This window comes from Hemibagrus wyckioides, linkage group LG15 (genome assembly GCF_019097595.1).
Source record: "Hemibagrus wyckioides isolate EC202008001 linkage group LG15, SWU_Hwy_1.0, whole genome shotgun sequence".
Taxonomy (NCBI): Eukaryota; Metazoa; Chordata; class Actinopteri; order Siluriformes; family Bagridae; genus Hemibagrus; species Hemibagrus wyckioides.
Window position 1 is genome coordinate 8260239 of NC_080724.1, and position 215833 is coordinate 8476071.

A 215833-nucleotide genomic window follows, 5' to 3' on the forward strand; every position below is an offset into this window, starting at 1 on the left:
GATTTTATTTTATCGTGCGGAATCATTAATCCAAATCTCACAATTCTCTGGGTGTTGTGGCTTGCACAGCATTGTAAGGTTGTCAATATTATGTGAATAATCCAGATTCCAGTTGGTGAAATAAATCATTGACTTATTTGTGAAGTTAGTGTGTCTTCCCTGAGCAATGGTGGGCAATAATGGAGTAAATGTAATTTGTTACTGTACTTAAGTATCTTTTTCCAGTATCTGTACTTTACTAAAGTATAAATATTTTTTTTAAGACTTTTTACTTTTACTCCACTACATTTTCAAGTAACATAACATACTTTCTACATTACATTACATTTACTCCACTACATTATCCCACATCTCTCGTTACTTGTATTTAAAAAAAAAAAAAAAGCAGTTGTCTAGTTACAGCACAGCAAGCAAACTGACCTACAGCGCACATTATTTTTGAACCAACATATGTTTTTGTTTTCATGAAATGCAGTGAGGGCATTTAAAACTGCAGTGTCACGACCTGAAATACTGTAGCCTATGATGGAAGAAAACCCTGACCCCTTCCCGCCACCTGCACACCCGTGGCCTGACCTGCAGGATTTGTTTTAAGTTGTAGAAAGACTCATATTCACTTATCTGCTCTGCATCATCTTACAAGAATTCAACTTCATATTTGTGAAAACGTAGAAGTGAGCACGTCCTGTGATAAACATAATGGGCATTTTCTTTAATATGAATCTAATGTTAGCTCGTAGCACTGAAGGATATTATTGTGTATGTGAATAAGGCTGGGGCAGCATGGTGGCTTAGTGGTTAGCACTGTTGCCTCATAGCAAGAAGGTCCTGCGTTTGAGTCCTGGGTTCGAACAGGCAGGGGCCTTTCTTTGTGGAGTTTGCATGTTCTTCCTGCGCTTACGTGGGTTTAATCCGGAGTACATGTACATTAGGTTGATTGGTAATTCTAAATTGCCCATAGGAGTGAGTGTGTGTGGTTGTCTGTCTGTATGTGGCCCTGTGATGGACTGGTGACTTGTCCAGGGTGTACCCCTGCCTGTCACTCACTAGGATAGGCTCCAGCAGATCCCTGTGACCCTAAATAGGAATAAAGTGGGTATAGAAAATAAATAAGTCTGTTGTTATCTTAATTATGTCATGTGTGGCTAGTTACGCTTTAGTTAGCTAAGTAAGCCAAAATAATCAGTACCTCTTGAGGAGCAGTCTATATTAACGTTACTGATGTGGTACAGCAACACATTAACCTAATAGCTCAAATGTTATTATTGATATTTGACCAGTCACCAAGTAAAATTTCTTTTTCATATTTTTTTATGTAAAGCAGGATAAGATTACTCTAACTGCCCATCACATACACCAAAGCATTAGTTACTAATACTGAAATATTGAGTTTTTCTTCTGAATCTGTAAAGCAGCAAGTTTCTGTTAAAGTGAATCTGCTTAGATCCTCGCTTGTCATTTGTTTAAAACTGATTCCCAGGACACAGGAGTTTCCAGCACACATTATTTATTCAGGATGAGTTACCGAGTCAGACTGTCCCGCTGTAGTGCTTACTATTTTCTACAGACCCTGTCTTTATATAAGGGTCCTTTTTCTTGTGTAGTGCCCATGCACAAATACCTGTGCCATGTAAACACACACAAACACAAACAAACAAATGTGTCGTTTTAACCTTATCAGGTTTTAATTTGTTACTATTTTAAGTATAATATAAATATTAACAGGAAAACCTAATTGATCTCAAGTTCTGCTATTTTACAGCCCCATGTTCCCTGTGTGCTCCTTGATTTAGGATAATGTTAACTGACATCTGAATCATGATCATATCTCAGACGTTGTATTAAAAGTGATGCGTGCAACATTAGAGCTAGGATAAATGTAGTGCTTTTTTACTTAAGTACATTTGGATACACTTACTTTTGTCCTTTAACTAAAGTACCGGAGTATACATTTTAACTAGTGTATCTCTACTTTCACTTAAGTACAGGAGATGTGTACTTTGACCACCACTGTCCCTGAGTCTTTTGAGTTTGTCTTTAGTAACTTTGTTTTTTTTGAAAAAAATAATTTACATGATTTCGTAAAATTCCATTAGATGGCGCCATTATACTGGAGTCATCCTACTCAATAGCGCCTTGATCATAACGAGGAGAATCGACTCGCTCGATTTACGCGTTCAGGTGAATCGAATACTTTGAGTCATGATTCATTCGATTCACCGTTTATCACAGTAACAAAATTAAAATAAAAATTCAATAACAATCTAAAAAGGAAATTGTACTTAGGGGCATTCAGCACTAATTGCACCAGAATGAGATTCATTTCTGGCCTTCATCTTTGAAGAGTCAGGGGGATCAAGTGACTCAATCAGGTGAATCAAATGACTCAAAAGATTTCATTTGTGTTTGCATTCCAAATGAACAAATCATTTGAGAATCGCTTATCACTAATTCATTATTTACTTTCAGTATTTGCATCTTATAGACCATGGTTGGCTTACAAAGTCTGCTGTTATTGAGGTTTACTTAGACTCAATGAGCAAAATATCAGCGAGAATCAAGGGGGAGGTGTATAAGATTGTGGTGAGACCGGCCATGCTGTATGGTTTAGAGGCAGTGTCACTGAGGAAGAGACAGGAGTCAGAGATGGAGGTAGCAGAGCTGAAGATGTTGAGGTTCTCTTTGGGAGTGACAAGGTTGTACAGGATTAGGAACGAGTACATCAGAGGGACAGCTCATGTTGGACATTTGGGGGACGAAGTTAGGGAGGCCAGATTAAGATGGTTTGGACATGTCCAGAGGAGGGAGAGTGACTATATTGGTAGGAGAATGTTAGACATGGAGCTGCCAGGCAGGAGGCGAAGAGGAAGGCCAAAGAGGAGGTGTATGGATGTAATAAATGAGGATATGAAGCTAGTGGGTTCAAGTGTTGAGGATGCAGAAGATAGGGATAGGTGGAGGGAGATGATTCGCTGTGGCCACTCCTGAAGGGAAAAGCCAAAAGAAGAAGAAGAGGAAGACATAGACTCAATGAGCTTCATTAACTATTACATGAGTTATAAGGAATCATACTTCATTAAATTGCTGACCAATTTTTTATTTACTTGTCATATAATTAGATTACAAGTGGCTTTTAATAATAGTCTTTTTTTTATTTGGGGGAAATTTTGTATGTCATGCTCCAGCTTAGATATAATGGATATGATAAATCTACACATCCCTGTTAAAAATGTCTAAAATGTATAAAAATGACGTCAAGATAAATCATATCACCAAAATAACACCATGCCCACCATGTAGCATGGTAGTGGCAGCATCAGCTTTTATCAGGGTGGAGTGAATCATGAATAACTACAAATGCCAGGTGATATTAGTGCAATATACAAATCAACAAATTAATGTCATAACCAAAAGAAGATACTTGTTTCTGAATGATCTGGTCAGAGCCCAGACCTGAATAACAAAAAATCTGTGGCATCACATGAAGTGGGCTGTGCACAGGAGAAGCCTGCACACTTTGGCTGATCTTGAATGTTTTTGTAAGAATGAGTGGTAAAAAAATATTGCCAAGTCAGGATGTACCATGCTGATAGACTCTTACTCAAAAGGGCTGAATTGTGTAATAAAATCAAAGTGTTTTTTTGTATTGGTTTCGGAGGGTGAACACTTATGCAAGTGGGCTCCAAACAAGATTCTGGCTGTTTTCCCATTCATTTTATACATTGAAATTTCACACTGATGGTGGAAAATTTTCTGACATGATTTCTCTTGGTTTCATTTTTTTTTTTGACAGTCCAGAGCACAAAAATCAGATTACAAAATGCAAAGATAACACAGATCAGACAACAAAAATATGCACACTGGAAGCACGTAGTACATGTTGAGGTCCTTTTAAATGTACAGTAACTAAAAGTATGTTGGCCCTGGTGCCCAATGTTGCCACCTAGTGTTGGGTTAATAAAATGCCAGATGCTAGCCCTAGCTAGAGAAAGCGAGTTAGCTTACTACTATTGGTGCTGAAACTGTGATTCGGTGAGAATAAATACAGTGAGTAACTGTTTAATTAAAGCTGAGCAACCTTTTCCTCTATGTTAGAAAGCTAGCTTATGGTAAGTGGCTAGTTCATTGTTCTGTATAATACTACAGTACAAGCACACTTACACCACAGAATCAGTAATCAATCACTAAAGCCTGTTGCTAATACAAACTTTTGTTAATAAAAAATCTTCCTCATTGTACTCAGTTAAATGTATAGTGCATGCACAGCTTTTGGGATATAGCTTTGCTTTCTCTCTCAGATTTGTTGTGTGTGTGTGTGTGCTGGTACCCTATGATGGACCAGAATCCCTGGGTCCTGGGTCCACCATTCCACTGACCATGATAATGTTTGAATGAATGAAAATGTACAAAGTGTTCTGGGGCACCTTGTGCAGTTCATGGAAGCCAGCACAACTGAGTGAACTGTTATAGAGCCATAACGTGCAATTGACCTGTCAGGATTTCAAGTATAATCTTTACTGGAATTGATTCATCAAGTTCAGGTCCCTTCAGGGCACCTTTCACCTTCAGACAGTGGCTTTAATAATGCCGTAATGCCATAATAGCAGTCCTTACATATAAAACCAATGACAGGGTTTTGATTTAGGAGTTGGAAGTATATTGTGGAATGGTAACAGGGCTTATTCATGAGCTTCATTCAGTCTGACAGAATAATAAAGACAGAGTGTAAATATGAGGGCAATACACAAGCACCCTGCAGTTTGGACTGCTCCTGTTTCTGTAGTAACCACCGAGGCTTAGTGGAATTCAGGTGGTTGCAAGGCTTACAGTTTTTTTTTTTCAGTCTCACAGTTTCAGATTGTTTATACCCTTTCTGTTAAAAGAACTCATATTCTGAAGCTTTTTCCCCCATATTTAATGGTGTATATATGGATCATGAAACTCTTTGTACAGATTGCAGTTGTATTTTGCACATCATAAGACTCAGGAATAAGTACACAATAAAACACAACAGAATGGGGCGAATCAGCGTGATGGAAAAGCCAACCCTGTGCACTGTGTTTTCCCCCCCTTTTATACCACAATGATTTGGCAACGACTGCTAATTTTGTAACTTATTAATGCATGACATGACGTGCTTTTAACTATTTATAGTTGAGCACATTTAACCTTGTCAAACATCCGAGAGACAAGTTAGTTCCTGTTATCACTTCCACTACAGCAGCTATAAAAATCGTTCCCCTTTTTTGCCCCCCTTCTACAAAGAAAGCCGCCCATCCTGAAGTCTCCACTATGACCGACTGTTACAGTGTCCTGACACCTGAGACTACATATTTAATAAACATCTCCTTACAGAAAATGTCACCTTATCAATGATTATATGCTGTTTTTTTTTTTTTTTTGCTAAATAACAAGGTTTTTAAAAAATCAGTTCAGAAACCTTCTATTATATATAGCCCAGCATAAACATCCCTGTGAATGAACTGAAATAATATTAGGATTAGAATAAGTGCATTAATATGAACCTGTGATTTGCCTTGTAGCCGGAACTACTTTCAAAGCTGCTCTTATGGAAAATTAATCCACCGTGGTATAATGTGGACTTTCAACCCTGATCCTGCTACTTGTTTGTTTTTTGTTTTTGTTTTTTTTAATAAAATCCAGTTAATCAGTTTGTTTATCATAAGCCTGTGTGTGTTAGATACTGAGGTTAGATCCAGAACAGGAAAACTGAGGGTCCTAGAACAGGAGCAGAACTCTGTAATGCAAGTTAAGAGTACTTAAATATAATTGTAGTGCATTGACCTGGACATCGTTTTATGTGTTATTTAGTTATTTATTTATTTGCTATAGGGCCCATTTGATACGCTTTGACGGCGCGAACAGACAGAAACAACGCCGAAAAGCCTTCTCATTGGAGCCAGGGAGCTGTGGTGGAGTGCCATTGGTTGTAGGCTAGAGCTCCATTTTGCAAACAGCTGTTTGAGATGTAACCTCGCCCACTGCTTTTCAATGGGGTTGTCAAAGAAACGTCGGGCTTGACGACGCCGCTGTCTCTTCGTGACGGACCCTGGTCGTCAAAAAAAACACCAAATCGTTTCAAAATGACGGAGAGGAAAGCCGAAATATAGCTCCGGGAAGAGACGGTCCAGCTGCGTGGTAACAAGTGGAGTAAATTCAGGCGAATGAAGGTAGGTCGTGTTGCGTCTTCTCTGCGCTTTAAGCCCACACGCATACACACAAAAGACTATTTGATAACGAAATGTTTACGGACATTTCCTGCAAACGTTTAGAAGGACGATTGTTTTAAAGAAGCAGGATGTTTTTAATGGGTATCTATGAGGCGAAGCGCTGTGTCGTTTGATGCTTTGTGAAGTGGCGTGCGGATGAATCCCAAATGGCATCTCCTTGGATTAATAGGGCACTACATAGGGACCATTAGCTATTATTTTATACCTGAGGTAGTGCATTAATACAGTGAAGTGGGATAGCATTTGGGACATTCAACTGAGAGTCAAGACTCGTTGAAATCCTCAGTGATAATGTAATGCATATTGGGATTAATGAAGCAGTTTGAAATGATTTATAATATGTTTATACTTTTTTTTTTTTTTTTTTTAAGCGTCCACAAGCCTGGACATTGTAACTTTTGAACTTTTGGAAGTTGACCCTTAGCACAGGAAATCGTTTTGTTTGGTTGCAAAGAAAAAAAAAACCATCATACAAACACACGTTACAAAACTGTTGAGCGCTTTAACACTGGCGGCGTGATCATTTCACGTTAGTACGCGGTGACGTAATATTGTAGAATTTATAGGCTACGAACGCCACGTGACCGCGAACAAAACGAATAAATTCATGTTCGCTTGATTGCCTCCAAGTTTGTGATAAACCGAAAACGTTTGCAAAGAAGGTAGGCTGTATCATACATAACGAGTGATGTTTATCTGAAGTGATGATCAGAGCTGGGATTTGTTGCCAGGGATTTTCAATGCGTGTCCAAAAAGTCGTTAGAATTCGCCACGTGACGTCACGGATGAATTTGTATGTCGGTTGAATCGCCACGATTTATTTGCATATCAAAAAGCATTAGATGAGCGAGGATGCTTTTCTGAAGACACCGAGAATAGAACAGAGCTTTAACAAAATAGACAATTACATAAAGAATTATCGTTGGACACAGAACTATAAACAAAAACTACACCGTAAACAAAATAAACTATTTGCATATTTACAAAATACAATAATCTGCTTGTAAATACATCCAAAGAGAGTTTAAAACAAAGTCTGTGGGTGGGACAAACAACGGCGGTCGGTGATTAGATGTTGGAACAGTAGTGGTCAGTGACTAGTTGTGGGGAAAAATGGTAGCCGGTGATTGGTTGTTGGGAACAATTGTGGTTGGTGATTGTTGCGAACAATGGTGGTCAGTGATTGGTTATTGGGAACAATGGTGGTCTGTGATTGGTTATTGGGAACAATGGTGGTCTGTGATTGGTTATTGGGAACAGTGGTGGTCAGTGATTGATTTGTTGGGAACAATGGTGGTCTGTGATTGGTTATTGGGAACAACAGTGGTCAGTGATTGATTTGTTGGGAACAACGGTGATCAGTGATTGGTTATTGGGAAGAATGGTGGTCAGTGATTGATTTGTTGGGAATAATGGTGGTCTGTGATTGGTTATTGGGAACAATGGTGGTCGGTGATTGATTTGCTGGGAACAACGGTGGGGCGCTCCACTGAGTAATGGACAGTCATTAACATTTGTTCAAAAAGTTTCCATATATGTCCATATATGTATTTTTTTCCACAAACGTAAGATAGTGACTACATTTGGTGCCTTTTTAGACACCTTTAGTGACTAAGTTGGTAACACTGATCAAACAAAATGTTTGTTTTAAGCTCTAAACATATGCAATGTTTGCTTAAGGCTAAAACAAGTGGCTTTAAAACAGGATTAAAATGATCAGCTGGTTAAAATTGAACAAACATGACTTATAAAAAATGACATAAACCATGTTTCCTATAATATCATCCTTGAATGTAATAAGTAATTCTTTACCTATATAATTAAACAGCATAAGATACAAATAGCAATCATATAACCAAGAGGAGCAGTAATGAGGAGTACACATTTTTATATATAACAAGAGAACTGTTCTTCTGTCTGAAGAAAAATCCTGCTATTTTATATTTGCAAGATGTATAACAGTGGTATTCAAACTGTGGGTGGATCTCCTTTGGGGGAACAGAGGATTTGCTGGTGAGGAGAGGAGGGGAGGGGAGGGGGGGGACTGGTATGCATAATGGATTTTACCCATGTAGGAAACAACAGGAAAATTAGTGCATGTGGACAGGCTACAGGGCTATGAACAGAGGAGTATGTACACAAACAGCCTTTCAGAAATGTCTGGTGTCAGGGGCTAAAGATGCAAAACATGATTTAACTGAGAAGGAAATAAACAACCATCTAAAACGGTGTAGAAATATGGATTTGACATTAGTTATTGTGAAGATAGAAGTTTATCTTATTTGTGTGATATGTATGAACATGTATTCAATTATCCAGTTCTGTGACAGCATCACAATGTACAACAGCATGCAGATACACATCAAGGGCTTTAGGTAATGTTCACATCAAACCTCAGAATGTGGAAAAATATCATCTGAGTGACTTTGACATTCGTGGTTGTGTGTGGTCAGAGGAGAATTGGCAGACTGCTTTAAGCTCTCAAATAACCACTCTGTACCGCCATGGTGAGCAGAAAAGCATCTCAGAATGGACAATATGCTGAAACATAAGGCTGCGCAAAAGAAAGACCACTTCAGGCTTCCACTTTTGTCAGCCAAGAATAGGAATCCATTGGAAAAAACATTGCCTTGTCTTGTAGGCGTGTGTGGCTGGTAAGTATATTGTATATATTGGGTTTTCTGTGTTTTATGTTCTTGTACCTCTTCCAAATGCATCTGTGCCAAAAATGGTTTGAGTCTCACTGATGTATAGAATTTAGATTTATGCTTTAAATACTTTAGTGTGCACAAGCAAAAACGGACTCATTTCAGCCAAACCTGACTGTTCACATCAAAATCAAAAGTATGGATTCAAAGATTATTGCAGTCATTATCTTAAATCTGAATCTAATCTTCAATATCCAGAGTTGCTTTCATTAGGCTTTCATTTTTCAGAAAGTGATACTGAACATTGATTACTACCATGCACATGAACAAGTCAGATTTGAAGCTTGTAGAGAGTTTGCCGACAATGACAGCCTTCAGTGTGACCTCAGCGATTCCCCTCCCTCGTTTTTGGCAGCTTGATGCAGAAAGTTCCAGAGTGCATGCAGGCGAAATTCCTGATCCAGAAACTTTGCAATACCGAACTGGCAGATGTAGTTTGCAGTGACCTACATCTGATCTAATGTGTTGCATTTAAAGCGGCAGTGCAAACTTGGCACGGTTCAAGCTCTTCAAAGATGATGTCCAAGTCTCTCCAGCACTTAGAGTCCACTCCAGTGTTTTTCTCTCTTGTCTAGCATTTTCTTTCTAGACACATTTTAGTGCATCCTTCACATACTTAGTCATTTGATGTGGCAAAGTTTAAAGCAAAAGCAGTCTGTCTGTACATGCGTCAAAGAATTAACACGCAAAAAGGACCGTTTTCTTTCAGACATGTTTTCCGATTCTGTTGATGGTTGCTGATTATAGCCCAGGACTTTCACAGGGTCGGTTTCTATCACAGTACACCTATTTCAGTAACAGCAATCAGGAAATAAAGATGGACACAAGGCCACAGTGTCATTGATGTGAAGCGTCAGTCTGATGAAGCTTTTTTTTATTTCTTTTCATTTGCCTTTGGTTGACGTACACAGGTCAGGAAGCCTGTTCTTGTTTAAATGTAGAAGTTCAGCTTTTAACATTCCTGTTGAAAGGAGAATGAACCAGCTTTCTACCTTTAGTGATGCATGCAGTAACAAAGTGTCGTAGCTGTAGGACCGTTGTGTGTGTCGTACACATGCAGTTTGTCAGTGAAAGTATGTTCACTGTATGTGTACGTAACTGTACTGTAAGTATGCATGCAAAAACGTTACATGAGTAATAGTGCCCCCTTGTGGTGAAACAGAATAAAGTGTATTGCATTCAAGAGCAGGCGAATTCATGAATTTATTAGCTAGCGAGCAAAAGTGCCAATATCCCTCCCAGTCCCATGTTTTTATTAACCTAAAAATGTGATGGCGAACTTGATATATTAACATATAGGGAGCTAGATAGCTAGTTAACGGAAATGATTGCGTATATGTAGCCATGGTGTCCTGTCCTTATCACATGTATTCTTTGAGTCTAGCTTTTTTTTTTATTCACTCTTGATCTGGTTAACCCATGAGGTGACTGCAGTGCTAGCAGGTGAGTAATTTGACAGCTTTGATGTGACCACATCGACATGCATCGTACCACCATGAGGCATGTTGGTGCTTGTGTTTGGACGTGAAAAGTCTTTACTGGTTCAGATTCGTCCACACCTGACAAATTAGAGCAGTGTCTAAAATATAAAAGAATCCGGGGTTATCAGTTAGACTCTTAGAAGGCCACACGATTTCCTGCTCGGAGATAGCCCATTCTTAATTCCCAGGCTTAGCTGATGCACCAGAGCAAAAGCAATTCACCAATCTGCTTTTTGGTCGCATTCTCAGTCGCAGATGCTCTTCTACAGATCCCCTGTTGTAACTGAACACTTATTATGCATCGATTTTTCCATGAACCTGCAGGATTTCAGTGTACCTCAGACAGTGTATTCCAACCAGTGTTTTTGTGTCACTCAGACCCACGCTGTCCACTGTTGCTGTAAACTGTCTCGATAAAAACGAATTACTCCTGGCCACTTTGTGATATCACACCTCTGTGGTGTAAAAGGCGTAGTCAAGTGGCCTCTTCCTGTGAATGTAGTCAGTTCCTGGTCTCACACTGAGTGACAGACACAACCAGACACTCCAGAAGCACATGAAACTAAACTGTCCTAAGACTCTAGCCATCCAAGACCTCTGATCCAATCTTCTTTCTTTCTTGCTTTCTTTCTAGGTCAGAAATACATAAAAGGGTTGAGCTTTGGAAATTCTGATCTAGCCTTCCGTCATATAATAAGCATGAGCTGTAGGGTTCGTTTATTAAAGTGTAGGCTGCATGTGCTAAGAGATCCACTTCTGGTTATTGCCTTATAATTCACTTAGGTTTACTCGCATAGCTGATGCTTTTAGCCGGACAATTTAACCATTTTAGGAAAATGATTTATAGCGGTGCGGACAGTTGCCCCGGAGAAATCGTCTATCGATTTAAATCTTTTCATATATCCCAAATGTTCAGTATTTCTATTAGTATTTGGACGAAGTGCTAAATGTATTTACCTTGACCGTTTGCATAGATTAGAGATTTCCTTTTCCAAGACTAACCTAAATGCCAGTCATCTTTGCAGTAATCAGCTGTAGTCGTTACTGTGCATTGTCTAGAGTCGTTCTCTTTGCATATGGCAAGGATAATAATTCCAGAACAAATGCATACATATATGCGGTTTATACACTCCACACAAGTCACTTAACGCCTACTTCCTCCCTGATCAGTGGGAGAGGAGAAGAAGAGCGCTGTAACTGCAGCTGTGTGGGATACGCTCAGTGCTCAGACGGCGAAAGAAAGAGAGCGAGCGAGAAAGAGAACGCGAGAGCTCATCCATAAGGAGCTTTACACGCAGACTGCGTTTGCTTCCTTTTGCGGATTTTCTATCAACCCCGGATCGGATCGGATCGGATCTCAGATGTCCTCCAGACTATTATGTGATCAGGACTTAAAATGAGTCTGGTAAGTAGTGAAATGTGAGCCAGCATTGTTGGTTGGTTACGATAGTGTAAGCAAGAAAGTGGAAGGAAGGAGTGGACCGTTTCATGGCAGGTGCTCTTGACAAAAGCGCAGCTGTCCAGCATCATCTTTTTATGTTATATTTTTAATCAGCATCATTGGGTTTGGTTATTGAAGGGATAGTGCAGATTGTACACAGATAATTAGATTAATGGATAATCAGACAGGATATTTGGATATGTTGTGCCTGTGTTGTGTGAAATGTTTCCACCCGGTATGTGTTAAATCTCTTTATATATCTCTAAGGTACAATAGCCGTATGGTTCGAGTCTCTACGTTGAACGTCACTAATCACTCTCCTCCATCTGAAGCTTTTATACAGGAACAGAATGCTATCAGTTAGTGGAAGGTAGATCATGGTCTAGGCTAGTTATAGTAGTTTAGTCACGCACAGGCATAATTACAGCCATTGTCTTTATCTGTATTACACTGATAGCGATGGTCTGGGCTTAATTACTGAGACCCCAGATTTTGAACGATCTTTTATACAAACCAGCAGCTCCGGCTGTCACTTCACCATTGACCAATGATTGTATCCTGGTCAGGGTTTCTGTGGATCCTTTGGATATGAGGCAGGAATACACCCTGGATAGGACGGCAGCCCATCACAAGGCACAAATTTACACACTAATTCACACCTAATTTTGTATCGATAGCATGTTTTTTGGATGTGGGAAGAAAACCAGAAAAGCCACACACACATTATAAGAATATGACCCTCAAACTGAGAGGTGGCAATGCTAGCTGCTGCACCTTGCTGCTATTTTAGCCACTGATTCACCCAAAAGAACATTTTCATTTCATTATATTTGTTTAAACGTAACACACTTCAGTTGGTGTATGTATTTTCTCAGTGTTACAAAACAATCCGATGCTGTGTTGCACACTACCCTCGAACGCACCTCGCCACCTGCTGCAGTAGGCACAGAAACTGAGGATGCGATCTGAACTCTTACCTCGTTGTGTTAATTGGCTTGAACAGATGCCAGATGATAGTTCCAGAATCACAAATATGGAGGGATGTGGAAACGGTGACAAGAACAGCACAGAAAACGAAAACTATCATTTAACAGTTTACCGAATAAAAATGAGGCAAATAACGTTTCTATGTGTGATGAGAGAACACAGAGCTCATCAGCTACATTTCCACCTAAATGCATTGAGGATAAATGCACAGCGCTTCATTACTGGAGAGGATACTAGGAGAGAATAAAGATGATGGCTACATAAAGTAACACCTCTCAGGGATTCAATACTCATTCATTTTCCATAGTGGGTACTAATTTACAGAAGTAAATCACACTAGTCGCTGCTTAATAGCATAGTTAATTGGCCAAGTGTAACATGCCAAGTACATTGGAGCTTTAGCTACCTAATAAATGTGTGATTACATCCCTGGATGCAAACCTCTGTTAGGCTCAGTAACAGTGTGCAAATGATTGAATGTGTCTTAACCCTTGACTAGAAGTGACTTCTGTGGGTTCCTGCCCTTATTGATTATCCATAAGCGCACCGAGGCTCATTCTCTATACTTGCTGCCTGCTCTTCGGATGTGCTCGACTTGGTGTTTTGTTTTTTTCCCCTCCATAGCCGTGTCTCGCATGCAGCAGTTTCACGACAACCACACAAACAGTGCGGACAGATGGGCCACCTGCTTCCTGTTAAAGCTCCATGCACGAGCTGTGTAAAGTCCTGTCGTGCCAGACCCTGAAGTTCTATCTGTGGCAATGATGAAGTCCAGGGCTTTTTAAATATTTGTAGCTGTCTCAACAGAACTGCGTTATACAAACACAAAGAAGTTGCCTCTGCACTTGTATATTACTCCGGTAAACTGTGTGTTAAGCCTGTTTTTTACGCTGTGTGATTTCAGCAGTCTCTGAAGACTTGCAGGCTACAGACCTGTGATTTTATGAAAATGACGACGTCCCGTTTAATCAGCATGATCTGGATCTTATAAAGAATTCCATACAAGAATTTGTATTCTATTTTATTCACACCAATAATGTATTTATAACTATCCAGTAAGTTTTGTCATCCTCCTATTGCTGGATCTCAGCTCTGTAGCAGTGCTTATATTAAGAATTAAATGAAAATTTTCTTCCATTTTTTTTTTTTTTCTTCATAATATGCTCTTGGCCAATTGTCATCCACCAGGAAGCTCTCCTCTATCATAGACTACCAAGCAGAGAGGGTGAAGGCTAACACGTCCTTCCTCAGAGATGTGTCAAGACACCTAACCAGACTGGTAAAGCTTTACAGGAATGTGCTCTCTGCCCTCTTCCGCATACATGAGCTCACTCACAGATGCTCCTGATTGGATAGTGTTGCTGTGGTTGTCTGTCTGAGGAGAGATAGAGAGCATGATATCCCTTCAACCTAGATATCACAGCCACTGAGCTCAACTCCTAATCAAAGAATTCTTTTACAGTGTGTGTTTTTCCCCCAAAAATCATACAGTGTAAGCCCAGCTTTAGTGGCGGCGTGGGATTTATGGTGCATTGTATTGAATACATAATAACTCAATAAATACCTCGATATTAAAGAAATCCCCTTAACTCAGCAAGTTCACTCTTCTTAGGAAAATTGTTCTAAGACCCTAAATTGTCTCGGTGACAAATTGCAAAATGTATTCCATGCACCATGATGTTTCATGAGCTGTTTTCTTGAGAATGTTCCTGAATGATATTTTTACAACTCATTACTCCAAATGAGCCAGAGGCTGCAACAGAACCGCCCCCCCCCCTTCCTCTATAATTGTTTTTCGAGAATCTTTGAAAATAATAAGGAACACATTAAGTCAGCCAAGTTCCACTTATTATAAGGAAGTTATTACATCAGCCAAGTGACATTCTTTATGGGAACAGTTAAGGCTTGATTCATTGAGTCTAACGTCTGCTGTGTGTAGCGAGTAGACCGCTTGCTCCAGAATATCAACGCGAGAGGTCGGATTATGTCGAGTGAATCAGAAATGTTGGGGCTGGTTACTAAACCATTCCTTTGTGCACTCGCCTATTCAAGGCTGATTCACTGACTCACAGGGAAATCCCCCTAGACCTCCACCTTCTCTTTCCTCTCCTCATCACTTAGTAGCCAATTGTGCCGACTCCCTTCTCAAACCGAGTGCAGCTGATTAGCTTTTAGCACTAAATCACTGCATCAGTGATTGTAAATATCAGACTGACCTCAACTTGACCAGCAGTCTAAAACACTCTTTGTGGTTTTGTCTGTTTTATATAAGCATCTTTGATGGGAACACTTTGCTGTATGATGGACCTCCAACAGCCTTTTTTTTTTTTTTTTTTTAACTAATGCAACAGTTTGGAGAGAAAAGTGACCGCCTAATGTACTCCTAATGGCCTTTTGAATGAGTTTGCAAGAAATTCTTTCGTATTTTGCGGAGGTACTGGATGGATTTAGGACAACGCCTTTTCTGTTTTTCAAATGTCTCGAGACCAATGTACTCTGCTGCGCTACATGATCTTTTTCTGATTTTTGCTGGAACATAATAATCAAAAAATAAAATCGTGGCGTTGTGGGCCTGGGAGCAGGTGAAGCATGCTAAGTGTTTCCACAAGGCTCATGCTCTCTGTAGCCTCCTCATTATTATTTAATATTCGATCTGATAGTTAAAGGTCTAACAGGCTCCTCTTTCCTGTGTGAACTATAAGCTTGTGCATTAGTGAAAGGGCGGCCGTCACAGGCCTTGATCTCCTGCTTTTTAAAACGTTGACACTTTGTCTCGTGACGTAGTACCTCTGTCCTGCTGCGCCAATGGCCTTATGAGCTAAAAGGCTAATCTATGCGTCATTTTACCAAAAGCGACCCCAACAACATAGAGGCTTGTGGTTTTAATTTGTATTGACACTGAGCCTAAAAGGAAGTAAATGCCACAGTTATGAAGACTGTTCCGTAATAAAATGCTTTGTATAAAACATTCAGGGCATCATGGACAATTTATTTAGCTAGCTACAGTCACTCCATAGGACAGAGTAAGGATGGACAGAAGAAGAGCAGTTTTTGTTTGTTTGTTTGTTTGTGTTCAGTAAGTAAAGTTTGTTTCATTGTGAGTACCTTGTCGTTCTGGAGTGATAGTAGCTAGTAGCTGATGTTCAGAAACAATACACTGAGTAGGAGCTGATATAATAATTCACATATAAGTGTGTGGACATCATTTTTCTCGTAGCTAGCATTTGCTGCAGCGTTAGATGAACTCCTTGTGCTGAGGATCTCTCTTGATAGTTTCGCAAGAGCAACAATGGATCGGTTTTGCATCGATTGGCATCATTTATCAGGAAAAGTATCCATTTCCAAGCTGAAAATTCTCTCAAATTTCTCAATACAAAGTCCAGTGTTTCTCAGACCACTGAAAGGGAACTGTAGCATCTGTTCTGGTTAGCTGGCTTAGTTTAAAAACAGCGAGGCTTCATTTACTGTAAGTAACATGAAAATCATTTTTCCACAGCATCTTTGAATGGCTAGTTTGTACAAAGTGGACACTTTGTCCTTCAGATTTGGTCTAAAGTGGCTCAATGACTGAAGGTGAGTCATGTGAGGAAGCAAATTCTCAGTAATCCCATCATGATCAAAGCGTGACTACAAGCATGGCAGTTTGCTGTCCTTGTCTTTCCTCATGCCTCATCACCCACTATCATTGTACCCAAAAGCTATTCACAGAGAAACTTAAAGAAATCATTGAGGTTGCTGTCTGTTGGCGTATTAGTCATCATCATCACTGTCTGTTCCACAGGAAGTGCAGTTTTTTTTTAAAACAGTTTATAATAATTTTGGTTAGTTGTTTTTGATGCCAGTTGTTGTTGGTTTTTTTTTTGTTTTGTTTTTTTTAAAGCCTCTTAAAATGCCTAAAACACTAAAGGACTGGCATTTATAAAGCAGAGGTGTGTACTACTTGAACATCAAGTGTGGCTTTTACGATGCCACGCTTGAGAATTGCGCTCGGCCATCTGGAGTGGTCTGTCAGAAAAGAGGAAGGATATGGATGGGTCACAAGCGTGATACAAGCGTGCCTCATTTGTGTCTTAAAAAGGAACTCCAACAATGGCAATTTGTCCAAAGAAGCATAAGCAGACTAGAGTTCTTAACACACCAGCTGTTGGATGCTGAAAGAGATTTCTAGTCTCCTACAGAGTGAAGAGGCCTCTGGAGTTGGAAACTGGAGCTTGTGCATTTATAAAACGAACAGAGGTCCTTCGAACTTGATTAGCTCTCTCATATCTTACATCTAGTCTTTGTTGATGAACCACCATGTGGGAACCTCAAGCTCTCTCTCTTCTCGGGCTGAAAATTTTCCTAGTAGACATATTTGCTGACATTTTTACAGTCTGAGAAATTTCAGAGAAATATGCTGGTACTTTTGTATATTTAAACGCCTGGGGTAAACAGAGAATGTCGTGCTAGTCTAATGGGAAGTGCCATGTCTATTTTAGCTCCCATCACCCCGTTAACCCAGCATATTTCTGCTTGTGCATTTCTCGGGTCGTCGACAGAGTGACTGCAGCAGCAGATCAAAATGGCTTCTTGGTTCCTACTGAGACAGGGGATGTGTCTTCAGGCAGCTTTTGATAAATTGAGCCTTCTCACCCAGTAATGTGGGCCTGGAACCACTCTTGCTAAAAATAGACCTGGAGTCTGGAGTATACAGAGAGCCAGGATTTTCTGTTCAAGGAGGGTTTCTGTTTAGTGGTACAAAATGTTTAGTGCTTGCGTTATAGGATAACTACGTAACAGTTAGATCAGCGATAAATTATCATTCATGAAGAAAAACATGGATTCTAAAAACAGGGACTTTATATAGCAAATGGGGGAACTTCAGGGGGAGGAGTACCTAAGTAAACCCCAGCATCTGTACTGCCAAACTCTAGATCATGTGTATTCATCATATACAAAAGATCCCCCAAAAGGCCCAGTGGGACTGCAGCACCCCCAGCTATTCAGTTTCTAATGGCCCAATGAAAACATGGCTGCTGATTCCAATACTTCACAGAGCTCTTATGCTTTTGTTCATGCCATTGATAAGAGCTTGCTGCTCAGAAGACATTCACAACCTCCATTCACACAACAACAATAGACAACACAATGAAGGGATTTAATGGATCCTGTTTTCTACTGAAATGTACCAATCATATAATATGGATTCGTGCCATATTATAATAAGTGCATTTTCTTGTTAAGGAGGGTGAGAACACCAATTGCACCAAAACAGGCTGTTAACAAGACGGTTGCATTCCATTCCCCAGTGGTTTAATTGCACTTCTAATCCTGTATTGACCTGCATACAGGAAAGTTTTTTTTTTTGTAGATGTGAGCTGCTAAACTGGCACATACTGACCCAAAGGACAGAGATATAGCACTACAAAAAATGATAGATTCTGGATATTTGGACAAAAAGTAAAAGTTGATGCATGCACAAAAAATGACTTCTAGAACAATCATCTTATTTATTGAGCACTGTCTCCATGTTCTCTGTACTTTAGTGATTTCTCTGCACACTTGGAAAAGGTTTGCTTACCTTTTTCCACATCCATATTCATGGCTAATAAATACAAAAGATTTATGAACGCATTTGCAACCATCCCCACCCCGTGGACACAGGAGTGATTGATTTATTTATTTATTTATTTTTTTTTTTTTTTTTTGCCTTTTTTATATATATATACACTATATTGCCAAAAGTATTCGCTCACCCATCCAAATAATCAGAATCAGGTGTTCCAATCACTTCCATGGCCACAGGTGTATAAAATCAAGCACCTAGGCATGCAGACTGTTTTTACAAACATTTGTGAAAGAATGGGTCGCTCTCAGGAGCTCAGTGAATTCCAGCGTGGAACTGTGATAGGATGCCACCTGTGCAACAAATCCAGTCATGAAATTTCCTCGCTCCTAAATATTCCACAGTCAACTGTCAGCTGTATTATAAGAACGTGGAAGTGTTTGGGAACGACAGCAACTCAGCCACGAAGTGGTAGGATGCTGAGGCGCATAGTGCGAAGAGGTCGCCAACTTTCTGCAGAGTCAATCGCTACAGACCTCCAAACTTCATGTGGCCTTCAGATTAGCTCAAGAACAGTGCGCAGAGAGCTTCATGGAATGGGTTTCCATGGCCGAGCAGCTGCATCCAAGCCATACATCACCAAGTGCAATGCAAAGCGTCGGATGCAGTGGTGTAAAGCACGCCGCCACTGGACTCTAGAGCAGTGGAGACGCGTTCTCTGGAGTGACGAATCGCGCTTCTCCATCTGGCAATCTGATGGACGAGTCTGGGTTTGGCGGTTGCCAGGAGAACGGTACTTGTCTGACTGCATTGTGCCAAGTGTAAAGTTTGGTGGAGGGGGGATTATGGTGTGGGGTTGTTTTTCAGGAGCTGGGCTTGGCCCCTTAGTTCCAGTGAAAGGAACTCTGAATGCTTCAGCATACCAAGACATTTTAGACAATTCCATGCTCCCAACTTTGTGGGAACAGTTTGGAGCTGGCCCCTTCCTCTTCCAACATGACTGTGCACCAGTGCACAAAGCAAAGTCCATAAAGACATGGATGACAGAGTCTGGTGTGGATGAACTTGACTGGCCTGCACAGAGTCCTGACCTCAACCCGATAGAACACCTTTGGGATGAATTAGAGTGGAGACTGAGAGCCAGGCCTTCTCGTCCAACATCAGTGTGTGACCTCACAAATGCGCTTCTGGAAGAATGGTCAAAAATTCCCATAAACACACTCCTAAACCTTGTGGACAGCCTTCCCAGAAGAGTTGAAGCTGTTATAGCTGCAAAGGGTGGACCGACGTCATATTGAACCCTATGGATTAGGAATGGGATGTCACTTAAGTTCATATGCGAGTCAAGGCAGGTGAGCGAATACTTTTGGCAATATAGTGTGTGTGTGTGTGTGTATATATATATATATATATATATATATATATATATATATATATATATATATATATATATATATATATATATATGTATATATATATATATATATATATATATATATATAGGGTCTCTAATTTTGTGACATAATTTGTTTTTCCCCTGATTGAGACAGTTGGACAGACCAGAGGACCTTAAGGTCTAAATTTGTGGACATTCTGGTTCAAGTCACCGAGCTCTGAGACCTCCATATTCTGAGTCAGGTTTCTTGCCTGTAATACATCACAAGTCCCTGGAGACTCTATTGGGACCAAGGGAGCAATCCTTCTAATCCAGTTTTTCATTAAGTAAAAGAATCTGTCAATAATGTTATATGGTAGCTAGTAGTCACTATAAGATAAATACGTGAAATAGTAAATGGGAACTACCTCTAATTGACTAACTCAAAGAGGTTCAGTGCAACAGTCCTGTGATATTCCTGAAGCATGTTGATGGTCTGGTTAAGTGAACATATAGAACAGACACTACGTAGACATTTGTTCATGTCGTAAATCTTGCAAGTAATACGTGATAAGAGTATAGCAGACTAGCTTTGACTACATCTATTAACTGTAAGTCACACGAAGGGAACTATGGTTCTTGCTTAACAGGCTAATGTGCTGCATTTGACCCGCTGATTAACAGAAGAATGCGCACTTAGTTAAAAATCAAAGCATCTCTGCCATAAGCTCTTTCAGTCCATTACATCCATTACGTAGAGGAAGTGCACATTTCACAAACATGGACAAGTCCTGTGTCCGAGCAAGCCCACATGCATATCTTCAGTCTCATCAGGAATGCACAGCAAAAAGGAGTACATTAGATTACGGCCTTCAGGCCCTGGTCTTGACTCTTTCTAGTCTGTAAACGACAAAGAGAATTCATCTGTTGATTTTGGACTGAGCCATGCCTCAGGGATCTGCCTGATGATGGAGCATCTCATTTGGCCTTTTATGGAGATAACTGATGGCTCTGAGTGGAATATACGTCCCACACTTACTGGACATGTCCAGACTGTTTAGACATGCTCTGCTCGTATCCAGATGTTTAAAATGGCTGATTAATTTCACCCACTTATGTCTTCTGAAAGTTGCAGAGCACACGGTATTAATAAGAATCATTATGTGTTTGTATCATCCTCTGTCTTGAGGCAGCATGCCTAACTCCCTGGTCACCAGGATCAGCTGCATAACTCTCCCTCTGGTAAATGAGGTGTTATTGCAAGTGCTGAAACCTACACCTGTGCCACTTCCTTGCACCTGTGACCAGCTCAGTTTAATTTGCTGCTTTTCATTAAAGCAGGATGCATTTGGATTACCTTAATAAGAAACACGAGATCAGACTGAAATCTGGCGAGCATATACAAAGGAGTCGAATGTCGGGTTGTGGAGCCAAACTAAACAACTCGATTCCTGCCCCCCCCGGTCTTTGGATAAATCCCAGCTATATTTAGGGAGCTTGTTTGTATGTGCTTTGGGATTTCAGGAAACGTAATATAAGACATTGAACATGCAAACAGCAGTTGAGTAAGTTGTTTAAACAGGGACAAACACAATACAGAATAATCAGAACTGACAGCAGAATGCAGAAGAACAAAATGACCACAAGATCTGGCCGTCCCCTTAAAAGGGTCACGGTGCAACACGCTTCCATTAATTTTCTGAAAAACAAATAGGCCAATTGGGAATTCTTTGGTGCAAAGAGTCTTAAAGGGACCCTGATACTTCTGTTATAGTTCTAGTCTTTTTGACGTGTATCCAGATGATGCCTGCTTTCAAATATTATTGCATTTGCATTTGCCACTGATGCCATTTGCATCACATATTTTAAAGTCAAATAGGACATTCTGTCCAGATGAGAAGCTCAGTGAAGAGGCCACATGCTGTGCACATGCTCCTAAAACTGTGGATTGTGTGGATTTATTTATTTAAAATTTTTTTGGTAAGCTTGGCATTTTAAATAGGTCAGGGAAGTTTGCACTGTTCATGACATTTCCGCTTTCCATTGGCATTCCCCATTGGCTACTGCTGCACTTTCTCACTGAACCGCAGTGTTTTTTTGCATCCAGAACTACTAAACTGGTCTAGCTAAATCCTACAACCTGCCAGGGTCAGACCTCGGCTTTAGCACAGTCCTTCATAAACATGCTTTCAATTCATGTATTATATTATGTTACCATCTTTCCGTGTTTTGTTTAAATGTATTTCATGCAGACTGGAAATTCCTATGCTTCATCCTTTATTTCTTATCTCCACTGCATTAGAATGCCATTACCATTCATGTCCATGCTAATTGGCATGCTTTTTGGTCGTCATGTTTGTTTAAACTAGTCGTATTAAATATAATTCACAAATGTCCTTTTCAGGCCTGGGAACATGTAGTCATGTTGCCTGACAAAATCGAGCAAAATAAATCCACTATATATACTATAACTAATGCAAACACTTACCTCACAGTTAAACATATCAATAAAGAAAAAACCCCAAGGCTTAACTGGACTCGAATAATGTCTTTGGCACATGGCCAAATGACTTGCTCACCATTTCTTAGTCACAAACACAATGTGTTGCCTTAGATAATTTCTTAGAAAAGGACATTTCTAAGAAAAGCACGTTGCCCAGCATGCTAGCTAGTGGATTTATGATTTGTCCACCCCTTATAGGGATATTCATAAATCCTCCTTTGATAGGCTCCTGATTGTAATGAGATCCTCAAAGATGAGTTAATTCCACTTGTTTTAGTCATTCATTAGCAGAGGTATGTACAATATATTTGTAGCATCCCAGTGTGCAAGTCCTGTGTACTCACTGCTGTGTGACTGAACCTCCTCATGCTGAATACAGGCTGGACAAAATCTTTTTTATTGGCCATCTTTACTGAATATTTTAAATATTCTTCCTGTTCTCTCTGTATTTTTTGAGTGTGGATGGTACTTTTTGTAAACCATCAACATGGATTGAAAACTTGGCATGAAAACAGCATTTTGATTTGTCACTTGGTCAGTTTCCAATCTTCAGCTGCCTGGTTTCTGTGACTCAACCAGTCCCCATTTTGGCCTCAGATTCACTTTCTTGGCTGACTGAAGTGAAACCCAGTGCCATCTTCATGTTGCTGTTGCGGGTACTTCAAGGTTAAATGTGTTGTGCATCCTGAGATTGAGATTGCTATTCTGCTCCTTGCAGTTGTAAAGAGTGGTTAATTGACTTCCTTTCAGCCAATGTGTCCATCTTCCTTTTGAATTCTCTTCTCAACAAAGTGTTTTATTGAAAGCATTTTATGAAATGGCGCTCAGTGGATGTTTTTTGTTTTTCTCACCACTATAAAGCAGGGTTGTCTAAAATTTGCCGGTGTGGGTGCAGGTTTTAATTTCAGTCACCATTCCATCATTTTATACCACCTGATACCACCTGTTTAATCAGTTGATCTGGACAACTAGGTTTCAGGACACTCGGGTTTGACTTAGCTGGAATGAAAACCTGCAAACATTGCTGTAGATCCCAGACCAAACAGGTTTTTTTTTTTTTTACTCAAACAACTATGCTGCGGTTAAAGTTACAGAGATCATGTTTTCTGCCCCATTCCGATGTTTGATGTGAACACTAACTAAAGCTCTTAACATGTAATAGTACACACTGCCTTTTGAATGGATGGATAAGTATACACTACCAGTCAAAAGTTTGGACACACCTTCTAATTCCATGGTCTTTCCTGATGTTTATTTCTTTCTACATTGTAAAACAATGCTGAAGGCGGCCGAAATACACAATAATGTCCTTTGAACAGTTGATATTGAGATATGTCTGCTACTGATGCTCTGTAAACCCTTCATAACGGCTCTAATCTGAGGTGCTGTTAATTGGTGATTTCTGAGGCTGGTAACTCTAAATGAACTTCTCCTCTGCAGCAGAGGTAAGTTTTGGTCTTGCTTTACTGGGATGGTCTTCATGTGAGCCAGTTTCATCATGGTGCTTGATGGGTTTTGCAAATGCACTTGACAATACAGTTCTTGCAAGAACTATTCCAGAACACCTGACCTTCGCGTCTTTAAAATAACAATTGACTGTTGTTTGTTGTCGTTACATATGGATTACTTAAGTCCATGTGTGTTACTTCATAGTTTTGAAATCTCCAGTATTGTTCTAGAATGTAGAAAATAAATCCCTAAACAAAAAACATTGAATTAAAAGGGGTGTCCAAACTTTTGACTGGTAGTGTATATCTGAGCAGGTGTTCTGTATCAGTATCAGTTTAGACAAAATTTTAGTACCTGTATCTGTAATTAACAATATAAAACAGCTGTCTGCCTGGTGATTTGCATCAGTGTGTTGCACATTCTATTTTGTATACATCCCATCACTCTAAAAGCATCTTACACTTCATCCACTGCCTTGTTTGGCATGAATAGTAAAAGTGCTCAAAGTGTATAATGCTGGGCAGAGACTGAGAAGAATAGGATCAAATAATCAGCTTTCTGGCACCACTGTTAAGATTTCATATAGCAGTATGTAGAAATGCATTCCATAGCGATGCGAGACACTGAAAGCTGTTATTTGACTGTAAACAGATGGGAATAAGCTTGCAAAGTGACACCATCTTTAATGTGATGACTTGCAGTATAGCTTCCAACAACATCCGTGTCAGGCCTGCATGAGTAATAGAAATGAACTGATCACTGCTCCGGCTCTTCTCCGGCTTGAAATTCTTTGGCATCAGAAATCCGTGGAAAGATGTTCGAGCCCAAAACAATGAGCTTAAGCATGTTATTCATGACAAAAAGCCCTGGTAGCTCTGAATGCAACAAAATATTGTCAAGTATCCAGCCCACATAACACCCACCATGTCACATGGAAAGCTGTTTTCAGAAGGCACGCAGTTAGAAACCCCCATATTTCAGAGACAGCTGGGTTTTTATCTCCGCAGGAGGTGTTGCTTCTCTCTCTCTCTCTCTCTGTCTCTGTCTCTGTCTCTGTCTCTGTCTCTGTCTCTCTCTCTCTCTCTCTCTGTGTGTGTGTGCATGCACATGTGCCTTTTTTTCTCACACACACAGCCCCATCATTCCCAGGAAATTACTGAATCACAGAGCAGTTTACTTAATCGAATTGGATACAATCAAATCCAAGCAAAATTGCTTATGAATCATGGCACCAGCCATTGAGTTATAATTGGAATCGAATTGCTGTTGAACAGATGATTCATATTCACACACTGAAACATTGTGGGTGTTTTTGACCAATTGGTTTTGCCCATCATGCCTGGGCCTAAGCTTAGTCATAGTGCCAACACAGAACTCTTGGTTGGTAAACTGCTTCGCTTCTTCAGCAGAAATTTCAGTGATTCATGAAAACTCGTTTGTTGACAAGTACCATACAGTAGAAGTCCTAGTTCATGGTGAAAAAATAAAATTTTCACCTATACGCACCATCCAAAATTCATTCTGTTCTTTTGCCAATACTTATGCAAAAGGTTAATCAGTTGCTCAATTAGCTGCAGTTATTGCTTACTAGAAAAATAGAGAGAGAGAGTGTGTGTGGTAAAGTGAGTGATGCCACCCCAGCGTTACAGTTCTGTGTGTGTGTTGTATCTCCCTTGTCCCCATTGATTTCCCTGGAACACCCCTTTCGTCTCTTTTATCCACGTCCTGTTCCCGCGGTCTCCTCTCCTCAGCTTGGCACAGCGCTGTAGAGGCTGCCAGGATCCCTGACCCACTTAATACAGCCTGGGAAAAGAAGACACAAAGGAGATGAATAGCTACTTTGTGTGTGTGTTGGTGGGGAAATATGCCAGGAATATACCCCCCAAAAAATAAACTTCTTGAAAGCCACTTGACGCATTCTGCTAGCATGAGTAGCACCAATACCATTTTTGTCCATCGCCTCACTTCTTATCGTCCTCATTTGCCTGGATTACAGGCTTGCAAAGCACCCAGTGAAACTGAGACGATGGTAATTGTTTCGTGACTCTAGATGGTCTCAGATGTACGCTTTCGACTTCCTGTTGTAATTAGGCCATGAAATGAGTTCAGGAGCCACCCGATTAAGTATAGAAATAGAACCTCCGGCGAAATAATTATACTAATTCATAAATTAATGCTTTCTGTCATGAATATTAAAGAAATGAACTGTCCAAGTCCACTTAGTCATTTCAGTTCCTCATAAATCCATTTAGCGCTGATAGAGCTAGATGGGTAATTTTATATATATATATATATATATAGCTCATTTTTATGTTCATAATCTGTGGTGAATATAGCACCACCTACACAAGCTGCTTTTTCTTTCTTTCTTTCTTTTTTTCCTTCCATTTTTCTCTAGTGTTTTGTTTACAGCAGGATTTATCTGATAAAAATGACATCAATGATACTGAAGTTCCAATCAGTTTTAGCCATTTGTTCAGGTCAGCTCCAGCTCCAGAGTCCGAAGTGACTTCTCCCTGCTCGTTGTGGGCCTGAGTATGAAGGAATAAATGCACCTATTTCAAATGTGTCAAATTTTATATACCTTCTTGTAGTGTAGTAGTTTGTGTGATGATGGTAAGTAGGTCTACCTTAGCAGTGAAAAGAACAAGAATCAGCTTGGAGTGGCTGCACCGTTGTGAGCTATACCTAGTCAGTGTACATCCACAGTGTAGTTTGTGTTTGTGTAACTGTCGTCTCAGTGCGATGAAACGGTAATCGGAAGTTAATCTGATCTTCAGCGGCAAAACTCGTAATCCTAAATAGTTAACGATCTGCATCTAGTAGCATAGTAAAGCTCTGTATTTGGATCTAGTAGGATAGTAAAACTCCTTTGAATCTATTTCATTGAAACAAATGCAATATGTGTGCTGTTTTTATCTTTTTAAACTATCTAGAAATAAGAGTTAACAGTGGAGTAGATTCGGGTTCCTCCATGTTTTTCTAGTACTTGCACTCTTTAGCTGGCATTTGACAAGTTGTTTACATTGCCATGGAGATGCCACTGTCGATCACTGTACTACTTGATGCCCACACAGTTCAGATGAGGCAAATCAAATATTTTGTAGTTTCTAAATTGTAGTTAGGAATATATATTTCTGCCCCTGGGATGTGCTTATTTAATAAGATATTTTTTTTAATCGTGTCGCCAGGAGATTTAAAGCATGAGCTGAATTTTTTTTATCATAATGGAATGCAAGCCACCTTGAAATGCAATCAGCTCCGTTATAATGCATTCCAGGGTTTAAACATGGCAGAATTATACACCAAGCACATCCACTGCTTTTCTCTCGTCTTGCCTCCGTTGCAGTTCAGTCAAAACAGTACAGTGTTTGTGCTACAGTGAAATGTAATCATAAGTCCTGGCGGTGAAGGTCTTCAAGCTGCATCTTTTAACAAGACGGGAAAGCAGTAAGCACTCTGCTTCGTTAAGTTGAGGACAGCGTTATGTAACAGCATGTTTTGCTCACTTATAGACGAGGACGGCACTAATGCTGCCTTTGTGAGTGGCATTTGCTGATGCGCTCTGATTCTTCAAGGCCATTAAAGAAGTCGACTGTAAAAAAAGAAAAAAAAACATTGGCTTCAAAATGGGAAGATCTTTTGAACCAAATGTTAACAAGATGGATGCATGTTGATTCAAACAGCTTCATACCACAGTGTCATAACCGTCCAATCACATCCAAGTAAGAATGCAGCTGAGTAAATTGCATTGCGTGTCACATCCAACATTTCATTAAATTCATTTCAGATTTATGTCTCCCGAGTGGCAGAAGAGCGTTCGCCTTATTGTTAGGAGAGCGTGAGGAGATCAGAAGCTGGGAGTCCATATGATCATAATTGGCCATGCTCGCTGGGTGGGGCGGATGACATTACTCTCACCCCCGTCAATCAGTTCAGCAGAGCTGTAATGAAGGCTGTTTTGTCTGAGTATATTCATCACGTCTCCAAAACGCGCTGTCAATTTGAATCAACATACACTCCCCGGTCGCTTTATTAGAAAACCTTTAATACTGAGCAGGAAACCTTTTTGATTTTAGCAGTATAAGCAGTAAGGCTTCATGACATGGATTCTACAGCATGTTGGAATTGTTCCTTTAAGATTCTGGTCTTTAAGATTGACACAATTGCATCCCATAAAATTGTTGCAGATTCCTTTATTTCTACCCCACGCAAAATACGATCTGTTCTATTCAGATGTGGTCACTGGGGAGGCCTCTGAAGTACACTTCAATCATTGTCATGTTTATGGAAGAAATGTAAAAGGAGTTTGTGACGTCCTAAGGGTTTTTCATGTTGTGCGTTCTGGTTGTAAAGAGTGGTTATTTGAGTTTCTAGAGCCTTCCTAAAGGCCCAAACCAGTCCTGCCATTCTCCTCTGATCTCTCTCATCAGCAAGGCGTTTCTGCCCGGAGAACTACTGCTTATGGCTTTTTTTTTTGTTTTGTTTTCCAGGCTATTCTGTAGAAACTCTAGAGACAATTATCTGTAAAAATCTATATTATATTATGTATTTTCCTCCAGTCTGATATGTGAACATTAACTAAAGTGCTTGAGCTGTATCTGCATAATTTTCCGCATTATACTGGTGCCACATGATTTGGCTAATTAGGTAACAGCATCACTGCATGGTGTATGTGTAAATTGTACTCATTGCTCTTTTTTTTATCTCTATTTTGCAGGTGGAATGAGAAGACAGGTCATGGGCAGATGATGGATGTTGAGTCATCATACTCGGATTTTATTAATTGTGATCGCACGGGCCGCAGGAACGCAGTGCCAGACATTAAGGGAGACGGAACAGTGGTGGGCACCAGCGAGCTGACCAAAGACATGGCTGAGATGGACCTGAAGGCAGGAGGTTGGTTTGTGTGTGTGTGTGTAAAGTGTGCTTTCTGTAGTAGACCAGGTGGACAGGGTCAAGCTTACATCATCTGCCAGCAACACTTCCTGTCTTTATATATTGCAGGCCCTCAGAATGTGTATTTTGTGCCGCCTGAGTCGAGTCAAGTTAATAATCCAATTCCAAATCGAATCACTGGATACTTATTGAAGGACAATGTCTTAACAGCATACTCAGAAGGCGCCTTTTAGTTTGAGCCCCTCTCCTAAGAGCCTTCTTCCCACTTACATTGTTACCTTTCCCTTAAGGTTAGATCTGCTTGTCAGCGGGTCTTAAACACAAAAGGAGTTGAAGGAGAGGTTGAATAGACGCAGCCACCGCAATCAAGCATAGCTCTGTCATCAGCGCTTGGAACAATTCCCACTTCCCTTAACCACTTCCTCCCTGTGTGGGAACATTTCCACTCTGGTGAATAATGAAGTGCGGACCAACAGCCCATATATGCCGGACTCGTTCTTTTGTTCGGTCTGTCATTTGAATTTTTCATTAAGCAACACTTTAATGGCCAAGCAGACTGAAGAAAGGGAAACACCGAGGAAATATGAATTCCTTTCTCACAGTCTTTTATCTGGTTAATATTTACTGTCAGATACAGAGTGTGAAAAGGTGATGAGAACTGAAGTGCAGTTATTGTTATCCCGGTGTGGCCGGATATTAAATAGCAGACACCTTGCATTTGCATTTGTCAATGAGCTGGAGTTTATTATTTATGAAATAACTTGTCATCATTTGCTCATTTTGTGGAACTGCTTTGTTGTGGTCAGGGTGGTGGTGGATTCCTGAGCCTGTCCAGGGAAAACGGGGAACAAGGCAGGGACGGAGAAGCCAGTCCATCATAGGGGACACACACATTCACACCTAGAAGCAATTTAACCGAGACAGTGATCCTACCAGTTACAATGCATTTGTTGCTAATATGGATTGTAAAATCCCTTGTAATATGCTATGGAACAAATATATAGGAGATTAGGGGCAATCTAAGGGATGCAATTTTACCCTCTAAGCTGCAACTGATGCTTGGGATTATCACTGAGTAATACTGCCTCAGTCTATTGATGTGCTCTGGATAGGCTAGACTTCTGCAGCAGATCTCATTTGTATAGCACTTTACAGGCAAATGCTCTTATCAAATGTGTGTAGAAAATTAGGTAGTTATTATCTATCCAGTAACATAGAATTACTCTAATGAGATGAGCTATTTCAGATCTCCTGATTATTATATCATCACACCATTCTTGGTTATTTCCTCATATGTTTCAGAAGCCGATGCCACCGGGGCTCCTGCTGCCGAAGCGGAGGCCTCAAGTAGTCAGGAGCAAGGAAAAGAAGGAGCATCTTAAAGATGAAGGAGCTCAAAGAGGAGAACCACCACGTCCTCTCTCGTTCCCCACACTGTGTGAGGTAAGGAGCTGCTCTGAGACGGGCATGCTTCATGCGCCTGAACGCTCTTGCGTCCCTGAGAGACTCCAGGAGATACCACTACACAGAATGGATTTGCCATGTACAACAACACACTCCAAGTTGCGTTATTCCTGCCATTCCTCAGAAGATGAACTGACTTTTCTGAACATATGGAAAATATCAGACCCTGGATTCAGAACTTCATGATTTCAAACCAAGAAATACCAAATAATACCTGTGCTGAGGATTCTGAATCAGTTTGATTTTTTTTTTTTTTAAGTAACAAGCATAGTTGTAACAAACTGGGAAAATATTTATTTCCTAATATTCCCTGAGGTCAATAGTTTTTTGTGTTTCTGGATTATATTATATACTTTATAGTGTATGTAACATTATTAACAATATTTATATAGTACATGAGTCAAAGCTTTCTGCTCACTCGAAAAACTGCTTTTGTTTTCTCTTTATATTGTATGTACCTCAATAAATGGGAATGATGTTACAGTTTAGATGTCTTTTATGAGATCACACTACATGGCTATGAGAAATCAGCAATTGCTTATATGAAATCTGTGCCTTGACACCTCTAGATCTAGATAAATATACTAATTTCTCCTATAAATACATAAATACACAAATGCACCACAGATTTCTCTTTTCTTCCTGAGCCTGCTTAAACATCCTTTTATAGCTCTTCTGGCATCTTGTGACATTTTATATGGAGGGGAAAAAAATCTTCTCGTTATTCCTCTTTGATTGCCTTGGAATCCAAAAAGCCAGTAAGGATTAATCTTTCATGAATATCAAGACATGAAATGTGATTGTTTTTAACTTGTATAAAATGGCATTTAGTTTATTAAACCCTTAGTTAGTTGTCAAAACAACTAAATAAATTATTTGATTATCAAAAAATCTGATTCGCAGCTTTGAGCTTGGCTAAGCCGAAAATATTAGAATTGTTTTTGCTCTTAATGAAGTAGATTTTTGTGGATTTTTTGTGAAACTAAATGCACCACCAGTGATCAGAAAAAAATACACAGGATGGTATGAGGGCTGAGTTCTTTCTAGCCTAGACTGTAGAGTCATGTAGTGAATCAGTAATGGTTGTGTCCGCTGTTTATACATAACTGCGTGACTGCAATTTGGGCTTTTTTTTTTTTTTCCTCGGTTGCAGATGTAGGGGCATGGTTAGTATGTTTGCCTCGCATCTCTGGGGTGTTTGAGTCCCACCTATACCCTGTGTATGCATGAATTTTGAATTTTCTCCTTCACAGGGTTCCTCCCAGTCGAAAGATGTGTGTTGAAGGCTAACTGACGTCTCTAAATTGTCTGTAGTGTGTACGTGTGTGTGTTGTGTTGGGTTGGCACCCATGCCCTGCCTTGTGCCCCTAACTCCCCTTGGGATAGTCTTCAGGTTCCCTGTGATCCTGTGTAAGATGAGCAGTACAAAACATGGATGGATGGATGGAATGCAGATGCTCATCCACTTTAATTGTAGGTTATAGTTGCCTCACGTTGTTCTTATACACTGCCATTGATGAGCCCTGTTAAATGATATTCGATACCAACATTCCATCTATCCAGTATCTTAATATTAAGTTGCATCAAACAACCAGCCTTGTGATATTACCAAAATAAAATGCTTCATAGTAGCAATAAGAACTTTAGTATGTAATTTGTTAGTTCATTCATCAATTACGTCTTTTTTTTCAGTCTCAATGGATCCAGGACCTATCCCGTGAAGACTGGAATAATTCACTCCCCAAAAGTCCATCACAGTGCACCATTGATACAATCATTCACTCCAAGAGGCAATAGCCATATATAACTTCGTCAATAGCCATTCCACCTACCTATATGATCTTGGGAGGAACCAGGAGAAGCTAGAGGCAGGGTTCACGAGGAGAACATGTGAAACTCCACGCAGACAGTAACCAGAGCTCAGGATCGAACTAGTGACCTTCAAGCTGTGAGGCCGCAACACTGTGCCACCTTTAGTACATCATTAGTTCTAAAAACCATTGCTGATGAAGCAATGAGGTTTAAAACCAGAGGAGGGAAAAATAACTTTTTTTTTTTTTACTTTTTAAATAAAAAAATGTGCAGTGTGTCAGAATCTTTTTCAATTAAATGCAGAAGTACAGAGATGAAAATCTACTTGAGTGAAAGTTAAAACATATCTAGGATCAGTTTTAAACAGTCAATATTTATAACTGTTCATAAGCAACGAAAATATTCTGCAAACTCAGATACATTTAGAACTTACTAGTAGACGTTCAATAACCATTTCAGGATGAATGTTAAGGCACATGAACAATAAAAACAAAACTTAACTAGCTTGCTAATTTAACAAGCTAGCTAATGAACAAACTAATGTACAGAGCTTACCTAGCTAGCTAATTGAACTAGTAAAATACAGTAAAACACAGCTAAGTACTTTACCAAGCTTATTGTTAACATACCATGCCTCTGCTTTAATGGTGAATTTTAAAAGCTGTTGTATTTCTTTCTTTTTCTTTTTAAAGGCGAGACGCAAATGAGACACCTCCACCTGTATGAATCTGTGATTCCTGCAAAAGACAACATGTTTCTAACAACAACAAAACAGAAAAGGAGAGATTTATGATGCGTAATTTAAAATGCAAATTCTAATTTTATTTTTCGCATACATAATCACACACAGTACGGCATGTGAAATGCTTTTTATGACTGTCCTTGATATAAAACTAGAGCCAATTAAAAACAAACAAACAAACAAATTAATTAATTAATTAAATTAAAAAATAAGGTACAAGAAAAAAAAATATGGCACAAATAAGATAATAAAGTAAAAAGAGATTACATAGGGCATATAGGAAAAATCTGGTAAATAAAATTACTATATAAAATTAAATATCAAAAATAGAGAAGGTTAATATCTGAATACAGTGATTGGATCTGAATATGGTATAGTGATGTGAATGAATTAGAACATAGAATGCTATTTTTAAAAGTCATCTTAAAGTAAAGTGAAAATCTTGCAAAATAGTACTTAAGTACAGCAACAAAATTATTTTCCACCTCGCTTTACAGGTAATAAGGTGACATCCTCTTTAGTACACGAGTATATGATTTGGAACGCACCACTTCACAGTCTCAGTCTATTGGAGGCCTATTTCATGTTGGATCTCCATGGAGATGGTTGGGAGGGAACTTTAGAAAGCATTTGCGTTTGCTTTCAGTGCTATCAAATTTAAGCAGATGCTTCGAGCAGCCATGCAATTAAGCTGAAAACCACCATGTCAGACCACGGGGCTGTTCTGGAGCGAGCTGAGTATTTATCTTTCCAGCCTGTTGCTAAAAACAGACATACAAAATGCCATGTTTTTCCCACCAGCTCAGTACAACAGACAACAAAACAGACTGTTTTTTTTAAGGAATTTAGCTTTTTGTTTGTTTGCATTTTCTTACAGTCTTTTATGTGATGCATTGAATTCAATTCATGTGAAAGAAGAACATATTATAGAAGTTTATTTAAAGCAATAAAGGGGAGAGCGGGGTAAGGTGTTACACTGCGCATACCTCCATACACCAGAGGCGCTATAGCTGTACAATGGGTTCCCTTATGGTCTGAGGTCAATTTGCTTACTCCACTCTTGGGTGAGCATGATTTCCTTATTTTTATTTTTTTCTAACCTCAAATGTTAAAAAGGGCATGTCACTACTTGATCCGTACCTCTTGTCTGGAGTATGACGAAAGGGTTTGCTCATTAGGGATAAAATAGTAACTTTATATTAAAATTTCAGATTACCCTCATGGCTAATCTCCTCTGCTGAAGCATGAGTTCAGAAGACACTCTGATAGATTTGATCTAAAATGAATTGTAAAGTTGTAAAGACTTGCAGAGGTCATGCCAGCTCAAATGCACACTGTTCATACACAGTCTGCCCCCTTCTGTTAAGATAAGGAAGTACAACAACACAATTAGAAAGATATTCAGTGCCAAGCAGCGGTTCTCAAAGTGTGCTCCATGATTTTTACATTTTGTTGCAGTACTGGAAATCCCAAACCACCAACATTTTTTTTTTTTTACTGATGTATTATTATTAGCTTGCTTGAATCGAATGGGTTTAATCCAAACCTCAAGAACCTCAATATTAAAAATAATATCAGTTTGAAGCTGTTGTGTCAGTGGAAAGTCCAGAAATAGAAGGCTCTATTTAATAGAAATGATTAGTTATGTTGTTGTGTTCTTGAAATTTATTTTACAGATGTAAAATAAAGATGTTTGAGAACCCCTGATGTTTGACTGCAGAGCAAGCAGCTAAAGGGTGTTACATAAATAGAACAAGTGTATGAGGATTATATTTTCTGTATATACACTATATTGCCAAAAGATTTGGGACGTCTGCCTTCACATGCACATGAACTTTAATGACATCCCATTCTTAATCCGTAGGGTTTAATATCAAGTTGGCCCGCCCTTTGCAGCTGTAACAGCTTCAACTCTGTTGGGAAGACAAAGGTTGAGGTCAGGACTCTGTGCAGGCCACCTCACACAATGTACCATTCTCCTGGCAACCGCCAAAACCTGCACCTGTCCATCGGATTGCCAGACAGAGAAGTGTGATTGGTTACTCCAGAGAACTTATCTCCACTGCTCCAGAGTCCAGCGGTGGTGTGCTTTACACCACTGCATCTGATGCTTTGCATTGCACTTTGTGATTTAAGGCTTGGATGCAGCTGCTCGGTCACGGAAACCCGTTCCATGAAGCTCTCTATGCACTGTTCTTGAGCTAATCTGAAGGTCACATGAAGTTTGGAGGCCTATAGCTATTGACTCTGCAGAAAGTTGGCGACTTCTGTGCACTGTGCTGATCCAGCTCTGTGATTTTATGTGGCCTACCACTTCATGGCTGAGTTGCTGTTGCAACCATGGAATATTTAGTGGTGAGGAAATTTGGCGAATAGACTTATTGCACAGATGGGAACCTATCACGGTACCATGCTCGAGAGTGACCCATTCTCTCTCAAATGTTTGTAGAAGCAGTCTGCATGCCTAAGTGCTTGATTTTATACACATGGTGCCATAGACGTGATTTGAACACCTGAAATCAGTGATTTGGAGGGGTGTCCCAAAACTTAAAATATAGGCAATATAGTGTATATAAGAAACACATGCAGCCATTTCCTTGGCGATTATTAAGGAATCTTGGTATAAGGAGTCTTTTGTGGTTAAAAAGAAAACTATGACGATTAGGTTAGTAGGCAGAAAGATAAATGCTTTAACAAGAAATACTGATTTGATCAGTTTGTAGAGCGTTTCTGAGGCCTGATGAGGCCTCCTTAGCCCAAGTGAAAACACATATCAGCATGATGATTTTTAGCAAGTGCAGTCAGTTGTCCTGTCTTTTAATTTTTTTCATAGCTCAAAGCTTACCTACAGTGTATACTATATATACCAACCACACAATAAAGCATTAGGAATGCTAATTTTGTTTTATTCTGACTTGAGTCACGTGTCTCCTGACAAAATGGCTCAACATCACATTACACGTCATATATCCGAAAACCTTTTTATGAATGTATGTCACACAGCGGTGCTTGCTGGGTGATAAAGACACTCCTGGTAAAATAGGCCTTACAGGAAAAATGGACAAAGTGTAAAAATGCAGGTTATTAATCACAGCATTAATCAATCATTCACAAATGCAAATCACATTCATCTATTTGTTCTAATTAAAACTATTATCAGTTATGCACCTGAATCGAGAGCAAGCAACCAAGGGCCAAAACTTCTAAATCCCCCCAAAAACTCATCGATTCAACACTGCTGTACTGTAGCCCATACTGTAGTTCCTTGCATTCTAGTAAAAGTAATATTATACAGATTTCATTGCAATGTGTGCATGATGTTTAAAAAACAGATTTACATACATTAAGAATATTAAAAAGGCATACAAATATAAAATTACACAAAATCACCTGAAGTAATCATCTGGAGTAAAAACAATTGAAAACCTCAATCAACACCTCCAACCTCTATTAGACACATGAGAAAATGATGAAACGGCACTGCAGAAATATTGGCACCCTTCAGTGTGTATTTTTATTTTTTTATTAAATAAAGTAATTTTCTTTCTAGTTATTCTAGATTACCAGTATCCTTGCAATACATATTTTGTGATGCCTGCCAACACTGGGCCTGTAATTTCTAAAACAGGTCATTTTCAGGAAATTTTTACTCATCGTTTTGCTGAAAGTTTTATCTTTGGGCAAGTCTGAACTTCCCGGCAGAGGCAACAAGGTTGTGGGCAAAAAATATCCTGCTACAACGATCTTCATATTTTACTGTGCATATCAGATGTGTATACAATCTCCATCTTTTTTCTGATGGGGTGCAGGAGTTTATTTTTCGCTCTTGTCTGAACGCATCACGTCAGACTCTTTATGAAGGGTGCCAATAATTCTGAACTTTACATCAAAGAAATACATTATACATACCCTAATACACAGCTTTATATTGATTTTTACCACATATAATGGTTTTAATAATCTTGTTCGTAAGTCCTCAGAGCTGTAATGGTGTCTGCACTGCAGCCACAGAGGCAGAAGGATTTACATTTGTTATTAAATAGATTTAATATTGATGCCAATATTTATGTCTTATGTCCATGAATCGATGCGTCTCTTTCACAAACCATTATATAGAAATAAAACAACTGTATGGTATACATAGTAAACACAGAATGAGAGAGCGCTCCCAGCTATTGGAGTAAGGGCTTAGTCAAGAGATTCCTGTGGGAGTGTATCGGAAATACTCGGTCTGCTTTGGGTCAGCTGATCTGTGCCTAGAAGTTGGTGTCATTGATCATGCCATAGGCCTCGTAGAGCTGATTCAGTAAGTCTTTCTTTTCCTTTTCAGGTAAGAAGGATGACTTGGCTGCATTTATGTTCTGCAAAACAGAATTTAAACAGTAAGATAATGTGCCTTTAACTTCTGCCTTAACCTCTGCCAATCTGCAGCTGTAAGTAGCTATTTAATACTATGGCACTGTTGAATTCTGAATGGTCAGAAGGTGTTGATTCATAAAATTCATTTATATTAATATTATATTAAGTTTATATATATTTTTAAATTCACAGGAACTTGTAATGGCACATGAGCCACTGCAACATAAGGTTTTGTAGACTATTATCCAGTGTGCTTTCCATTTCTGCTGGTATTTTCTTATTAATTTTGAGAGATAGAAAGTGGTAATGGGAACTTAACATATAAAATTGTTGGCATATTGCTGTGGTCACTCAAATAAAACACTTCAGGAAGTGACATCATTCTTGATTATTTTTCTTGATTACATTATGCTGTCATGTTTTATTCATTACAAAGAGAATCAATCATATTTTTACTGTTTACTGTTCCGTTGATCTACATATTTTCTCACCCACAATGAACTACACTGAATGGTACGGTGCTCCCTTTGTAAAGACAAGGGGGGAAAAGTCTCTCACCAGCCGCATAAATTCTTCCTCAGTAAAGCCCATGTACTGCTTCACAGTCTGGTAGTCGGACTCCAGGGTGGTGTTGAAAATCATAGGGTCGTCCGTGTTCAGAGAGTAGTTTGCCTTGTCTTCTTTAAACCTGCATACAAAAATCCAAATGTCTATCGTCTGACATAGTGCAAAACCTTGTTGAAAAAGGTGTTAGATTTGGAAGACAGGAGGCCACGGTTCTTTCACTCAGAGAAGCATGGAAAGAAAGAGAAAAATACACAAAGCAATATTCTAATAAAAGCATATGGTGCCAGACTTCTCAGATGCACAGACGCTCATATTGTGTCTTGTATTTATCCTAATTTTCAACCATTACGTCATGGTAAAACAACACAGCTGAATCATGAATCTGTGAATTAAAGAAAATGCAGTCTGCTATATATAAATCACTAACACCTCATTAAAATAGTTTTAAAAATTAAAAAGTTGCTCTTTGACAATTTTGGTCACAAAGTCATCAAAATATGAAAGGAAGACCAGGCCAAGTTAGTTTTGTACATTTTGGAAAAGGTATAATGTTTAAATTTGCTTGACATTTTACATTTAAAAACAATTGCTAAGGATCCAGCTTTTCATTTTAAAAGCGGTGCTACAGTGCAGTCCAGAAATATTGGCACATGTACAATAAGCAAATATTTTTGTATAAAATAACCATCACATATCATCATTTAAATTTCCCTTGACTCAAAGGGAAACTTCCAGACTGTTCATTCCAGATAACCAGGTTAACATCAGACTGGTTGTTTTGGATGCAGTTTGTTAGAGTCAATCCTTAGGAACATAAGCTAGATTTACCTGATGATTGGATGCTTAGTGAAGTCTGGCTCACAAGCTCCTGTCAGTTTGCTAGAGACTGGACAAGTCTGAAACGGCAAACATGAGTAACATTACTGAGTTATATTACACCACAAATGTTAGCACTGTATAGACTCACTGCACTTACTGGGTTACTGACCCAACTAGAACCAGGAACCACACTCATAAGACAGATTGATTGTAGACTGCTTGCAGTTTCCACCAGGGGGCGATATGAGCCCCCCCCCTTATTTTATGAGTACTGCTCTCTCAACAGCTCATAATAATTAGTAATATTAGCTCCACTTGTCTACACAGATGGTATACCGTACCATTCTCTATATTCTATTTTACAACAACAACAACAACAACAATAACAATAATAATAATAATAATAACACTAAAACAAAACATTATGCTGTGAATTTTTGATTTGTAAGAAGTGAAACAAATCAAAACTATTAAACTCTTTCATATTGTTTTCAGTTTTATGAGGGAACAAAAACCCAGGAGGCCCTTTCAAAATGTTCTACATTTCCATGGCCAAGCACTTTGTCATCTACTTGTCCCAAGTTCTGAACAAAAAACTCTGTCAAAAAAACATTTTGGAAATGTACACACTGATTTCACTCTTTACACACTTCTACCACAATCCTATTTAAATATTATTAAAAATATCTTTATGACCTTGAACACATGTGTGGGGTTTGTTTTGTGTATCCAAACATTTGACCTTTTACTGTATACTATGGTGTATGTAACACATTATAGGCTGGACACAGAAAAAGATTATTTCTATGATATCATTTATTAACAATTCCTGTGAATAACCACACTAACATGACTGGATGACTGGAAATAAGGCGTTATTTATTCTGTGACCACAGAGCACTGCAATAATCTCATCACCCAAATGTTTGAGTGCTGTACTGCAGTTTTAACTTAAAGACTTTCATTTTAAATAGAAAAAAACAACCTTGTATTTGTCAAAATACAATTTGACTGAATTTACACATTTGACATTTTCTTTACCTCAAAATGCATATTCTGTTCAAGCAGCTGCTTGTACAGAACCTCGTCTAGGATTGTGTGATAACCGTGTCCAATACGCTCTGCTTTCAATAACTCCACCGCCTAGTAACAGAAACAGAAACGTAAAGAGGATTAACTGAGAATTTTTAACTAAAAGTTTTGTTCTAATTCACTTTGATATATTTTATTAACATAAATATTGTTGCATAAAAGTATAAGAACATAAGTGCAGGGCTGGATTGTTGCTGGGTTGTTTCCTCTTCAGTCCAACAGAGGCCAAGTGTTTGCCTTGGTGTGTCACTATGATAAATGAGGCGAGAACAAAAATGACGCAAAATGATTCATTCGCCATGGGGCCATGGTTTGGTGGACCATGTTAGCTCAGTGAAAGCAGAGAAACTGTGGGAATACCACACATTTAGGATTGTGCTGGTGTTCCACTGGCATAAACTATTAACAACATAGAAGCAAAACTATGAAGGCTATGAACAGCTGAGTATTTACTCTGTCTTTTTCACTTATTCTTTAAAAACAACAAAATGCATTAAGTTTTAATTCGGGATAAAATATAGTAAACAACTGAATGTGTAAATAAGTCAGTGATGACTCTGCAAATGTGTATTTTTAGTATTTTGTTGACGCCCTCTTTTTTCCACCTAATCTGTTTGACCTAAGGCTGACTGGTACAGATAAGAATTTCAAGAATGTACAAGTACTGAGGGGAAAAAAAGTCTTACAGTTACAACAATAAAGTTTTAAGTCTCTCACAGACTAGAGTATGTCTTATACAGTCTTAGCAAAGAATAGCGCAATTCTACTAAGGCTTTCCCTCAAGTTATTTACATAAAATGACATTTCACACTAATTTATATTGGCTGACCAAGCAACTTCTCAGAAAAAAGAAACAAAACAGATCCTTGTTGCTGGTCATCACACATACACTAGAGAGGTGGTAGATAAAGATTAGTTCATGTAATATCTACACTGAAAATGAGAAGTTGTTAACGGAATTAGAAAAAAGCTATCAGAATACAATTTATTAAAATATCCACGTCAATATCGTAATTCTGTAGAAATTTTCACTTCAAAATCTTTTAATATTAAGCCAGAAGATAATGTGCTGGATCTTTCTGAGAAGACAAATCTGCATAAACAGCAGACAATGGGCTGTAAACACAAGACTATGCATTCCTGCTTTTAAAGCACACACGATTTCTTCTTTTAATGATCATTATCGATAGCATCATTCTTTGATGCAGAGAGTAGCCAAGGGTCATCTGTATTTTCAATGTATATGCACAGGATGTGGTGTAAACTCTTCCAGAAAAAAACAAAACGAGGCCTCACCTCTCTCACGACAGATGGAAGGCCGACCTCTCCCGCATGCACGGTTCTGTGGATGCCACTTTTCTCTGCTTCCTGTCAACAGCAGACACTGTTATGCAAATTTAAACCACTAACTTGCTGGATTCTCAATTCTGATTGGTCAGAAGATAACAACATTCTATAACAACAACTCTGAAAGTAGCACTGCTGCAAAATATGTTAGTCTTTCTATAGCAACAGCTGACAAGAACTTTTTTAGTGGCTCAACATAATCTAGGCCAATAATAAATGGATTAAAAACAACGACAACAAAACACAATCATTGATATGGAAGTCTTCTATAAGGAGATCATTGTTTAACATTTTCGGAAGGAGTCTCCGGTGTCAGAGGCTTTAAGATTTCCAGCACTGGAAAGTCTAAGGAAGAAAAAGACTCTGGACTTTGCAGTTTTTCTACATTTCTATTACATTAAACTATAAACAGATACATAAATAGTAGCATTTGCAAATTACTTTAGTATAAGTGGAATAAAAGACTTCGGTATGTTCCACTACTGGATAGCAATCCACAGCAGAGGAATAATGCTTCACACCAAACTGTCATTGATTATGTTACCACAACAGAATGCCATATCATATTTCTCAAACGGCACAAAGTAAAACTGGTTACACCACATTCTAAAATGCAGCATGCTCGCTTTTTAATATCTGTAATGCATTAAACAGACAGGTTATGTTATATCTTTTTGTTCTCTTGATAATATGATATACAAAGAAATGTAGGGATTTAAGCCTCACAGTAACGGCATAAACAGATGTCATAGCATAGCCATTTTTCAAGAATCCTCCCTCCCATTTCCCAGTATCCTCCCTATACCACACTGCTCTAAATGGCAAGCCACGCTATCCTGAGTGGATCAACAACCCATGGCTGAAACATCTATGTCTAACCATGTAATTAGTCTGAAGTAACCCTGGAACAGAGAAAATCCCTTTATTTGAATGGTCATAAACAGAAAGTTTTCAAATTATGGCTGCAGATATTAATAGATCTTAAAAGTCACTGCTTTATTGCTATATCAGCTATATTGCACCTCATGGTGAAGAGTAAACATGTAAGAGTGACTAGCAGTGTCATAGGAGACCTTGAATGAATCAGCATGTTATAGATAAGCAAACCGATGATATGCTTTTCCTAGCAGATGAAAGGGCACTATGGTGATTTCATAATAGCACTGATAAAGATTCATTAATATCTTTCCTTGCTTATCATAATAGACACAACAACCAATGGTGGTAAAACATGAGGAAACTTTATAGCTCCCTTCCGTCACGCAATGGCAAGGATCCCGTTTACAATATAGTATATCTGAGTTCATTGTCCATCTTCTCCTGGAGGTACATATATGTCACAAGAAAAAAAGCACACTGAGGCGTGATGTTAGAAAAATAATCAACAGCAGATTTCCAGATTATCCAATGACAGCACACCCAGAATAGTTTTATTCCTCTTACACCACAGCACAATGTTCTTAATAATTAAAGAACAATGTCCTACATTTCATACCTAGTTGACAATTTTATCTCTGAATCTTACAGAGTGGTTAGTGGTTAAATAGAGACTCCTCTCTAAATGCTCCTCTCTAACACATTTCCTTTCAGAAAACTAAAATCAACAACATTATCATTAATCTATGTATCAAATGCCCCTGAGAAGTAGCTGTTGCTATAAGAAACCATAGCGTATTATAACTAGTGCTTCGCTCGACCTACTGTCAAAGCTGCTGTTTTGTTAAAAAACAAACAAACAAACAAAAAAACAGTAAGATGGAATTTTTACCTCGTAGGCTTTGGAGTGGAGAGAGGCTTCACAGTTTATGGATTCATTTCCAGCTAAATCTATGGCCACTACGCCATCGTTTTGATACTTCTTACATAACTCAAACACTTCCATGGACCAGCCTGCACAAAGGAAACACACACAAGATTTATTAGAGCATAAAAGAGCAACAGATTTGTTATAAAAAAAATTACAGAAAACTGACAAATGAAAGGCTCAGTCTATAATGGTATGGACCAGGTCTAGTAGAACACTAGACCTGGTCCATACCATTTTTTAAGAACTACTAGACTTCTAGTAGTCTAAAGGTCTAATGAGATTCATTTAGAGATCATACAGTGTATTCGTAAGGGTGAAGGGTGTGTTTGTGTGTATTACGCATGCAAGCATACATCAGTAGTGTGAAAATGTGGTGAGCACTGACTCAGATTTCACATACAACATTCACAAGATTATTCGATATTTATATCACACACAGACACACACACACACACACACTCTCACACTCGCACTCTATTAGTGGAAACAGTGTGAATCATAATTATCATTACTTTATTAAAATACAAGAGGATGGAGGTATATGTCTATGTGAACTACCTCTCATGGGTAACATTTTCTCTATTGTTTGTGACCTAAACTTGTTTCATTGATTTAAAAAAAAAAGTACAATTATTTCTACAATTATAATGCATTTTCAGAGTCTATGTACTCTACTCTCCTTGTAACTAAATAATAAACATGAATATATAGGTGTATGAATGAGATACACGTGGTAGTAATACACTACAGGGCATGCTGTTATAGGAAAGTAATCAATTTACTTTCATTTAAGTTTTGATTATTTTCTAAGAACAGAATTTCCTGATGTTTGTCTGCCAGCGATCAAAGTTTATTATTAAACTGTTCGTTAAACAAATAATTACCTTTCTTTTTTTGCATTAACAAGAAAAACTAATTTTTATCTGTTTAAATTTATAATTTTTATGATTGTTGCGGCCAAAAAAGGTTGATTTGCTTCATTTTATTCTCTCTCTCTCTCTCTCTCTCTCTCTCTCCAAAAGTCTTTTGCAGAAAACTACTTGAATTGGCAAAATTACTTTTCAACTCCTACCAGTGAAGAGACACATGTAATTACTTTTTATGATGGCTGTATACATGTTTGACGAATGTGAATCAAACAGGGCTTCGACTGAATGCGTGTTGTCATGACATCTTGGCCCAAATCTGCAAAAAATCTGCATTAATCTTGAAAAATGTTCAAGCTCCTCTAAATATCATAGCGTTTGCTTGATTTTGCATAAATTTTTTGGAGGGATCCTGGACGGACTGATGAATGTTGCAGAACATGTGCGAAACCCTGATATAACTGTTGTAAACCTTGTTTACCCTCAGTTATTTAAGATAAAAATATTCAGCTTATCATGGTTCTGAAAAACTACAAAATCAATTATGAAGACTTTCCCATGGTGGAAAACTGTTTCAATGCTCTGACACTAGACATTCCTTCCATAAATATTAGTTCCTCTCTCTTAGAGAAAACATCAACATATCAATGAGTCTAAACATTTCTTTGTTAAATTCTATAATTAATAAATCCATTCATTATTAATCTTTTCATTATAAGATTGTTGAGCTCTGGTTATAAAAAATTAATTGGTCCCTCTTGACAAGGACGTAAAATCCCTGTTTGTGATCATGTTGAAGTCTTACAGAATGTCAAAGACACTGTAAAGTATCTTAAAGTATCTTTCTTCACAGAAACCATATATAGTGTATATAAATATAATATGATCAAGATGTCTGTATGCGCTAGTTCTGCAAAATTACATATCTGGAATCAATTACAAGCTGTTCCAAGCTTCATTTTTGGGATCAAAGTATGGATTGAAAGACAACACACAGAAATCAAGATTTACAGTTCGGGAAAGAAGACGAGGGCATGCTGAGCAACTCGACTTCCTCTCCATGCTCCCCTCCTTATTTGAAATACCACACTGTAGATAGCAGCGAGATGATAAATCAACTTGATGTACGACCAAATAAGCATAGAACATAGATGTTGCTCTCCAACAGGCAGACAGTTAAGAGTGAGCTGAGAGATTCCACATAGGGACTACGCAATGAATTAAGCTTCTCTTCACTCTCACCCAGATCAGGACACAATGTACACACAGGGAACAGGAGAGAGGAAGTGAGCAGGAGTGAGACTGAAAGAGGGGTACGTTACTTGGCATGTGCCGCATGCAGCACAAAATGGACCTAGCTTTGATCTTGAAGGCCTTCTCTCCCTCCTTCAGGCCTTCATTCACAAGATGCACCACCTCGTCTGGTGTCACGTCACCTCTAGCAAGAGAAACGCGGGACAAAGCTCAAAAAGGATTCCTTTTTACTAGTGCACTAGAGTTACATTTTGCTAGCAGAATGGAAATCGACTTAGACATTTTCAATCAGTATAAACAGATGAATGATTTTATTGCTGCAAGTCTGAGGACACTCCTGCCGTACAGTGTGAGACGACTGTACATCTATTTAAATAAACATACACAGAATTTTAGTGGTTGAAAATAACGCCTTCAAATTTCAGATGCTTATGAACAAACACGGGGCATCCCAAATGGGTTTGATATGAAGATTTACTTTGAAGAAATATTTGTGTGGAAAAAGCTAAGCATTTTTGGATTTTTTTAAAAAACATTCTATGAATATAAAGTAGGATAGGCACAAACATAAATACTTATGAAAATCCTTAAAGCCCTGAGTGTCTAATATGAGCTATTAACCACCACTGTGTGACATGACAAAGAGATTCAATGCTGAATGTGGACACGCCAAAACTTAAATTAAAGATATGATACTTCCAGATGTTAAACAGTGTAAGGAAGGCTCACTTTTCCTGGTTCCATTGTATCGGTTCCACGTCACAGTTGGCCATCAGGTGCGGGCTGTACCTCACCTCCACGTAAATCACTCCTTCTTTAGCTTTGGTCTCCACAAACTCATAGGCGATTCTCTTAATAGCCTCTCTGTCCCCACTACGGTCACAGCATGAAACAGGGATTTAGCACAACAAACCAAAAAACCTCTACACTGCTGTGAACATTAGATGTCACATTCACACCTGTGTACACACACCGACTTTCCCACAATCAGGGGAATTCCCCAGCATGTGAAAGGTTTGTGTAAATTGTATTTATACTGCTAATTTCACTTCATTACATTATTATACAAAGAACCAAGTGATTTAAAAAATCCAAGCTAAGCTTTAAACTATTCAGAGCAATGTTTCACTTCAGTACCTTGTCATTGCTATCATTACAAGTCTTCTAATCTGATTGGTTGACCGAAGTTCGAAACAGTTATATCAGTAGTGTTAGAGAGATCATCACGGGCCGACAGGGCAAAATAATGTACAGGAATATAACTTCTGACTTAAAATAGCTCATCAGATGGAGATGAAAAGGAAGAAGGGATGCCATTTTTACAGGAAGCTTCTTTACCAGGATTGTACAAATCACTGCTGGTTGATTAAAAAATAAGCAGAACGTTTAACCCAAATGCCATTTACTTGATGTTAGTTTCTTGTTTATAGAACTGTTGTATAAAGGTAATCGTGTTTGGCTGTGATTGGGCTGTAGGTTATCACAGCTGTGCCAATATTCAGTTCAAATGCAGTCTTGCATTTCAGAAGTTTAGCAAGCAGGATGTGAGATTTTCAGAAAATACATCCTGGAATCATGATGCAAACAAGAAGCAGCAGGCACCTGACACGAAACATGCCTCACACAGGTGAAAGCATAAGCCAAAAAGTCTAAACAGCAGCGTCTAACGAACTCTTCTGAAGCACTGGTTCTAGTACAGAGTTGTCCAGTCTTCTCCACAAAGAGCTGGTGTGGATGCAGGTTTACATTTCAACCAAGCCGAAGCCACATATATAAAGATCACCTGATTAAACAGATGGAATGACGTGTGGCTCCTGCTTGATTGGAGCCCTTGTTCGAGTGTTCTTTAGTGTTCAGAACTGAAGCAAAATAAAAAAAAATAAGAAAAACCAGCATGGGCCAAATCAACCAGTAAGTTTTTAGGACTCCAATGAAAACATTCTTTCAGAATTACTGCACTGTGGAAAAGACTCATGAAAAAACACATCCAAGCATTTGATCTTTCATGGCTTTGGCTTAAAAAATAAATTCTTTGTAATTTCAAGCAGATGCACAGCAGTGTGCAGAGAGCAAAACTAGTCTGTAGTGCTTTAACATAACATATATTATTTTTTCTCACTATTATTATATAAAACCCAGGAAACCCTGATCCCCTCCCCCAACAACACAACCATAATCATACTTCACATTGCACAATCATTTCCTTTACAAACTTGCCTAGGCAAAGATTATGTTGGATACCGAAAACAGTCGTAAAAACAGTCATTCTGCCTCCACTGTGGCTCTGTAATGTAACAGAGACCACACTGTCCGGCTGCATATTAACCCTCGGTGCAAAAGCTTTATTTAAAAACAAAAAATACACTTACTACGTTTACTTTATTATCAACATCTGCTAGGTTTCAGCTGAGGTAATACTTACGCAATAACATGCATGTACTGATTAAACTTGTCCAAGAATTCAGTGAGTGAGCCCGGCTTATCCACCGTGCACAGGCTGGTCATTTCGGACACCGTGGTTGCAGGAAGGGCAATTCCTCGCCGCCTAAAACCCAGTCAGAGGAACATTAATGTGATTTCATGCGCTCCCATACAACAGTAAGTAATAGCATGCTGATTACTTCATAACAGAATACAACAATATAACATTGTTCACTACTTTCCCAAACACACATACACCTCTACCCACAATCTACTAAAGTAATTCTAATTCTGTTGTTTTGTTAGTTATGTGTGGTAATTAGATTACAAATGTCAATCAGGTTTTGGCCAGTATCCAAATTTTTGACTGGTTAATCCATGGACATATGACACCTTTTACAGGAATCAAACAGGGACTTTGTAAGATTTCAATCTAACACCTAGTTCATGGCTCATTCAAGGCTTCCACTCCCAGAAACAAATTTCTTGACATTTTCCAGGACTAATGCAATCAATGACAGTTGCACATTAGAATTGCTCACGTCTATTGACATGGTCAAATAGGACCAAGTTTTAGATGTCAAAGACTCACTTTAGAATCTGGCGAGAATCTTTCATTGCTTTAACCCCTTTGTAAAGTGATTCTATGTCTGAGGGATTCTGCTAAAATGAAGGTTAAATGAAGAACTGAATCTGCTGGATGATGGGATGTAGATAGCAGGAACCAACTCCAATTTCTATGTTGTTGTCTTGGGTGTTCAGTTAAAACTTTTGGACCAAACTATGTTTACTCCTGAGAGTTAATTTATACCTCTTTCATGTATGATGCATTATCTGTGTTATCATTCGCGTACAAATGTTTGTACAGATGTTTATGGTCCCTTCAGTTGCTTGGATATTGCTCCTAAGGAGGAAATGAACTATCACTGAACCTTTTCTTTTATTTTCATAATGCATATTCTCATAGGCTGTTTTAGAACAGGTTTTGGACTACATCAATTACTTGTACATTTTGTTTTAGACATTACGTGTGTATGTATGCCCTTTTATCTTTATATTTAACTGTTTTAAAAACTTATCAAGCAATATTCAGTTAACAAATATTATGATATATATCTGTTATTTACACTGAGGCTAAACTTAGTTCCTGTCCATCAAAAGATCTAATTAAACATGTCTTTCCTTTTTCTCTAGAAAAAAAAAAACAAATAAACATAGAATTAACAGCAATAAAATTTGCTCTTACTTGGCCACATCAAGTATGGTCTCGATCCGGATGGCGCCATCAAGATGCACATGCAGTTCAATCTGCAAATTAATTACATAATGTTCATTATACACTGTCTTATCACCCATTTCAATCTAGCAAACAAAGACAAATGAAAGATTGTGGAGAAATAGTGTGGAGTGTATGGAGAAGTGGCGATGAACAGATTATATGGACAGAATAGGTTACATGTATTATACTGAAACAAATACATACAGAAGGTGCACTTTTTTAATCTTATTTAGTCTACAGGTGTGCATCAGGATGTCGCTCTAACAGGATGTGACCAAAAAACATGCGAACGTTGAGGTTTTTTTCACACCAGCAGGAAGCTACATTTGATGTTTGCCAGAAACAGAAGACCAGAGTTCATTCATTAAGTGACTGATCCTTAGTAGCTGCCTGCTCTGTCTTCTGTTGTGGATTAAATTAAGCTACTAGTTTGTAAAACAGAACCAATTAAATGTGTTTGAAACAGACAGACAGGAAGGAAGGAAGGAATGAAGGAAGACAGGAAGGAAGGAAGGAAGGAAGGAAGGAAGACAGGAAGGAAGACAGGAAGGAAGACAGGAAGGGAGGAAGGAAGGAAGGAAGGAAGACAGGAAGGAAGGAAGGAAGACAGGAAGGAAGACAGGAAGGAAGGAAGGAAGGAAGGAAGGAAGACAGGAAGGAAGGAAGGAAGACAGGAAGGAAGGAAGGAAGACAGGAAGGAAGGAAGGAAGGAAGGAAGACAGGAAGGAAGACATGAAGGAAGGAAGGAAGACAGGAAGGAAGGAAGGAAGGAAGGAAGACAGGAAGGAAGACAGGAAGGAAGGAAGGAAGGAAGGAAGGAAGGAAGACAGGAAGGAAGGAAGACAGGAAGGAAGACAGGAAGGAAGACAGGAAGGAAGACAGGAAGGAAGGAAGACAGGAAGGAAGGAAGGAAGGAAGACAGGAAGGAAGGAAGGAAGACAGGAAGGAAGGAAGGAAGGAAGACAGGAAGGAAGGAAGGAAGGAAGGAAGGAAGGAAGGAAGGAAGACAGGAAGGAAGACAGGAAGAAAGAAAGAAAGAAAGAAAGAAAGAAAGAAAGAAAGAAAGAAAGAAAGAAAGAAAGAAAGAAAGAAAGAAAGAAAGAAAGAAAGAAAGAAAGAAAATTAAAAACATTATGCTGGAAAGTCACTGTAATATGCCATTTTTGTTAAAAGTCAACTTTTAATGCTTAAAATGACAGTTGTCGATTCATGTCAATGTATATTACAGAGGTCTTTCTCTTTGTGATATCACAAGTGTTTTATCATTTATCAAAAGTCTGCTCTTCTATATTCCGAGTCAAAGCTTTTCCATGTTAACTCATTATACAGTCGACAGAAGTATCAGTTCACCAGCAGATGTCCAGTGTTAGCGTGCTTGTGAATCCAAGAACTGCCAGACTTCCACTGTCCAGAGTCTTAAATCTCTACTGTCTGTTTTAATGCCAGGTTTCACAAAATAGGGACTGTGATCCCCTACACAGCAGCAATAAAAGTAGGTATGTTACAGCATGCACCTAGAGAGGATTGATTCCTGTGTTGGAAGAGGTCTTGAGCAGGGGATCTAGTGCAAAACCCAATCAGAGGGGCTAGCGTCAGGGCTAGTACTGGATTGGAAATAGGGATATAACCAAATACTTATACATTATTGGGATTGAACAGATACAAAACAGTTTCTTTTTCTTCTTGAAGTTGCTTTAGGACCAGAATCTCACAAAACAAATGAAAAAAGTGCAAGAGTTTGAAGTTTTTACCATCATGTGGAAGTGCAAGTGCTTAGATATGATGTTTGTGGGACAACATGACAACATGACGCATTTACAGCATTTATTGCTGACATGCTGACGCGGTCATTTCTACTCTGGGGATTTCCCAGTGTTTAAGGTGGCATATTTTATACGTAAGCAATATTGCATGAGCATGATAGTGCTGTAGCTAATCACAGCTAGGCTGATATTCAGTATAGCAGCACAACTGCAAGTCAGATATTGCTTTTATATAATAGCTCTTGTAGGGGATGTGGTAGCTTAGTGGTTAAGGTGTTAGACTACTGCTCAAAAGGTTGCGAGTTAGAATCCCAGGTCCACCAAGCTGCCACTGAGCAAGGCCCTTAACCCTCAGTTGTATAAAATGTAAGTTGCTCTGGATAAGGGCATCTGCCAAATGTTCTCTATGCAAGAAATTAATTTTGAATAAGTAACATTTCAGACACCATATGTTTTTTGTTTGGTTCTGCTAGCAGAAATAGTTCCTGCTGAAGCTACACACACTTGATTGCCTGCTGGTTCACTGACTAGCTAGCTCACATTTATTTGTACATTACTGTTTATGGTCCTTCTGGTCAAATTTGCAACACTTCTTCCGTTTCATTTTCATCTGACAAGCTGTAATATTTTCAGTCGGAAGTATACTTGTGGAAGTTGCATGGTTTGCAATGTCTGCTGATGATGTCGCTAAGTCTACTGTAGTAGAGTTACTATAGTACCACTGTTTCAGTGTAACATCAGTGGAATAGGAATTTCATGTGGCTGATAAGTGAGAGGATACAAAGCGAAAAACATCCGAGTGTGCTTATACTAAATATCAACACTCAGAATGCCTCTCTTCCAATCAAATTAGTGGTCTGTAAGAAACTGCTATACAGTATATACATATATGCTGTATTTATACCTTATAAAAGCAGCCCCAGTTTCTGGATACATATAACAATGTTAGTGAAGATGAATGAATTATTCATTCATATTCGCTTTGTTACCACCCATGCCAAAAGAGAGAGAGAAAAAAAGTATGAAATCAGATGTGGAACATCTGTCCAAGCTCTAACTATTTGATCATGTGGTGCCTACTTACAGCCAAGAAATTTTTAAGCCTAAAACAGCAGAGGTTCAGTCCACTCAGGGATCAGACTAACATGAGTGCATGTTTCCATTGTAATCTATACACATGCCATATAAACACAGCTGTCCATACCCTATATCAGTGTAAATATGTTCATCATGGAGGTGATGGTCAAAACAAATACACATTTTTATGTGTTAAGAACATCTGTTTATAATATGACTAAAGCCCCTAAAGTCTTCAGAAACCTCTGGACCAATCAATTTCATTGACATTACATTTTTGTATGGAGTGTATGGTCTTAGTTAACCCCCCTGTGTGTAAATGTTGGGTAAACTGTGTTTTGTTATGGAATGCACTACCAGATGGTCCATCTCAAACTTAATGCTTCCTGTGTGTCCTTTAAAATGCATCCGAATTCGCTTTATGTGTTCCAAGGACATAGTGTTCACGTGCAGATGTGGATTAGTTTGGAAAATCTGCAAGTATGTGCCTCCTTGTTTTCTGCATCTAATCACATGTAAACTATGATCTTCTGCAGTTTTCTGTTCAGTGTGTTTGTAATTAGAAGCTGGAAAGTGAAAAGTCCCTTACTTTGAAATGCACTCACTTCTTAACCATTGTTACCATGAGTTTAATATCAGATTCGTTTTGGATGCTCTCTGTACGCAGTGTCTGAAAAATCAGGAACCACTGAGAATATGTGGAAAATCCAGAAGCAGACATGACAGCATTGTCAGCATGATGTAAATAAATGCTGCAAATGCATCTCTAAATGAGGTTGTTCCATTTAGAAATATCTGCAATTTTGTCTTTCTGAATATGTGGAGCAAAATCCACAAAAAACATGATGTACTGACAGTGAAAAACATGTATAGCATATGTTGTAATTAATAAAAACAAAAAGTGCATATATGTACATTTACTCTCTTTGACTCTCACTGATTTTTGCAACAGGCAGAATTATGTCTTTGTTGAAACAAATTCATGCAATACCACTGATGGCTGGTCATCATATTAGATAGTAGAGCTAAAAATTCATAAGAAGATCAACAATATGGACAACAATTAGGATTGAGCAACAGGGGTGTAGCCCCAATTCTTGGGCCCTATGCAAAGACAGAGTATGGGGGGGCCCCTTTCCCATCATTTCATGATCCATGCTATTTATCACCTTTTTTTTTTTAAACAATAATATAAAAGTATATACACTTTACTCACTGATACAGTAACTGTTGTCAAATCAGTGATGTAAAATTGAAAAGAACATAAATACAGCACAGAAATAATTTGTGTATAAATTGTGCTATACCAAGATAGGTAATGTCGGTCCAGGAAGGCCACTGTCCTACAGAGTTTAGCTCCAACCTTAATCAAGCACACCTCAACAAACTAATCAAGGTCTTCAGGAATACTAAGGCTATGGACAGTTTTGTTTTGTTTTTTCTTCTTCATCTTAGGGTTGAAGCTAAAATCTACAGGACAGCGGCTCTCCAGGATTGACTTTGCCTACCCCTGTGACTTTATACTAAATAAAGTACCTCAGGTACCCCCTTACATATAAAAATGACAACTTAATGATTTTTTTTTTTTTTTATTTGAATTGTGTTTTATAGACATTGTGCTCGTTGTTCAGAACATTACTATTCTTTCAATCAGTAAAATAAACAAATAAACACAATATAACTCAAATCACCACTTTGCCTTCTTTCAAAGCACGTCTGTCTAATTCAAAATAAATAAAATAATCAAAAGTGAAAAAGGCTGAAAAACTAGCAGTAGAACCTTGTTGTGATGGACCCACTGCTGCACTCTCTGAGACAGGGCAAGGTACAGTACACACATAGATTTCATATTATTCTTCATGTTTTATCTCTAAAAAATTACCTCACGTTCAAGCACTTTACATGTTATTTCAAAGTTTAGAGTAAGCTAAGATTTTTAATTGCTAGCTTCGTAACATTGTTTCTCTTATCACAAAACACGTTCTCACCTGCGCTCTTAGGGGGGAAAACTTGGGAGAAGTTGTTTTCCTTCATTTTGTTTTCGTTTCCTTTCCTTTCCTCTCTCTCTCTCTCTTTTTTGGTAGCCTGATTTTTGTTCGGACATTGTGCATATTGCGGCGTCAGTCTCGACTGTGCTCCCTCACAGCCAATTATCATTTGGCATTGTTCTTGAATAACCAATTAAATCATTCACATTTGCGTGCACCCTGTTCCTATAGGAGGTGTCCACACAAACGTGTGGGTGTGCTGAATCTTGCTAAAACAGCGAGGATCAGAATACTGCATGCAAGCGCAGGCACTGTACACTCAATTTCACAATAAAGATAATACTATTTGAGGATCTTTGAGGGCAGGGCAGCCAGGGCCCCTCACATCTCACTGATGCCAGGGCCCTATGCACTCAGTCACCCTTTTCCCCCCACTTACGACACCCCTGTTGAGCAATGAGGCCTAAATAAGCCATAATAACAACAGTTTGAGACAAGCTTTACTGATACTTTTTTTAGTCTTTAAAAGACACCAGCTGCCTCTGTACAAAGCTCCTACAAATCTGATCAAACACCTCTACACATGGTGGGTGTTATATGATAATAGTAAGAGAAGGCATTGCTTTAATCCTCCAGTCAACACGAATCAATACCCTGACACACACACACACACACACACTGACCTCTCCTCACTATTACACTGTCATGATAACGTGATGAATGGAGCGCAAAGGGTCGCGTTCGTTACAGAGGACATCATAAAGCTCCTATCAGCTGAACTATTGTATCAGTTCACAATATCTTCGCTCTCTGCATGCTGACTAAGATAAATGGCTCCAAAGGGCATGAATTCCAGTCAGCAAAGCTAATGTGAGGGAAGGGTCGGTGAAACAGCAGCTTTTTCGAACTGCATTTCTTTCACTCTGGCTTTCAACATCCTGCTAAATGGCATTACTGCTTGATCAGTAGACATTCAAGGACTTGCTTGACTCCTGCACGCCAACACAACAGTGCTTGAAATTATTAAAAGTGAAACTAAATGGTCTAATCACTGAATAAAAACATAACCTGCAAGTCATAATGAGATAAGTATGAGCTCTCTTTTGGGTTTCCGTTGCCACTATTGCCTTTGGCTTGCTCTGTGGAATTGAATTGAGTTGAATTGAAATGAAATATTCAATTTAATTGAATAATGTAGCTATATCTCTTTATAAAATTATTAAGTGCCTCATCTAAGTGGAGTTACTAGGGCCAGTCCAAGAAACGTCATGGATGTCAAAGCATTTAAGGCCGGGTTTATACCTGCTGCATAAGTTATGCACTGCTACATTAGTGTGTGTGTGTGTGTGTGTGAGTGTGTGTGTGCAATGCTGGTAACACAAGCAGAATTATTTGCACACTTCCTATACATCAGTACATCCATAAGATGTGCACAACGTTATGTTTCTAATTTAAATCTGCAAAAGGTTTTGTGGTGTTATGCTCTAAAAAAAACATTCCACTGTGAACAAGATTCCTGACAAGGGCTTTGACTCAACACAAAAATGCTGAACTTACATTCAAGAGTATGTCCTAATCTTTAATATCCTGAAGACATACATACGTATTTGGGGTCGGTCCTTTTTAAGTCCCCATTTGTAACTCAAGGAACCCTGAGTGGGGTCGTGACCCTTAGTTTCAGAACCCCTGCTTTTAACATTTCTAATAGTCCAAAGATCCCAGGCATGATGAGGTGTGTGCCATGAAGTGATAAATATTAATGCGGTAATTAGAATAGTCAGGAACTCTGACTTGATCTCAGCTCAATTATTTATGACTTATTCTTGCCTACTGATTTATTTCATGCTCTGGCATGTAAATCTGTTTAACATGAAATAATTCGACTCAGCCTTATGCAATTCCTTAAGGCACTCACCATCCCCCATAAAGAGGGGTCGGTGGGAGGGGGGGGATTTCTTTCAGGACTCTGACTTGAGCTTATGGACTTAAATGTGAAGCTGACAGACTTCAGAGCTCGGGAATGGATTAGGACTTTTGCAAACAAATTGTTGCCCACCGTTGTACTGTGCAGCTTAAACCTACCAGGAAACTGTATGCACACTCAATAACATTGTACATTTAAAATGTTTCTTATACCTGGAAATGGGGGTATATAGTACCTTTAAAAACAGACATTGGAGTACATTACTTTTAGAGAAAATATTTGAAGACACACTACATGCAACTTTCTAGGTAAAATAAAAATAAAAAAATGTGGAGGCACGGTACAGTGTAGTGTTTTTATATGCTTTCTGTTATTATTATTATTATTATTATTATTATTATTATTATTATATTAGTAGTTGTAGTAGTAGTAGTTGTTGTTGTTGTATTAGTAGTAGTAGTAGTAGTAATAATAATAATAATAATAATAATAATAATAATAATAATAGAGGAAGATCAGCCTAGATCAGGTGCCAGAAAGTATCAGCAAACACACACGTTAACATCCAAGCCACACACTACATATTGCACCCCGACGGGAAATAAACAAATAAACTCACCTTGGGTTTGTCAAACGTAGCTTTTCCGCCATTCACAAAAATTTCCGCCATGATTCTCAATCAAGAGGCGTCCGCACTAACTTACTAACTTACTCTTGAGACGAACTGGAGCGAAGTTGCCGAGTTGCTGAACTGCACGCGCTGAGCATGGCAGTTCAGCCTATTTCACAAACCCGGTGGTTCACAGGGTTGCCAGGCATACGATTAAAGCATTGCTGTAGCCATTTCCCAACCCCAAATTCAATTATATGCATTTTGTTCAAAACCGTCCCCCTATGAACTGTTTTTAGGCCCCATCATTATGACTGGTACATTCACATATTCCAGTACATTTTTCAGTAATATATAGGCCTCAAGTTTGTCATGATTAGTAATATGATGTAATACAGATCAAGTGAATAAAAGTTTGATTGATCTAATATTTAATAACATATACATATATATTTAGAAGTGTGTAAGGTTTTTAAAGTCGCATCGCAGTGCAATAACTAGCTACTGTTTTTTTTATATATCTCAATCAAACAGTCCAATCTGATAAGGTAGCCAATATTTTTATTTATTTTTTTTATCCTTAATTTTTTGTTATTCTCTTTTTTACACCATAATCTTAATTTCGTGGTACTTTGTGCAACGACAATAAAGTCGACTATCTATCTATCTATCTATCTATCTATCTATCTATCTATCTATCTATCTATCTATCTATCTATCTATCTATCTATCTATCTATCTATCTATCTATCTTGTTACCATTTTAAGCCACATTAATAAGTGCTACTTTGTGTAATTATTCTGTTTGCGGCCATTTTAATTTGATGCCGCTCCGTAAATTGGAAAGGAAGTCACAATAATAAAGATAATATTTATTAATATTACTCAAGTAAGAGTAAATAAGACATGTGGTGAAACACTACTTGGGTAATTACTTTACATGTCTATCTTCTTCTTCTTCTTCTTTCGGCTTTTCCCTTCAGGGGTCTCCACAGCGAATCATCTCTCTCCACCTATCCCTATCTTCTGCATCCTGAACACTTACACCCACTAGCTTCATATCCTCATTTATTACAAACATATACCTCCTCTTTGGCCTTCCTCTTTGCCTCCTGCCTGGCAGCTCAGTGTCCAACATTCTCCTACCAATATACTCACTCTCCATCCTCCCTCTGTACATGTCCAATCTTAACCTGGCCTCTCTAATTTTGTCCCCCAAACGTCCGACATGAGCCGTCCCTCTGATGTACTCGTTCCTAATCTTGTCCAACCTTGTCACTCCCAAAGAGAACGTTAACATCTTCAGCTCTGCTACCTCCAGCTCTGACTCCTCTCTGTCTCTGTCTCAGTGACACTGCCTCTAAACCATACAGCATGGCCGGTCTCACCACTGTCCTGTACACCTTCCCCTTGATTCTCACTGAAATTTTTCTATCACACAGAACTCCCGACACCTTTCTCCACCCATTCCAACCTGCCTGCACTCGCTTCTTTACCTCTTTCCCACACTCTCCATTACTCTGGACTGTTGACCCCAAGTACTTAAACTCCTGTACCTTCTTCACCTCTATAATTGATGAAAAAATGTCCAAAAATGGTCAATATCTAAGGAGTGCATTTTTGAACAAGTAACCAAGTGAGCTATGATGAAGTGAAAGCCACCACCATGATCAACTTTATAAAAACAAAATTAATGTTAGCTAGCAAGTTACTTTATATTTTTTCTTGCTACGTAGTTAACCCTTCTAGAAAAAGATTCCTCTTACACATTATCCCGAGCGCTACATATACGCTGTAGCAACACAACAGGCAACCAGACATTTGTCTTAACATCTTATCTGTATGTGTTTCTGTAAATTGGATGTCAAGCAGGAAATGCAAACAACCCCCATGGCTTGCACAACTTGCAGATCATTATCATGGTATTTGCTTATGAAGGATTTTAATCTAGTGGAACTGGTGGCACCTAATAAATTGGTCCAAAAATATTACTCTGTTTGCACTGTTCTCAGATATTGTTGCTGCTGACTAAACGTTTAGTGCCTGAAGTGTAGCCTGTTTTATATAACTTTATATATTTTTATTGGGTGTCAAAATTTAATTATTTAAAATTTGCAAATATAGTATTTCAATTGGCTTATGGGGTTAAATAATTTTTTTTTTTACTCTGTAACAGTGCTAGATATATAAATATATCTTAGTATTTATAAATGCATTTGTATTTAATTATATTATATTATATTATTATTTTATTAGTATTTTTTATTATTTGTTTTTATTTAATTATACAAAAAATAAGTACCATTACATGCTCAAGTACATGCTCAAGTTTAGCAAAGAAAGCCATTCATCTTGCACAAAACTGTACAACACAAGAGTTATTTACTGCATGATAAAATACTTAACAAAAATACTTATCGTTCTATATCCACAGACTGTATTTCACTTATTTTAATAACACTGTAACATTTAATTTGATTCATGATTTATTGTGTGATTTAATTTAACATATTCCCTCACATTAACTTGGGAGAAAGTATTGTTTATTATGAATAATTAAGAGACAATTTGGTAATATGCGGGAAAAATGGCTTTACTTGTACCTTTTACAAATAAGTGACAGATATTACAACTGACCCCACTCTCCCCTATTGTTCTTTAACTTGTATGATTATATATAACAGATAAGAGATTATATATATATATATATATATATATTGAGAAGTGTACATGGCTAATAAATGAATAAATATATAAGGGAAGACCACGTGATTTGCCTTTTTGAGCTTTCTGTGTAGTTTAAGTACCTTTTTGGGAATTGCTTTGAGTATCAGTGAGGTATGCATGTGAGTGACATCATACAACGCTAAACCAAACCAAAAAAAAAAGTAGTTTTGGGGTGAGGGATAATCGTGGAACTGGCAACTGTCTGTATGTCAGTGAACAGAAAGAGCGTTAGGTCTTGAATAGTTCACGAGGTCACGTGGAGAGCAAGTGGTCCGTTTTGAGCCACGCCTCTTTAATGGAGGCTTTCACATCCTCTGAGCCGTTCAACAAACTGAAAGCGAGCTGTTTCGCTTGTCTACGACGGGAATGGAGACTATTTTAACTTTGAGTTGTAGTCTTAGCTAACAACTAGCGAGACAGGAGATTAAACTTTAAGCTTATTAAGATATTTCGAGAGACAACAACAGCTCAGTGAGGAAACACCTCTGTGTGCTCGTGCAGGAAGAGCCAATGCAACAACACAACTAAATAACTGACTGAATATCAGAGCAAATTAAAGCGATTAAAAACACTAAATCATTTTAACGTGCATTCACAGAGCAGGGCAGTGTAAGCTCTTGCATTAGTCTACACGGATCAATGTAAGAGATAGAAATACCCAGCTGTACTTCTGACAGTTTTCTCCAGAACATGTCCCTCAAATAATCTTAACCCTTTATTTGTTACATATACATTACAGAACAGCGAAATTCTTTCTTCACATATCCCAGCCTTGGGTCAGAGCACAGGGTCAGCCATGATACAGTGCCCCTGGAGCAGAGAGGGTTAAGGGCCTTGCTCAAGGGCCCAACAGTGGCAACTTGGCAGTGCTAGGGTTTGAACCCCTGATCTTCCAGTCAACAACACAGAGCCTTAACCACTTGAGCCACCACTGCCTCTTTTTCCCTGCGCCTTTTTCTTTTCCCATGAAATGTCTATAGCAAAGGAATAAATTATACACACTTTCAATATACTTTCCTCCTTATGCTCCCTATTGATATTACAGTAACTACCAGCTGCCTATGACCCAGATGAAAGAAAGGCTACAGGTCTGAAATTAGATCCATCATGTCAATTTTCCACAATTTGGCCTTTACTGTCTTCTCCAGTGTAATCCACCAATTAAATATTCATCTCCTATAAATAGACTGTTACTATAATGAAGATTGCACGACAGGGTCTAAAATGTTCAGTGCGTTTTGTTTAACTATTACATTCGACGTGATGTGACTTAAAAAAAACCCCCACTGGATTAAGATATTTGATATAATTATTTGAGGGTATACATACTCTCACAACTAAAAAGATCTTTTTACACCAAATACTTAAAAAACAAGTGTGACATATAGGCCACTCTGTGAGCTGTGGTTACCCATAAACCCTTTCTCTTTGACACTATCTACTTTTGCTACTTTTACTTCTGCCTATCCAACACACTTTATTCATATGAAAATCTTATTGAATTTTACTGAACTTGATGAAATTTTCCTTTTGAAAACTGTGACTTAATGCAATTTAATGTTTCACACAGGGTCATGAGGATCACAGGGCCCTCTTCCTTAATCTGTATTTAATTTCAATGTATTTGTTTTATTCAGAGCCCATGTGTTTAGTGAAATAAAGCTCATGTTGCTTTTATAGTATAATTTCTCTTTGAAGCAGATTCGCCATTTTATTGTAGATCCTGATGCTAACTGTGTACTTTTAGTTTAAGATACAATAACATAATATAAGACAGAACTCTGTTAATCCCGAAGGAAAATATTTTGCCAGAGACTGCTTTAGATTACAAGAAAAATAAATGCAAATGACATATAAATGAAAAATAAATAAAATAATCTATATATATAGAAATGTTATTGTAACATAAAATATAGTCGAAAATATAAATTAAATATAAAACATGAATGAAAAATAAATATATTTTAATTTATAAATATTCTATATATACATATTGCCTATAATATGATATTGCACATGGCAAGGTATTGCACATGGTATGATAGTATGATATTGCACATGGTATTATATTAACGTACATTGTGATTATTGTGGAATTTTGATACTGTCAGTCTTCATTTGTTCAGCTCTGCTCCCTTCTGAAAGGGGAGGAGTTATAGAGTTTGATGGCCACTGGTAGGAAAGGCCTCCTGTGGCATTCTGTGGTTGTCTTCGGTTAAAATATGTTTAGTACTGTTGTATAGATTTTGAATTATTTGACTTCACTAGCTAGACAGAATTTAAGGGTTACATACTAACCAGAATATCTTATTTCACTAAAGAAAAGTCGGAAGAGTTTTGCTTCAACCTTTCTAATCTACTAAACATACTTATACCGACCAGGCATAACATTATGACCATTGACAGGTGACGTGAATAACTCTGATGATCTCTTCATCATGGCACCTGTTAGTGGGTGGGATATATTAGGCAGCAAGTGAACATTTCGTCCTCAAAGTTGATGTGTTAGAAGCAGGAAAAATGGGCAAGCGAAAGGATTTGAGCGAGTTTGACAAGGGCCAAATTGTGATGGCTAGACCACTGGATCAGAGCATCTCCAAAACTGCAGATCTTGTGGGGTGTTCCCAGTCTGCAGTGGTCAGTATCTGTCAAAATTGCTCCAAGGAAGGAACAGTGGTGAACCGGCGTCATGGGCAGCCAAGGCTCATTGATGCACGTGGGGTCCGATCCAACAGACAAGCTACTGTTGCTCAAATTGCTGATGAAGTTAATGCTGGTTCTGATAGAAAGGTGTCAGAATATACAGTGCATGATGGGTCAGGGCTGTTTTGGCAGCAAAAGGGGATCAACACAATTTTTGGCAGATAATCATAATGTTGTGCCTGATCGGTGTATGTAAACTAAATGATAATTAAATAATTAAATAACATGCTATTTCCAGAAGTCTAGTAAACAAGGGGGGAAAAGCTTGTGGCAAGTAAATTGGTACTATACTGAAGATATTTTCTGTTGTTATGTAAGCGTTTTTAGCGTTATGTTTTTAGTGTGAAGCTGCATGTATCGTCTTTTATATAAGGAATTTTCTTGCCTTTCTTGGCATTTTACAAATGCATTGTTTCATTTCACTCATATAGCAGCATTTCTCCACGGCTGGTAAATACTTACTACTTGGTCAGCACCAACCAGCATCTTTGTATGAGTGAAGATAAAATAAGGCATGTGATTTCACGTCAAAGCCACTAGATGTCAGCATTGCATGAGAAGTAAGCGCACAATGACACAAGGAACTGTTTTAATGCAATAAAACGAAGGGTTAAATACAGGGTAATATATTTTCAGATTTCATTTTAAACTTGTAAACCTGTGTATGTGTGGGCTGTCTCTGGTCCCATACCCCACAATGATTTTTTAAGCAAAACTGTATAACTACTAATAAAATAAAACAAATATTACAAGCGATTAGCAATTTGCTTTATATCTTTGGGGTTGTGGGTTCAATTTGTGCCCTTATCTCATTTGTGCAGGGTTTGTGTGTTCTCCATGTGCTTGAGGGGTTTCCTCTGAATGCTTTGGTTTCATCCCCAGTCCACAGACATGCGTTGTGGTCTGATCAGCATTTCTGAATTGTCCATAGCGTGTGAAAGGATGTTGTTCTTTATTTTCATTCAACTTCAACTTCATTTTGGTTAAAACCAGACCACCAAACTCTAAATAGTCTTATTTTCCTCCTTTCCTGCAAATGAAAAATAATGAATGCGCAATCCACACAGTTAGGTGTGTCTCATTAACAAGAAAGCATTTTAGCTTTCATTTCAGATGAATCTCAAAACAGCTGTTGCTTTCAACACCCTCGCACCAGAGCACTTGTTAAAGCAGCCTTTATGTTTAGCTTGGACTTGACACAGTCAGTAACCTCCACAAGCCTATTTCCATTGCACAAGCAACAAAAACATCCCAGTAAATGTGTCATACACGAGTGTGCTCTATTAGGTGTCAAGAATGTGGTAGCTGACGAGAACCGCGCTCCCCGTGCTGCGAGGGCATAGATTTGAAAGCTTTGGAGCAGATGTGAAAACATTAGTTTTTCCAAGCTGACATTTATTTATGTCTTTTTCCACTTAGTGTGTGGGTTTATGTGCCGCCACCACCGTCTGCCAGCCTTTTGCTTGTTGCCCTTGCCCTCCACTGAAACTTTGGAGTTCAGAAATAGCTCGCCAAATCAAATGCTGTTTTATCGATGACCTTTTACATGCTGGAATTTACAGAAATGTCCAAATCTTTTGCAGAAAATTCCATATCATTCCATCGATTCTTTAAGGACAGTTTATATTAAGGTGCAGAAGGTCACGAGATTGCATTTAAAGCAGGGTAGTGTACCTTGTAGTATAAAAACAGTTGAGTCTACTCCATTTTAACCCAACATTAAGGATTATCATGTCTTTTAATGTCAACTTCCAACTTTCAAATGAAAATTGAAGTCTCTGAAAGTCCTTTATCTTATGTCACACAAATGTTTTACCAGCTCTTAGCTGTAAACAGTTTACTCCATTCGTTTGGTATCCAGAAATTTACTGACTCGTCTATGTCCCAGAAGGGCTTGTTCACTTGCTGAGTGTACATCCTCTGTTCAAAATATTGACACTCCAGTTCCATGTTAGGAAGTGGCTGCACACTGAATCCAGCTCTTATTCCATGTTTATTTGTTCTCTTTTATTTTAAGGTTTACCAAATAAACTTTGCTTTGTATCATTTTTTTAAAGACATCAGGTTATTTTTAAATAGCTCGAGTTAAATTCCCATAAATCTATTTTTACTGAGAGTCACAAAAAAAACCCACACTGGACTAATGAATCACACAGAAACAACAATCTACAATGGAAAAGCATGCTGTCTTTATGGTATTTTTCAGGCACCAGTGCAAGAGCTGGAAATAACCCACTGACTTCTGGAAAGTGTGTTGAACATTTGTGTTCATTCTTATGGTCAAGTCACACCTTTCCCGTGGGGGGAAAAATGCCTTAGGTTTTTCTCTGTCTATAAGACAAATATATTTTTGTTTTGTTTCTTTTCAGGTTACACTTTGAATGAACTTATATGAACTAATATGCATCTGATTCCATTCACATGAATGTTTACTTATAACCAGACTAACTTGCAATTACTATACATACTACTAGACTTGTATGTATGATCCCAAGAATGCCATGGTCACAGTGAAATGTAGAGATGAGAGTATAATAATAATAATAATAATAATAATAATAATAATAATAATAATAATAATAATAATAACAATAATAATAATAATAATAATAATAATAATCCCAGAACACACTGAATGGGGTGCCAAACTGTCACAGGACACAATTACAGATCCATTCACACACTACAGACAATTTAGAGATGCCAATCAGCCTGCAATGTATGTCTTCGGACTGGGGGGGGAAGCTGGTATACCCTGGAGGAGACCCCCAAAGAACAGGGCCATGCACACAGGGTAGAGGTGGAAATCAATCCCCCAGCCCTGGAGGTGCAAAGCAAACATACTAACCACTAAGCCATTAATGTTGGTGATTTGTAGTGTCCAAATATTTTCACCCTATCAACATGCTCATGTGTATGAATATATACCCTTTTGCTCATCATTATAAGTACAAAGTCAAAAGATGATATCATATCTGATTCAATAATCATCAAATAATCCCTAATGAACTCCCAGAATCTGTGACTTCATATTCTCTAATGAATCCCAGAATCTTTTGCTTAATAATGACGAGCTCCTAGAATCTCTGACTTCAAAACTCCCAGAAATTCTGAGATAATCCCTATTGAAACTCTGGCTTGAAGATCTGAAGATCAGTCACTTTGAATGGTCTGGTCAAAGGTTGCTTAATGTCAGTTAGACTAAATTTCACATTTCCCTTTTTTCTTTTCTTTCTTTTTTTTTTGCAAGACTGTAGAATGTAATGGAAAAAAAAAACAGGAAGGAAATAAATAGGTAAACAAACAAACAAACAAACAAACAAACAAACAAACAAACAAACAAACAAACAAATAAATAAATAAATAACATGAAAAAAGGGGAAAAAAGAAAAGAGTGAGAGTGAGAATACAAGTAATATAAATACTCTGAGAAAGTGGTAATGCATTAAACACTTATAGCAGAGGCAAGTAGGGGTGTGTGTGTGTGTGTGTGTGTGTGAGATTGCATGAGTGTATATATGTATATGAATCACATTTTCCTGTGTGAGAGAGAGAGAAAGAGAGAGAGAGAACACGTAATAAATCTAAACCACAAGGTATCCACATTCTGGTCTGATGATTTCCCACCACATAATACCACTGTTATACTAGGAGAAGTTCTCCAGACTTTATTAAGTAGACAAGCATCTCTCATTTGGTGCTTTTAGTGAAACAACCCTAACAAAGGTGTGTGGCAATACTGTAGTAAAAATACAGAGATGTTTATGGCCGAATCTCAAATTTCCTTTCTTTAGGTATGGATATCATCTGCATTTCATTATGTTCTATAAAGGGGACATCACTCGAAAGTGAACAGGAAAACATTTAGGATTTGCCCTAAGTTATACCAAGTGATGATTGTGCCTCTTAAATCCACCAGCAAAAGGACTTTAGAGAAATGGATTCAGAGCAAAGAAATGACTTCAACTACAAGACATTAATAAGGATGTCTGTGTGGTTGCATTAGATTTATTGATCTGCACTAAAAGGGTAACTAATTTCAGCTCAACACAGCTCACATGGCAATTTTTTTTTTTTTAATGGAGAATTATGGGTAATTCTCTGAGCCAAGTGGTACCAGTGAAAAGGGCTATGTATGAAATGCCAAACATGAAGCTATTTAAAAAAGTGTGTGTGTGTGTGTGTGTGTATTATTTGGCAGAGAAGGGAAGCTAGTATTAATTTCTGTCAATTCTGGCACAGAGAGCCAGATTGGTACAGTGGATTTATACATCAGTCTTAGCTAGAAATGTACTAAATTGAGGATTTTAATGCTGTATATAAATGGTTAAATTGTATTAAAAGCAAAGAGCTACAGATCCAAATTTTCCAAATGATTCTGAGTTTGAGTTTTCATGTTTTAGCACCAATGTTAAATGTTAGCCATGCAGGAACAGAAAAAGTAAAAAGAAGAAGAAGAAGAAGAAGAAGAAAAAGATGGTGAAATTATCCTTGATGGCTTCACCCAATACGGCTTGCATGAGCTTGTGCAAATATACGCACACCCTATTGATACATGTTTTCTGTGAATAACAGTGATGCAACGTCCATAAAGCTTTCAATGCAGGTGGGTGTGTATGTTTCTGGGTGTGTGTGCCATCCTGCAGAGAGCAGGTACCTTTCCATGCCTGCGTCATTAGTTGACCCCTAACCGAGACACTGGCCTTAATCACACATCCAGGGCTTTCCGGTGACGCTTCTGCGGCCTTTTCACATGTCTTGATAGAATGTAAGGAATCCTGGGACTGTTTCCTCTCTGCACAACAGGCTGCCGGCTAATGCTTGGCAAGTATATCTCACCATATTGGACAATGGCTTGTCCACATAACTGTGCACATCTGGGATACAGCTGGGATTAAATGCTTAGGAAAAGAATTCCTCCTTATGTCAAAAAAGGCTGTTATATTTTGCCATTCAACAAAACAATGTATAAGAATGATGAAGAGATACTTTCCTTGCTGACTCTAGGACACAAGCTCAACAATATAATTGCTGCCATACAGACCTACCAGATACTTGCCAACCATTAGACGTCATTAAAAGACAAATTTTTCCAAAAGCAAATATTTTTGGGTTTCATAAACGTTGCTAGATATTATGTTGTGCCAATTCTGGTGGATTGACATGTAAGTGGGTTTCCTCTATTAATCAGATCATATTAGTTGGCTACCTTCATGCAGCTTTTTGGGGTCATAAAAAACATTGGAAATTTGGTCTTAACAAGAAATTTCAAGCCTGGGGAGAACACCAGGGGAAGATGATGAAAACTGAGCAACATCACACAGAGAATCAGGAAAGTTGGCATGTGAACGCTACCACCACCATTAACTTTGCCAAAGAAAGCACAAAGAGGCACAGTGTGCAATGTAAGAATGCAAAAAACTCTGAAAGTGATCCTCGCACAACACTTTCAGAGATGCATCCAAGACTCAATGATCACCTGGGTTTGCACAGCAGGTATGTTCAGACTTCAACTAACATTTCCTTACTGTTTAACCCCACTGCTGTTTTTGGAACCTTATGTAAGAAAAACCCCTTCAGTAAGAAAAAGCACATTTGCACTATGCTGTCACATTAGATTTCACTCTACATATGTAAGTGATAAGGGTGGGGAATAGACACACAAAAAAAGAGTGGATAGGCATCTGTTTTTAATTCACTCTCCTTATTGACTTTGGTTCAGAAGTGTTGCAAATATGAGGATAATCACATTCTTCTGTTCTTTTACGCAATTCGAGAGTCTTGTTTATAATACTTTAGGAGTGAATGAGCTAGTGTCTAGGAAGGACTGACTTGTATTTTGTCTGGTCTTACATACCGATTAATCAAAGTGCTCCTCTAAGTGTGGGAACTGAGTGTCTGGTAGGATATAAAGTTGATGAAAGAGACTGAGGTAAAAAAAAAACAAAAAACAAACAAACACACCATAGGCCAGTATTTTGTATGAGCCACTGTGCATTTATGCTTAGATCCTAACAACAAGTTACGGCAAATTGGGACACGCTATTGCTCTGCGTGTGATGAGTTTGCATGTTCTCCCTGTGCTTAAGGGGTTTCCTCAGGGCACTTTGGTTTCCTCCCCTAGTACAAAGACATGCATTGTAGGCTGATTGGCATTTCTAAATTGTCCATAGAGTGTGAATGGGTGTGTGAGTGTTTGTGTGTGATTGTGCCCTGTGATGGACTGGCACCCTGTCCAGGGTGTCCCCCATTTTGTGCCCAGAGTCCCTGGGGTAGATACAGAGCAGTCCAGAAAATGGATGGATGGATGGATGGAAGTTACAGCAAAGTGTATGTATAAGATCTTCCTCATGGCATGCAAAGTTGACATGTCTTAACTGTGTAAAATTTACGACAGTTTTAGAACAGAACAATCAGAACAATCCATCCTTCATTGTGACTTCAGGTCATCCTAACAAGATTTTTTTTGCCAAAAGAAGGGTCAGTTGCTATAAATATATAAATAAGGAGTGTTCCAATTCACTTACTGTTTTATTGTGATTAATTCAATTCAGTTCAATTTATTTGTATTTACAATGGACATTGTCTCAAAGCAGCTTTACAAAGGCTGTCCCCACAGATCCATCCACAGCATCAGTGAGCCCCACCAAGCAACAAGACTCCAACCAGGGGTAGAGGCAGTGGTCACACTGGAAACTCAGAACACTGGGAGCTCAGCAGTGGGATGTATAGCTTGACAGAGAAAGACAGAGAGAGAAAGAGAAAGATATTAAGTATGCTTGTGATCATATGGTGTTTAAAGACAATGTAGTTTATGTGTAAGGTGCAGGCAGGGACTCCGGCAAGACTAGCTATGACAGTATAACTAAAAGGGAGAGCCAGAAGGTGACAGACACGAAGGCTTCCCGGGACATAAAGCGTCCAACCACTTCACAGTCAGCAAACCTGAGTGACTTACGAGGGTGGTAAGGCAACAGCATCCAAACATCCCAGTACACCAAACACTCTATGCCCATGAACCTTCCAGATCTGGACTTTTCTCAGTTCTCAGGGACTTGCTACACATGTCCCAGTGTTGACTTTTCTTTTCAAATAAACAAAGTTTGACAATAAGTAATTGCTTCTTCTAGAGAACATGCCTGAATGGACAAAGCCAACTAGTTGCAGTAAAGGCCTCAAAAAGGATTTGATGTTTTTCAGTCTTGACTCAATCATGTTTTTATTTGGACTTGATTTTGACTTGGCCTTGACACCTTTAATAATTGGTCATGACTTGATCTCAGCTAGTCCTGGACTTGGATGTGACAGTGGACTCCCAGTAATAAATCAAGCGGTAGTTTTCCTTGGCCACAGGCTGGCATTATTGAGGATGCATGTTTTGTGCCTTGAATCTTTTACCTAGGAAATTGCATGTGGTGTACTGTACCTGTAATTAGCTTTTAGAGTGGAGGTCCTTAAGGTCCAATAATGTTCCTTAAAAGGTTTCCAACCCAGTAACAAGGACAATTAGATTATTACATTTAATCTTCATTTTGGCAATACTGAAAGATTCGAGTAATATAACTAAACAAATACAACCAAAGAAAAGTCTTTTTTTTAAATGATTTGCAAAATGTAATTTAAAAAATTCTAAATTGTTGTGAGGAAAAAGTAAGGACACCCCCAGATTTATTTGTACTTAAAATGGATAAAATGACCTACAGGTGTATTATTAGAACATTGTTACAGTATTTTGAAGGAGGCCTTTTGCCTTATTTAAACCTCAGACATTTAGCTTGGTTTGCTCTTAATTGTTGAAGTGAGAGGTATCACCACAGTGAGATCCAAAGAGCTCTCTGAGGCCTTCAGAAAGAAGATTGTTGATGCTTATGAGTCTGGAAAGGGATATAAAAAGAACTCAAAAGAATTTGTAATAAGCCATTCCACTGTCCAGAAAATCATTTACAAATGGAGAACATTTAAAACAACTGAAAACATGGACAGGTCAGGCTGTCCAAGCAAATTCACCCCAAGAGCAGACCACAAGATGCTTAAAGGCGTCTCCAAAAACCCTAAAATATCATCAAGGGACCTACAGCAAGCTTTTGCTATGGTTTATGCCAAAGTGCATGAATCTACAATTAGAAAGAGACTACACAACTTTAATTATTATGGAAAGTGTGCAAGAAGGAAACCTTTGCTGTCTAAAAAAACATGAGGGCAAGACTGAAGTTTCCCAAAGAACACAGAGACAAAGGCCAAGACTTCTGGAATAATGTGCTTTGGACAGATGACACCATAACAGGGCATGTTTGGGGTAAACCAAATACAGCATTTCAGCAAATGAACCTCATACCAGCTATGAAACATGGAGGTGGAAGTGTTATGGTTTGGGGATGATTTGCTACAACAGGACCTGGCTAGTTCACCATCACAGAATTCATTATGAATTCTACATTGTATCAGAAGGTGCTTGAGGAACATGCAAGACCATTTGTCAAAAAAACTGAAGCTAAAGTGGAACTGAACCTTGCAACATGACAATGACCCAAAACATACCAATAAATCCACCAAGGACTGGCTGAAAAGTAAAAAAATGGAGAATTCAAGTCAAAGTCCAGATCTAAATCCTAATAAGATCTTGTGGGGTGATTTGAAATGGACTGTGCATGCAAGAAACCCCCCAAATATCACACAATTGAAAGAATTCTGCATTGAGGAGAGGGGGAAACTTTGTTCCAGTCGATGTCAGAAACTGGTAGATGTCTCATTGAGGTTTGCCCTATTAGGGCATAGGGTGTCCTAATGTTTTCCTCAGGTGAAATATTTCTCATTTTTGTTTATTTCTTTTGTTTAATAAGTGAAAACAAAGATATTTTGTTGTTTACATGCAATTACATCTCTATCATCTATAGGTAATTAAAACAAGATCAGAAATTGACATGTTGACATTTCTTAATAAAGAGCTGAACATTCAATTGGGTGTCCTAATTTTATCATGACTGTATATCTGAGACTGTGTGGCTACAGTATCTTTGGGGATTTTCTCCAGGTTCTGTGGGTTCATATACCAAACATGCAGCATCGAACAGTGTTTTAAGAAGGATTTTTTTAAAAAAAATTGTGTATCCATGTTTTTCCAAAGCATATTTCAGTCCAATATTATATTCAGTCTGGGCAATGTTTATCTATAACTGTGTCCAACAGGATGAAATGTATAGGACAAATAATATTTGAATTTCCTTGTCCAACTTTCTATGTTTTTTTTTGACAAAATAATGAGTCAAAAGTTCCCTAACATTAGAGGACAAAATGCTTCACAACGGATGGTCTGCTTTTTGAATTAAGATGTCTTTATGCCAAGACTGCCCTTCACAGTAACACTCCACTATTCTGGGACATTCCAAACTTGTGAGTTTTGGAAAGTACAGCAAAATAAACCTGAGAGCTAAGAGGACCAAAGTTCTGAGACCAGACCACGTTCTTGACTTTTGCTGTATCTGGCAGACCACGTGTGTCCCATCTGGATTAGCGTAAGGTGAATTTCCGCTGTCTGTGTCTATATTTAAAACAGTGTTTCAAGCCAGTCAATGTGAATTTTTATATGGTTATTTGCCTGGGCACTTAATTTGAACAAAATGTGTAAAGGTTTTTGGAAATGGAGGCTATCACAGGGAGTTTTTTTGGCATTTCAACATAGTAACTATTCAAGAATGTAATGTCTGAGTCACTTTTACTTGTTTTACCAACATGGGCATTACTGTAACTGTAATGTATTGCCTGTAAATCCCTAGTATCATATGATGGGAAATCATATGTCCAAAATTATTATTATATTGCTCTTTGTTTTCACTTTCAGTATCTTTAATATTTGCCTTCTGACTAAATTTGTTAGCTGTCATAACACTGACTCAAATTCACATTCCAGAACACTTAGGAATTGCTCCTCACCTAACCATAAGCATTTATTAAATACCGGTCCTAAGACAAGTCTTTGAAGCCTCGCCACCTTATCGGACTCATTTAACAGGAACGTGTCGTGGCAGCCAAGAACAAATCCCATTGCTGCGTCTGCTTTTGCTTCACAGCTTGTTTTTCGGTGTTTAAGTGTAGCTGTGAGGAGGAAAGAAGTGGAGCGCGGGACCTGGCCAGCAAGGATGTGGAATTTGAAACATTTTCTCATTACTGGCCAGCCAGTGTTTACACCACAGACAAGCCGTGACATCAGAGGGGGGAGACTTTATAAAAGTGAGTGTTCTCAGAGCCAGCCAGTGAGCAAACAGCAGCCCTAGTAGCTCAGCATACTGCGTTGAGACAGTGGGATGGACAAAAAAGTGCAAAACACATACTCTCTGCTGGCACAGGCACTACTGTTGTACCTGTGCTCCCAGGTGAGAAGCTCTCTCTCCACCTGATACACTATCTGGGAGATCTGAGGTGTTGAGGTAATTCATTCATGCTGCTTGTTTAACTTTTGCCAGTTCGGTTGGGATTAAACAGTGGAAGTTGAGTATGATGGAATCTTGTTTTTTTATGATTAAGGTTGGGTTATAGATATTAGTGTTTATTGTTTTGTTGAAATGTCTGCTTTGTAGTGAATCTCTGCTAATATCAGTTGGATCAGGTTGTTGTGTGATTTATGTATAGTACTGATTATCAAAGCTGTACTGATCTTTTGTATCTGATCTAGTCTGATCTAGAACCAAGTTTTGGTCATTTTTAATTGAGAGCATATTTTTATTGTCTCTAGAGTCTTGAAACTGTTTTAAGGAGGTTTCTTGTAGCCTTCTTAAGCTTCAGCATGTCAAAAACTTTGGTAAACTGGTTGCTGCCCTTGTTTATTTGGAGAACTGAGCCTGGATGGCTGGGCAATTCTGTAATAAACATCTGAACTGGACTGAACTGCTTTGAAGACAAATATACTCAAAGAAGTCCTTGATAATGAGCTAATTTAAACTGTGACACTGAGAAACTTGGTGGTTTCATAGTAAACCACATCCTTGTTCCATCTTTAGGTATGCTGTCAACAGTGCACCAGCTCGTGCCAGTGTCCCAGCTCTGTGCCAGTCTGCCCTGATGGCGTCGCTGTCGTTCTGGATGGATGTGGATGCTGCAAAATGTGTGCACGCCAGAAGGGTGAAGCCTGCACTGACATACTTGTGTGTGACAAGCAGCATGGTCTGGAATGTGACTACAGTGCCAGCTTCCCCGGAGATCCAGGAGAGTGTGTCAGTGAGTAGCGAGATTTCCTGCCTTGTGCTGAACACCATGTCTCAGTGTACATCCAAAACAGTCTTTGTAAACAGAATTAGGAAGCACAGAGCCAAGGAGGAGGACAAATAGGGCTACTGTGTGAGGATTTACCTGCACCGGCCCTTGCTCAAAATGTCTTAACAACTTTCTTGCTCTTGCTTCATTTACACTGTTGAGACTGAGAGTGAAACTGTATGAGCTTTATAATCATTCAACCTAATACCAAAGTAAAATAAAACATAGAAAATTAAATTTTGTTCATAGAAAAAAAAAAGGTAGTATATCCCTATCGGAGTGATATATATACTATAACATTATTTTTGTTAAAATAGATGCTACATTATTAATTAAAATGAAGAAGGTCATATTTTACCTATGGTAGCTTTTTAAAACTATAAAAAATACTCAAATTTATGTCTGGTATATTCTTTACATATCATACAGATGAATAACAGCTGATACGACTGCCAGAACTGAATTAATCACACCACATGACCAATCAGATTTGAGAATTCAAAGCCCTGTGGTTTACGGTCAATATGACAAAGGGTATTTTTGATGTTTTATATTTCCATGTTGGGTGGGGCATGGTGGCTTAGTGGTTTGCATGTTTGCCTCTCAGCTCTGGAGTTGGGGGGTTTAATTCCTGCCTCTGTGTTTGGAGTTTGCATGTCCTCCCTATGCTTTGGGGGTTTCCAAGTACTCGGATTTCCTTCCCCAATTCAAAGTCATGTGTTGTAGACTGTTTGCCATCTCTAAATTGCCTGTAGTGAATGTGAGTGTGTGATTGTGCCCTGCAATGTGTTGGCACCCTGTCCAGGGTGTCCTCTGCCCTGTGCCCTTAGTTCACTGGGATAGGCTCCTGGCTCCCTAAGATTATTATGTTATATTACATTGCAAATTCATATTGTCAGATAATTACACACAGCGTGTCACATTACATTAGTTTAGACATCCAGTGTTCATTTTTGTAAAATGGTTGTCATTGTGCTCATTATTAATACTCCAAAGGTGCTTAGAAGGTGTTTATTTCTGTACAAATTCATATTCAGGAACATACAATACATCATTTTATCCCTTAGTATATTTTTGTGTGTCCCTTTGCTCTATATTTTGTATTTGTATTAACATGCCTTGTCTCTGACACTCAGGTCAGGAAGAGCTGGGATGTGAGCTGAATGGCAAATCATATGTGGATGGTGAGGTTTTCCAGCCATCCTGCAAAACTCAGTGCAAATGTTCAGGTGGAGGAGTGACCTGCGTGCCCCTGTGCCCTGAAGATGTCCGCCTGCCCAGCTCAGACTGCCCATATCCTCAAAGGGTCCAACTGCCAGGAAAGTGCTGTAAGGAGTGGGTGTGTGAGACCACGGACAACAGTGTGCAACAGGATGTTCAAACAGGTGACATCGAATAAGGCCAATTTATTGTCCTTTCATCTGTATTTACCTATAAAGCCTAATGTGGTCTGGACTATGGCACAACAGGAGCAGAGTCATCAGCATATGCTTAAACTGAGCTTTGCAACTACATGGAGGTGAAAAATAACAGATCATCTCTATACTTTGTACTTTGTAATGTACCTCATTAGAATGACCAAGTAAGGAACAAGCCATGATAGGTCATGAGGTCATTGGAAAACCGTGTCATGTGATGTGGCCCATTGCAAAGTATTTTCTATAACAGCTCAACCCATGTTTTATTCCTCTTATACCACAGGTGATCTTTTAGGTGATTACTTTTTTATTCCTTTTTATTCACATTTAATGAAAAAAAGTTAGTTCTTGCTATCGCTTACTTTATCGCGGCTAGTAAGGCAAAAAAAAAAATGCAGCTAGTCAAATCCCTCCACTTTGAGCATTTTTCTGTGACAAACCTTACTGTTAAAGGACTATTGACAAACGGAACTTCTTCCAAAATTTAATATATGCATTCAATTTTAGGAAAAATGTCACTAATATGGCGAAGTCCCTCAAATTAGGAAAGTTAGGCAACGAACTGACCAGTCAGAAACAAGATTTCATGGTGCTGTGGTATAGCAAATAAAAAAATATCTAACTGATAATCTGTATTTAAGCAACTTCCATTAAAATAACACTACTATTTTTCAATTACAGATAGTGAGGCCCTTTAAAGAAAGTCACATCATGTTTTCAAGATAGTGATTTTTATAAGTGTGTATCTGGTGGCACATTCTCACTTCTCTATGGAATTTTTTTTATCAGTCCTAAAAATATTGATATTTTTTTTCTCAGTTTCTGCACAAACCACAGTTGCAGGTTCTATCTAAGTGGTGTTAGTCACATAAGAGTCTGAGTTTTTTAATGTGGGATCTGAAGCATTTAGCTGAAAATGTCTTGCCAAGATGGAGCTGAACCGCCCAAACAGCGTCTGCTTCCAGGAACTTTCCATGATTCATAACCGGACTCGTGTTTATGCAAGCCAGCAATTAATGTCGAAAACCAGCCATGGAGAGGACATGAGGAGGCTGGCAAAACTCTTGTTACTATGGGGACATCTGGAAATTTAAACAACGTCACACAAATCAGGCCAACAGCACAGTCAGACAGAGCAATATTAGCAAATGAACCGCTGATTATTATCAAACTTTCCATTCTTATCTTTTTCATCAGATTCTAATAAAAGCAGAGCTAAATCTATTATCTACCAACTAAAGATTCGGTTATTTATCTTGAATCTTCTAGTAACCACAATGAAACAACACGTAATGCTGTAAAAAAAAGAAAAAAAGATTAACATGTTTAACGAAATAGTTACTTTCCTATAACAAGACATTATTTCAAATAAAATCCATGGAGTTCAAGTAAGATTCTACGAAACAAATAAGATCCTAGAAGACAAACTCAAATTCATTAGGATTGTTTTGACAAGGGATTACTATCATTTAGTTTCAGCAGTTATATTTACTTTTTAATATTTGAGTACATTTAAATGTATGCACTGGTTTACATTCACTTAACTACTTTTTTCAAGTAAGATATTGACACGTTAGCTATATTTTCATTTAGGTATAATTTATCACCCTTTTCCCACCCTTGATAGCTATAGTCCCCTCTGATGCATAGGAATGGCAAGGACAAAGCAAAGGTGCCATGTTATTAAAGTTATCTGGAAGTAAATAACAGCTGAAATTTTGATCTATCATCTCATATTCATGAGATTTTTTTTATATAAACTCAAAATGTTTTCAGTGTAAAAAATACACTAGACTATATATAAATATATACACTAAAATAAAAGAATTGGTCTTCTTGTTCCAATACTTTGGATGGTAATGTACAAAAGAGAGGAACATACAGGGCTGAATTGAGCCCAAAATGCCAGTTCATACAAAATGATCAAGGTTCTTTAGTAATTAAATTAAGCTCTAAAATTGATCACCTATTTCTGAGATTTATTTTTGGGTCTCAAATCAGTTTGTTAGTTGCTTTTACTGCATTACCAGCTTAATAATTCTGATAAATGTATTATGGTTACAGCTTACAATGAAGTCCAAGTGTTGCCTGCACTTCCTGGGTACAAAGCAAGCCCCAGCTTTAACTGTATATATCAGAGTACAGAGTGGAGTGCTTGCTCACGTACCTGCGGCCAGGGGATCTCCACACGTGTGAGCAACCAGAATGCAGCCTGCAGATTTGAGCAACAGATAAGACTGTGTATGATCCGACCATGCCAGGCTTTGCCATTCCAAACACCAGTGGTAAGACATGATTTATTTAACATCTGTACTGACACTTTTACTTTTTATTGTTGTGATTTTGGGGTGCGGTGGTTTAATAGATAGCATGTTTGTTTAACACCTCACACCCCCCTGTGTGCACAGAGTTTGCATGTTCTCCCAATCCTTTAGAATTTTCCTCCAGGTACTGCTTTTCTTTCCAAAGACATCAGTTGTAGGCTGATTGGCATCTCTAAATTGTCCGTAGCATCCTAGGTGTCACCTGTCTTGTGCCTCGAGTCCCTTGAGACAGGCTTCAGGCACTCCATGACCCTATGTAGGATAAGAGGTTCAGAGAATGGATGAGATTGTTGTAATTATATCCAAATTGTAGAAAGAATCATCCACATGATGCATTACTCCCCACTTGATGTTTTAAGCCATCCTATGCATGTTTTTTTTTCTGAATTAGTGGCCAAGGACATGCAAGCCGAGCTACAGGTCGAATGTTTCCACACGCCTCATCCATCAAGGTTGCTACAGCACACAATTTTACCGTCCACGTTACTGTGGCCTCTGCACTGATGGCCGATGTTGTACGCCTTATCTGACCCACACCGTCACAGTCACCTTCCGCTGCCCAGGAGGCCGTCTGTTCCCCCAAGCTGTCATGATGACTAGGTCCTGTGTTTGTCATTACAACTGCCCCAACAAGAGGCTTGATCTGTGGGGATAGACACTCTCATGCACTGATTCACACTAAGTCCAGTTTGAAGCCTAGAAAGAATAGCACTTTGCACATACCACAGTATTTTTTTTTTTAATCCTGGGCCACTGGGCTGGAGTTATACATCAGACTTCCATTAACTGGCTTCTTTCTTGCTTTTCTCCTCTTTCACCAAATCCACCAATGTCCAGCTATTTAACAAGCTCCAGCTCAATGGCTAGCAGTGACAACATGATGATGAGTCTTCTTTGGCCAATTTTTGTTCAGAATTTGTTTTTAATCCAAGCCATTAGGCAAAATTGACATTCTTTGGCTTCTCTCTTCTTTTCATCAACGCACTTACTGTGGGTCTACTATGTTTTTTTCCATCTGCTCCTCTCTTCGGTTAGGATCTAACTGAATGCTCATTGGGTACAAACTCCCACAGATTTAGAATATTTCAAAATTTATTTCATATTCTGTGATTCATCTGGGTTCTGTTGGATTCTGTTAACTCACTGCTGTGTGACAGTGTAATAGCTAATCAGTCTAATCGCTCAGTTCAAATCTATGCCTGTTGGAGACCACATAGTTGGCAGGACCTTGGCATCTACCTAATAGCCCTAGTCTCTGATGTGTACCTGTACATTATGTCATTACATATAACAAGCTTGCAATTACACATAGATTTCTTCTGGCCTTGCTTGAGATAGTAGTGGACTGGCCTGATTCTTCACTTACAGCCTGTGTATATAAAATTAGTCTTTTTTATTATGGTCAGAATTTCATATTTCTATGGATTTGAGAAGCAAAGAGAAGCCAGATTCAGTCAAGATGTTCAGATGTCTTACCCATCTCTCTTAGGTTTATATGATGGCAGCTATTAGTCTTGATTGCTTACAGCTTCTTATGTGATTTAATTTCAATCACTTGTACGTTTACTGCCACTTAATGTTGAATACTTTGAATTTAAGTTTCAGTTTGTAACTCAAGTAGCAGTGGCAGCCCGATCTTTAGATTTTTCATCTCATACGGACACCAGAAAACTTTTTTTCCCTCACAAACTTCATGTGGTTGAAGTATGATACTTTTCTTCTTTAAGTATTGTATTGTTTTATTGTTTCTGTAAATCATTCATCCCCACACAGACCAAGTTCAGTAATCCTAAGATGGTATATTTCCATTCTATCAATTTATTTTTAACTTTACTAGACCAGTGAAGATATAAATCTAATTTTAGAGACTTTTATATCCAGGTAGCCACTTCAATAAGCGCTTGGGTAAAATATTTTATAACCTTGTAAAGAGACACCAACTGTTGTGTTGTGAGACCCATTATTTTTCTCATGTAATTTGCTGTACATATTTGTAAATGCACTTATTACATTATATATATATTGGTTTATAATTTATGTGTCCTCAAGACATTATAGATTGCTTGTCTGAGTCAAAACAGGCGTTTTATGTTTTCTTTCTTCTTGAGAATGTGTGCTAAGGTCAATGCACAACATAATCATGCAAATGTTGGTGTGTTGCAGCAAACTCAAATAAATCTCAACTTAGTTTGGTTCAATCAGCTTCACAAAGGTTCAATCAAATGCATTTAAATCAAAGTATAAATCCCAAGACAAAGACATGTAATTCTTGCTGGCTAATAAACCATGACCCATGAGGTAACCATGAGGTTAGATGCAAATTCTGTATCAGAATGCTACATTTCTTGTAGATTGGTCCACATATTTACCACATTGTCAGCAACAGCCTAGGAAATATAATGGATTGGTTCAGAAGCAGTTATTACCTTCTATAGATCTATATCTTAGGCATATGTAGGTGCATAGGTGCTTGTGGTGTCTAAACAATACTTTTTTTTTTACTAGTCTGTGAGAAAATGTTCAGTTGTTCTTGTTACCCATGGTAATCACATGGCAGAGAGTGAGAGAGAAAGCTTGGGAAAAGATTTTAAAACCGCTGATTTGAAATACTCATATCTGAAAACTTTCGAAACCCTGTGATCTGAATGGAAAAATGCACTAAGTAATTGAGATAAATGAGTTTCCAGTGGTGTGCAAGGAGGCATGTACAAAATTACAGGAAGTGACTCAATGCTTTACAACAGGGGAGCCTTCAATTTCACATAGAAACCTGTTGCCAAGTTGCAGCTAAAAAAGTATTCTCATGTGCTAAAACTCAAAATCGAAATTGGCTGTAGCCCAAACACAAAAATGAATCAAATCCTATAAATAAATATTTAAGAGCAGAGGAATATTAGCTTGAAATAGCCAAAGGTTTGTGGACACCTGAACATCATATGTACTTATTGAACATCCCATTGTAGATATACTCCCCTCTTTGCTGCTATACTAACCTTCAATCATCTGAGAAGGCTTTCCATTAGATTTTGGATCATGGCTGTGGGGATTTGTGTTTGTTCAGCCACAAGAGCATTCAGTGCTCCAGTTCATCCCAAATGTGTTCAGTGGGGTCAAGGTTCTATGCAAGCCAGTCAAGCTACTACAGCATACAAAGACTAGGACAGTTCTGAGAAAATCTGATACAGCTGTGAGCTGCTACCTTTGTGGTAACAGCTTGGGTGAGAACCACATATTGGTGTAATAGTTTGCCCACATATTTTTGTACTCTGGTTTGTAATGTTCTATATTAGCCTTTAGTTACTAGTTTTTGTTTGTCTACAGGTGAGGTGTTGATATTTGATAGATAGATAGATAGATAGATAGATAGATAGATAGATAGATAGATAGATAGATAGATAGATAGATAGATAGATAGATAGATAGATAGATAGATAGATAGATAGATAGATAGATACTTTATTCATCCCAATGGAAATTTACAACTTCCAGCAGTATCCACAAACAGGTAATAAATTGTAATAAAATACTAAAAATGTAAAGGTACTAAAGATAATAAGGTAATGTGCAATGTACAATGCATAGTGTACAGTTTGTTGTACAGTTCAGGACAGAGAGTAATGTCAGCACTGACTGCAACCTGTCACTGAAGCTGCTTCTCTGTCTGGATATTATGCTGTGCAGCGGATGCACTGATAGAACATCTGCAGCAGCTTTTTATAGATGTTAAATGACACCACCCTTCTAAGAAAGCACAGTTGGCTCTGTCCTCTCCTGCACAGAACATCCGTGTTAGCAGTCCAGTCCATTCTATCATCCAGCTGTACTCCAAGGTATTTCTATGTCTTAACAAACTCCACACAGTCACCGTTGATATTCACAGGCTCCAGGTGTGGCCTGGGCCTCCTGAGGTCCACCACCATCTCCCTGGTCTTTGTGGTGTTGTGCAACAAAGTCCTGGATCAGTTTTCTGTACTCCTCCTCCTGTCCCCTCCTGATAAAGCCCATGATAGCATGTCGTCCACAAACTTTTGTACGTGGCAGGACTCTGAACAGAACCAGAGAAAGCACAGTCCCTAGTGGTGCTAGGTTTCGGTTTATATCTTTCATCACAAACAGAACAGCATCTGATTATTTCCTTTTTGAAAGAATAAGTACATATGGCAAGTTTAGTAGCTCTAAAGCTATTGGTACAACAGCAACAGCAGCTTTTTTAAACAACCATTTGCTGTGGAGTTGTAAGGCATAGTTAACTTCGTAATTGTAGTGTAAATCTATCTAACTCTTTTAATGTGATATGTGTTAAGGCACCTGCTTCTGCAAACAGCATTTCCTGTTTGGTGGGTTGTCTTTCTCTGTCTTTCAAAAAAAAAAAAAAGCCACAGCACCAACACGCACGCTAGTTGAATGCATTGCAGAAACTTCAGAAAACATTCAAGATATGGTTGCTATTCTCTGAGCTGAAAACAATGGGCAATAAAACTAGCCAAAATAGCTGCTTTTCGGTTAGCTTAGACTTTCCAAAAGTCTTCTTATCCACTGTATATACAGTTGTTTTTTTTTTTGGACTTCTCAGTAACTGCTTTGGCTTGAAATCTATTGTGAAAAACTGGAGGAAGCTGGGAAACATTAAAATATTTGCTTTAAACTTGTGCATTGCCGATATTTTGTACCTGCTTACCTTGCCGTTTTTGGTGGCCTACTATATAAACTCACGGGAATGGATCTTTGGACAACCTTTCTGCAAGATCACAAGAATCTTATTCAACATCAATCTCTATGGGAGTATTGGATTTCTCACGTGCATCAGTGTGTACAGATATCTGGGTGTTGTACACACACTGAAGGTGAAAGGCAGGATAAAGGTGCGTCACTCTACTGGAATATCTGTACTTGTCTGGATCTTGGTGTTGGTTCAGTGTCTGCCTGATGTGTATTTTGATAAAACAGGCCAGAATAAAAGCCAATGCTTCGACACAACTGATAACAACAGCACAGAGAAATACTTAAAGTACAGCATTACACAGACAGTAACTGGATTTGTAATCCCTTTGGTGCTAATGGTCTGCTGCTATGGCCACATGGCGGTGATCCTAGCCACTAATAAAGATATTGGAGACACCCAGCTGAAGCTAAAGTGCCTCAGGCTGGTGGTGGTCCTGGCCATGCTCTTTTCCATATGCTACATTCCTTTCCACATCTTCAGAAATCTCAACCTGATGACTCGCATCTCAAAACACTTTCATAGATCCTGTAAGCCATGGTACTCCAGCATGTACATTGCCAAACATATAAGCGATGGACTAGCATGCCTGAACAGTGCTCTAAACCCACTTGTTTATCTGATAAACGCCGATGATCTGCTGAAGAGGGGTTTTCGTTTCAGGAAAAAACAGCAAGAGGATCCACGTTTGCCGTGCCCAACTTTGGAACAAACTAATCTTACATATGTAAAGTGAGTGCTCTTTGTAATCAGGTTCATGCTGGGTTGGGGTGGGGTGGGATAATGTGCTTGCTTTGTGGTTGTGCTTTTTTCTGCTTCATCTGAGTGCACTGAATGTTCATACAAAAATTCTTGCATGAAGTTGTTTATTTTTTATTGTTAAAACTGATTGATGATGGTGGTACTCCAGTTTACAATGCAAAACATAATATTTTATAGAGCATTATTATTATTATTATTATTATTATTATTATTATTATTATTATTATTATTATTATTATTGTTTTTGTTATTATTACTACTACTAGTACTACTAAAATTTTTCTACTTTTCATTATTATAAAAACTGATATACAAAAAAATAACGGTGGTCTCTGTAAATACAGCAATATGTACGTAGGTGTGTCTGCAACAGTGGGTATTTTTGGTTGTTCTTTGCTTTAAAAAAAACTTAAAATTTTGGATTTAATATTCAAATATCATCCCAAATACTTTCGATAAGAATTGTTTGTTTGTTTGTTTGTTTGTTTTTTACAGATAAGTCTGTAATACTATAAATACATTTTCTAAATGTCTGTAAGGGATCAAGTAAAATACGCAAGTCAAATTTGATCATCTTTTCCGATTACATTTTCAAGATGATTATTGCAAGAAATTATTAATTATTAATAAACATGATTCCATTGCTATAATGGGTGTTGGTTAAATTTTCACTTCTTTTCAAAATGTAATAAAAAGCTTTTGAAACGTTAACATTTTTTAACCCATAAATATAACAAATATACAAAGGCTAAATTCACAAAAGAATCTAAATCTCATAAGAGCACTTAATAAATCAGTTATAAAGTCGTATAACATTTTTTTTGTGTGCTATATGAAATCACCTTGAATGCATTGTTTTAAACAAAAATCATACTGAACAACACACAGTTTATCAATCAACCCCGCACTGTTCTGTTAGCATCTGTGACATATAAGTATATTGCACTTGAATTTGTCTACATGGAGATATGAGGGTTTTACCACAAAATTCTGAGCTCTATGGACATTCACAGTAAACATTGTTTTTGTAAAGAAAAAAGAAATAGCATGGGGTATTCGTTTTAACAGTTGATTTCACACTTTTCTTTTTCTCACTCACACATTGATGGTTGTCATCAGTATTCAAAGTTCTGAATGTTTTTTGGTTTTAAATAGATAGGCCAATGGCAATAACTCTTCTGCTCTTTTGAGTTGTGTTGCAGAAAAACATCTGCCTTGTTATCTGGAGATTGTGATTTTGAACCACAATGATGCATCAACTATCTAATGACCAAACAAAATTGGCAGTGCTTTCTGGGTAGAGGAACTGCATCGACATCCTGTCATTTACACAAACTGGCACAAAAGACACAAGCCGATCACAGGAGTCTTTGAGCTCATGTATATGGAAGAGGGTAGATAGCACTTTCCTTAGTTTGTTGCTATGCCATGTAATCCAGCAGAGCTAATTCTTTTTAGAAAAATTCAGCTGAACAGGTCAGACACTTCCAGACACTTTTACACATTTTTACAATACCTTATATAGCTGTGTGGTTGTGTGTATCAAAAGATTAAGGAAATTAAATAGGTCAGTCTGTGCGAAGGCATTTTCTGTGAAGAACACTTCATTTCCTTGTCATGAGCTGATCTTCAGTCTCCCCCAATTTTGCACTATGGCTGTGATTATAGTTTAGAAAGAGGAAAAGTGAACACAGCAGAAACGTAACCAAAACCTGAAGCCTCCTACTTACTATTTGTGAAAGAAAGAATACACGTAAGGTTATGAGTGAGCAAATTTCCATGGTAAGTAAGAACATTTCAAACTTGCAAAGAAAATATTTTGCCTTCTGCAAAAACAACCTACGCTGCAAAAAGGTTTGATAATCAAATATCTACTCCTGCAGTGACATCTGCTGGCTAATCAATGTTTCTGTTCTTCATTCACTTCATTCATCTACTGTCCTCTGTGTGGTCCAACACTACATGCTATGATTTTTCAACATCTTGCTTCATCTTCTCCAGCATTTCCAGCTGTTTACTCTGTGATCTTATATTTATATTTAACCTTTAAATCAAGTCTAGTTCTATAGTGATTCACCAATATAAAGAATTTACAGATGGATGCATACAGTTTCAAATCTATTTCTATTCTAGTGCAGTTGCACAGGCATGTAGAATCGTGTAGATGTGCAGTTTCTGGGGTACAAACATCTTATTTACACCATATTATCAATTTGTCAAACACCATGCTAGTGGAGAAGAAGGCAGATGCAAGTGAAAATAAGAACCAAAACTTGAACAGAAGACACTAAGCAAAAACATCCAGACTGTAAGTGAGACTTTGGCACAGCAACAACAAAAGCTTGACAAAGAACACTGACAGCTGGGTAATCTGGTCCAGAATTCGGCATAACCATGATAGCTAGCAGTTTTATTTATTTGGGTAAATATATGAACAATATAAATGATATGAAATGTTATAGACAGGGTATTGTGTATCGCAATGGAAATAATGCATTGTTCATATTTAATCATGTATCATTTGTACTGTTTTATTCCATAAAGTGATCAGTAAAGATAAATAAATTGCTGTTATATTATTTCTTCATCAGATCAATGTATAAACCCAACAGCTTTATTAAAGTCTGTCACAATTTATCCTACAAGACAACTTTTTTTTAATACTACTAATATTACTGTGTATACCCAAATATCCATTAAATTATCTGTGTTAATAATCAGAGAGGATTCATTTGACCAACTCTTAAAGGCAGTCTTGACTGATTCTGCATGTGAATCTCAGTGGAGCATGTATGTAAATGCTAAAAGCCACAGCATGACCTTTACTCTTGTTATGTGTGAAATGTGTGCATTGTGAACCCTTGGTCTGGATGATGTTAAAGGCCAGGGTCCGGCTGCACAGATCATGTGTCTGTGTATAATGAGGGAGGGTGAGGGAAGCAGAGCCAAAGCCTCTCCGTTACACTTAATAAGAGCATCCAATACACACAACATCAGACACATGGCACGGTGGAGTGTTCAGGCTCTTTCTTTTCAGTTTTCTGATGGCGATGGATGTGTTTCCGAAAGAATTGCGTACCCGCTGTGAGAGCACAGGTGAGCACCATGAGGATGGACCGACCAAATGTCCAAAAATGACCCTAAGTGAACCTATAGAGAGCACACTGATAGACTAACCGCATGCGCATTACATGAATATATTATAGATATCATTTGCAAAATTATTTCCGTTCTTAAATACTATAAAGGTGAAAGGAATGGTCAGGGTGCTTGGTAGCAAACTAAGAGGCTAATATATCTAGCAGATAACGAAAGGGTGTGTCCAAACTCTTGCTCAAAGCGCATCCTGTTGCCATCAGCATGGTTTAATGCAAACTATTAACATTTATATATTAAAATAACATACATATACAGTAAATCCTGTGTAATTATTCAGTTTGTAATAATAATGTAAGAGATTGGTTGTTCATTATGAACTAAGCAATAATTACAGAAACCTGCATACTTATACTACAAGAAGTAAAATGCAGGCCATATTCTCTTAAAAAACTTACAGACCATTCCTGCTGTTTCACAAAATAAAAATGTGAAAGATTTGAATAATTTGTTAATGTATTTACACATCATATTTTAGGTAAGAGTTCTATTTCGTGTTGGATAGATGTGTCTCTTAGTTCCTGTGCAAAACTCAGACAGACTTATCAGACATCGAGCATTTCCTGGCTGATCGTCTAACATTATGGTAGTAATTAGTATACCGTCAGTTCACCTCATGCTTTGTGGGTGTATGGAGGTTGTTGTTTAAGCATTGTATCTTTCTCTCAGCTTTTATTTCTATTTACAGACCACGCATGCTTTCACAAGGATTGTTAGACACTCCCTTGAGTTTAAAACAGCCACTGCTAACATACTGACTGGGTTGCGTCACTCCAGCTGGTCAAGCTTTTAATAGCACTAGACATTCATTGAGTATCTGTTAGAGCGGAACTTCGATATTTTATAAGATATTAAATGTGAGTCAAGGAATTGCAAAACTTTTAACTTTTGTTTGTTCATTCATGGTTGTTCACTATACTGTACAGTATTAACTGAACTTTTTTATCCTTTTGACATATACTATGTTTTATAAGCTTCAAAATACATAAATATATGCATAAAGTACACACCAGGCTTACAGAAATAAACACAACGGTCTCCAAGCACATTATTTTTCTGTGTTCAAAAGCATTTGGTTTTGAGTGTAAGTCTACCGACTAACTGAAAAACAAGTTGTGGTTAAGTCTTAACCTCACTTTGTACTTTGGCATTATACAGAGAAGCCATGGTTAACTAACTGAGCAAGACATGTTCTGTGGCAGGAAAACACGTCATAATTGCTGCACATTTCTAAACCCAGATACACAGAAATGTGGCCGACCTTCATGGCACAGGGTAAAAGATGTAACAAAATGATTACATGCTTTTCCTGTTTCAGAAAAAGTTCTAGAAGCTACACATCTACAAGTCGTTACGAAGCAAAAACAAAAGCAGTAACTTGATGAGATGTGTGCCATTAAAACCGCCAGTTAGACGCTAACCCTTCTCTGCTTCTTGATTGCATCAGTGTCTAGTTTGTCTCATCTGCCTCTATCTACCTCATGTCCATTTTGTCCTGGTGTTTTCCAAAGGCTGATTCTCAAATTTAGCATAAAACAATCTACACTATAACAACCTTTTTTTCCCCACATACTTTTACGTCGATTATTTTTCATAGTATTTTTAGTTTAACTGAAACGATGAAGTGCTTTCCAATGAGACGCAGTATAAACACACAGCTATGTGGTTCAGACAGTCAGAAAAATTGCAAGAGTAATGTTGAGTCTCTGCTAAAATGATCACATTGCTAGGGCTAGTAATTTGCTAGGTTTAATTTGCATAGCCATTCACACATAGCTAGCTAGTATAACAAAGCTAGGTTATTGTACTGTTTACTTTGCTTGTAAAGTAAAATTCTGGTTTGTATATCTATACTCTACTTGTGGTATTTCTTTCACCAAATATTTCTGACTTTTACTTATTACATTACAAAAGAAACTTTCTGTTTCTTATGTTTCTCTGTAATCTATTTATACTTTGTATTGATCAATCATTTTGTATTGTGAAAGCTAGCTATTAGCATTCTACTAGTCTGTATTATACTACTAGTATGTACAATATTTTTCAATGAAAAAACTCACTGTCTTGCTCTTGGTCTCAGTTGTTATGGATCTACTTGACTACAACAATATTGCGAAGGGATAACGTAGTACAGTAAATGGTGAGTTTTATTATACCATGTGCTTTGTATACATCTAGTCAACTACTATCCAAGGTTTTGTAGGTTTTGTTTCTCGTCGTAGTTCTATGTACTTTTCTGGTCACGTTTTGGTAATGTCTGGTTTGGGCCTGTGTCTCCTGTGTGAATAATAATAATAAAGCCTGCAATTAGCATCTCTGCTGTAGACAAAAACCTTAAATGAAAAGGTTGATAATTGAAAGTCAGTTGGTAAACAAAAAGATGCCCACTCAATACAATGTTTAACAAAGAGACTAAAGGTAGTGAATTAAGGGCAAGATACTAGTGACTCTCGTCAAGATAAACATCTTGAAGTGTGGCCTGAGAGCAGCCAGCTCACAGGATCAGACGTGATTCAGGCCATGCTCCAGCCATCTAATCTTGTTAGCAATCATATCCAGTCCCAGACCTCTCTGTCTTTCAGGTAAAGAGCACTCCTGGCTGTGTAGAACTGACCTGCTGCTTTGTGTTGTTTTGTTTACATTGTTTAATTAAACTTTCCTTCATTTTTGTAATGGACAATTAGTCTGATGTTCTGTAAGTAAACTGGTTACTGTGGGTCTATTCTTTAAATGTCATTTTACTAACATTTCTTTGTTGGAATGAACAGGTAATGTGTTCTAAACAGACTCAAATACAAATGAACTGAGTGACAAGTGATGGTTAGATATCAAGCTTGGAGGACAAACAAAGATGTTCTATGTGAATGTGAGTGAATATGATATTTATTCATTCATTCATTCATTCATTTATCCTTAGTAGCTGCCTATTTAGGGTTAAGCTACTAGTTTTTTTTGTTTTGTTTTGTTTTGTTTTGTTGTTTCAAATTTGAGAAATAGAACCAATTAAATATGTTAGAAAATTTGGTGGAAGGGTACAACGATAAAAACTGCATTTTTTTTGGGGATAAAAAAACTATGGAAGCCCATTTCCATGACCTTTGACCATGTGTAAGTTCTTATCTTGTGATTCTGAATTAAAATCACGCAATCGTGACTATTTAATCTGTGTTGTTGATCAGATGATCAGGTTTCAAGCCCTAGCACCGCCAAGCTGCTACTGTTGGGCCCTTGAACAAGGACCCCAACCCCCATAGTGACTGCTGACATCATAGCTGACCCTGAGCTCTGACCCTAACCCTTCAAAGATGGGATATGTGAAAAAATAAAGGCTACTTAACTTACTTTCATGAAACACGTGCTGTGTAAAGTTTTTAGCTCTAGATGAAGAGTAATGATTTTTAAATCTTGAAATTAAATGTACATTCTTAAACTTTAACTGACTTCTGCTGGGCTGAACACGACTGAACTTAGAGCCTTGGAGTTTCCAGATGGTTAATAAGTCAATCCCGTAGACCTGTGTCACTTCCTTACTGCTCTTCTTATCACAGTCTCCTCCTCCTCTCCCTCCCCATGCTCTCTTCTCCAAGGAAACAGTCAGGTGACCTCAGAAGGAGCAGAACTCACAGGAGGCTGCTTTGTGTATGGGTGTGTGACAGTGACTTGGTGACTTTACACTCAGACGAAGAACAAGACAGTTAAATGTTAAATGACATGTCCACAGAACAGACAGAACTCATGCAGACCCCCTTGCTGAAAATCTGGGTGCCTGGGGCTGGAGGCTCCCTGAGCCAAAGGAGAGGGTGTGAGTGTGAATCAAAATACTTTCATCTTTTCTTCTCCTTTTTGTTGTTGTGGTTTTTGTTCCTCGTGTGCTAATTGTTTAGTGGAGATTCTCACATCTCCAGTAACAAACTGCTGCTAAATTTTTTTTTTTTTCAATTAATGTTTCAGCATTTTAGATAATGTACCTCCATGTCCTGTGTAAACTTTTTTCTACTAGTGTCTGGGCTTTTTTTCAGTTTGTGTGATGAATTAGGGAAGGTGTTTATCATGCATTAGGTAGACCAAGACCAATGTTCCTTATTTCATTGATTGATCTGATGTTGGCTGTGCTTTCAAACCACATGTTCAATTCCCATCCAGTGTGTCTGCTATTTCACCACATTCATTACATCACCACATTACTGAGTCTGTCAGTAGCTGAACTTAGCTGAAAATCTATTACAGTGATTTGTGGAAGCTGAAAATAGTAATAGAAAACTGGGAATGTAGATCATCATGCATGAAAATCTAATTACACAATTTTTGCTGAGTCTTTTGCCAGAAAATTTGAGTGGTGTATTGCAAGTTAATGATTGCTGCTAAAGTGATTTTCTGTCCCATTGTCCAGCCTGAGAAACAGAGGTCTGGACAACATGCTGTGAGGAAGCATGTGGAGTCTGATAGCCCTGGGCAGTAAAGATCCCCAACAGGGTTTCCATGAACCCCTTGGTAGGAGGGTGTTCCTGGCTATAAAGTAGTATAGGGGATGGGCAGAATTGTTCTAAATGTTCTCCAACACTACTATCAGTCTCTTCAAAGTTACTTACACCAATAATTTTCAAATTCCTTTGCTGGTCATGGTCTGAATATTTTTGAGGTGATTGACATCCCCTGCTGTGGCTTTGACCTACCAGGCTGTTGTTCAGGTACACTCCCAGGTACTGCAGCAAAGGTCAGATCTGTTTGCTGTCCAACTTCTCAAACACTTCAATATGTGAGATAAAAGAGTCTATAGTCCTTAAGTGCTGGACTGTGCTGTCATTGTCAATTTCTGCCCTTACAGGAAAAGAAAATAACAGGTACTGCAGCATTCCACTGCAACACCCCAAGGCTGAATCCAACACACCCACAGCTTTGCCTTTTCCCAAATCTCTTCAGTCAGTTCTCAGACAGTCGGATTAGACTATGGTGTTGCTCTTAGTGGGGTAAACAGGGTGGTGTCCTCAGTGGGGGAATCACAAGAACTGCATTAAGAAGGAAAGGGGGTGGGGTTATGATTTACGGCTTGCCTGAAACCACCCAATAAAACAAAAGAACTAGAGTAGGTGTAGTTTGGTAGAAGTGGGATGGCCTGCTGGGAGAAACTTCTTCCCATTGTTCTTTACTATTTTACCCTCACTCAGTCACTTCTTGAGCTCAGACTGCACCCCTTTGGCCTCATGACCTGTAAGAACACTTCTTTTTGATTGACAGGTCTTTCAGGTCCTGCTTTGCTATTTAGAAAACAACACACTATCTTTGTGGGAATTGTCAGATAGAAATCTTTTATACAGTGACTTAGCCCCTCAGATCAAATTACCCCAACCACTGCTAAACTTTCTTTTAAAATTGAGATCATCAGTTAACCATTTTTAACTATTTTTTCCCCTGTCTATTGTGAAGAGTATACTGTTGCACATATTATAGTATTCCTTATTCTGCAGCGTCCCGACCCCAGTTTACAAACTCTCCAACCATGATTGTAATGGTGGGGCTGCCTGCCAGAGGAAAGACTTATATCTCCAGAAAGCTTACACGCTACCTCAACTGGATTGGAGTCCCAACTCAAGGTGATCAGAAATTCTCAATTCAAATCATATGTTTATTTGATTAAGCATCTGTACCAGGTCATCACTGACTGCATGGTAAAAATATGGACTGGTTGGAGTTATCTACAATCTACTGTTTCCACTGTTGGGCCCTTGAACATGGCCCTTAATCTGCTCCAGGGATGCTGTAGGGGTGGAGTTATAAAAAGCTGACCCTGTGCTCCAACTCCAGCTTCCTAAGCTGGGATATTTGAAGAAATAAATGTAGTAAATTATCGATATAATGTATATGTGACATATTAAGGCAGCTGCTGCTTAGTAGAACTCAATTTTGGGGTGTGTTATTAATGGATTTTGTATGTTTTATAAATTAAAACATATTTATTATTGTAGCACAGTAGTCTAAGTATGAAGTGAAGAAAGCCTGAGCCAAGGTTTCAGCAACTTAAGTAACATGTCAATATCAGGCAGTTTTGTGAAACTAAAGAAAAGGAGAAACACCATTTGAGTACAGAACCCAAGATTATTCTAAGATTGTGTACAGTTTTTAAAAATGTAATCCTTCGCTTTGCAGTCTTTAATTTGGGCCAGTACAGAAGAGAAGCAGTCAAGAGTTACAAAAACTATGAATTCTTCCGGCCAGATAATGAAGAGGCCATGAAGATCCGCAGGTATGCTGCAAGATATACGTATGTTATATGAATATAATTGTTTAAAATAAAGATATAACAGGCTACACATTCACTGCAGTATCCTGTGTGTGGGTTAGTATTGTATGGTAATAGTGTAACTTTGTTGTGTGCAGGGCTTGTGTTTTTAAGGCCCTCAAGGACATTGACAACTACTTCGCTAAGGAGCAGGGACAAGTAGCAGTGAGTAAGGGGGAGATACGTGATACGAGAATACGAGAATACGAGAGCGCTGTACACAGCACAGCAAAACCTGTAGTACTATACACCTTTATATCCACCTGTAAAAGTGTATGCATTTGCTGCAATTATTACTTAAGATTTCTTTTAAATATGTGGTGCTGGTATGATACTATACTGTACCATTATAATCAAATCTCAAAAGTTTTTTTTTTCCCCTTAAGGCACCAGAGTACAAAATTAATCCTTTCTTATAGTTACTAAGGTAGGATACTATACATATATTTAATATAAATAAATAAATCAATGGATGAAATATGGCTAAAACAGTTTACCTTACGTTTTTTAAATGATCCCCCAAAAATGATCTATGCAGAAGAACCATAGGAACATTTCTGCAATTTTACTTTTACTAGAAATGGTAGGATATAGAAATATTAATGAATATACATGAATATACAGTACAATGAGAGCACAAACTAAGTTTATACATGATGCTTTCTATGTTTCATTAGTATTAAGGATCAGAATGTTTTATCTATATATCTAACACCAGTAGCCAGTTCTGACTTTACTTTAGTGACAAAAAAGACAAACTGGTGTGATGAAGATGAATCAATCTCTAACTACATTCTTTCACACAGGTATTTGATGCCACTAACACTACAAAGGAGAGGAGAGGAATCATCACCAGCTTTGCCAAGGAGAGGGGCTACAAGGCAGGTGCAGGTCTTCTAACGCTTACATAGAACAGAACAAAAGTTTTTCCTAATTAAAAATAACACTTTATAACACACTTTTCACAATTCTTCAGCACTAAATCATTTCTTTTCAGGTGTTTTTTATTGAATCGATTTGCGATGACCCAGAAATTATTGAGGCAAATATAATGGTAAGGAACATGAAACAAATGTAATTTAATCAAGCATTTATTTTGAAGTATTTTTTTATTTAAATCTATTTTTGGTTTGCCACAACAGGAAGTGAAACTAAGCAGCCCAGATTATGAAAACTGCGACAAAGACGAGGTGGTGGAAGATTTTCTGAAGCGCATTGAATGCTACAAGATGACTTACATTTCTCTTGATGAAGAAAAAGACAGGTTAATAAAAACATCACATGTTGTAAGAAACAACCGGTAACACAAATTTCCCCTGTATTTCAATCAATTCTGTCTTCCATTTTCCAATCTTGTATGCATTAGGAACATGTCCTACATTAAGATCTTCAATGTGGGCACCAGATATCTTGTGAACAAGGTTCAGGACCATATCCAGAGCCGTATAGTGTACTACCTCATGAACATCCACGTTACACCACGCTCAATCTACCTCAGCAGGCACGGGGAGAGCGAGCTGAACCTGCTGGGCCGCATCGGAGGAGACTCCGGCCTTTCTTTACAAGGCAATATGGTGAGACATGACCTGCAGTGTCTTTTGGGGCTGATATTCAGTGATGGATGATGTTAGATAAGAGGGATAAAAATCCAATATCTATCAATCATTGTATGTATTTTTCTTACAAAGGCTTGTGATGCTGTTGCGCTTGGTTCCACAAAAGCCCACCTTAAATCATTTGATAACAGTAAATCTGATGGGGATGCCGAAATATGATGTGTTTTTATCTTTGAAAGATGAGTAGCCCTGCAAGACTGCTAGACCATATAAACTAACCATCTCTGCTTATGTTACCAAACATATTGTCTTTGAGAATACAAAAAATGACCTTTTGTCATACATTTGTCAGTAAACCTTCTTATCAATGACGTCAGAAAGTTTGCATTTGTTTTGGGTCATATACGTTTATATAGCTGAGTTTAGTCACAAATTTTACATGAGTGATAAGCCAAACATGGTTAGCCACAGAATGGCCCAAATTAAACCAACAATGTGCAAGATGTCATTGTCTGTACGTTCCAGTGTATATCATGCCAGAGTGGTGGCCTCATTAAAATTGAGTTCAATGTCTTATAGAGTGATTCCGATGAAAGTGACAAATGTGAACATCTCACTTCAGCTGTAGGCAATACAAACTTCCTTAAAAGCAATTTATTATTTTTTTCTTGTGATCTTAAAACAAATATTGGGCATACATATTATACAGCCAAGCTTGTGGGTTCCATCCTGAGCCCTTTATAGTATATTTATCTCTCTAGCCTTTCCAACTGTAGTATAGTGATTCTGAACTGGTGCTCAGTTTCACTGCATGTCGATTTGAGGGAGCAGAATGTACTATGATAAGATAGATAGATCCCAAAGAGGAAATATGGGGAAAGCATAGTCAGACCCCACACTACAAATCACTCAAGCTCAGTTTAAAACCATGACCTTTGTGCTGAAGGCCAGAACTCTATCACTACACCAGCTACTATCAGGCTGCTGCCTAGAGTACTGTTTATCCAGTAATGCATTTCAACTTTAAAAAAAGTTGTGCTCACATTTAAACATGAATGGCTTGCATGGCCTTTCTGGACATTAAGCAGTAGCCATTTTATGTAAGGATACATGCCTAAGTAATGGTTGTTTTGTTTCATGTATGGACAAATTGGACTATTTTAAAGTTTATCTGTCAATTTATTCTGAAGCATTTTACTGCTTTCTTTAACCATTTATTATATTAAGTACCCTTATTAACCTTGCATACTGGGGATAAGCAATAATGTTGCGGTATTTAAGGTTGAATTGTAGGAGGTGTGGGTTCTGAGATTTTCTTTGTTTTTTTTTTTTGGTCCTCCCTCTGTTTCCACTTGTTTATTGTACCACGATAAATTTAAAGGTTGTTTCGACAACTGGGGTTCCATTAAGCCTTTCTAACTTCGAAAAATTAGCTTTAACTGAAAAAATTGTAAACACGCTGGAAAAACGCATTTAATGTGTTCGCTGGAAACACGCATTTAATCATTCAAAAGAGATCTCAGGTAACAATATTTCATCTTTACACTGCTGTTACTGACTGTATTTTGCTCTTCATTGAGTTACAGCACTGAAAGGAACAGGGATTAGTTTTTAGCATAGCAAATGCACAAATGTGATTAGCAAGCACGTATACTAATGTCATGACGATATTAAGGTCATTTTTTATAACATAATTTCTTTTGCAGTCTACAATTTGTGAAATGTGTTTGTATTTCCGACATGACTTTATTCGTCAATATCGCCACATTAATTTAAAAAAGAGCGACTATTACAGAACTTACTTTTCTTCTTCCCATGATCTTCAGGGAACTCAGATGATGCAAATTCCTGATGAACATGCGACTTATTCCAAATATGTGGAATATTTCATGAATGCGAATGCAGGGGAGTGTGTTCTGGATTGTGGAACTAAAATGTTGTGGAACTAAAGTGTTCACTTTTCATGATGTCCAATGATTACAAATGTTTTTTTAAAAAACGATTAACTTATATAGGTTTGCACAATGATGCAGAAAAGAAAATACTTTGATATTTGCCAGGAAAGAGTAAATACAGGGGCTGTGACAAGCAAAATGCTGTTTTCTTTTTTCTTTTGATTTTATTATTAGTTATCTGAAACATGCACATAGGTTCTTGTTAAGCACAAGCACAATTTAACTATACATATATATATATATATATATATATATATATATATATATATATATATATATATATATATATATATATATATATATACACACATAAAATGTTTTACTTTATATAATTATTTGTATTAGTTTACAAATCACACTCCAATTGTGTAATCACTCCAAAATGAGCTTAACACTCAAGCATGCCTCTGTCTCACTAACTCAACTCTATAGCACCATCTGCTGAGAGAAAATGTCTTTAAGAGGCTCATCCTTGTCACTGAAAGCTTCTTTAGATCTTGACATGTGACGTATGCTGTGTTTCAATGTAGTTTTTTTGAAATAGACTAAACGACTCTGCTTTGTTTGTCAGTATGCTAGTGCTCTGTCAGAGTTCATCAGAAATCAGGCCATAAAAGACCTAAAGGTGTGGACGAGTCACTTGAAAAGGACCATACAGACAGCTGAAGCTCTGGGAGTCCCTTACGAGCAGTGGAAAGCCCTGAATGAGATTGATGCTGTAAGATGATATCTCTGAGGTCTATACACATCACTAGATTAATCAAAATTGCACCTTGCTATAATGTCAAAATCTCATGTTAGGGTGTGTGTGAGGAGATGACTTATGAAGAGATCCAGGAGAACTACCCAGAGGAGTTTGCTATGAGAGACCAAGACAAGTATCGCTACAGATATCCCAAAGGAGAGGTGAGCTAGATTCACAAGATCATCTGTTTAGTGTCAAAATGGCACTGGATATTTCATTAGGGCTCTTCACTCATATTTGTATGATCATGAAAAAACATGATCGCAGTCTCTCTGAAGAATTCACAAACATATAAAGTATTTTTTTTAATAGTAACTGCTATATTAATATTTTTTTTAATTATATTACTAAAACTTGTAATGAATACATCATTATATTTTACTTTAATACACATTTATTATAAAACATACTTTGTTTTAATATAAACCATCATAGTGCTGTTGAATTCTCAAACCTGATTGGCCTGCAGAGGATTTATTATAATATATTTTTGTTATCTAACAGCAACTCTTATTGTTTCTATAGAAACAGCTTACACAAGCACTTGTAAGAGCCACTTAAACAGATAAAGTTAAGTGAAGAAGAGAAAAATGTGTGTAGTTATGTGTAGATATGGTGAGGTTTTCTGTGAGGAGACGTTCTTAGAAGGAGTGTCCAGGAAAGTACTTTGCAGCAGCAACAGTAAAACTGTAAAGGCAGTATATTGGTAAAAGAAAGACAGACAGACAGACAGACAGAAAGAAAGAAAGAAAGAAAGAAAGAAAGAAAGAAAGAAAGAAAGAAAGAAAGAAAGAAAGAAAGAAAGAAAGAAAGAAAGAAAGAAAGAAAGAAAGAAAGAAAGAAAGAAAGAAAGAAAGAAAGAAAGAAAGCAGTATTGTGTGGCTTATTAATGTCAAAATCAAATTCAAATTTTAATGGTCACACACATATGTTTGTGTCATATAAATAGAATAAAAAAGAATAGAATAAAAATAGACAAAGCCTAGAACTACAATAAAAATATTGAATTTAACTTTACACAAATGATTATATCTTCTAATGTGATAACTTCAACCACTAAAATTATATGTAAGATTATCCCAACAGAAATAATATTCCATTTGTCTATACTGTGCTGGTAAAAGGGATTAAAATGCCATTACTAAAAACTACAAAGAGGGTCTGGATCTTCTAATGATGCATAGTCAGCAGTGCTAGTTAACATGTCAGGTTTTAATCCTGATTTAGCATTACCTAAAAGCTCTTCTGTTTCTCACACAGTCTTATGAAGACCTGGTGCATCGCCTGGAGCCGGTCATCATGGAGCTGGAGAGACAGGAGAATGTGCTGGTCATCTGCCACCAGGCAGTCATGCGTTGTCTGCTGGCCTACTTCCTGGACAAAAGTGCAGGTTAAAAAACGAAAACCAGACTTTGTTTGATCACTGAAACCTTTGCTAATGTGCAACTCTGTAACAAGATTATATTGATTTGTTTTGTCCACAGAGGAACTTCCGTACCTTAAATGTCCCCTCCATACTGTACTCAAACTAACGCCAGTGGCCTACGGTCAGTATCAGAAGGAATGCTTTATAATATTTAATAAAATCATAGCAATTTTGCTTATTTTTTTCTTTCTTTTTTACATAAAGGATGCAAAGTGGAATCTATTTACCTAAATATCCAAGCAGTCAACACACACAGAGACAAACCTACGGTAATCACCTGAACACATAACATACACACAAAATTAACAAAGCAGCACATCCAGCATTATTTCTGAATTTGTATATGAACATATTTTATTTGTTTATTTGTTTCCCAGAACGTGGATGTGACAAGACGGCCAGAAGAAGCACTTCGCACTGTTCCAGAACATTTCTAATGCAGCTTATACAACACTTATATAAGCAACGCTCCTGAAGGGGTTATACTGTACATTTCACAGTTTGAATCACTCCACTTGTCTGTGTTCACTACATAAAACTCCAATTCTAAGAATAATTCATTACATTAACCATTACTACACTTCCTGCAGATTATTAGTCAGTCTGTGCGTGACATTGCAACACACAACACTATCCAGCTGTGGCTTCTTTGGAAACTTTTTTTTTATTTTTATTGGAGAAATAAACAAAATATTTGGCCAGATTGTGTCTGATTTGTCAGTTGCTTGATATTAATACAGAGAGAGAGAGAGAGAGAGACAAAGGGAGACAGAGAGAGACAGACAGAGAGCAACAGCGAGAAAGCGTGAGAGTGAAAGAAAGTGAATTTGAGGTTTTGTGTGTGCATGTGTGTGTGTGTGTGTGTGTGTGAGAGAGAGAGAGAGAGAGAGATTTTGAGTAAGATATCAGGACCTCGGACAGCAACCAAAAAATGCTCATCAGTCATATACACAGTTCATAACCTCAACAATCTGACCACAGCTTGCACACATTTCTATTTCAAGTGTTTCCAGTAAATTTCACTAAAATGATCAGAGGTGGTCAAAGTCGTGTAAATAAACTCTGGTACCGTCTAAAGAAAGGTCAAGTAGAAAAGTACTAGTAAGTATGACTACTAATTAGTATAGTATAGTATAGTATAGTATAGTATAGTATAGTATAGTATAGTATAGTGTAGTATAGTGTAGTATAGTATAGAAAGGTTTTACTTTATCTGTTCATATTGAATTTTTTTAGTAAAGTCTGCATACAAAGTTGTACATGAAACCCTGCTATTGTTGTTATTTCTGTGAGAAACAAATGGTAGAATGTTACTTAGCACAGTAACTTAATATGTGAGGAAATTTACTTAGAATGTGTTGTTCATAGTAGAATATGTTGGTGGCTAATTTGATGTCATTTAAAACTGCTTCATCCTGATCAGGTAGCTCCAGCATCTCCAGGGCCTGCCCCAAGAACACTCGGATGGCATGCTGCACACACACTGACACATAGCCACAGAAGGGTGGAAGGGGTTTATGGGAACATGCAAAACTCAGGATAAAACTTGGGATTCTGGGGCTGTAAGGTGACAAGTTTACGCTGTGCGACAGCACTGTCTTATAGATCATGTAAATATGTAAAAGTGATGTAAAATGTAAAAGTTAATGTTAATACGTCTTAAACATGTCACAGGTTTTGACAATAGGCTAAGATTCTTTCGAATATAATAGAAACTTCTTCACATGTAGCTAGTCAACACTTTATTCAGAAATGTAGCTGGGGGATTTGGGCTTATTTAATGGCAAGATGGTTTACCTAATTTAAAAATGGTTTAATATCTCTTATTAGAAGAAAGATCTCAGTGGTCGTAACTGTAATCAATGAACAAAAGTTGCAGATATCATGAACACACTCACACACACACACATGCACACACAAAGCGGACATTCACGGGTTAACGGTATGAGGATACTTGGGGCCTCCAAACGATGGCAGGACTGCGCGAAATTTCCAGCAGAGAGCTGCACTTGAACTTGAGCCAATAAACACCCCCTCTAGCCCTCTATATGTAGCCTTCCCACAGGTACGAGTCTCCGCGACGGTCCTGCTTTCTCTTGCGCACAGACCTGGATGACTTCTGGAAGTACGGGAGGGAAGGATTTACGCTTTGAAAGCAAGAAAACGCACAGATACTTCTACATCACAAAATGCTTCATGCGTGGGTTGCATAAAGCTGACGGAGGCTAAACAGAGACATTAGATTGATTAAAAATGTTCGTAAACGTGTATGGGATGCTGGTGAGGCTGCTCATGATCGTGGTGTGTGTTGGAGGGGCAGCGGAGATCAGAACGCGTACAGACGCACGAGGCGCCGTTTTCACGGTGAGCGTGTGTGTGTGTGTGTGTGTGAGAGAGAAGTGATTTTATGTATCAAGTGATGAGTCTAAAGAGACATGATTTGTGTTTGAATCTGTGTGTTTCCTTTTCCATTCATTTATTTGGCAGTTGTTTTTAATGTAAAGCCATTTAGTTAAGCAGAATTTTCATTTATAGTGAAAATGATCTTCAAGATGTATCTTATTTACTTAATTCCTCTAGAGTCAAGGCTCTGGGAACCCTCTCTGATAGGAATACATATGTTGTAGGGTTTTAGGACAAATTATATAAAACAACAACAAAAACTTGAGTTCTGGGTTGTGCACTTTCTCTGAGAGGGGTGAAACACAGGAGATCTATGTGATATTAGGTTTTTTGTAATACACATTTGCAAGAAGTTTCCTAGGTGTGATTTAAAGAAAGTCTACCTTCCAGGAACCTTATGTGTTTAGAATGTAGACAGAACAGCAAGAGCTACAGCTGAAAATATCTTGGTGAGAGCCTTCAATTGACATGCAACTAATTAATCCTGTGCTACTTTTTCTTTCAGGGTCTGTCAAATGTCCCCAAAAGAGTTAAACTGGCACATGTTCCTATCCTTGTGTTGACATGTGATTCTCGCTAAAACAGACAAAGATTAGTCACAGAGATACACAGAGAACTTCTGCCAAGTCAATCATGTAACTACAAAAGTTAATATGACATTCACATCAATCTACCAAAAAAGCCACCAGTGCCTAGATTAGCCCAGATGTAGCACACTTTGAGTCTCTTTCAAAAACACATAAACATGTCATATATTATAGTGCATATAATTTCTAAATAAAAGTGTACACTGAAAGAATAGTAAGCCTATGAGAGCTGTTTGTTTGCACTTGCATCTCAAGGAAATGACGTAGGACCTGAGTGACTTTATTTTATTTATGTGAGCAAACACAGGCAAAGGCACTGACTGTTTCCCCCATTTCACTGTTTATGTTGTATGCCCTGCATCTCCACAGGATGTATGGTAATACACCAACACAGTAATCGTTTGTGTGCAAAATTAACATCTAAGAGTCGTCTGTGTACGGTACTGATATTTACCTCCATTTGCACCTCTTTTATGAATGGCTTTGATTCAGTCTATTTTAATACGACGTCGAGTCCCGACCACGTCTCACACGCTGGCGTCAGTGCGATGGAGCAAAGTGAGCAGTAGCATATGGGGGTGTTTTCTAATAGTTCCTGGGTCTCTTAGCACATTTTTTCCAGTACTGTGCTACATTTAAATAGTAATTTAGTACGTTATGGTCTCCTGAGGTTGATTACTTAAATAAAAAGATTTTTATCGTAAAAGAAAAATGCACACTTCAGCTTGTAGTCAAACTATCATTGGTTATGCTTGTTTTAGAGTCAGGTAATTCATACTTCTGCCAAACACCAGCCTAAACAAAAAGGCAGCACTATATAATTAGTGTCTATGTGGCATAAACTTTCAAAGAATGGGTTTTTGTCATGCATGCTTGGCTGCAATCTCTAATTTTCTTAGTACAGCAATCTGATATTAATAATGAAAGTTATTAAAATCAGTCATCTCTAACTCTATTTGAAATTCTGTGGTATTTATTCTTTTCTAGAGATTAAGGCGTCAGAGCAACACAGCTAAACCTGCAGTAAGTACTGGATTTTATAATAAATGCAATATTATATAATTTTTTTCTTATGAAATTGTAAGGACAATCTGCCACTGTTTTCCACTGTGGACCAATAATACTGGTGCTAGTGAAAATAATAATAAACATTTTAATAATATGCCCACTGGTTAGTCCTGCCAAGGATTTTGGGCTAAGAAAAATTTTATATGGAATTGTAAAATCTTTTTCCAAACACAAATTAGTTTTATGTTCGATTTTCTCAACTGTGTCACTTCTTACTCATGAATCTGCCATAAATTCTGAATTCATGAGTTGATTCATTAGTTCTGAAATATCTGAAATTTAGGAGAAAGTTCACATCTAATTCTTCACCTTCTTACTAGTTAACTTCTTGCAAATTCCCATCTGTTCCTCTCACTATTAGTTAAAACATTTACACACACACAGCTGATGTCACGAGCATGTTCACTCAAAACTGCTGTTTTGTTAGAATGATTGGTATAAAGTGCCTTATTAGGGAATTGAGAGAAGTTATGGCTTTTTTTTACTGTCTTAACTGTGTCATGAAGACTTCATGAATTTCAACTATACTTATTCCATTTCAAAGTCTTCACATATTTTGCTCTCAATGCAAAAGTCAGATTTATAGCATTTCCTAAATATTTGGCTTTGTTTATTTTCCAACCAAATATCTCCAAGTACCACCTACTTCCCCAAAGTGGCCATATAACTGATATTGCAGACAACCAGACACAGAAATTCTTCTAAACCCCGCTGGCAAGGATATCTCATTTAGCCTTAAAAATGCTTTGGTCAGAACTTTAGATAGCTTTAAAGACTGGATGCCTTGACATTCCACTCCAATGACTACATCTTGCTCTGAAAAATCATTGTGTTACTGAAACCAGAAGTACAGGAAGCCAATCAGGTTCATATCCTGTGGCTAGATGAGCTCAGATAATGATCTTACCTGAGTTTCCAAATGCAACTAAATGAACATTTCAAGACTAAAATATAAAAATATCATAGCGTATAATATAATATAATATAATATAATATAATATAATATAATATAATATAATATAATATAATATAATATAATATAATATAATATAATATAATAGCATATCACATAGGACGGAAGGTTTTCCGAATATTTTTACAGGTACCGTGGCATCCAAAGCCAGACCAGTGTGGTCTGAACAAGGGCCAAGCACTAACACACACACGCACACACAAACACACAAAGATCTATGAGCTGCCATTAAATCTCATGACAGGAATAAATGATCTACACAGATACAAATTGCACAAATATATCCTACAATTTATAGCAGGGTTTCTCAGCTCCACTGCTGGTGACTCAGTGTTCTGCACAGTTTCAATATTATGTGCTCCCTTTCCTAAACTTTGATATCTATGATATCCTCAGCTGAAGATCACAGATTACCATGTGCGATGCACTGTCATCTCCCGCTATGCTCACACCACAGTAGAGAGTACAGTGTGGAACCAGCTCCATTTCACCAAAGAGGCAGCATTCGAGGTAGACCTTCCTCCCTCAGCCTTCATCTCCAACTTTACCATGTGAGTCATAAATGGTACTACTGATTTTTGTTCAGTACACATTTTAAAAGTAAAAGACCTAGGAACTAAAAAGCAAAGAAAGGAATAAACGTTTTAAATGTGAAAGTCTTACAAGTCCCTGTGTAAGAGCTGTTAACATGCATCCATCCATTTTCTGTAGCGTTTTCCATGGGACTTGATGTGGGGGACACCCTTGATCACATAGCTCAATCGCACACACACTCACACACCAATACTGACACATTAGAGATGCCAATCAGCCTACCACACACATGTTTCGACTGTGGGAGGAAACTGGAGTACCCAGAGGAAACCTCTAAAATCATGGGAAGAACATGCAAACTCCACACAATCAGAACCCCAACCCTGAAGGTGCGAGGCAAACGTGCTAAGCACCAAGCATCCATGCCTCCAGCTGTTAACCTATTAGATTGAAAGCATTGATATAAACCTGTGATTTAGACAACAGCTGTCACTATTGTCAGATTGGTAGCTGCACAAAAATAATCTACACCTGATTCAAGAATTAGATAGATAGATAGATAGATAGATAGATAGATAGATAGATAGATAGATAGATAGATAGATAGATAGATAGATAGATAGATAGATAGATAGATAGATACTTTATTCATTTAAATTATTCATTTAATTTATAAATTTACATTTAACAATTTAACAGCACAGTGGTTTTAGTACATAAGTTATATATTATTTTCTAACATACTCAAAATGGCTCTACCGTGTTTAGAATTAGATGCCAACAGATAAAATATAGTTTAGCTAAGGTTTATTTATGGAAAACTAGCAAATAGTTACTGATAAAATGGAAAAACCATAGTCAAGCTAACCAGGCTCATTCTGCATAACATGGTATTTAAAGACTGCACAAGAAATACACTGTGAGAGAAATGAAAGGTTTAAAAATTACCCTAAAGCTAGAAAGAGCTATAATTCCAAAATAAAACTTCAGAGAAGTTCTGTCTAAGCACCGCCAGGGAAAAGAAGACACGTTTGTGTATGACTAAGAGGCCTGAAAACCACTTTTCCTTTAAAAAGAATCCGCAGAGTAAACTGGATGCCCGCAAATAAGAAAATGGCAGGCTGGTTGCTCAAGCAGCCAGGAACTGAGTTTGGGGGTGGAAGTGGTTTACAAATGGAGAACCTTCAGGCCAGATGAATAGTGGGCTTTGTAGCAAAGAGTCAGAAAGCTAACAGAGAAAATGACATGAGCTAGCTATGTTTCTCCTCCTCCTCTTGCCCACTGGAGTTTATGAAGGCACAAGGCCAAGGAATACACCCTCACATATCATTACGTGTGCACAAATACATTCAGTACACACGCACCGAGTACAATACACCTACACACTTGTGCCCAGGATTGGTTCCAGCTATAAAGCACTGGATGAGGCATCAAATATGAATCAGACACGCCTGTATTTGCACACAAAGGTTCACACACAAAACTATACATCGCTTGTCTTTAAAAAACTGACGTTATGTGGGTTCTAACTGAGAGCTCTGTGTTCATTGCCATAAACAGTTATTCCAGATCTCTCGCTGGCTCACACAGCACACATACTGTTGCTTCTGTTTTCCACTAACTCCCCTTTCAACATTACTCTGACTGAGACTAGCCCAGTTTCAATACTGCCTGTTTATTTTGGTGAGTTTGATGATTTTTATTCAAATATGTTTAGCTGAAGAGGTCAGCTTTATATTTAGGTTTCTTGCAACACCTTTAACAGGATACACAGCTTGTTTAACTGGAATATACTTAAGGATGGAAAGAATTGAGGGATGTGGTAGCTTAGTGGTTAAGGTGTTGGATTACTGATCGGAAGGTTGTGAATTCAAATTCCAGGTCCACCAGGCTGCCACTGCTGGGCCCCTAAGCAAGGACCTTAACCTTCAATTACACAGTTGTTTAAAAGTGAGATAAAATGTAAGTCTCTCTGAATAAGGGTGTCTGCCAAATGACAAAAATGTAAATGAAAGAAAGTTTATGGGGGAATTGTAGTATAAGGTTTGTATCTGAGTAGTGCTCTAAATATCAGTGTCAAGATTTTAAACCTGGAGTAGGCATGGTGGCCAAAACAGTACGACTTTAATACAAACTAAAAAACAGAGTTAGAAATGCCAGCAGCTTCAGCATGGGTTGTAAATTCTGGCTGAGAGTTCCTCAACCTCTGCTACATCATTCCAGTACATAATTGGTCTCAACTAGAGAGTTTTTTTTTTTACATCCTGTTTGCTCATTGTTTGTACCTATCTGCATTATATATTTTAACCAATATAGTTGGTTCTAATTCTGAAAATATAAATAAATTTATAGGCTAAAATAAACCAGCCCTGACCAGGCAGTTACTAAGGATTATGTGTATACAGGCTAATATATTGATTGCTAATATGCCAAATATAAATAATCCAAATAATACTGGGTTCAAAGTTCAAATTTTCAAAAGTTTGAACTATACTTTATTTGTTTTTTTCTTTCTTGTAAATAACTCCGCAGCACATCTAACAGTAAAGTCCATGTGGCCGAAGTGAAGGAGAGAGCTGCTGCCAGGAAGATCTACGATGATGCCAAGAAACACGGGAAAACAACAGGACTTGTTGCCACCAAGTCAGTCCAAAAGTGTATTTGATACCTCCTCTCCTGGGATTACGCCATGTTTCTTTTGGCATTGACTGAGTGAGCAGACATCCACTTGCTCTAGGCCATATATCTTTTAATTTCTGTAAAAGGTAAAACAGGGGTGTCAAACATACAACCCACAGAAAGAGAACCAGTCAAAAAGGTTTAATCTGGCCCTCAAAGTAAATTTATCTAGCGTTCTAAACTACATTCAACCTGTGAACTGTAACTGAATTTAAAGATTTCAATAATTGTCTCTGTTATTTCAAGGGGCCAAAATATAGCAATAAACCCAGAGACAAAAAGTCATCTACTGCAAAATGTGCTAATGATATGTAAATCTTGTAATATGTAAATCTAATTTAGTTAATTTGTTAATTAGTTAGTTAATGAATATGTTTCATAGCAATGGGGGTGTATACTTATGCAATCAACAATGGAAATTATTATTATAATAATAATAATAATAATAATAATAATAATAATAATTATTATTATTATTATTATTATTATTATTATTATTATTATTATTATTATTATTATTATTGTTATTAATATCATTATTTTTTCCAACCCCACTTGAAATTAGATGAAGTGTTATGTGGCCCCTTACCTAAAATGAGTTTGACACTCCTGGTTTAAAGCACACCACCGTCCAAAAGTGTTTTCTTATTGAAACATTTTGCAGAGCAGTATGTGTTTATGTATGTATATATCGCATCATTTACGAATGGGACTGTATTAAAAGTGTTGAATTGTTCAAGCTTTATCGTTTTAGTATTCTGTTCCATTGGTTCAAAGGGAGCGGGAGATTGAGAAGTTTCGGGTGGCTGTCAGTGTGCCTCCTGGAGTCCTCATGCACTTTTCCCTGATGTATGAAGAGCTACTGACACGACGGCTGGGATGCTATGAGCTGGCTTTGGGTCTCAGGCCTGGGCAGCCTGTGCAGAATCTCTCTGTGGATGTTAGTATAGCAGAACAGACTGGAATCAGCTTCATGAAAGTGTTACCGCTCAGGACCAGTCGCCTGCTCACCAACACTGACCAAGGTGCAAATTAAAGTAGACTTGTCTATGATCAAAATAGTTTGGAGCTGAAACTCCTAGATACAATACTGTATCTTAAGGTTGGCTTTTTGTTAAATTGTGTACTGTGTACTCCTAGTTTGCTGTGGTTTCTTTTAGAAGATTCCTTTAAGAAGATCTAGTTCTTAGTAACATCTAATTGAGATCAAGGAGCCTTTGAGTCTTTATTTTCTTATCCTTTTATCAAGGCAGTTCCTTTAATATGCCTAAATGATTTCAGTATGTTGAAGCTCCTAAACTGTTTGCATATGCTTGCAGCTGAGGCCGAAGTGCCCCCCTCCACTCAGGTGCAGCAGAACCTACACTGTGCTCACATTCATTACAACCCCAGCCTGCAACAGCAGAGGACCGTCTCCCCCAAAGGCATCAATGCAGACTTTGTCCTCCAGTATGATGTAGAGCAAAGAGATCTCATGGGAGACATCCAGGTTATGACACTATCATATACACACAGAGTGATTCTTGGTGTTGCGCCTGTAAGAGGTTTTCACATTTGGTTCATTTGCTTCCTTTTTCAGGTGCACAATGGTTACTTTGTTCATTACTTTTCCCCCCGGGGCTTGCCAGTAGTTTCTAAAGAAATCATCTTTGTCATTGACATAAGTGGTTCCATGATCGGCACAAAGATCAAACAGGTGTCATAAAGATGTCATCTTATCAATTTTGAAAAAGTTATTGACTGTACATAATTCCTAGCCAGTAACTAGGCATCTTGTCAACATGTTTTTTCTTGATCCAGACTAAGGCAGCAATATCTACGATCCTGGGTGAACTACGTGAAGGCGACTACTTCAATCTTATCACGTTTTCAGACAAAGTGCAGATCTGGAAGAAAGGTTGCACCGTGCCATCCACAAAGCAGAACATACAGGATGCAAGGGATTTTGTCAAGAAAATTGTTGCAGATGGCTGTAGGTGTCTATCAGTGTCCCTTCAAATGACATCTTCATGAAGTCATATTTGACTTAAATATAAAGACCATTAAATAACATCTTTTTCTTCCTGCATTTTTCTCTCTAGGGACAAACATCAATGCAGCTCTTCTCTCAGCAGCACAGCTGATCAACTCCTCCTCTAAGTCTTCGGACAGCCAGTTGTCTTCACCACGAAGAGTTCCCATGATCATCTTTCTGACCGATGGAGAGGCGACAATTGGAGTGACTGCACAAGAGGTCATTCTGCATAATGCTCAGAGTGCGCTGGGTTCAGTTTCTCTGTTTGCCCTGGCATTCGGAGACGATGCAGATTTTCCGTTACTGAAACGGCTGGCTTTGGAGAACCGTGGGATAGCACGGATGGTACGCAGCCATAAAGTTTTGTTCTTATTGACACACAGGCACTTGATTGTATATTTCTGAATGTTAAGGGACAAGAGAGCACAGGTACACCATTAGTCGTTAAGATTAAAAGCAGATTACTGGTAAATGACCAGTGAAATTTAACAGATTGTTCTTATTCTTCCCTCAGGTTTATGAGGATGCTGATGCTGCCCTCCAGTTAAAGGGTTTCTATGATGAGGTAGCAAGTCCACTGCTGTCAGATATCCAGCTTTCTTACCTTGATGACCAAGCTTATGATGTCACACAGGCCCTTTTCCCTAACTACTTCCAAGGCTCTGAGCTGGTAGTTACAGGGAAGATTAAGCCAGACATACAAGATCTGAAAGTTTCTCTGACAGCTAGTGGCTCAAAACAGAAGCTAAAGGTAAAGAGCGAGTTTTTACTAGCCAAGGTTGAAGTAAATGAGACTTCAGCATCACCGGGTTGTACCAGGGAACTGCAAGGCATCTCCAACTTTGTGCATCGCCTCTGGGCCTATTACACTATCAAGGAGCTTTTGATGGCTAAACTCAACAGTTCAGATCCATTAGCACAACGGTTGCTAGCAGAGAAGGCCACCAACCTTTCACTGAAATATAATTTCGTCACTCCGGTCACCTCTTTGGTGGTGGTTAAACCTGATATTGATGAGCCACATTCAACCACTGTCTCTACAACCATGACTACACCCAAGCTTGTCACTACCACTACAGCAAGCATGACGACCACACGGACACAAACATCAAGTACCTCTAAAATCAATTCTACTGACGAGGGTTTGAACAAAAAGTCTGGCAAACCTTTAAAGCCCAACAGACCTTCTCTCACCAAACCTCTTCGACCAGACGTGCCTCTTCCTGGACATCCAGACAAACATGTGGCAGCATCATCAAACAAGAAGAGCACAAATTTACCACACAACATATCCAAGACCACCTCTGCACCTCTTTTGAGCAAAGCTCCAATAGTTCCCACCAGCACCATGAGAACTAATGCTCACACTGTCCTCCCACTCAATTCCACTAGTGCAGCTTCTCAACCACTCAAGAGCTCAGCAGCACCCAGCATTGCTGAAACCATAACATCACCCAGCTCAGAAAAGCATCAAGTCCTGCCTCTAGATAAACCCACATTCTTATCTGACACAGACACTTTTGGCACACCTAATGTTCCTGCAGTGCAGCCAGATGTTCAAGAGGTCCCTTCATCAAATGCTTCACCTGAAGATCCTGATCAGGAAATTAGGATCTCCACTCTTGGAGCTGCCTCCTTTGCCCCTATGCCAGGCATGACAGATGCACCCAATGAGTGGGAAGCTACTGGTATATTAGGTAAGTTCTAAAATTGCTTTGACATTCTAGAAATGGCTTCATATGCATCTGCAATGTTTGGTAGTTGAAATCCAAACAAAATAAGCTACATAGGTTACTGATCTGCTAGTCTTTGGCAAGCATCAAAAACACTGGGAATATGAGGCACACTTTTCTTTTATTTCTTAGCCTTTGCATGAGAAATACATTCACTGTGGTGTACACACTTCTCATTTATGGATGTTATTCATTAATAACCATAATCTTCTTTTCCACTGCTTAATCCTGCTTAAAGATATATTTTAGAATCGAAATGTTTCTGTACTTCATAGACATGTTGTTTATGCTTATACTTTGTCTTTGTTTTTGAAATTTAATTAGAGTTAGCCCTGTTTCCCTGATGGTTTAGTGGCTGGGATCCTGCATTCTCGCTGCCGCAGCCCAGAACAGGGAGCCAGCCCTGCCAGGGGAAGTTGCACAATTCTGTGCATTCTTAGTGCCAGATTCAAGCTTGTTTAAAAAGGGGGTTGTATCAGGAAAGGCATGTGGTGTAAAACCTGTACCAAATCAAATATGTGGTTCAATGATCTGTTGTGGTGACCCCTAACAGGAACAGTGAAAGAAGAAAGAAATGAATAAACTTGGCCATTTTTAAACTAGCCCATTTGGGTATAAAATAATGTGACCCTGGCAACCATGGAGCAGAGTGAAACTTGTCACAATGGGCCATTATTACTGCTTTTTGCCGTTCCAATGTTTGACACCTGCAAATATAACTCTGGAGCTGAAGGGCAATGAGCTGTTCCTAGAAAGGCTTTGTGCATTGTCTGCTTACATATAGCAGTCAAATCAGAGCTTTCAAATTTGCAAAAATGATAAGTTATGAAGAAAATTTAGAAATTTTAGATAGCTCTGTTGTTACTTTTAGTGAAAGTGCTATACAAATAAAACTGAACAGTTAACATGAACAAGAAAATCCAAGCACCAATCATTAGACATGTGCATGATTCATTTGAATGAGCAAATTCATTTGGGCACTCAATAAATGATTGAGACTTTTTCTTTCACCTCATAGTAAAAATGCAAATATATTTATGCATCTTTTGTGCTAATATGGTATTAGAAATACCCATTCCTAACAATCCCAAACCCATTTTACTTACTTTTTATTGTTGCACCTTCTCTTCTCTGTCTAACAGATGTTTCTACTGCCATCTTGACAAAAGGTAAAGAAAACATGTTTGGTCCTTTGTGTTATTCTAGACTGCAAACTTGTATTTATTACAGTGATTTATCTTTAGCATATGGTATTGCAATCCTATATAGATGTTTTTTGTTTCTGGAATACATGTTTAAATTGACATCATTGACTTCACTGTAGGTAATAGGCTGAGCGAGTGAATAAGTGGTTGGCAGTGTTTTACCAGACCAGCAAGTTGTGCAAAGGTTTTATTTTTGTTGATAACACATGCATCGAACATATAAAAACTATACAATATTCTTTATCACTTGTACAGATGCTGATGATGTCAAAGGTATGCAACTTGATTGATACAGAATTTTTTTTTCCCCTGGCAAGATTAAATTAATACCAGTTTAATCCATTCTGTAGAGTATGACGTCTCATATGAGTATGACACAGACTACATCGTCCATTACGATTCTTGTAAGTTTGAATGCACACTGCATGAACAATATAATTGCCTCAAGCAATATATTATTTCACAGTCATTTATATCAAGATCTTTTTCGTATACTGCTGTTTCTATATATTTCAATTCTTTTTTCATAGTACATTGTGTATCATGCAGTCTTTTAAAACACGAATATTTCATTTCCAGTTTATATTTTCTCCTCTTTTCCAGCCTCGCCAGACGACACAGATATTATAAGTCCTGAGGGAATCTTCCCCTCTTCAGGTAAGGGTCTAATTTTTCACTGTATTATGATGATAAAACATGTTTGTGTTGAATAAACAGACATAGTTGGATGGATTATAAGACAGTTTTGAGGATTATAGTTATATTGTCACTCCTGTCCTTTTTATGTTCGTTTTGTTGTGGTTTTCAAAGTGGATGGAGACCCCCATTTTGTTGTCATGCTCCCAAAGGCACATGAAACTCTGTGTTTTACTGTTGATGGTGAGGCCAATGATGTGTTGCGTCTTCTGGAGGACCCAATCAGAGGTAAATATAACAGTGATTGTTTTTATTATTTTTATTACTATACTATCTGTTGTCCATCTGGTTCCTCTTGAGGTTTCTTCCCCATACTGTCTCAGGGATTTTTTTCCTCACCACCGTTGCCTCTGGCTTGCTCATTAGTGACAAATCTAAATTTAATTGATAAATATAAGGCAGAGGCCGAAATAGGAGGTGTAGAACCCATATGCAGAGTATTTAGTAAACAGGAGCATATAATCTGAAACATGAGGAACCATCCAGGATGGTTGCTGGGGAACTCCTGGTTCAATGAATGATCTAGGATGGAACAAGGCTTGGTACTCAGATAAACTGACAATACTTTGCGAAGTATGCATGGCATGGTGTGGTATAAAAGTCTGTAAAACCGGAAGTGAACCAAGTGGTGCGATGGCTCCTTCTGCTGGCGAGGAGGGGATGGTGCAATGGATGACATTACAATAAACCTTTTTATTCTTAATTTTTATATTCCTGTAAAGTTGTTTTGCAAAAATGTCTATTGTTATAAGCACTATATAAATACAATTCAATTAAACTAAATATAGCAGCAGCTTTTACAGTAGATGCAAGTTGGCTGCAAGGTTTATATGCTGTTCACAACTTTTCATTTGCCCTGGCCACTACTTTATGTTATAATAATACAGATTAAATATTTTCATGAAAATAAATATTCTTAAGTTCTAAGGTATATGCACCAAATCTTTGATCTTTTTAATCTCAGGTCAACCTGATCCTGATGTGACTGCAGAAAAACAAGTATATATTTTACAAATTATTTCATATTAATTATTAGTGAAAGGGATGTTTTATTCATTCCGCCCGGCAGGCATTACAGTGAATGGCCATTTGATGTTGGCACCTCCTAAGATTGGAGTCGAGGAACGCACTCGCACCTTCTTCAACAAGATAATCATCAGAATTTCAAAAGGAGGCATCAGGATCACCTTCACAATAGACTCGGTGGTAGTGAAGGGAGAAGGGCATGAAATTCTGTCTACCAGAGAGAAGGGATCTGTGACACTCCCAGGCTTGAAGATTGTGCTAGATGGACACCAGGGCTGTTGGATTGACCTTGGAAAAGGCGTAGTGTTCCTGATTTTGATCCATCGATATAGTCACCCCACTTATTTCCAGATGGAGCATCTAGGATTCTACATAACCGAAGGCGAGGGGTTGTCTTCTTTAACACAAGGTCTACTCGGTATGTAGCACAAAACTTTCTTTTACTTATGGTGTAAATATCATTTATTCACTCAGCAGAACTACAAATGAGACAGAATCCATCCAATCCAAGCATATAGCTGAGCAGTGAGGGTTGAGTAATGAACTCACCATAATTTAGTGCTGCTGCTTTCCAGCTTGAGGTTTTTGGTTTGATCCTGAGCTCGGTTTACTGTCTGTTTATACACATTCTGCCCACAGTCATATGGGGTTCCTCTAGGTTCTCTGGTTCCCTCCTGCCTCCCTAAAACATCTAAGTAAATTGGTTATATTTATTTGTTCCCAGATGTAAATGAAAGTGTGATTGAGTGTGTGTGTGTGTGTGTGTGGGTGTGCACAAGGTGTCATCCAGAATATATTCCCACCTCCTGACTAGTTCAACCTGCATAGTATCTGTCGTCACCATGACCCTGCCAAGGATCAAGCACTTGCACAGTGACATAGACCTCAATTTAAATAAAAAACTAGCATGAAAATGTAGTATTATGTGGAATAGTCAATATCGTATTAGCAACTGGTTGGAATACTGTAGGTCTACAATGGAAAGAAGCTTTATTAAATGGATATCATGCATGCACGTGCAGCTCTGAACCTGAGCTTCCTCTTCCTTTTCCTTATCTAGGCCAGTTCCAGCACAGCACCATCGAGGTGATGAGAATAACAGACAGACACAGTGCAGTGTTCCACCATGGACAGCTCAGCAACAACAGCACTCTGGCCTTGGGATTACTCAAGAAAGGAGACGAACAAATTCCAGTCACATTACAGGATAAGGCTTTGAAGGACACATTAAATAAGCGCCACTTGGCCCAGTGCTGGGTGGTGCCCAAGGTGGAAGTGGAGCGGCTCCTGGAGAAGCCTTACCAAAGCTATGTGGTCAATGATTTTTAAATACCCTGTGGCTACATTTCAAGCTCATGTCTACTGATTCAAAGCAGGGCCATATAAGAATACTGGACACTGCAGTGCAACAGTGGCATATTTACTCTCATTTAACATTTAAGCATAGAGAGTGTACAAGCATGGAAAGGTGAGACTGTGAAAAGTTTGGATATCTGTATAGAAAATATGACGAGTTGCTTAAAGGCTGAAGAATTCAGGAGTCAAATCAGAATGCACTCAAGATGAGAAGCTACAGTTCACCAATCAATACTCATATCAAAGTCACTAAGAACTGTATTACCGATATTGATTTTGTTTCAGGAAATGATAAAAATATATAGATTACGTTTCAAGGCAAGGATTTTTATGTAATGATGATAGTTTTTTGTAGAAATGTATACTGTATGTGTACAAAATAATCCATTAAATGTGTATTTTTGGAAGAGCGGCACTCAACCCCAGTTTTATTTGCTGAAAGAAACCAAAGGCAGATGTATTTTCAGCATTTTATTCACATTTGAATTCGTTTTCCATTCATTGCACAAGACTGCTCAAACACTTGTGATAAAGTCACATCTTAGTCATCAACTTGTTTCACGTTCATATGCCAGTGTTAAGTGTTTAGTTCCATGAAACACATACAGGAAAATAAATAAAGTGCAAAATGATATTTCAACAGCTACTAGAGTTCAACAAACAAATATTAAAGATAGTAGGTCAATTTCAATAAGAGCTACGTTCACCAGTAAGATGAATGCTATTTGATCCAGTTTCCAGTGTTAGTTTTTTTTTTTTTTTGTTGTTGTTGTTGGTCAGTTAATAAGACACATGAAGGAAAGAAGATGAAATTGTACCAGTGTGTGTGCTTGTAGTAGCATAGTATTCAAACAGCATCACTGTAAGACGAGATGCCCACCCCAACAAAAATAACACAAGAATAACAAGCTGTAATGAACCCTCAGTGGGATTTGGTCATTTATAAATAACACAAGCAAAAGTCTGAAAGTCCTGTTCCTTGTGTAATTTAAAAAATGCTAACATAACGTTAAGTGTTTATACAGTGTTTAATTTTGAAGTATAAATCATTGCTGTGGCCCAAGAAGCGTGATGGGAAAAACCACTCCAGCACAATTCCTATGAAAATCAACATGAAGAAAGAAGAGAACACACACAACTCCAAGTTCTTAGACCAGGGTCCAGCCTAGTTGAACAAACCAGAACACCTAGAAGATATACAAGTGTCAAAGTACAACGGGGCACGATATTTATATTAAAGGTAAGATTCACATTACCATGATTCCTATACAAACTGCTGCTGTTGTAGATCCTGAACACGGCTTCTACTCCGGCAACGGAAATATTACGTTAATGGCTTTTAAACTCCCAATTCCGTACTGCATATGTGGTCTCATACCTATCCTTTGTCCAACCGCTAAATAAGTCGAGCGTGTTTGTAGAGGCTTTAGGTTCAAGGGTGTTGAATGAAAGATGCATGCATGCGTACTGATAATATACATTAAAGGCTAAATCTTTGTTGAGATCATTGAGGTCAGCGTCCTTTTGTTATGACATTTGGATGCCGTTTCATAATGCGGATGTGCAAATTCATCGGGGTACAACCTTGTCAATAACACACACGTTCAGTGAGCAGAAGGCTTTTAAAAGTGATTCTCTCTGTGTGTTCGGTTAACAATCGTCTTTTTAAAATGGTCCGAGAACTAAAAGTACTTGTCTTACAGAGTCTACAGTGATTTCACAAGATATCGTCTTGTTCCTAGTGTTAATGGAGCTTGTAAAGACACAAGGGCTGCTGTGAAAGGCATCATTCATAAACCAAAACAACTACCAAATAAATAAGGCTTGGATATGTTTCACTTCGACAAGAAAGAAGCTCGGAAATGACGCATACCATGTTCACGAAAAAAATGTAAGACTGCTTTGTGAAGGATGAGCCGGGGGAACGTGAGCGTAAGAGCGTTGTGCCTGTGTGCTAAAATGTACAGAATTTGGAAAAGAAAAAAAGGAGTCGAGAGAGCAAGGAGGAAGCAAGGAGTAAGGCAGGTAGAAGGAAAACGTAGGACAGCTGAACAACATCCGCAACCTGGTGTGTTTGCTACAATCCTGATTAACTGATACCAGCTACAGATCATCTACTAATCAATCCCAAACCCCTCGAATCCATCCCTCTCACAGCTGTCCTCATCTACTGCCTTCTCCTCCTCTCCATCTCGTCTCCCTCCCTCACTGCTCTTCCTCCCCGAAGACGTCGTTCTGTTTGCGCTTCATGTTCTCGAAGTCGAAGTCGCTGCCGGTCATGCGCTTGTAGATGTCCTTGATGTCATTGCAGGTTGTCTCGAAATGAGTGGTGGCATCATAAGACCGTGACGCAAAAATCTGCAAGACATAAAAAAGGCTTATCTACTGCTTTCACTGGCCATTTATTTACTCGGGTAAGGATTTGAAAATATAAAGACATGAGCACTCACCTGGCTTTCTGACCCATCATCTGTCGGTTCGTACATGTCACTGATAGCCACGAACCTACAGGATAAAAACAGATAAACAGATAAACAACAACAGCAACAACAACATTAATATTAAATATTACTATAACAGTTGTAAAAGCTTTGTTAACAATACTATATATATATAGATAGATAGATAGATAGATAGATAGATAGATAGATAGATAGATAGATAGATAGATAGATAGATAGATAGAGAGATGTAGTTCTAAAATAATTTACACATAAAATATTAAGGGAAATATTATTTATACCAATTAGTAGTACTACCAGCAGTGAAAAATTATAATCTGCATTTAATTTATTATTATATTTCAGAATGCATAATTACATTAATAGTAATAAAATAAAACAAATAGAATAATGAAAGTTATGTGAATGTGTTCTGTCTCTCTCTCTCTCTCTCTCTCTCTCTCTCTCTCTTTCAAAAATATTTACTGAACTGTATTTACACTTTTTCTTCTCATTTTTCTGTGATGAACAGAAGCATTTTCCACAGCAGTTTAGGAAGTCCTTTTAACAACTTCTCTTTTACACATCTGTTTCACCAGCATGACCACTGGCATACTTTGCAGCCATTATTAAGCAAAATAAGGGTTATACAAGGATTACACAAGCACTGAAATACATTGAGAGTTGATCTGATAACCAAGTAGACTACTTTGTCATGCTGGGTCATGTATATAACATGGATCCACTGGACAAAGATATGATTAACATCCCAGGTAGAACTGTACAATATTTAGTCATCTTACTCAGTATGGCACACAGTGGTCATAGTGCCATTTGGAGAGCTTTTACCTCTAACACGGGATTTTAGTGTTTGAAGATAATGCCTTCAGATTTAGGATGCTTATAAAGAAGCACTTGTGGAGAATTGGAAGAAGCACTTGAAGAAACTGTTTGATATCACCATTTATAAATCTATATATATAAGGGCAAACTGCAGATTATTAAAGCACTGAATGTCACCCTTTCATATGAGCCATTAATTACCACTGTGAAATGTATTAGGATAAAGAAATGTTGAACACAGGCATCCCAGAACAGGCACAAATTCCATTTTTGGCCTATGGTTTACTGTATTTCTATAATTTTCTATATCATTTTTAATGACCAAACACAATGAAAGAGATGTGACATAAAAAAAAACAATCCCAAACTCTTTATTCTTTGTGGAAATTAAAGCCCGTAAGTGTACAAAAGAAATAGTGAGTATGCAGGAGACGTACTTTTGGTCAATTGGCTCCAGCAGCTCAAGTGCAGGCTCAATTTCAGCTTCAGGCTCGGCGGTTTCCACAGTGGTGCTCACAATGGCGATGTACTTGCCCTGGGCCGCCACATTATGGGCATAGGAGATCATGCACACATAGATATCTGTGCCCAAAACACAAAGGTGCATTCTGTCACAGTAGATAATACTCAAAATACTCATTTTAATTAAGCTAGGACAGGCACGATGAAGTAATCTCGCCCTCTAGTGGTGATACTGTGTAATTACTATACAGAGAATGTAAGGTATAATCTCTGTGGCATGTACACTGTGCATTATCTTGTGCTATGTTGATATACTGTAGCTCAGGTGTATTTTTATATTATAATTATCCAGCAATCCTGTATGAAGGATTCTTCTTGATTACTGACCATTACAAAGTGCTGACACTGGAGATTCCATATACATAAATGTTCCCCTCACAAAAGCCTCCACCATATCAGTAAGGAGATGCTTTCCACTCTTATATGTAACATGTGTTTATCTGTATATGATTAGAAGTACGTACTTGTCCCTTTGAATGCGCTGTTACAATAGAAACAAGCACATTAACCAGCACCCTCTGACCAATCAGAATCCAGAATACAGCAGCACTTTGGTGTAAGGCTAAAATATGGCATCACTATCCCCAGCATCTTTTTATGGAATTTAAAACGTAATACTGCATTACATTTTGCTATAAACATGACAACAAATCTTTTTTCTTTAGCAAAGAAATGAAGGTAAAATAAAACATTTAAATGCATCCATACACACAAAGAGGTGGAGCAACCCGTGTGTTCAGCACTGACCTGACTTGCGGTTAACTTGGTTCTGCGGGATGATGATCTGACACGAGTTTGCATCGTTAGTGTTCTTTATGGGATGGCTGAGGATGCAGATGACCCGAATCACCTGGCCTGCTTTGCGCACGCGGTCCGGGATGTAACTGGGGTCACAGATCAGCTGCTTGCATCGTGCGATCTGATAAGAAAAGACAGGAGATTTTATTTCACCTAGATAAAGATGGCAAAAGGCAAAAACACATGCTGTGTCCTTTCCCTTCCAGTGAACAGCTTTTTCTGAAAATGTAGAAAAGCATATGTTTGGGTGCCTCACCTCTTACTTTAAATGCTATCAAGTGTTTTACACTTGTCCAGAAAATATATTTTATTCAGCAATAAGGTACTAAGTGAATGGAAATCGATAGATTACCTCTCCTTCAGATTTTACTCCAATGACATGGCCGTCCTCCATGACAATCTCATCCACCGGCTTGTTAAGCATGTAGGTTCCTCCATAAATAGCACTTAGCCTGTTAACAAACACAGAATAACACAATGCTCACATGGCATGAACGAAATACACAGAAACCCTGCTGGGAACCACAAGACTGTGTAATGAAATGAAACAGATACTATAGATTTGTACCCAAGAAGTGCTGCTGGCGTGTGCACAATCTAGGACTCACACTGAACATCGTTTCAATACTAACACTATCATTTCTTATTTGAAGTACTGTCTTCGTTGTAGATGACATGGAGAAGAGTAATTATTTTTAATCCCTCTAACTTGTGTCACACAGCAGAGGTTCCTTTTTGAGCCTGGTTCCTCTTCAGGTTACTTCCTCATGTCTAAGGAAGTGTTTTTTGTGTGTGGTGGAAAATTTACTAAACTCATGAACCATGTCGATGAATAAAATGTGGTGGTGATGGAGGTGTGCTGTACTCACCTGGCAAAGCCCTGTGGCAGTTCCCCTAAGCCGTACAGCGGGTACAGGTAAGGGCTCTTCCCATAACGGGCCAACGATTCGCTGTACAACTTGATACGATTAATAGTCTCCAGGCATGGCTGCTCGAGGTAACTGTTCAAGAGAAAAGCCAAAAGAAAATCCTGCTTTTCAAGACATATTTGATGTATAAAAACTAAATCAAGTACTCAGTTTTCTGATGTACTTTGTTTTAAAGACAATTATATAAGTATAAATTCATTTACCTGCAGCAAACTATGACAAGAAATTTGCAAAAATATTAAACTAACTGTCCATTTTCTAAACTATAAACAAACTACCACTACCAATATAAAAATGTGAGACTTTTATGCCCAACAGCACAGCAAAACCATAATAATAATAACATATTACCTTGAAATCATTCATTGCCTAGGCAAAACACAATTATTTATTCTTATTACATCTAAGTTTCTTTCAGTAAACCAACGGCCAATCACATGGTCTGATGGACGTCGGCAGTGAGGTTCTCCTTCAAGCCAGACAAAAAGAAAACTTTAATTATAAGTGTTTCAATTTTACTCAGTCAAATGACTCAAATACTCATTCTAAATCCTCTCCCTTTTCTGTTCTTTGCTGGAGGGCTAATTTTATTCCTGCTTGGTTTGACCACTGTTTCACCCTTGAAAGAAGAAAGGTGTAGGTTTCACCTCTCTGCCATGTGGTGAATGCCTAAATGGCTAAACCTCAACATCAGTAAACTATACAGTGGTTAAGCTGTTGGACAACTATATCATTAGGTTGTGAGTTCAGTTCCCAGGACCATCAAGCTGCCACTGCTGGGCCCAAGATCAAGGCTTTTAACCATGAACTGCTGTTATATAAATGAAATAAATGTACGTTGTTTTGGTTAATGTGCCAAGTGCTGTAAATAACCCAGATAAAATTATCTTAATTCCCAAATATTTTTGTTCCCGTTATTCTTATTTATTTTCAACAACTCTGAAATAATGATTAATATGATTAATAAGGATGAGTAATAATAATAATAATAATAATAATAACAATCCTAAAACCAGTTCATACTCGTCTGTTCTGTAGAGAGCCAAGGCATGTCCGGTGAAATCAATAACATCCTGGCCCAGGTCAAACTTCTTATACACCTCTCCCATTGTGGTCTGCTTGGGATCAACGCCCTCAAAAGTCTTCGGGTCATTCTCATCAAAGTTGGCCACAAAGACCAGGAATTTCCGGAAACGTCTCTTCTCAAACATTCCCATTAGATCTGGAGAAAGCGGACGGCAGAAGAGTGTGGCATTGGTGCCGGAGTTTAAGTAGGGGTTTCTACATAACATAATGTAACATTAAATCCAGTGAACACTTCAGAGACAGTGTGTAGAATTAAACCTACTGGATGCCAGTGCTTCAGTCTCTGTCGAGGGGACTTTGTAGATCTTGCCCCCTTTATATACAAAGCTTCCTTCCACCACTTTGAAGTCCAAATATCTGGTCACCTCAGTGTACAACAGCATCTTAACTAACTGCCCTGTAGATATCAGACCAAACCAGACACATTTCAGTACTGTTTCAGCAAATCTGAACATACAGAAGTCAAATTATGAATTGTGTAAGGACTAAAACAACAGGGTATGCTGTTATAGGAAAATAATCAAGAACGTGTGGAGCTGAGTTACTGTTACCATCCTGAAGTTAAGGATTACATCATAGCAATTCGACAAAGATTCAAAATTTTAATTGAATTTATATTTATGACTGACACAACATAATTTTTCATCCATTTATAGCTGGGGAAGTGCTGACAGAAGAAACCTTTTTACCTAATCAAAAATTACAAGTTTGTGTTTGTTAATTATCATGTATTCTGGTTTATGATTAATTTTATATTATGCAAGCTTCCACCATAAACGTCCCAGTGTATGCCGTTGCTATAGAAACAATAACATATTGGAAGGACTGCATTATTATTAAACATGTGTTAAAGCTGTTATTATAAGAAGTTAATCTAAACCTTTTGATCAATCAGATTCAAGAAATCAACAGCGCTGTGATGTAAATATTACTAATGTATGAGTTAAATAGTAATATTCAGTTAAATATTGCTGCTTTGTTACCATTGGCCATGAGAAATTTAGGGATGAGGTCAACGTTCCAGTCTCGTCCCCGGCCCATTGACTCTGGAGGGCCATCCGGAAGCTCAAATCGCTTGTAAAGCTGTGAGAGGTAAATTTAAAATAAATAAGTAAATAAATAAACAATCCACTTTGTGCCAACAGGAATACTATATTAAATAGTGCTTTTTTAGCATTTAAAATGTATGATTAGCTCAAATGAAAACAACAGACAGATCAATTAGTAGGCAGAGCAAATGGCAAATGTGTATCCTCACCTCCTCCAGAGGGGTGATGGAGGAACTTTCACCTCCATAATATGGGTTCCGGTCCATGTGCAAAACTTTCTTTCCATTGACTGACATGATCCCAGAGAGAATGCATTCCTACAGAAAATGATTAGTAGAAATATTGTTATTAACACTGTAATACACAGGTTATTTACTGTCAGTGGTACAGCTTACTGTGTATACCGCTTAAAGAAACCATTAAGATAAATTTGGCCTGGAACTGATCCGTACAGATTTGCTACAATAGTTTAGAACTACAATTACTAGGATAGCTTCAGGACTGTGATTGCCACAAACCTAGTTATAGATTCAATCAAATACATTTCCTGGTTACATAACTGCACAATTTTGAGCCTGATTCCCCTCAAGATTTCTTCCTAATATCATCTCAGGGTGTTTTTCCTTGCCACCTCTGCCACCTCTTTGTCATCTCTGGCTTGCTTATTAGCAACTTTATATCCTGAATGTATATATTTCTGTAGATTTGCAATCTATTATTAAAAGTGCTTTACAAATAAAATGTAATAATAATAATAATAATAATTATTATTATTATTATTATTATTATTATTATTGTTATTATTATTATTATTGTTGTTGTTGTTGATGATGATGTTCTATTCCATGTACACATGCAAGATTGTCAAATGTGGTTGAATTATTTACATAATATATTTTAATATATTTTAATTAATATCATTGTTATATAAATAATATAGGGATAAATTAATTCATTTAAAATTTGTGTCCATAATGCATATATTTCTGTAAAGCTACTTTACAGGAAAATTCACAGGAAAATGTGCATTGTTAAAAGCACTATACAAATAACATATAAAGTTAATAAATACACACCCCATGATATTTTTTATTACCCTTTTTTTGTCCATCAGTACCTGTAATTCATTTTAATTTCATTCATTATCTTATCAAGGTGAAAGGCCTAAGGCCTACATTCTAATTCATGCATTGCATTCTGGGATGCAGCTCCACCCTGTGCATCTTCATTTTAGACACCGAGTTCAGAGGCTACCAACGAATTAACTTGTTTTGTTTTTTTTTTTTTGTCTGTTTGCTTGTTTTTTGGATTTATTGATCTATATAATAATCGCTTATACAGCTGAATAAAGGAGTTGTGCTTTTCTAAATGCATTTCATTTAAACGTTTTGTTTAGTGGTAGGAGGAAAAGTGCATAATGGCTGAATCCCAAATGGCTCCCTTGATGAATGGAGTGCACTAGCTCGGGGATGAAATCATGCTTTAACGGAGAGGATAAATAAATACATGCAATAACGTCATTGCAACCCATGCATTCACATGCAACCAACATTTATATTTATTTTGTCTGTTTTGACGCACAATCGTGACACCTGATGCCCAGAGAACAGGAGAATCCGTCATTTATTTTAACATCTCAAATTCTAATAAATGCACAGATAGGAATAAATTACATAAGCGAACCTAATATATTCTAGTATATAAACGCGTATAAAATAAACGTATGTGAAGAAACGCCGGGGCACGCCTTATCACCGAAGCCCACCGCCTACAATGATAGAGCTTTAATTTTTTCCCCACCCGTATCCAGACAAGCCCCGCCTCCTGCCTTACGATTGGTTAATAACCAACTCTTACAAACGGTCTGCTGATATTAGGTAATCGGAGTGCCGGAACCTGGAAATGGTATCCAATCATCACACAGGAGGCGGGATTTATCGGAATGTTGGTGTGGAATAAAATAACGCTGGTCCTGAGGATGCGTCAGCAGCAATAGGCCTTATTGATTATCGCGCAGCATCGATTAAAAAAATGTTTTCTCCTCAGCGAACACAATCATACCTTAACACATGTTTGTGTCATATACACATACAATTTATGTGTAAGGTCCTGAGAAAAAGCACAACCTTGACATTATGAAGTATATGTATGTATAAGCTACTCACTGTGAGTCCGGTGCCCAGGACGATCACATCATATTCCTCATCCATGTTGTATTACAATGTAGCTATACTCCCACTAATTTCTCTGCGACAATTTTTAAAAGGTGTCAAAATAAAGCAAAGACAGCAGCTTCCTTAATTCAGTCTTAGTAGCTGTAAAACTGATGCTTTGATGCGATCAGTGCGCGTGTTACAATGTATTTATCACTGTAGAGTGCGACCGGAGAGCACCAGCAAAGATGGCCCTGACTCCAAGCACCGACTTGTGTGTTTATGATACATGCGCGTCAGGATATAGTCCGCAGTTCCGCTTTTTTTTTTTTGGCAGCACACGACATTTATGAATGAAGAATGACTTTGGATCATGTATTAAATCTAGTGCTTACATTGCATTATTACATGTTATGCGATGATACACTTTGGCACTTTTATTTCTTGCCAACCCACAGTTGGGCAGGGTGCATCAGGCTCGCGCATAATAAGGCGTAAAAGGGATGTGTATCCTTCCGCCTTCTGCCTTGCTGGAAAACTCTTCCTTTTGCTAAAGGAAAGTGACTGATGATTTATGCAAATTACAACACACAAGCCTGTTGCTTTTTGTCATATTTCGATTTGCATATAATAGCCACCATCCTGTGTCAATGACTTATTCAATAAATACCAATTTTTATAATAATCTATAAAATGCAACAGATTCTACATTTCATAGCCTTAATCATTCTCTTGTGTTCTTGTGCTGCCTGACTAAGTAATTCAGTCTAAATTTGGATATAGGTTGTATGGTTAAACACTGTCACAAAAAAAAAGAAATAAGTTATTACATCTGTTCCTCAGCATTCAAAAACATGCTGGTAGATAGATTGGCTCTAAATTAAGTCTAGGTGTGAACAAACGTGTGAATGTGTATGCACACATTGCGATGGATTGGCATCATATCCTGCTATTGTTCAGTGTTCATCTGGCTCCAGATCATTCCTGAAGATGGATAAATGAATGCATGAATAAATGAATGAATGAATGAATGAATGAATGAATTTTTTTACAACCAGTGAACTTTTTGATAATCTACATTCTGTAGTTGCTTTATTTAGAACACCTAGGTTACATAGGACACCCCAGGTCCCAGGTAGGCCAGACCTACTTGTCTGATATGATTAAAGGCCATTGGTTAATGGGCCAGTACTTCCAAGTTGCCCCTTTCACAAGGCCCTTAATCCTCTCTGCCTTAGAGACGCCATATAATGGCTGACCCTGTGCTCTAATGTTACTCTACTGTGCAACATTACACACAATAAATACACAATAAATAAAGGATTCTTCTACGTCTTTGATCTGGATGCTAGATCTGGAATGGATATATGTGATTTTTAAAACATAAGGGTTTGATGGTCAGGTGTCCACAAACTTTTGGCCATACAGTGTACCTGAATTCATCTTGCATAATACTTTGCCAGTGAAAGCGTTCAGTCCTGTTTCAAAAATAGTAAACCCAAATAATACAGTTCCTAAGTAAAACTGAACTGTGAACTCAATTCCAAAATTAAGTCATATACTGTGAATGTACACCGATCAGGCATAACTTTATGAGCACTGACAGGTGAAGTGAATAACACTGATTATCTCCTCATCATGGCACCTGTTAGTGGGTGGGATATATTAGGCAGCAAGTGAACATTTTGTCTTGATGTGTTAGAAGCAGGAAAAATGGGCAAGCATAAGGATTTGAGTGAGTCTGACAAGGGCTGAATTGTGATGGTTAGACGACTGGATCAGAGCATCTCCAAAACTGCAGCTCTTGTGGGGTGTTCCTGGTCTGCAGTGGTCACTATCTATAAAAAGAAGGAACAGTGGTGAACCGGCGACTGGGTCATGTGTGCCCAAGGCTCACTGATGCACGTGGGGAGCGAAGGCTGGCCTGTGTGTCCTGTGTGTCCCGATGTGGGGCCTCCAAGGGCCACACCTCGCAACTTACAGGACTTAAAGGATCTGCTGCTAACATCTTGGTTCCAGATCCCACGGCACACCTTCAAGGATCTAGTGGAGTCCATGCCTCGACGGGTCAGGGCTGCTTTGGCAGCAAAAGGGGGACCAACACAAAATTAGGCAGGTGGTCATAATGTTATGCCTGTTCGGTGTAAGTTTTCCAGCCTGACTGCAGCCCCACAGTTGATCATACACTCGCCTCAGCAGACGCTCATGTGACAATCGTTGTCAATCCCAAAGAGAACCTTACTCCCTTAATAGGCGCACTACATAGCGTATGACACAATGACTTATCTGCCCTAAAAAGTGCACAAGTTAGTCTAAGCGATTTAAGCTCACGCCCCGGTGTGGATTGAAGCTTTCACGTGACTTGATGTGAGGATGGCGGAAGTTAGTAGTCGGTCTGGATGTGCCTCAGCTATGGCGAAGTTTTCAGTTTTGTTTGTATTTTCTTTATTATGTACCTGCAGAGCACAAGTGCCTTTAATCATGTGGACCAGTGATGGGTATGTTCTATATTTTGAATGTTTACTTCTTTGAACGGGTTTTACATCCTGGACTAATTTGATCTGCCAGCATTAGCAGCCACAGAGGCTTAAACATGACTTTTTTATTAGCTACTAACTTTAAACTAATAACTACTAGTTAAGGTTTACTGGCTTATATCTGCCTTCACTCTATGTGTATTCATTATTGTCTGAGAACTTTACTGTATTGTCTTGGAAAAGTCAGATTGTGGCCTAAAGCTTGATAAGCCTGAGCTACACAAAGCTATGTAATAATGAATAGCTTAGTTGTATGCTGTTATATTTTACCTAACATTTTCTTTATTGTTGTAGCCTGACATTAGTTGGCATTATTAGTCACACATGACCTAAATAAAACAAACAAACAAACAAACCAATATCATCACATTGTGTAAAGACATATAATCGCGACATGTATCACGATAAACGTTTATAGTTTAATAAACAATAACAAACCACCAACAAAGGGACAAAAAATATATATTTTATATTTTCATAAGATATTCCATGAAGAAAAAGAAGGGGTCAGTAAAACAACTGACCAAAAGCACAAAAGGAGTTGTTATTGTCCATCACTGACTATTTGCATTGGATTATAAAAGGTTTGATAAAAGCATCACACTTGACAGGAACAGTCATGATGTTATTATGTCAAAATCTATCTACAACATATATATAATCATGTAAAGATGAATGAATACAATATTTAGAATAGGTATCCAGAGCAAAAGAATGCCAAAACAATGGATTGCTATTAGATCATGTGCCGTCCAGTCTGATATAGTTTATGATGAATGTATGTGCTTTTAACTGAAACATCACAGACCTTGCACAAAAAGACAAGCCATTGACTGCCCTAAAGCTGTCGGTACCGATCATAATGTTTCTGATTGCGGAAAGTAGCCTTGGTTACTTAAAGGAATAATAAGTAATATTAGCATAAAACTCAGGATCTGTGCACAATTTGGAAAATGGTCATATTCTTTTCCTATGAGTCAGTGGAGCAGAAGTAGTTATACTCTGGGGTGGGAGGGATTCATGCTTTTTCTCCCCTGTCAATCACAGAGACTCTAGCCAATCACAGGAGTCTGTGAGCTTGTGGATGTGGAAGTGGATGGATATTGTATTCCTTAGAGGGCATTACTTTGTCCATTGATGCAGCGGTTTTAACAGATGCAGTTGGCTGGCTTCAGATGTCTCTGAAAAATCATGCGTTATCCTACTAACTAGGGAGGGTGAAATGTATCATGTGAGGTGGAGGATAAAGAGCTAATGAATGAATGAAAACAAGTTATTTGTTGTTAAATCTACCTGGTCAACAACCAGTTTCCATGAGCTACCCCATGGAGACGTTCGAGGTCTTTTCAAACTGCTTTTGGATGGTAGAAATCCAAAATCTTACCAAATGCACATTCTCAACAGGCTTTTCCTTATATCATAGTATGTAAGCCAAATATGGTGGCTATAAGAAAGCTCTACTCCTTGTATCCTAATTTAATGCAATAATGTTAGCATTGATCACCTATGAAATGAAAGTTATATTGGCACAGGTCTCATCTAAGCTCTGCTGTTTTATGCAGGTACACTTTGCCAACCCCGCTTGAACCATCAGCTGGCGAGATTGTCTCAGGTGCGAAGTTGGCGTCCTATCTAAAATCAGCCTGGCCGACTTCGCCAAGGAATGTGCTGCTGTTTTTACAGGACGAGGTGAGAGGAGTGATCCTGACTCAACTTTGCCTGCTTCTCTCAGTGTAGTGTGATGCTGAGCCACAGTCTCACTTCCTCTTAGAGCTTCCTTAGGACACACCAGAATTGTCACATCTTTTCTTTTCTTAGAGGAACTGGACTATAACGACTGAGAGCATTACATAACAATGGAAGAATTAAAGTTAGGGCCATTTTTGTTTGTACCTCAGCAGTGTTGAATTCTGAAATCTGATGGGTCAGAAGGTGTTGATTCATTTTCTATAACAGCAGCTTGGCCTAATCACATGTTTATACATTAATGAGCTTGGGCCAGCATTTTTCCATAGTACCAGCTAATTAAAAATGTAGCTAATATATGTAATTGTTCGTATAGTATAGCTTTAGGTACAGAACAGTGGAGACAGTGGTCTTGCACATCCTGCCATTTTTATTAACCCATTTAACATGTTTTTAATACACTTCTTCCACTTCTGTGCGTAGTTAAGCATGGATGATTTCACAGCATATGGTGGTGTGTACGGCAACAAGGAAGACAGCGCCTTCGTAAACTTGGAGGTGAGGATGACCTGTATTCCATCTCTAAACGTGGTTACAAACATGTCATTTAACCTGCATTTAGTATTGATCCTGTAAGATTCTTAAAGGCTCTCCCATTTTCAATAAAATAGCAATTCTAATTGCAATAAAATAGCAATTCTAAATGTATAAATTACATTGTTATTGGAAACATAAATCATATTAAGATACATTAGGAGTATGGTCATATAGTGTAGGATCAATGTTGGTGGTATATTATAGATATGCAAATGAAAAATCTGGTCATTAACATTAACTTTTAGGAGGCTAAGTGGAATTTTTTGCTTGTTTTTGTTCGCATTCCAGTCTGCATTGCAGGCGTCCACTCCCATGGTGTTGCCAGCTCTGGCCTGGACTGCAGCCGACTCGGTGGAGAAAATCTTCCAGCAAGAGCTTGCCGTTCCAGCACTCAACATTGCTCCGTCTGAACTCAGCCAGCTTCAGCTGAACACAGACCAGCCTTCGCTACTGGTCATCAGGCTCCCATACACCGCTGGGTAAAGCCTAGCATTTCACAAGGGATTTATCTATTAGCTCTAATGCAGAGGACCGTAGAGTGCACATGATCCGTGGCAACACACTGCTTCTCCTTCATCTCATATGACCTGATGCAGATGGACTCTGCTCAATTATTACACAAGCAAGCACCAAATCTCTCTACAAGATGTTTTATTTTAGCGTCAAGAAAACAGATTTGTTGTGAAGTGGAACCGATAAACGTTATTACTATGGCAACAAGTAGTAGGAACGCCTCCTGGCAACATCATAGTACAGTACGACTGACGACTTGAAAATTAAAATCACTGTATGTGTGGACATAGCTTCAGTTAGTTATCTGGGATATTATGTTTTATGCATTTTATGTGAAGAGTTGTTCTGTACCCTATGAAGATATACAACCTCCCCAAGCCTTAAACTATTGAGGAACAAAAACGTCTGTCCATTCATCCAAGAAAAATATGTAGAAGTGCAGCTTCTATATAGATGATTTATTCTGTTTTGCTCTGTTTGACAGGGCCCACTCAAAAGAGCTTCTTAGGAAAAATGGTAAGTTATTTATTTATTTATTTTTTAATAAACGTGTAATTTGTGTGTAGTTACTAATTGCCTTCTATTGGTAGATGAGACCATTGGCTATGTCCTGAATACACTGCGAGATCAGAGTGCGCCTTACACCGCTGTTTACACCGGCCTGAGACCTTCTCATGTAAGACAGACACAGCTGCGAGACAGATCACATGCTTGACAAAGCCATAATTCAAACTCATTGCAATTTCTTTTTTGTTAAAATTATCACAATTATTTTATTTTATGGGTTGGTGTCGACTCACTTTTTTGTGTTCTGCATAATGACATTAATATAAATCGACTGGTTTTCACCAAATTGCGTTTAATATTCTTGGCCCCTGTCTGTCAGATCTAAAAGTGCAGCAATTCATTCTAATTATATGCGCTGAAGCAAGTCTATTCAAGTTGGTTTACCGGATTTCTTGCGTCAACACTCATACTAATGATTTGCGCATATATTTGCTCGTTTCCAGCTTGATAAATAAGGCCTGGTGTCACAAAGCAGCATTGCAGAAATCCAGATGTAGATCTATAGTTAGTTCAGTTATAAGCAAGGCAGAGGAACCTCAAAAAGGAACACGTCGTCTCCTGAGTGACTCCAGATGAATCAATCATTACTCAAACCCCTCTAAGGAGTGCACTATAAAGTCAAGCAGTCGTGTGTGTTGAAAGGATGTTGTGACTAAGAGTCCTGGGATGAACCCAGGGCAACCTTTATGATGAGAGCAGCAGCTCTTAGAAAGTATAAATCTACAGTATAATAAATAAAAATAAATGATAATGAAATCTTCACTGTGCCATATAACATTGTTTTTACCAGTCTGAGTAACGACATAAATCCCTATAGAGTAAAAACCGTACAGGAGTTACCTTCCTGTTTTAGATTCACACTATCTTTCCTCATCCGTAGGTGATTCAGGACACATCCATGTCTTGGGAATTAGCAGGACGCTCGCTGCTGCAGGCGCCACCAGAACAGGCTGTGAAACCTCCACTGACTTTCAACGATACTAAAGGAAAGCCTTGTATCCTACTCTGGGCCAATCAACTAAACGTTGGCTACGACAGGGGACAATTTTTTGATTTGGGCTCTCTTACTTTCAATGGCTCAGTCTCTCTGAATGGTTCTTTCTGTAATGGAACCTTATCCAAGTGAGCATTTTATCTAGAAGCTATGAATATTAAATGAATATTGTATCATCGTTCGTTTGTTTAAACATGTAAATGGTGATCTGTGATTTTGTGTTCCAGACTTGTCCTGAATTACCAAAATGTCCTGAATTTTAAATCCTTCCAGGTTATGTGAGTATCTAGATTGTTTGCTGGTATACTATGATATGTTATTGATTTAAATATTTGTTTGTGAGGCAAATTAAAACATGCATAGCAGCAAAACATCTCTGGTTCAACCTCCAGCTTCTTCATGCACAAGATCTTCTTCCCCGTGTCGGCTCGTGACTGGTCGGTCATGGAGCAGGTGCAACTGAACTATGACGGTCAGACGGCCATCTTCAACGCTAGCCGTGGAATCTATTCTCCTGCTGAGTATTCCTTCCACTGTCAGAAAGTGAGCAATGCTCAGAGCCCACTACTGGTGCCACGCGTTGTGACCGACAACGCCACCCGCTGGAGAGTCCTCTTCACTGACTTCCAGGTATCAGCGCTGTTCAAAATGTCTTACTAACCCTCAGATGTCCCAGACAGAACTTCATACTGTAATCAAGATGCACACAGATTAAAGAAATTGCATGGTAGAGCTCATCAAATGATCAGGACTCTTGCCTAACTTTCTACACTTCCTGTCATACTGTAAACCCTTGGTTCTCAAACCAGGGTCCAAGGATGTCCAAGAATCTATCATCGTTTTTCTTTCCTTTTTTTTTTTTTTTTTAAAATTTTTTCGTTAAAACAATATAAATAAAAATCCACCATCGTTAAAGTTGTTATATTTAGCATTCCTATAGTTAGAGGTGAGTTTTATTGCTCATTTAAATTGAATAGTTTTAATCCGGTCCTGACTTTATGGATGTTCTGTTGGTGGAACGATTGGGGATAACCAATTCATTAACCATGAATCCAAAAAATAACCATTTGAATACTGAGCTTCATATACGAATAGTTGCTAATAAAATAAATTTTATAAAATAATTAAAATAAATAAAAATAAAATAATTAATTTATTTTATGCTAATAAAATAAATGTTATTGCCAATAAATGTTATTAATGGCCAATAATGAGCTGACGTTAATGATGACTGAATTCCTTCATACAAACATTTAGCAGATTTGAAAAGCTTTTCACTGCATAAATCCTTTGCTCAACTTAAAAAAAAAAAACCCTCCCATTTAATTAATCAATGTCCTTTTCAAACCAGATACAGGGCTTCAACGTGACTGGAAATTTCTCGTATGCCAGCGACTGTGCCAGCTTCTTCACGCCGGCAATCTGGATGGGGCTGGTCACGTCTCTGCTCATGGTTTTAATCCTCACCTACGGCCTGCACATGCTTATGCAGCTGAGCACCATGGACCGCTTCGACGATCCTAAAGGCCCGAGCATTTCAGTGCCTCAGACCGAGTAATTCGAAGCCAAAGTTTGCCTTCCGGGTTTCGTTTTGATTTTGCTGACCTCGATTAGAAACCTGTTTTCATTCCAGAAGTTCCACGTTTTTAGCGCTCGCTCACTGTGCAAGGTGTTGATCCTGTTATCAGCACTACAGCCTTGTGCTGTTTCAGGTACAGTTTATGGTTTTGCTGACACTTATTTCACAAAAATGTCATTTCCCTTTTATTCTGAAGCAACAGTACTTCTTAAGTATTCATTGTACAACTAGTGCACATGCACGCACACACAATCAGCTGTTTTCTCAATTATCTTCGATTGCCTTTGACACTGAATGTGTTCCACAATGATAAACCTGTTGTGTATTTGATGGAGATGTAGTACTTGCCAAAATGCCATATGCCAAACGTACAACTGAAGAGCCTTTGAACAGTTATGTATTTTTTAATTTAATTTTTTCTTTACACAAAAGTGTCCTTTTAATACCAAAGCCTGGCGTTTAGTCATTAATATCTATGACAGCTAACAGACTATTAACAGCTGTTCTGTAATGCTAAAGCTTCCCTAAATCTCTCACCTTCTCACACATCCCTATAGTTATAGCAGGAGTGTGCATTTATAGGAAGATAAACAAATGTGGGATGCGTTACACATATAATGGTTTGGTTACTTATTTAATGGCATGTCACAAAATATTTTATTCCTCTTGTTCCACAGCGGTTTGTTAATGCAAATCATTTTTATTAAAATACAGCACCCCCCCCCCCCCCCCCCAATGTTACTAAGGCATATGGTTCACCTCAAGCGCTCCATCCTGAACACTTTCTACAGAGCACTGACACTGGAGACTCCTTCCAGAGCAGCTAAATAAATATCTCCTTGTCCTCTATAGAAACAATAATTTGTTCATTAACGTAAGCCTGTGATTTGCCTTGCAGCCATACTACTGACCACTCAGATTAGAGAAATCAACAATGCTGTGGACTACACCGCAATGTTCAATAATACTTTAAAGTGGAGAGATAAATTTATAGTCTCTATATTAAAAGTATTTCAGGCCCTCAAAACTCCCCCCACATTCCTGATTTTAAGCAAATCTGACCACCACATGTCTTTTGCCACTCACTTGTGGTTAATAGAGGTTTAAATGCCAAGAGGAAAGAACTGTTGCCCCAAATGTTTACAGATTTGTTCTTTACTGTTAAAAAGCTGTCCAGTGCTAAGGTTACTAGCAAACATTACTGTCATTTAAAAAAAAAAGTCTATACAGTTTATACATTATAGTAATGAATTCAATTTGTAAAACGCTATAGCTTCTGGATTTCATTTTCTTAAAATTAAAATCTTAATCACATTTAAGTGTAAGAAAATGACTAAGTTGAAGTTGTATAAATCATGAATTGATTTCATTACAATACCATATAAAACGATTACATTTTCTTTTGTTTTCATTGTATAAAGAGTTCTTGCTTAAGAATATTCTCTTGGTAACCCTTGTTACCTCATCTCTGTTTAATAACTGTGGGATGTATAATTTAATGAACACTTGGCAATAATTTAAAGCTTGTATGTATATTTGTGCCATTTGAAGTGCTACATGGTCAAAAGAAGTATGCTGATGAAATAAATCTATTTATAAATGAATTATTTTGTTTGGATTGACAATGTGGGGGGTGTTATGGGGAAAACGCAAAACCCCACAGTTTGTGAACCATGTGAATTATATGGATTTCTGTTCTGTACTTCAGATATTATCTGACCATCTAATTCAAAATACTAAACAAAACATGCTCATCTGTATATTTTAACCAACAACACATCTAAAATGACTGGAAACACCTGCCCCTATGTTAAGAGGTCATTTTTAATGTTTTTCATTTACACCTATTAAGTTAGCTGATGAGTGGATTATGACTGAGATGCAATTCTAGCAAGTTCCCTCAAAGTCCTGGGATTTTAAATGCACGCTTCTACTAATCGTATTGGCTTTGAGATTATTTACAATTTAACTATCAATTAAAGTGACAATCCATATATCATATCATGACTTTAAAAATGAATTACGGTCTATTTCTGTACCTTAATCATGTTTAGCAATGCAAAATATCCACAATGCAAAAGGAAAGATACTTATTAAAAGGTACCCAAGAATAAACCCATGAGTGAACCCCAAAGTTTAGTACTTTACTTCCGATGGGTTTGGCAGTATCATGGGTTTGGAGTTGCTTTATATATCATGGGAAGTTTGACAGATAGAAGGTCATCTGTGGAAAAACCTGAACCAAGTCAAGGATGTAGTACCAGGGAAATGTATCTGAATAAACATTTCAACATTCGTTTAGCAAACCACATCCTCATTCATAGGAATTGAACATAAACATAGTAATAATAAAAAAAGACAAGTACAACTTATTGGGTGAAGATTGCACGCCTGCAACGATATATTTGAATGCAAATTTAGCTCGCTCTGTGTACAGTGGAATAGAACCAATTCAGTGTTGCATATTTTAAAAGCCTTATTAGCCCAGAATACATAATGATCACTTTTCTGATTTTAGTAGGATTTACAATGCCTATTTATTAAATTTAGTCGATCATATCATCTCCACACGAATGAAGATAAAGTTTTTGTCTAGGATTTGATGAAAATACACTACTAATAATTCTGTAGCTTCTTCAGAGACTCTGGAGGCTGGATGCGAAATCCAATTTCAGTGGTGAAAAAACGGGTTTTCTTTCACTTAAAACCAGTAAGAAATATCATAAACACCACTGATCAACACTTTCTGATCATAAACACAACTTGTGTGATTAGACAGTGTCTGCAAGTCAGTGGAACTACATTCACTTCCAACATGAATTCGATGAAAACCTTCAGGCTTTCTTAACTGCAAAGGAAGTGGCATAGATTGCTTTAGTTCCTGTTGTTCAATTCTGTTGTTTTTCAATGAAGGGGCCAATCAAGCAACGTTAGAACGATGCTGGAGTACAGTCTTTTTGCTTTTTAGTGTGGAACGCTTTACCAGATACTAAGGAAAAGCAACATCGCATATCTATTGTAGTTCATGGCCTTCTTTTTGTTTTTTGGGCATTTCACTCCAAACCAGAATATCTAAAAACTCTAAAAGACAAGACACTCTGTAACTACATAAGAATACAGTTTACAAATAAATTACAAGGCAGACTTAAAAACATTAACCAAAAACATTATAATGGCAAGATATTTTGACTAGCACAAAATATTTATATCAATCTAAACAATCAATCTAGAATCATTCTGCTAGTTTCAAAGGTATGCTCATCGATACTACATGAACACATCAAAATAAAAAATAAAAAAAAGAAAGAAAATCAGATTATAATTGACACAGTTCCAGCTAAAAATAAAACAAAAGATGATTTTGAGTTCCATTTGGGTAAAATTAAGGCTTTGGATATTTTAAGAAGATTTAGAAATGTTCCTGTTCTATTAACAAGTCAAACACAGAACACAAATGGTTTACCTTTCTCTACATGTATTTTCTAGTAACAGTCAATTCTCAAACACATTCTTTAATCTTATAAATATTATAAAAGATTTTTAAAGACTATTAAATTATAGTCAGGGAGATCACTTGCTAACAGCAAGTTGGGTTTTGTCTGAAATTTTACTTAGCAGATCTCGACTGCTGATAAGAAGAGTTTATAGAATGTACGTTAAAGCTACAAGTCATATTTATCGACAACTGCTGCTTGGACCCAAGTGGCATAACCACTCTCAGTGATTTAGATGCAACAAGCACAAGCAAGCCAGCACAGTGGTGTATATATTTTTGAGTTATGTGGGTTTAGAGAATATGTGAAGAAAAATGAAAACATTATATGAGAAATGAGAGATATCAGGATGTTCCAGTTAGGGTATTTGTCTAATATCGTTTCCTTGTTTGTTTCATCACATGCAACATGAGTCAAAAGGTAAAGATCTTGTCTGATGCTAAACAGGAACAGAGCCTAAATTGTTCTGTTCACATGATTAGCTGTTGACTCTTATAAGTGAATATTATACACAAGGCAGTGCTAAAAGCCAGAACTTAAAAAGTGCACTGAATGGATTGAATTTGTATACTTTTGTTCGTTTGATCTATGCTGAAATATTTTAAGAGAACAAGATAATAATTCAAATGAAATTAATTAATAGTTCTAGCTCAAATCAGTAGTCAAAGCAGAGGTCCCCAACCACTGGCCACAACACACAACAGTTTGGCTGTGAAGGCATTATACTTTCCATTGTGGAGGAAACGTGTCAAATGAGGCAAAAACTGTAAGCTTTCAGAACAATTGACGTGTCTCTGGTTTCGCTTTTAACATTCATGTTTGTCACCCTTATACATTAGTGCAAATGATATAAATTGGTACTTATAAATAATCATCTCCACCAAAGGTCAGAATAAATCATATTGTTACAGACAACAAATCCTCAGTGGTGATCCATACACAAACAAGTATACAGATGCACTGCTATATCTTTATACCTACTTCTAACCCTCTTTCAGCTATAATCTGGTCTATGTTGTTAAAATGATTGGGAGCCCCTGTCCTAAAGGAGAAAGTCTTAATCTAAAACAAAGTACATGATCACACATAATCTGGTGGGCACAAATTCAAGAGAAAAAAAATGAAACAAGAGCTCTGATCACTCCTAGATCAGTTCCGATGGAAAACAAAGACCAGCAGGAAGCAGGGGAACACCAGACAGTTTTCACCTGGACTAAGCTCTAAAAAAGGACATAGTGGAAATATGCTTTTTAAAAAATAAAAAAAAATTAACAAGCAAGAAAACAAATACAGTATATTTCTTGGCAATGATAGGATCAGGTGCATAAAGCAGAAGTCATGATAGGTTTGTTTACAAGAATTAGAAAAGTCAAATTTCTTACAGCAAGCTTAGCAAAATCAGGTTAGTCATGCCACATTCACACTAGCATGATCGTTCATCTACCGTGTAAATGGAGAGTTTTGCAGTTCTGTGCAAATTGGGTATGACTGTAAAGTAAAGTGACCAAAAGACTTCCTCGACCCAATCCGGTGGAGAGCGTGTTGTCCGAGGCTCTTCGGTTTCCCCAATTACTCATGAACTTCTACTTATAAGTAGTTCCCACGTTCAAAAAACTTAAGAAAAACTTGCTATGGTTTCTTTTTAAACTGTATATGGAGATATTATGTGGTGAAATTAAAAAAGAGAAACAAGCGAGTTGTCACTTGCTAGTGTGAGTGTAAGGTCATGCCGTAATATATTATCATATATACATGATTTATAATTATAAATAATAATAATAATAATAATAATAATAATAATAATAAATAATTATAAATAAATAACTTTATAAATAAAGTTCCTCTCAGACCACTGCTCTAATGATTTAAGCAATTTCATTTAAAAAAATATGAGATAATCTGATTTTCTTACCAGGACATTGATGTTAAGTGCTCCCTTCATTTCTAGTGGGCACCTTTCCCCAATGAGTTCTGGAAACCAAAGTTCAGCATTTGTCTCTTAAACCTTATCCTAATTCTCTGGTATTTAAACCTCCAGTGAATTGTGTGGAAAAAAAAAAAATGTAACAAAATCTAACAATCACACTAACCACCACTTTAACGGGAACACTAACCCTAGAGCTACAATTAAAAGTTCATCAAACACCTGAATTAAGGAAAAGTTTGATCTCTGTGACTTTAATTGTGGCATGGTTGATGGTACCAGATAAAGGAGAAGAAGAAGAAGTAGTTGTTCACCTGGTATTTTTCCAGTCAAATGTGTGCAGACGACTACATTTATTTTCTGAGGATGTCATTGTGACATTTACATGGAGATTTTCAAATTCGGTATGAACTTGAAAATAAGCAACAAATCTAAAAGACTTGCGCACATAATTCCTCGACCCAATCTGACGGCACTTGTGGTACAAAGTTCTTTGTTACTACCCATTTTAAAAAAAAATTAAGAAAAACAATTATTAAAAATTAATCCTACTGCTGAAAACCTCTAATTACAGTATCTGCGAATCCTGAAAGGAAGGGTACAACCGTAACTAAAAAAATAAAGATAGCACCAACAACCACACTACGATCAAAAAATCTATTTTCCCCGATTGTGATGTTTGATGTGAATGTTATCTGAAGCTGCTGTCCTGTATCTACACAGTTTTATGCACTGTGCTGCTGCCACCTGATTGGCTGACTGGACAACTGCATAAATAATGTATACAGTGACCAAAACAACTGACTGCAAACCCTTCCAAACAAACCGCTCTTATGTCTTTGTGCATGTTTATGAACCACAATGTGTGTACAAGTAAAATGAATCAGTATGTTAATATTTCTGGTGAGAATGACAGGACCGGTTGCTGTTACTAAATCTTTCTATAGCATGGGGGGGAAAAATGACATGCAAATAAACATGAAAGACATTCTTGTTAACATAAGCTGCAAGCAGTAAGCATGCCGTGAAGGTGGGACAAATTGCATTAGTTTTTTTAAAAACAACAAGCTCAAACTTTTTTTTGTCAATAATTTGTTCATACACTTTAATGAAATAGGTGCTGCACTTACCTTTTCGTTAAGTAAAACACTAATCCTGAAAGGTAAAAACAGGACATAAATTTAAAACAGAAAACAGTACAAATCAAGCATTTTATTGTTTTGAAATTAAAACAGGACAGCAGATCGGAGAGTATGTAAGGTAAATCACAGGTTCATACTGACGCGCTTTTTCTAAGATATATCGTTGCTATAGAAACAACTAATTCATAGAATTAGTTAGAAACAACTAATTCTTTTATTGAAGAAAGTAAAAATGTCTTTTCAAACAAAGAAAAACACTACTTGATATTGTGACTCTCCGTACGTTTATTTTAAATGAATGGGAGGAGTCTCCATTTTCAGCACGTTTTAACATGGGTAAAGTCCTAACCCTAATTCGTACTTTAAACTTAAATGTATTAATAATGTATGCATTTTATTTCCCCACATAATGTCTGTATGTCTAATATATATATATATATATAAATAAAAGGGATGCAATAATACAGGTAACCCACGGTTCAATACGTACCGCGGTTTTCGGTTCGGATGGCTTGGCAAATTAAAGGGATTTTTTTTTTTCAGTTATTCTTTGCTTAGGTGATGGGAACAGTAAGCATGTAATTAGCGCTTGTATGACTTTATGACAGGAGATGGGTTTGGAGTACAGCGCTCTTTTTTCCCAATCCACTATGTAATGACCAGTCACGGTGAGAGTTGCCCACGAGGTCACAACTATCTGTTATTACAGCAACACTTAGCCAATTAGTTTTCAATTTTTTGCGCGTTTTTTTCGTAGACGTTGGGGAAAAAGGACATGGTGGTATGTGCGTGTGTAACGCGGTTCGAGCACTTTTATAAGTTGCCGAAAGCCTGCATCACCGATCACAGAAAACGGCTGCAAATCTTTAGCAATTATTATATTATAATTATTTTTTGTGTCTCTCAGAACCAGTTGGGTATGAATGCTGGAAGGATTCAGCTGGAGACTGTTACTTTTTGGATGCCTGTGTTACCTGCTCTGCCATCCTGCTTCCACACAGTGATATCTCTGGGTGATGGAGCTGCAGATGTGTGGTCATGTTGGAAGTATTTCTATGTCAGTAGCTAACTTGTGTGTAACAGTGCTTAAACACAGCCTTTTTTTGTTTAGCATTTTTGTTTAATCGGCATCATAATCAACAACAAATCCGAAATGTTCCCACACTACAGATTTGAAAGATGGCGCTGCTTCATCGCTCGCTAGGGTTAGATTGTGAAATCTGACACCAGCATCGCAAACATGGTTACCGCCTCTAACTTCAGCACTTACTGATTGGATATTTACTCATGGGGATGCGTGTCTGTCTCAGCGCGTAACCATACAGTACACACAAACAGGCAGTTCAGAGAGTAATAAAACGCATGGTTATTATTGTAAGGAATATATTATATTATATATATATATAATATAATATATTCCTTATATTATTATATAATAATATATATAATATATTCCTTATTATATTATATTTTTTTTCCCCCGGAATAAATATCGCTGTTCAGCCAACATTCACTTACCCCCAACAAGGATAAGTGCAAGCAAAACCCCAATCACAATCCAAATCACCGTAGTGTTTCCTGTGAATAAAATGTAATATAGGGTATTACTTCAAAAACCAAATATCATTATCATCTACAATCTTGTAAACTAAAATATGTTAGCAATCTACCTAAGTGTAGTTAATAAAACATGGACACCCTGTGATTATGTTTAAAAGCATGTTTTAAACATGGCAAAACTGTATAATTGCTTTTCTTTTTAGACTATAATAGACAAAACTATAATATACAAAGACTATGAAAGACAAAACTTCCACTTTCATATTTAACAAATACAAGAACAATGAGGATCATTATTAGGGTTGGTTCATTTTGAAAACACTACTTACCATTGGGAACTGGGGGAGCACTGGTAGTTGGGACTGGACCTGGAGGGATTGGACCTGGCGGGATTGGGACTGTTGTATCTTAAGAGACAAAGAAAAAAAAAAGAAGAAATAGAATAAAAAAAAAATAAAAATAAACATCTTAACAAATCATACATCATAAGGTGGCACTTGAGAGCACCATTTACATACGAACGGACTCTCACCACAGAAAGTATTGGAACAAGAATATCAATTAATTTGAAATGATATATAATGATCAGAGTTTCAGCATTCATTTGGGCGTTTTCTCAATTGGGCATGATCATGGCATCGATGTTGGTGCCAAGAAGAATGTAGTAACTAAATCACTCTTTACAACCAGAGTGAGCAAAAAAAAAAAAAAAAAAAAACTCAGCATGCACAAACCATCGAACATTGAGGTGTGCGATAGCAGATCACATCAGGTTTCAGATCTGTCAACCAAGAACAGGAATTTGTGATACAGTCATTGTTCCAGTCTTCAACCATCCAGTTTCAGAGAGTCTGTGCCCAGCTTCCTGTTCTTGGCTTACAGGAGTGGCACCCTATGTGGTCTTCTGCTTTTTAGTTTTTCACTCCATTTGGTATAAACTGTTGCAGTAAAAATTTGTCCATTTTAAACAGACATTCACAATGACTATATGCCGTTAATAAATTTGCTTGCTTATAATAAACAAAATAAGAATTATACAATTCCTTCCTGTTAAATCAGTGGGTGTGTCAAAAAGAGAAATGTGATTTAATACCAATGCACTTTGGAGGAGGTGAACTCCATCCGTTTACTTCACATTTCAGGAAGGCTGACCCTTCCATCCTGAAGCCTTCATTACACTTATACCGGACAAACTCTAAGTATTTGTAGGGTGGTGCTCTGCCTTCAATTCTCTGTGCATTTTCAACCATAAATCCATCACAGCTGATCTCTGTAATAGAGTTCAGACAGAAGTATTAATGACAAAAGGGCTCAAATAAATACTTTAAAAAAACAAAAAAAAACAAATCAAATCTGCAATAAACAAAACATTTAGTTAACCAATATTATTATATAAAATTACAAATACAGTCGAAACACAGCATCAATTTTATCAGTAATCAAAATATCAGTACTTTTTAAGAATTACTTCCAACATCCAAATTAGAACCTAAATATTACTTGGGGCCTAATTTATGTTTACATGTAATTCTGCATAACTCACTTAAACACCGAGGAGGAGGAGGAAAGGTTCCGTTGTCAGGACAGACCATTTCTGAATCTCCAACAAGAGTGTAATCTTTATTACAAGAGTATATGACTGCCTCACCATAATCATAAACATCCTTCAAGGGCTCAAACATTCCATTCTGTATATCGGAAGGTGTTTGACATTTCGCCGCTGAAAAGCAAAACAAGAACATAAGTTGCTTCAAAAAAACAAATTAACTACTACAACTGAACACAAAGGTTACCATAAATTCATTACCTTCACACACTGGGTCTCTCCCATCCCAACCATCATCTCGACAATTTCTAGTTTTCACTCCAACAACCATATACCTACAAACAGAGACGGTATGTAAAACGGGATGAACAAAAACGAGTGTTGTGCATTTGAATGAATATGTTTAAACAAAGACTAAATAAAAAGAGAAAACAAACCACAGCTTTACTAACCCTTTGTTACATTGTGCAGTGGCTGTTGCACCAAACTTAATTCCATCTGGAGTTAAATACTTTCCATTGGCCAACTCACCCAGACTTCCACAGGACTTTACTAAACATATATATATATTCATGTCTTAATGTTCATCCCTTGCACCATTAACAGTTCAAAAATAAACAATTAAACCCCCACTAACACCACATTACATTGGCACTGAAGTTGTAGTTCAGTCCACTGTTTTCCTGTGCAGGTGATTGACCTGGAACTTCCAGCCTGCACAGGCAGGTAACCAGTGGAACATTTGTATGTTAGTGTAGTTCCCTCAGGGTAAGTAGCTTGGCCTGAATCTTCAGTAAGAATCCTGTTTTCTCCAACAGAGGGTGCATCACATTGTGCTGAGAAAATAACAAATAAATGTAATATCAGTAAAATATTAGCACAGTTGAAAATCAGTATATAAATATGAAATTAGTAACTCCATATTGCAATGGTGTATGAGTGTATCTAGTGAGATAGAAATAATTGCAAAAAAAAAGAAGAATTATTCATAGTTTCTATCCTAAAGCCAATAAATTGAAATGTTTATTCCAGAAGCTGCATTATCATCCTCAAGGAGCATCAATTGAGATTAGTCAAGTACAAAACACAGGGATTTTTTTTTTAACTCCTTGAACCAACCTCACAGTGACGTAAACTTTTTATTTTTTTGTAATGAGCTGGCCATTACTACCACTGCCTGCTAACTAGCATAGAACAAATAAACAGAATAAATATCACCTTTATTGGCAAGTACTGTGACTTTTCTATATATAAGTAATATGCAACAAACTTCACAAATTCACTGCACTTTTTCCCCATTTTGGGAAAAGTGCTACCAGTGTTTCTTCTAGTTTTACTACGAGTCTTTGCATTACGTTTTTTCTTGAAAAGTGTTTATCTTCCCCTCTCTGTAAAATAATCTGGCTGAGATTAAATCAGTCAAGAGTGACAGAGTGTTGTGGGGAGTGACAATGTAATCAGTATAGAGATTTTAAAATACCACTGTCCTGCACTTGATATGGTTCTCCAGTTCACATCCCAGTTGCTGGTCATGAATTCAGAGGGTGACAAAGTCACAAGAGCCTAATATTAATTATATATATATATATATATATATATATATATATATATATATATATATATATATATATATATATATATATTATATATATACACACACCAGTACATGTGAACTGGAGAACCATATCAAGTGCAGGACAGTGGTATTTTAAAATCTCTATACTGATTACATTGTCACTCCCCACAACACTGTCACTCTTGACTGATTTAATATATATATATATATATATATATATACACACACATATACATATATATACACATACATACACACACACACTACTCACAAAAAGTTAAGGATATTTGGCTTTTGGGTGAAATTTATGGAAAATGGAAAAAGTTCACACTACAGTGATATTGTATCATGAAAGTAGGGCATTTAAGTAGAAGCATGCAATGGTGATTTCCTCATCTCAAACAATTTATTGAAACAAAAGCCAACAACAGTGGTGGTATACCACAACAAAAAATGTCAGTGTCTCAATAATTTGTCATGTGCCCTTGACCATCAATTACAGCTTGACAACGACATCTCATGCTGTTCACAAATCAACTTATTGTCTGCTAAGGCATGGCATTCCACTCTTCTTGAAGGGCAGCCCTCAGGTCATTGAGGTTATGGGGTGCAGGGTTATGAGCCTCTACACAGCGACTCAGCTGATCCCATAGGTTTTCTATGGGATTCAGGTCTGGAGAAAGTGCAGGCCACTCCATTTGAGGTACCCCAGCCTCCAGCAGCCATTCCCTAATGATGCGACCTCCATGAGCTGGAGCATTGTCGTACATGAAGATGAAATTAGGCCTGTGTTGTTCATGCAGGGGCACAATGACTGGATTAATGATGTTATTCAGGTAGTATTGGCTTGTCACTGTACCATTCACAAGATGTAGGGCAGTTCTGTATTGAGTAGACACACCTGCCTAGACTGTAACACCACCACAACATCGCTGGCGGCCATCATTTCTGCTCAACGTGAATCGACTTTCATCAGAGAACAGTAACAGTCAACAGAGAAGACGATGACGCCTAGTGGTGTGGTCAGGTACCCTTGCAGGTCGTCTAGCACGCAGACCACGCTGATGTAAACGGTTTCGAATGGTCTGACGCGACACTTGGGTGCCTCTTACCTCCCTTAAATGTGCCTGGAGTTGAGTGGCATTCATCATCTGGTTCCGCAGGGCACTGTTCACAATGAAGCAGTCATCAATATGGGATGTGGCCAAAGGACGTCCACTTCTATGCCTTTCTGTGACTCTTCCAGTCTCTCTGTATCTCTGTCGCAACTTGCTGATGACATTGTGTGACACTCTAAGCTCAGTGGCCACTTCCTTCTGAGAACATCCTGTTTGAAGCCCCGCAATGGCGAGGTACTGTTGATCAATTGTTAGATGTCGCCTTGGTCTCATGATGTCAAAATGTGAACAACATGATGAAGAGGACTGTTTAAATACCAATTCTAACTGAACCAGAAAATTTAGTGGTCGATTCATTCAACACCAGTTGTGAATTTTGCCGTTAAGCACCTTGTTAGAGAACAGCAAGTTATGCAAAAAGTACTGAAACACTGGACATGTGCATTAAAAAGTGTAGAGAAGGTTCACCTGTAAAGGTTATAGTGCATTTTAGGTGCATCCTGAAATTTCACCCGAAAGCCCAATATCCTTAACTTTTTGTGAGTAGTGTGTGTATATATATATATATATATATATATATATATATATATACACACATATACACACATATATATACACACATACACACACACTATATTGCCAAAAGTATTCACTCACCTGCCTTGACTCGCATATGAACTTAAGTGACATCCCATTCCTAATCCATGGGTTCAATATGACATCGGTCCACCCTTTGCAGCTATAACAGCTTCAACTCTTCTGGGAAGGCTGTCCACAAGATTTAGGAGTGTGTTTATGGGAATTTTTAACCATTCTTCCAGAAGCGCATTTGTGAGGTCACACACTGATGTTGGACGAGAAGGCCTGGCTCTCAGTCTCCACTCTAATTCATCCCAAAGGTGTTCTATCGGGTTGAGGTCAGGACTCTGTGCAGGCCAGTCAAGTTCATCCACACCAGACTCTGTCATCCATGTCTTTATGGACCTTGCTTTGTGCACTGGTGCACAGTCATGTTGGAAGAGGAAGGGGCCAGCTCCAAACTGTTCCCACAAAGTTGGGAGCATGGAATTGTCTAAAATGTCTTGGTATGCTGAAGCATTCAGAGTTCCTTTCACTGGAACTAAGGGGCCAAGCCCAGCTCCTGAAAAACAACCCCACACCATAATCCCCCCTCCACCAAACTTTACACTTGGCACAATGCAGTCAGACAAGTACCGTTCTCCTGGCAACCGCCAAACCCAGACTCGTCCATCAGATTGCCAGATGGAGAAGCGCGATTCGTCACTCCAGAGAACGCGTCTCCACTGCTCTAGAGTCCAGTGGCGGCGTGCTTTACACCACTGCATCCGACGCTTTGCATTGCACTTGGTGATGTATGGCTTGGATGCAGCTGCTCGGCCATGGAAACCCATTCCATGAAGCTCTCTGCGCACTGTTCTTGAGCTAATCTGAAGGCCACATGAAGTTTGGAGGTCTGAAGCGATTGACTCTGCAGAAAGTTGGCGAACTCTTCGCACTATGCGCCTCAGCATCCGCTGACCCCGCTCCGTCAGTTTACGTGGCCTACCACTTCGTGGCTGAGTTGCTGTCGTTCCCAAACACTTCCACGTTCTTATAATACAGCTGACAGTTGACTGTGGAATATTTAGGAGCGAGGAAATTTCATGACTGGATTTGTTGCACAGGTGGCATCCTATCACAGTTCCACGCTGGAATTCACTGAGCTCCTGAGAGCGACCCATTCTTTCACAAATGTTTGTAAAAACAGTCTGCATGCCTAGGTGCTTGATTTTATACACCTCCGGCCATGGAAGTGATTGGAACACCTGATTCTGATTATTTGGATGGGTGAGCGATATAACTTTTGGCAATATAGTGTGTGTGTGTGTGTGTGTGTGTGTGTGTATATATATATATATATATTTATATTTATATATATATATATATATATATATATATATATATATATATATATATATATATATATTTATATTTATATGTATGTGTGTGTGTGTGTGTTATTCAGTAGTTATCCTATTCAGTTCTGCACCATTTCAGAACTGTTTTGTAAGTCATCAGGGTGATTCATATGGGTCCATGACATCATCTTGTTGTTTCTGTCAACTGACTGTATTACTAAGCTATTTCCCCCTGCAAAACGATGGCAACTCTGCATGTGATGTTTTCCCAGCCACATAATAAACTTCTGCTTATACCATTGCTTAACCAATTACATACACACACATTATTTTTTATATATATATATATATAAAATCTTCCTAATATTGTGTTTGTCACACGGATCACACGGGCCAGCCTTCACTCCCTACGTGCATCAATGAGTCTTGGCTGCCCATGACCTTGTCTCCGGTTCACCACTATTCCTTCCTTGGACCACTATTGATAGATACACTACAAACTGGGAACACCCCAGAAGAGCTGTAGTTTTGGAGATGCTCTGATCCAGTTGTCTAGCCATTCACTACATCTGTCAGTGCTCATAATGTTATGCCTGATCGTTGTATATATGTGTATATACACACACTTCTACTTTTCTAGACATTCTCCAGATTATTTCTACTAGTGGAACTGTTTTTTACATCAAGCTTTAAAGTGAAAAGTCGCGATCATAAAACAAGCTATGACTAACAAATGATGAAATGAATCTATGAATGATGAATTAAAGCGGGTTGTACCTCGGATTTCTCCAGGCTTCATGAGACACATGAGAAGGATGATCAGAGTGTAGCTCGGTGTCTCCCACATCGTTTCCGATGTTGTTTTACCTCCGACTTCTTTTCACTGCTGCAATACGGTCAGTAATATTGTTTAGTTTGCAAGTTAAGGAGGAAAAAAACTGGAGTTAAGTAGTTAGCTCGCTAACCAGGTTGTATTTGTTTCCTTAAACAACAACATGCATTTAAAGTTATTTAAATATGTCGTCTTTTATTTTGTTATATATATCTAATGTTCAAACCAGTCCATCTAGCTGACTAGCTTTTGACTAAAGATTCCGAGTAATTGAGTAATACGGTTTTACGGTAATACGTTTATACGGTCTTCCTAGTAAATGTAGTGTCGTTGCATGCTAATGTTACCTGATAACTGAGAATATGAGAAGGAGGTCTCACAGATTCGTCGTCGAACTAAATATAATGAAAATAAAGTTAATGTTATGTACCAGAATATCTAGTGCTGGCTTATTTGCCAGACAATTTTAATTTCTTTCACCGAGTTTAGGAAACTGTCGCAAGCCGAGCAACCTCCCTTTGTGTTAGCCAACCTTAGCAGAGCTAACCCAGCCTGAGGAAACAAAATGGCAGGCAAACTAAAAACTGGTATTAACGTTGAGCTACCTAATTCCACGTTTACCCCGAGCAATTCATTTACCATCAATAAACAAGAATAAATCTCACCTTTTTCGGTTTAAATCCCAAACAGCTCTGCTGAACCTGTTAAAAACGAAGGGAGTCAGTTAAACACCTCCAAGACCATGATTACATGACAGAAAATGTGGTAACGCCCCTGTGAGAACATGGGATATTCTTTCCTAACTACTGTCATCTTTCTAAATCTCCATTTACAGTAAATAAATGCTGTCTATAAGTCAAGATCTTATGTGTTTTGACAGCTCGTTTTTGCTCATGTTGCGTGAATTTACCTGTAGTTTATGCTTGGGATTTGTTTTTTAGCCGTGCTTATTCCGCTCTCTCCTAACTTGAATATCCCATGGAACGCCAAAAGGGACACAACCCGTAGAAACTCGGACAGTGTGTATATTTAGGCTGCTACTGTTGACTGTTCAGAAAGACACAAAACACAAGAACCGGATAAGGCACTGTATTTACCAAACCATTGAAATTTCAAATGGTGGTGCCTTGACTTTGATCCACCTTTTCCCTAATGAACTCTGACCAAACCTGCCTGCTTCTACAAAATGTCACCCTCCTACAGATTTTGCACTTGCCTGTGATGTGATATCTTCTGACACACTTTACTGGTTTTATTTCCAAAAATGCAAAATAAATGAGTCATTTAAACAAACCAGGTTAAAGTACTTAGTGAAGTGTCCTTTCTTTGCTCTCATCCACATGAAAGAAAACACATTGACTTTTTGTTAGTTCCCTTGGGTCCCAGTGAAGTGTTGAAAAAATTCAGGCATCAATATTCAGCTCGAAAAAATACGAGCCTTCAAATTCAGGTCTTAACATCCGGGCTATTACAGAAAGAGCAATGGATTGCCGATGTCTCGGCCCCGTGTCGCAGTGCACTTTAAAGTGTGTATCCTGCTCCCTGTGTAGTTTACTCCGAGGGGAATCACTTGCCGATTGGAACGCGGCTCTTGTAATGAACCTACAGGAGAAACGACTCTGAGGAAGAGCGCAGGGATTTCGGGCTGTGAAGACAATGGACCAGGGGCGTCGCTAGGGCTAACCATCATCAATAAGGCTCGAGCCACGAATGATTTTAATCTATAATTTCTTAGTTTATTTTCGTTTTGATTGCTGCTCTGTTCTTAAGGATCTTCTTATGATCTTGTACTGCCTTATTGTATTTGTGTTTTTTGCAAAAAACAAATCGATTCATCTTCCATCGGATAGTAATGCCTGTGCATGTGGCCTTGATGGATTTTTGACAGTGGTTTAACACACTACCTCCGTGGGTGTAATTTCTCATGTGTGTGTGTAACAGAGGTGTTACATACAATACTTTTAAATTACGCACGAGTAAATTAAAATTACACACAAATGTTCTGAATTACGTACGATTATTTTTGATAGTGATTTTATTCCGTACAAATGTATGTTGTGTCACGTAGGAGGCCCACTGTCTTTGATTCTGAAAACTCCTGACATAAAGGACCCTTTTTAATATTATTCCATACCCAAGACGTACAAAAGCCTTAAATTAAATAAGCCTAAAGATAGATCTAAATAAAATATAAACTGTTAAAGTGCTAAGACATTACAGTCTGAACATGATGGCTTTCTATTATTCAGCTAATGCAGTATTTAAGTTAAAATACATACATGTATTTAGGTGTTAGGTGAACAATGGGCCAGAACAGACTCCATCATTCAGCTGTTCTGTCTATTGATAAAGGAATTCTCAGCACTATAAATACTAGTATGGTAATTGACCATTTTGCTCAAGTCAAATCTTGGAGATACTCTCTGATGATTCCATCCTTAAAGAAATAGGATAGAAAAGTCACCAAGAGCATGAAGTAGACAAGATACAAGCAGCAAGACAGATGAGAGAATGAGAGTAAGAGAAGAGAAGAGAAGAGAGGCTGTAAAAAAAAAGAAACAGAATAATTCATACAGTAGTGGCAGCATAAATGAGAAATGAAATAAGAGGTGCAGGTATAATATAGTAAAAATGTAAAATAATAATAATAATGAATCTACACAGCACTGCTTCACACACAAGCTGTAAAAGAGATAATATTGCATGTGTAAGAGAGAAAATGTAATGAATTTAATGAACCTTTTACTAGCAAGGCGGGTAAAATGATAGGAGGAGTCAGAAAAAAGTTTGAATAGAATTTTATAAAGTTGCATACTGTTTGTGTTAATTTGTGTTTATTATTAAACATTCTTTAAATCCTAAATCCGCCCCTGCGATGAACCAAAGGGTAAGTTAAATTAGTTTTATTAATTAACAGGGCAGTATGAGTTATTTTATTTTATTTTCGGCACAGTGGTAGTCAATGAGCAAAATTACGTTCTTTTTTTTAAGACTAATATTAGATTAAAATAACTCATACTGCCCTGTTAATTAAGAAAAACTAATTCAATTTACCCCCTGGTCCATTGTCTTCACAGCCCGAAATCCCTGCAATCTTCCTCAGAGTCGTTTCTCCTGTAGGTTCATTACAAGAGCCGCGTTCCAATCGGCAAGTGATTCCCCTCGGAGTAAACTACACAGGGAGCAGGATGCACACTTTAAAGTGCACTGCGACACGGGCCCGAGACATCGGCAATCCATTGCTCTTTCTGTAATAGCCCGGATGTTAAGACCTGAATTTTTCGACCTGAATTTGAAGGCTCGTATTTTGTCGACCTGAATTTGTGAGGTTGAAAAATAATGAAGATTGTATTTTTTTTTGTAAATGCTGTAAGGATTTTTTTTTTCATTCAGATCAAATTTCAAACTTCTTTTTTGTGACAAGTTTTTATTCAGTTCATGTGATTCAATATGCTATTTTGCTTTCAGGATATTTTGGCACTATTATACTTCCATACATTCCCATGTTGGCAACTGAGACAAATGTACACTAATTGAGCACTTTATTAGGAAAATTACATATATAAACACTGGGCAGGGCCTTCCTTTGCTTTCGTAACATTGATCCTGAATACCTAAAACATTCCTTTGAGATTCTGGTCAATGTTGACAGGATGCATCGCTCAATTCCTGCAGATTTTTTTTTTTCACTTTTAAGCTGCGAATCTCCCGTTCTACCACATCCCAAAAGTGCTCTACTGGATTCAGATCTGGTGGCTGGGAAGAGCAGTGAACCGATTTGGGATGACTTTTGCTTTGTGACATGGTGCATTATAAAGCTGGAAGTAGCCATTAGAGGATGAGTAAATTGTAGCCATTAAGGAATGTACACGGTCAGCAACAATTCTCAAACCAACTGTGGCATTCAAGCAATGACTGGCAGTAATGAGTCCAAATTGTGTCAAAAAACATTCCCCACACCATTTCACCACAAGGCAGGTTGGGTCCATGGATTCATGCCGAATTCTGATCCTATCATTCATGTGCCAAGCAAAATCAAGCTTCATCAGACCAGGCTACATTTTTCCAGTCTTCAACTCTCTTAAACTAAAGTTTTTTTTATGCCCCTCATATATTAGACTACCATAAGAATTTCTGTCAATCAGGCATAGCTGTGTCAGCACAGTGGACATTGTAATATTTAAAATAAAGTGTCAATTAAGGTTTAAATGTCTGAACTGTTATACATTTTTTGCAAAATCTTTAAAAAATATGCAGGAACAGATCTTAGAGACTCTACAAGAAATCTCTAAAATGAAAAAAGTCCACAACATTAAAACACAACTGGAAAGATTAGCAATAAACAAGTCACACCATAAGAGTAATGTCAAAATAAAAATTTATTGCAAACAGATTTTGTATTGTAGATTTTGTTTGTTTGTGTGTGTGGTGCAGTATTTGTTCTATTGGTATAACTTAAGGTTAGATTAAGGCACAAAAATATCAGTAGTCATAAATAGTACATAAAATGTAGTCAGAAAGCCATGCTTGAAAGAGTTCTTTTGCAAAGATCTTCCAAAGACTTGGTAGCATCTATAAGGCAATGATCAAAATCCCAACACCCATTTAGATTTCTTTTGGTCTGATTTGCAATTGAGTTAGATCTTAGATGCACTGTAAGACAAACCTTCACTGACCACCAGGGCCAAATACGTTGTGTGGCCAAAATATGTTAATTACTGAGTACAGGTGTTTGAGCCACACCCAGTGATAACCCCATATTTTTGGAGTCTATATTTTTAATGCCCATGGTTTTTGACTGGGATGTCCAACAAGGTCATATAGCTTTTAATGGTCATATACTTTCTTACAATCCACAAATCCTGCACTCTCAATTAATTTAGATTTCCATACATCAATAAACAACAGTGAAATGCAATGACATTCTTCCATTGTAATATGAATTTTTATGCACATAAGAAAAGCAGGAATTTGTGTGGGATTTTGTTCATTTGTTTAAATCCAACATCTAGAAATACACCTAATTCCTAGTTTAAAATGAAAATAAAAATCAAACCCATTCCTAAGTTGACCTTTTGCAGGACTACACCATCAGTATTCACTTATACTTGTGCAGTCAATACTGGGAAAAGAGCTAACACTAAATTTGGTGATCACCAAAATAATACTAAGTAACTTAAAACACACTTGTATTTTCTAGGTTTAAAAATGAGTCATTATAGTTCAGAATTGTATGAATGCTTAACATCCTTAAGGACAAGACTATTACAGCATAAGAAAATCTTGATCACAGTGCAAATTAGTATGTAATCTATGAAAATCAGGAAAACAACTTTCCTGAAAGGCACAAGCAAAGTAGAGATCACTGCTGAGATTGTGAACATCGATGGACATCACTTCTATAAGATTTCCTTGGTCTTATCAACACAGTTTGGCATCAGTCAGAAAGATGGTTCTTTGGTCCTAGAGAAAAAAATAGGACAAAGTATAATATGTGATACAAGAGGTTCTTACAATAAAAAAAAGCCATAGCTAGAGTAAACTATACTACAGTAGAGTTACTTTATCCTCCCTGGCAGCTTAAACCACTTTGGCCATTTTCCTCTGACCTCTTATCTTATCGGCATGGTGTTTCCACAATGTCATACAATCAGTGCTTTTTTTGCACCATTGTAAATAAACTCAAGAAATTCCAAGAGAGTTTGTGAAATATTCAAACCAGCCCTTATGGTTAGCAACAACCATGCTATGGTTAAAGTCACAGAGATCAATAATTTTTTTATTTTAATTGTGATTATCTTATTGTATTATCTGAAGCTCTTGGATAATTTTTTTGACACCACATGGTCAGCTTTTTAGATAACAGTACATACAGAAACACCTTGCCTTACGTCGTTAATTCACGATTTAATTCAAGTCATCATGTAAATTGTCATATGTAAGTCATCATGTAAATAATACAAAATATGATTTTATACATCAAATGTATTTTATATATTTTAACATTTATCTTATGTGATTTTTGCACTTTTTATTTTATATTTCGTATTTATATATTTTTTATTCTTACAGGTTTTTAATATTTTTTGCCGATTGCAAATTTTATTATTATGATTATTAGATTTTATTTTTCCCCTATTATAATTAATAAAAACTGCAGTTGAAAATAATTAGTCACAGTGACATAAGTGTGGGACATAAGGGATATCTGCAGATACATGTGTACAGGGGTTATATAGTGGACATATGTTTATGTACATTTGTTTCAGTGCTCTCATTTTCTTATTGGGAATAAAGTAAAGCACTGATTTTCCACTACCTTTGGCCGTTCTCTGTATGTATCTGTCTATTCCTCTGACCAAAAACCTAACTATGTAATCTATCTACAGCTCTTTTTCGTGTGTAAAATCCTTTTAGACCTACAACAAAAATATTCAGCAGCTAACATTGGTGATCAATTCAATCATAGATATGTAATTTCATAGTTGGTCTAGGTTAAAGCATTTTTAGCAACAATTCTGGCATCAATAAACTCTACAGGTTAGTGGTTAACCCTACAATTAAACATTATTGTTCTGCTCCTTTCATGTATTTATATTTGGCAAATATGTTTCATGAATTGGTATGGTAATAATACAAATCTGTTACTGTGACTGTGTGAATAAATGAAGACAACAGCCTTCATTTTCCAGGTGAAATCAGATAAATGTTAAGTGACTTACCTAGAAGAACTGCAGCATACATACAACCACACCTATAATTATTACACTGGGCTTCACACAGGTGCCTGCAAATAATACACAGTTACTCAAATTAAAATAAGTCCAGTCTCTTTGTTAACAAAAGATTGAATATCAAAGCATATAGCTAAAAATTCCTTTTTACAATTAAGGTAACATATCTGTCGATCATTTAGCTTTGACAGTACTGGTTTCAGGAAAGTTTCACTTACTGGCTGATGGTGGAGCTGTGGTGGGCGGATTTGGAATTCGATCAGCTAGAAGAAAAAGGAGCACAACATAAATACTATGGCACAGAATATGCCTGTCTGCATCATGCACATGCCTTTCCAACTGGATTCTTTTAACTGTATATTCATACAGACTGTAAAGGATGTAGAGTACATGATGGGAAGTAAATATGTTAGGTCAGCTTCTGCTTCCACAGGGAGCTCAGATTCCCATTGATAATCACAAAAAAAAAAAAATTAATAATCACATTATTCGGACCACAGACTAATCCTCTAATTAACATGTCAGAATCTCAAATTGATAAAACACTGATTCATCTTACCGATGCACTCAGGAGGAGGTGGATTCCATCCGTTTTCTTCACAAACCATCTGATCAGTTCCATTCATTATGAAGCCTTTATTACACTGGTACCGGACAAAGTTTTTATATCCATAGGGTGGTGGTTTTCCTTCAACTCTAACTGCATTTTTTATGTTAGGTGTCTCACACTCTACAACTGGGAAAGAAATGAAGCTTGAATTATAAAAAATACTGAATAACAGGTTTCATGGAAAATATTGCTTTTTAACCGAGAACAAAAATCTCCAGCAGAACTCACATAAACACCGAGGAGGAGGAGGATGGAAGGTTCCATTATCAGAACATATTACTGTTGATTCTCCAATAAGAGTGTAATCTCTATTACAAGAGTACGTGACTGCTTGATCATAGTTATAAACCTCATCTACGGGCTCAAACGTTCCATTGTGTATACTGGGAGGTGGTTCACATTTCACCACTAAAAAGAAAACAATTTGTTTATATATGCTGTTAGTAAGATTTTTTCTTTACAGTTTTATAACACAACAGAAAATCTTTCGTTACCTTCACACACAGGGTCTCTCCCATCCCATCCATCCTCACGACAATTTCTAGTCTTTACTCCTACAAGCGAATATCTACAAATAGACAATTGACAAGCTTTAAATATGCATGTTTATAATATGTAGTCATTCGCATGACAAGCGATCTTATTCCACACAAAAAATAAAGGTCAGAATGACTTTACCCTGGATTACATTGTGCGATGGCGGTTGCACCAAACAGAATTCCATCTGGAAAAGTATACTTCCCATTGGGGAAATCAGCAAGAGGTCCACATGTCTTTTCTAAAAGTTTACAAATACAAACAATTCATACATGGTCATGCTACAGAAAATAAATTCCTTTCACAATATATTGTAAACTAATTACATAGCTACATCTGTTAAATGGAACAACAGTAACTATTGATATCTGCTACCAGATATATATGTATCTACATATACATACACACATTTTTTTCACCTCAAGTTTAGGTTTAAGCAATTAGTGTCTTAATATTTTATTTTACTCATAAGGTATGCATTTGTAATTCCAAAACCAGAACAAAGAAGCTATAATAATAATAATAATAATAATAATAATAATAATAATAATAATAATAATTCTAAACACAAAAGAAGGAAATTCAGGTAAACAAACATTCTGAAAGAAAACTTGAGAAGCTGTGAAGAATAAAAAAATGTCTATAAGGAGAATTACTTTTGCAACTAAGCTCCAGTTTGGTCCACTCAGTTCCCACACAGGTGATAGTCGTGGAAGCTGATGGATCCACAGGCTGATAACCAGTAGAACACCTGAACGTTACAGTAGAACCATTTAGGAATGTCTGCTGGTCCAAGTCATTGACCATAACCATGTTATCCCCAACAACAGGTCTCTCACATTGTGCTGAGAAAGTAAAACAGAATATATAGCGTGTATAGTAAAACTGAATATAGCATTAACACTGATTAAAAAGATTGGAAAAAACTCTAAATGGCCATTTCACAATATACCAAAGGGAAATGGATCATTTCTACAACTTGTTACTACCTTAATACAGACAGAAATATAATGTGTTTAATGAAAATACTCATGGGATGCAAACCCATTTGTTCAAAGCAAACATTGGTGAGACTACTGTAAAGTCATTGGACTCTTAGATCAGTGGGAATATACTTTCCCAAAATAGATTTACTCATTTGAGACACTTTTATCCAAAGTGAAGTACTGTGGAGAAGATAAGGGCTAAGGACCCCACCCAAGAACCTTCACATGAACCCTGTTTGATGGATTTTATATCTTTTATCATCATTCTCTTACAGTTTAGCCCTCTTACAAGTCAAAGATAGAACGCTAAGTCTAAAGGCTTGTAGTGATATTAGATGTGAGCTGTATGGTGTAATGGAAAAATGAAGGTTTTTAATTATTCTGTGTGTGATTTGTATGCTCAGGTGTGTGTCTGTGTGTACATGACTGTCTGAGTGGGTCACTCGCAGGTCATGCAGAAATATCTTACCTGCGGTTAGAGCAAACCAGACAATGTCTGGCGAATGTTGAGAAAAAGGGGAACTAAGTCAATTTTAGTTAAGAAAAGTGAAAAACAATTCCTTATATGGGATGTAGTAAGTAAAAAAAAAAAAAGAATAAAGCATGAAGAAGGATGTTATAAGAGAGCACGCGAGAAAGGGGAAGTACCTCTCTCCGTGTTCATTTCTGAATGTGCATGTGACAGATGTCTCTCTTCAGAGAATAAAATTTTGCTATTGCCTTGCACACGACTCCTCTGTTATTTTATCTGTTGTATTGTATTTATTTTATAACTGATTTAAGACGGATTTCCACCACAATGGACGTTAATAATCACGTCATTCGGACCACAGACTAACCCTCTCATTGACAAGTCAGAATCTCAAATTGATAAAACACTGATTCATCTTACCGATGCACTCAGGAGGAGGTGGATTCCATCCGTTTTCTTCACAAACCATCTGATCAGTTCCATTCATTATGAAGCCTTTATTACACTGGTACCGGACAAAGTTTTTATATCCGTAGGGTGGTGGTTTTCCTTCAACTCTAACTGCATTTTTTATGTTAGGTGTCTCACACTCTACAACTGGGAAAGAAATGAAGCTTGAATTATAAAAAATACTGAATAACAGGTTTCATGGAAAATATTGCTTTTTAACCGAGAACAAAAATCTCCAGCAGAACTCACATAAACACCGAGGAGGAGGAGGATGGAAGGTTCCATTATCAGAACATATTACTGTTGATTCTCCAATAAGAGTGTAATCTCTATTACAAGAGTACGTGACTGCTTGATCATAGTTATAAACCTCATCTACGGGCTCAAACGTTCCATTGTGTATACTGGGAGGTGGTTCACATTTCACCACTAAAAAGAAAACAATTTGTTTAAACATGTAGTTAGTAAGATTTTTTCTTTACAGTTTTATAACACAACAGAAAATCTTTCGTTACCTTCACACACAGGGTCTCTCCCATCCCATCCATCCTCACGACAATTTCTAATCTTTACTCCTACAAGAAAATATCTACAAATAGACAATTGACACGCTTTAAATACGCATGTTTACAATATGTAGTCATTCGCATGACAGCAATCTTATTCCACACAAAAAATAAAGGTCAAAATGACTTTACCCTGGATTACATTGTGCGATGGCGGTTGCACCGAACAGAATTCCATCTGGAAAAGTATACTTCCCATTGGGGAAATCAGCAAGAGGTCCACATGTCTTTTCTAAAAGTGTACAAAAATTGCAAGACTGAACACAACAATTTTTACATGGCCATGCTGCAGATGTTAGACATCTGTTAGATGTAGTTAGAATCTCTACTTCAAGACATATAATCATTAGTTCAATTATTGATATCTGCCACCATTTATATGTATCACCTGAATTTTAGGTTTAAGCCATTGGTGTTATTTTACTCATAAGATGCATTCGTAATTTCATTTCAATATATAATAAATTAATTAGATATTTAAATAATAATAAAACAATAATATTAATTATCAATAAAATGATATTAGTTATTATTATTATTATTATTATTATTATTATTATTATTATTATTATTATTATTAATAATAATAATAATAATAATAATTATTATTATTATTATTTAAGCAATTAGTATTTTAATATTTTATTTTACTCATAAGGTATGCATTTGTAATTCCAAAACCAGAACAAAGAAGCTATCATAATAATAATAATAATAATAATAATAATAATAATAATAATAACTCTAAACAAAAAAGAAGGAAATTCAGGTAAACAAACATTCTGAAAGAAAACTTGAGAAGCTGTGAAGAATAAAAAAGTCTGTCAGCAGAATTACTTTTGCAAGTAAGCTCCAGTTTGGTCCACTCGGTTCCCACACAGGTGATAGTCTTTGAAGCTGATGGATCCACAGACTGATAACCAGTAGAACATTTGAACGTTACAGTAGAACCATTTAGGAATGTCTGCTGGTCCTCGATCATAACCCTGTTATCCCCAACAAGAGGCCTCTCACATTGTGCTGAGAAGGTAAAACAGAATATATAGTGTGTATAGTAAACCTGAATATAGCATTAATACTGATAAGAAAATGTGTTATATACCAATGCTTCCATTCCAGAATTTAAAAGAGACACATATGAAGTGTGTTTTATAAAAAATACTCATTGGATGCAAAAGCTATTGTGGAATTCATTTGTGAAAGCCAAACACTGGTGAGATGGTCATTGGGATCTTACATCAGAGGGAACATATTTTCTGGAATACATTTACATTTACTCATTTAGAAGACATTTTTATCCAAAGTGAAGTACTGGTGAGAAGAAAAAGATTGATAGAGTAAATAATCTGGCTCATTCATATTCATTACCCCCCACAATTACATTTCAGGATATGTCTGAAAATATCGGCCCAAATGGAGATCAACTGGACATGATGGACGTGACACTCTGTGTGTAACCACCTGATGAGTAAGGTGCCGATAGGGCTATATAAATCTACGCTTACATTGAAATGGGAACCAGCCTTGCTTCTTCACACAATTACGTGTACTCTTTTTGGATGCTATTGTATTCGGTTCCATGTAAATCTAGGATTTACCGAACTAGCAATTTGATTTGAATTTAGAAGAGCAATCAAGCATAAATAAGCAAATGTGTATATAAAAAGACTACTTAACACAAACAGTGCATTGCAAGTTATACACACTGTTAGTCAAATTGTATTAAATTAGATAGCTATGTAAGCATAGACACAACTTAGACCCATCTACAAACACAAAAATGATTGTTGGTCATAACAACAAATAAATATAATCACTAAGAAAGGCAGCTTGCCTTTGTAAACTTATTCCTCCTTTATTTCGGATGGACCAGAAAAGGGTAGTGAACAAAGTCGACACCTCCACAATGGCAAAGTTTGCGCATTGCAAGAGATTGTGAGTCATACACGTTCATCTGACGTCAGACATTTGTAATATTCTATTGAGTAAATAAAATCAAATTCCACTGCAATGTTCTCATAAATAAAAAGCCAGTCTAAGGCTGATATTGCAACTAAAAGAGAAGTAACACCCTATTAAACTCATGAGAGAAGAATTTTGAATGACCAGTTGTTCGGTCTGGGGAGTGTACATATATTATACACGGATCAGGCATAACATTATGACCTGTGACAGGTGACATGAATAACACTGATTCATGGCACCTGTTAGTGGGTGGGATATATTAGACAGCAACTGAACATTTTGTCCTCAAAGTCGATGTGTTAGAAGCAGGAAAAATGGGCAAGTGTAAGGATTTGAGCGAGTTTGACGAAGGGCCAAATTGTGATGGCTAGACAACTGGATCAGAGCACCTCTAAAACTGCAGCTCTTGTGGGGTGTTCCCGGTCTGCAGTGGTCAGTATCTATCAAAAGTGGTCCAAGGAACAACAGTTCAACAGTGGTGAACCGGTGACAGGGTCATGGCCAGTCAAAGCTCACTGATGCACGTGGGGAGCGACGGCTCTCCCGTGTGATCCGATCCAACAGACGAGCTACTGCTCAAATTGCTGAAGAAGTTAATGCTGGTTCTGATAGAAAGCTGACAGAATAAACAGTGCATGACGGGTCAGGGCTGTTTTGGCAGCAAAAGGGGGACCAACAAAATATTAGGCAGTTGGTCATAATATTATGCCTGGTCAGTGTATATTGGTAATATCTGTTGTATAAACCTACAACCTAAAGCGCTGTCTATAAACCGAAAGCGAGCTGAAAGGAAATAGAAAAATAGAAAAATAGAAAACAAAAGTGAAGAAGGGACACCAATTACTAAATTATTTCAAAAGGGGACCTAATTGTGGAAAAATGGTAGATCTCACCTTGGATTTCTGCAACCTTCATGAGACAAGTAAGGAAGATGATCAGCCTGTACCACGGCGTCTCGCGCATCTTGTCGTTTTAAACGCCTAAATAAATATAATAATAATAATAATAATAATAATAATAATAAAAGAAGAAGAAGAAGAAAACCCAGTTCAGCTCTTCCAAAAGCAAACCCGTTTTTAACACTTACAGCAATATAGGTTTATCCCGGCTAGGTGTTTACTATTAAACGTATGAGCTCAGGTTTAGTTAACTCTCAGGTTTATAATTTAACTACCTGCAAGTGAAGAAGCACAAGCTATATAGAGAGATCAGCTACTTAACTAGCACGGATTCCCTAAAAAACAGTTTTTCCTGAACTGAAATAACCAGGTATAAATAAAAAAAAGGGACGTTATTTATATAGAGATATACATATACACACAGTATATTCTCACGAAAGCTTTATTTAGAAAGCTCTTAACGTCAGGTACATATGTGACAAAGACACTGTGAGGGCGGAAAAAACAGCCGAGTTATAAAACCAGGGGTAAAGAGAGATTTGTTCAGAAAGTTACACAGGTTACACAGGTGCAGCACTAATACAATAATACAGGTGCATTTCCGTAACGCTAGCTCATTTAGCTATCGGGAAACAACATGCTCTGTGACTTACCTTTTTCCTTTATTCCCGACAACTCAGGTGAACTGTTATACAGTTTAGTCAGAAGGCAGGTAATGTAGTGAAAGCCGTACCCGAGTCAGGAGGAAGGCAGTATTGTCGTGGCCTCTTAATCATCACAGGTTTCGTTACTGCCCCAACAATGACGCTGTGGGTGGAGATAAGAGTCTCGGTCATAAATTTTTTATGGTGTTAATAAACCCATGCCAACCTTTTACCTTGCCTTTGTTTTTTTGTTTTGTTTTGTTAGATTCTTGGTAGAAAATGTAAAGCTTGCATACGTTTCTCATCCTTTCTCAGCTCTCCATCTGTGTCCATCAAATGAAAGCCATGAAACACCTGATATGTTTCTGTGGGAAGACACGAGACACTGTACTACGAGGCGATAATGAGATGTTTAAAGTAAAAGTCCACCCTAAAACTGGTCATAGTGAAATTTTTCATGATCCTGGTGCAGGTTGGTGTTGTGTTTCCATTGTTCCTGTGAGAAGTTAGTGGTCTGTGACGTCCTGACCTCACACTGTTAATAGGGAAACACGTTACGAACATTACGGACAAAGGTCAGTTTTTGCTGTTAGACCACAGCTATGGCTTTCACAAACTATCTCATTCAGGGGAACTGTGATAGGATGCCACCTGTGCAACAAATCCAGTCGTGAAATTTCCTCGCTCCTAAATATTCCACAGTCAACTGTCAGCTGTATTATAAGAACGTGGAAGTGTTTGGGAACGACAGCAACTCAGCCACGAAGTGGTAGGCCACGTAAACTGACGGAGCGGGGTCAGCGGATGCTGAGGCGCATAGTGCGAAGAAGTCGCCAACTTTCTGCAGAGTCAACCGCTACAGACCTCCAAACTTCATGTGGCCTTCAGATTAGCTCAAGAACAGTGCGCAGAGAGCTTCATGGAATGGGTTTCCATGGCCGAGCAGCTGCATCCAAGCCATACATCACCAAGTGCAATGCAAAGCGTCGGATGCAGTGGTGTAAAGCACGCTGCCACTGGACTCTAGAGCAGTGGAGACGCGTTCTCTGGAGTGACGAATCGCGCTTCTCCATCTGGCAATCTGATGGACGAGTCTGGGTTTGGCGGTTGCCAGGAGAACGGTACTTGTCTGACTGCATTGTGCCAAGTGTAAAGTTTGGTGGAGGGGGGATTATGGTGTGGGGTTGTTTTTCAGGAGCTGGGCTTGGCCCCTTAGTTCCAGTGAAAGGAACTCTGAATGCTTCAGCATACCAAGACATTTTGGACAATTCCATGCTCCCAACTTTGTGGGAACAGTTTGGAGCTGGCCCCTTCCACTTCCAACATGACTGTGCACCAGTGCACAAAGCAAGGTCCATAAAGACATGGATGACAGAGTCTGGTGTGGATGAACTTGACTGGCCTGCACAGAGTCCTGACCTCAACCCGATAGAACACCTTTGGGATGAATTAGAGCGGAGACTGAGAGCCAGACCTTCTCGTCCAACATCAGTGTGTGACCTCACAAATGCGCTTCTGGAAGAATGGTCAAAAATTCCCAAAAACACACTCCTAAACCTTGTGGACAGCCTTCCCAGAAGAGTTGAAGCTGTTATAGCTGCAAAGGGTGGACCGACGTCATATTGAACCCTATGGATTAGGAATGGGATGTCACTTAAGTTCATATGCGAGTCAAGGCAGGTGAGCGAATACTTTTGGCAATATAGTGTATAAATACTCTCGTAGGAGAGTTATGAAGTAAGTTGTGTGTGATAAAGTGAAGAGGAAGTTTACACAATGTTTAAATATCCCAGCAATGCTGCCGAACTTTACTGAGTCACACAATTGACACCTTGTGTCAATGCTGTGATGAGAAGAGTGCCACCCAATGCTCTATGGCACTATGAGTGGTAAAGGATGCCTGAGAAATTAAACAGAGCAACCTCTTGGTGGCCTAAATGGACAAAATAATAATAATAATAATAATATTAATAATAATAAGAAGAAGAAGAAGAAGAAGAAAAAGAAAACCTGTTTTTGACACATACAGCAGCATAGGTTTACCTCGGCTAGTATTACGGGTTTACTATTAAACATATGAGCTCAGGTTTGGATAACTCTCAGGTTTATAATTTAACTTTGACTTTTAGTTTTCCTAAACTGAATTAACCAAGTATAAAAAAGGGACGTTATATACAGTATTCTCATGGCAACTTCACTTAGAAAGCTCTTAATGTCAGGTACATACTGTATGTGACAAAGAAACTGTGAGTGGAAAAGTAACTGAGTTATATAACCAGGAGTAAAGAGAAATTTGTCTGTGTTTAATAATGTGGCCTTTAGATAGTCTTGGAGGAGGTTTTTCCATAAAAAAATAAAAATAAAAAATGAGCATCGACCAGCTCATGTTTGATTACTTAAATACTTATATCTTTTACCTTACTGGAATTTGACTTTTGAATAATTTGACATTAGTCGGGTTATGTTATTCATCAAAAATGTTTTATTATAGGAGCTTCTGACACAAAGAAACAACATGAAGCCTATAATGCTGTACTTCTCACAGGGATGAACAGCCTAATTGTCATTAACAGTTCTGTCTTAATTAGAGCATTTCTTGTTCAAAGCATGCCTTATACATAGACTGTTAATTTAATAATAATGTTTACAGTGGCATACGAGTGCCTTGTTCTTTTCATTCCCGTGACCTTTTGAGCCATTTCCAAATTCTCTGGAACCGTGTCCACACCCTGCATGACCGATAAGTATGAAGTGTATGGCATTTATAAGTGTTTTATAATACTACTAAAAAATACTATCAAGACAGGAACTAGACTGATTTTTTCCGAGGATTACACCAGTATCCTTCTTTTATTTATTCATTGTTTTATATTTATTTTTGACATTTTATTGTTTACACAGTCACGGCCAGTGAATAATTTCCACTACACTGTTGTGTGAAAGGTGTAACAGGAAATAACCCAATGAATAAAGGCCTTTTTTTTGTTGCGAAACAACACACTTTTTTTCTTTCATCCAAAGAACTAGCATTCTAGTGTTTTGCTTTAATGTAAAGTATATTCTAGTGTTAATATATTCTTCTGTTAATAATTAGGCAATCTACTGCTGATAGTTGTACAGCTCATGGGGTGAAATGAGTCCTTTAAAGGTACATGTGCTTATTTAGAGTGATCAGAGGACATTATAGAAGGAAAGGCTGTTGTCATTTGGGTGTGTTGTAACTTCCTGTTTAACCATTGTTACGCAATAGAGTGCAGTCTTGATGAAATAACTTTCTTTAAACCAAGCCTACATAGTATTAGTAACATCACAGCATTTTTAAGCAGTTTGAAGCAGTTCCTCTACAATGCACTCAACCTCTACACTAATATATCATTTAAATATATTTTTACTTGTAAAAATGTTCTACTCAACAATGTTCAGTCACTTAATGTAAACGTTGCTATTTTGGTTAAGTTAAAATGTTACATTTAGGACGTTTAAGGTTAATTATTCATGCCTAGCAGTACAGTCAAAGCTATAACATAAATGTGTAAAAATATATATTTATATAGGACCAACACTGACTATGAATACGACTGGAGGAGTTTTATTACTTTTCTCATTGTTTCACATTTCTCTATTTTAAGCCTGTTCTGAATTGAAATATCTGAATTTCTGAAGTGATGGGATGACAATACAACAGTTTGCTGGAGAAAAGTTTGCATTAACCTTTATGAATGTCTAAATACTAAATATTCTACTTTGCTATGTGCCATATACTGCTTTCTTCGAGTTCAACAGGCACGAGGCTTATTCCCACTACTTTTAGGCAGATTTTCCTTCTGTGTTCTTGTAATTTTATGCTTCAACTTTTTGTATAAAAATTCTCAAATAATGCATCATATTTTTTTAAATCCGGAAAGCATACAGAATACATATGTTTACACTGAGCTATTATTATTATTACTATTAACATTATTTATATAGTTATGTAATAGATTTTTCCAATATATATGCATAAGTATGCTCTACAATTTGGACATCAGATTTAATACCTGGTAAACAGCCAATTTTTGCATTTTTAAGAAACAGCCATATTCCATGTACTCTACAACAAGATGAAATGCATATCCATCATTTCACCCAGACATAAATATGGCTGTTTACATTTGTAGTGTGAACACTGGTGCATTTGCCCAAAACCTTTCTCAGACATAAGTACTGCTACATTAAGACTTGTATAAAAAAAGAAACTCCACCATACAAACAAGAACTAGGTTATAAAAAATTAGGTTACACTCAGGCAGATTAGACAACGCATTTATACCCGGAGATTAAATCTAATCTAAAAATGAAAATGATCATGCCCCCTAGTGTCACAACAGAGACACTGCATCGTTTTAAAAATGTTAATTCAGAAAACTATTGTGATATACATACAATACTTGCACACCTATACACACACACACACACACACACACACACACACACACTGATCAGCCATAACATTATGAGTGCTGACAGGTGAAGTGAATAACACTGATCATCTTCTCATGGCACCTGCTAGTGGGCGGGATATATTAGGCAGCAAGTGAACATTTTGTCCTCAAGTTCATGTGTTAAAAGCAGGAAAAATGGGCAAGCGTAAGGTTTTGAGTGAGTTTGTGACTAAATAACTGAATCAGACCATCTCCAAAACTGCAGTTCTTGTTGAGTGTTCCTGGTCTGCAGTGGTCAGTATCTATCAAAAGTGCTCCAAGGAAGGAACAGTGGTGAAACTCCAATAGGGTCATGGGCGGCCAAGGCTCAATGACGCAGGTGTGGAGAGAAGGTTGGCCCATGTGGTCCGATCCAACAGATGAGCTACTGTTGCACAAATGGGAAGAAGGCAAGCCAGTGGAGGCAGTGTCATGCTTTGGGCAATGTTCTTAGGTTCTGCCATCCATTTGGATTTTACATTGACATGCACCACCTACCTACGCATTGTTGCAGACCATGTACACCCTTTCATGGAAACGATGGATGTTGATGGATAATGGGCTGTGCCACAAAGCACACACACACACAGACACACACATACACACACACACATACACACACACACACACACACACACACACATTTTATATATATATATATATATATATATATATATATATATATATATATATATATATATGTGTGTGTGTGTGTGTGTGTGTGTGTGTGTGTGTGTGTATTTTTCTCACTGTGTATTTATTGTCAAATCTGATCTGAGTCTGCTCTTCACTGATTGTTTGAGACTGATTCCATTTTCACCATTTATATGGACATAGATTAAGTAAAACCCCAAGCAGCATCTTTTGAGCAGATTCTATCAAAGTTTTCTTCTATTTGTGCAAGTTTAACCTATTAACCTGCTTTTAATTCTTTACTGTTAATTTAACAGTCTAATATGTCGGATACCTTTCAGTTCATTTATATGAACTATTGTTGTACCTGTAATGTGCATATTCATTTTGGTATTAAAATTTGAGAAAATATTACTTTGGCTACTTTTTAGGTATGCTTAAGACTTAAGACTTTAGACTCTTTAGAACAGGGATATCCAATCTTATCCGCAAAGGGCCGGTGTGGGTGCAGGTTTTCATTCCAACCAAGTAGAAGCTACACCTGATTCCAACTGGCTAATCAACTGATCTTGGCTTTCAGTAGACTCAGGTGTGGCTTCTACTCGGTTGGAATGAAAACCCATACCCACAGCGGCCCTTTGCAGATAAGATTGGACACCCCTGCTTTAGAACAATTGGCATGATCCATGTCAAGTGGCATATAAAATATGGAAATATGCTCTTTATAATAAGCAGTATATGTTCTGGGCTCCATCACCTCAGTGCTCCAGTGCAGGGGTGATTCTAGGATTTTCATGTAAAGAGGGCTCAGCCCCAATGTAAAAAAAAAATAATTTAAATAAATAAATAAATAAATAAATAAATAAAATAAACGTTTGACTAACAGGGTAGGATGGTAAACTTATTGCAGCTTTCCACTGTATTGCATAGATGTGTATAATATTTGAGTACTGAACAAGCCAAATACGAGTCTCCTGATCTCACACACACACACACACACACAAACACACACACACACACTTATCCCCTGATCCTCGCTCTACAACACCACGGTCTGCAGATTGAAGAACGTGCTGAAAGACGGGGAAGAGCCGAAAGTCTGCCACCGTTTACATATGAAATTTAAAGGGGACTGAGGAGATCACCAATTTTGTGTACAGTTTTTGGAGAATCGCAGAATTTTAATGGGGGGCTGAGTAGAAATATTAGGGGGGCTAAGCCCCCCTAAAAATGGCCTAGCGACGACCATGGCTCCAGGTGAGAGGTTTTCTGACTGACTAAGATGAATCAAATACAAACTGAAATAGAAAAAATTCCAGAAATCATTGAAGTTAAAATAATGCATGCATTTCAAGAATCAAGCCACGCTGAATGAAAGGGTGAAAGTGTAAGGCACGAAACAGTCACAAAAAATAATTGTTTATAGTTTATTGTAATGCAAAGTAGTTGCTAACAGCTGATATTTTTTATTTACAGCTCAGTCTATGAACTTACACAAACTTGATTAAACATTCTATAATACTTTAATGCAACTATAACACAGAACAGGCAAATATTGATTTTTTTTGCAATTAACTTTTGTGGCAGTTTGATTAACAATTATGTGATTTGTAAAAACAGAGAATATAGCAGAATTGGTCCAAAAAGTAAGCAAATGTGTTTTTCATAGCAAACTAAGGTTATTCAGTAATCTAAAGCATGTTTAGACACTTGTCCAACTACTGACCAAATTACATCTCCAAATGTTTAAATTAGCTGGATCACTCCTTGCTTTCAGATGAAGTTTCAGCTGTTGGAGGCAGGCTGGAGGACATATTGACCTGGTTCTCAATAGGCTTTATGTCTGGAACTGAAAAGCAAAAAATGAAATGAAAACTGAAACTAATGATTCATGAGCCAACTAATGAGCCATGCTGTATATTAAAGAGAAGCATGAACAGAAACGTAAAATGCTGCTTGTTCCAAACCATATCATACAACTAATATCAGTCTGCCAATGGATCATGGGTTCATTAACTACTTGGAACAAATGTATGGATTTTTGCATTTAGACAGTTGAGACCATGACTATGACCTATTAATAATTTGGGTGATTTGTAGTGTAATTGTTGTTCCATTCTGTAGCCTTCGGTACACTCGTACTGAACAAAGTCTGCATATTTGTAGGGTGGTTCTTTTCCTTCGGTTTTATAAACATTTTCAACTATAGGTTCATCACGGCTGATTATAGTAAAAAATATTATTAATAATATAAATAAAGATACTGTAAAAAAAAGTGCAGACAAAAATATGTGACCAAAAGGCTGATATTAACTGTAGGACTAAACAACAGAAAAACAACTTTATTTCAAACTAATTTCAAACAACTTTATTTCAAATTTAAAAAAAACAAAAGATGTGATTATTTAAAGAAAAATATGATTTCTAAACAAAAATACCAATATATCAATAATCATATTTAAAACTGATAGTGCTGATAGTGATAGGAGCTGATAATGGACTTTAGCACAAAGCAGGAGAGGAATTACCAGCCCCTGACTATCAACGGGACCCCAGTGGAGAGAGTGGACAGTTTCCGATACCTAGGTGTTCACATCACGCAGGACCTGTCATGGTCTTGTCACGTTAACACCCTGGTGAAGCGTCTCTACCATCTTAGACGCCTAAAGAACTTTAAATTGCCCTCAAACGTGCTAAAGACATTCTACACCTGCACCATTGAGAGCATCCTGACGGGCAGCATCACAGCCTGGTTTGGAAACAGCACCAAGCAGGACAGGCAAGCTCTCCAGAGGGTGGTGCGGTCAGCTGAGTGTACCACCCGCACCGAGCTTCCTGACCTGGAGACTATATACAGTAAGCGGTGCTGGACCAAGGCCAGGAAGATAATGATGACCTCAGCCATCCTAAAAATGGACTCTTCTCTCTGTTGTGGTCAGGGAAACGTTTCCGTTACTTGATGGCAAACACAGAGACAATGAGGAGGAGCTTCTTCCTGCAGGCTATTCGGGCCCTCAGCCAGAACACCTAGAACCTGGACTTCTGGACTTCCCCCACACATGACATTCTACCTCAGCTGATTGTCGCACACACAATAACTGCACTACTTTTCATACTCTGCACTACACACACAATAACCACACTCACTGTACATCTTTGTGTGCATACTGTACCGTCACTTTACTATTGTATTATACACACACATTATATATATATATGCATATCCGATAACTATTGGATTTTCATAATTTATCATGTCTTAATTTCTACTATGTTAGTTTTTATTCTTCCTATTTTTCTGTAAATATTGTATCTATATCCCTATATTTTCCATGTCTATTTCACACTTTTAAATTTATTCTTCTTCTTTCTTCAAATGTAGGACAGTCTTTAAAAGAATTTCACTACATTCGTATATGATAAATAAAATATGAATTTGGGTTTGAATTGGAACTGATTAAAAAAGAAGTTTAACAAATATTTTATAAAAAATAATTTAAAAAAAAACCCCTAAATGTCAAAATTTTTATTTAAAGCATTTAGTTTAAAATGTTAAAAAAAAAATTAATGTAAACAAAATGACAAACAGCGCTTAGAATTTCAATGATCAAAACACTCAGTTAACCTGTTGTAATGAGGCACCCCGCAATTCCCCCTCCTGCCTGCCGGAGGGAACCCTCGCCAGAAATTTCAAGCCTCCTGGTTCACCTCTGGGTTTTGGACATTTAAATCACGCTCACGCCATTGCAAGACGTGAAGTATTGTTACATTTATCTGCAATTTCGGCCTGTTCTACTGATTTCCATTGTGTTTTTACCCGTTTCTGTTTATTTTCAGACTTATTTGCTATACTGCTTTGACTTCCTTGTTACCAAACTCTCTGCCTGTTTGTTGCCCCTACAAATCTTGCTTGCTGTTTTGGACTGCCTGCTTTATTTTCTGTTAATAAACATGACACACATGGATCCGATAACTAGCGCGTCCAGAGGGCCTTTGAACACCTCAAGCACAGCTTCATGACCACATACCATCATCCCGACCCCAGTCTCCCCTTCATTGTGGAGGTCGAAGTGTCCTGTTGTGGCATGAGAGCTGTGATTTCTCAACAACATGGCAACCTGGGTAATTTGTTCCCGTGCACCTTCTTCTCCAGAAAACTGACACAAGCCAAAGCTAATTAAACATGGGCAACTGCAAACTACTTTCCATCAAAAAGGCACTCAAAAAAATGCCAAGCATGCTGGGCACTGTTCTTTACCCGGGTTCAATTTCACTACTGTTACCTATTGGCCATGATCCAAGAATGGTGAATGCCCTCTCACGGCAATGTGACCCAAAATATGGACCCAGCACCCATTTTACCCTCCTACGTTGTCATAGCCCTCATATGCTGGGACATCATGGAGAAAATCCAGTGTGCCCAGAGCAGCAAAATGCATTAAACTCATTGTCTGCCTGTTCTACTGTTTGCCACTGTGTTTTTACTTGTTTCTGTTGTTTGGATTTTTCGTGTTTTGGATTGTGTATTTTTGGACTTCTTTGCTACGCTGATTCATCTTCCTGGTTGCCAAACTCTCTGTCTATTTGTAGTGACTAGGAAACTTGCTGAACTGTCTGCCTTATTTTCTTTTAATAAATACGCCACACATGGGTCCTACAACTACCGCATCTGTACTTCCAACAACATCCAAATTATAACCTAAATATTACTTGGGGCCTAATTTTTATGTTAACATGTAATTCTACATAACTTACACAAACACAGAGGAGGATGTGGAAAGGTTCCGTTGTCAGAACAGGCTATTGTTGATTCTCCAACAAGAGTGTAATCGTTATCACAAGAGAATGTGACTGTGTGACCATAATCATAGACCTCGTCCATAGGTACAAACATTCCATTCTGTATACTGGGAGGTGGTTTACATTTCACCGCTAAAAATAACATGAAAATAAATTACGTTTCTTCAAAAAACAAATTGTCACTTACAACTGAACAAAAAGTTACCATAAATTCATTACCTTCACACACTGGGTCTCTGCCATCCCAGCCATCATCCTGACAAGTTCTAGTTTTCTCTCCAACAACCATATACCTACAAACAGAGACGGTATGTAAAACGGGATGAACAAAAACAAGTTTTGTGCATTTGAATGAATATGTTTAAACAAAGACTAAATAAAGAGAAAACAAACCACAGCTTTACTAACCCTTTGTTACATTGTGCAGTGGCTGTTGCACCAAACTTAATTCCATCTGGAGTTAAATACTTTCCATTGGCCAACTCACCCAGACTTCCACAGGACTTTACTAAACATATATATATATATTCATGTCTTAATGTTCATCCCTTGCACCATTAACAGTTCAAAAATAAACAATTAAACCCCCACCAACACCACATTACATTGGCACTGAAGTTGTAGTTCAGTCCACTGTTTTCCTGTGCAGGTGATTGACCTGGAACTTCCAGCCTGCACAGGCAGGTAACCAGTGGAACATTTGTATGTTAGTGTAGTTCCCTCAGGGTAAGTAGCTTGGCCTGAATCTTCAGTAAGAATCCTGTTTTCTCCAACAGAGGGTGCATCACATTGTGCTGAGAAAATAACAAATAAATGTAATATCAGGAAAAATATTAGCACAGTTGAAAATCAGTATATAAATATGAAATTAGTAACTCCATATTGCAATGGTGTATGAGTGTATCTAGTGAGATAGAAATAATTGCAAAAAAAAGAAGAATTATTCATAGTTTCTATCCTAAAGTTCAGACAGAAATATTAATGACAAAAGGGCTCCAATAAATACTTAAAAAAATATAATAAAACAAATCAAATCTGCAATAAACAAAACATTTAGTTAACCAGTATTATTATATAAAATTACAAATACAGTCGAAACACAGCATCAGTTATAATAAGTACTTTTTAAGAATTACTTCCAACATCCAAATTAGAACCTAAATATTACTTGGGGCCTAATTTATATGTTTACATGTAATTCTGCATAACTCATTTAAACACCGAGGAGGAGGAGGAAAGGTTCCGTTGTCAGGACAGACCATTTCTGATTCTCCAACAAGAGTGTAATCTTTATAACAAGAGTATGTGACTGCCTCATCATAATCATAAACATCCTTCAAGGGCTCAAACATTCCATTCTGTATATCGGAAGGTGTTTGACATTTCGCCACTGAAAAGCAAAACAAGAACATAAGTTGCTTCAAGGCCCGACAAGGCATGGACTCCACTAGATTCCTGAAGGTGTGCTGTGGTATCTGGCACTAAAATGTTAGCAGCAGATCCTTTATATCCTGTAAGTTGCGAGGTGGGGTCTCCATGGATCGGACTTGTTCAGCACCAGCTCAGTTGGATTGAGATCTGGGGAATTTGGAGTCCAAGTCAACACTTCAAACACGTTGTTGTGCTCATCTGAAACATTTTTGTTTTGTGGCATGCCGCATTATCCTGCTGAAAGAGGCCACAGCCATCAGGGAATACCGTTTCCATGAAAGGGTGTACATGGTCTGCAACAGTGCTTGAGTAGGTGGTATGTGTCAAAGTAACATCCACATGGATGGCAGATCCCAAGGTTTCCCAGCAGAACATTGCCCAAAGCATGACACTGCCTCCAGCTGCTTGCCTTCTTCCCATAGTGCATTCTGGTGCCAGGTGTTCCCCAGGTAAGTGATGCACACTCACCCGGACCATTTTTGATAGGTACTGACCACTGCAGATCGGGAACATCCCCACAGGAGCTGCAGTTCTGGAGATGCTCTGATCCAGTCGTCTAGCCATCACAATTTGGCCGCTTCGTCAAACTCACTCAAATCCGTACACTTGCCCATTTTTCGTGCTTCTAACCTATCCTACCTACTAAGAGGTGCCATGATGAGGAGATAATCAGTGTTATTCACTTCACCTGTCAGTGCTCATAATGTTATGCTTGATCAGTATGGTATAATTTATTTGTTATATATTAACAAATATTAATTATTAGTAAGAGGACATGGACCGCACTCATCTTCTTTCAGCTCAGGAAATCAGACCCTTCCATTTTGTAGTCTGTATTACACTGGTAGTGAGCAAAGCAGTTATATTTATAAGTTGGCAATTTTCTTTCAATTTTAACTACATTTAGGATTTCAGGTCCCTCACAAGTCTCAAATGTATAAAAATAATGACAAAAGCATAACCTTGTGCATGTTTGCACTAAAAATAAAATTTAGAATTAACACAATCATGATGATCAAGAATAAAAATATAAAAGCAGGATTTTTGTTCTTATTTTTAATTAAATATCAGATTTTTTCATTTAGACAGAACAATAAGTGAAAGATTTAAATGGATTTTTATGGACATCTTTCACATGCAATTAATATTTAATATTAATATTACAAATTACATTTACTTTTATCTATTTAGCAGAAACTTTTAATAGGGCTTCCATACAAGATCATCTAACATATTAAAAAGTGTTTCAACTGAAACATCTAGCAACTAAAATATTTTTTGAACTGGATTTCAGCATAACTCAAAATGCAAGATATTAGCCATACTGCACAGCCAAATAAGGTCAAACTGATGATGACTGAACAAAAACAAAAATCAAGAAACAATATAAACATCCTTGTATTAAACATTAATAGAATCACAACTGAAAACATTATTGGGATTTTTCTCAAGGACTTACCCTGACACTCAGGAGAAGGTTGAAATGTTCCATGTTCTGTACATGATATTGTTGCAGAGGCTTTAATTCTATATCCTTCAGTACATGTGTATGTGACTGTGTCTTCATACTCATATATCTCCTCCTGAGGGTAGAATTGTCCATTGCTTATACCACGAGGTGGAAAACAGGTCACAACTGAGGAAGAAAGAGTGAAAATTGTACATACAGTGCTGTGAAAAGGTTTTTGCCCCTTCCTATTTTTTTTAATTTCTTGCATATTTGTCACATTATAAAAGTTTAAGATCATCAAACACATTTTAATATTACACAAAGATAATGCAAGTAAATACAAAATGCAGTTTTTAAATGATTATTTCATTTATAAAGGGAAAAAAAGATGTCCAAACCTACCTGGCACTACGTGAAAAAGTAATTGCCCCCTAAATCTAATAACTGCTTGTGCCACCCTTTGCAGTAACTACTGGAATCAAGCGTTTGCGAAAACTGGCAATGAGTCTTTCGCATCACTGTGGTGGAATTTTGGCCCACTCTTCTTTGCAGAATTGTTTTAATTCTGCCACATTAGAGGGTTTTCGAGCATGAATGGACATGCCACAGCATCTCAATCGGATTTAAGTCCTGACTTTGACTTGGCCACTACAAAACCTTAATTTTGATTTTCTTGAGCCTTTCGGAGGGGGACTTGTTTGTTTGTGACATGTTTGGGATCATTGTCCTGCTGCATAACCCCAGTGTGCTTGAGCTTGAGCTCACAAACTGACGGCCAGACATTCTCCTTCAGGATTTTCTGATAGAATGAAGAATTCACGGTTCCATCAATTATGGCAAGTCGTCCAGGTTCTGAAGCTGCAAAGCAGCCCCAGACCATCACACTACCACCACCATGTTTGACTGTTGGTATGATGTTCTTTTTATGAAATTCTGTGTTGGTTTCTTGCCAGATGTAATGGGATAGACACCTTCCAAATGTTAAACTTTTGTCTCATCAGTCCACAGAATATTTGCCCAAAAGTCTTGGAGATAATCAAGATATTTTTTGGCAAATGTGAGACGAGCCTTTGTGTTCTTTTTGGTCAGCAATGGCTCTTGCCTTGGAACTCTCCCATGGATGCCATTTTTGCCCAGTCTCTCTCTTATTGTTGAATCATGAACACTGACCTTAATTGAGGCAAGTAAGTCCTGCAATTCTTTAGATGTTGTTCTGGGTTCTTTTATGACCTCCTCCGAGTTGTTGTTGTGCTCTTGGAGTAATTTTGGTAGGCCGGCCATTCCTGGAAAGGTTCACCAGTGTTCCAAGTTTTCTCCACTTGTGGATAATGGCTCTGACCGTGGTTCACTGGAGTCCCAAAGCCTTAGAAATGGCTTTATATCCCTTTCCAGACTGATACATACCAACTATTTTGTTTGTCCTCTGTTCTTGAATTTCTTTAGATCGCAGCATGATGTGTTGCTCTTAAAGCATGCTTCACTTTGTCAGACAGGTACTATTTAAGTGATTCCTTGATTCAACAGGTCTGGCAGTAATCAGGCCTGGGTGCATCTAGTGAAATTTAACTCAGCTTTCTAAAATAATGTGGTTAATCACAGTTATTTCATGATTTAACAGGAGGGGACAATTAATTTTTCACATAGGGCCAAGTGCCATGCTATTAATATTGCAAATTACATTTAATTTTATTTATTTAGCAGAAACGTTTAGTAGGGCTTCCATACAAGATCAAACATATTAAAAAGTCTCTCAACTGGAACATCTAGCAACTGAAATATTTTTCAATTGGATTTCAACATGACTCAAAATGCAAGTCATTAACCGTACTGCACAACCAAATAAGGTCAAACTGATGACAAAAAAAAAGATCAAGAAACAATATAAAAGATCCTTGTATTAAACATTAATAGAATCACAACTGAAAACATTATTGGGATTTTTTCTCAAGGACTTACCCTGACATTCAGGAGGAGAAGGTTGAAATATTCCATTTTCAGTACATGATATTATTGCAGGGCCTTCAATTCTAAATTGTTTATTACATGTGTATTTGACTGTGTCTCTATACTCATATTGTCAGGAACAGCTGGACAGTTCCCTGCCGGGCCTGGGGAGGGTGCTGGCAGGTGAACCTTGGAAGCCTGCTTTTTTGTGTGTCTTTTGTGTTACGCCCTTCCCATTGTTCTAATCCTGATTGTGTCACCTGTATCCCATAAGCCCTAATGTTTACCCCTATAAATAGGGATCCTTGTGTTTGTGTCCTTGTCCATGATTGTTACCTGTACCGTGGTTTTTGTCTGGGTTTTGTTTGTTAAGTTCCATGCCCAAGTTAAGACCTAGGTTTTGTTCTCGTTTTGTTTTGTTAACCACGCCATGTCTTGTGTTACGTTTGTTTCCCTATGTCGTGTCTTAAATGTAATAAAAGCAGTGCTTCGCTGAATCCTGCACATGGGTCTCATTCCACCATGTGCTGGCGTGTGCATGCACACCACGGGCGTCCGGGTTCGAGCCCCGCATAGGGCAGGGGTCCCGGACATTACACATAACTTATTCTGAGGTTTGAATTGTCCATATATACATATAAACTGAGTGGTAGAACAAGCTTGAGTTGCTTTCCAGAATTAAATAAAACCAAAATAAAATTAAATAAAACCAAAATAACTAATACAGCTAATCATGTTGTTTCTCATGTAAAGCTGCTTTAAGACAATGCTCTTTGTTAAAAGCGCTATACAAATAAAATTGAATTGAATTGAAATAATGTTTCTATTCTTTTAATACTTTGACCTCAAAAAATCACTTTAAAATCCTTTTTTAAATTTTATCTATTTATATTTCTGCATTTTTAACAGAAAAAAAGAACTGAACTTTAATGCAAATTGGGAACCTACCTCAGCTAATGAACCATAGCTTCAAAATATTAAAAAACAAAACAATTTTCTAAAATGTTCAAAGCCATTGATAATTTTTTACCAGTGCACGGTGTGGAATTTGGACGCCATCCATTTTCCCCACAAGTCAGTTGATCAGACCCCACTGTTTTGTAGCCTTTTTCACACGTGATTTTGATTGATGTATTGTATTTGTACAATGATGACCTTTCAACAATAACGTTTCGGATGGCTCGTGGATCACAGGTGATCTCTGCATAAAAAAGAGCATAGATATATTGAAGCAACACCACAGTTTTGACATTAGACAAAACATAATATAAAACATAAAACAACAAAATCTTTGACCCTGTAACCACTAAAAGGAACTGAAACAATTTTTCAGCTGGATTTCAACATGACTCAAAATCATCAACCATACTGCAAAGCCAAATAAGGTCAAACTGATGATGACTGAACAAAAACAAAAATCAAGAAACAATATAAACATCCTTGTATTAAACATTAATAGAATCACAACTGAAAACATTATTAGGATTTTTTCTCAAGGACTTACCCTGACACCAAGGAGAACGTTGAAATGTTCCATGTTCTGTACATGATATTGTTGCAGAGGCTTTAATTCTATATCCTTCATTACATGTGTATGTGACTGTGTCTTCATACTCATATATCTCCTCCTGAGGGTAGAATTGTCCATTCCTTATACCACGAGGTGGAAAACAGGTCACAACTGAGGAAGAAAGAGTGAAAATTGTACATACAGTGCTGTGAAAAGGTTTTTGCCCCTTCCTATTTTTTTTTTTTTTTTGCATATTTGTCACATTTAAAAGATTCAGATCATCAAACACATTTTAATATTACACAAAGATAATGCAAGTAAATACAAAATGCAGTTTTTAAATGATTATTTCATTTATAAAGGGAAAAAAAGCTGTCCAAACCTACCTGGCACTACGTGAAAAAGTAATTGCCCCTAAATCTAATAACTGCTTGTGCCACCCTTTGAGTATGAATGGACATGCCACAGCATCTCAATCGGATTTAAGTCCTGACTTTGACTTGGCCACTACAAAACCTTAATTTTGATTTTCTTGAGCCATTCGGAGGGAGATTTGCTGGTATGTTTGGGATCATTGTCCTGCTGCATAACCCCAGTGTGCTTGAGCTTGAGCTCACAAACTGACGGCCAGACATTCTCCTTCAGGATTTTCTGATAGAATGAAGAATTCACGGTTCCATCAATTATGGCAAGTCGTCCAGGTTCTGAAGCTGCAAAGCAGCCCCAGACCATCACACTACCACCACCATGTTTGACTGTTGGTATGATGTTCTTTTTATGAAATTCTGTGTTGGTTTCTTGCCAGATGTAATGGGATAGACACCTTCCAAATGTTAAACTTTTGTCTCATCAGTCCACAGAATATTTGCCCAAAAGTCTTGGAGATAATCAAGATATTTTTTGGCAAATGTGAGACGAGCCTTTGTGTTCTTTTTGGTCAGCAATGGCTCTTGCCTTGGAACTCTCCCATGGATGCCATTTTTGCCCAGTCTCTCTCTTATTGTTGAATCATGAACACTGACCTTAATTGAGGCAAGTAAGTCCTGCAATTCTTTAGATGTTGTTCTGGGTTCTTTTATGACCTCCTCCGAGTTGTTGTTGTGCTCTTGGAGTAATTTTGGTAGGCCGGCCATTCCTGGAAAGGTTCACCAGTGTTCCAAGTTTTCTCCACTTGTGGATAATGGCTCTGACCGTGGTTCACTGGAGTCCCAAAGCCTTAGAAATGGCTTTATATCCCTTTCCAGACTGATACATACCAACTATTTTGTTTGTCCTCTGTTCTTGAATTTCTTTAGATCGCAGCATGATGTGTTGCTCTTAAAGCATGCTTCACTTTGTCAGACAGGTACTATTTAAGTGATTCCTTGATTCAACAGGTCTGGCAGTAATCAGGCCTGGGTGCATCTAGTGAAATTTAACTCAGCTTTCTAAAATAATGTGGTTAATCACAGTTATTTCATGATTTAACAGGAGGGGGAAATTAATTTTTCACATAGGGCCAGGTGCCATGCTATTAATATTGCAAATTACATTTAATTTTATTTATTTAGCAGAAACGTTTAGTAGGGCTTCCATACAAGATCATCAAACACATTAAAAAGTGTCTCAACTGGAACATCTAGCAACTGAAATATTTTTCAATTGGATTTCAACATGACTCAAAATGCAAGTCATTAACCGTACTGCACAACCAAATAAGGTCAAACTGATGACAAAAAAAAAAAATCAAGAAACAATATAAAAGATCCTTGTATTAAACATTAATAGAATCACAACTGAAAACATTATTGGGATTTTTTCTCAAGGACTTACCCTGACATTCAGGAGGAGAAGGTTGAAATATTCCATTTTCAGTACATGATATTATTGCAGGGCCTTCAATTCTAAATTGTTTATTACATGTGTATTTGACTGTGTCTCTATACTCATATTGTCAGGAACAGCTGGACAGTTCCCTGCCGGGCCTGGGGAGGGCGCTGGCAGGTGAACCTTGGAAGCCTGCTTTTTTGTGTGTCTTTTGTGTTACGCCCTTCCCATTGTTCTAATCCTGATTGTGTCACCTGTATCCCATAAGCCCTAATGTTTACCCCTATAAATAGGGATCCTTGTGTTTGTGTCCTTGTCCATGATTGTTACCTGTACCGTGGTTTTTGTCTGGGTTTTGTTTGTTAAGTTCCATGCCCAAGTTAAGACCTAGGTTTTGTTCTCGTTTTGTTTTGTTAACCACGCCATGTCTTGTGTTACGTTTGTTTCCCTATGTCGTGTCTTAAATGTAATAAAAGCAGTGCTTCGCTGAATCCTGCACATGGGTCTCATTCCACCATGTGCTGGCGTGTGCATGCACACCACGGGCGTCCGGGTTCGAGCCCCGCATAGGGCAGGGGTCCCGGACATTACACATAACTTATTCTGAGGTTTGAATTGTCCATATATACATATAAACTGAGTGGTAGAACAAGCTTGAGTTGCTTTCCAGAATTAAATAAAACCAAAATAAAATTAAATAAAACCAAAATAACTAATACAGCTAATCATGTTGTTTCTCATGTAAAGCTGCTTTAAGACAATGCTCTTTGTTAAAAGCGCTATACAAATAAAATTGAATTGAATTGAAATAATGTTTCTATTCTTTTAATACTTTGACCTCAAAAAATCACTTTAAAATCCTTTTTTAAATTTTATCTATTTATATTTCTGCATTTTTAACAGAAAAAAAGAACTGAACTTTAATGCAAATTGGGAACCTACCTCAGCTAATGAACCATAGCTTCAAAATATTAAAAAACAAAACAATTTTCTAAAATGTTCAAAGCCATTGATAATTTTTTACCAGTGCACGGTGTGGAATTTGGACGCCATCCATTTTCCCCACAAGTCAGTTGATCAGACCCCACTGTTTTGTAGCCTTTTTCACACGTGATTTTGATTGATGTATTGTATTTGTACAATGATGACCTTTCAACAATAACGTTTCGGATGGCTCGTGGATCACAGGTGATCTCTGCATAAAAAAGAGCATAGATATATTGAAGCAACACCACAGTTTTGACATTAGACAAAACATAATATAAAACATAAAACAACAAAATCTTTGACCCTGTAACCACTAAAAGGAACTGAAACAATTTTTCAGCTGGATTTCAACATGACTCAAAATCATCAACCATACTGCAAAGCCAAATAGGGTCAAACTGATGATGACTGAACAAAAACAAAAATCAAGAAACAATATAAACATCCTTGTATTAAACATTAATAGAATCACAACTGAAAACATTATTAGGATTTTTTCTCAAGGACTTACCCTGACACCAAGGAGAACGTTGAAATGTTCCATGTTCTGTACATGATATTGTTGCAGAGGCTTTAATTCTATATCCTTCATTACATGTGTATGTGACTGTGTCTTCATACTCATATATCTCCTCCTGAGGGTAGAATTGTCCATTCCTTATACCACGAGGTGGAAAACAGGTCACAACTGAGGAAGAAAGAGTGAAAATTGTACATACAGTGCTGTGAAAAGGTTTTTGCCCCTTCCTATTTTTTTTTTTTTTTTGCATATTTGTCACATTTAAAAGATTCAGATCATCAAACACATTTTAATATTACACAAAGATAATGCAAGTAAATACAAAATGCAGTTTTTAAATGATTATTTCATTTATAAAGGGAAAAAAAGCTGTCCAAACCTACCTGGCACTACGTGAAAAAGTAATTGCCCCTAAATCTAATAACTGCTTGTGCCACCCTTTGAGTATGAATGGACATGCCACAGCATCTCAATCGGATTTAAGTCCTGACTTTGACTTGGCCACTACAAAACCTTAATTTTGATTTTCTTGAGCCATTCGGAGGGAGATTTGCTGGTATGTTTGGGATCATTGTCCTGCTGCATAACCCCAGTGTGCTTGAGCTTGAGCTCACAAACTGACGGCCAGACATTCTCCTTCAGGATTTTCTGATAGAATGAAGAATTCACGGTTCCATCAATTATGGCAAGTCGTCCAGGTTCTGAAGCTGCAAAGCAGCCCCAGACCATCACACTACCACCACCATGTTTGACTGTTGGTATGATGTTCTTTTTATGAAATTCTGTGTTGGTTTCTTGCCAGATGTAATGGGATAGACACCTTCCAAATGTTAAACTTTTGTCTCATCAGTCCACAGAATATTTGCCCAAAAGTCTTGGAGATAATCAAGATATTTTTTGGCAAATGTGAGACGAGCCTTTGTGTTCTTTTTGGTCAGCAATGGCTCTTGCCTTGGAACTCTCCCATGGATGCCATTTTTGCCCAGTCTCTCTCTTATTGTTGAATCATGAACACTGACCTTAATTGAGGCAAGTAAGTCCTGCAATTCTTTAGATGTTGTTCTGGGTTCTTTTATGACCTCCTCCGAGTTGTTGTTGTGCTCTTGGAGTAATTTTGGTAGGCTGGTCATTCCTGGAAAGGTTCACCAGTGTTCCAAGTTTTCTCCACTTGTGGATAATGGCTCTGACCGTGGTTCACTGGAGTCCCAAAGCCTTAGAAATGGCTTTATATCCCTTTCCAGACTGATACATACCAACTATTTTGTTTGTCCTCTGTTCTTGAATTTCTTTAGATCGCAGCATGATGTGTTGCTCTTAAAGCATACTTCACTTTGTCAGACAGGTACTATTTAAGTGATTCCTTGATTCAACAGGTCTGGCAGTAATCAGGCCTGGGTGCGTCTAGTGAAATTTAACTCAGCTTTCTAAAATAATGTGGTTAATCACAGTTATTTCATGATTTAACAGGAGGGGGCAATTAATTTTTCACATAGGGCCAAGTGCCATGCTATTAATATTGCAAATTACATTTAATTTTATTTATTTAGCAGAAACGTTTAGTAGGGCTTCCATACAAGATCAAACATATTAAAAAGTGTCTCAACTGGAACATCTAGCAACTGAAATATTTTTCAATTGGATTTCAACATGACTCAAAATGCAAGTCATTAACCGTACTGCACAACCAAATAACTGATGACAAAAAAAAAAAAATCAAGAAACAATATAAAAGATCCTTGTATTAAACATTAATAGAATCACAACTGAAAACATTATTGGGATTTTTTCTCAAGGACTTACCCTGACATTCAGGAGGAGAAGGTTGAAATATTCCATTTTCAGTACATGATATTATTGCAGGGCCTTCAATTCTAAATTGTTTATTACATGTGTATTTGACTGTGTCTCTATACTCATATTGTCAGGAACAGCTGGACAGTTCCCTGCCGGGCCTGGGGAGGGCGCTGGCAGGTGAACCTTGGAAGCCTGCTTTTTTGTGTGTCTTTTGTGTTACGCCCTTCCCATTGTTCTAATCCTGATTGTGTCACCTGTATCCCATAAGCCCTAATGTTTACCCCTATAAATAGGGATCCTTGTGTTTGTGTCCTTGTCCATGATTGTTACCTGTACCGTGGTTTTTGTCTGGGTTTTGTTTGTTAAGTTCCATGCCCAAGTTAAGACCTAGGTTTTGTTCTCGTTTTGTTTTGTTAACCACGCCATGTCTTGTGTTACGTTTGTTTCCCTATGTCGTGTCTTAAATGTAATAAAAGCAGTGCTTCGCTGAATCCTGCACATGGGTCTCATTCCACCATGTGCTGGCGTGTGCATGCACACCACGGGCGTCCGGGTTCGAGCCCCGCATAGGGCAGGGGTCCCGGACATTACACATAACTTATTCTGAGGTTTGAATTGTCCATATATACATATAAACTGAGTGGTAGAACAAGCTTGAGTTGCTTTCCAGAATTAAATAAAACCAAAATAAAATTAAATAAAACCAAAATAACTAATACAGCTAATCATGTTGTTTCTCATGTAAAGCTGCTTTAAGACAATGCTCTTTGTTAAAAGCGCTATACAAATAAAATTGAATTGAATTGAAATAATGTTTCTATTCTTTTAATACTTTGACCTCAAAAAATCACTTTAAAATCCTTTTTTAAATTTTATCTATTTATATTTCTGCATTTTTAACAGAAAAAAAGAACTGAACTTTAATGCAAATTGGGAACCTACCTCAGCTAATGAACCATAGCTTCAAAATATTAAAAAACAAAACAATTTTCTAAAATGTTCAAAGCCATTGATAATTTTTTACCAGTGCACGGTGTGGAATTTGGACGCCATCCATTTTCCCCACAAGTCAGTTGATCAGACCCCACTGTTTTGTAGCCTTTTTCACACGTGATTTTGATTGATGTATTGTATTTGTACAATGATGACCTTTCAACAATAACGTTTCGGATGGCTCGTGGATCACAGGTGATCTCTGCATAAAAAAGAGCATAGATATATTGAAGCAACACCACAGTTTTGACATTAGACAAAACATAATATAAAACATAAAACAACAAAATCTTTGACCCTGTAACCACTAAAAGGAACTGAAACAATTTTTCAGCTGGATTTCAACATGACTCAAAATCATCAACCATACTGCAAAGCCAAATAGGGTCAAACTGATGATGACTGAACAAAAACAAAAATCAAGAAACAATATAAACATCCTTGTATTAAACATTAATAGAATCACAACTGAAAACATTATTAGGATTTTTTCTCAAGGACTTACCCTGACACCAAGGAGAACGTTGAAATGTTCCATGTTCTGTACATGATATTGTTGCAGAGGCTTTAATTCTATATCCTTCATTACATGTGTATGTGACTGTGTCTTCATACTCATATATCTCCTCCTGAGGGTAGAATTGTCCATTCCTTATACCACGAGGTGGAAAACAGGTCACAACTGAGGAAGAAAGAGTGAAAATTGTACATACAGTGCTGTGAAAAGGTTTTTGCCCCTTCCTATTTTTTTTTTTTTTTGCATATTTGTCACATTTAAAAGATTCAGATCATCAAACACATTTTAATATTACACAAAGATAATGCAAGTAAATACAAAATGCAGTTTTTAAATGATTATTTCATTTATAAAGGGAAAAAAAGCTGTCCAAACCTACCTGGCACTACGTGAAAAAGTAATTGCCCCTAAATCTAATAACTGCTTGTGCCACCCTTTGAGTATGAATGGACATGCCACAGCATCTCAATCGGATTTAAGTCCTGACTTTGACTTGGCCACTACAAAACCTTAATTTTGATTTTCTTGAGCCATTCGGAGGGAGATTTGCTGGTATGTTTGGGATCATTGTCCTGCTGCATAACCCCAGTGTGCTTGAGCTTGAGCTCACAAACTGACGGCCAGACATTCTCCTTCAGGATTTTCTGATAGAATGAAGAATTCACGGTTCCATCAATTATGGCAAGTCGTCCAGGTTCTGAAGCTGCAAAGCAGCCCCAGACCATCACACTACCACCACCATGTTTGACTGTTGGTATGATGTTCTTTTTATGAAATTCTGTGTTGGTTTCATGCCAGATGTAATGGGATAGACACCTTCCAAAATGTTAAACTTTTGTCTCATCAGTCCACAGAATATTTGCCCAAAAGTCTTGGAGATAATCAAGATATTTTTTGGCAAATGTGAGACGAGCCTTTGTGTTCTTTTTGGTCAGCAATGGCTCTTGCCTTGGAACTCTCCCATGGATGCCATTTTTGCCCAGTCTCTCTCTTATTGTTGAATCATGAACACTGACCTTAATTGAGGCAAGTAAGTCCTGCAATTCTTTAGATGTTGTTCTGGGTTCTTTTATGACCTCCTCCGAGTTGTTGTTGTGCTCTTGGAGTAATTTTGGTAGGCCGGCCATTCCTGGAAAGGTTCACCAGTGTTCCAAGTTTTCTCCACTTGTGGATAATGGCTCTGACCGTGGTTCACTGGAGTCCCAAAGCCTTAGAAATGGCTTTATATCCCTTTCCAGACTGATACATACCAACTATTTTGTTTGTCCTCTGTTCTTGAATTTCTTTAGATCGCAGCATGATGTGTTGCTCTTAAAGCATACTTCACTTTGTCAGACAGGTACTATTTAAGTGATTCCTTGATTCAACAGGTCTGGCAGTAATCAGGCCTGGGTGCGTCTAGTGAAATTTAACTCAGCTTTCTAAAATAATGTGGTTAATCACAGTTATTTCATGATTTAACAGGAGGGGGCAATTAATTTTTCACATAGGGCCAAGTGCCATGCTATTAATATTGCAAATTACATTTAATTTTATTTATTTAGCAGAAACGTTTAGTAGGGCTTCCATACAAGATCAAACATTAAAAAGTGTCTCAACTGGAACATCTAGCAACTGAAATATTTTTCAATTGGATTTCAACATGACTCAAAATGCAAGTCATTAACCGTACTGCACAACCAAATAAGGTCAAACTGATGACAAAAAAAAAAAAATCAAGAAACAATATAAAAGATCCTTGTATTAAACATTAATAGAATCACAACTGAAAACATTATTGGGATTTTTTCTCAAGGACTTACCCTGACATTCAGGAGGAGAAGGTTGAAATATTCCATTTTCAGTACATGATATTATTGCAGGGCCTTCAATTCTAAATTGTTTATTACATGTGTATTTGACTGTGTCTCTATACTCATATTGTCAGGAACAGCTGGACAGTTCCCTGCCGGGCCTGGGGAGGGCGCTGGCAGGTGAACCTTGGAAGCCTGCTTTTTTGTGTGTCTTTTGTGTTACGCCCTTCCCATTGTTCTAATCCTGATTGTGTCACCTGTATCCCATAAGCCCTAATGTTTACCCCTATAAATAGGGATCCTTGTGTTTGTGTCCTTGTCCATGATTGTTACCTGTACCGTGGTTTTTGTCTGGGTTTTGTTTGTTAAGTTCCATGCCCAAGTTAAGACCTAGGTTTTGTTCTCGTTTTGTTTTGTTAACCACGCCATGTCTTGTGTTACGTTTGTTTCCCTATGTCGTGTCTTAAATGTAATAAAAGCAGTGCTTCGCTGAATCCTGCACATGGGTCTCATTCCACCATGTGCTGGCGTGTGCATGCACACCACGGGCGTCCGGGTTCGAGCCCCGCATAGGGCAGGGGTCCCGGACATTACACATAACTTATTCTGAGGTTTGAATTGTCCATATATACATATAAACTGAGTGGTAGAACAAGCTTGAGTTGCTTTCCAGAATTAAATAAAACCAAAATAAAATTAAATAAAACCAAAATAACTAATACAGCTAATCATGTTGTTTCTCATGTAAAGCTGCTTTAAGACAATGCTCTTTGTTAAAAGCGCTATACAAATAAAATTGAATTGAATTGAAATAATGTTTCTATTCTTTTAATACTTTGACCTCAAAAAATCACTTTAAAATCCTTTTTTAAATTTTATCTATTTATATTTCTGCATTTTTAACAGAAAAAAAGAACTGAACTTTAATGCAAATTGGGAACCTACCTCAGCTAATGAACCATAGCTTCAAAATATTAAAAAACAAAACAATTTTCTAAAATGTTCAAAGCCATTGATAATTTTTTACCAGTGCACGGTGTGGAATTTGGACGCCATCCATTTTCCCCACAAGTCAGTTGATCAGACCCCACTGTTTTGTAGCCTTTTTCACACGTGATTTTGATTGATGTATTGTATTTGTACAATGATGACCTTTCAACAATAACGTTTCGGATGGCTCGTGGATCACAGGTGATCTCTGCATAAAAAAGAGCATAGATATATTGAAGCAACACCACAATTTTGACATTAGCCAAAACATTAAAACTTGGTCTCAACTATTATGACAGTAATTCTAAGCATAGCTCCAAAGTTGCAATAGAACGGCTTAAACAAAACAAGACTTTGATGAGACTTTGTCCTTACATGCACTTTAGTTCAAAGACAGAGTAACTTTCCTATATTTTCTGACTGCTAGACTCCTTAAAATCCTGTTTCATCATTAAGACCTTTTAGAATCTCTACTACAGTAGCAGTATTTTACTAAAATTCATGTTTTGTATTCTTTCCCCTACTGAGAACCACTGACTCATCCCTGGATGAAAAAAAAACTTTCTTTAAACCATAAAACAACAAAATCTTTGACCCTGTAACCACTAAAAGGAACTGAAACAATTTTTCAGCTGGATTTCAACATGACTCAAAATCATCAACCATACTGCTAAGCCAAATAGGGTCAAACTGATGATGACTGAACAAAAACAAAAATCAAGAAACAATATAAACATCCTTGTATTAAACATTAATAGAATCACAACTGAAAACATTATTAGGATTTTTTCTCAAGGACTTACCCTGACACCAAGGAGAACGTTGAAATGTTCCATGTTCTGTACATGATATTGTTGCAGAGGCTTTAATTCTATATCCTTCATTACATGTGTATGTGACTGTGTCTCCATACTCATATATCTCCTCCTGAGGGTAGAATTGTCCATTGCTTATACCACGAGGTGGAAAACAGGTCACAACTGAGGAAGAAAGAGTGAAAATTTTACATACAGTGCTGTGAAAAGGTTTTTGCCCCTTCCTATTTTTTTTAATTTCTTGCATATTTGTCACATTATAAAAGTTTAAGATCATCAAACAAATTTTAATATTACACAAAGATAATGCAAGTAAATACAAAATGCAGTTTTTAAATGATTATTTCATTTATAAAGGGAAAAAAAGATGTCCAAACCTACCTGGCACTACGTGAAAAAGTAATTGCCCCCTAAATCTAATAACTGCTTGTGCCACCCTTTGCAGTAACTACTGGAATCAAGCGTTTGCGAAAACTGGCAATGAGTCTTTTGCATCACTGTGGTGGAATTTTGGCCCACTCTTCTTTGCAGAATTGTTTTAATTCTGCCACATTAGAGGGTTTTCGAGCATGAATGGACATGCCACAGCATCTCAATCGGATTTAAGTCCTGACTTTGACTTGGCCACTACAAAACCTTAATTTTGATTTTCTTGAGCCTTTCGGAGGGGGACTTGCTGGTATGTTTGGGATCATTGTCCTGCTGCATAACCCCAGTGTGCTTGAGCTTGAGCTCACAAACTGACGGCCAGACATTCTCCTTCAGGATTTTCTGATAGAATGAAGAATTCACGGTTCCATCAATTATGGCAAGTCGTCCAGGTTCTGAAGCTGCAAAGCAGCCCCAGACCATCACACTACCACCACCATGTTTGACTGTTGGTATGATGTTCTTTTTATGAAATTCTGTGTTGGTTTCTTGCCAGATGTAATGGGATAGACACCTTCCAAATGTTAAACTTTTGTCTCATCAGTCCACAGAATATTTGCCCAAAAGTCTTGGAGATAATCAAGATATTTTTTGGCAAATGTGAGACGAGCCTTTGTGTTCTTTTTGGTCAGCAATGGCTCTTGCCTTGGAACTCTCCCATGGATGCCGTTTTTGCCCAGTCTCTCTCTTATTGTTGAATCATGAACACTGACCTTAATTGAGGCAAGTAAGTCCTGCAATTCTTTAGATGTTGTTCTGGGTTCTTTTATGACCTCCTCCGAGTTGTTGTTGTGCTCTTGGAGTAATTTTGGTAGGCCGGCCATTCCTGGAAAGGTTCACCAGTGTTCCAAGTTTTCTCCACTTGTGGATAATGGCTCTGACCGTGGTTCACTGGAGTCCCAAAGCCTTAGAAATGGCTTTATATCCCTTTCCAGACTGATACATACCAACTATTTTGTTTGTCCTCTGTTCTTGAATTTCTTTAGATCACAGCATGATGTGTTGCTCTTAAAGCATGCTTCACTTTGTCAGACAGGTACTATTTAAGTGATTCCTTGATTCAACAGGTCTGGCAGTAATCAGGCCTGGGTGCGTCTAGTGAAATTTAACTCAGCTTTCTAAAATAATGTGGTTAATCACAGTTATTTCATGATTTAACAGGAGGGGGCAGTTAATTTTTCACGTAGGGCTAGATAGGTTTGGACAGCTTTTTTGTGCCTTAATAAATGAAATGATCATTTAAAAAAAGGCATTTTGTATTTACTTGCATTATCTTTGTGTAATATTAAAATGTGTTTTATGATCTAAATCTTTTAAGTGTGACAAATGTCCAAAAAATAAAATTAAATAAAAAAAAAAGCGAGCAAAACAGTTATATTTATAAGCTGGCGATTTTCTTTCAATTCTAACTGCATTTAGGATTTCAGGTCTCTCACAGGTCTCAAATGTATAAAAACAATTACAAAAGAATGACAGACTGTTTTATTCCTTGTACCTGTTTGCGCTAAAAATAAAAGTTAGAATTAACACAATCCAGATGATAAAGAATAAAAATGTAAAAGCAGGATTTTTGTTCTTATTTCAGCATAACTCAAAATGCAAATCATCAACCATAATGCAAAGCCAAATAAGGTCAAACTGATGATGACTGAACAAAAACAAAAATCAAGAAACAATATAAACATCCTTGTATTAAACATTAATAGAATCACAGCTGAAAACATTATTGGGATTTTTCTCAAGGACTTACTCTGACACTCAGGAGAAGGTTGAAATGTTCCATGTTCTGTACATGATATTGTTGCAGAGGCTTTAATTCTATATCCTTCAGTACATGTGTATGTGACTCTGTCTTCATACTTATATAACATCTTCTGAGGTCTGAATTGTCCATTGCTTATAACAAGAGGTGGAGAGCAGGTCACAACTGAGGAAGAAAGAGTGAAAATTATATATATACATAAATATATATGAACTTAGTGGTAGAACAAGCTTGAGTTGCTTTCCAGAATTAAATAAAACCCTCAGTCCACAATAACTAATACAGCTAATGCACTTCATAATAGGAAATTACACTCTCTATTCCCTGGGACAATTCTCTGAAAAATGTTAAAAATGTAACAAAAACCTATTTTAAAAAACATGTAGCATGAAATAATGTTTCTATTCTTTTAATACTTTGACCTCAAAAAATCACTTTAAAATCCTTTTTTAAATTTTATCTATTTATATTTCTGCATTTTTAACAGAAAAAAAGAACTGAACTTTAATGCAAATTGGGAACCTACCTCAGCTAATGAACCATAGCTTCAAAATATTAAAAAACAAAACAATTTTCTAAAATGTTCAAAGCCATTGATAATTTTTTACCAGTGCACGGTGTGGAATTTGGACGCCATCCAGTTTCCCCACAAGTCAGTTGATCAGACCCCACTGTTTTGTAGCCTTTTTCACACGTGATTTTGATTGATGTATTGTATTTGTACAATGATGACCTTTCAACAATAACGTTTCGGATGGCTCGTGGATCACAGGTGATCTCTGCATAAAAAAGAGCATAGATATATTGAAGCAACACCACAATTTTGACATTAGCCAAAACATTAAAACTTGGTCTCAACTATTATGACAGTAATTCTAAGCATAGCTCCAAAGTTGCAATAGAACGGCTTAAACAAAACAAGACTTTGATGAGACTTTGTCCTTACATGCACTTTAGTTCAAAGACAGAGTAACTTTCCTATATTTTCTGACTGCTAGACTCCTTAAAATCCTGTTTCATCATTAAGACCTTTTAGAATCTCTACTACAGTAGCAGTATTTTACTAAAATTCATGTTTTGTATTCTTTCCCCTACTGAGAACCACTGACTCATCCCTGGATGAAAAAAAAACTTTCTTTAAACCATAAAACAACAAAATCTTTGACCCTGTAACCACTAAAAGGAACTGAAACAATTTTTCAGCTGGATTTCAACATGACTCAAAATCATCAACCATACTGCTAAGCCAAATAGGGTCAAACTGATGATGACTGAACAAAAACAAAAATCAAGAAACAATATAAACATCCTTGTATTAAACATTAATAGAATCACAACTGAAAACATTATTAGGATTTTTTCTCAAGGACTTACCCTGACACTCAGGAGAAGGTTGAAATGTTCCATGTTCTGTACATGATTTTCTTGGAAAGCCTCTAAGTCTAAATCCTTCATTACATGTGTATGTGACTGTGTCTTCATACTCATATATCTCCTCCTGAGGGTAGAATTGTCCATTGCTTATACCACGAGGTGGAAAACAGGTCACAACTGAGGAAGAAAGAGTGAAAATGATATATTTGTAATAATATTTTTGAAAAACTGTGCCCTTTTTTATCTCGAACTAACAAGAAAAACCTTATATTGAATTGATAAAATGAATATATAATTTGGTATATTATTCAGAAATATTTGTTATTAGTACTAGTGCACTGAGTAGAAGGTGGATCCCACCCATCTTCTGTACAAATCAGGGTATCAGACCCATCCATTTTGTAGCCTTTAATACACTGGAGGCGGACAAAGTCTCTGTATTTATAAGGTGGCGATTTTCCTTCGATTCTAAATGCTTTTTGGATTTCAGGTTTCTCACAAGTCACAGCTGTATGAAAACAATGAGAAAAGAATGGCAGAATCTTTTATTCCTTGTACCTGTTTGTGCTAAAAATAAAATGTAGAATGAACACAATCACAATGATCAAGAATAAAAAAATGTAAAAGCTAGATTTTTGTTTTTATTTTTAATAAAATATGTTTAAAAGTGAATTGAGTGGTGAAACTCACAAAGACACCGAGGAGGAGCAGGCTGAAAATTTCCATTATTGGAACATGTTACTAGCGAAGATCCAAAAAGATCAAGACCTCTCTTACAAGAGTAAAGGACTCCTTCTCCATAGGCATAGGATTCCTCCACTGGTTCAAATTCTCCATCTATTATACTGGGAGGTGGTAGACACTTCACCACTGATACAAAAAATAACAAAAAAACAATTTAGACATTTTTTTTAAATTCTAGAATAATACTGAAGGTCTTCTCTCTGTCTTTAGACAAAGTTGAACAAAGATTGTTTTTTACATCACATCAACCTGCAGTTTTAACAGGATGGTGTAGACACTTTTTTCTGCCTCTTTTATTTTTAAAGAATTTTTATAAGCAACAATGAATGAAGGAATGAATGAATGAATAGCATGCTACATACTCTGAAATACTGACTAAAAGTATATTTGTTAAATGTTAAGAGCATTTCTTAAAAACCACCACCAAATCATCGTTCATTTTCTTTCTTCTTCTTCTTCTTTCGGCTTTTTCCTTCAGGGGTCGCCACAGCAAATGATCTCTCTCCACCTATCCCTATCTTCTGCATCCTCAACACTTACAGCCACTAGCTTCATATCTTCATTTATTACATCCACATACCTCCTCTTTGGCCTTCCTCTTTGCCTCCTGCCTGGCAGCTCCATGTCCAACATTCTCCCACCAATATACTCACTCTCCCTCCTCTGAACATGTCCAAGCCATCTTAATCTGGCCTCCCTAACTTCATCCCCCAAACGTCCATCATGAGCTGTCCCTCTGATGTACTCGTTCCTAATCCTGTCCAACCTTGTCACTCCCAAAGAGAACCTCAACATCTTCAGCTCTGCTACCTCCAGCTCTTCCTCAGTGACACTGTCTCTAATGCAGTCTCTGTACTAACTATGTAACTTACTAACTGTAAATAAAGAGACTAATAGTGTTACTGAAAGAGCTTAGGTTGAATGGCCGCTGCAGTCATCATAGTTCACTATGATGTAATCCATAGTTCACTGGATTATCAGTGAGACAGTGAGATCGAGGTAATTAAAATCAAGTTAAATGACCATCTATGTGATCAGTGAATGCTGACTAAACAAGTCTTGGATAACACAAAACCATGTTTAAAGATGAAAAATGTACCATTTTATGATAAATTATAATACATTGTATTGTATATAATGTACATCTGCACATTTGCACATTTCAGGACTGCGCATACAAAAACATAAACATACATGTTGCACAGTCTGCTCCCGTTTACACACAAAGAGGACTTATGCACATCTGCACTTTAATAGATGGACAATACCACTGCTCTCATCACCTCATCACCTTATTCCACTTCGTGACCACCCCGTACTGCTGCTGTCTGCACCTTGGACACTATTGCACACTACACACTATTCACTTTATATAATTTTGCATAACACAGTTGTTACATTTTACACTTCCTATATATATTGTATTTTATATACATATTCTATATACATATATACCCTGCCTTACTTTATTTATGTTTATTATATTTTATTCTATTTTTATTCTATTTTATTTTTACCTACTGTGAACTTGTTGTTTTTATATTTTATATTTTTCGTATAATTCGTATTTTTATATTTTATATTTCATAATTTTTATCTTTTTTTTCTGTCCTTATTCCTTTCCTTTTTTCCTTTTTCAAGGGTCAAAACAGTCATGCACTATGCACGATTATGTATGTGACAAATAAAATTTGACTTGATTTGATTTATATAATAATAAATATTATTACCTTCACATACAGGAGATCTCTCATCCCAACCACTTTCTCTGCAATTTCTCGTTGAGTGTCCAACAAGCAGATAACTGTAAACAGGTATTTCTTTAAAATATGCTTTCCAAATTCAAATGTTCACCATTATCATTACTTTGGTACAGAAGTGTATGACATTTGATTCTGAAATCAATTTATACATAGGAATGAACTATTTACCATAAGCCTTTATACACAGCACAATATTTATAATTATACAATCTAATGTGTCAAAACTTTGGATTAACTAGTTGTGGAATTTGTACACAGTTACACTACATGTGGTGTTTATGCACAGACAAGCACATGCATGTGTGCACAAAAGCCAATATGGACAATTGCTTACCCTTCATTACACTGCGCTGTGATTGTTGCGCCATACAGAATGCCTTCTGAAAATAAATACTTTCCATTGAGAACCTCACCAGGATTTCCACAGGATTTTTCTGGATAAAAATACACATGCCATAAAAACAGACATTTTCTTCTCCTTTTGCTCAGAACATAGAAACACACGTTTAAAAAAGAGAATCGTGATATGATATTTTTGCCATGTCAACCACCGCTAATCCAAAGTACGGAATACAAATATGACAAATTAAAGCTTAATCTAAAAATATGTTTATAGAATAATTACTTTTACACTGAAGTTGGAGTTTGCTCCACTGGTTTCCATTGCAGGTGATTGACCTGGAAGCCGTTGATCTTACTGGAATATAACCGGTGGAACATTTGAACTTTACAGTGGAGCCTTCAGGAAAAGTCTGTTGGTCTGGAATATCAATCATAATCTTGTTTTCTCCAACAGGAGGCATTTCACACTGGGCTGAACGAAAAACAAATCAGACATATTAGTGCTTAATTTTTTTAACCCTGATTCCAAATTCTTAACCCTGTCCTTGTATTACAATAGACACAGAATAAAACTGATGGAAATGCTTTCTCCGAGAGCTCACCTCGGACATTTAGAGCCTGCATAAGAAGTGTAAAGAAGATGATCATGTAGCGCAACATCTTCAGCTGTAACTATGCAACTGTAACTCCAGCAAGGGTCTTGGAGTTGCTCAGTCCTAGATCATGACTGTCCAAGAACGTTACCTGGAAATAAAATATATGTGCTAAATAAGTTACATTTACAGGGTAAATAACATGAGAAAATATCAATAAGCAATGAAGTAGAAGAAGAAGAAGAAGGTAGAGCAGGAGGAGGAGTAGGAAGAGAATGAAGAGGAGGTGGAGGATTAGGAAGGAGATACTTTTGAAGCGACCCAGACTGTAAATATATACCAGATTACATAGAAGACAAAATCATAATAATTACAAGATAATATCAACAACAGCAATGAAGAAGAAAACAAAGAAGGAGATGAGGATAAAAGGATAGGTTTGTTTTGCAGGGACTATTATTTGAAGCAAAGAGTTGTTAAAGACTGATCTGAGTTGACAAGAACAAGCAGAAACAACACAAATGTTTTTCTTGTGTGTTTTGTTCTTGCTCCTGTGTTGATTTAGATCCCAGAGGCCTCTTAATTCCTTCTGAGCTCAATAAGCTGTCTGTTTTTATAATGTTGCCTGCCCCAGGGAAATAACTTTGTGGATTAAACCATTGCCATCAACCAACCAAAAAAAATCCTTCTTTTAAAATCACTTTTAAGATGATCGATTTTTCATCACGAATATGGATTCCATAAATATTAATCCATAAATATAAAACTTTTTTCTGCTACAGTAGAAGAGAGTGCATTGCACTGACTTGTCTTGAATGGGTTTAAAGTAGAGTTGGAATGCAAGATATTCTGTGTGCACAAACTACCCCCCAAAAAAGCTCTAGGGTTATTTCCTAATAAATACATTAAATACTTCGAAGATATATATTTTATTTAATGTTACGACTAACTGTAAACTCAATCTCACTAGACATTTTAGCGCTAATTTAAATAGTATAAATACCTCACCCTTATCCGCTGCCTCCTCCTGTAATTACACTGCCTCCGTTTCTCACCTCTCGGATATAAAAGCAAGGGCTACGTGGCTCCGCCCCTTCTGGAAAACGGGGGGTTGTTGGTGCGACCAAATGCAAAGTTCAACTCTTAGAATAAAAGAAAACATTTCTGCTCTTTTTTGTTTGTAAACGAACCACGAGGTATAAATATTTAACTAGGACTGGTTGCTATGTAAACAAACAAAAAAAAAAAACACCTACACGAGAGGATTTATAAATTGATTGAAAACAACAACCCATGTGATGTGCATTATTTATTATTTTCTAAAAGCAGAGTTAAAAAAAACTTTATTTTTTAAATGTGCTTAAAGAGATTAAGAGATCTTGCTCTTACCAAAGTGACTTGAACGTAAATACGACTTCCCAACTCGTAAATATGTACTTCCCAGGAAACTCGTAATTACGACTTTGCGGTGGCGTTCATGCACCATGAACCCGGAGGAGCCTTGTTTCATGTTCTGCATCAGCTATATATAGTCGAAATGGCAATAAAATCTTCTTGACCTGACTAATGCTGCAGTTTAATACCTCTGAGATGTATTTGAATGTAGCCTGTGCAGCAGGTCTTCTTCTCCCCAGACCTCACTAACGCTGTTTTTACTTGAAAGTCTTCTGTTATTAATAACGCTGGAATGAGTTGCTGAGCAAGTGCATGTGGGTGTATTGATCATTATTTGCCATTGTGCAAAAAAGATCATCATATAAATTCTAAACATTTCTATAACCAGTATTATAATTGAAGCTTGAGTCAAAAAAAAAAAGCAGAAAAAAAGTAAAGAAAAAGTCAAAGCTTAAAAACCTGGTAAAACAGGCAAATATATATATATATATATATATATATATATATATATATATATATATATATATATATATATATAACACATGAGAGCTCTATCTTATTAATGCACAAGTCCTCAAATTACCAATCAAGTGGCAGGAAATTAGGAGAGCAAAAAAAAAAAAAAAATGCATTTTGTCTTCAAACGAACACCAATGAAGTGACCAAATGAATCTGTGTGTAATTCACTTGGCAATGTATTTCATTGACTTCAAAGATGATCCCAGGGTTCAGGGCAGCATCATAAAGTAGAGCACACCATTTTTCTATACCATCTCTAAACTTTGCAACTGGATGTCTGTGATTTTTTTTTTTTTTTTTGTACTAAATGGAAATTGTACCATTCCCAATCCAGAATTCTCTTGGTTGAACATAGGCAGCTGAAATCACAGCACTTCAACTGCCCAGGTCTGAGTATAACTATCTGGATGGTGCTTCCGGGTCAACTTACAACATATTACAGTGTGAATATAAATTCAGCTGCACTCAATAATTAAAGAAGGGAATATTTTTGTTCAAAATAATATATGTATCCTTTATAGTACATTCTAGTGCAAAGTCATTGATATTTTTCATTCAGCTCAGTCTGTGAACAATTTTGTGTTGCTAAGTGCACAGAAAACTTCATTCTACAAACATTTAGCACACCATAACACAAAAACGACAAAAAATTAGAAGACATCCATAATTGACCTGTGGTAGTTGTACAAATATGAGGTTTGCAGAAACAGAGAATAGAGCAGTTTTGCTTTGACAAACAAGGAGTTTTGCTTTCCTTGTAGATAAATGCTAAGGCTAGACAGGTATTAATGAGTAATCGTTTTCAAATTATCTGCAGAGACTCTGGGATACTTTTTGGTGAAGTTTCATCTGTTGGAGGAACTTTGGCAGGCATAGTGACCAGATTACAGTTTTCAGGATTGGAACAGCCTTCAGATCTGGAACAGAAAACCAAAGTAAATTGAGAAAAACTTAAGTTTTATGCTATAGGTGGAGCTGTGCATTTAAATAAACCATGAAAGGTCTTGGTGACTGACCAAAAAAAAGCCTTCCCCTGTGTTTAGATATTCAGATTATTAACCTCTAATCTAACAACAGCTGCCGTGTCACAATAAACTAGTGGTACATTTTAACCAGAGATGTTTTGGTCAAAAAGGAGTCAATTAGCTAAAGAAAGCAAATTGTTGCCAATAATCTACTCTGAACATTGTGCCCTCTCATTCAGTTAATTTTATACAGTGAAGTACATACATATTCTAATTTAAAAAAAAAAAAAAACAATTGTAAGGAAGCTATAACATCCCATCGTCAGATCCTGCAGCCCAGAGACCATGTGTAGATCTGCAACACAAAAGTCCACCACTGGTCACTTTGGGTATTGCTGAATATCAGCTTAGGTGAGTGAAAATAACATCTTGTAATCAGAGTGTTGTTCAGGATAATCAGCCACTATTGGATCAGATAATCAGCTACTGCCAAAGAGGAATTCTGTCACAATTTAAAGAAAAAGCGCTGTTTATCAGGTAACTAATGTAGTTAGCTAAAGCAAAATCGATTCACTAACACTAGAACAAAATCAATTCACTAACACTGGCTACTGTGTAAAACAGGGAAACATAAAATGTTCCACAGCATCCCTGACTGATTAATACTCAGAAGGTTACTCAAGTTGTTATCAGTATTGATATGATCTGAAAAAAGTTACAGTAAAAAATCGTTTACTCATTGTGTATTAGCAATGTCTGGATTAGTAATATGAGTAATTGGTCTTGGCAATTGGACGTGTGTTATATGTATAAGGACATTGTATGAGTGTGAAGTCATGTGAACAGTCATCATGAACTAGAGGTGAAGGTCTGAAACACCACTTACTCATCTAACATTATCTCTACCCAGAAGGTTTCGCACCAGTTCACACCTCCAGAAGTGTGTATTTAAATATGAAACCGACAACAAAAACATATCAAAGCAACAAATAAACATATCATCTGACTGCATGAATCTCTGAACAGGTCACAACTAACATAGTTCACAGAGGGATATATGTAATTATGTTTATTATTTATTATATTATTTAGAAATATTAATCATTTTACCAGTGCACTGAGGAGGATCTGGATCCCACCCTCTTTCTTTACAGGTCAGGAGAGCAGACCCTTCCATTTTGTAGCTTTTATTACACTGGTAGCAGACAAACTCTCTGTATTTATAAGGTGGAGATTTTCCTTCGATTCTATCTGCATTCAGGATTTCGGGACTCTCACAGGTCACACCTGTATAAAAAGAATAACAAAATAATCACAGGACCTTTTATTCCTTGTACCTGTTTGTGCAGGTTTAGAATTTAGAATTAACACAATCACGATGATCAAGAATCAAAATGTACTATAAAATGTAAAAGCTGGATTTTTTAAAATAAAAAACAAACAAACAATGAATTATGTGGTGGAACTCACACAGACGACAAGGAGGAGCAGGCTGGAAAGTTCCATTATTGGAGCATGTTAATAGTGTAGCGAACAAATTGTCCAGAATTTATAAAGTGATCTCCCGATTTCTATCTGCTCATTTCCGGTTCCCACGCTCATAAAAGGGACCCATTCACATTATTCCACACGAAGTATCGTACCATTGTGCATGTACCAAGCCTTTCTGATCATTTTATTGAGATATTCTGTGTTTTGATCGTTTTGGTGACCTCGATCTCGTTATTTAGTCTAGCGATTTGGATTTGTCTCTGACCTCTGTTTTCCTGGTTTTGACCTTTTCTGCTCTGCTTTTTTGACTACGTTTTTGCCTGTTGTGTTTTTTGTATAAATAAATCTGCAAATGGATTCTGAACCTTCCGCTTCCGGCACGTCCTTACAGGATACTTCGTCTCCCAGGAATCCAGCGGATTTACAAGCCATCATCGTAAGCCAAGGCGCTGTCATTCGGGCTTACCAAGAACAGGTAGCCACGCTACAGAGTGCTAACCCGCCACCTCCCGCTGCAGCCACCGTGACTCCCACAGCTTCCGCTGCGTCCACGCAAACACCACGCCCTGAAACGCCACGCATGGCTCTACCTGAAAAGTACGATGGGTCAGCTGAACACTGCCGTGGCTTTCTTCAACAATGTGATAATTTCTTCTCTCATCAACCGGAGCTTTACGCCATGGAACACACCAGGTGCACTTTCATACTCTCACTTCTCACGGGAAAGGCACTGGACTGGGCTTCTGCCGTATGGGATAATGACCCTCTGGTAAAGTCTTCTGCCGATTATTTTGCGAACTTGCTGTGCGAGGTGTTTGAATACCCCGAAGGGGGAAAGGACATTTCTGTACAGCTCTTAGAATTACGGCAAGGCAATCAGTCAGCGGCTGACTATGCCATCAGGTTTCGTACACTAGCTGCCCAGTCTGGATGGAATAACACGGCTTTGCTCGCGGTGTTCCGGGAGGGTCTAAACCCTGCTTTACATGCTGAAATGGCATGCAGGGATGACGACATGACTCTATCTCAGTTCATCACCACCGCGATACGTTTGGATAATCTGAGGCGTCAGCACCCACGTCATCCAAGAATGCAATGCTCTCCCAGACACCACATGAATGCCCCAGACCAGCGTGAGAGCAATGATGAACCCATGCAACTTGGCAGAACCTGAGTTTCGGAGGAGGAGCGCCAGAAATGCACTTAGCTTAGACTTAGACAATCCGGCCATCAGGTGAACCGATGTTCTGAACTGTGCTCCAAAACACCGGTAAGCACGACTAAACCACAATTTCATGTAATACTACCAGCCATTCTATGCCATGTTCCTCATGATGTCCCTATCTCAGCGCTCTTAGATTCTGGGCCGGCCGGCAACCTCATTGACCAAGCATTAGTCAAGACCCTGAATCTTCCCACCAGACTCTGCACCCCTCCGCTAAGAGTGACGACCATCAATGATCAACCCATAGGAGAGGGGTATCTCACTCACCAAACTCTTCCCATTGAACTACAGATTGGATTATTTCATCGCGAAGAAATCCCGTTTAACATCATCTCATCGCCCACCAACCCTATCATCTTGGGCCTTCCATGGCTCCAATGTCTTGACCCAGTGATTTCCTGGAGAGAGGGGGAGCTCAAGAGCTGGTCTCCACAATGCTTCAACGCCTGCTTTCAAAGTCCCACATTACGTCCATGCCTTACAACCTCAGTTGAAAGCCCAAGAGCCGCTGAAACAACCCTCCTACCTGGGGAATATAGAGATTTAAGGGTGGTGTTCAGTAAGGAGCAGCACCTTCCTCCTCACTGTCCCTGGGATTGTGCGATCGATCTCATACCGAACACCATGGCACCCAAAAGCCGGATCCACCCATTGTCCCTACCGGAGCGTCAAGCGATGGAGGAGTATGTCGAGGAAGCGCTGACAGCAGGTTACATCCGTCCATCCACCTCGCCAGCCGCAGCAGGTTTCTTTTTCATCGAAAAAGAAGGATGGCGGCCTCCGCCCCTGCATTGACTATAGAGGTCTTAACGCCATGACAGTCCATTACCCATATCCACTACCTCTTTTCCCCGCAGCCCTCAAACAACTACAGGGAGCCAAGATCTTCACCAAGTTAGATTTGAGAAGTGCTTACAATCTGATCAGGATCAAGGAGGGGGATGAGTGGAAAACGGCTTTTCACACCAGTAATGGACATTATGAGTACTTGGGTATGTCGTATGGGCTAACGAACGCTCCAGCAATTTTTCAGTCTTTCATCAATGAGATCTTCAGGGATGTGCTCAATCACTATGTCATTGCATACATTGACGATATCTTAATCTACTCTGACTCCCTCAAAACCCACATTCAGCATGTCCATACGGTATTACAAAGACTGCTACAGAACCGCCTCTTTGTTAAGCTCAAAAAATGTGAATTCCACCAGCAAACTATTACCTTTTTGGGATATGTGCTTTCGCCCACAGCCATGGAAATGGACCTAACCAAGGTTAAAGCAGTCATGGAGTGGCCCAAACCGAACACTGTCAAGGAACTACAATGCTTCCTGGGATTCGCCAATTTCTACAGACGGTTCATTAGGAATTACAGCACCATTGCTAGCCCCCTTACATCAATGCTAAAAAACAAACCTAGAAAACTCAACTGGACTAACGTGGCTCGAGAGGCATCTCTCAAACCTGGAGGACATCCAACGCGCTCATACACAAGATCCTTCTCCAGCACTGTGTCCTCCATCCAGACTGTACGTCCCCGTATCATTCCGCCATCAAGTCATTCAATGGACCCATGAATCTCCCAGTTCACGCCACCGAGGCATTCAACGTACGGCACAGTTAGTGAGACAGCGGTTCTGGTGGCCATCCATCCGGCGGGACATTCAAGCATATGTGGAAGCCTGTGACACCTGTGCTCAAGCTCACTCTAGCCAACAACTACTCGAGGGCCTGCTCCAGCCACTACCTCTCCCCCTCAGCATCCTTGGTCCCACATCTCCATGGACTTTATTACTGACCTACCGGAATCTAAAGGGTTTACTACTATCATGGTCATCATCGATCGCTTCTCCAAAGCATGTAAGCTAATTCCTCTCAAGGATCTTCCCACAGCCATAGAAACAGCCAAGTCCATTTTTGAACATGTATTTCGGAACTTCGGACTACCAGAGGACATTGTGTCAGACCGGGGAACTCACTTCACTTCACGAGTATGGCGAGCATTCTGCAGTCGACTTGGGGATCAACCTGAGCCTCACATCTAGTTATCATCCTCAATTGAACGGACAAGTTGAGAGGCTTAACCAGGAAATCAGAAGATTCCTTCATTCTTACTGCAGCAGGGACCAACACCTCTGGAGTGAATTAATACCCTGGGCCGAGTATGCGCAAAACTCCCTGATTCACTCATCCACAGGCTTAACTCCATTTCAGTGCATTCTCGGGTTCCAACCACCACTCTTTCCCTGGTCTGACGAACCATCTGACATCCCAGCGGTCGATGACTGGGCAAGGAGAAGTCAGGAAACATGGGAACGAGCCCACGTGCGTCTTCAAGGGGCGATCAGGAGGCAAAGTGCTCAGGCCAATCAACACTGACGCCAACATCCCACATACCGAGTAGGGCAATTGGTGTGGCTTTCGACTAAAAACTTGAGGCTACGCCTCCCTTGCCGTAAACTGAGCCCAAGCTTTATCGGCCCTTTCCCGATCATCAGACAACTGAACCCAGTCACGTACCGCCTCCAATTACGCCTACATACCACATTTCACCTACATTCCACGTTGCATTTCTTAAGCCATATCGAGGGGCACACCAGGTCTCTTCCTCGCTCCAGGCACCTCCCCCTCCGCTAGACATTGATGGGTCCCCGGCGTACAAGGTTGTGGCTCTCTTGAATTCACGCCAGATCCGGCACTGACTACAGTACTTGGTCGACTGGGAGGGGTACGGCCTGGATGAATGCTCTTGGGTTGATGCCTCAGACATACTAGACCCCTCTCTGATAGAGGAATTTCATCGTACCTATCCTGGGAGGCCAGCTCCCCGTCCCAGGGGTCATCCCCATCGTAGAACACCGGGAGGTGTTCCTAGGGGGGGGGCTCTGTCACGTCACACAGAGAGACTGAACACAGGAGGGAGACCTCTCCCGATTTCTAACTGCTCATTTCCGGTTCCCACGCTCATAAAAGGGACCCATTCACGTTATTCCACGTGAAGTATCGTACCATTGTGCACATACCAAGCCTTTCTGATCATTGTATTGAGATATTCTGTGTTTTGACCCTGTTTTGGTGACCTCGATCTCATTATTTAGTCTAGCGATTTGGACTTGTCTCTGACCTCTGTTTTCCTGGTTTTGGCTTTTTCTGCTCTGCTTTTTTGACTACGTTTTTGCCTGCTGTGTTTTTTGTATAAATAAATCTGCAAATGGATTCTGAACCTTCCGCCCCCGGCGTGTCCTTACACTGGGCTATGTGGTAAAGTGGCTAGTCAGTGTTTCCTAAAAACACCCAAGCTTTACTAAATCACCCCAAAACATATGGAAAATGTTTAATCTCCTGATGAGAGCAATTCCAAAATGTATAATAAATCCAAAATTCTAAACGGTCTGTGTGGTTGTGCAAAATAAAAGCACATGACCATAAGAACACCATACCCATGGTGCAGCATGGTGGTGGCAGCATCAAGCTTCAGGGCTGCTTTTATTCTCCAGAACTGAAGCTTTGATCAGTGTGGAGGGAATCATGAATTTGATGTGCTACAGGATACACTTATCCTTAACTTAACTTATTGTTCTTATCTTTTCAGTGTGGCCTTTAATACTGGCTACTGTTTAGGTTTATGTTGACTTTTGTGACTGGTATTATTTTTGTTGTTTTAATGTTTCCTGGAAAGCACTTTGGTTAATGGCAGTTGCTTTAAATGTGCTATAGATATAAAGTTTGTATTGTATTGTATTGTATTGTACTACAGAACACCAATGCCGATTGCAGAATTCAGTAACGTGCCACTACAAAGGACATTCCATGCAAAAAATGAACTAAGGAATTAAGGTCAATAACACTGCTCAATAGCAATCTAGCCATGGGGGTCTCAGTCCAGTGACTTCTGTGCCGGTCCCAAGCCTGGATAAATAGAGAGGGTTGCGTCAGGAAGGGCATCTGGCGTAAAACATTACCAAATTTAACCATGTGAATCGTCAGTACTCTGAATTTCATACCGGATCGGTTGAGGCCCAGGTTAACAACGACCACCATCAAAACCATTGACCTACAGGGCACTGGTGGAAATTGGGTTACTGTTGGTTGAAGAAGTAGAGGAGGGAGGAGAGTGCATAGACAAAGAGAGAAGAGGAAAGGTAAGAGTGTAGGGCTGAGAATAGGCACTCTGAATGTTGGTACTATGACAGGGAAAGGTAGAGAGCTGGCTGATATGATATGTACAGGAGACCAGGTGGAAGGGTAGCAAGGCTCGTAGTATAGGAGCAGGATTTAAGCTATTTTATTATGGTGTGGATAGAGGTGTGGTCCTGAAGGAGGAGTTTGTGAGGAATGTTCTGGAGGTGAAGAGAGTGTCAGATAGGGTGATGAGTCTGAAGTTAGAGGTTGAAGGGGTAATGTTGAATGTTGTTAGTGGTTATGCCCCACAGTAGGTTGTGAGTTAGAGGAGAAAGAGAGATTCTGGAGTGAATTAGATGAGGTGACAGAGACTATTCCCATGGGTGAGAGAGTGGTGATAGTAGCAGATAGACATGTTGGTGAGGGGACCACAGGTGATGGGCAAGTTTGGCATTAAGGAAAGGAACACTGAAGGACAGATGGTAGTGGAGTTTGCTAAGAGGATGGACATGGCTGTGGTTAACACTTCAGAAGAGGGAGGAGCATAGAGTGACTTACAAGAGTGGAGGTAGGAGTACACTGGTAGATTACATCCTATGTAGAAGAGGCAATCTGAAAGAGATTAGTGACTGTAAAGTGGTAGTGGGAGAGAGTGTAGCCAGATAGCATAGGATGGTGGTGTGTAGGATGATTTTGATGGTCTGTAAGAAGAGGTCAAAGATAGAGATAGAGAAGAAAAACAAGTGGTGGAAGCTGAAAAAGGAGGAATGTTGTGAGGAATTTAGACAGAAGTTGAAGCAGGCACTGGGTGGTCAGGTAGTGCTGCCAGATGACTGGGAAACTACAGCAGAAGTGATCAGGGAGACAGGAAGAAAGGGGCTGGGTGTGTCATCTGGAAGGAGGAAAGAAGATAAGGAGACTTGGTGGTGGAATGAGGAAGTTCAGGATAGTATTCAGAGGAAGAGGTTAGCCAAGAAGAAGTGGGACATGGACAGGAGTGAAGAGAATAGACAGGAATACAAGGAGTTACAGTGCTGAGTGAAGAGGGAGGCATCTAAGGCCAAACAGAAGGCATATGACGAGTTGTACACTAGTCTTGTACAGGTTAGCTAGGCAGAGGGTTCGAGATGGGAAGGATGTGCAGCAGGAGATGGAAGGAGTACTTTGAAGAGCTGATGAATGAGGAAAATGAGAGGGAAAAAAGAGTAGAAGGGGTGAACTCTGTAGAACAGAAAGTAGATAAGATTAGAAAGGATTGAAGTCAGGAAGGCTTTGAAGAGAATGAAAAGTGGAAGGCAGTTAGTCCTGACGACATCCTGGTGGAGGTCTGGAAGTGTCTAGGAGAGGCAGCAGTGGAATTTTTAACTAGTTTGTTTAACAGGGTTTTAGAGAGTGAAAAGATGCCTGAGGAATGGAGAAGTAGTGTATTAGTGCCGATCTTTAAGAATAAGGGTGACGTGCAGAGTTGCAGCAACTATAGGGGTATAAAGTTGATACAATGAAGCCATACAATGAAGCTTTGGGAAAGAGTAGTGGAAGCTAGGTTAAGGAAAGTGGAAAGTTGTGAGCAGTAGTATGGCTTCATGCCCAGAAAGAGCACAACAGATGCAATTTTTGCTCTGAGAATTTTGATGGAGAAGTATAGGGATGGTCAGAGAGAGTTGCACTGTGTGTTTGTAGACTTGGACAAAGAGTATGACAGGGTGCCAAGAGAAGAGCTGTGGTACTGTATGAGGAAGTCAGGAGTAGCATAGAAGTATGTCAGAGTGGTGCAGGACATGTATGAGAGGAGCAGGACAGTGGGGAGGTGTGCTGTAGGTCAGACAGAGGAGTTCAAAGTGGAGATGGGACTGCATCAGGGATCGGCTCTGAGCCCCTTCCTGTTTGCTATGGTAATGGACCAGTTGTCAGAAGAGGTCAGACAGGAGTCTCCTTGGACAATGATGTTTGCAGATGACATTGTGATCTGTAGTGAGAGCAGGGAGCAGGTGGAGGAAAACCTGGAGAGGTGGAGGTTTGTGCTGGAGAGAAGAGGAATGAAAGTCAGTCATAGTAAGACTGAGTACATGTGTGTGAATGAAAGGGAGGGAAGTGGAACAGTAAGATTACAGGGTGAAGAGGTGAAGAAGGTACAGGAGTTTAAGTACTTGGGGTCAACAGTCCAGAGTAATGGAGAGTGTGGGAAAGAGGTAGAGAAGCGAGTGCAGGCAGGTTGGAATGGGTGGAGAAAGGTGTCGGGAGTTCTGTGTGATAGAAAAATTTCAGCAAGAACCAAGGGGAAGGTGTACAAGACAGTGGTGAGACCAGCCATGCTGTATGGTTTAGAGGCAGTGTCACTGAGGAAGAGACAAGAGTCAGAGCTGGAGCTGAAGATGTTGAGGTTCTCTTTGGGAGTGACAAGGTTGTGAGTATATCGGTAGGAGAATGTTGGGCATGAAGCTGCCAGGCAGGAGGCAAAGAGGAAGGCCAAAGAGGAGGTATATGGATGTAATAAATGAGGATATGAAGCTAGTGGGTGCAAGTGTTGAGGATGCAGAAGATAGGGATAGGTGGAGAGAGATGATTCTCTGTGGTGACCCCTGAAGGAAAAAGCCGAAAGAAGAAGAAAAACACTGCTCAACAGCAATGTAGATCTAAATGTGCAATAAACCTTTATCAGAGTAATGTAGCACAAAGCTATTTTAAAAATTACAAAAAGTAAAAGAGAAACATGACATTACCTTCACATATATGAGCTCGCCCATCCCAACCATTTTCTCTGCAAATTCTAGTTGTGTCAAGCCTGTAACTGCAAATAGACAATTGTTTTGAAATACACTTTAGAAATGAATAAAGTACAAAATAGAGGTAAAGGCTAAAACAACATGCAACACAAGTTAATGTGAAGTCTTTTTTTTTTTTAGATTTTCTTTCATTTTATAATAATAAGAAGAAAAAGAAGAGAATAAAAATAAGAAGAAGAAGCAAAAATTTCATTACCATCAGCAAGCTATGTATCTGAGTAATATTTGTTATTGGGGTAAAAATAAAAGTAAAAGATAAAATAAAAAAAAAAAAAAAAAAGAAAATCATGTAACGTACTTTTTCATATGACGAAGCAGGTAAAAAAAAGACAACATAGTAATTAGCACTCAGTGGGAAATCAGATAATTCGGATACACATACAGGCAGCATGACACCATGACACAAACACAGATATGGAATTCTGAATTACACAGTGACCATAAATTGTTTTCTATTTCCTATTTTAAATTCTTAACAGTATTTTTAACCCATACTTTTGACATTTTTTCAACTAACTTCATGAGTAGCTTCACTCAAAAATCTTTTTATTATATAAAAAAATTAAAATTCTGTTACTAAAATTTGTTGCTTCTTCTGTTTTCTAAATGAAAGCTACTTTTTTAGGGAAACAATTAACACCTTTAAAAGTGTCCAAAGGTTTGACCAATATATATATTTTTTGGCCAGTTTATTCACAAAGTTTAATTTGTTATTCAGCTTAGAACACAGCGAATATAATGATTATAAGGTTTAATTTAATAATGAACAACACGTTCCACATTTTAACACACACACACACACACACACACAGTGCTGCATATGTTCTTTCACTGAAAAAATGAAGAAAACAGAAAGTGTAAAACAACCGTTACTCCTTTTATACATGGTAAATAAACGTCTGATTTAATTCTGATCTTAAATCCAATATAGTACAGATAGTAAGTGAACTGAGTCAGGGTTCGCTTGTGTGGAGCGTCTAAGATCCCTGTGTATGAGCCGTTATTATAAAAAATAATAACATACTAGAATGAGCACGTTGATATAAACCTATCATTTGTGTCACAGCTGGAAATACATGTGCTTTTACACGAAAATAATACACACCTTCTGACCAATCAGATTCGAACATTCCACTGAGCCATGATATAAAACATTACCTGTGTGCAATGAAAAACAAAAGGACTTTTGCTATTAAAATGCAAGGTGTTCATAAATCAGTCAATCAATCAATCCAAACTAGATATGCCAATGTAACATCAATACTGCGCTAAATTATGTCCAATTATCTTCAATACGCTTTTTTCAGACAGGTTTTTGTTGTTGTGATGTTAAAATGCGTTTTTTAAATGGTAATATATTAGTTTTTACAGCTTATGGAAATAATCTAATTGTTTTCTTTATGTGGACATATAAACATGTTTGTTTTTTTTTAAGTAATGTGAATGTTGAAACTCATGTTATGATATTTTTGTCATGTCACCTATCAGTAATCTAAAACATACGAATTGAATCTTAGGACAAATTATATCCAAAAGAATTTCCTTTGGTAATAATAAAGTTCTATTCTATGTTATCTTAAGCTAAAAAAGATGTTTTAGACCAATTACTTGCACTGAAGTTCCAGTTCATTCCACTGGGTTTCGATGCAGGTGATTGATCTGGAAGCTGTTGCTCTGAAAGGAACATAACCGGTGGAACACCTGAAATTTATAGTGAAGCCTTCAGGAAAAGTCTGCCAGTCTGATTTATCAATCATAGTCCGGTTTTCTCCAAAAGCAGGTCTCTCACATTGGGCTGAGAGAAAACAAATCAGACATATCAGTGAATGTAGGGTTTCGAAAACACCAAGCTGTAAATCTTCAGTAGACCTAAAAGAGTCATTCTAAACATTTTTATCTCATATGTAGTACAATTAGATACAGACACTGGGGAGGCTGTAGCTGTAATACCTCATGGTTTATGAAAAATATCTAAAAATCCTTTACTAGATCTCAAACTACAAAACAAACCAACAACAGAAGATATGTTTGATTGCTTGAATATGCATGAACCAGTCACAACTATAACTGGTCATGGATGAAATATATAATTATATTTAATATTTAGAAATATTCATTATTTGTACCAGTGCACTGAGGAGGAGGTGGATCTCACCATTCTCCTTTACAAATCAGGAGATCAGACCCTTCCATTTTGTAGCCTTTATTACACTGGTAGTGAACAAAGTCTCCGAATTTCTAAGGCAGTGATTTTCCTTCGAAAACGAAGGCGTTTAGGATTTCAGGTCTCTCACAACTCACACCTGTATAAAAAGAATTTCTTTTATTTCTGTTGTACAGCTTATAGCTAATAATAATCACGATGATCAACATAAAAATGTCAAAATATATTTTGTGCCCATTATTAATTGGATTTTTTTAAACACTGAATTGAGTGGAACTCACTCAGACACTGAGGAGGAGCAGGCTGAAAAGTTCCATTACTGGAGCATTTTAATAGTGAAGGTCCAGTAAGATCAAAACCTCTTGTACAAGAGAATTCTACCCCTTCTCCATAATCATACATATCTGCTTCTGGTACAAACATTCCATCTTTTATACTGGAAGGTGGTAGGCACTTCACCACTGAAAAACAATAACAATCAAACAATTAATCACGATAAAAATTCAGAAATTCTTTAACTACTTTAGAATAATATTGAAGGGGAAATGTAATTTCTAAAAAACAATTGTAAGAGAAAACAAATGTCAGAAACTAGTTTATTCTGCAGTAATAATAATAATAATAATAATAATAATAATAATAATAATAATAATAATAATCTGATATAATGATATATAAAAGAAAATGAAATAACAAACAGTACATAAACCTAGTACATAACATTTAATAATAACAACAATTTTTTTTCAGTATGCCATTTCCTTAAAAATAGTTTGTACAAGTGAAATCATAAAGTTCAAGAGCAATGAATTGATTAATTTAGATACAGAATTTGAGTAAGTGGAGTATTCAGAGCAGATACTCTGCTAACCAATAATATCGCAATTACTGACTTAAATGGCTAAAATTTCCCTCATACAGTGGATATAAAATGTCTGCACACCCCTGTTAAAAAATGGCAGAAAGGTAAATTGGTTTTAATGATGAAAAACATTAAACCAAACTAAATCAGGTCCGAATTTTCTTCACCCTCAATAAAATTGCCACTTATAAAACTTAGAACAATAATAATAATAATAATAATAATAATAATAATAATAATAATAATAATAATAATAATAATAAGAGACTTTGTAGTGGAAAAGAGGAAAAATAAAAATATCACATTATCACAAATATCAAATATATCACATTCAATCTCATGTTTAAAAATAATTATCGCGCAGCTGTTTTCCAAAACGTTAGATACATCATGGAATACTCAACAACAAATAGAGCAAAATGGAACACTACAGAGACAAAACAAAAGGAACAGGACATCCCCTCAAAATTTATAAAAGGACAATACAAGGACAGCAACATTAGGAATATCTGACTAGTTCTAATTTCACCTTCCACGAAGACCTTGGCCAAGCTGATAAAATGAATGCAGACTAAATTTCTAAATGTGCAATAAAGCATTATCAGAGTAATGAAAATTAAATAAATAAAAGTGAAAAATGACACTACCTTTGCAAACAGGAGTTCCCCCATCCCAACCATTTTCTCTGCAATTTCTAACTGGGTTTCCAACAAGCTGGTAACTGCAAATAGACATTTGTTTTGAAATACACTTTACCAATGTACAAATATTAATAAATACAAATTTATTAGGGAGGAAAAAAATCATTTTAATTTAACATTCTTTAGAATTTCTTTCAAATAAAGTCATAAATCTGAATGATATCTTCTTTCATATAATAATAATAATAATAATAATAATAATAATAATAATAATAATAATAATAATAATAATAATAAATAAATATAAATATAAATATAGTTGCAAGCAACTATGATCAGGCCCAAGCAATGACCATATACACATTTCAGGAAAAGAAAAATTTGTATAAATATTTTATTACAAAATTTATTTCTATATGTTATAGATTGATATATATGATGATATTATGATAATATTATTAATATTATACTAATATAATTTACATCATACTATTTTTCTTTTCCTGAAGTGTATATACATTTTTTGGTTGACTCTGTATATATAAATTGTGAACATGGAGCCATATTTAAAAAAAATAAAAATAAAGTGGACATAGTCTAGTACTGCAGGAGTCAGGCCAAAGCCATGTGTAGTCAGTGGACTGATAAATGTAAAAATTTGTTGTGAGCCGTTTGAGCAACACAAAATCATGAAACTAAGCAAACTTACTCACAACCAGTTGTTCTATCTATCTAAAATGTTTTGAAACATTAGGACTTTCCACTGTTAAGATTATAAGAACATAATTGGTGGCGCTATGACTGACACTGACAGTAGTCATGTCCATGTGATCAGCTTTCTTCTCTTAACATAAAGTTGAGGTTTGATGTACATCACTCAATATACACTGAAGTTATTAGCCACTTCCTGTTTCCTTTTTTCGCCATAAGTTTAAGGGCTCCTCACGGCTGAACCGTTTGAGATATCAAGAATCCCTTCACAATATTAGATCCTCAATGTCTTCAGATCATATTGGACCCTGTTTGGTCAAAATCATACAAATCCCCTAGTAGGAGTATATCAAATTTCATTGGGTGCGTTTCAAACATCTCAAAATATATCATAATGCAAAAATCCCTTCCCAATTTTGCATTATCAATGTCTTGAGATCATTTTAGCCTGGGTTTGGTGGCGGTTGTATCAATTCCCTAGGAGGAGTATTTCAAATTCCATTGGGTGCGTTTTGCAAACAACTCAAAATAACTCACTTCCTGTGGATTAGAATTAATGACATTCATAGAGAAAGTTGTTCCTCCACATGTGTCAAGAGCTAATGGGACAATTCCCTGCCAGACCAAAAGAGGGGGGTGCTGGCTCTCATCATAGCCTGCTTTGTTTATCATTGTTACTGCAGTGTGTATGCAACTTACATTGTATACAAGGCAGGTGATCGAGAGTATCGCAGAGGTCAGGGTTCAAACCCCGCTTCAGGTGGTGTATCCTGGCTGTTACCATTTACTTAATGACAGGTAGGGTTCATTTATCTAAATGCAGCTAATTTTTAGCACGTCATTTTGGTCATATTCTTTTATGTAGATCAACAGCCTTTCTATCCATTATAATTATGCTGTGACCAAAAAGTGTTAAACAATTCAAAACTTTTTTTAGCAGTATTTCTGATTCATTCTCCACATTTTCTCAACCAGCTTCATGAGAAGCTTCACCCAAGAGACTTTTTTAAACACAAAAAATATAAATCTTCTCTGGTCTAAATATTCACTTGTTTAGGGAAACAATTAGTGTGTCCAAACTTTTAACTAGTATATTGTAGTTCTTATACATTACATAGTCAATTTATTTACAGACATTTTTTGTTCAGTTTATTCACTACACACTCAGTTTATTCATTACACACTGCTGTGATGACTGCCCCAAACAAAATTACATCTGTAGGTTGATACAGATACTGTCCATTGAGAATATCACCAGGATTTCCACAGGACCTTTCTAAAAAAAAAAATAAAACACTTTTTTTACACTTCTCTTCATTTATTATTCCTCATACAAATTATATTATATAACTGAATTTACTAATCCCTTGATTTATTTTTTATAGTAAAACATTCACAAACTCCTCCCTCATGAAAGAGGTTATAGGCAAAATTTGCTGAAATAGTGTGCACAGGCCCACATTTCAAAAATGCACATTTACATGTACAAATGTACATGTTTTAAAAAACAGCATAATAATGCAAATCGTAAAGCAAAACATAAACAGGATGATGATTCAGCTGCTTCCTTTTCAGGGTCACCACAGCGGATCATTTGGTCCAGAGGTTTTCATTTGGCACAGGTTTTAAGCCAGATGCCCTTCTTGACACAACCCTCCCATTTAATCCAGGCTTGGGACCAAAATGCAGCAAACTGTACAATACCTTGTAAAGAACATTCATAAAGTGAGCATATTAACTATGTGAACCAGGAAGCACATAATGTAACAGACCAGTGGTGGTCTCCATGGCACTAGGCAATTCCTTAAGTGGGAATCAATAGGCAGGCTTTTGAGGTCTGTGATGACAAGAATGGCGGTGTAACCTTGGGAGTTGGGCAAGTCTGTAATAAAACTGATGACCAGATGGGACCAGGGGTATTGAGGTGTGGGTAGTGGGCAAAAGTTTTTTTTATTTCCCATGTCACAGTTAATCTTAGCGAGGGTCAACAAAGAAGAACCCTGTCACAACCTGAGAGTTCCACGGTCAAATGAAGTCAGCAGCTAAGGCTTCCTCGTTGTACTCCTCCATTGCTTGAGTCTCTGGAATGGATAGGGGGTAAATGGGTGGCGCAGTGTTCGGCAAAAGGTCTACCTTACAGTCCCATGGGTGGTGTGGAGGCAACTTGGCAGCTTTGAGGGTTGTCAACAGAGGTTGTGCAGCACGGTATGGGAGGTTTAAACAACGAGACAAATGTTAATGGCAGTGGGGGACTAACAAACAAGGTCTGGGTGTTATGGCTGAGCTGTACAGACAGCAGAAACTATGAGGGCACAAGGAGGTACTCATCCGGGCTGTTCTGTGGGGACAGGCATTGCAGCGGCGTACTGGTTGTCCTCAGTAGAAGCACACTTGGTAGTAGAAGTGTTGCTGTCTTTCCTTCGCTGAGATATAAGCCTTTCACAGCTCATGCTAGTTATGAGTGATATGTGGGATTGTGGGGTGTGGCTGGTTGCAGATAAGGTTATCCAAATGTACTGCCAGGTTGATATACTAGGAGTGTGTGAGGAAATCATCCTTACTAGCCATTTACGCTTGGAGATTCGGGTTGAGTCCTTCTCTGAATAGAGTTTGTAAGGCAGCGTCGTTGCAGCCAGAGTCTGTAACTGGATGGTGTAATTGGCTGCTGTGGGGTACCCTGACACATTCCTCCCTGTGGGATATTCAAAGACATCCCAAGTCTGCCATTCGAAGTAGTGGAAGGAACTCCTGATTTGGGGATCATTATCTCACACTGCAATTGCCAATTTTAGTGCTCTTCCCATCAGTAGCATCATCACAAATGCAGACTGAGTCAGTTCACTGTGAAAAGCAATGTAACATTGTCACAGAAACTCAAGCTGCTCATTTGTAGCCTGGAGCACATGAACTTGTTGTTAGTAAGCATCTCGCTTTGATGTGCCACAAGCAACTGGAGTTGTAAACAGTCCTCTCAGATTCTCAGCAGGCATAGAAGCCATGTGCAGAGTTTATTTAAAAAGAACAAGTCCAAATTGTAAATCAAAAATGTAAAGAGTAACAGGTAGAAAATTTGGTAAACCCTGACAGTCAGCATCAAACTAACCCAAAAAAGTCAAAATCCAAAAGTGCAAAAACCAACAGACAGAGCAAAGATCACACAAAGTAAGACAAACAGTGGCAATAGAAAGAAAGAGCGTAGGAATGCAGCAAACTGAACAATACCTTGCAAAGAACATTGATAAAGTGACCATATGTGAACAACTCAAAAGCATTCAATACTTGGGTAAGGGCTTCCTCTGGTGGGGAAGTGCAGAGGCAGACATTACAGTTAGCTTGTGTGGACTATCTGTCAGGACCAGGAATCAAACAAGGGGCTCTGGTGTGAGAGTCTAATTCTCAGTCCAAGTGCCACAGGAGGATGGTGAACCCAATGGAGAGATGCACTAACGTGGGTTAAATGTCATGAGAAAAAAACCCCAGTCAAAGAGCTAGAGACTCACTTGGACAGCTGAACACCAAGCAAAGAAACTATGAGACAAAGCCACTTAAATACACCTAACTCAGAGATACACCTGTGAATACAATAACACTAATTGCAGGAGAGCACGCAGAGTAAAAGAGCTCAGAGAGGACCTCTAGAGGTCAAAGACTGGAACAATAGTCCACAATACTGACACTGTCCATGTCCCTGTGTATAAGCGATTACTACAGAAACAATAATGTACTACAATCAGCATGTTCATATAAACCTATTCTTTATGCTACACCTGGAAATACACGTATAATCACATAATGCACAACTTCTGAACAATCAGATTCCAGCATTCCACTAAAGCATTATAAAGCCAGTGGTGGGCCGTCAGGGCCAGCATAGCCTTCTCTGCTGGCCTAAACAGCAGTGATCTGAATCACTGACTTGCGTTTTAATATATTTAATATATTTTTCCATGAATGTTTATTAAATTATTCCCAGTAGTCAGTTCTCTACATTTCATAGCTTTTCTCTTGGGTGCGCTGCTTCCAGTAGTGTATACTTAGTGTTTATCCAATCATATTTCAGCTAGTGGCTGACATCATGTGTTGTCAGAGTGAAAATCTGCCCTAAGGCCTTCAGAATCAACAGTGAAGCGCCCCTAGCTTAAAATAAGTGGCAATGAAATTGTTACCTTAACCAATCAGATTTCGAGTTGGCGTCAGATTGGCGATGTTTCTATATTCGCTGCGTCTCATTTCGGATGCCGCGGCGTCCGGAGATTGCAGTTTGCTGTAAACGTCATCAAGAATGTCTTTTTTGAGAAAAGTAACCTTAATAAAATTGACTATTCCTTGTGAGGTGTGAAATACTGTAGACTAATTTCTTTTTTACTTTGTTATTTAACGGTTGATTAGTATCTATTGCCGTGGCGTCCAGGGGCGATTCTAGAATTTTCATTTATGGGGGGCTCAGCCCCCAATGAGGGTATAATAGTAAATAAATAAATAAATAAAATAGAATAAAATAAAGGTTTGACTAACAGGGTAGGATGGTAAACTTATTGTAGCATTCCACTGTATTGCATAGACGTGTATAATATTTGAGTACTGAACAAGCCAAATACGAGTCTTCCTGATCTCACACACACACACACACACACACTGAACGTGTGTGAAAGACGGGAAGAGCCAAAAGTCTGCCGCCATTTTCATATGAAATTTAAAGGTGACTGAGGCGATCACAAATTTGTGTAGTTTATGAAGAATCGCAGAATTTTAGGAGGGCTGAGCAGAAAATGGCCTAGCGTTGCCCATGGTGACGTCATAATGATGGTATAGAGGTGGGTTAATTCAGGAAGGACACCAGTGAAGCCTAGGTGTGAAATGCACGGCCCACCACTGGATAAAGTGTTGCCCGTGTGTATGCAATAAAAGGGACTTTTGCTATTAAAGTGCAAGGTGTCCAAAAAAAAAAAAATGTTTTTGAGAATCGTGATATTTTTGTCATGTTAGACAACAAAGAAGAAGAAAAAAAAAAGAAAAGACGACGAAGGAAAAGACAAAGATGAAGAAGACAACAAAAATGAAAAAGAAGAAGAGGAAGACAAAGAAAAAGAAGACGAAGGAAAAGACGAAGATGAAGAC

General features: G+C 37.8%; 11 protein-coding genes and 1 long non-coding RNA gene across 27 annotated transcripts in view; 7 read left to right on the forward strand and 5 right to left on the reverse strand.

Annotated features, from left to right (window-relative positions):
• Positions 1-144, forward strand: part of ttpal (tocopherol (alpha) transfer protein-like) — a 3623-nt gene extending 3479 nt beyond the window's left edge. The window contains exon 5 of the mRNA XM_058410600.1: positions 1-144. This exon is cut by the window's left edge and continues 1010 nt beyond it. The gene's annotated coding sequence lies outside the window, so the exon portion shown is untranslated.
• Positions 145-5955: 5811 nt separating this feature from the next.
• On the forward strand, positions 5956-30359 carry pkig (protein kinase (cAMP-dependent, catalytic) inhibitor gamma). 3 transcript variants are annotated; one of them, XM_058410624.1, is made up of 3 exons: positions 5956-6191; positions 28461-28639; positions 29942-30359. In XM_058410624.1, the coding sequence occupies exons 2-3, from the start codon at positions 28489-28491 to the stop codon at positions 30019-30021; spliced, it is 231 nt and encodes a 76-aa protein (XP_058266607.1). In that variant the 5' UTR covers positions 5956-6191; positions 28461-28488; the 3' UTR covers positions 30022-30359. The 3 variants fall into 3 exon arrangements, with proteins under 3 accessions (XP_058266607.1, XP_058266610.1, XP_058266609.1); XM_058410627.1 differs by lacking the exon at positions 5956-6191 and adding an exon at positions 6776-6913; XM_058410626.1 differs by lacking the exon at positions 5956-6191 and adding an exon at positions 11660-11845.
• A 5183-nt stretch (positions 30360-35542) lies between these two features.
• On the reverse strand, positions 35543-55998 carry ada (adenosine deaminase). 2 transcript variants are annotated; one of them, XM_058410596.1, is made up of 11 exons: positions 55840-55998; positions 48436-48497; positions 47191-47313; positions 45498-45641; positions 44837-44952; positions 42610-42731; positions 40791-40862; positions 39444-39545; positions 38412-38479; positions 37575-37704; positions 35543-37018 (listed from the first exon to the last, which is right to left on the reverse strand). In XM_058410596.1, the coding sequence occupies exons 1-11, from the start codon at positions 55888-55890 to the stop codon at positions 36914-36916; spliced, it is 1095 nt and encodes a 364-aa protein (XP_058266579.1). In that variant the 5' UTR covers positions 55891-55998; the 3' UTR covers positions 35543-36913. The 2 variants fall into 2 exon arrangements, with proteins under 2 accessions (XP_058266579.1, XP_058266580.1); XM_058410597.1 differs by lacking the exons at positions 48436-48497; positions 55840-55998 and adding an exon at positions 46552-46627.
• A 15477-nt stretch (positions 55999-71475) lies between these two features.
• Positions 71476-77940, forward strand: ccn5 (cellular communication network factor 5). Of its 2 annotated transcripts, none has more exons than XM_058410598.1 (5): positions 71476-71630; positions 72255-72471; positions 73644-73892; positions 75990-76210; positions 76641-77940. In XM_058410598.1, exons 1-5 carry the CDS (start codon positions 71562-71564, stop codon positions 76902-76904), a joined length of 1020 nt encoding a protein of 339 aa, XP_058266581.1. In that variant the 5' UTR covers positions 71476-71561; the 3' UTR covers positions 76905-77940. The 2 variants fall into 2 exon arrangements, with proteins under 2 accessions (XP_058266581.1, XP_058266582.1); XM_058410599.1 differs by having other exon boundaries at positions 71516-71684.
• A 1064-nt stretch (positions 77941-79004) lies between these two features.
• Positions 79005-82382, forward strand: si:dkey-78k11.9 (P2Y purinoceptor 1). Its single transcript, XM_058410602.1, has one exon. The coding sequence runs from the start codon at positions 80716-80718 to the stop codon at positions 81703-81705; it is 990 nt and encodes a 329-aa protein (XP_058266585.1). The 5' UTR covers positions 79005-80715; the 3' UTR covers positions 81706-82382.
• A 2303-nt stretch (positions 82383-84685) lies between these two features.
• On the forward strand, positions 84686-97545 carry pfkfb1 (6-phosphofructo-2-kinase/fructose-2,6-biphosphatase 1). 5 transcript variants are annotated; one of them, XM_058410579.1, is made up of 14 exons: positions 84686-84827; positions 90353-90478; positions 91032-91128; positions 91263-91329; positions 91971-92045; positions 92162-92218; positions 92307-92428; positions 92531-92738; positions 95247-95393; positions 95477-95581; positions 96681-96810; positions 96905-96967; positions 97051-97115; positions 97224-97545. In XM_058410579.1, the coding sequence occupies exons 1-14, from the start codon at positions 84776-84778 to the stop codon at positions 97281-97283; spliced, it is 1374 nt and encodes a 457-aa protein (XP_058266562.1). In that variant the 5' UTR covers positions 84686-84775; the 3' UTR covers positions 97284-97545. The 5 variants fall into 5 exon arrangements, with proteins under 5 accessions (XP_058266562.1, XP_058266561.1, XP_058266563.1 ...); XM_058410578.1 differs by lacking the exon at positions 84686-84827 and adding an exon at positions 88480-88689; XM_058410580.1 differs by lacking the exons at positions 84686-84827; positions 90353-90478 and having other exon boundaries at positions 91057-91128; positions 91971-92049.
• Positions 97546-98828: 1283 nt separating this feature from the next.
• On the forward strand, positions 98829-113489 carry itih6 (inter-alpha-trypsin inhibitor heavy chain family member 6). 3 transcript variants are annotated; one of them, XM_058410549.1, is made up of 17 exons: positions 98829-99210; positions 100824-100859; positions 102274-102428; positions 104944-105054; positions 105868-106115; positions 106410-106579; positions 106670-106786; positions 106891-107062; positions 107172-107449; positions 107619-108801; positions 109980-110006; positions 110298-110315; positions 110393-110446; positions 110646-110699; positions 110853-110966; positions 111808-112182; positions 112825-113489. In XM_058410549.1, the coding sequence occupies exons 1-17, from the start codon at positions 99100-99102 to the stop codon at positions 113091-113093; spliced, it is 3492 nt and encodes a 1163-aa protein (XP_058266532.1). In that variant the 5' UTR covers positions 98829-99099; the 3' UTR covers positions 113094-113489. The 3 variants fall into 3 exon arrangements, with proteins under 3 accessions (XP_058266532.1, XP_058266534.1, XP_058266533.1); XM_058410551.1 differs by lacking the exons at positions 98829-99210; positions 100824-100859 and having other exon boundaries at positions 102391-102428; positions 104944-105123; XM_058410550.1 differs by lacking the exons at positions 98829-99210; positions 100824-100859; positions 102274-102428 and adding an exon at positions 103244-104094 and having other exon boundaries at positions 104944-105123.
• Positions 113490-113578: 89 nt separating this feature from the next.
• Positions 113579-123198, reverse strand: gdi1 (GDP dissociation inhibitor 1). Its single transcript, XM_058410585.1, has 11 exons — positions 122954-123198; positions 120998-121105; positions 120723-120822; positions 120002-120136; positions 119677-119875; positions 118594-118725; positions 118077-118176; positions 117674-117845; positions 116842-116986; positions 115571-115625; positions 113579-115478 (listed from the first exon to the last, which is right to left on the reverse strand). The coding sequence occupies exons 1-11, from the start codon at positions 122996-122998 to the stop codon at positions 115326-115328; spliced, it is 1344 nt and encodes a 447-aa protein (XP_058266568.1). The 5' UTR covers positions 122999-123198; the 3' UTR covers positions 113579-115325.
• A 2084-nt stretch (positions 123199-125282) lies between these two features.
• On the forward strand, positions 125283-133018 carry atp6ap1b (ATPase H+ transporting accessory protein 1b). Its single transcript, XM_058410584.1, has 10 exons — positions 125283-125439; positions 127041-127167; positions 127648-127722; positions 128050-128240; positions 128759-128790; positions 128865-128950; positions 129722-129963; positions 130063-130113; positions 130228-130465; positions 131187-133018. The coding sequence occupies exons 1-10, from the start codon at positions 125315-125317 to the stop codon at positions 131391-131393; spliced, it is 1374 nt and encodes a 457-aa protein (XP_058266567.1). The 5' UTR covers positions 125283-125314; the 3' UTR covers positions 131394-133018.
• Positions 133019-133783: 765 nt separating this feature from the next.
• On the reverse strand, positions 133784-194999 carry LOC131366250 (sushi, von Willebrand factor type A, EGF and pentraxin domain-containing protein 1-like). 6 transcript variants are annotated; one of them, XM_058410538.1, is made up of 32 exons: positions 194847-194999; positions 193848-193989; positions 193529-193717; positions 193238-193337; positions 192871-192944; positions 191087-191266; positions 190728-190904; positions 190397-190573; positions 189631-189801; positions 189011-189187; positions 186820-186996; positions 186054-186224; positions 183222-183398; positions 182748-182918; positions 179921-180097; positions 179447-179617; positions 176611-176787; positions 176137-176307; positions 173172-173348; positions 170887-171075; positions 170690-170789; positions 170501-170574; positions 141728-141916; positions 141533-141632; positions 141342-141415; positions 141078-141254; positions 140628-140804; positions 139864-139941; positions 139493-139552; positions 137963-137987; positions 136821-136879; positions 133784-136128 (listed from the first exon to the last, which is right to left on the reverse strand). In XM_058410538.1, the coding sequence occupies exons 2-31, from the start codon at positions 193903-193905 to the stop codon at positions 136834-136836; spliced, it is 4161 nt and encodes a 1386-aa protein (XP_058266521.1). In that variant the 5' UTR covers positions 193906-193989; positions 194847-194999; the 3' UTR covers positions 133784-136128; positions 136821-136833. The 6 variants fall into 6 exon arrangements, with proteins under 6 accessions (XP_058266521.1, XP_058266522.1, XP_058266524.1 ...); XM_058410539.1 differs by having other exon boundaries at positions 194842-194881; XM_058410541.1 differs by lacking the exon at positions 189011-189187.
• Positions 147185-148147, reverse strand: LOC131366283 (uncharacterized). The gene is made up of 3 exons (XR_009206784.1): positions 147820-148147; positions 147436-147572; positions 147185-147226 (listed from the first exon to the last, which is right to left on the reverse strand). It is a non-coding gene; the product is annotated as an uncharacterized LOC131366283 (long non-coding RNA).
• Positions 150887-160551, reverse strand: LOC131366261 (complement receptor type 2-like). The gene is made up of 15 exons (XM_058410577.1): positions 160398-160551; positions 159739-159825; positions 157718-157900; positions 157013-157112; positions 156830-156903; positions 156564-156743; positions 156285-156461; positions 155063-155251; positions 154548-154647; positions 154364-154437; positions 154098-154277; positions 153819-153995; positions 153478-153522; positions 153248-153312; positions 150887-151988 (listed from the first exon to the last, which is right to left on the reverse strand). Exons 2-14 carry the CDS (start codon positions 159806-159808, stop codon positions 153248-153250), a joined length of 1614 nt encoding a protein of 537 aa, XP_058266560.1. The 5' UTR covers positions 159809-159825; positions 160398-160551; the 3' UTR covers positions 150887-151988.
• Positions 195000-215833: the final 20834 nt, after the last annotated feature.

Coding starts and splice junctions, on each gene's coding strand:
- pkig (XM_058410624.1), top strand. CDS start 28,489: ATGATGGATGTTGAGTCATCATACTCGGATTTTATTAATTGTGATCGC. Junction 28,640..29,941: donor GATGGACCTGAAGGCAGGAG/GTTGGTTTGTGT, acceptor CATATGTTTCAG/AAGCCGATGCCACCGGGGCT.
- ada (XM_058410596.1), bottom strand. CDS start 55,890: ATGGCGGAAATTTTTGTGAATGGCGGAAAAGCTACGTTTGACAAACCC. Junction 44,953..45,497: donor ATACAATGGAACCAGGAAAA/GTGAGCCTTCCT, acceptor TTCTCTTGCTAG/AGGTGACGTGACACCAGACG. Junction 38,480..39,443: donor AACAGAATATGCATTTTGAG/GTAAAGAAAATG, acceptor TTGCCGTTTCAG/ACTTGTCCAGTCTCTAGCAA.
- ccn5 (XM_058410598.1), top strand. CDS start 71,562: ATGGACAAAAAAGTGCAAAACACATACTCTCTGCTGGCACAGGCACTA. Junction 72,472..73,643: donor AGATCCAGGAGAGTGTGTCA/GTGAGTAGCGAG, acceptor TCTGACACTCAG/GTCAGGAAGAGCTGGGATGT. Junction 73,893..75,989: donor GCAACAGGATGTTCAAACAG/GTGACATCGAAT, acceptor TTATGGTTACAG/CTTACAATGAAGTCCAAGTG.
- si:dkey-78k11.9 (XM_058410602.1), top strand. CDS start 80,716: ATGGGCAATAAAACTAGCCAAAATAGCTGCTTTTCGGTTAGCTTAGAC.
- pfkfb1 (XM_058410578.1), top strand. CDS start 88,587: ATGTTAAATGACATGTCCACAGAACAGACAGAACTCATGCAGACCCCC. Junction 92,046..92,161: donor CCAAGGAGAGGGGCTACAAG/GCAGGTGCAGGT, acceptor ATTTCTTTTCAG/GTGTTTTTTATTGAATCGAT. Junction 96,968..97,050: donor ACTAACGCCAGTGGCCTACG/GTCAGTATCAGA, acceptor TTTTACATAAAG/GATGCAAAGTGGAATCTATT.
- itih6 (XM_058410549.1), top strand. CDS start 99,100: ATGTTCGTAAACGTGTATGGGATGCTGGTGAGGCTGCTCATGATCGTG. Junction 100,860..102,273: donor GCAACACAGCTAAACCTGCA/GTAAGTACTGGA, acceptor TGATATCCTCAG/CTGAAGATCACAGATTACCA. Junction 102,429..104,943: donor TTCATCTCCAACTTTACCAT/GTGAGTCATAAA, acceptor ATAACTCCGCAG/CACATCTAACAGTAAAGTCC.
- gdi1 (XM_058410585.1), bottom strand. CDS start 122,998: ATGGATGAGGAATATGATGTGATCGTCCTGGGCACCGGACTCACA. Junction 119,876..120,001: donor GACTGAAGCACTGGCATCCA/GTAGGTTTAATT, acceptor CGCTTTCTCCAG/ATCTAATGGGAATGTTTGAG. Junction 116,987..117,673: donor CCAAGTTAACCGCAAGTCAG/GTCAGTGCTGAA, acceptor TTTTGGGCACAG/ATATCTATGTGTGCATGATC.
- atp6ap1b (XM_058410584.1), top strand. CDS start 125,315: ATGGCGGAAGTTAGTAGTCGGTCTGGATGTGCCTCAGCTATGGCGAAG. Junction 130,114..130,227: donor TTTAAATCCTTCCAGGTTAT/GTGAGTATCTAG, acceptor TTCAACCTCCAG/CTTCTTCATGCACAAGATCT. Junction 130,466..131,186: donor TCCTCTTCACTGACTTCCAG/GTATCAGCGCTG, acceptor TTTTCAAACCAG/ATACAGGGCTTCAACGTGAC.
- LOC131366261 (XM_058410577.1), bottom strand. CDS start 159,808: ATGCGCGAGACGCCGTGGTACAGGCTGATCATCTTCCTTACTTGTCTC. Junction 154,438..154,547: donor ATCGCACAATGTAATCCAGG/GTAAAGTCATTC, acceptor GTCTATTTGTAG/ATATTCGCTTGTAGGAGTAA. Junction 154,278..154,363: donor GAGAGACCCTGTGTGTGAAG/GTAACGAAAGAT, acceptor TTTTCTTTTTAG/TGGTGAAATGTGAACCACCT.
- LOC131366250 (XM_058410538.1), bottom strand. CDS start 193,905: ATGTTGCGCTACATGATCATCTTCTTTACACTTCTTATGCAGGCTCTA. Junction 193,718..193,847: donor GCAGGCTCTAAATGTCCGAG/GTGAGCTCTCGG, acceptor TTTTTCGTTCAG/CCCAGTGTGAAATGCCTCCT. Junction 136,880..137,962: donor GTGTTTTACTTAACGAAAAG/GTAAGTGCAGCA, acceptor TTTGGTTTCCAG/AACTCATTGGGGAAAGGTGC.